Raw genomic sequence first — 221,361 nt, 5'->3', positions numbered from 1 at the left:
CATTCAAGACTTCTCAATCTGTCACAGAAGTAAAATACACTGCCTTTTCTCTGTTGATACTATTTGTTTGCTTAGTGGCAGTTTGACCAACAGAATTCTGACATGCAATGTATTTCTAGGAATAATAAGATTGGCATGGTTACAAACAATGGCAGGTATGTGACATCACTGGCATCTGTTCTGAATTCATACAGAACTTTTACTGAAGGCTCCCCATTCTGATTTATTCCTGGAGTGGTTTCTATTTGGGTCCGCTTTTTTGACATTTGTGTCCCTTCTGGAGGGAGGAAGAATTGTAATGAGCCACATGAGGGATTTCTGTGTGCACACTTACCTTTCAGTGAATAATACTGTTAAACTTCATCCTCTTTATCTACCGAGATAGCACAACTCCAGAAATTTCACTGGGAATTGTTCTCTGAATTTTTGCTGATACTTTATGCATTGAACAGAGTAGTATTTTAACTGGATACAAAATTTCTTTAAGACTACGGTGGCAGACACGTACCTGTGATTTGAGACCGAGATTCCTGCGAGGAGGGGCTGAGCTCAGGCCGGCCCATCCCCTCTGCTGGCCGGTGAGAGATCGCAAAGCGCTTCCGAGCCCGCACGGATCCGATCCTGCGGCGACCGCCGGGCTCCCTCTGGTGGGGAGAAGGAGCCGCTCGGCTCTGGGTAAAGCTCCCAAGAGATGCCCTTCGGCATCATCCCAAGCGGAAGAACCGGCGGTTTTTAAGGACAAACAAACAAAAAACCGTAGGGCATAAGCTGAGCTTTTAAAATGAGAAATAAAACATGGTTTCTGATTAATTTGTGGCTGAAACTAAAAAGAACCGTATTTTTCTTAATACAAAGCAGCACTCTTGGAGAAGTCTGACAAAGCTGACAAGTCTTGGGAAGCCCCATTCAGCCTAAATCATTTGATGAACCCGGGGGTAAAAAAAGGAATTCTCCTTCTCCAAATTCAGACAATGGCAATTTCTCACTGTGAGAACAATTTCCAGGCCAAAAATACAGGAAAGTGATTAACCCTCTCTATCACTAAATCCATATTCTCCTACAACTTGTCAAACATTTCATTTTAACTTGCCTGCTCAGAGAGGTGATAGAGAGTGTTCAGAGCATCCACTCACCAGTGTGTTACATCAGAACAACCTCTAACTATTAATGGGAAGCTGAAAACACCCAGAGGGGGACAGATTTATTCATGGAGAATGGACTCCAGTTCCACCACAATGAAAACCTGAGCTGGGACCCAACAGGATTCAAAGAGTTCTGAATCCTATGACCTATGTAACTATAAGCAATCACACCTTAAGTGTCAAATAACAACTCAAAAGATGAATAACATAGTTAATTTCTTACTATAAAACCCTTTTCTTTTAATTTTTAACATTGTCAGGTGGCTTTTGATCCATTACCAGTGGGTTTGCTCAGCACAAATGCATCCACAATCCATGAACACATTAGCTTTTACTTATTAAAGACAAGAAACAGCACAACTTCAGTTCTTTTGGGAAATGGATTGTTACAATTGCTCTTTACCTTTGTTTCAGACTGACTCCAAAGTTTACTTCAATTTCTCACCTGCAAATTCCACAAGGAAGCTGAAACTGACTGTTGCCATGATCACTGGGGGGATTTCAACTGGTATAGAAATCATGGTTTACTCTACCTATAGTGAGTTAATAAAGTTTTTTCAACACCATTTTCCAAAATATTAAAACTTCTTCAAAGTCAATTAAGTTGCTGATAGAATGGATTTACAGAGATAAAACATTGGCCAGGCAAAATTTACGAATTTCTATTTATTTTCTATAGGTAGTTTCTTTTGTGCTTTCCTAAGCAACTCATCATTTGCAACATGATCCAAGATTCATTTTAGATGATAAATTATTAATGTGGAGTTCTTTGCAAGGGAGGTTTCAGTGGTGCTAAAAACACCCTCAAAACCAACCAAGCAAAGAAAGCCCCCAAACACAAACAAAAGTTACAACAAAAAACCCAACAAACAACACCCAGTCTCAAAGCATCCATCATTTAATAGACTCAGGTTATTGTCCCATGAGAGCTGATGACTGATAGAGTATTACATTTGTATGTGAAGTTTTTGGAGCTCCAGATGATACAAAACAGCAAGGATATCATGCAATGTGCTGCATCCCTAGGAAAAAACTGTCCCAGCTGATTTCCCAGGCAACATGATCATGTTGTTGAGGAGATTGCATCTCTGTGACTTTGTACAATAATTGAGCTCAGCAACAGAAGAAACCCTTAGGAGATATATTTCTTGGTGGGGAAAAAAACCAAATCTCAAAACTGGATATTTTCTTAGACTTGTTCCTGAGTCATTTCGCAGCGTAAGCATTTTTTTCTTGTCAGCACTGAAGCCCAGCTAACCTGATCAGCAGCAGCAGAGTGAACCATCTCCCCTCTCACTCAGGAAACACAAGGCCATGGCTGCCCAGCCAAAGCCTGTGCTACAAGCACCAAGTAAATTCACCTCCCTTTGAAACAGACTCTGGAACTGAACAACTGCACAGAACATCATAAGGTCAAAATATTACACATTTGGATAAAGAGGTCCTTTTGTACCCTCACAGATTCATTTTTTCCACCAAATGCTGCATTTGTGTCCTTGCCAACAGGCAGCACAATTGCCAAAGTGAAGATTATCAGATAAAAAAAAGACACAGAGTTCCTAGATCTCTATTCATCATATTCTAGGAAGCTGCTCTAACTTACGTCAAAAGGAAAAATAATAAAAGCATGTTCAAGCTCTTTTCTCCACTTTTTCCAATTTCCTATCAAAGTGGGGAAAATGGCAGAGAATCCAGAATATTTTCAGATTGATGCATTTCTTTATTGATAAATGTCTGCATTTCTCAGCAGCTCAAATCTGAGTCCTGTTATAATTATTTTTAAAGATACTGTTGATTCTGCAATGATTGAAGAAATAATCCAAGAAACACTACCTTGTAACTATTCACAGGTTTTCCTTCTCTTAATTTAAGATAATTACAATATGAAATTTAGAGCATTATATATATTTTTCAATGCCAGCAAGCCTGACATGCTGGATATTAATACTAGAAACATGGAATTCTAAGCTAGATACAGAGTATTAGAGTTCAGAGAGCTGTTAAAAAATTAGAGGGAAATAATGTTTTCCATTTTATGCACCTGTGTAACCATTCTTTCTTATTCAAGAGAATGCAAAAGAATAGCATTCTTATCTGGCAACATTTTTCAAAATATTAGACTGCTGTGTTAAAACAACCAAGTTCCTACCTGGACTTTTTTTAGGCTTGGAAATATTTAATACTGGGCTCTGATTCTCAAGTGGAAAATGAAAAGTAATAAACATTTTTCGTGGATGGAAAAACCACAGTGGAAAGTATGCAGTCTGCATTTGTGTACTTCCAAGCCTGATAGTTTTAAAATACTTGGAATTTTAAAACAATTGTTTTAAAAGGCAAAACTGTATGGATGCCACCCTTCATTCTGACCTGCCACTTGTTTCCTGCTCCCACAAGACAATGTCACCTCACTAGCTAAGATTTCTAGAGAATCATCAAAAATAACACACTAACATGACATCATTTTTGACTACAAGCCTTTTTGGCAGACAGGTGAGCCCATGGCACAGGCAATGTCTTCTTGCATTAAGACAAGGATGTTATGTTTCAGCTACAGAGAGAAAGGTTTACATAACAATTGTACTGCCCTGCACAAGGAGCCTGCAGCAGCAAGGGAACTCTCAGCAAGAAAGTTTGAGTAAGTTTTTCCTCCCTCATTTCTAAAATTAAAGCTCACTATTTCTGGTTTGAGAGCATTGTTGCAGAGAAGTGTGGCACTTGCAGAAACAGTTGACACTTAGCAGCAACTCAGGCTGACTCGAGGATTGTCCTCTGGAACTTCCATAACATTCTTCTCTAGCTCTGTGGAAACAAAAAAGTTATAAAATCAACATACAAGAAGTTATACTATCTGATATTATGGGTAACAAAAGCTGGATGCAGGCTCAGTCACTCCTGCAGGATAAAACCTGGGCAGACAAGGATATGAACACGCTTGCAGGTGTTTGAAACTGGCTCTAATGCTTGAAAAAACCTTCCCAATCCTTCAGTGTACAACAAGAAAAATGCACACAAAAAGCAAAACTCCACATACTGATGAGATTTCCTGCCCCAATTTGGGCCCTGTGCCCAGGAGTGCTCTCCAGCTCCTTTATCATGGACTGTTCAAAGGCCAAGGCAGCAACTCGGGAAAAGAATTCTTTGACATTTTCTCCTAGGAAACAAGACAGAAGTGATGTGTTTTTATAAAGGCACATCAACAGATGAGAAAGCATAACAAGCACATCTGTGAACAGCTGACTGCTCAATATTGGGACAGAACAGGCCTCTCCAAGAATCTGTCTCTCATTCTGATCACTGCAGAAAGAATTTCTAATTTTCTTACTTTGGAATACTGTACCCTGTGCTGCACCTTTATTTTTAGCCAGCAACAGAGAGAATTCATCTTGTGGTGTAATCTTTTTCCATTACAAACGTTGAGTAGTAGTGCACATGTGTATTTATGTAACTATCTATGAATTATACATGCTCAGATACTGCAAAGCAGCTTGATTATTTCTTTCTGCACACACAACAGTGAAAGCACACATACAAACACTCAAATAAAACCAGCCATTAATAACCCTGAAGTTTCTCATAGCAACAAAATACAAGAACAACAAAAAACCTGGCAATGGGGGGATAATAAGTTCCTCCCACTCCAACATCAGCCCTGGTGGTGATGCTATTTTCACATCCTTTGCAGTAATTTACCTGTTTTGGCTGAAACCGACCAGTACTCTGCCTGCATCTCCTTGGCAAAGCGGATGGCATCGAGCTCTGTCCTGTCACACACAGCACCTGACTGGGCAAACATGGGACAGCTGAGCAAAGGGTGCCTGGGCTGGTGACAGCACACAGGCACTGCCACAGCACCCACACTGGGATGCTTCCCACTTTCTCAGTGGCCTTTCTGACCTTGCCTAGACTTGGGCAATGAAACAAGGCTGCAAGAACATTCAGCTATTTAGTACTGGCTTTACATGGAAGTCTCCACTCAGCTCCCACAGCACTGAAACAAAAGTTAACAAGTGGCCCCTGTATCTAACACATTCTCTGGTAAAGGACTATCAAGTCAGCAGACAGTTAATGGTCTTTAAATCCTTGTCACCCCATCATTCTCAGCAGAGACCAACCAACTAGTAACAGAATAAACAAGTTTGTTTTCAAAGCTTTAAAAATCGTTTTTTCTACAGAAAGACAAACACAGGACTGAGAATTGTATAGGGAGACTGCATTCACCCTGTTCTTTTGAAATTTATGTGATATTCAATTAAGTAAGAAACCTTGCCTGTTCCTGAGTAATGTACACACCATTGCTTAAAAACCAATTTCCCTGTAATTTTTCCAATAGCTCTCTGAACTCTAACACTCAGTTGTGAGTATCTAGCTTAGAATTCCACATTTCTAGGATTCATATCCAGCATGTCAGGCTTGCTGCCATAACAAAAATACATATAATGCTCTAAATTCCATACTGCAGTTACTTTAAATGGAGAGAAAGAAAATCTCTGAACAGTTACAGAGCAACAACAAAACCTTCAAGATCACTACGTATGTTTTATATGCTTGAAAAATGTCATGCAAGAAATATTTCACTAACTACCCATTTTTTTTCAGAGTCTATTCTTTAATTGGTTTCAAGTGGACTGTTCAATTTACCTTTTAAGTTTTTCACTCAAGGTCTTTATCTCACTGACATTGTGCACAACTTGCAAGGGAAATCACTTGAGGAACTAGGGAAAATCTGATTTCCTTATCTGCACTCAATTTACTCACCACCAAATCTTTTTTTGTTCCAACCAGAAAGATGAAGCTGGAATCTGGCTCATTCTCCCTCAATGCATCTTCTAACCACTGTCTGAAATACCAAAAAAAAAAAATCAGTCAGAACAAGGAGTACAGGAGAATATGACAGACAATAAGGTCACAAGAAAAGTGAGTGGAAGAACTTGTGAGAGTATCAAAAGCCTTTTTTTCTAGACAGAGAGAGCAGTAGCTATTCCAGCTCCTTTGAATACATGTCTCCCACTAAGGAAAAATTATACCCATGGCACAGTACAAATTCAACAATCACTTTAGCACCCACAGAGGATATTTCACAGTGTAAGGGAGAGGGCAAAGTTTGGTGTGAGATAAGGAATAAGAAAGCAAGGAGCAACTGAAAAGGTATGAACCACATAGCAGATTGGGTACAAATGGGAATAAAGAGTGAAATAATCTATTCAGCATTATAAAACAGCTCCCTATGAAGGCTGTATGATTCTTGTCTCACAAGCTTTTATATTCTTGTTACTCTGGCAATCAAGTTTCTCTTGAGTCATCCAACACAAGTCAAGGAGGGAAGGGAGTGTGGGAAATCAGGTTCACAGGCTTCAATTATTTTCAGCCAAGCAGAGACACTAATATATATATTATTTTACAAAGTCCTATGTAAATGAGCTAAGCACCATAGTACACATTCAAATAAGACAGAGTACAGGTTGCAAAGAAGTCTGTACCTGCATTACAGTCACAACAGCATGTTAGAAATACATATACCCTGAGCTGTGACAGCAGTGTGGGTCACAGATCCATGCAGGGATTTGCAGCCTGCACTAAAAGCAGAATGAGTTCACTCATAACAATCACTGTGTTCTTGTAGCCAAATCATTACACAGATCTGAACTAGTAAGTTTAGCTGTATTTACACATACTTGGAGTTTTAATTTTTTCTCCTCTTTTTGACAGCCTATTTCCCATCAGTATCACAGAAACTAGGGAAAAAAATTTGGGATAGCAGTGCACCTAAAAAATGAAAGGCTCTTGAGACATGATGCATGAGATGCATCTCATCAATTTTATCATTTACATTAGATTCCAGCCTGTTATTCTATTTATACCAAATGAAGTAAAAAAAAAAAAAAAAGCTTTTGGAGTGCACTTCATCTTTTGCTGTATGTCTAGCTTTGGAAGGATCAAGCTTTTACTGAAGTGCCTCCCTTTCTGCACTGACATTAAAGTCAAGTGTAAGCAGTTCAAATTTATGCTCTGCATTTTCTTCAGAAAAATCTCTCCCTATGTAATCCAAACTAGTAACTGTCATTTTTAATTTCTTAGCTCAATAGAAAATACACTCATGATCCAGCAAGCTCTTAACACCTACATATGGAAGGCAATTAAACCTGCTGTAAAAACCTTTAAAAGATAAGCCAAAATGCAGAAACTTACTTGGTGTGATCCAAAGTTTGGATATCAGCCAGATCAAACACTGTTATTATAGCTGCAATAAAAGACAAGACCAGAAAAAAAGGTAATTAAATTAGAAAGTGTATCAGAAGTCTCTCCAACCTGTCTTGTTAAACAGAGAGAATGTTTATGTATAAGGTGTAAGAACAGATTCAACACATAGGAAGTGCAAGACTATCCATTAGCTCATTCCTTTTCTTTTTCTAGCACCCAATAAGACCTAAGTCTTCAATGTTTTATCTATAATGCTATCAACCCTTTCATTTTGGAACCACAAATTACCACATGACTGTCTCTTACCAAAGGGAAAGCCAGAAATATCCACTTCCAACTCCAGCATAAATCTCACCCAACCTCAAATTCTTTCCCCCTAGTTACAAGTGCCACTTTCTATCACTGCACCATCAGAACACTCAGAGCCTGCAGATGTGACAACACATCAAGTCATTGACTTCTTCATGCCTTCTTCCCTGCAACAATGGACAATCCATTCCACCACAGTGTGTCTGTAGGTACCTTCCTGAGGAGCCTATATGGATATAGGCTGCTGTACAAAACACAGCCTCCCAACAAAAGTAGGATCAAATTAATATTGCTCTCACCCTCTGCTCCTCGGTAGTAAGCAGATGCAATGCACTTGAACTTCTCCTGACCTGCTGTGTCCCATCTGTGCAATGGGGGAAAAAAGAAATTTCAGGTTAATGAAAGCCAGGGTAACCTGAGTAAACATGTTAATGAAGCAGCAGACTGGTACAAGGCAGAGAAGAATGTGATACCAGGGAGGTGTCACCATCTGGAACATGTTATTCATTAACTACTGAGAGAAATACGCTAAAGCTCTATGAGTCAATGAAGACTCAAACACCATTTTTACCTTTTCTTAAAAAACACTCATTTTGGGGACAATTCAAATATTTGTATTCTGCATAGTAATGTCCTACCCTTAAAATATTTTTTTCTTTCACCTATGTAATTTGCATGCATTTCTAGGGCAATCTAGTTTTGTAAATTTTCTGTGCTAATACTAGCTCAGTCACGTATTAGCCCATGTTAGAATCTTGCAACTGCTAGATAAGATATCTGTCTCTACACTATAAATTAGAGACCTGCAGCTCAGTCTAGCAGGTTCTAATGACACCATTAAATAAAATCAGGAATGTCCTTCTCATTAATGAACATGATATGCAGTGCCTTCAGCTACTGCCAACACTACAGAGTTTGGGGTTTTTTGTAGCCTCATACTGCCAGTCACAGATACTTGCAAATGTATCTTGTATGGAAATCTCTCAGCAAGAGGGGGCACTAGTGCTTATCATATGGAAATGTTCTACCCAGCTCCTGAAGACTTTGCAGATAAGGCAACCTGACCTTATTGCTTCAGTTTGCAAAACGCTGATGCATGAGTCTGGATTTTCAGAGGGACTCAAGTTCCAAAAGGAACGCACCTGGCAAAACTTCCCAAACACAATTACAGTGAAATCAGCGGGAAATGGATTTTTCAGTAAATACCACAAGCCATCTATTTACATCAGTGATCTCACCAGAAAAAAAAGTGTTCCTAAGTAAAAAGGTTTTCAAAATTCATACACTAAAATATCTCATGCAAAGCATCTTATTTCTGCTCTAGGTCACACTACAGATGATTCCATAAAGGCCTCTACAGAACAATGTTGCTGGCCACCAGAAACACAAAGGGACACCACTCCACTGACCCAAAGCAGGTGGAAGAAGGGCAGGATTCCCACAAGTCTGACAAGGAAAGTTGAAAATCAAAGATATTAGGTTCACATTCTAATAAAATCACTCCAGCCTGTGATTTAGGGATAATTAATTGCTAATTAAGAGATGGTGAAATCTAATGACAGCTTATCATTAATTTCAATGACTGCAGGAATAAAACCCCCAGTAAAGCCAAGTTCAGTGCTCAGTGCTCACTGTGCCTACTAAACTCAGATCACAGACTGAGGTTACACCAGCACTGGTGGCTGTGACAAAAGCTTCCACTTCTCTTTCATGAATGTTGAGTAAAAGTGACAGAACTCCACTGAAATAGTACAAGACATTCAAGATGAATTTTCATTTACAAGTTTGTAGTATTTTTTTAGGCATGAGAAATCCAAGAGTAAAATTTCTACTAAAACTGCAAGTCCAGAGACAGAATATTTTCTTCAGATCACATTACTCTTTGTGCAATTGTATTATATTTTAAAAATCTTTATTCCACTACAGCCTGCAGCAATTCAAGCTCTGCTGAGACTGTACTCTGTGCAATGCTTAACCACGCTCTTTCAACTCACATCTGGAGGTTATATGGCATTCCAATTATCTCAAAACGTTCAATCTCAAAATCTACTCCAATGGTTGCCTTGTAGTCTCGGTCAAAATTATCTTTACAAAATCTGCAATGAAAAAAAGAGGATGAAAAGCTCATAAGACAAGTACAAATAATTGCAAAACTAACACTAACTAGGGTAAATTATGAAAAGAAAAAACTAACTGTGGATTTGCTATATAATGTAGAAGCAAACAAAAACATAAAAGCACTAAAAAAAGAAGAAAAGGAGATATTGTTTAACAAACTAGAACGCACATATATCTTAGTAAGCTCTCAGGATAATATGAGACTCAGAATAAAACATCTTTGGGCTCTCAAGGGAGGTACAGAACCTTCCAGTTTTAGTTACAAGGGAACATACTTTGGGTCGTAAAAAATGACCCAAATGAAACCTCGACTCAGACACTGAAATTGTTTTCTAGTTGTTCAGCCTTTAGACTGGATTCCTTAAGAAAACACTGTATTATATTTGACAAGATAAAAATACCTAAGAATGTAACATATCCTGACTGCAGTGCTAGAGCACAACTTTCTGTGGTGATGTACCAAGACTGTCTCATACTCCTGACTTCATTTTCTCTTCATTTAATAACAAAACCACAAAGTACTGGTTCAGGTTCAAACCAGAACCATGAAGCACTGCTCTGAAGCCAGCAATGGAAACATTATAACATTTCTCTGATAAACAAGAGAATCAAACCATCAGCTGAGATATACCATACCTGTTGATAAGACTGGTTTTCCCAACATGTAGGTCTCCTACCACAACCACTTTGGATATTTTCAGCCTGTTATAAATATTTGAAAATATTACATAGTGTTAGTAGTAATTTCACAGTCTCCTTTTACAAATTCTGATTTGGATCTTTAAATTTCAAGTGAGGAGCACAGGTACCTGTGACTTCAGTTTATCTACGTGCCACTGTGCTGCATGGTGAGTTTTTAAATGTGAGAAAGAAAGCACCAAGAAACCAAAACCTTCTGCAGCAGAAATAGTCCATTTCTTACTCTGTTAATTTTTTTTCTTCATTTCAATTCAGTGGAACAAATTTCATTAAATTAAAATTGCTTTGACTACAAGTACGTGCATTTGGCATAATTTTACATAAGTTTACACATAAGACCATAGTGCATCTGCATCCTTTGCATTCCAATTTATCCCAAGTTCCTGTTTGTACTATTAAAGTCAATGAAAGTCCTAAGTGCAGAAATAAGAAATTGCTGATAATAAAATAACCCACTGCAGAGTGTGCCTCTGGGAAAAACAGCCCACAGGGTTAGAGGCAATACATTTTCTGACTATCTGGAATAATATTAATCTGAACCTGGCTTCATGCAAATAATCCTCTTTGCTCTGGGTCCTCCCCCAGGACACAGCAGATGGGCTTTAGGTGACTCAGTCTGCATTCTTAAAATTGAAACTGGATCTCTTTTAGGACATCCAGGTGGATAAGTGAATTAAAATTCATTTGTTGACCTAAACTTGGATTGACATCTCTTGTGCAAATGGTACAAAAATGGCTTAAGAGGTTTAATGCTCTTTTCTATCAAGGAATGGCCTTTTAACAAAGGAGTTAATCTTCTATTGAATACTATTTCTGGTTACATCAACTTCCATGTGATGCTGCTTCCAAGTTAAGCTATTCTAAATGGCTGAAAAATTGATTGGTAAACTGCATGACTAATATCTCTAAAAAAGAAAAAAAGAAGTTTTTTCTGTGCCAGTCAACATTAACTGGGTGACCACAGACCCCTGTGCTCCTGATTGCTGTTACTGAGAAAATACTGAATAAAAATCAACAACCTTAGGGGAAAGGCCAAGGAATAAGTGTTGGTTTAGAGGTGTGTGCTCCATTAATTTGTACTGGGGGGAAAAACTCCCTAGATCAGACCATTTATCACAGTGATGGACTGTCAGGAGAGTATTAAATAAAGCCATTAGCTGCTGAATTTATCAGACTAGCTTTCCAAAGGACAAAAATATTTTATTAGTTGGGGTAATGGAAAAGGAAAAGGTGGTGGTTATTCCTGACAAGCTTTGCAAGTACTGTACAAAACACTCTGGCTGCCCTTCCTACTCCCATTCCACCAAAAAATGACCAAATAATAATCATATCTAGAAAGTAGTGACAGAGAAGTAGCTTAATTCTATTCACAAAAACAAAACATATAGCTTTTTATTCTGGTAGGTAACACTCTGTTACCAGAATAAATTACATAGAGGGTTGGTTTACTATAGAAATAAAAAATCCCCAATAATAAAAACCCCAAATGAGTACAACTTGGAAATGGAAGGAAAAAATACCTCAATTCAATAATGCATATCTTACTTGGAAAATTGTCCAGACACTTGTAACAAATTTACATGAAACTAAGATAGTCAAAGTGTTTCTAAAAAAGGAATAAAGTCACTGATGTCTCTCAGGGTGACATATTTTCAGTTCTTGTTTTTTTTTTTTAGCAAGACTCCCTAGTGAAATGAATATAAAGTTGCATTTAAAGATGGATATCATGACAAGTCTCATGTCAGCAACTCCAGAGCTGGAGGAATAGTGAGCTAATTGTCAGTATTCTTAGGAGCTCCACTTTATGGAGGATCCTTCACATTGAAACCAGAAGCATTTATCACTAAAATGTACAGCTGTTTATTTTAACTGAATAGTGACGATTTCAACACAGTTTAGCTGTCTTGCCTTACTTCAGAGATTAAATCAGTAATAGTAACAGATCTGGTGGAGGGATAATGCAGGGAAAAAAACAACTTCAAGATTATTAGTAGAGTATAAATCAGCTTATTCTGATTTTTAAATGCTATATATTTACCAGAAATTTGCTCCAGTTTTAAGGAACCTATTAAGAGAATTTCTCAGCATGTATACTTCAAAAAGGCTAAAATCAGATTCCCAGATTTTTCAAGAAACTTAGAACTGCTGCCTTTATATCCCTGCAAAGCCTTTATTAACTGCTCCTTTGGAACACCTACAGAGAACACAGCAAGGCTGGATCTGTTAGATCTTTTGAACTAAGTGTTTATTTAAAGGGTGTCAAAAACCTTTTCATTTCTAAACTATTTTTTCAATGCTACCTATCCCAGCAGAAGAAGAGGCACTCAATTCATGTTCTGTGGAACAGGTCAGAGAACTGCCCTGTGCAGGGGCTTTGCTGTCTTGAAACATCCTGGAGTGAGGAATGAGGGGAGGAAAGCCAATGAAGAAAGGAGGCTCTAAAGAGTTTCAAATACTTTCTCCCTTGCATATCTGGGTTATTACAAACTTACCCAGCTGTTGCAGTGCTCTGCTGACAAGCAGTCCTGACCTGGGCATGGAAGTGCTCTTTGAGCTGCAGACAGGCCTCAGGTGTGTACCACTGAAAAGAGAGAACAGCTGCTGGGACAAACTGGGCAATGGCTACTGGGCAAGGAGTCAAACTGGCAAGGAAAAACAGATAAAGTGATTGCTCACAGGGTTTGTCAAGAACAGGGTTATCCTGGCATAAGAAAAGGGGTAGGTTGGGTTAGAAGGCAGTAAGGTTCCCCCAGAGCTGTGTTTGTTCAAACTCCTTGGGACAGCACCATCCTCTGAGCACCTTCTGAGTGTCAGTGTCCAGCGTTGCCTAAACACTCATGGCCAAATCCATTTGCTCATCATTCTGTGCCCCAGAAAATGACTTCAATTGTCCCAACAACCTAAGACACACAAGACAAACATGGATGGGAGCACACCACCAGCAAGTCATTATTACTGTGAAGTTTTTCAGTCTTATATAAGTGTGAAGCACTGCTTTTATTACTAGCCCTTTAACTGGGAATTAGCTAAAAATAAGGAAAATATATTTTACCTTGTATTTGCTCAAAATACCTGTGGTACTTTTCATAAAAATAAAAGCAAAATATGTGGCTGAGATCAAGAATGGAAAAAACTGAACTCCCTTGAAAGGATCTTTTGAACAACTGAAAAAACAAGTGGTCCTTGCCCTTCCCTGTTCTATTATACTTCAAATACAAAAGTCTTTGGGGACATCAAAGGTATTTTGTCTGTGTTTCTACAGTGCCTGCCTACTGCATTTGAGCTACTGTATGACTAAGGTTCTTGTACAAACAGAAAATTAAAATTGCCTCAAATTCTTTAACCAAAGACTTATAATTAGATTTTTTGGCAAACTTAATATGAGCTCTGGTTCCTCTTTGCCCTCAGTGTTGGAGCTCTTATGCATGTAATTATTACTGTTTTGCTGAAAAAACAAATATTGTAAGACAAGACTTCTGTCACAAGAGTCACTTTTTGTAAAGGTTACAAAGAAGAATGAGGATTGTTATTAAAGAGTTCAGAATGGGACTATGAGGTCACATTAAACTTTAAAAGAATCTAAAATAATTTGCAATTTTAACAGAAGACAACAAGTGTACACTAAATTAAATTAAAATACCATATTAGCACAATGGAAAGATAGATCAGTGTGGCAGGGACTACATACTATGACCAAAGGGATAAAAAAATCCTTACCTTGGGAAACTGGGAGATTATTCTCTCTCTACTCACTGGGGGAACCCAATGCATTAGGTTGGACTTCATTCTCCAAGTTCAGTTAAATTCTACAAGTTTGAAAATACATAAAGAGAAAAACAGTATTCAGGAATTACCTCAATACAGAGACATTCAGGAATTATCTCCATAAGGACTAACAAAGTTTTGCAGACTTGTCATCTTTTTTTTCATTTTTTCTTTTCTGTTCAACTGGTGGTTCTTCAACTCAGTTTGCAAGGAGGGAAAGTTGTTCCTCATGCAGACAGGACCACCTCAGTGTGCACAGCTGTAGCAGCAAACAGTGGCCTTCTGAAACTACAAGGCACCAACTCTAATTCCCTGGGAGGGCAGAGAATTGCTCACTTAATTCAAGCCAAGTGCTCACAGTTTAGCCCTCAAAGGACTCTGCAGTGTTTAATTTCAAAATCTTGCTCATCATTGTTTCAAATACCTCAGCACTAAGTACATAAATTAATGTTAGGGATCCCAGATTTCATATGGTCAGAAGAAGGAAGGAAAGATGAAGCTGCCACATTTCTTGGCACAACATCAAACTTTCCTCCAAGATCCACTCAGAAAGAATGAAATCTGTCTGACATGAAAAAAGAATAATGTTCACATGAAAATCACAAATGCATTCAGATGTCTCACCTGAGCTACATCAATTTGGTTATGTAAGGAAACCTCGTGGGCTGCTGGGGGAGGGGACCCTTATTAGGGTACTGATTTCTTACTGGAATTCAAAAGAACATTTCTAAAGGGAGCATTTCCATCATGCAGCAAAGTGTAAGAAGGACTCACCGAGCAGCAGCTGATGCAGAGGATTCCAGCCACACAAGCAGCCCAGCCCCTGCTACGTGGCCATAGCAACAGGTTTGCAACAATTCCCGTCCTCCCCTTCCTCCCCAGCCCGGGAAGGCAGAGATGCAGTAATTGAACTCCACACAGAGCAGTAGTTTTAAAACAACAAACTCGTTTTAGTGGTCATACAGATTGCTTTGATCAGAAACTGCTCCTCAATAAACCCAAATATCCCTAATTCTGAATAAGGCAACAATTCTATTTTGCTCAAAGATCGTTGTATACATGGATACAAAGAGCAGGATTAACCTATTAACAAGGAACCAATGGAGTGGGGAACTGTCACAGTGCTAATATTAAGCACAGCAGCAATTATAAAGAAACTCCCAAGGGATTTCTCCAGCATTTCAACTTGATTTCATCTCAGCTTTAAAGTCAGAATGCGCATGCCACCAATGAGACATTCTGAATTATATAAATGTCTTTCTGCTCATTAATAATCTTGCTTTCTAATGTACAAAACACCAAAGACAAGGAATAAGAAATTACACAGCCATTTTGCATTACCTAAGTTTTTCAAATTAACTCATTAATTTAGACATTATTTAGTAAGCCAGAGTGCAACTTAGGATGCTAAGAGATTTTGCTACGTATTTTATTAGGATTTAAACTTTCAACTTTCAGGAGAAAACAAAGCTCTCCCATTCTAACAGTCATATTTTGATAAAGGAAGAGGTTTTGAACCAGGAGACAAACCTCTCCCACTTCTGCAGCAGACTAAAAATGTTAAAGGGCGTATCAAAGCAGACCAGTAATTTTAAACAGTGAGCAAATACAGAAGAAAAAACCCTAGAGTTGTGTCTTACAAGCACACATAAAGAATAACGCTTAAGAAAAATCACTAGTCCACTACCCAGAATTAATGTTTTATTCTACTGTTGTCATCTTACTGCAGAAGTTCCATACTGTTGTCTCCTTATCACATAAGTTTCACACCTTCTTTGTGGTTCTCATGGGCATCTCCTCAGAGCACTGACTCTTTCTTCTTCATAAAGTAACCAAATGATTCCAGTTCCCTTCTCATCCACCCACCCCACTCTGTTATAGCATCTTCTTCTCATTGCTTACAGCTGTGGCCTGGTAAAGTCAGGCCTGTTCCCAATCTTTGATATTTGGCCCAGCTGCAGCTCCTTAGGGGTAAGATTGCTTTCTACACTATCTTTATTTTTTTATATTCTATCCCCCTACATTCTCCTCCATGAGAAATTGCTTTTAAATCACTTCAGGCACAAATATGATCTCAACTGTATCAAAACAGCCACTTCCCCACAAGGAACCCAGATTTGCAGCTGATGGGTTGTTCACCAAAGGTGACATCACAGAATTTATCTATTACCATATGGAGAGTTCTACTTATGCTACTTGTGACCATATAAACCTTGAGAAGTCTAGACCCTTGTTATGGTGTGCTCCTGCCCTTCTGGCCAGCTTAGATGATTTTATGGCAATATCAATGTCTTAATTAATGTCAGAACTGTTAGTGTGGTTCTGAAAACAAGAACTCCATGAGTTGGTAAGAGTTTCAAACACTAACTTGCTTCCTGCATGTTCTAGTTGTAGTTCAACACCTAAGCAAGTTAAACACTTGTCATGTGTACACAGATTGACTCAATGCTCCTCTCCTAGAGCTCTTTAACAAACTAAGCTATAAAAACCACAGTTCAACCATCCCAGTGAATGCAAAGTACAGGAGGGACCAAGACAACCACACAGATGTATTTCAAAATTGAGAGGCTATTTTCACTTATACTTGATGTATTTAATCTAAATCTAACACATACATAAGCATATCCCAACTTACCATATCAACAAATAAGACACACCATTACAGGAAAATAATTTAAGAAATAAAAAGCTGCTAAACATACTGAGGATGATGCACATTTTCTCTTCTTAAAGAGCTGAAAGGGGATTCAGTCAGCAGGGAGGGCTGGGAACACAGTGTCTCCATGGCATCACAACCCTCCTTATCTCAACATTGCAAGAACAGTAGTGCCAGCAGCTTCTGTGGATAGACAAAGGATATGAGGAAGGCATACATAAAATAAGTGAACGTCATGACCACTAACAAAATCAGTATTCCAAGCTGCAGTGAAGGACAAGACAGAATAATTCACACCAAAAGCAGATGTAACACTGAGGGACAAGTCTCTGATTTGGTCCTGCACTGTCTACACTGAAAAAAGTTCATGTTCTTCCTATGGAAATCAGGTGAACTTTTAACAAGTACATAGTGGAAGTCTAATCTAATTCAGGTAAATCACCTGTAAAGCAAAAAATCAGCTTTAAAATGTTGCAGAAAAATGAATACTTTCCTTTTTAGAGTAGCAATTTTTCTTTTATGGATTTTGAAGATCAACAAACCAGAACCTATTCCTGTGATGCATTTTAATCCGGCTGATCAGAATTACTTTGGATTTGTAAAATCCTTTTTAAGAACTTTGATTATTACAATTGTTACTCAGACATAATGAAAAGCATCTCAATGACTTCACTATCTGCACTATCCTTTTATAGCACAAGCTGTTCAGAGTTTTTTTCCTGATGCCAGATAACATCTGACAATCCAGAACACCCTTAAATTGTGCTACAACATTGCAATGATCCGTTCTTCCCGTGTACCTTCTTCTGAACAGTTATGTGAAACTGAGTAATGATGGAAACCCTCACTACACATTCTAGCTGTTCATAGTGACATTTTAGAGAAGATTAGGAAAGAAAATCTAGTCCAAAACTGCTGTGCTCCTTTTTAGCCCTTGTACCCCTGGGCACTCGCCTGCTGTATTTCTGCCCTTAACTCGACCACCATTTTGTTCGCTCGGAATTTTCCTCGATTTTGTTTAAGTAAAACTACTTTGAAAACAGGGGGCGAGAAGAAAAACTCCACACTTGAGCAGAGAACTGAGGCAGCACGGCTGCCACTCCGGGACCTCACGGCGACATCCCCATCCCCGTCCCGTCCCCTCACGGCTCCCCTCAGCGGCCGCGCCCCCGCTGCCACCTACGCCATTGACGTAACTCCCTCAGTGCGGGCACTGTCAAGCGCGGTGCTTACGCTGGTGACGCAGCCGGACCCGGGGCTCAGCGGCGTTGGTCGCTATTCACGAAGAGGCGCGTACGCAAAGAGCGGGCGCTGTGGCAACCAGGGCACGCGCGCGCTGAGGGGCGGCCGGCGCTGAGGGGCGGGAGCGGGGGCTCGGTAATGGCACACGGCGCTTTCGATTATTTAGTTATTTCGTTTGCCTTGAAGGGAGAAGTAGAGCTGTTTAGAGGCTGTTTTAACTTTTGGGTTTGTTTTTGCTGTTAGCAGTTTTCTGTATTGGAGGTCGAAGTGTTCAATCTGCTGAGGCGCTTTCCGTACTGAGGGAAGGGCGGGGGTCGGGGGGGCAGCCCTCACGTATTCTATCAAACGTTACCGAATTCTGAGGGCAAGATTTAACCAGATCCCTTTAAAATGCCTTTTTTTTTTTCCCTTAAAAAAGGAGGTATTTTGTTTTGCTTTGCTTTAATTTTATTATTTTGAGCCCTCTCCGATTTTGGGCATTGGGCTGCTTCACTTGAAGCCTTTAAAAAGCATTCCCTTCATCAATTTTAACATCCTTTCTTGAAATTTTAAGCGTTCTCTCTCTCTTTTTTCTTTACAGTGTTCAGTGAGAACTAAACCAGATTAAGACAATTCAGCAGATGAACACACATTAGTGCTGATGATGCACGATCCCAGACTCTTTCACAGCTTCCTGACAGTGTATGTTTGCTCAAAGAGCTCCTTGGGGAGACAGAGCACTGTTCAAAGTCAGTAGGTGTCCTTATGGTACATTATCTGCCCAGTCACCAAGTACAGCCATTTTGGACTATTTTTAGGGATAGGGAGAATCTGTCTCAGGAAGATTTGGGATGGCACAGCCTCGTATCTCAGCGTACCTCCCCCCTGACATAGACCCCACCAAAGCTGCTCTGGCCTTTGGGAGGAGAGCCCTTCCTAAGCTGAATGAGGAGCTGCAGTCTCCCGAGCTGCTGACACAGCAGCAGGCGCTGGTGGCTCTCTGCGATCTGGTCCACGATCCAGAAAAAGTCTACGAGGCAATAGCATTAGGTAAGTGGTCTGTTCTCACTGGCTCTGACACAGTGGGGCAGGCTCAGGGGGGAGCCCCATTTCACTTTCTTCCATTACTTTTTCCTTACAATATCATCGATCATGCAAGACGCCCAGGAAAAATTTCCTATTTCTTTTACCTTAGAAAGGTAAAGAATATTATAAGACCATATACATGACAGTTATTATAAGAATTATCATCACTTTAGGATTCATCACTGCCTCACTGTAAGTTTTATCAACGCCTAATACAAAAGTAGGGCAGAATCTTTCTTTCCGTAGAATCATAGAATTGTTAAGGTTGGGAACGACCTGTGAGATAATCCAGTTCAACTGTTAACTCTGCCCTGCCATGATCACCACTAAACCATGTCCCCAGACTTTATTCCAATTTTAGCTAATTCCTAACTTAGGCTAATAAAAACCCCTACCTAATTAGTTCAAAGTTAGAACCCCTTCACCATCATCACTCACTTGCCTGGAACTTGATGACAAATTAGAAAAGAAAGGAATATAACCAAATTTCTCATACTCAGCAGGACTACATCTGGCCACCACTTATTTTTAAAGCTTGGAAGAATCCTGAATTTTGGTTTTTGGGGAGGAAAAAACCCCAAACCACAAGTTTATTTTTGCAATTTTAGCAGTCTGTGGTAGATCTACATAGCTCATTACGTAACACCAAAAAAAATCATTGTTTGCTACTGCTTTTTTCTCCATTTACTTCCTTTACATTTTTTTTTCTCTCATAAAAGAGACTAGTCATGTTCAAAATTTATTAAGTTAGTGTTTGATGAACAGTTGATTGCCAAAGCAATGTGAGATTTTTGTTAGTTTGGGGTTGTTAGGTTTTTTGGCTCTGGTGAGTGCCATATGTGCATACACAATCATTAATGGTTCACCACATTTATTTCTGTTCAAAAAAGACAAGTGAGTGTCAATCCTGCAAAAACATGCTTTTCTAAAGACATCAATAGCTCTACTGTCTTATTTTTAGAGTTATGTCACTTTATATTTGCAGGATTAGGATTTAACTTGATAAGGAGTTGGGAGCTTGTTTGTAGCGTGACATTTTTGGCAGTAGGCCTTGAAATTTGAAAGTTTCTTCCTTACTTGAGATATGACAATGAGAATTTCACTGTCAGGACAAGCTGAAATTTCTGAGGCACTTCAAATTGTGAGATAAACGCTGAATATTGCTATTTTCAAATAAATGCTGGAAGTAAGAAATGTTAAAATAAATTCTGATGTCTCATAGGATTCTTGGACAGCCTGAAGGCTTTGCTGGTGCATGAAGACCGAACTGTCCGGCAGAAAACAACAGAAGTTCTCTCTGTAATGGCTTTGCACAGTATTGGCAGGTAGGTGCAATTCCAAAGGTTACTGAACCCTGTGGGAAGTGATGTTGCAGTGAAAAATAAGAACAGCTCCTAAGTTTTGTCAGACAGATGCAGCATAAAGAAGAGCAGTTAAGATTAAATATCTCAAACGGATGCAAGTTTTATTATGTTGTGTTAAATGTGTCCTCCATTGTTGTTTCTAGGGAAGGGCTAATATGAAGGGGAGTCATCTGAGGATTAAATATCTCAAACAGATGCAAGTTTTATTATGTTGTGTTAGACCTGCCCTCCATTGTTGTTTCTAGGGAAGGGCTCATACGAAGGGGAGTCATCTCTGCCCTGGCTGGGCTCCTGGATGATCCAGTGGATATCTGTCGGAAGAACACCCATCAGGTCTTTGACATGCTGGCAAGATTACCTGAAGGTAGGAGGCTTTAAGCAGTTCAGTATTCAAGTAGACAACACAGAGAGGAAATCAGGTAAATTCACCTATGCTCCAGATTTAATTTATTCCATTTCCCTTGAAACTCACATTTAAAAAAAGTATCTTGTCTATTTTTGCTCATCTTCATTTTCGTTAGTTAACTTAGGTTTTATGCAAGCTAAGGCAACCTGCTCAAGATACAGTACACTGCATGCTTGAATTGGTATTTCAGAATCTTGCATCAAAATTTTACTTTTTCCCTTCTATTCAAGGTGTGGATCATCTGTTCATCACAGTGCATTAGTTTCATAAGTGTTTTCATCTGAACATTAGTCTTAAACTTCACTTCCAGTTGATAAAAATTACAATTTAAAAAATAAAATTGTAACTGAAATTCAGTTACAATTCAGTAGAAATGTTCAGTTAAAAAACCATGCTGTTTAAATTCATAGCAAAGTATATTGTCTGAGAAATTCAGTTTCATTACTGATGCTTGAAAAGAATTAAATGAATGCTTAGAGCCTTTCTAACTGTACATGAATTCTAAAAAATCTAAAGATGTATTTTTACATGGAAGCCATCCTTTTGGAAGTCTTGAATAATTCCATTCACATGAAGGATATTAATATGTTGGGCTAAACAACTTTGTGAACATCAGTATGGAAAAGTCTGTAAAAGCAGCTCTGAGTAATTACTGGAAAAGGTGGGGTTTTTTGAGTCATGTATTCTGTTTATTTAGATTAAAAAATATAATGTATCTATAAAAATATGTATGCCTGTATTTAAGAGCTGGAAGATAAATCCTGGAGCAGAATTGTGTCAGTGTAGAATGGACTCAATACAGAGGGCAATTTAAAAGGAAAACAAAAAGGTGCAAAACTTTCTGCTATGAGACAATTTGGGGAAGAATCAAGGATAACCACAAATATTTTCCTATAAGTAGTAAGAGTCACAAGGCCTGACGTAATTCATTTGACATATTACAGGTACAGAAATAGTCTCTGCTTGGTAATTCAGCCTTTTCCAGCTAGCCAAGAAACTGTTTTGCTCCTTGCATTCACTTTACACCTCCCATCCAGAAAATGAGGTAGGATGTTGTCCTAGGGTAACAGGTGTACCTTGGCTCAGGAGGTCAGCAGCTCTGCAGCCCTCCAAGCTCCATTTGTGCTGCTCTCCAGAGCTGAGGTAATTTGCAGGGCCAATAAAGCAACGTGCTCTGTGCTAGACAAAAAGGAACAGAAGCTGGACATGCCCTTGGCATGAAGTGTGGCTGTTTTAGCTGGGAGATGGTCAGTGACTCCAGCTAGCTCTATGCCAGGCCACCTGGGCTTTCTCCAAAAAGGAGTCATTTAGGAAAATGTGGTTATTTTGAGCAAAGCACTTACAGAGTATTTTTTGATTCCTAAATTTGTGTACCAGTATCTTCCAGGAACTGTGGGATAGTTGAAAACCAAAAGGTAGGAGAACCAAAAGACTGGGAGAGCACTGAGGAGTAACATTTCCAGAAGGAAAAACAACTTAATGAAAAAAATAATGGGCAGAAGAGAGACAAAAATAGATAGATATATATGTTCAGTAGAGGATAGAAGAGAGAGAAGGGCCAGCAGGAGGAGAAAATTAGGAACATTAAAGAAATTAATAGCAAAACTTCCTCTCTTTATAAAAACAATTACTTGACAAATATAATACTTGATAATGTTAGTGAAAGGGTGTTATGCAATGATAAATGACCTTGGAAATAGCAACTGCAAAAATAGTTCTAGGAAAAAATATCTTTCATTTTGGTGTGGTTAACACTGGAAAGGTTTAATAATCTTACCCATTACCTGTCCTGTCATTTATGGATACTTCATGCTTTTAGGCAAAAATTGAGGTGGAATGGATGGGATGATGGATTTTTAAGCTTGCCCAAACCTCTGTTTGGGAAGAGCCCAAGAGATAATATTTCTCCTACACTGCTGACTCTCAGTGTCTCCACTCTTTCACTCTTGAAAAATCATAACTAATTGAATATGTGGATAAGGACTCTTTAAGAATACCTTTTCCCTTCAAAACTTGTTTTGCTGTATGGAGTGCAAATGCTGAAAGGACAGATGGCATTCTTACTGCAGCAGATGGGACATCTCTTCTGTGAATGTCATTGTTGCCCAGGTGAAGTGAAATCCCAGCTGTATTAATGCAGCTCTTTCAGGTGGCAGTGCACTGCATCACTGATAAACCTGAGAACTGAGAAAATAGATGCAAATTTATTGCATGATTTATCCAGGTGGATGACTAAGAGTCAAGGGATTTAATTTCAGTACCTGTCTTCAGCCAACAGATTTTTTAGTTCTAACTTTGCTATGCCTCAGTTTTCTTATACAATCAGATTTTTTTGTAAAGAAAACTCTGTATAAAACAATTTATTTTAACATCTTGAATTCTTCAGAGGGAAAGTAGAGTAACCATGAATTACTCAGAATACTAAAATCAAAAACATCATAGGAATTAAATTATTAGAGAGTTAATAGCAAGAAATTGCTATTCAGAAAGCATGATTATGTGACCTGATTATTTAAACATAATTATTTACTTATTTGTTCCTCCCCATGCCTCAGATTTTAAGTCAAGTAGGAGCACAGGTGATGCTTTACTTTCATTTCTCCTTTCCAAGATAACTTTCACTTAATGGGGACTGGAACTGGCTGCTCTCCTTTAGAAATCCCCTTGGGCCTTTGTTAAAATGTTCTAGGTTGTCCACCTCACTATCTCTAATACTTATGGTAGAAAGACCTTCTTAGTTGAATAAAGATTTTGTTTTTAATATAAAGTGTCTGTTACCCTCCTGATAATTGACTTCACTTTTGGTTTTATCAAGCTTTCTTACCTGGAAGCTGTGCTGTAATGAATGCTGGCGTTTTCTGGTCTCTTCTTTCACTAATCTGAATAGGCCACAGTCCAATGAGGGAAAGAGGTGAAGGAGACACAACATCTAACAGGCCATTCATTGGGAAAGGGAGCCCTGACTCACTTCCCACCTTTTCCACAATTCAGCTGGCTAATAACATGTAAAAAAGCAAATTAGACTAGAAATACTGCACAATTTCCCCAGTAAATGATAGCAATTTATAGTAAACAAAGTTTAGAGGAGCTTGTACTAGCAATTACTGAATACAGATCTTAGTAAACTTGCCAAGCCAAGCAGCCTGAGTGCAAACATCCCGAGCAGGCAGCAGCTCCTCTCTACAAGTGAGACCTAAAACCTCACTGTGTGCCATGACAGACAGATCTCTGTGCCTTTATACCTTGAAGGCCCAGCCTCATTTGCTCTTTTGCCTTTGCTCTTCAGGTGTTACAGTTAGCAGGAAATGCTTAAAAGGACCCCATGTCCTCAATACAGGGATAAAATATCTTGTTCAAAATTAGGAAAACTTCACAAGCATTATCCAATCAGTTAACTGTCGTAACACTACTTAATGAACACACTATAGACACATTCAGTATCATTTGAATTATTTATTTTTGAAGTGGACAATTTAAATGTTGATGTTATTAACCATTTTGTTTTAATTTTCTTAGAGCCCTTGGCTGAGATTTCTTGCACTAATCATAGTACATAAGGGGAACAAAAGTAGAATGTGATTTTCCAGTGTGCATGTGTGTCTGTGTCTCTGTGTACTATGTGCTTTACAGTTATCAAACATTTATTTACACACCAACTTTACACTGATGTCTTTAAGAAGTCTTTTCTATGGCAGGGGAAAGAACCAACTGACCAAAGACTTAGGTCTATATAATCCATGTGAGATTTTCCAGTGTAGTCCCACAGAGCTTCTTATGCATTCAAACTTTTGCAGGAATGTTACTCCATCCAGTAGTGTTTCTTTATGAGATGAAACCTGGAGCTGAGGATTGCATCTCTTCAGTTTCCTTAACTTCACTAAACTGTAAATAATTTAAATTATTAAATTGAAATAACAAGACATTTAGTTATTGTTCATATCGCTCATCTTTAACCTTCTAATAACACATCACATTTTAAAAATAATTTTAAAAACCAACAAAAAAAGACTTTTGAGGTTATACACTACACAATCTCCATGGCTCCTGCTTCTTGGGAAATCTGTTAGAATATTACAATACCCAGAAGGTATTTGGAGCAGTGGAACAGAATTGTCCGTTGGCAACTTTCACATTCAGCAATCCAGACACTACAACAATAATTTAAAAAATTGCTTTGTGATTTATTTTTTTAATCTGTATTAAAAAAGGAACACTAACCTACTTCTTAAATATAATTTGGTTTTTCATGAAACACCACAAGATTTGGCAAAAAAAGATGTAAAAGAAGACTTTTGATGTATAAAACTCCTTAACAGTAGAAGAAACACCGACCTTGATTTGGCCTATTCAAAGATTCATTTCATGTAGTTTTGCTGCATATTTGAAGCCAGAAAGAGCAGAAGGAGCTGCTAGTCAGTTAGGAACTCACAAAACAGTTGCGCACCAACAATTCCTTTAATAGGCAAGGTGTCCATGAGAAACAGGAAAGTAAAGCAGAGGTGTGTACATAGTATATGCTGAGATCATGTGCATGTGCATACAGGATGGATGTGTACATACTCTTGACTGTGGATACCAATAGTGTGGGTGCATGCCCACTCTCTACAGATTTAAGTAGTATTTTGCTTAAACTCTCTCATTCAGTAGCTTCTGGTTTGAACTAGCTTTTCTCCCAAACACAAGCATTCTGCTCCCCACCCTCCAAACAAGTTCATCTGTCACTCACCAGATTTATATTTTTATGTCAATAAAATTTTAGGACAACTGGATGATGAGTCATTTCTTACACAGAACATGATAACACTCCCACTGTAGGAAATGGAATGAGACAAATGGAATAAAAGTGCAGTGACTGTGGTGAAACATCTCCACAGAGTTTGGCCTCAATATTTTTTTTGTTTTTGTTTGGGGTTTTTGATTTTTTGGTTGGGGTTTTTTCACTGGGGGTGTTTGGTTTTCTTGGAGAGGAGACTCTCACTCTCCAGAACATAGATTTGGGGAAAATTATGTAGCAGGTTAAGGGGTATAAGAGGAACTGTGTTCATATATCAGATTTCCCCGTTTTCTCTCCTTGGGCTATTAAGCATTGCCCAATTTTTTTCCACTGAAGTGGAAGAAGTTAGCCCCTTTTTTATCACTCCAGGAAAACAGATTAAACCCAAGGATTCTTAGCAGAGGCCAATGTATTTGAGATTGTTCTGAATGATGACATCTGTCACTGCATCAAACACAAACTGGATGTTACTGGTATCAGTGGCACAGGTGAAGTGTGAGTAGATCTCCTTGGTCTCCTTGTTGCGATTCAAGTCCTCAAACTGGCGTTGGATGTAGACTGCTGCCTCCTCGTACGTGTTTTGGCCTTTGTATTCAGGAAAGCAGACTGTTAAGGGGATGCGTCGGATTTTTTCTGCCAGCAGATCTTTCTTATTCAAAAAAAGGATGAGGGAAGTGTTGATAAACCAGTTGTTGTTGCAGATGGAATCAAACAGACGCAAACTTTCTGCCATTCGACTCTGTAGGGGAGGAAACAACAGTGTCAGCAATAGTTCTTCAGCAGAACTGTGGGAAGCTCACAGCTCTGGCTGCTGCCCTGAGCAGGTGAACTCCATTTAAGAACAATTGAGCATGACCACCACAATTATGTTTGGAAATTAAAATCCAATGCTGCTATAGACTGAAAGAAGAAAGGTCTGTTAAAATTCAGCAGCTGTCTTGAATGTTCCTGGGTATTGCTGCCTCTGTGACATTTACACTGATGCAGCTGGAGCTGTCCATGGTACCAAACTCTCGGGAGGCTGTGTTTATTCCTTGGTTTACACCTATAAGTAGGTGTAAATAAATGCAATGTTTTGAATAGAAAATATTATAGATTATTAAAAGAAGTATCACTCAAGTATTGTCAAAAGTAGATACAGAAAATGTCTTAATCATGCATTTTTGGTAAAGTCAATATCTTTCCAGCCTGCTTAGGTTTCAGAAAATGTTATGCATACATCATGAGTCATGGGAGTGATCCAGGGTAAGTGAGCAGCAGGGATTTGGGATATCAAAAACCAAGGGTGTATTTGGTTTACAAGACTATTTGCAAATATGTATGTGTTCCATTTGTCTGGCTTGTGTTCAGAGGGCATGAAAATAATCAGTCTGGGCATTTTTGTTGTTGTTTAACTGTGAAGTATTCTGGCCAGTTCTCCAGTTTGGACGGAACAAACAGTGGAGGAAAGAGGATGACTTTGGCTTTTAATAGAACAAAATATTTCTAATATAAATTCTAAATTCTCCTGAAATTTTTATCAGTTATGTCTAGTGCATCTCCCTTGACTTCAGTAGAGTCACCTGGTGAGAGGAAGAGAGAATAATCATGCACTGTTTATTACACAAAAATTATATGAAAATATAGTTTATTTAAAATTTACTTTTTATGTTGTTTTATTTGGAAATTAAATATATTGTATTGTTATTATTTCAAAGGAAATCTGCAGCAGTTTTGTTCATTATTGTTGCACTAAAGCTGTTTACTGAAAAGATGCCTCTTAAAAATGCATAGTTGCTGAAATAGGAGCAGACTTATTTACATAAGCTTTTCAAATTACCTCTTATACTTCCCTCACTTTGTGTTATTACTCCTTTTCATTTGCTAAGGGTGTTGTTCAGAACTCCATCCTGTGTTCTGTGAGTTCCATGGAGGCTCTGCTGTAGCTCTGTGTTTGCAGTGAGAGCCAGGGCTGGTGGCATTGCTGGTCACTCCCACAGCCCCAGGAGCGCCGGCAAGGCTGGCACTGCCGCGGCAGCCAGGGGCAGGGCTGACTCACCGGCCTCTGGGGGCACACTGAAACACAAGCTCAGCCAGACATTCTGATTTGGGGCTGTTTGTTTTCTTCTTCCTTTGTAAGGTGGGGTCATCTGACACTCCAGCCTAGTTTAAATATCAACAGATTTATAGGTATAAAAACATATGTTTATGCATTTTTTTTCACCATGCAAATACACAGCAGATAATCCCCTGAAACATCATAGATCTGTTTTCAAATACTCCAGATTTCCTTTCCTGATTTTGTAGCTGATAAATAACCAAGCAAGAAATTTTTAACTCAGTCTAAATGTTTTCGCTACTAATAGTCTGAAAAAAATCTTTTAGAGCTAATATAGGTTTTTGGCCAACTCTCAGAACAATCATACCAACAGGATATTGCATTTTAAGAGGTTTGTGTTCATTACTGTATTCTGTAGTGAATCACAACACTGTCTCTCTGCTACCAAATCCTCCATTGGAATCTGTAATCCAAGGACAAAAGCAGAGAGTTAAACCCTTCCATAAACTGGGAGATGTTATGAACATGTACAAGAGGACAGACAGTTTTAAATTATTGTAAACTTGGTGATCTCTTGTGGGATGTAAAGAAAATATTAGTAAATTGTTGATCTTGACACCTAAGAAATTTCTTCTTCAATGTAATATTTTAATATTGGCTCAACATCTGGAATTCATAATATCCTTAACTAAACTGAATACCATTTCTTTCAGTTAAAAAGCAAATAAGCCAACCAAGAATCATTTCCAACAAAGATGCAGGTCATACTATGCCAGTGCTAGGCTGTGGTTGCATGGTATAAATGTGTGATATACCTTGGGAAATGAACCCCCCCAAATCCAGGTCATGATTTTAATAACCAAAGAAGGAAAATGTACCAATGAACAATGAGGAAATGTATCAGAAAGGAAAACCCAGGTCTTGAAATCTTACAGTCATATAGTGGTTCAGGCTGTAAGGGAGGTTAAGTACCATCTAGCTCCACATCTCCTGCCATGGCCATGGACACCTGGCCTCGAACTCTTCCAGGCATCCAAAGATTCTCTGGGCAACCTGTACCAGTGTCTCCCTACTCTCACAGGGAAGAGTTTCTTATTAATACCTTATCTGAATCTACTGTTCTCCAGTTTGAAGCCATTCCCCCTTGTCCTGTCACTGCAGGCCTTTGTATTTAGTCTCTCTCCATCTTTCTGTACTGGAATGCCACAGTGAGGTCACCCCTAACCCTTGTCTTCTCCAGGTTGAACAATCCAATTTTTCTCAGCCTTTGCTTATAGGAGAGGTGCTCCATCCCACAAATCAACGTGGTGGCCCTCCTCTGGACTCACTCCAGCTCTGGACTCACTCTGTTCTTCCTGTGCTGGGACCCCAGGGCTGGGGCAGCTCTGCAGGTGGGGTCTCACCTCAGTGGGGCAGAATCCCCCCCTCCCCTGCTGCCCACACTGGGGCTCAGCCCAGCACAGCACAGGGAGGTTTCTGTGTCCCTGCACACAGGGCAGGGCCAGCCCTCACCCAGCAGCATCCCTGAGTCCTTCTCCCCAGCATTGCTCCATCTCCTCATCCCACACGATTTCTTGCCATATCTTAAGTGATAAATCCACAGTTCTAAGGTCAAGGCTGATACTAAACATACACACTATACCCACTCATCTACTCCCAGCAAAACAGGCTCATTTCTGCTTTTGACAATATTGTAAAACTACTTTACATATCATAGGGAAAGTGAATTTGAGAGGGTTGTGGCTTATTATAATAAAAATAGAAGAAATTGTTGTATGACTCCCAAAGGTGTCATAAAACAGTAAAATAATGATAGGCATTCTTCTCTGCAGTGTCTTTTCCAGTTCTGGAATCCTGAAGGGAGTACGTAGCCAGGTGGTCAGAAAAAAATGTGCTGCTGTAATTTTATAATTATACACAAGCTGGGGTAAAAGCAAGATAATGCCAATGCCTTACCCAGATGGCCTTGTTGGGGGCTAATTGCAAATTCTTCTCTGAGCATAAGAACAAGGAATTGGTTGCTTAAGGGAAAGAACATGCTAAGGAACAGATGGCTGCTTTTATGCTTGCAGTAGTTTGCAGAGGCACAAGCATCCCTGGTCATCCTGTGGAACAGTAGAGGTGTGCTTAGCAGGAAAGAGTTCTGAACAAGTAAGCATTTTCAAAAGGGAAGACCCAGTTATCAAGATAGCAAGTAATTAAAAGAACAGAGTTTGTAAATGGAGCCAAATTGTAATGTAGTATCTCCTTTCAGCTTTCACATTAAAGCTTTCTAGTCACAGCTGGGAGAGCTTTGAAATTAAAAATGAAAAATTATGAAGAGAGAAACTATCACAAATAGGGGAATCAACTGCCATTTGTATTAAAAGCTTAAGGACTTCATCTTCCAGTCATTATATCTCTTTCATCATCATTATTTTAAAACTGGTATGCACTTGGGGATTTGAAAACCCTAACAAAACCAAATAATTTTTTTCTTGTGTAAGCCATAAACAATAATGAATAAAATGTGTGCAGAAATAGTAATATTTACTTTCTAGAAAAGTTAGAAAATCTTTAAATGTCAGTAAATCTTGGAATAACCAGTGGAAGCTATTGCCATTTTCCTGCAGAGGCTTTCCTTGCAATGGTGGCTGACATTTAGCATATGCTGGTAGCTATGAGCTATTTCACAAAATGGCATGAAACTCTATTTCAAATATCTTCTTTAGAGATCCATGACTTAAAATCTTCTGAAGAAAGCAGACGAAGCTTAAGTATTAAGAAGTAATTGAATCAGTTGCATGTTTTTCCTTAAGTTTAATAGACAAAATAAAAAAGGAATCCATTCTGAAATAAGGACAGTCTACAAAACAAATGAAGGAAATACCATTGCCCAGGACACTCAAAGTCAAAGTAGTTCAGGAATTCAAACTATGCTTGAGTAGAGGCACAGGGAAAACAGAATAATTTCACAAACAAAAATACAGAAAGCAAGTGATAGCTTTGGGTGAATACAAAGAGACACTCTTTTCATGTAAAAAAGCCTACAATGAGTGCTACTTGAAATGTCCTTCCTGTGTAGCAGTCAGGCAGTCCTGACTGAGTGCTGGGTAAGAGGCACACCAAACTATTGTATGATTCATCTTTTGTTCAAAGGAAGAAGACTTCTACAAAAATGTATGTGCTCAGGTGGCTGCTGGACAAAATGGGAAAATATTACAGTAATTTAATGAGTTTTTAAAAATTTCTTTCATCTGAAAATTCAAAAGAAGAAACTATCCATTGGAGAGAAGTAAATAGACTTAATCCAACACCTCTCAAAGAAATTAAGAATGCCACTGAGGTAGTATTAAACTGGGATAAAACTCTTTACCTGGGTTGCCCTGTATATATCTGTTTCTAGCCTTGGCATCTCCCAGGAGGGCTGGGGTAAGCAATAAGGATTTGACTAGACAAAATGGTTTTGGTTTCTATACTTTTTCTTCCCAATCCTAGGAGCCCAAAATTCTCCTGGAAAATGTTGGAATTCTAAACTGTCAAAATGAGAAGAGGTGACATAGAAGAGTAAGTCCCACTGTGAATTCACTAAGAAGTGTTCTTAAGACACTTAGCAGCTTAACTTATTCTGCCAGCAGACAAACTCATTATCCCATCACCCAAACAATTTATTACCTTGGTCTGAAACCACTGCAGGAAATCCTGCTCAGTCACGTTGTAAACAAAACAGGAAGGAACTCGAGCTAATTAAAAGCAGCAATGTCAATGTAGCACCTATCACACAGATCCATGCATGCACATGCCATCTATTTATGTCCTTCCTTCCAAAATGCCTTTCAGTGTCCTGCAGATGGGAGGGCTGGGAAGTGTAAAAAGGTGAAAACCTAACATAGCATGTTGGTTTATACCACCACAATGAAGGGAAATTGAAAGGGATCGTAAAAGATTTTATATTGTAGGAATATTGAATCTCTGCTGTGAAATGAGCTTATAGAAGGCTGAGAAACATATGTATTATGAAGTGGAGCCCTGAAGAAATTTTGTGTGATTTTGATAGGAGATATCTATATATATTGTGAAGGCAAAAAAAAAATTATTAAGCATGAAACAAGTCTGAGTTTTTTTAAAATCAGATTCATTCTCAATCAGGAGGAAACTATACGTTAGCAAACAAAATTTGTAAGCTACCAAATTAATTCTTCTTTACTTTAAAGGTAATGTCCTGTAATTTTTCATACTTAGAGTTTTTACATGCAAATGTAGAACTGGTAGAGGAGGCACTAGTCAGACTTTGATACCTCTTATTCAGAGAAGCAAGGGAAAATAGACCTTATAAAGTGGGAGTGCAGCCTACTGTGTCCCATGGTGGTTTCCTGTTGAATATTGCTATTGTCTGTACATAGGACTCTGTAGATGATAACTGAATCTGGCACTGTGAATGAGAATTACAAGAGGACCTTTAGGCTTGGCTATTGTATGGGATGACAATGAACAACATCATGAATATTTCATCATGTATGTTCTCTGTGACTGAGAAAACCCTGCAGTGTTACTAAGGCTTACTGTGGACTAAACCAGACAAAGCAGATTTAATTGGGAATATTACTTTAACGGAGTCCTCAACATTTGTTTTGGAAAATTAATCCCTGACACTTCTCAGGCCTGCAGCAAGTCATGTCTTAGGAGTGCATGCTCAGTGAAACATTGGTGTGTAGTTGTTACATATGAGTAACACTTGTGCCAGTGACAGACTGGGGTAAAGCAATCTTCAATACTATCTATCAAAACTATTTTATATTCCTAGATCAGAAACAATGCAGAATTGTTAATCCTACTAAGTACAGTCTGACACCAAGCTATGGTTGTAGTAAAGGAAGCTGAGCTGAGAAAGAAGTTTGATTAAATTTCCTGACTGGAGGATTAGATTTTTGAGCCAGAGGATTTCCAAGCAAAGGAGCAGGACAACAGGTGCTTCTGCTAGCACCTATAAATGAAAGGGAATTTAAAGAAAGGATATATAGGAAACTCTTAGAAGAACAGTGGAGAAGGTTACTGAATTCAAAGGTCAGAAAGGGTGGGACTATCATAATTCCATAGAAATGTTAGAAGATCCAGATAAAGGCTACTCCTGTATGTCTGGCCAGAGTATTAAAGTCTGTTCTACAAACAAGAAAAGGGGCACAATAGAAATGGAGAAATACTCATAGACTGATTTATTGCTTGTGACTGGCTATACATATCTTTTAAGTAAGCTGAAGTACAGGAAAATTATATTTAGAAGTGACAAAATGGGCATGTGATAGGTGTTATATTTATCATTACCCATAAGAGAATTGCAAGTCCAGAGGAAAGTTCAGAAAAAGGCATGATCAGGAAAATAGAAATATGGGGCAGTCAGTATTGGTCCTGTGCCTGACAGAACAGCCACACAAGTCAACATTTCTGGGAAGCAGTAATAGGGATAGATGGGCAAAAGTAATGCTGCTGCAGCTGACAAAAGAAACTTAATGTCCCAATGGGCCAGCAGAATAAAACCTACACATTTCCCAGCCAGTGTCCAGCCAGGGCAGTGCTGCCAGGCCTGCAGTAAAAGAACCCAAGAGAGTCACAAAATGGGCAGGTAGCTTGGTTTTTATCCCTAAGGGAGAGCTTGGTGTGTTTCAGTTGCTCAGCAAACAATTGTTAACACTCTGCTTTTACTGCCCCAAAGTCAGCCAAGTTTTATTTTTACAGAAGCCTCTGGCTGCTGCCTTATGAGTGTATGTGCTCTGCTCCTCTGGGATCATTTTGGGGCACAAGCAGTACTAAGAGGGCAAACATCCCACAAAGGAAATAGAAAAATACATCTCCAGGGTCTTTCACAGTGCCAGCAAATTAAGATTTCCAGAGTACAAATGAGGATCTTCATGTCCTTCTAAGTAAATTTACAGCATACAATACCTATGTTTGCTTTGGGGGGTGGAGTTTTTTAAGCATTGTACAGTATCCCAGGCAAGCTGCGTATTTCTGGAGGTTAGCAAAAAACTAGCTTAAAACATTTTCTTGATAAAAGCATATTCATTAAAAATGTCATAGTTCTTGAAAATATATTCAAAATGTCATTAAAATCCATATTTCAATTGTAAATACCTGGATGTTTTATCCTGAGATTGAGATTTTTATATGGTAATAGAGTCCAGCTTTTCTATTCCTGGTAATAATCATTTGCTTTCAACACTTACTTGGTGTTTTCAAGCGGGGTGGAATTTTTGGTTTTGTTTTCTTCCAGGTCTTTGGATTGCTTGCTTAGCTCAAGGGCAAAAGGAACATTTCAAGCATATATTCCATACAACTGAAATAGTGCAAAGTTTTACACATAAAGTGGTCCAGGGCTTCACTGTCCTTGTTTGAGACCCTTAAACTTCTGTCAGCCTTCTGTGTCTAGACATTGACAGAATCACAGAATGGTTTAGGTTGAAAGGGACCTTTACGGTCACCTAGTCCAGCTCCTGCCATGGCAGGGACACTCTGCTGGACCAGATTGCTCAGAGCCCCATCCAACCTAGCCTTGGACCCTTCCAGGAATGGGGCACCCACAGCTTCTCCAGACAACCTGTCCCAGGGCCTCACCACCTTCATAGTTAATAATGTCATCCTAATTTCCAGTCTGCATCTACCCAGCAGACAGAACTTAACTCTGCAGTGACCTTCGAGGAGAGGCTGAGGGAGCTGAGCTTGTTTGGGCTGGCAAACAGGAGGCCAAAGGGTGACAGCCTACAATTAGGCTGTAGTAAAAGTGACACAGAACTCTTCCCAGCAGTGTTAGAGCAAAGAATAAGCAGCAATGAATATTTTAAGTTTGGGAGGCTCAGATTAGATGTTAGATTTTCTCTAGAAGACCAGCAGAGCTCTGCAACATTTTGCTGAGTTTTGTGAAATCTACATCCATAGAGGATTTTCACTCAATGAACTGATAAAGCCATAGCTGGCCTGATTTACTGTTGGCAGTAGTCCAGACCTTTAGGGATCACATCCAGCCTACATTTCTGTAATTCCATGCAATGTAAAAACATATTTATAGTTGATGCATAAATAACTATACACACACACACAGTTCTGAGCAGGTCTCAAACTTTGCCTCCCAAAGAGATGAATTCAAGCCCAAGGACTGTCCTTTGATGGAAAGTCACTGTCCTGTTGTTGAAGCAGGATGAAAAGGAAATAGTTAATGAATGGAGTTGTGGCCTTTCTGGAACATCCAGGGTTTACACTTTTCTTTTCTTTGATGCTCTCTGGTCCTTGCAATAGCCCTTAAGGTATTGAAATAGTGCAGAAATCTGCAAGAGAACTACACAGGAATGCACAAGTGAAAAGAGAAATGTTTATCCACTCTTTCAGGCCACTGACTAACCTACTTTTGTATAGTTTATTCATAATCCAAGCTTTTGCTGATACTGTCTGTGTAAAGAAAGAATGCTTTCATTGCACCTTCTTTGAAATGGGCATTTTTCTAATACATTGCAGGATGGGAAAGGGTATTAATAGGGTGAATATTGCTTTCTGACAATTGCCTAATTGAAGTAAAACAATATATTGACTACATAAAAGGAAATTAATATTTCTTTTTTAAATGGCATGGGGACAGATTCCAAAATCTCGTGCCTGTGAATGCCCTTTCTCTGCAGAAAATACCCATCTGAAATAAAGAAAAAAGTGCTTATCAAATAAGTAGGTTTTCATTTCAACACACTCAAGCCCAGCTTTCAAACTCTCTGGATCTTTATGAAAGATGTAAGATGAGGAGTCATTTGTAACAGTAGCATTAGGAAACAGAGAAAACCAGCAGGAATTATCATAAGCATGTAATGACTATCATATGAATTTAAATAAACTAGTTCTTTTCAATCTGGAAAAATAAATAGCTGCGAGAGAACACGTCAGAGCTCATAAAACCATGAATGGTATGGAAATGTTGAATAGTGGATTAGTTTTTCACCATTTCTTACAATGCAAGAAGTAAGAAACATCAAATTCATTTATCTGACAGCAGACAAGTATTCCTTCCATACAGTGCATAATTAAATGTAAAACTCTGTCATGAGATGTTAGAGAATCATAATGATAATAGTAAAAGTCAAAAAATGCAATTGGGTTCAAGAAGCAATTAAATTAAAAGGGCACTTAAACAAAGAGATGTTGATGCAATCTGCTGTTCAGTTACCTGGGAGGGTAAATTGCAGGAAATATCAGTGTATGCTTGATCTGTTCCATAATTTTCCTAAATGTCCATAGTTGCCCACAGTCAGACACAGAGTGCTGCAGGTACTGGCTGTGACCTAGTACAGCTGCTCTGTGTGTTTTGGCTGTCAGAACAGCTCATCCTTGGGGAGAAATCAGTTGTTTATTTCCCTGTTGGTGACAATTTCTCCTTTATGTAACCCATGTGAAATCGCTTCAGTTCCCAGGCAATTTTGCCTTTCCCATTAGTCTTGCCCAGCTTAGGAGAAGTTTGTTTCACACACTTCACCATCACTTGAAGCAGTGAGTGTTTCTCACTGAAAGGTAGGCAAAGCTCTTGGCATTAGAAGTACTGACCTCTAGCAATTTGCATTGTCCAATGCTGGATTGTTTAAATGACAGAAAGACAGACAAAGAAAGAAAGAGACTGGTTCACACTGATGCTGAACCAGTTTTCACCAGAATAAGTTGGCCAGTTGTTTCATTCTTCAGTAGTATCTGAACAATAAAGCAGCCTATTATCCACAAAAAAGGTAAATGGCCCTTTATACTGAGAAATTCACTGCAGGGAAAAAAAAATCTCACAAATCCTGAGACCATTTCTCAGACTGTGGGAGATGTGGAGAGGGAAGCATCTTCCCCTCACAGCAGCTGAAATTCTTGCAGGAGACTGGCTTCTTGTTTTATTGCACCTTTGAAGATATTTTGGGTAGGATGCTTACAGAGTTTAGCACAGCAAGAGCTCTTGTGGGAACAAGTGCATTCCCTTTGTAGCCTGTCCATGTTGCAGGATTAAGGTAGCAGGAGCAAGTGGGCATTTTTAGCACCCTTGCCTGTAATTCTAACAAAGTTCTTCCCATTGTGGGGGTTCTGAGTTGCCTCCTACTAACCTGGAAGGAACAAAGGCTGAGGGGCACAAAGGTCAGTGTTCAGAGTCAGGAATGAAAAGGCAAGAGGAGGAAAGCTGAAGGGAAACTGCAAAGAGCCTCAAGCAGAGGGTCTGAATCTGGGTCTGATCTTGGCCTTTTTTGCCTAAGCTGAGAAAAGTACTAAGAGTGCAAAACCAGCATGGAGAATCTGGTCTTCACTTTCAATAAATTCTTGGTTTTAAGGAACATTAGTGGGATTCAGAACAAATCAATTTCAAGAGATAATTTCTATGAAGTTATTTCAGAGCAATTGGAGAAGAATAAAGAAATGTTGATGTATTCTGTGAAAATGCTTCTCTCATATTTGAGATGGAAATTCTAATCTGTTGGGCTACAGACAAAGAAGTAAAAATAATTTTGTTGCATTAGGACTATATTTAAGAAAACCCCAAACCCTCTGATGTTGTGGTCTCAGGTTACAGGAACACATTTTCTGTTCACTGAGCTCTGTCTCATTCAAATTGCAAGATGGACAATGCCCTGTGGTAGTCAGTATTTGTCTTTAGAGTCACAACTCAATTTATAGCTTCATGCTTTACTATAGACTTGCTGTTTATGAACTGCTCAAAAACCAGAATTACTGGTTTCTTCTCAAGCTTATAATTATTGTATCTGAATATTTCATTGACTACATTTGTTTCCACAGCATGTTGTCAGATCAAGAGGTGCTGTTGAAAGGAACTTATAAATAGGGAATGAAACAATCTATACAATGAGAAATTATAGGGAAGAAACAATCTATACAATGAGAAATTATAGTTAGAAGGAACCCAGTAATTCTAGACACCCAATCTAATTTTCTAGAACATAAGTTTTCAGCACATATTTTAATTATTTAACAAAGATTAATAGGTTTTTCAAGATATCAGTAATACCTGGTGTAGCTCTGAATAATCAGACCTACTATAAATCAAATCACAGCATCTCCAATTAGGTTCCTTTGAGAAAAGTAAGGAAAAATGTGGGATTACCTAATAAAATTGTCATTTAATAAACACATTTGGAACTAAAAAGGAACGTGGACCTATGCCAGGTTCTAGTACAGATTTTCAGTAGTGTTCCACTGCTTTAGCCACATTAACCTTCTGCTCTCCTGTAACCCTGTGTTCCATTCATTTCACATTTTCCTCCCTCTGCTAGAGATGATGGCAGTGTTCCTGCAGCTGACAGTCTTATCTATCACACAAGCCCCCATTAATCATAGAAAAATCATTGCATTCATTGAAAGAGGCATAAAATCTGTGGAAAAAACCCATCATCAATATAAAGTTGGAATCAAAATATACACAAACAAGCCAGCTAAAATAAGGTTACAACAACATTCTCCCATTTAGTAACTCTTGATTATTTGATTGCACCAGAGCACTTAAATTCCTCTCCACCTCATCCTCAACCCACAATGCTTCACAATTCAAACTTACTCCCAACCTCCTCACTCTTCCAGTGCTGTTTCCTCCTCTGACTTGTACATTCCAGATGAGAAACAGTGTTTATATAATTTTGTACCATTAGAGGCTGAGCAGGTCTCCATGATAATAGTTTGTACCATTCATATTAGCACAGAAATTTGCACAGTTTAAAATAATTCAAACGTGCAAAGGAATTAGGAAAAAAACTCATCACCTCTGAGACCCTGGCTGTGCCATCTGAAACATAAAGATCTTGTTAAAATAATGAAATTCTTAATTGTTTTTCTTTTGTAATAATGGTCAAAAATATTTTTTTCCCTGCAAATGAATCCTTTCTTTAAAATCACCATACATCTCACCATTTGCAGAAAGGCAGATTTATTGCCTTCTGTCCCCAGCTTCCTCATGACTAGTGTAGTGCACTAAGAGTCATTTTGGTGTATTTAAGGGTCTCTCTAGGTATCAGAGAAAGAATCTGAGAAAGAATCTTGGCTGTGGCTGCTTCTAAATGGATCCTCTTGTATTACTCTAAAATTCCTTCTCTCCTACACTGGGGAAAAGCTCTTGTACTTTAATCCTAGAATTTGCAGTGCTAGAAGATAGGGCTGTGCCTTTTGTACATCCATCACCAAATTTTCTTGTTGATTGTGTGAATTACAGTGAGAGCAGATTGTTTTTCCTTAAACTGTGGGATTCCATACATCTAACACTTCACATTATTTGTTTTATCTTGCCATGTAATAATTCCAGCTGAAATTGATAGCTGAGATCAAGCGGGGTGTCAGATGTGCTGAGACTGAGTTACACAAGGAGGTGTCTCCTGGGACTCTCCTCTCTCAGGAGACAACAGGAGCAGCATTATTGCCTTATTGCAAAAACATTCCACGTTGTGGGATCACAGGGGGAATCACAGGAAGTGCTGGTGGAGTAATGCCAAGTTGGATAACAAAACAGAGCAGCAGGAAAGGAAAAAAGAGAAGCTATTTGAACATTTGATTGTTTTTGATATTACAGAACTACTTTTTTTTTATGTTTACTAACTTTTTTTTTTTTAATACTAACTTTTCTTTTTTAAATGTTTACTCCACGTGAGTACCAATGCAGCAGCCTTGGCAGCCTGCCTGATGTCTTTTGCAACAAATCAACTTCTAGTGTTGTCTCTGTAAAATAACTCCTGTCTGGTTGGAGGACTCTTAATTAATGGATCTAGGATTGAATCAAGAAAGGGACATTCTGAGAATTACTTATAACAGAGGAAACAAGGAGACAACTAACCAAGTTACCAGCTTTTGCAGGCTGGAAGGGATTTCATTTATTTGCAAGGCTGCTTCTCACTTGCCCATTTCTCAGATTTCTTAAGGAAGTGTAGACTGATTTTCTATTCAGTCCTTTAAAAGGGAAAAAGCTCTTGGGTTGTGTACTGCTTTCCTATTTTCAACTTAGAGTTTAAATATTAGGTCAGAAATACTGTAATTAATTTTGTACCCAGTTATAACAGAAAATCATTTTGGTCCAGTGACTCCTGAATCTGTCCTAAGCACAGAGAGAACCCGAGATTCCTTCTCCTCCAACTTCTGCTTTCCACTGCATTCGTTCCAAGTCCCTCTTCAGGTTTCCATGGAAATAGCACAGAAGTGTGCTTATATTCTTGGCATTAAAATATTCATAAAAAGGGATAAAGAGATGGTTTAAATGACAGATGCTGTATTGCTGAAGCAGGCAGTCAAATTTAGGGTTCTTGTCTGTAAATGATCATGTGTGTAAGCGAATGCATTCTGGAGAGAACAGGCCCAGAATAAATTCCTCACACTGGTAGGAGAAGGGATAGGCAGGACAAACCTGACCTGCAGAGAAGGCAGCAATGGAATGCAAGATTTCCCAAACAACGCAAAATAAAATGCTGCTAAGATTTTGCTATTAGAAGTTGAACCCTTTCTCAGGGAAAGAGAAGATGATTTAAGCTTACAGAATTACTTTTGTTAACTGAAAAAAATATTGCACAACTCCAAACTATTTAATTAAATTTTAAAATCTTACCTGTATAAAGCTGTTAATTCCTTTCAGTTACTGCCAGTAGAATTTTTGATACAAAATTTAAATTTAACCCTTTAAAAAGGCTCTCATAGATTTGAGCTCTTGAGTACATTGAATATTCTAAAACAACTTTAAAACCTCAATATTCTTTTAATCTTAGAAAATCTAACTGGAAGCAGGAAATACACTGACTTATCTGTATTTTTATTAATTAATCTTATTCAGACTAATTATTTTGGTTGTTTATTCATTATAGAGATTTAACTTTAGCACTACTAAAATTATTCTAGTAATATAAAGAAGCATTTATATTCTAGGAAATCTGTTTTTATGATTCAAAATATAAACTCTAGTCTTTAAAAGACCATTGTATGGGCAGATTCCAATGCAGTACATTGATCCTTAAGGAGAATGGAGTACAGTATGTAATATAAAGGCAGCTTTTAAAAATTTATGAAAAATAAACAGTAAATAGATGTATAATTTAAAAACTTGCTGATGGAACATTTACTGGATAGAGACTTGGTGTGGTTTTCATTTTCCAAGAATAAAAGTATACTTAAAATATAAGTCCATGAAAATAAACACTTCAATATGTCAAAATAGTGCCCCTTTTAACAATGGAAGTCAAGAATGTTGTATTGACTTGTTTGCATTCAGCTACTCTCAAAAAAACTTGCAAGTCATAAGGCAGATGAGCAGTGCATACTGATGAGGATCTATCCAAATGTTTATTAGTCTCTATCTATAAAATCAGCCTGACTTCTGGCATGTTTATTGGTAAATCCTTTTTTTGAAAGACATTCAAACAAGGGTAATATGCCAGTCTGCTAAACCAATTATCCAAGCTCTGCGTGCAACAAATATTCTGGGACAGTTTTATGCTAAAAAAGTGTTTGAAGAAGTATCTCTTTATAAAAAGAAGAATCTCTTTCAAAAAACACCTTTTTTTTTATAAGCCATACACATCTGGAACTGAGAAAAGCCAGACAGACAAGGAAGATTAAGCCACTGATGCAAATTGATAGAACAATCAAGAAATAAACCCCTCATCTCCACTGCTCTACCACAGAAAAATAACATTATAATATGGAGAAGTTTAGGAATTGTTGTAGAGTCACTACAGATATGCTCTTTTGACTGCATCCGTAAAGTTTAATAACTAACATTTGAAAAACAATCATACAATTCTGTATTATGATGCTGCCATTCAGGCTCAGCTCTGGGGATTGGGCTCCTGGCACAGCAATGTGTGACATAAATGCCAACCCAGAATCAAGGGGAGCACATCCAAAGGAGCAGCAAGGACTTAGAGGAGTATTTGTCATGTGCTGAACAAGGACAGGGAGCAGCAGGACACTAAACAACCATTGAAGGAAAGATCCTTTGAGGATACATTAGGGGATTTAGACAGCAATGGCTCAATCATTCTTTCTGGAAGGTGCATTTGTCATCATCTGACACTTCCCATTTTTAAAAACTTATTTTTCCCACCAGAAATGCCCCATGACCTAATCAGAGCTGTATGACACAGATACCACTTCAGCACTGAATTTTAAGAACAGTGGAGGTATTTTATATCCAGGATTTATTACCATAGAAAACCTGTTGGTTTTCAGCTTGCACTTTTGGATATTCATGTAATTTCCCTATTGTTCACAGGATAATCATCTCCATAATAGAGAAAATGGTAGAATTATAAAAGCATTTTCAAGCTGTTCCAGAAAACTGTGGTCACTTCTTAATGAGCATGTCCTAGAATCCTTTGTGTAAGGCCAGCTGAGAAGGCACCTTGAAAAAGCCCTCAGTGGAAACAAGGTTATAATTTCTCTAAAATCTTCACATTAAGGAGAACCTGCAACTAACTGAAATCATAACTGAAATCTGTAAAACCCACATTCAGAATAATTTTCCACTAAATCTCTAACTAATCACTCCCAATTACCTTCCATTCAAGATAGATGCTGGCTGCTTTGGAGCACAAAACCTCAAAACATGGGACAGGGCTCCTCAGCAAAAATACTAATGCATAAATGTTAAAATCATATTATTTATTAATCTTTCTGCCTCTAGTGCAAAATTGAAAACTAATTGATGCCATCTTTAACCTAATAATCATTCTTATAAGTGGGATAAAAAATGAAAAATCTCAAGATTTTTTTCAGAGTATTATAGATGGGAAAGACTTCAGATACCAAGCAATAAAGCAATCTACCAGCAGGGCCTGTAAATTCAATACATAATCATGTAGGTGAGCCAAGAGTTTATCTTCTAACTCATCTTCTCTTTGCTGGCCAGCTGCACCTCACTTGACACTGCCCTGCTGGGTGACTGATGCCCTTTCAGCAGGAGCTGTTATTGAGCTGTGTCAACTTCAAAAAGTGACAGAGTGGTGTTACAGATTAGGGATGAATTATTCATGAGAATAATTATATTGATGAGGGAGAATGATTGAAAAATCAAACTGAGGAAAGCCAGACATTTTTCTTCTGTATTTTTTAGCTGTACAGCACCTGACTTCTCTCTGATATTGTGCATTGTACCTGTACATTGAGCAATACAACAAATTGCATATAAAACTGATTTCTAAATAAATAGGAAAGTCAGCTTCATGAGTCAGAAAGCAAGATACCATCCAGGATCTATTTACCAATAAAGGAAACGATTGAGAATGTGCAGTATTAATAAAGAAAATTCATACTAATAAAAATTAGCAATTTCCTCATAGCGAATAATGAATGCAAAGAGCACAGAAATACAGAAGTATTAATCAGGAAAGCAAAATACAAAGAATTAAAATCTGGAGCCTGGTTTTGCTCATATTAAAATCAGTGGTAACAATATTTTAATTCATTTTGTTGTTTGAAAACTACTATCAGTAAAATGAAATCAGCATCTATGATATAATCTGTTGGAATCGTGTACAATTTCCCAATACTTTCTCTTCAGTAAAACAAATATTTCAACTATTAAGCTCCATGTATGATGATATAAATAGAAGGATTTTCATCCATATCTAGTTTTATATTTTACAGGGCACTTTTAAACCACTACACCCATCCAAGCCAGGAGCAGACAGGTTTCCAGGCAAGTTCTTCCTCACTGGCTCATCTTTTAGCACATGGGGACAGCCTGTCCTGCTCCTGTGCCTTTAAAATTTCCTTTCTGAAGGATGTCCAGCTTTCCTGGCCTCAGGACTGTCCCCTCAAGGGACAGCCAGTCTCCTGAACAGGCCAAGTGCAGGGTGTCAGTTCTGCTGAGCTCCCTCCTGGCTGAGAATTCCAAACTCATGTTGTGATTGCTGTGCCAGGGCAGCCTGCAAGCAGCACATCACCCACCAGCTCTCCTGCTCCTCCTCCAGAGCTCCTGGTCACCCATTGCAGCCCTCCAGTGGTGCCAGTCATCCCAGCACATTTCTGGGATGGCAGCTGTGTCACTTTTCCTGCTGTGCACTGCCTTCCAGCTCCCTGCTTTTTTGCCCATGCTGTGGGTGTTGGTGTAGGTGCACTTTAGTTGAGTTACTGATCCCACCACTCCTGGGGGAATGAGCACTATTCCTACTCATGACCATTCTTAGGCTTTTCCATGGTTTCTGACACATCAATAACCTTTGTGTGTCTGCTGCCACCTGGATCAGCATTAGCTGCCAGAGGAAAGTTGGTTCAGCCTCTTTCCTAAAGCAACATGTTTAGAAACTTAGAATCCATCCAGTGGGTAGAGAAGCGTTGATAGAATTTCTCATTAGAGAGAATTGAACCCCCCACTATTTCAAGTCAGTATTTATCTGACCTAACTTCCAGCCAGTTGTTCTTTGCCTTTCTCTGTTAGATTACATATTTCTTTAAATATTGAGCATTTTTTGCTCCTCCAGGTATTTATTCACTAAGCAGGTACTTCACTTTTTTTTAGCTCTACAAAACTAATTAACCTTTTGAAACCTTTTTAAATGCTCTAAATCTCAGTCTGGATTGCTGGATAGCAATGACAGCCACATGCTCTGCAGAGCACTGCCTCCAGGACATTTTAGGCACAGCCACAAAGCATTTACTCTTGTCAACTTTCATTTTATTTTTTTAACATATCCTTAACCTCCTTTGTTAACCTCTCACATTTCCAATTCAGTTGGATTTTTTTTTTCCTTTTTCCATGTGCGGGTTGTTGAGGGGTTATTTCTTTCTTTCTAATTCCTGCTTTGATTTTATCTCTGAAGAGCAGCAAAGGCACTCAGCAAGCTCCTGTTGGAGCCATCCCTCTGTAGCACTGCCAGGAGGATGCACACTATCAGTACAGGCTTTATAAAAATTAGTGTACTCTGACAAGCCCAATGACATCCCTCATCAGTATTACCAGGGTGCTACTGCACAAACATTTACACCAGCAGAATTCCAACTGATCTGGGGAAATATCAGTGGAAATAAGCTCAGTGGGAAGGCTCAGGCTGCTGGAAGCACTGGGAGCTTTGCAGGACCAGGCTGCAGCCATTGTCAGCAGCTGTGACACCCAGTGCTGTGCTGGCAGGGAAAGAGCAGAGAGAGAGAACATCAGGTGGGGAACTGAGGGGCCTGGCTGTCCTGGAGGAGGTGCAGCACATCTGAAACACCACCATGGCCTGCTGCAAAATCAGTATGGGCACAAGCTTCCTGCTCAAAAATGAGAGACTGAAGGATTCCTCCCTCTCATTTTATGCTAAATTGGCTTAAACTCTTATCAACAGTTTATTATCACTGATGGGAAATGGCTGGGAGTTGGTTCCTATTAGCAAAGTAAAATCTGGCCAGTCAGAAAATCCTGAGAAAAAGTACACAGAGAGTAAGTGGACTGTGTATTTGGAAAACAAGTTGTTTCTATCAGCTTAATAATGGAAAGAAAGGACAGTATCAAGCTTAAATATCCAAAAAAATAAGTGACAGGAGTTAGAGAGCTGAATTAATTGGAGTAGAGGAGTTATTCATTGTCTGCTAATTTTGAAGTATAATCAGGGGACACTGTCATTGGTTGACAAGTTAAAAGAGCGTATTAATGGCTTTCAAAAAATGCATTTTGATGCTCAGAAATCTTTCCCAAGATACAGGCATACGTATTCAGTCTTGGCAGCACACAATCAAAAAAAAAAAAAGCAGTAAAAGTGCAGCAACAAGGGCAAATTACTAAATCTCTGCAAGTGTATAGGATCTGTTTAATGCCCAAGCTTATTTAATACCTTAGTTAATGACAGCAGGAGTAACTATAGTAACAGATAACACTACTTTAATACATGCCATGGACACAGGCCAGCTTTAAGACAACAATATTGCAGAATTAGAATTAATTTCAGCTGTATGCCAAGGCACAGAGATTTTTTAAAATTCATGTAAGTAATTCAATTCAGGGATTTTGCAGAATTGACAGAGAGTAGTCACTAATGATCCTTACAAAGGAAACAAGCAAAATGGATATCAAGTTGGGTTTTGCATACACAGAATATTTTCTATGCAAAAAACAAGGAACAAAGAAAGTTATATCTGAAAAGGCTCTAGTCTAGATTCAAACTGCCCCATGAGAATATTTCTAGGTATGTTTTGGTGATTGGATTTACAAAATGTTTGTATTTACAAAACTCTGTAGCTTAAATAAAACTGACCACCTCTTGCAACAGCCTATAACAAATATCTATATTTTCTGTCAGAGCCTAGAATGGCCCCTTTTAGCAGTGCTGTCTAACTCAGGCAGAACATGCTGAGCCAGTGTTGCACTGACTGGTATAAAAGGTTATTAGGATGATTACCCTGTAAGGATATAAGTGTAAAGGCACTAGACAAACTTAATAGTAAATTTTGAAAAAGAGAACATGAAGAATCCTGTAGCCCTCCAAGAACAAGAATGCTCAGGGACCAGTCCATGGCCAATGCTGGCCTGACAAGGTTGTTGATTTGACCTGCAGTCTAAATTACTGACTTGTAATAATGGGAGAAAGTTCTGAGAAATCCACCACCACCACAACTCACTCTGAAGCTGTATTAACAGCAAGGATCCTCCTTTGTTCCAGCATTTCTGCTGGTTTTTAAGGCTAATTGGACTGCACTGCTCTGTCCAGGGTTGGCATACCACAGAGAGTTGTTACAGCTTCTACACCTACAAAAATAACCCAAAGTAGCTGTAGCTGTTTTTCTAGACCAGGATGGAATTTTCCTTTTTTTTTTTTTTTTTTCATGTTGGCACATTTCTACTCACTGTGATTCTTAAGTAGACAACATAAAAAATTATGAGAGAATTATGAATTAACAAAGCTTCTCTAGCCACCAGATGGATTCTGAGTTTCTAAACTCAAACCACATTATTGTTTTTGTGGCATTGGGCTTCAGTGGGATCTTGACCCCTTACAATGCAGTCAAGTGAATTTCCAAGCCACATCCATATCATCAATATTTCTCATCTGTCTTTTAAAAGTTGCTCAGTTTATTGTTATGGTTGCATTAAAAGCTACACATTTTGATCACAAAGAAGTAAAACTGATTGCCTGAACTATGCCACTCTACTTCACACGCATTAAATTTCAGAGAATCTAATTAACTTCTGAAGATTAAACCTCTACATGTCCAAGAAGCAGATTTTCCAGAAGGCTAAGCCAGGCCTGTCACATGTGCCTCAAATTATGTGGCATTCCTTACTGTTCAAGGGATTCTTTGAGGGCAAGTTTACAGCTTGTTTTTAAGGACACTATTTGCAATAAGTCATCTAGAGAGCTGCACATGCAGATGACAGTATGCTGTCAAAGAGCCTTGTATTGCTCTGGTGTGTTCCTGTTCTCACTCCTTGCTTGCTATAACCAGTGCTCCAATTTCACTTGGGTCTTTCCTGTACAATATATTTGAGATGTTCATGGCTTTCCAGCCCCATTGAGAGAGCAGAGACATTCAGTTCTTTCCTTCACAAACTGATTCTTTATCCAATTGACATTATCCAGTGTGTATGATCAGCTCCTCTGCCTGTCAGGGGCTGTGCCTTTCTGACTCATTCCAATTCCCCAGTGCTTGACAGGTGCCTTGTGTTCATGTGTACTACACTGCTGCCTGCTTTAACCCTGCAGTTCCAGAGCAAGCTTTACTGCCTCTACACTGGCAGGCATTCCTGGAATTCAGCTGGGTTTTGTTTGGGTTTTTTTCCCTTCTTTTATAGTTTGAAGAGCAGCAGCATTACTGGATCACTGAGATTTTAACTTAAGTTCTGTTTATTCATCTGTAAGTATCTGTGTCTTTCCACCTAAGAACTATTCTGAGCCTAAAGTTCATAGGATATTTAGGAGCATTCTGCCACTCCTGATGCCTCAATGTTTTACACTTGCCTTAGTGCTGTAATGCTTGGAATTCATTTAAAAATCACAGCAAAACACCTTGCCCAGTCTAGGACTTTTGAATACAGGCAGTCACAGAGACCAAAACCAGGAGTTACATCATCTCCCAGGCATTTGGCAGGGGGGATTTTAGCCAATGCCTGCTGGTACCTAGTCAGAAATTCAGTCATCTAATTCAGATGTAAGTCTGACAACTAGCCCTGGATACCAAAGCAGGCAAACACTGCCCAGTAGGTCCATTACTTCTGTGCCATGGTTTTGCAAAACAGGTAAAGTCTTTCTGGTTTTGCCCCTGTGCATTTCTTCTACTGCTCTACAGTGACAGAAATATTTATCTGTAGGTTTAAATACAGGCTTGTCTTAGGGATTAGTCTATTGACATGAAATAGATAAGCCTCACAGCAAAGCTTCCCAGGCTTTTACAATCTGATACTGGCATCTTCCTGCAATCATACAATGCCATTAGAATGAGTCTATTTTTTGTATTCTGTAGTGTGGCACACTATCATATTTATTACTTTTTTTCCAATTAATTTAGTGAACAAACAGACAGAATTATTTGCATATAAAGTTACTGTTAGTATCTGAAGTTACATAGAATGTAAAGTCCAGGGTATGGCAACAAATCCAAAATATGAAAAATTGCTGTCCCATGTGTTCTATATGAGAATATTCACATAAGAAGCATACAATCATAATGAGCAACATAAACAAAAATAAATCTTCAGACTTGAAAGAATATCTAGTAAAAAACCTGCAAATTGGGAGCTGATCAATCATTTCCTGTTATGTATATTCATTATTTTACTGCTGTTTACATATTTTAGAAGGTACATGCTTGATACAAGTCTTGAGGCTGGAATTGTGATGCATTACTATATAAAGTTAAACTTGGGTAAGAGACTATATATATATTACTTTGTTAAGTGCAAAATGCTAGAATTTCATTGGCAGTGCTGAAAGATTACACACATGAGTACTGAAGTCATCTAGGCTTTGCTCCCACACAAACTTCACTATGAAAAGTCTTGAAATGGAAAAGCTTCATGAAAAAATGTAACAGTGTAGGTCAATCTTTTTCTAGGATTCCAAAGTGATTTAGTTTGTCAGAAAAACGTTTCCTGACATGATCTTTTACCACTGGTAATAACAGGTGCTAGAAGGGCTATGGGTACACAGATCATCATTTCCCCTCTGTCCTAACTGTTAGCATTAGCATTGCAGAAAAAGAGCTGCATGCCAGAAAGGATTTTTAATACCCTGAATTACTGAAAAAGCTGAACTGTCAGGAAAGGCAAATAAGCCCCTTAAGTATTTGGCCTCAGGGAGAAAAAAAAAAAAAAAAAAAAAAAAAAAAAAAAAAAAAAAAAAAAAAAAAAAGGAAGAAAAAATGCTACCAATGTTGTTTGCTTGATAAAAAAATTCCTGGCAGAAACAGGATTTCTGCTCAAAATTCATGCAATTAACATATGACAGAAGGCTTCCCAGTTATTATTATTAGGTAATTTAGAGGTTTGATTAGGTCCTCAGCAATTAGTGTTGCATGAGGCTTACTCCAACATGAATTATTTGCTGCAGCATTCTTTTTCATCTGCATCTTCCTTTTAACAAGATACTAAAAAATGAGCCTCAAAAAGCCTAAAATTTAATTTTTATATTCATTTGCAGTGGCTGTAAGAAAGGGAATAAAAATTACTTGTTACCTGCAAGCAACTTTCCTCTAACATCCATATTTATATTTTTACTGAACCAGTGCCATTTCTAGACCTGCACAACCTTTACTTGGTGTCTCTGCACCATGTGAATCCCTTGTGACTCCTGACCTCAGGAATTCTCAGGCACACACTCCTGTTTAACTCAGTTCATTAGGTACTTTATTATTGCACCTTTGAAGTGTTTCTCTGTCTCAAAGCCTGTTGCAGCTACAGGCTGTGAAATAAAACTATCTGTGAAATGTCCAGCAGGACAGAGCTGGACAGATGGGGACACTCACAAAGAAACCAAGAATCCTTTCTGTGGGAACAGGCAGCAGCAGTGACTTCTGAGAGTACAGATTGTTTGACAGTCTCTAGCACACACTGATTTAAAGAGAAATTGAAATAAAGATGAAACACTTAGATATTAAGGGGTAGTGCCTTCAAAGTGCAGGATGCAACATGTAAGAAGGCAAAAAAAGTATTACTTGATAATGTAACATTATCAAAGGCCAGAGATGGCATCTTAATATGTAATAAAAGATACAATGGGTCAATCAGCTGCTAAAGGAGTGTGAAAAACAAGACAAGTAATTTATTTGACATAATGGAGAAGAAATCAGCATGGGATATAAAAACTTAAGGCAGCCTTCTCAGAGTGCTGGTCAGGAATAATAATCATACAATAAATCAATAGCAAGCCAAAGGTATTTCACAATTTTGCAACTGTGTCAGAAGAAGAGGCAGCTGTTATGTGGTTGAGTCATGCTAACTAGCTAGGGTGCATGCAATGATTAAGATATATTTATTAGATTAGGTAGGGGGAAAACCTCCCAAGATATTGTAGAAATGAAAACACAGATCACATTTCCAAATAACCCTAGATAAGCAGGAAAAATATTGTTTCAGAGTGACAGAGCATACAAGGTGAAGGAAAAAAGTGAACTGTAATTCTTCATTTATCCTTCTCTTTAGTAAACAGCTAAACATCACATATGTTCAACAAACAAGCAAAAATATCGGTTTGTCCAGGTCTACAAACTGTCAGCTCAGGTGATTTTGTTTCTAGGAGTGATGTTACCCAGAATAAAGCATAGCAGGAGAAAGACAAGAGCCCCTGAAAAAGTCAGCCTTCCCCTTCTGTTATTTGTTTTCAGGCAGGATAATTTAACTTAGTCACTTAAGATGTCACACAAAGGAAAAGTTGTCCAGGCAGCCGATAGTTCAGGCATTATTTCTGTTCTCCTGTTCTGCTCTCTGGTGTCACTACAACAATCTCACCCTCAGCAGCCTTCACGACTCAGCTATAATCAGAACCCACAGGGTGCAGAAATGCTTTCCCCCCCATTTTTTACCAGATCTGTCAATCATTGCTTTAACGCATCTTCAATAACGACAGAGTTCATGCAGAGCATTTCTCCACTTCTGTCAACAGGATCACAGAAGTTTTCATATTCATACAGATCATTTGCTCAACTTTCACAGTTTATAAATCAGCCAGATTCTTACATGCTCCCTCAAGCAGTAAGTTATGTTTGGCAGTAGCCTGGTTTTATTTAGCAGTTCTTTTCACCACAGATACTACACCAGGAAGCATTTTACACTCTGCAACTCCATCATTTGTAGGGCTTTTCTTATGAGTGGCAGTCTCAGTGTTGCAGTTCCACTAATGTACCAATGTAGGTACTATTGTTGGTCTTGTATGGACCAATGCTTATAAGGATTTTTCAGAGTATATTGATTTTTTCCCCTTTCAGGTAGTTATTTTTGATTTTTAAATCTGAACAGTAAGGCAGAAAAAGTAAAAAAAATTGCAAGAAACTCCTAGTCAGGGTCTGATGTAAAATGCTTTTCCTAATATGTCTAAAAAGGAGGAGAAATAATTAGTGACAATGTTTCTCTCATGTCAAGAGGAGGTTACTAAACAAAAAGCAGATACAGAAATCTGTTACAATAAGAAGGCACTAATGCCAAGACAAGAATCTCCAGATAATGAAGGCTAAGTCCACACACAGGACAGTGGAATGGCTCATCAGAATAGTACAGAGAAGAAAATAGAAATGCTGTTTATAAACAGTAAAGTCACTACAGAAGATAAGAATAGGGAAATATTATATATGTGATAAGTTATACCAACAAAAAAAGGCCATCATGCATTCCTACCCACAAACTCCCTTCTCTTAAACAGCATGTTTTACAAGACTGTCAAAAAAAAATTTCAAGTAAAACCCCTGTGAAGCTTAATTCAGGCACTTTGAAAGTCACAGCAAACATACATTTGTGTATCTGTAAGCATTCATCTATTTCCCATGGCTACTGTATTTGCATGCTGTGAAAACCAGAAGCTAACAACATTAAAGACCATTAAAGGGGAATGGCTGTTCTTTGGACAAGGCAAATTAGCCATTTACCCAGAAACAGTCAAAGAAAATTTTAAATATAAAAATGTCATGTTAATTAAAAACATGTTTAATTAATTTTTAAAATTAATTTCATCCCAAAGTCCTATTGAAAATCCTGGGGAAAAAAGGGGGAGGAAACTGTTACTTACTATTATTTTACCTTTGACATTTCCCAGGACCTTCATGGTGTCCAAATGAACCATCCCTGTACACCAGGATGCCACTACTGCCTACCTTTTTAAGTGGTGTTTGAAGTAACAGTTAACCATGTAAACTTTTAGCTAAAGGCACCAAAAACATTAAAAATTGGCTGACATGTGAAAAACACCTCCATTTCCCAAAAGTAACATTAAATTACTAACTCTGTCCAGTGGGGAAAACTATCCAAATAAAGGAACCATAGCTTCTGGGTTTTCCTAATGATTGGGGATTACTGCCTTGGGAGGGAGAGAAGGAGGGGGAGATAAAAGACCAAATACTGATGAAGGAGAAAGAAAAAGGAAAGAGAACAAGGAGCAGAAGGTGCACTTACTGTTTGGTTATCTTCATACAGCTTCAAGTCATACCCACTCAGCTCCACACAGAAAATTATTGCTGTAACCCCCTCGAAACAGTGGATCCACTTTTTGCGTTCAGATCTCTGTCCACCCACATCCACCATTTTGAAAGTCAGCTCTTTGAAGGTGAACTTATTTTCTACAATCCCTGTGGTCATGTCCCGAGACCTCAGAATATCTTCCACCGTGGGGATGTAGTCCAGGGCGGCGATGCGCTCCAGGTCGTTCAGGTAGTAGGCAGCATTATCCTCCAGGTGGTACTCGTTGGAGCGGCAAAAGCACTCCTGCACGCCAGGGTCTGCCCACAGCCTCTTCATCACCCCCAGCAGCTCAGGGGTGATCTCCCCTTTGCTCTCAGCTGGGCCTGTCAGGGCAAAAAGCTGCACTGCATCGTATGCTCTGTCAGGATTGTGGAATTCTATCTTGAGGGTGGCCAGAGCCCGAATGATACGTGTGAGAGAGTCAATTGCATTATAGATAATCAGGGGTTTGTATTCCTTACAGGCCTCCAAGTTAAAGCCACCACTGTGAATGATTTTCATCTGCTTTACAATAGTGCTCTTCCCAGAATTGCTGGTGCCCAGGAGGAGGAGTTTTATCTCCCTCCGTTGTCGCTGACTTTCAGAGCGCAGGTGGCGGTCAATCCTTCGCGACCGCCGCGCTGCCTCTTTCTCCTCCGAGCTTTGCCGACATCCCATGGTACAGCAGGCAGGGACAGAAGGGAAGGGTGCAGACTGGCTCACTCTCTTGGCTTCTTTCAGAAGGATCTGTGCTGTCTTTCAGTCCTCGTGCCAGGTACACCCGAATGGAATAAAGGTCGCTATCCAGTACCTGATGATCCCCGATGCCTACAGCCACCTAATTGAGTCCCAGCAAGGGTGCAAACCCATGGAGGTATGCAGCCACAGAAATAGTCTCTTCAGCAGATCTCATGGCACTCCCCTTTCTGGTGCATGAACTGTGGCACATTCCTGTTAGTGACGGGGCACTTCCCTTTGCCACAGTTTGTCTAGAACCATCAAACACCCATTTCTGTTCTGCATAATGATTTGGCTGCCTTCTGTCCAAAGGTAAGGAGCTGCACTTTCGCCTTCTCTGCTCTAGCCTTTTCTTCTGATCGTGTTCTCTGGTTGCTGTGGTGATGCTGCAAGATAAAGCTGAAGCTCTTTTCACTGGTACTGTACTTGTTTTGTTTCTCTTCCCCCACTTCTTCAGCTGATCCAGTTCAGCTCTGTAAATCTGTGCTTTCCACCTGCCAAACAATGGGAAAATAAATGAACGAGAGACTCTGCTTTCTTGCAGCAAGCCACTCACTTTTTCTTCCACTTCTAGACTTCTAAACCTTTTATTATGCCAAATGGAAAATACAGATGGAAAAAAACGTAAAGAAAAGCAAATATCTGAAGTTATAGTAAAAGCATAGGGACAGCTGAAACTTGCAAACGAAGCAAATGTGGTTTCTGAACAATAGTAAATCAAACCTCCCTTTCAGCCTTCTGTGTTTTATTATCTAAACCTACATGAAAACAAACAGTGCTGAGCTGTGCCCCAGTTTCTCCCTCAGCAAGAGCTTATGGCAGTGCTTCTCCTGCAGTTCTGTTCTGACTGGTTTGTCTGAAGTAGAAAATGAAAACTCACAATTACTTTTCCCAATCTCTCTATTTGTATCAATATCTTGTACTCAGACAGATGTCCTCCTGAGTTTTATTTCATCTTATCTATCTCCACTGAACATTTAAATAACTAAATTAAGAAGTAAAAGACACTGATTAACTTTGCTTCATGAATTTGAGAAAGGAAGAGTTACTGATCCTTGTAACAGCTCTTTTCTTTTCTTCCCCTTGGAGAACAGTATTGTTAAACACAGTGCCTGCTGCATCTTGCTTAATCAATAAAGAGATGCAAACTTTGTCAGCTTTCCACAGCCAAGCTAAGTGGTTTTGAGTCTCCTCTCTTTCCATTTCAATACAGGAAAATTCTGAGCTACAGTAAAAGAGACCAGTGACTACAGGGTGAATTTTTCATACAAGAAGCACATGAAACACCATCCCAAGCAAGGGCAGAGAGCTTTTCAGTGACTGTTAGAGCAATTACTCTTTCCCAGATTAGAGTTTAAGCCTGCTAGCTGGAACTCTGCAGAAGGCAGCAGCAGGCAGCAGTTACTCTGGCAGAGGGAAAACACATTACTAACAGCTGACTGGTGATCATTTGCCTCTCTTCTAGGAAAGGCTTGCTGCTCCCACAAAGCTCTGAGCACAGTGGGCAGCGGAAACACAGATGTCACGGCTTCCTCCCCAAGAGCTGCCCCAGCACACCTTGGCTCCTCTCCTGCTGCCTGCTTATTGGGCCTGGAGCTCCTCACTGAGTGCCTCTGCAAACCAAAGCACACAGCACTGAGATCCTCACAGAAACTTGCAGTCTAGTAAAGAAAACTTTCTACTACATTCTAATAAAACTAAGTCTCCTAATACCATTTTCAAAGTTGCCCTACAAACATTTAGAAGTTTTCCTGCTTGAACTTACCAATATTTAAAAGTAGATGTGACAATAAATTAAAATACATGTTAAACAGAATGATTCCACACTACCAGGAGAGAGACAGAATGTTCCAAGCCACATGTTGAGCCTCAAGCTATTGTGAGAAAAGTAGAACTACAACTACTTGCAACCTTGTGTGCTTGACTTTCTAACTAACCATATTCTAATGGTTTTTAGAATATGGTTAGAATTATATTCTAAACTAATCTCACTCTGAGTTGTTCTAAACTATCCAGTCACTACAGAGAGTCACCTCTCCATAGCAGTTTGAAATGCTTGTCTCTTGTCTTTGCCTGTAGGGACCACAGTGCTTGAACAGCCAGGCAGTTTAAGCATTCTGGATATTTTAAATGTAAAGACATTCAAATCCTTTGCCCCAAATCCTTTGCCCCAAGAGCAATGCATGTATTGCTCTTACCTGGTCTGAAATTCTACAAGAGAGTCTTAATATCAGCTATGTTTATCATACTTCTCTTTGTAAGGCAGGACATTAGCTCACAAAGAACAGATTAATCAGTGAAAAATTAAGACTAGTGTACACATTAATAGAATTGTAATTAGCACAACTTTACTTACTCTGAAGATGTGGAAAGGAAAACCCTCCCAAGTGAGGAGTTACACTTTCTTCAAATAAGTCACTTTTTCCAATAATCACAGAAAATGAAAAATTAGAATTGAGGAAGCTGTTTCTTAATGAATAACCTTCTGGCCATGCAGAGAGAAAGAAATTTCTGCATTAGATATCAGGCCAGATTCTGATTTTACTTATATAAAAATCAGAGCTGCTTCCACTAATCTCAGTTATTCTGACACCTTCAGGACATTCAAACTGGATCTCCTTTAAATCCTCATCATCACAGGCCTCATTTCCATGTCATTGATAAAACCACTTGCTGAATTCTTTATGACATTTTCTATGTATTGTGGTGATTACAGGTGAAGGATTTTGCAAGTCCCTCTCTTTATTCTCTCAGTCCCATCCTGAACAAAAGAGGCTTGCTAGCAATGAGCAGCGAGAGGGCACCTACTCCTGCCAAAAGGCAGCAGTCTGAGGAGCAATCTGGAGATTTTGAGACTATATAAGACAAGCAGATCATTTTAATAGACTCTCTCAGGAATAATCCTTTGTTTTCATTCAGCTCATACATTCTGTAGAGTATTTCCTGTTGCATATTTCCACAACACATTCAGATGCATCATTCGTATTCCACAGTGTTTTACATACCAACTATTTTGTTTGCCATTCATTAATATGTTTAACACCAAAAAACCATAAAGTAGGATCTCCTTATTGTAGGAAAGACCAGGAGTATGTAAATACACATTAGTTTTGCACTCTTGAATTCCTTTTTTTGTTTATTTTTTTTCATTCTTGTCATTCTTATTGCTTACATTGGATATCACTATTTCAGATGTGATTTTCAAGTAGTAACCCAATGAGGTGATTATGTTGTTGTTTTGTAAAGCAGAGTAGTACATTCTATTTTCAAATAGGCACTACAGTAAGAAAGTTTGGTGTAGTTGAGTAAATTCTCCCATATACAGTGAAAAAAATCTCTCATGTTCATAATCAATACTTTTTAAAATTCAGGAAACTTCACAAACTATTACATTCCTGCAGTTTACTGCCCTGGCTACATGCAGATGAACTTCCTCTTACCAGGTTTACCTTTCCTTGGAATACACTCAGAAAATAAGGCAGTCTAGAATTTGTTGAGTTCTTAAAATCAGATTTCGTATTAAACGTGTGTTTTGTGGCTCTAAGTTTCTAATTAGGTAAGTGTATTTTCAGTTACTCTAGTGGAAAGCCCTGTTGCTTCCTTTTACTTGCACACTTGTCTAAAGTTTGTTTAAAAAAATCTTATTATTCAAATGACCAGATGATACTGTATCTGTGTGTCTAAACTAACATGTTTGCCTTCTCCTGACAACTGAAGACTCAGAACATTAAGAAAACATGGGTTTTTTAGGTCTGATGATATAGATAGGTTATTTTGTCATCACTAGAATGGGTAGCTTTTCCCACAAGATAAGAGTAACATGCCCCAAATCCTGACCTAACTGTGATCTATTGCCACTATCAAAAGAGGAATGCTACCAATTCCTGGAGTGGGAAGGACACCTGAACAAAATTGGTTACTGGTTACTATTGGCACTGGTTACTATGTTAAAGTGTTGAAGCCCATTAAGCTGAGCAGCTGTTTAGTGCTGCCATGTTCTGACCACCCACTTGTGGCCAATAAAACCAGTCATTATTGTTGGTTTCCTATCTAGGCTTGCTCTTTGCCCCTATCCATCACTCCTGGCTTGTGCAAACTGAGCTCTGTGTGTGCAATATAAACACTTATCCCTTTTCCAGCATGTTCCTTCCCAAGTTATGGCAGCAGAGGGAGAAGAGGCACAGGGAAGGAGAATGACACACCACCAGAATTCAGTTGTAAACACTTCCATAAGGAAAGATCCAAGTATTGTCTCTGGATTCATTAACCACTGACACATCATCGTGGAACAGTCACAGACCCTGCCTGGGAAGATGCATCCCCCATGATCCTGTAGAAAGGCAGTGACTCCTAAGCTGAGAACAAAACCAGGGGCTGTGACTGTCACAGCACAGAGATTGCACACAGCATGCTGCTGGCAGCAGGAATTCCAGCTGGAGATGTAGGCACAAAGCTGTATTATCCCTCAAATGCAAGTGATCTGATAATTTAGCTTCATGACCACCAGCCCACTCACACACATAAAAAGCTTTTACACCCATGCAAAAGCAAACTCAAACTCAAACTCAAATCTAGCAAGAAGTGGCACAGAACTCATATAAGACTTACAAGTGTAAGCCAAGCTACTGTAATCAGTTTCTAGTGATTATACACATCCACTGAGAATTTCTGTACTTTAACAAAACCTTATTTCTGCATGTTTTAACTTTCAATCATTTTTATACTATTAATGAAAGAGAAGAAGACACAAGGGAGTGTGATATATCAGGACATACCCAAGGCATTTACTGAGGAAGAAATCAAGTGTTCTACTAAGCAGGTTTTTTTGAGAGAGAGAGAAAAATAAAGGAACTGAGGCTCACAAGAAATGGGGAAATTGGTCCAGATTTTTGGATCTGGGAAGCATCCAGGAAAGAGTCCCAGACATGCATGCTGTAGAAATACAAGGTTGAAATAACTCCACAGAAATTAATTTACTATTTAATGTAATGGAGATTTAATTCCATTTATAGCAGAAGTTATTTTAAAACTGGGGCTACAGATATTACTGACATTCTCTTTATACAATCACCGAAACCTGAAAGACAAGGAAGTATGTTCAAGTTATGATAAAACTTTCAATTACACATTAAGGCACTATAATCCCACCCAAAACAAAGGATGGGCCAGATGTAGTTGAAGAACAAGAAAACAGCAGAGAAAGCTGATGTATCTGAGGTTTATTTTTTGCAGCAGTTAAAATGTGTATTCTGTTAGTCAGAGGAGTGAAGGAAGAAGTGTCATTATTTAATTGGCTGAGAGTTTGACTGGACACTACCAAATTCTGTCCCTTTTTGTCATGGGCATTCTTTGTGATGTCAATTAACTCCCTTAAGCACATCTTTTCAAAGATGATTTCTGCTTGTCCATTTCTTAGATACCAAATTTGAGATACTGTTTGTGACAAAGAAATGCACTGAGTTTTCAAGTAGAATCAGCCTCAGTGATTGCTGTGCTCTAAATATTTAAATATTGAATAAAAAATATTTTTTTACTTGATCCATCTTGATCTCTATTTGAGAAATAGGACCTATCCTCTATACCAACTCCTCAAGATAGAGCCAAGAAATAATTAATATCTGTGCAAAAGATACCAAAATGAGAGGAATAGCAAAGTGAGTCAAGAAATGCAAATCCATGGCACAGGATTTCAGCCACAGTAAACAACACCAAATAACAGAAGCTGCTGTGTGAGGATGGGATTGTTACAATAAAGGTTCTCAAAGGTGAAAGGACATAATAGTATAAAAATGATTGAAAGTTAAAACCTGCAGAAATAAAGTTTTCTTAAAGTACAGAAGTTCTCAGTGGATGTGTATAATCATTAGAAACTGATTACAATGATTAAAAAAAAATTAATTCAGAACTCAGTCCAAGGCAGGGGATGAGAAGGGCACTGATCAGAACTGCTGCCATACCATGAACTCCTTAGTGTCAGCAGCACTGATGGTTACCAGCCCCAGCTGTTTCAGCACCCTTGCAGGAAGAACAATTGGTAGGTCCATTAGGTTCTCATCTGCTGATTCCCACTGTGATTTTAAAGAAATACTCAGATTTGTGGCACAAAATCTGAGCTCAACTAATAGAATTGCCACCTAGGGATACCATTCTGTGATACATGGCAGAAGGAATTTTTATCAGGAGATAATGGAGAACCCAAAGAAAATTACTGTGTAGGCACAGACCTATCAGTGTATGACTGAGTGTGCCTGACATGGGATATTATTATATTCATTAGCTTAAACATCTTTGTCTATTGTTTGGAAAATATCCAACAAACTTTAGCAGTACCACAACACAAGTGATGCTGGTCAGGGATATCCACCACTATATTATCACCCAGCTAAAATTTAGCATACAGGCTTCATCCAAGATTTAGGGAAACGTACAAATTTTAGTGAAAACACAGTTTTTCTTATAAACCAAGCATTCAAAAAACATCTATTGGTTATTTTTCTTTTAACTGTGCACACCCCACTTAACATAAATCCTGTGAAGCATTAATACCTAAAATACATAGTAGTTATTTAAATTATGACCTGTTTTAGCAACAGTATATCACCCAGCCAAAATTTAGCATACAGGCTTCATTCAAAATTTAGGGAAACCTACAAATTTTAGTGAAAACATAGTATTTCTTATAAACCAAGCATTCAACAAACATCTGTTGGTTATTTTTCTTTTAACTGTGCACACCCCACTTACTAGAGGAAGTTGGAAACATAAATCCTCTGAAGCATTAATACCTAAAATACTTATTTAAATTATGACCTGTTTTAGCAACATCCACAAACTACAGTGAGACAGGGAGAAGAAGCACCAGCACAAGCAGACATGAGACTGACTGACTCTTGACTAGAGGCAGGTACAGCACAGTTCTGCTCTCAGCTGCATGGCCAAAGCCCAGGGCAGAGGCAGTGGCTGCACAGGGACTTGCTGTGCTTCACAGCAGTTTGACTGAACCAGACTCTGCCACAGTGGCTGCTTTCAGGGTGACCTTTACACTGGCATCAAAAAGCACCACAAGAACAAGAATATTACAGTGGGTCTAGCAGTGGGTGAGCAGGAAATCCTGGCTGCTAGACAAGGGTGAGAAGAAACAACACACACAGCAGCTGCTTTAGGGACATCCAAACATCAGACCCATTTAAAAGTGTGCAATAAAGCAGCAAACAAAATGCAGCAGCCACTCAATGTTTGTAAGCACTCAGTGATGACAGCAGTGGAGGTTATGTCTTTATTAGTGGGACCCATAAGCCTTATGTGGGTGATTCAAGAGGTAAGACTCACTATCACAGCATTGCTATTTCATGAATCTTACAAGGCTAAGGAGAGCATTTTATAACAATTTTTTAAAAAGCACTAGTAAACATTAGAATTTTTTCATGAATGTAATGGCATATTTCCTATCACTCATACAACCTTGTTGCACACAATACCTTATGAAAGATGAGGGAATTTTGGTAGTTTGAGCAAAGAAATTTTAAGAGGGATTTGTAACAGGAGAACAGTATAGCCTTGTAAAAGGAAGTTTCTCTTCCTGTGCCTTAAAGGTGACATAATAAAGCACAACCATGCATGCTTTAGCTGTTCCAGTGACAGGCATGAGCTATGGGAATCTCTGCAGTGAGAACATGAGAGTCTGGGCACAGATAACAGTGTCCTGAAGGCAGGAGGTTTGTTTAATGCAATAGAGAAAAGCAGCCAGTGGAGATTCAAAGATTGAAGCTCAAGGCCAAGCAAGAGGGAAGGAGGAGATGCTCCATCAAATGGGAATCCTGGAAACAACAGATGAGTTTTATGTGTGATGATGCACAAAAAGCATCTTGGAGACAGAAATACATCACAACTGTTCTGCTGGTTTTAAAGGAAAGAACTGGAGGAAAGGCAAAGATTAAGGCAAGGAATGAGAGAATAAAGTCACTGAAGCTAGGTAAGATTTCTTGGGTAAATTGAATGGTATATTCACAGGAAGCAAGAAATCCTGTATCCATAAAAAAAGAAGGAAGAGATAGCAATAGAAGAAGGAAAGATGAGGCGAGAAGAGCAGATGGGCACATCTTACTATATCATACTGGCATAGGATCAGCAGAAATCTGCACACAGGAAAAAAAAAGAAAAGAGGGAAAGGATTGACTCAGAATCTGTAAAGATGGGTGTGCACATATGGAATTTAATTACACTAGGAGAAAAAAAAAGGGGGAGAATAAATCCAGGGTGTTCACAGTGGAAGAAATTGCCTAGATCATCAGACTTCCATCAGAATGGTTTTGCTAGAGAAAGGACATTGTTGGGAGTGATCAGGACTGGAAACCTGGCAAGAACAGACTTACAGGGAAAGGCAGAGAAAAAGGTTTTGGAATGAGAAGAGTAAAATACGGGAACCATTTTAGTAGAAGAAATAAACACTGAATTCATGGGAAGGCTAGGGGAAAGCAGGGGAGGACTGGCAATGTGATGGTTAAAGCTGGAAACTAAGCAACAGAGAATGAGTAATGTTTCACAGAGAACAAATCAAAAGAACCTCAGTGGATGAAAAAACAGAAAAACAGACATAGGTTGAATGAGTATGCAGGAGCAGTAAGTTCCCAACATGAGAAAAAGTCAAAAAAGGATTATAGAAGATTCACATGAATCATAAGGGAGTTCAGAGGCAGTAGCTCAATGAAAGCATGAGAGGAAAGAGCAACAAGGTGCAGAGAAAACATTGAAGAGCTGGTCAAAATGGAAGAGAGGAAAGCAGTACAGTGGAAGAATAAAGCAAATAAATCTCATGATGGGAAGGACAAGGGAATCTAGGGAAGGACAAGAAAACTTCAGCACTTTTGTCAGGTTATTAACCTCACAACAAGACAGAATCATGGATTAAAATGCTGTTCCTAATACAATAAAAGAAAGGAAGAGAGTGTCAATATCAGCACAAAATGCAGGGCTATCATCAGGGATTAATGGGGTAGGTAGGGTAGAGAGTATTTTCTACCCCTAGGCCACACATAAAATTAACCATATGAACTATGTCAGAAGGTATCATCTACATCAGAACTGTGGATTTTCTAAGTTTCTTCTTAACAGCTCAAATTAAACATTATTTTATCTGCAAAAGGGAGATGAGAAGTGGAAGAAGTATTAGACTGCAGTCCAGGGCCAAAAAAATAAATCCCAAGAGGCTAAAGAGAATCCACGATGTTCTCAGCAGTGTGACTCATGGGAGAGGACTTGGATGCTACCAAGCACAGATTACAGCTGCAGCCTACGCCTGGTCTCATTCTGCTTCTCTTTTGAAATTCAGAAGCTTTGACAGTCGTACACTCCTGCTGCCTGCAAGAGCTTCAGCAGGTACACCTCAGACAGCTGAGCTGTTGTTGGAGCCACTCTCTAATTCAAAGGACTTTTTTTATAAGATGAATATGAAGGATGTTACCCATGTTCTGGTTTTGATATGAACTTGCTTTGTGCCAAACACAGATATATGTTACTTCACAGAAAATTACTCTGCAACCAGAAACATTTAAGTGCAACATTGTACAACAGCCAACAAGCTCCTGGTTTCAAAAGCCAGGCCAAGCCATCATTTTGCCAGCTAGATAAAGTTCTGTAGAGACCTATAGAAACTAAGTTCTTTTTCACTCAAAGAAAAGCAAAAAGATCTTGGTATCTGACGCATCAACTTCTTTAGCTCGTATTTTTCCTTCACTGCCACCTCCCCCTGAACAAAACCAAAACAAAACCCCACCACCGATAATTGCTGCTGCCAGAAAGAACCTAACATCCTTTTGAGATTTAGCAGCCATGAGGATTTCTCTTCAGTCTCTCCTATCAATTCTCTCCCTCTGGAGGGGTGATCACGCCCTCCTCACAGCCCAGCTGCAGTTGCTGCAGTTCCACACCCACCAGCACACGCACAGGGATCCCAGGCACTCCCTGCTGCCTCCCAACTCCCGATTGACTCTAAGCAGCTTATGTTGAACGTACAATGAATATTAGAGGACACTGGTGGTTAAATTCCTTTCATCAGACTTTTAAAGAACTCTTTCAATAAGCAAGTTGGTCATGGACAGAGATGCAGGTTGCAGATTTGAAGAGGATGAAGGCCTGATTTATGCAAAAAGTGAAACTAAAGGTGCAGTGCAAACATCTCTAGCAATAGTCTCAGTGTGCTTTTCACCACTTGTGCTCTGAAGAGGTTAAGCTCCTTAGATAATGTTAGGTCCTTCGTCTTATTCAACCTTGCTTTTCTACTGAGATGAAAAACGTTTCTATGTGGCACTAAATGAGAATGTAAAATGAGTTGGAGGAACCTAAGTAATTATGGTGAATTGCCACCCTATGATAAGTGACACTTCGGAGTAAGGGCATTCATAGTTCTTCCTCAGCAGAAACAGTGACAGTATTTATTAAGGGAAAATAAGAGTAAAAACATTCCAAACCCTGTAAAGTGCTGTGGCTGTGATCCACTTTAAAAGTAATGGTTTTGTTGACCTCAGTAGGTTTTGAAATGAACCTGTATTTGATTTTGAACAGGATGAAAATAAAAACAATGTATTTAACAACACTGCAAGCAGGATACCAAAGTGCCAGCAATAGAGACTGTTTTACTGATGAAAATTTAGTATTCAGTGCATGATTCATACTCTTCATATATTGGAATATCTACGGTGAGAACTTCTGTAAGAATAGATACCAAAATAGTTTAATTTTCAGCTCCCCGCTTTTGTATGATCTCAGCATGACTGTATTTCTAGGAAATGCTGAAGCATGATCAGTGTCATTGTGTTTCGACATTAATTTCTTGCTCTGTGCACATGTTCCCAGCCTGGATTCTGCAGGTATTCACTATGTTTGTTCCTAGTTTCATCAAGCTTGGAAGAGCAGAGGCCAGATTTGACCACATCCATTTTGAGTCATGCTATGACAAGACGTGGTTGGATGGCTTCATGTATTCATAGGGCTATACTGATCCTGTCAAAATAGTAGATGGCTTTCATATAATTCAAAGAATATATTTTTTGTCTATAAAACAAATACAAAACATTAGGTATTGTATATTGATTACCATGAATTACTCTTAAAATGGATAAGTAACAAAATAACTGCTAAATCTAAGTCCATCTTCTGAGGAAGATGGACTTTTAATCTGGGTATTTACTGTAACATAGGAGTACCATGATTTAGATTTAGCTGAGTAAAGTTGTTATTTTTTAGCCTCAAGCAAGCTTGTAAATTGTTATTTTTTCCTTAAGCTGAAACATAGGAATGATAGATGGATTTAATTTTGTTATTAAGGATAAACCAAAATCCAGTCATTTTTCTTGATGGTTTATTTTTCACTGGTAACTGTACTACTACTAGTAATATCAGAAGGTGTAGCTTCCAATTTTGTTGCACATACTGATGATTTTTGGTGTTCCATTAACACTACCAGTACTTTTCTGTCTATACATGTGTGGAGAGAGAGAGGGGGAGGAGGGCAATCACTGCTCCTGTTCAAGTTGTTTTGCATGTAAGTGCATTCTCATCATTCAGATATTCCCCCCCCTTTTTTTTTAATTCTCTGTAGTCTGCAAACTTCCTAGTCATGCAGCCAATATGTCTATATTTTTACTTATCCTTTAGCCCTTCAATTCTGTCTCTAAATAATCCATCTCTCTCCTGTTGTACAAGTTCTCTTTTGCTGAGGTCAGAAAAGTTTCCTTTTTGTATCCCACCCTAACTGGACTTGTCTCCTCCTCTTTAAGGTACACAGAGGTCAGCTCACCATTCTGAGACCCTGATAATTTCATTCCTTTTGTTTGAAGCAGGCTCTTGAATCATGTTTTGGGAACTGATGTGTTGATTTATGAGACTACACACATGATCTGCTGTTACTGTTAATAGCAATACCCCCAAATTTTGCTGGTTTTGTCTGCATGAGGCTGTCCTATCAGCTTATGGGGGAGCCTCACTGACCAGGCAAATGTGCACCACCACCCTCACAGCACAGCTTTAACAGCAACATCTCAGGTAGTTGCTTTTCTGTTCCTTTTACTCTCAGTGACATTTCTTCTTGACTCAAGAAGCTGCAGCACTAAAATTATCTGAAAGCTGAAAGGTGCTAATCGAGCCTTTCGTTTATTCATTATTCAGCAGTGGATCCTTAGTTATTCATTTCTCATATTACCAGGAAAAAAATACTTCTGGTGACACTCTAGCCTACTATTAAGATGGCACATATAGCTGGAATTTTATCGCTGATGCCTAACTATTCTAGTTAGCATTCTGCATTTCCCACAGATGAGATATGCAGGAAAAAAGCTGATGACTCACCATTTTATTTCTTTTTGCTCACTAAAAATCTACTGTTGATATTACAGTAGAAGCAGCTCTGTGAAACAGGCACAGATCTGGGACATGAAATAATGCATATGGTGGAGGTTACCCACAGCACATCCAGCCTTCAGCAGAGGGGTTGGGCATGAATTTCTCAGCAAGCCATATTGGGTCAAAACAGGGCAAAAGCTATTGCAGCTGTAGGGATTCCAAATCCACCTTAAACTCACAAAGCAGATTTACCAAGGGGAGAGGATGGGAGGGAAATATCCACAATGTACAGCAGAACAATAATTCATCTTGAGAACTTCATTAAAGGACTACAGGGACATCTCTGAGGGCACTTGGCCTGAGTGGGGGGAGATGTGGGGTCTGTATTTTCAGTGATCTCAGGTACCACTGCTCAGGTATCACACTATTCCTTGACTGATAACTACCAGGATAATTGTGCCTAAAAGCACAGCTTTTGTTATGTTTTGGTTCATTTACAGCATACCTCAAGACTTTTAAATTGAGGTTTTGGAATCAGTATTTTAGTAACTATGAAAAGGGATACTGCCTTTTAAAGCCCTCTCTGACTTTCAAACAACTTTTGCATCTCTATTGTAGCAAGGCTAAAAACTCCCCCTCAGGATGCATCTTAGTAGTAAGAGAACAACCCACAATCTACCCAAAAAAGCTACAGGCATTCCAGAAAACAAGGCACATAAAATTTCTTACTTCTCAACTCCAGGAAAATGCCCGATAAGGTGTCTCCCCACCTCTGCCAAAGGCACAAAGGCAGGCAATGGTACAGAGCTCACAGCTGGCTTAGCTTTCAGCCCAAACCCACCTTATAGCAATTCCAGTGTGGTTTCAATCTCCTCCAGCTGGCAGCAATCCCATCAGGATGCAATGCCACTGACACAGTGGCAGTCTCCTCATCCCAAAGAATATTTTGTGCCAAATAGCTCAGGAGAAATAAACCCCAGTTTGTGTCACCTCTGTGCTGGCTGAAGGCTCAGGGCAATAGAGAAACCTCCAGTAAAAGCTCTAAGTAGTTTTGCTCTGTTAGACACAGGAATGACACTGAACAAGTCACTGAACATTGTCATCACGGTACTGTTTTGTGTCTCCTTGGCTATTCTGAGAATTTTTTTTTTTCAGTTCATCAGAATGAGGTACAATTTTGGTTTGTATTTCAGATTCTCATGTCCACTCTCAACTAGTGCTCTGCACAAAAATAATTTTAACAGTCCCTTCTCATTTTTTGTGTTGATTGCAGGAGGGAGCTCATTGGTAAAGGTGACATTTCTAAAAGATTTTGCAAAAGTTAAAAGGAAGAGCCAAGTCCTTGACCTCTTGCACTCTGTATTATTTCCTGAAAACTTTTAATCTTGACCTTCTATTTCTTGTATAAGAGGTTGATCACCACATGCCTCTGACTAATCCCAACAGAAGCTTAAGAAACTGTAGGGAAAAATTGTATTTTCTATGTATTTTGTGACTAGTTAAATCTGAAAAAACATATCCTTTTAAATTACATCTTAAAAACTATGGAATCTATAATTGATGATTCTGATAATAAGATGCAGACACCAAGTGAACAATGAGATTGATGTACTGTTAACATTCCTCCATCAAGTATAAATCTTTGCAACACAGATAAAGACAGATCATAAATGCCATGTCTCAGAAATTCCATTTGCACATATCTCACAGCTGAGTAAGAACAGTGGTGCATAGATTGACAGCATTCCATCTGGTCTCCTTTAAAACAAACAATTGACTTGTTTATGTAAACTTTCAATGAGGTCTGTGAATAATTTTTGACAGGTTAATCATGAAAACATAATGTATCCAAAATGCAAGGCTACAGTTGTATAGATAAGCTTTGATGAGTTACAGGCTCCTGTCATTGGAGGTATCCAACAGCACAAAGAAAATACTGACTGAAAATACCTGGAGACTGTAATTGTGCTGCTCACTGAGAAGTTCTCCCATCACTTGGTAATTAAGTTTACAATATTTAAAGGATGTCCCAGAGTTCCATATGCCTGTGTGCCCAATCTCCCCTTCAAAGCACACTTCTACTATAATGGGCATCACCCATTTCTTCCAGATCTATTCTCCCTAAATGATTTCTGAATTGGAATATTCTGGTATTTTCTACTTGGGGTTCATTGCCTTCCAGTATCAGAAGACACAACTAGAAAAGCAACATAAAGTATTCAAAAATACACAGAAACTCAAACACTTCTAGTCTTAATCTGGGGGAGAAAGGCATTTTTGTGATCCAACCTTTATTGTAGAGCCAGGTTGGGGCTGCCTAAGCCACAGTGTGAATTAGAGCAGTTTCCAGGTATGATCCCAAGAGGCCACAATATCAGTGGCTGTTCTTGGTTTCCTTGACTGCAGAAGTGGGAAAAGGGTGGAATTGCTATGCCATGGATACAGCAAAGAGAGAGGTTTTTCTTGTCACAGACCAGAGTAATATCTTCAGTAAACATTTAATTTTAGTTTATAACCCACGTGTGCTGACAGAGAACTGTAAGAGATCCAATAATTCAGTTCTTTGTCTATATGGTAGGGTATTACTGTTATTACTTTATAGATGTTTTAACTTCTGTTATATAGAATTTGCGCCATTCAAGACTGCAGGGTACAATGAGGTCTCTCTGGAAAAAGGGAGAATTATAGTTTTCAGTGTTAAAAGTTACTGGTTCCTACCTCTTCCTGATGCTACTTGATACTTTAATTTGTTTAGACCATTGTATATTTACTTGACCTGCGAGAGCAAATAATATTGTGCTGATATAATACTGAACAGCACATCAGCCTCAAGTCTTGCCACATTTAAAACAATTGTTGATCCCTTGAACCTAGTAGCCAAAAATTTGTTCCTGTAACTTAAAAAAAATTACATCAAGTCTTCAGTATTCTGTTGCTTTTTGTGAGCACACATGCAAAAAGCAAACTTGACACACCTGTGTAATCACAGCTATGAGGCAAAGTTCAGCTTTGCTTTCAGGAACATTTACAGCATGAAACATAATCAGAGGACTTATTGCACATCTAGTCAGGGAACAGAAACAATATGATAATAGACCAATTGTTCAAATTTGGAGTAGGCTAGCCTTAGAATTTTAAATACCTGCATTAATGTCACTGAATTACAAATTAAGGTGAGTTTATCTGTTCATGGACATAGATGGATTGGAAAAGACATTAAAAACATGTCTCTGAAATGACTGATTGAGGTGAGATTCTACCATTACTGAGCAATATCACATGGAAGCTCAATAGATTCTTAGCAATGGTAAGAATATATGAATATCTTCCCATCACAAAATGGCTTCTGCTGTGGTACCCTGAACTCTGCCAAATTTAAAAGGTCAGGCACAGAAAGGCATCTTGAGAGAAAATCTTCTTGCCAAGGCCTGTTGCAACAATCAACTTGCTGGCAGTACTGAGAGATGCTCCTGTGCAATGGTGTTAATTCTGCAAAACTAGTTTTTAATGGATTTGGTTAGCATCATATGCATTAATTTACTGAATTGAGTGCTTTAAATGATATGGAAAATATTTCCTGTAGTATTGTTTTGAATCCTCTCCTGTAACATAAACACTAGAGAGGGACAACAGCCAGTATCCTGGTCTTTCTTTCCTCAAAAGACATTTAAAAAACCCCAACTCTAATGCATATAAATGTATAAATAGATATTATACATCCAAAAGAAATCATATTTTGTTAACACATTCCAGTATTTGTTTTATATGACTTCAGCTGGTAATATTCAGAGACAGAACTCTCTACTTGAAAAATCCAGCCTAATAGCTGAAATTGTATTATCTTCAGAAAGATGTTCCCTTAGCTGGTAGGAAAGTATCCTTTTGAATCATACACACTTTTCTCTTTTAAAGGAAGGAATATAATAACCAGGTGCATGCCCCCTCTGAACAGCAAGCCCTCTCAGAGCTAAACACCCAGCTGGGCTTTTGTTACTGTGCCATGACACTGAATTGTAATCAATTCAGCTCCACTGTGTTGTTTCCTTCCACAACACAACTGTGTCAACTTTATTTGTACATCAACACTTGCTATGCTGCCTAATTGTATTTGCATTCGTGCGGTTTATGGAGATAAAGGTGCTTATTCCACATTGTCTGGGTAAGATTTGAAAACATAGAAATCAGGCAAGAAAATCAGTAGAAACACACTGGGAATGTGTGCTAGAATACTGCCTGGAAGAATTGATAAAAGATTTGGATTGCTGGTGCTGTTCCAGTGAAGCCTTTCCAGTGCCTTGACCAAACCGTTGTTGAGATAACTCCGAGGGGGAAGGCAATGCCAGCCCAGGAAACAGGGCAGGTAGGGAGGGAATGACAACTGCATTATGACTTACAAATATTTATGGTGAGCCATGAAAATATCTTCATAATTAACTAGTAAATCTTGGTTAAACATTACATTATAGACAGTGAGAGTGGGATTCATCTGTGCAGATTTAGCATCTGCATGTAGGTGGCTATCTCAGAGCTACTCACTCAGTGCTTCCCTCAGAGGCAGTGGAGAGGAGCTGTCATTTCCAGAGGTCAGCTCTCATTTACAGAGCTCAATCTCACACTAACATGGTAGTCAGAAACTAGTCTAGGTAACTCCAATGGAGAAATCTCTTTTTCTTCCACCAGCTAAAAGGGAAGCCTTAACAACTACTCTGTGTGTACATGTCCTTGTTATGGACGTCTGAAAGTGATGAGAATAATTCCTTCCAACTGCCAAGTCCAGGCAATTACTATTTCATAATTCCACTGTAAAAATAATGGATTAACCAATTGTAGTTCCTATGAAATTATTATTTACTTTCCAGTCATTATTTTTCATGCGTGTGAGCAAATCAAATACTTAGATTTTCTGGATTTGCCTCTTTAAGTTTTTCTGTTGGCCAAGGTGTTGACTGGTAATCCAACAGGTTATTTCTGCAATGTGGAATCATGTGGAGGTGTTATCACATTTGTCTTTTTGATGTGATGGCTTAGGAATCCAGAGAAGGAAAAACTCTCTGGTATTAGGGGCTTACAGAGAAAACAAAAGGCAAATAGGATTTGTTGGGTTAAACCGTGTTCCCTAATGATTCACTGGGTGTCCAATAAATAATAAAATGGGATTCTGAGGAGAGTTGAGCTTCTGCTGAACCACAGAAAATGCTCTGAGCTGAAGTGAAAAAAAAAACCGTAACAACCAACATATAGAGCTGTTATCTTCTGAATTTTTGCCATGTGTTTTGTTAGTTGTGAGTTTAAATGTATTCAGTAGTAACCAATATTTGAATCTGTTCCTTCCATCCAACTCCACCAGTGCCCTTCAATGTTAAGGAAAAGCAACAGTTCACAGAAGAATATTTTCTCTGTAGCCTTCATGTCAAGGGTTAAATTCTGTCCTTAATTCCACTTGAAAGCTGAAACAACTTAAATTGTTAATATGTATCAACTCCTGAATCCAAAACAGAATTTATCAAACGGTATTTAACCCTTCTCTGTCATCTTGTCTATTCCACATGCCTTAAATTGCCAGGGAACTTTGCAAAGAGAATCGATTTTGGTTGATTTTGAACAGTATAGTTTTTCTTGGGATTATTCTTTCATCAATGTAATAGTTGAAATTTGGACTTCCTAATCACCATTCTTGAATTCTAGAAAGTTTAATAAAAATGTGAACTCTGAATATAACATACAAAATATAAGTCATATTATCCTCTCAAGTAAGGGAAGGGAATCTGTTGTAACTAGTAATTGATGTGGATTAATTCTGGATACTTTGGGGATCACAAAGAACAAAATTTAGCCTTTTTAAATAAAAATGGGACAATTCTCCTCTGTAAGTATAAATATGATTTCATGCACATAGGCCAAGATTATGATTTTTAAAGGCCTTTGAATAAGTTTTCTCTCAGGAAAAAGAAAATAGTTGATTGCTTGTGTAGAAACTACTACTGCTGAGGGTGGGTACTGTCAACCTTAACATGGGAGTAACACTCCCATTTTCTCAGCAAAAAAGCATGATTCAAATAACTGATAATTTATGAATTCGTTTACTGGATTTGTCATTGAACCTGCAACCTCACTGAAACCAACTACAAAACTGTTCAACATTTCTGTTCCTAAAGGCAAGGGAGAACCTGATCAGTGCAACTGTGTGTGCTGGGCTCTCTCCAGCTGAAATAAATGACAAAACTTCCAGTGACTCCTGTGAAAGCAGGTCCAAAACTTTAGCAGAAATAGTCAGATTCAACTCTCATTTTCAGGTACATAAATTTGAAGAATCTCTTCTGAAATAAGTGGGATTACTGTGATTTAACCCAAAGGAATTGAAAGTATTTTTCTTTAATTCATGGAGGGGGAGAGAGAAAAAGGCATCATTGCCTTGTATTGCCTCACCCCTGTGTATCAAGCAAGGCTGCTGTCAAAATCCTTATCTGCTTAAGCTGGAGAGGAAGAGCTGACTTCACCATTGAAGGATTTGAGCTTTTATTACCTGCTGAATTTTCTGTTATCCTTATCCCCTTCCCCACTGCTTAGCAGGTAGATTCCTTAAGAAGGGACAAATTTCAGTTTCTATCTACACTCCTTAAAATTTAACATACCTTGTTCCATCAGTGCATAGTCAGAACTGGTCAGAACATAGTCAGAGACAACCAGAACACTTTCACTTCAGTCCCTCAGAGCTACCTGGCTGGTTATTTTTAGATTATCAACACTAAATTCAAAACCAAGGTCTGCAACTGAAACATGAAACTGTTCTGGAGGCTTACAAAATTCAAGGTAGTACCTGCAGAAGACTTATTCAACTCTTCTCACCAGTGGCCTGTGGAGTGACAAGCACAGAATCTCAGCCAGAGGTGTAGCATTCTTTATGTAGCATGCAGAGTTTATTCCTCTCTGTAAGGTCCATTGTCAGAGTGACATTTCCATGCCTTGCACAGAATTAATCAGCTTTTCTTCCTTATAAGCATACATATGTACACAGAAGGGGTTTCTTCTCTGAAAATGCAATCAGTGCTTTGGTAACAAAAGATAGCATGAGTTTTCCTCCTAAATATGCCTTATAACTAAGAGGTTTTCTTTTGATTACACCTGCCACTGGCTTCTTGAAGACTGGATCTTCACCCTTCTATACACATAGGCCTCTCCTCTGATAATGTCCTTAATCCAAGGGCAGGGATCTGTGCTTTTTGCATGATAGCTTCCAAACAAATGATTTGATGGAGACAGCCACATTAATGGCAAAACACACTCTGCTCTGCAGAGCTGTGTCTGTTCAGCTGTCAAATCTGTGCCTGTTGAAGAAAAGTGAGGATTTCTGCCGGTAACAGCACCTAAGGCATCAGCTCGGACTTCCAACATCTATATTTATAAAGTCAGACAAAATTTCCCCTAAGTCCAAAATGCACACTCATTTTTTGCCCCTTTGTGATCCACAAGTAGGTATTCAGAGCACCTGACCTGCTGTTGTAACCTTTATGGATGAAATGTTGATGGCCACCCGAAGGGTGTGACCCACAATGGCGCGAAATACTGAGCCCAAATAAAAATCAATTTTTGGGTGTGAGGTTATCAGAAAATGGCTATAAACAAATATAAAGAAATGCTGGAGGGAAATCTAGTGATATTTTTCTCAAATCTTCCCAGGAAAATGTTGAGATAGGTCAATATCTTGCAGAATAAATACTGCAAGAAGACACATTAAACGGCTTCTACAGTGAAACAGCCAAAAGCAGATCGGATCAGTTCTATGAGCAGAAATTAAACTGACATCTATTTGTCTGCAGCTCTCTCTGCTAACATTGAAGGCTTGGAGGTTTTGTGTATGAAGCACTCTCCCAAAATGCAAATGCAAAGATATCAAAAAACTTGTGGTTCACAAGTGCAGATGGGAGCCGTCCACAGGTGCAGATTAATATGAACCCTCCTCATTCCTTCACATGCACGGGCACACACGGAGAGGGAACGCATCCAGGCTCTGCAGAGCCACACATCCTTCCAGTGAGCACATGAGACTGCTACCAGGAGCACTTATTACAGAAATTTGGCAGCAGGAGTCTTTTCTGATAGAATGTTATCCAGGCTGCATTTCCCTGGGAGGAGGTGCTACATAGCGTGGAGGTTCTTCTCCCAACAGGCAGAATCTAGTGGATTATCTTCCTGAATCATTAAGGGGACACAGCAGATCTTATTAAGGCTCAGGTATTGGCTATTCATGGGTTAAAATTCAGGCTAGGAAAGGGAGACCACTTAATTTTTAGAAGAAGGGCCCAAGCTGAAGCAGTAGCTAATAGAAGGCCGGTATCCCTTGAGAAGGTCATTTTCACTGTATCAGCAGCCTGCCTCCCCTTACTATTTTTTGTCTACACACAGCGAAATGTTCCTACCTCACAGTGACACTCATATTTTTTATCCAGCAGAAGCATAGCTTATTGTTTCAAAATTACATCTTTTCCTGCTGGCTATAGAAGTGCTTTTTCTTATTTTGGAAATGTTCATCACTGAACTGATTTAAGAGAGAAGGAAATGCGGAATATTGCACTCACCTCTCCAGCACCAGGCAGGCAGCCTCCACCTCCTCAATCCATCAGTACAAACGCTCGCATCCACTGACGCCTCTCCTCTGCTTTGGCCCTTTTTCACATCAGCATCTGTGATTTGCCGAGCAGACACACCACGACTGCAGGGACTAGCCCCGCAGCCCCAGCAGGAGCAAGAACCTGCCCTTTCCCATCTTCTCCCTGGAAAACACAACCGTAAAAACCCGGGCTGCTCTAAAGGCGGCCGTGGGAGCACTTGTCCGGCGGCCCCCCGCGGGAGACAGGGAGGTGCTGCTCGCTCTCGCCGGGGAGCCGGGCAGGGGGAGCGCGGGGCTGGCGCTGGAGGAGGAGCCGGAGCCGCCAGCCCGTTTCCACGCCAACGGCGGGGGTACCGCGGGCGGGGCGGCGGCGCGGCCGGCGGGCGGCTCCGCTCCGGCTCCGGCTCCTGCCCGGGGGGCGGCCGGGCCCGCAGCCCCCGCAGCCCCCGCAGCCCCCGCCCGGAGCAGCGCGGCGCAGAAGGAGCCGGGTGCTGTTAGCGAGGGGTTTGTGCCTCTTCCCCGGCTCGTTCGCTCCGCTGCTCTCCCGCGTTACATAATGTGCGGGTACAGACGTGCCGCGGGCTCTGCCTCTGCACAACCGCATCCGCACCCGCGGGTCCATGCTCGCTGCAGCGCGGCACTGCCCGGCTCCGGCAGCGGCTGCGCTGCCAGGGCTCGTTTCACAATGCGTGGTTTAGGGCGAGCCGGGCACATACGTGTTGGAAGGATACGGTCAAGGGTAAAGGGAGAAAAAACAGTTTCTTTAGTTACACGGAATTTATCTACTGTTTGCTTTCCGCTTCTACCGTCACTCAGCTGCTCTCAGTACTGGGCGTAGATTTTTTTTTCTGATTTTCCCCTTCTGCCTTTTGCATTTGTGTATGTGTAATTTACTACAGCTTTTTTTTTTTTAATTAACGATGAGTATAATTTTCTTTTTATCTCATTAATGGATTTACCCAATTCATATTTTACATTTCTCCTAGTGTCTTTTTCCTTTTGGCTACAATACTAGTTTGCATTGTTGAATCTGCAGCCCTGATCAAGTAGCTGATTTCTCCCTACACTGCTAATTTTATAAGCTTGATTTGTAACTGATACACTTCTGCTGGAGATAGCAACAGAGACTCACACACAGACGGGATGCAGGCATTTTTTCCCACAATAAGGCTAACATAATACAAAGCAGAAAACATCTGATTCCTGTAAATGATATCACTTTCAGTACTGATATTATCAGCAGAGCTGTAGCATTGATGAATTATAATAATGAAATAATTCCATGTAAAAATCAGTATACCATATTGAGAAAATTTTCCTATAATTAGGAATCTTAGGTGTTGTTCATATTAGAAGAGTTTGCCAGTACATCTAGACTGGCAAATTTGTTCTAGAAAAATTTGTTAGAAAACAAACGTCATATACATAACTTGCATTGTTCTCCCAGCAAAACAAGAATATTCAAAGCATAATTTTGACCTGCTTTAATAAAAATATGTCTGCAGCCTTATTTTGAAATTTTAGCTTTCAATATACATGCACAAACATAGTGCATTTAGAAGATCAGATAGTGGTTAATTTAAAACTTTTAAGTGTTCTGTTTTTCATATATACTCTTTACTTGCAAATGCATAAATCCCTGATATAGTTATGTTGGCAAGGGAATAGAATAAAATAAAGTATCTGTGGTAACTGAGTAGTCTAGATAATAGGATAAAAGAACAATAACAAGGTGTACAGGTTTAATCTGCAATTCCATAAAGAACAAGTAGTTACTATAGAAACTGTCACATTACATGTATCTTTAGCATAGTACTTGATATGTGAGAAAAGGCATCTTGCACACACTAACCAAGTGTGGCAGAAATAAAGCACCAAGCACCATCACCCTGGCTGGGACGATCATCGTTCACATGCTGTCTACAGAGAGAGCAGCTTTAGGCACTTTCCATTGCTAGAACACAACACCTGCTTTCCTCCAGCTTTGAGGGAGGCACCAGAGCATAGATCAAATGTTGGCACTGAAGGAATTACAGACATGCAGTACCTGAGTAATGGGACAGCTCTGAGAAGTTTAGGAGCTATTATTTCAACACTATCATATGGAAGCTTGCTGTTGATTAATGGCAGAGTTAAAAACCAACTTGTCTGAAAAATGCCTCAGCAGATATGTCTAAGTTTTCTTCAGTTTTACCTTGTCCTGCATCCAGAAATTATCAATTAGGGCCTTTCAGCATGTATTGATTGCATTACATGTAGCTAAGGTCCCACAGGAATTTAAAGAGAAATAAGTCTCCAAACAGCCTGGACAGGTGATTAAATGCCAAAGTCAAACAGCACAGAAATCCAGGCCCTTAGCCCAGGACTCTGAATGTTTTGCTCTGTAAATAGACTGAATGCACAGAAATAACTACAGAAAGTGAATAGTTTGTGTGGAAATACAAAGAGTCATTTTAAGGACCTGTGCAATCTGACTGGATTTCCATTTCCCTTTCTATGCCACCATTTTTGCCCCAGCAGAGCAGGCTGCAGTTTGGAGGGAGCAGTGTTTGACTGCTGAGGTGCAGCACCCCTGACACAACTCCTGGGCTCGTTGGCTGCACCAGTTCCACTCAACTTGCCAGTGCCATTCATTACCCAAAGGCCAAAGCCCTGCCTGTTCACTGCTGCTTTCTGCTGGATCAATCAAAATAGATGCATCCTTACATGTTTATTTTGAAGACAATAGTGCTAAAACAAAAATGTGCTCTTAAGTGGAAAATCCCATAGGGATTTTTCTAATCAATTACCCTTTGTTATACCATGACAACATGAAAATATTTATATGCACACATGCAATGTTCTTGGTGAATGTACATCTCCAAATGATAGAGGGTAAATTGAGAGGCCACATCTGGTCTCTAATAAAAATAATAGAAGACATTTTGTATTTCATTCAATCTTCTACCAAACACTCTCTTTTTAACAAGCAATTGTAGATCTGGGTTAGATATTTATAGACAGGTCTGTGATTCTCTCAGCATGAAGAACTGAACAGAACATTTAAAGAAGAATAAAAGGGCTGTATTTTTATTTTTAACCAATTTTCTCACGTGGAAGAGTTTAAAATAGCATCATGTACAGATGATTGGGATCTGATATTTATATCTATCTGAGATATTGTTGCTTTGTATCAGTGACTGTGAGATGGTGGGGAAAATCATGAATGCACCTTCTATCAGGTGGTATCAGCCTGACCTCATTTGGCTTCATCATTTAGGATGAAAATTCACTTTCTACCAGGATTTCTCCCTTTTATCTTCTCTCACCCTTCAGGTAACTGAGGGTTTTGCTTAATATCAGCATTTTACTCTTCCTATGAGAGCAAATAATGAGACATTTGAGAATGTGAACCCAGACAATGCATTACATCTAATATCACAATCAACTAAAAAAGAACTTTGAAAAGAAAACACCAACCAAAACCTACAAATGTTGAGTGCTTCACATCCCTCCCTTCACATTCTATTGTGTACCTACTGTGTGTGCAGCTCATTGTTTCAGCTGCTGCATCAGCAGTCGCAACTGAAGCCAAGTTGAGAAAAACAAACACTAAATCCAGCAGCTGGAGGAGAGCTGCTCTCCCAGAGCCCTGGAAAATACCTTGGCTTTCCTGTGCAGGAAACTTTCCACAGCAGCCCTTGCTTATCCCAAGCTTTGGGATGGATCCATGCACTCCTATTCCTTCAGAGCCTCCATGGGAAGAAAGCTGCAGTGATACTGTGAAACACGATAAAGGAACATAGTTCTTGGTAAAGAGACTGTTCTTCAAGACTACTACATTATTTTATTTTTTAAAAAAAGGTGAATTAAAGTATTCTTTGTTCATTTTTCACTACTAAGGTCAAAGGAATGGAGTAAAAACCAAAACAAAACTGCTCAATGTTAACCCAAATTAGGGATCACTTAGTAAAGTATACAACAAAGGATCCATGAAGGTTGAATAGAAAACACCACCTGAGATCAGAGATCTTTTTGAATTACACCAGGAGATGCAATTAGAGTGCCAGGATTTTTTTGAAACCAAAGTTTTAAAATAAATTGTACCAGCTTCAGATCTATTAAGGTGGTCTGAGCAACAGGTTGTTGGTTATTCTTAAGTTACCCTCTTCCTTCCTCTAATCTTCCTGGTTGGGGGTTTTGCAATTCATAAGAATGATTAAATATTCACTCTCCTCAGTGGCTTGAAAGTAGGTCTTTCCCACTTGAGGACATCAGTAGGCATTTAGTGAGGGTTTAAATTTTTTAATAATAAACAAACAAAAAAAATCTATTGATTTTAAATATATTTTGTTTTGCCACTTCTTGTTCTTGTTCTTACCAGATGAAGAAGTACCAAACTTGGCCCTCAGAAGGATTTTAGATCATTTAATAGATACTTAGAAAAAAATGTTCTGATTGGACTTCACATTTCCTCCTTTAAGCATGATAATTCCACTGCATGTAAGAACCACAAGATATAACTACAATTTCATCAGGCACTGTTATTTATGTGTTCTATAACCTCCTTGTGTCTGATACACAGAAAATATTTGGTAGTTAAAAAAATTAAAATGGGGACAATTTTTATTGAGGACACAAAGGTAATTCTGGAAACCTATGGAAGAAGAGCTGGGAACATCCAGGTAGCTTTACTATGGGGGCTTCAAATGCCAGTCCAGTTCTTTAAAAATTTGTAATATTGCAGTCAGGACTAAGTAATTGGTTTGGATAATTGTCCACTTACTCAACACCAGTCCCACAGGTGGTTTTGCCTCTACAGAAACTCTGAGAGTTTCCCATCTATCTACCAGCCCACCTATAGAAAGTACAAACTAGACACAAAGTGTGTTCTCTGTTTCTGTTTAGCAGTGTTTTGAATCCTCTGTAAATAATGTTCTAATAGATAAGCACATAAGTGGTACTGTTGAAGTGCCTATGCTTAATCTGGCATGTTTACAGAAGCTAGACCTAATATTTTGGTTCAGGTTAAGTAACAGCTTCATTTTGCTGTTGTGCCCAGCATTTACTGGGGAGGTACTTTAAAAAACAAATCATCCTCAAAGCAGCCCACACCTTGGCAGGCTCGTATTCAATTAGGGTTTTTGAATTTTTCACTGCTTGAAATAAAATATAGGCTAAAAAACACTGGAAGGCACTATTGTAGAGCCTCAGTCTGAGCAGAATGCAATTTTCATGGAGTACAGAAAGCAGTTTTCCCTTAAGAACATGGCTTCCCATGGAAAACATGGAATTGAGAGGGGAGGCTCAATCTGCTCCTCCACCCAGCTCCACTCATGTTGTGCAGCCATCTGGGCCTGTGGTTCCAATCAAGATCTGTTTCTTCTGCTCTCATTACAAACAAAATTGCCAAGCCAGAGCATCTGAAGCAGAAAAGGATTTCACCCACCTGTAGTAGTGTATTCTTCTTTTCAGGAGCTTTTATCAGTTCTCACCAGTCAGTTGTGCTCACTTGGCATCAGTGGAAGCAGAGTGAACTGTAGGATAAAATTGTCTTATTGCAGCTTTGCCAGCAGGCCTGACCAGCAAATACAAGCAGTGGATTTGTCAGCATTACAATTTCTCCAGTTCAACTTTCTTTGAAATTTCTATCAGGTAATTTTTGAAATAATATATCATATAACACATAACACATATCCCCTGCCCTTCTAACAATGGAGAAAATGTAAAAAAGAAGTGCTTACACAATGAGCCTGAATTCATGTTCCCATTAATTTCTTCCTGTTTTCTTCTACCACTATTTGCAGTCTTTCAGTCTGTTCAGTTTTCAGTCTGTGCAATGATTCATATCTTCAAAGCAAGTTTATGTTAATTTTCAGGACAAAATTCTTCAGAATCTGACACATAATTAATTCTAGATATTTGGTTGCTTTAAGCCTCTCATTTTTAATGTTTGACAGTGGTATAATCAAATCTCTATATAAACATTCTCATTCATATACCTCTGTTTCTGATGGATTGCCATTTAATTGTACTATGGAAGTTCAGAGAATACTTTCACCATCTTAATGACACATTTCTCCTAAGGAACAAAACTGAAAAAAATGTTCTTTAATGCCTGAGCATGTGTGGGGTTAATTCACTGGTTACAGAAGGTGAACCTTAAAGATAACCAAGATGTTCTAATGGTCACTTGGCTGTGTGATGCCATTTTGTAATGCAGAATTCCAGTTGCAGAGGTGTAACTTCCAGGTATAGAAATTTAAGATAGTTGAGAAAACTCTTTCTTGAACTTCATTCATTTTGCTTTAATTATTTGGCACTCTGCCCCAAAAGAGGAAAGATTTCTTTTTCTTTCAACCTATTTTCTCAGCAGAACTTCTGAAAACTTGAAATTGTGCATTGCTCTCACATTAGGGGCTTGTAAGACAGTTGGACTTTAAAGTTTTAAAATCTTTTTATTAGTGAAAAATGGCTCTGAATTGTTTCTCAGCTGTTCAACTGACTTGCCTGAAACAAATGTTTGCCTCCCTCCTCCCCAGCCAGCCAGACAATAATCTCTGGAGGAAATGAGCTCTCACACATCTTTACAAACCTCTGTGACAGGACAGACCTTTCTCCACAGGAATCTCTAAAAATTGCCACAATGGAAGTAATAACCATATGAATGTTTGTCAAACTGATAATGTCATGTTCACCTTACAGCATCAATTTTTCTGTGACTGAAACTTGCTACAGGAGCTGGAAACACTTGATGTACGTGCTTGGTATGAAGTACAAAATCCAAGATTTAAGTCAGTTTTGTGGATGTGCCAGTCCAGGTTCTCTTCAGAATGATTTCTGTCAGGCACAGTAAATCCAGTGCCCTCTGTGAATGTTGTATGTCCCAGTGGGTACTGGTGGAAACTGAAATTCAAGAGTCTGTTATGGTTAAAGGCTGCACTGCTCCCTCTCAAACTCATCTCAGAGCTGCACATGCCCATCACTGAGCAGCACAAAACAAGGACAAATTCTCACTTGGAAAATCAGAATTGGGATAGCCTCAGTGGCTGGGGCTCAGCTTTTTGGGAGTAGTTATCCTAAGGCTTTAATTTTCTCTACACTTATTGATCTGAGGACTTTGGCAGGACTAGCGCCCATGTCAAATTGTTTTCCTTCCTCCATGTATTTTGGCAAAGTCTTCCCTGTAGAGGAAATTAATAAATTTCAGGGTGACATTTCCTTCTTCATCTAAAAGAGCAAGGAAAAAACCTCCAACCCTCTGGGTGAATTTTTTTAATTTTTTCTTTTATTTTTATTATTTTGTAAAAAATTATATTTTGTCAGAAAAATAAAAACCAAGCAATTTTCCAATTTGTGTGATCAATCTGCATGGAAGATCAGTGATATGAATGCTGTTTGTGTACATTCACACATTTGGATACCGAGGATGACTGTGAGGGTGTCTATAGATGAAGTTACAAATTTAGGAAATATAGAAATTTACTTAAAAGGGAGGTGCAAGCACCTGGAGTTCCAAAGGGCTAAATAAAACCCCTGCAAAAGATAGCACAGCTTATCCTGTAATTTACAGGCAGACTATCAACAACTTGAGCTAGGAAAAAATTATTTCCCCTTCATTTTGATTGTTTGCTTTCTTGTATATAACAAGTCAATGTAGTTTCAGTAAAAGAAGGAAAAGTTGCTTTCATTGTGGAGACTGCCTTCAGATTGCACATGAATGAGCAGCAATCCACAGTTCTGGATTATGCACTGTCACAACAGAGAACACATTTCATTATTTCCATCTTTGTTTTGGGGGATTTCCCACTGAAGGATCTGACACTGCCCTCAGTCAGAATGAGGGGTCTGGTCTTGGTCAGTTATTGATCTTGGGCTGTACCTAGTTCTTGTACAAAAGCAGAGCACAGGGTTTATTTCTCATTTTGGATAATTTCTATGTGAAACACAAGTCTATTCTATCTAATTCATTCTCAGAGTTTTTAGAGATATGATAGAATACATTCTGTTCTAAAATTTTTTAATTGTTTAGATATTATTCCTCTTTTCATTGGCCATGAATTATTTAAATAATTAAACACACTCCTTTCAAGCAGGTGGTCACAGGTAGTCTTAATTACTATCAAAATGACAATTTTTTTTTTAAGTAACCTGTTTCTTGGATTTCTAAATTACACCAGAGGAGATAATGCAGATATATCAGATGTAGTTTCTATGTTAATTTTTTTCAGTGGTGCTTTGATATTACAATTGCACACAGTCCAAACAAAGTTTCTAAAAACAAAAACAAGATATGCAGGAATCTCTTTCATTCTTTACTGAGGCTTAGGAGCCTCTTGTTTATCAGACCAATCTTTCCTGTTCCTTGTTAATGCTGGAAACATTTTGGGTTTTTAAATCATCCCCAGAGGCAGCCACATTATGTGCTCCTGCAGGGTACTGCTGACTTTTTAATATTTTTATAACCTTAATTTCTGTGATATCTTTAATTCAGACAGCATCCCAAAATCCTGAGTATTGGAAAAATTCTCATTGGCTTCAAAAGCAGATCACATCATGGTTTTATAAAGCTTATAGAGTTTTATAATGCTCTTGTATTTTTAATGAAGATCTGGCAGACACTACAGTTGAGGTTGTGATTTTGTACCTGGTGAATCCCCAGGGCTCTCCTGAGATAAATGCCTCCAGCCAATGCCTCCATTTGAAATGGTTTGATCCAGAACTGTTTACTATTTCTAGTCTGATCCAACCTCTGCAGTGTTTTCCTCAGTTCTCTTAATATCCCAGTGGCTCTTCAGTTGACATAAACAGAGACTTCCCAGCCCTCAGTCCTTGCAGATGAGAGGTGGCCTCTGTCTGTGGGCACAGCCCTCCTTTGGGACTCTGCTGTTTGTTCCTGTTCAATTGTCATGGACAGACAGAGAACTATTCTTGCAAAGAAGAGCAAAATATTCTGATTTTCAAAGAGGTCAAGAGAATTATCCTCTTCAGGTAGGAATCTTGGTGAAGCTGTTCTAGCAGGTGAGCTGTAACTCATGGAATGTGGTCTGCCTCCTGCTCCAAGCTCACCAGAAAGTTCAGCCCAGGTTTAGAGCATTTCCAGTTTTATATTCACTCTGCTCCCCGACACAGCCACAATGCTGGGAGCACTGAGAATCAAAATGCATTAAATAAGCTACTACAAGGTTCATAAACTGTGCTCTTGTGACAGGTGACTCAGAGATTTTCCCAGAATAAATTATATTTTTTCCATTTAAACAGTAGTGAGCAAGGAGTCATTAAGGAAGGTGTGCAGGGGCAGCACCCCCTGTGCTCAGCTGTCACTCACAGTGTCACTCTTGGCACCAAGGAGGCATCACCCAGCACTGTTAGCCAGTGTCTGTCATGTATGGGGGCACTCACAAGGGTAGCAAACCCTTTCTTGCCTCTGAAATGCTGATTAACCATTGCAGGGAAGCAAGAGAGCTGCTGCTCTGGGAGTTTAGGCAGGATCACTTGGCTCCTCAGCCAGTGGCTCCCCCAGGCTGTCCCAGCTCCCCCAGGGCTGTCCCAGCTCCCCAGGGCCATGCCAGCTCCCCCAGAGCTGTCCCAGCTCCCCCAGGGCAGTGCCAGCTCCCCAGGGCAGTGCCAGCTCTCCAGGCTGTCCCAGCTCCCCAGGGCAGTGCCAGCTCCCCCAGGGCAGTGCCAGCTCCCCAGGGCAGTGCCAGCTCCCCCAGGCTGTCCCAGCTCCCCCAGGGCCATGCCAGCTCCCCCAGGGCAGTGCCAGCTCCCCAGGGCAGTGCCAGCTCCCCCAGGCTGTCCCAGCTCCCCCAGGGCCATGCCAGCTCCCCCAGGGCAGTGCCAGCTCTCCAGGGCAGTGCCAGCTCCCCCAGGGCTGTGCCAGCTCTCCAGGGCCATGCCAGCTCCCCCAGGGCAGTGCCAGCTCCCCCAGGGCAGTGCCAGCTCCCCCAGGGCAGTACCAGCTCCCCAGGGCAGTGCCAGCTCCCCCAGAGCTGTCCCAGCTCCCCCAGGCTGTCCCAGCTCCCCCAGGGCTGTGCCAGCTGCCTGTGGTGCCAGGCAGCAGATTCCCTTCCCCTGCCTCTGCTTTGCTTTTCCTCTGTGCCCCTTCCTAAGCACAATTCCTGTACTGAGCATTTCAAATCCTTGTGTGACCATGGCAGAGACACCTCCAAGGTGCCAACAAAGAATCTGTGTTTCCCTATTATTTTTCTGTGTTCTATTACACCAATCATCACTTTGTGGCCATGTATGAGGCACATGCTTCAGACCAGACCATTTTGAGTTGAAAACCAACATTTTCAAGGAAAAGGATTTGCAATATGATTGGATTTATGTAATTGAAAACCAAAACAAAACACCGTTCTTATGTACTGTAAATAACTCCTTCATCTTCTACTAAATTGAACTTGTTTACATGCCCTGCAGCCATACTGAGAGAACTGAATAAATGGCAACTCCTCTTTGGGCCTGTTTGAAAAAAAATCAGGAAAGGGAGGATGAGAGTGGCCAGACAGTTATGAGAAGGAAGAGATGAGTGCTCAGATAAAAAGCAGCCCAAGGGAAGATTACAAGTTCTCAGAAAAACAGATCAATAATGACGTTAACTATGCAGCTGCAAATGCAACTATTTGCATTTTGAAAACATTTTCCCCAGCTACTTCACTGGGCCCAGGGTATCTAGAACACTCTCTGCAACAGACAAACCCCTTTGAAAGGGCAGTGTTTTAATGAAAAAGTCAATATCCTGAGGATGCCACTGTATTTTTCAGTACAGGACTATCCAAACCCCAGCTTACCTTCCCCTCCTATTGCTCACCCTCTAAGATCCAAGGATCTGAGACCTCTCTCCTTTACAAGTGATCCCAGACAACTTGCCACTGATTTTGCCTCCTCCCTTTTCCCTCCCTCGACCTTTCAACCTGTGGTTCCCCTGGGAAAATCATGACAAATTTCCACGTGGAAATTTCAGTCCCAGTGTTAGGTAGTCTCTTTTTGTTGTTGATGATGGCCTTTCCTCTCCACCCTCTTTCTCTTCACCACACTGAGACTTTTGACAAGGTCAAACAATTTATCTTTATTTCTATATTTATATCTGGGAAGCTCCCTCTCATAGCACGACAGCATTTGAGCTCAGACCACTTGACAAAAACAGTAGACAAGAAAGCTCCTGGTACAGAAACCCAGCCTGGTAAAACAAAATCAATTAAAAAAAAAAAAACATTAGAACATCCCAAGTGCTCAGACAAAATGAGATCAGTAGCCCCAGAATAAATATTGGTTAATGGCTGTACAAAATCAAAGCTGTTGTAGACAACACTGTACCTTAGCAGCTTATGGACACAGACACAAAGTGACACAAAGTGGCTTTGCTGGGTTTCACACCCAAAACTGCAGTGCCACAGCAAGGCCAGCACCCAAAGAAGACATGAAGTGCAATGAATGAGGGATGACTGAGGCAAAGAAGGTCAATAAACATTAACTGGAAGGAATAAAACCAAGGGCAAGTGAAAGCAGCCCTGGCTGCATGAATGTATTGGTGGAATACATTAAAGATAATTGAAACACTCAGACAGAAAGAAGTGAAACATGAATGTTGGTTGAGAGAACTTAGCAAGGAAGTCCTGAAAAAGAGGGAATTCCAGCAAAGTGAAAATGAAACTTGACATGGTGAGTTAAAAATGGCTAGTAAGTATTGAAAGCAAGCACAAAAAACAGGAAAGAGCCAAGCACATCTCCCAGCACAAGGGAGGCAGAGGGAATGCTACAGCAGCAGTTGTTACAGACAGATGGAGTTAGGTTAAATCAAGCAGTGGTTTCTCTGGGCTCAAACCAGAGTGTGTCTGCACTGTGCAAAAGGATTTGCTTATGGACTGCCCCAAGGAGCACTGGGATCCATGTGAGTCAAAGCTACACACAGGTGCTTGTGACAGGCAGTGTGAGCCTGAGGCTGTCACAGCTGATTTACTGCTCTTCCTCTGAAACTGTACCTCCCAAACTGACACTCTGTACTGATTTCCACCCAGAATTTAGAAGTGCATATAGTGACTGTGAGCAGTCTGGGGATCCCAATTCCATGCATTCAGGCCATACAGTTTGTTTTCATGAAAAACTTCGGGAGGAGTTTTAAAAATTGCATTTGAAAAATCTTGTATTTCATAGGCCATTTCAAAAGACTGTTGGGAAGTGTGGCTGAAGGAATTCTGGATATGATTTAAGTGCTTTAGTCTGCTTCCTTGGGAGCAGTTCACTAGTGGGTTCCCTACTGCCTGGCATTCTATAAGGCATGGAGAATTTCCCAGCCATATTTCTAACCTGCCAAAACCTTTCTGTACCTACAATGTGCAACCCAAACCCCAGCAATCCTTGTCCAGGGGGGTGGTGCTGGTCATGGATGAGCTGGGGCTCCTTCCCAGGGGCCCTCCACCAGAGTCCTCTGCAGAGCCATAGTGCAGGTGTCCTTTATCACATCCTTCTGCAGGAACAGAATCAATGGGCTGGAGTTACTCTTTGATAAGTTTCTTTTGTTCCTCCAGGGAACAATATAGGGTTGGCTGGGTTTTTTTCACAGTGAAAGCAGCAACTCCCCTGTGCAGTGACACACAGAGCCACAGCTTCAAAGAACATTATTTCACTTTCTTTTCCTGCTTTGCCTTTCTGGCACAAAGAGAAATCCTTGTTTGTAAAATGTTGTTAGCCTTCAGTGTGTATTGTCTTGGAACTGGTTTGCCTTATTTATTTGAATTCTCACAGAAACTGACCTCCAAATGCAGCACAGGTAGTAAAGCTGTAATATCACCCCAAGGCATTTCTTGGCCTTGGCATTGTAACGTGGATCCTAATGAGTCAGTACCATAAGAAGTTGTTCAGTATTAGCAAAGTCTCAGAAATATGTACAACAGAATAACCTCTAGATTAGAATCCTGTTTTTCACCCAATTATCAAGGTGAGGGATTTTTCTTATGCACTACCAAGGGTCATGAAAATGTCTTTCCCACTTGTCTCTGCTGTGAAGATCCATTTGAAAATACCTTGATGACTCTTATCCACAAAACTTCCTTATCTAACCACATATGAATCACTTTGAAAGGAGCCACATTTCTCATAGCAACCAAAGAATCAGTCTTAGCAACAAGACAAGCTGGAGAATTTTGTTTTCACATAGTTACTCGTGGACAGTACATTCTGCTTTCCCCTGGCATTGCTGGTGAGTGTTGACTTAGTAAAGGGTGAGAAATGGTACAAATCAGACTCTTGCTCATAGCAAAGGCATCACTTGCTGGGCAAATTATGATCTCTCTACCTTTGATGTTATATTTTAGGAGCCAGTGCAAGAGTACTGACTGCTGGAAAGTTCAGAATTTAAATTTTTGCCTTGACAGAACTACTACAAAGAAATGTGTGAGGAAGCAGACAGTTCCCAGAATCTTGACTTCCCCCCACCAGAAACCACCATGAGAATAAAAGAACGAGCTCTAAAGGCCAACATCTCTGTCTGTCTTGGCATCTGCTCATGTTGAGAACAGTTAGACAGGCTGCATAGGAGGTCACTTTGTAATTGATATATATTTCCTATCTTTTCCTTGCAAGGATAATTTTGGGAGAAATATCACAGAGAAACTGGGAACATCAAAGCAATTGTCATGTTGGTTATTACCTGGTATTGATTTCTTTAGAGGAGTTTTGGGGAAGCTTCCCAAAGAAGCAATGCTGAGATACATTTATAAACAAGGGATGTTGGAGTACTTTCCATCTCTCAATTCCACTTCTGGGTAAGGAAATGAGTTCCCACGTGTGTTTTGATCCTCTGAAGCAATTCCAGGTGCAGGTAGCAATAGTAGCTGCACTCAGCTCTCACCCATGTCCCTTCCTGTCCCTCTGCAGGGGCTGGTGGTGTCCTGCAGGCTGGTTTGATTCCCCCACTGGTCCTGAAGTTGGAGACAGAGTTGGATGAGATCCAGGAGCTGATCCTGGGTACCCTCTCCAACTGCCTCCGTGTGGAGGTTTCTGAAGCCCTGGCAGCTGGTGCTGTCCCTGTGCTGAAGGAAAAGCTCTCACACCCCTACTCAGCCATCAGGAGCAAAGCAGCCTGGGTCCTCTTAGAAATCAGGTAAAGAAACATCTCTAATGCTTAAGTCCAAGAAAGAACTAATTCTTTCAGGAATAAATTCAGGAGTAAATTCAGAACTAATTCCAGCAGTAAATAAATGCCATTCATTTACAGCTGTGCTCCACTACACACTGAAGCTGCCACATTTCACATGTAAAGCACTATCAGCCTGAATGCACACATGGGTAAAACAAAATAGGACACATGGGGCTTAAAGAATTCCTAACTGCCATAAATCACTGAAGAAAGCAGATGCTCATCAGTCATTCCTTCTCCTTCTGTTTGTTTTCAGTATTGGCAGTGGAATCGGGATTTTTTTTCCTGGAACAGCACTGCTAGGAAAAAAAATCTTACATGAAAAATCTTGTAGAAACAGAACTCTGACCACTATGGAGGTAGGGAGAATCTCCCTTATGTTTTTTGAAAAGTGCTCTCTCTCAGAAAATTAGAGGTCCTTGGAAACTTTCACTAGGATTGAAGACAGAAATAGTTTTCTGCCACAGGCTGCCACATACCTCAGTGATGGATCAGAAAAAGCAATCTTTATATTAAATTTGTGTATCAGAGAATGGATTGAAGGAATAACTTAAGTCCACTGTACTGCAATCAGAAAATATAAGTGTTCAACAAATGTCTAATTTAAAAAGGTCTGCAGTTGATGTAGTTTACATATCAACTGGCACTACAGATTTCCTCATGTCCTATAATAGAGGTATGAGAGGAAAAGAGTATCATTAACATGAGCCACAGAAAGAAAGCAACATACAACTGAAATATGGACCTGAGCTATGTTCTAGGTCCCTGCAATGGCTGGGCCACATTAAATATTCTTCTCATTAGAGAGGCTGGAAAGAAAGAGAGAAAGGTGATCTGGGAGAAGAATTCATTTTAGCCCTGTGATTTAGCAGGGTTTTAAATCTCTAGAGGCTTCACCAGCCAAGTTTGTAACTCTGTTACACTTAGGACCAGCAATACCTTTAATCCTACACTCTGTTACATGCAGCTGCCCATCAGTGTCCCGTGTACCATAGAAAGCTTTTTAAAAAATCCAGGTATCACCCAAAAATACCCTAGAATATAGTGAAGCCCGTGCAGGCAGGTGGGTGTGGTGTCCTCAGGCCCGTGTCCGCAGGTGGGTCCAGCAGGCACAGGCACCCCTCGGTGCCCGGGGGCAGGACAGTCCCTCCAGGGGGCACAGGGGCTGTGGCACTGCTGGTGGCACCGGGCTGCGGCTCCAGGCGTGCCCAGAGGCCCAGGGGCTGCAGGGGCAGCAGGCACAGCTCAGGGGCTCACTCGCTTTACCCATCCTCTCTGCGCAGCTCCCATGCCGAGGGGAAAATCGCCGTGTTTGAGGAAGAGGTGATTCCTGTGCTGCTGAGCCTGCTGGAGGACGCGCAGCCCGCAGTCCAAGTGAACTCAGCGGGAGCGCTGATGTTCGCTCTTGTTACACCTCAGGGTGAGACACAGAGGCAATTCTGTTGGGGTACCTCCTGGAAATCCAATTCTGGGGCAACTAAAGTAACAAAACATTTGCTCTCTCACACTCCCCAAGTCCTCAGTTTCTGACAGTGTTGATGCTCGTCAAGAAATTAGGACTGGGACATTTCTTTACCACTGACTTTAGCACTGTTGCTGCTTCGTCACAGTGCCTGGTGGGGACAGGATATTTCACATTTCATTCCCCTAAGTAGGTCAAGAAGTTATTTATCTACCTCACCTGCATCATTTCCCTCCAGAGGGGGAACATTTTCCACTCCAGTCCAGACCACACAGAGATCCAGAAAACTGGAGCTGTGCTCAATCACAGTGCTCAGCACAGGAGCGCTGCTCTCTGGAAACACTCTGGGATTAGAGGCAGCTCCTCTCTCACAGCTGGGAGAGCAATGAATATTAATAAGGTCTGTAGCTCTCCCAAGTAACTTACATGACACAGAAAATACTAACTGCTAAATTTCCAGTGTGATGAATGAGTAATTAGACGTAAAAGACTCAATAACAGCAGTTGTGTTCCAGTCCTCCTCTGCAAACCTTCCTCGGGCTTCCAAAGACAACTCAGGAGTGGATCTCGGTCTTTGAAGTGTTTTAGAAATGAAAGACTGGAGGATGTTCTTAAGGGCATCTAACAAATTCCACTCCTCACCCCCCTCCAAAACATATTCTATCATTTAGTGCCTCATGTATTTTTGGATAATTTGTTGCAAATGAAATACTAATGTACAAGGCAGATAAAGTTAACCATGAAAGATCTTTTTCCTTAAAAATAAACAGCTGGGAGCCAACCTTGGTCTCTGAAAGAAGAGCATGTTCTGCCTCTGTGCACTGCACCTCCAGGGCTGTTCAGATGTTCAGAGCTGCAGCCAGGCAGGGAATGGAACGTGTCAGTCCAAGAGGATGATGATTAGATGTCATTACACATTTCAAAGCCACTTTTTTTCCCTCCAGGGAGATCCTCAGCCATGGGTGCTGCAGCCATTCCACCTTTACTGACGCTGGTTGCTGAGGAAACCAGCAAAGCGCGTTTGAATGCAATCAAAGCCCTCACCCTGCTGGCTGAGCTGCCGGAGGGCCGCAAGACGCTGCTGGAGCACAGGGACACCTTCCAGCGGTGTCTGGATGATCCCAGCGAGGCCGTGCAAAGAGCTGCCGAAATCGCCATCACCGTGATCGACTGGAAACCCTTCTGCAGCCGCGATCTTTTCTAGAGATCTATTGCCCTCTGTTGTTGTCTGGCTGTAAAGGTACGCGATTACATGAGACCTTCAGCACCCCAGAGCTCTCTTCCTTACTTACTCTGGCTCAATTTCTCCTGAAAAGTTATTTGGCTACAGCTTCACATCTATATTGCAGGTCACAAGCAGAAAAATGGAGAAGAAAAGTTAGGAAGTATGGAATTCTCCACTAGGAGTTATTGCCCAAATTACCAAGATTTTCCTATGATACAAGGCACCAACTCTTTTTGTTTTCTTCATAATGTTCTCTCCTTTTCTTTTTTAAACCTCAACCTATCAAACACTAATCAATAATTAATTATATTAGAAAGATTCACAATTAACCCCTCCAGCAATTTGTCCATACTGACAAATTGATCTAACAACAGGAATTCACATGAATTTTGCTGCAAACATTTGTTGAACGTGGGATTAAGAGCAAAGTCAGAAAGCCTTTACCAGGTTAAAGCCTTGGTAAAGCTGTGCTGGGGCCTCTCCAACAGGAGAGGGCTCTGGTCCCTAATTGGAATTGCTTGGAACAGGGAACAAAAGCACCTCAGGGTTTGAGCTGAAGGCAATGGAAGTGGTGGGAAGTTTCAGTAGCATTTTACTCACTCGGAGTTCAATGGTGGTCACTACTGACATGTTGCAAATTTCTGTCTGCAATTACAAGAGTGTAATTTAAGAGGCTTCAACGGGAGGCCTGGGCAAAGAAATAACACAAATGAGCAGGACAGCCCTGGCCATTCTCAGCCACCAAGGAAGATGTGACAGGGTGGCTGGGACAGCTTCACAGCAAGTCTCATTTGTTTTCACTTGGGTTTTGTTCTCACATGGGAGTTTTCTGTCCAGAATTGTAGCTACAAAGCAGCTGCATCAGGTCTGTAAAAGGGGTTATTTGTCAGGGCTGCTTTTCCATTCAAACCCACGGTCACACTGCAAACTGCATTACCCTTACACACAGGATAAACTCTTCCTGTAGGAGTGATTACAGTTAAAATGCTTCTCTTCCATAATGTAACCAAAGGGTGAATTTCCTCTCTTATAAAGATGTGATTTAAAGTATTGAGTCAGTTGGATTCATTCCCTCCAGGCAGGATCTTGGAGGAACTCTGCCTTTTATACACATAAGGCACTCGTACATGATACATATTGGTGCCAGAGTGCATCCAACTCAATAAGAGAGGCCAGGCAGCTTTAATAACATGCTAAAAGACTGGAGCAGCACAGTGCAGGCTCAGCTGCTCCTACAGAACTGCAGGAAAACCTGGTAACAATCATCATTTTAACCCAGGTCCAGCCTTGTCACAGCCTTCCCTGATAATTCAGGTATTCACTGATAATTCAGTGAATTCCCAAAATAATTAGCTTGTTCAGATAGAGAAATAAGACCATCCACACTGAACTGCTCTGGCCAGAAGAAATTGATTTGGACCTTAAGTAGTGTGTTCCAAGTATCTGCCTGATCAATGCTTTAAAGACAATATAAACTGTTCCCAAAAAAGCCTCTCCATGGATCAGTGCTCTCATCTCACACACACAGCTCAGAAATGGAACAAAGCCTCAGGTGAACTCTGAGATATGGACACTACTGGGGCCCTCCCACATGTCAGCTTTTGTCTCAGCAATTCTTTGGCCCTGTTACACCTGACAACATGAAACCATCACACTACAAACACAACAGGAATTCCCTTGGGCTGTACTGACCATGTGCTGCCTCTGCAAATGCCAAGATTTAAAGTCTGTGTATGGACAGCCACTGTTAATTGGGGTTTTCTACTTACAAAGCTGCATTATTGACAAAAAGTTGGTTGCAGATATAATAATCCAAAGTCACAGGCTGTGCTGAGGGCTGATTCCCTGCTTTGGGATGAGAGACAAGAGTCCCCATTTCATGAGGCTGGGAATTAATTAGCACTGTAGGTGTCAGTAAAACAATTGGCTGGACCAAAGAACAGTTGATGAACAATTTCCCTGGACTGAGCTTGCAGTCAGGAATACTCCATAATAAAGCTACCACAGACTTGGTCACAAAAATACTGAAGGTCTTTTGGAATTGCTTCATACACATTACAAATACTTAAATGAACATCTCAGGATTGGCACCCCACACCCCAGTTAAACTCATCCTTTCAAAGGAAATGCTGTGTGTACAGCAAGTCTCTGCCTTTAGCACCAAGGCAAATTTTTAACATCAATGAAATCAATTTGCCTTTTTAGCTTGAAGCCAACAATTATTAAGGCCCAGATATAATTAATATGGTCCCAGGTCAATACTGGAATTAATGCACTTACACTCTACACAGATTGAGCTTTCAAACCATTGCCCAGCAGTCCTCAGAGCACCAGAACACAAGACAGCTGCATCCATGGGAGACAGGACTTCCCTGTGGACTCTTGTGTCCCACCCAGGCAGAGGTCACATTGAATTTTTTCTAACAGTTTCCAGAAGGTTAAGAATGTTGTGGCTCTTTGTTCTTGCAGCTACAGACTCATTTCCACTGTCCCTATACTCCTTCAGAAGGCCAAGGGGTGGAAATCATCCTGTCCTGCTCTGGAAAATGGCAGCTTTTAATTCCATCTTTTCATGTTTCAAAGCAGGGAGTAAATTTGTTTCTCACTACTACCATTTCTATTAAAAAATATAAAAATCATAGTGAGAAATGTGTCAAAGGACAAAATAGTCTGGGAAAATCACATTTGGCTAATGGCATTAACCCAGAAGGGAAGAGACAGCTACACACAAAGCTAATATGCCCAAAGCACAGGATTTCTTTTTTTGCAAGACAGTTTGCAATTTGAATGAATAAAACCATTTTAATGATTTGTTTTAGCATACCTTGCTTCTAAACTATGTTTTTAAAGTTATAGGCTCCAATACTGTAAACAAAAATGTGCACAGAGTGACAAGAAACTCTCACCTCAGCTTGAAGCTCTTCCAGGTACCTTCAGAAAAGGAGGGGAGGGTCTGATCCAGGCAGGCACAGCTGCTCTGGCCTCAGCTGTGCCAGGTCAGGGCAGGGTGGGCTCAGCAGCTCCAGAGGAATTATTCTTTCTCACAGCTGCCCATGGTAGAGGGCAAGAAGGAATATTCTTCAGGAGGCACAAAAAAGGCAACCTCTTTTATTAATAATAAGGATGATAACTTGATGCACTGCTTACACTGTCTTGCATTAAAACAACCAGTGGAAATTGGAATGAGTGAAGTTTTTCTGTCCTTTAGGTTCTCCAGCACAGGCCTACAACACACACTCCATGAGAAAATGCCATGAATCACCAAAAAAAGCCAGGGGTTTTTACATTTCCCATCTCTTTCAGCAGGGTATTGCCTGCTGTTACTGAATCTGGGACTACAGGTTCTCATTTCAGCACCAGGGAAGGTCTCTGATTGCTGCTCCCTTCCCTCTCTGTGGGTTCTCTGCAGGGCACAGACACCTGCAGCTGGCACATGAGACCACTAAAACAATTCAAGCACCCAGCAGCTTTCCTGAGAGCAGCTTTGCTGTGACTCCACAGCCTGTGCCCGGGCCTTTCTGTGCTCTCTGTCCCCAGAAATGTCAGCTCTAAGCTCCTCTGGCTGCACACTTCAAACCAGTGAGCTCAAGTGCCCTTTAGATACAATGACTGCCAGTACTGGCTTGATTGTTTAGCTTTGCTCCTCATTTTTGTGTTGGCTTTTACAGGAACACTCCTGGTTTTGCCAGTTAAGGCAGGTCAGGGAGCTGAGTCCCCTGGCAATCCCCCTGCTCTGGGCCCCCATCACCACAAGCACCTGCACCTGAGGAGCTCAGCCCTGTGCCATGGCCTAGTTCAGCATGGCCAGACAGTCTGCTTGAAACCACCATGGCTACTGCAGACTGATTCCAAACAGAGTCCCAGACATGTCCTCCCCTGGCATTGCAGTGCATGAGATTTGCAGTAATGGAATAGGAATAAACCCAAATTCTGAGTTCTAAGAACAGGGTGTCCTCATCATCATCAATACTAAACATTTGTGAGATACTTGGATACATTTTTGTGGGTGATACAGACAAATTAAACGACCAGTGATTACCCCTTTTCAGGACTTTTCCTAAGAACTATGTAGTATTTCCTAAAATGGAAGATTTTGTTTAGTGTGTGTTCTTTACAGCAGTGTTACAATTTGCTAACAGTACTACTAAGTGCATATTGTATTTTATTTTATTAAAATAATTCTGTATATCTAAAGTCCACTAAAAAAGCTTTAACCATGTGTCTTACCTGACAGGGATGTCTCCAGATCCCCTGGAACAGAGCTGTGTTGTGCTGTACAAGCCATGCAGGTACTTTGTGCTGTGAGCCAGAGATTTATTTGGAGTCTCACCAGTAACCAGACATTTTTCAAATGTATAATCAAACACTGGGGAAAGGGTGTGCTCACAGTTCCCACCTCTGGAGCATGACAATGCCCAGAACAGTGCAAGCTACTGCTTTTAGCTGAGTGTCCCCAGCAATAGCTCATGGACAGAGCTCCCCTGAAAACTGAAGGAAAGTCATTTTCTTCCTTAAAATCATGAATGCAATAGCTACCAACCTGAGCTGGCATTTAATGTTAGATAAACATTACCATTTTATCAACTGTTCACAATAGAAGGCAATTTTTCTTTGAAATTCTACAAAATTACAGGAATCAACAGTAGCTGTCAAACTTTTTGTAAATATTTGAGCTCTTCCCTCCACAACACCCACCTTCAGACCAGAATGAATCAGGTTGCTGAGGACATACAGTGAATATCCCTGAGAAACTGTGTTAGATTTTCACAACTCTGTGCTTCTGAGGAGCAAAGTCATGCAATGATGCCTGATTACCCAGGAGGTCATCCAAAGGCTGCCCACACTGCCAGGAAATCACTTCAGTTCTTTGTCTTTATCCAAATAGCTTTATAATTTCACTGTATTTTTGTAGCAAAGAATGACAAAGAGGGATCTGGGCAATCCTCAGTGACATCTTCCTTGTTTGTTTTTCATCCATTACTATTACCCAGAGGCAAAACCTAGACACCAAATGAAGTTTCTCTGTCTTCCATCACATTATATAAAAATCCCATCACTTTGTGGACACCAAATCCTTCAAAACATACAATTACTTTAATATATACAAATCTTCATCGTTCATTAAATACAATTAATTCCATGGTCTTTAAAATACTCTATCACTGTGTTAAGGTTTGCACTGGTATTCCTGAAGTATTGATTAGATCTGGCCTATGCAAAGGACCCTGAAGGGATTATGCTGAATAGCACCAACTCTACTGAAGAGCAGCAATTCTGCTGCAGTTCTGAGCATTTGGGGTTACAAATGAAGCAAAGAGCCTGCCAGGAGATGAAGAAGTGGCAGAGATGCAAGGCCAGGAGGCAAAGCAGGGAGCTGACATCCCAGGAGGCAGAGCAGGAGCTGTGGCACTGCAGGGGCAGCCCAGGAGGCAGAGCAGGGTGGTGGTGCCAGCCCAGGAGGCAGAGCAGGAGCTGTGGCACTGCAGGGGCTGCTCTGGGCCTTCCCCTCAGCTGCTGCCAGCCCGGAGTGTCCTGAGGCAGAGGCTTGGGGACAGCACAGTGCCACCAAGATGTGCAGAAAGAGCAGGGAACTGTGGCACTGAGCAACCAGCATCTTCTTTCTACAGTTGATTCCCCAGGAAGCTGAATTAAATGAAAAGAAGATCTATTGCTTTCTGCTTTGAAGTGTTAAATCTGTCTTTTCCTGTGTCCCCAGCTGGCACCAAACTTATCGAGGAGAAACAATCAGCCTGGTTTAGCTGATATCCCACAGCTGTGACTATTCTCCTTCCTGAACTGCCAACTCATGCTGCCATGCAGCAGGAATCCTATTTCTCAATGAAATCTTCAGAGGAAAGATTTATAGCTTTGCAGGAAAGCAGCACAGAGCCCTTGGATGTGCCTCACAGTGCAGCCCAGCACTCCAATGCTGAGGATGTGACACCATGGGCTGCTTTGTATCACAGTCCACAGACAGAGGCAGGACATTGACTCCAAGCCCACAGTAAAGAGGGCCTTGACACACCAGGGTGGGAATTGATCAGTAAGAAATTAATATATATACACACACATAAATACATATTTTAAATATATATAATATATATATAGTGCATATACATAATGTATTGCTTGTGTATATATAATACATGTATTTTGTATAAAAAGCTTCACATTCAAGTAAAGGTATATATTAAAATATCAAGAGAGGAGGACCTTTGGAAGTTAACCTTAAACAAATAATCTACTGTAAGCAAAATTCTTTTTAGGATCATCAAGACAGGTGTTCCCCAGTTTCAAAATGTGACCAATTCAGAGGTTAGTGTTCCACTGACAACTGAGGAACACAACCCAGTGGGAAGTGAGAAAAAGGGGAGAAAACTGATAATGGAAATTATATATAATATCAAATGCATTGATAGGTGCATAAACCCTTTACTTAAGATATCCCATGTTGGGGGGACAAAAGCAATGTTTTAATTTGAGTTTGTAATACAGTCCCTCAGTGGTTGTCAGTTTTTTGCACATTATCATAGCCAAAGGAAAAGGAAAATTGAATGATCAGAGGAGGGGATAAAAATCAAAATAGTGTCATGAACCCTAAAAGGTAGTTCACAAAACCTGATATGAAATATGGCTCAAGCAGCCTTGTTCTGAACCTAAAATATGAAATGTATCATGAGCAGAGAGAATATTGGATGGAAATTCTGAACCTCAGCCCTGGATTGGTTCAATGCCTAAACAGAAATTCTCTCTTGAAATCCCAGTGGCCTTCATCTTTAAATTGTTGAAATTATGATCACAAAATCAGTGAGTAAATCACTCTGATGTTTTACAGATGTAGATGATGAAAATACAATGTGTATCTAATTGTGTAAATCTACAAACCATCATTTTTGCTTGAACAATGCAGTACAATTTCAGGACTGTGATCAGGGGTTATGCAAAGTAGGCATGGCAAAACACAGCCACAGTCAAGAGGATGATGCCATTGATGTTCACAATGTTTCTCCACAGTGGCACTTCACTGGTGTCTGTGAGTTTCTTCTTCAGTGCCTCTTCTTCCTCCTTGCTCAGTTTGGGGGCCTTCTGTTGGTCCAAGCCACAGAACCAGTTGTAAGCTTTCCTACAGCATCCTGGGTCCTCCTGGTTTTCCTCATTAACTGGAAGGAATAACACTCTGGTCAGGAAAGGTGAGTACAGACCATGGCACACACACATCTCTGGGACTGAGGGCATTCCTGCTCTGGTTTATGGTCACAATTAAAGGAAGCATTTTAGTACAAAACAGTACAAGGATTGAGCTAATATTGTATTTGCACAGCTCATCTGAGAAAAGAGGGATTTCCTACATGTTCCAAGAGAGCCTTCTGGAGAAGACACTTGGGCCTTTTGCAGCCCAGAGACTTGGCCTAATATTGGAGATGCAAATGTGCTTCAAAGCTTAAACTCCATTTTTTCAATACTTTCTACACTCTTAACTGAAAGAAAAATAAATTAATTTGAGGATACTGATAAAAAGGAGCTTGGGAGCAGAACCAGAAACCCAGTAAAGAGAGCAGGTGGGTTTGCAGTCTGCTTTTGTGATGCCTGACCATACCTTTATAATTTCACCATATTTTTGTAGCAAAGAATGACAAAGAGGGATCTGGGCAATCAGGTGCCTTCAATCCTGAGCACAACCCCTCTTTCCAGGTGAATTCCCTCCAAGTGCTGGAGTCACACACAGCTCTGTCAATGCACAGCATTGCCATGGGTTCAGTCCTAGAGCTGCCACCCAGATACCAAGAGAACAAGATTTCCTCCCTTCAAATCCACTTCACTTCTGATTTACACTAAGCACGAGAGATTGGAAAAGGCAGCTCATGAGCCATTTAAATTTGTGGGGGCTGAGGATTCGTCGTTGGGGAAAGGGAGGATGTCTTCAACTATCAAGCATGTAATGTTCCTTCAGGAGTGAAACAGGGATACTCAAATATATGACAGAATCTCTAAGTATTCAACAGTTACCTGATTCATCATCTTTTTCATCAGCTCTGTCCTGCTCCTCATCTGCATCAAGATCAATCCGTTCTTCTTTGCTGTGCCTCAAGGCCCAGCACAGGCGGTAGAGCTGCCACGGAACAAAAGGACTGGGCTTGATCATGGGCTGAGCACACAGAGACCAAGCAGCCTGGCCAGCACCCAAGCTGGCTCCAAACCACAGCATGCCAAGTGTCTGGGGTGTCCCAGGCTATGAGCAGTCACTGGAGATCTGTGACAGGTAAATGAAGACTCTTTCCTTTGCTTTCTTACAAGAGCTGTATGCTGGGGGAGGCTGAGGTGTCGAGGGGTGACACACCAGGTATGACCTGGTGCTTTCATTGGGTTCCATCTCCTGAGGAGCAGGACTGCAGAGATACTCACACGTGCATCAGAGATACTCACTGTACATCAGAGATACTCACATGTACATCACATGTACATCAGAGATACTTACTGTACATCAGTGATACTCACATGTACATCAGTGATACTCACATGTACATCAGTGATACTCACATGTACATCACATGTACATCAGAGATACTCACATGTACATCAGAGATACTCACATGTACATCAGAGATACTCACTGTACATCAGAGATACTCACATGTACATCAGGAATGGGCTTGGTCATGAAGGAGACTGCCAGGATGACGATGGCAGAAACCCCAAAGAGGATCAGTGCAAAGTAAAGGTAGTGAATGCCACAGATGATGAAGGGGCAGTTGGAAGGGGCCACACAGCTGCCAGTTCCATAGGCAAACTCTGAAATCATCCTGCCAAGTCCAGCCAGCAGCCCAATGATCAGGCCCCAGAAGGCACCCTGCAGACAAGGGTGTGACAAGAAGGGATCAAAATGAGTCATTTCAGGTGTGGAAATAAACTCTGAATAAACAGCTGCTGGAGGAAACATGGATGTAGTTATGTGTTACAATGGCTTTGGAATGTGGGTTTTAACCCAGATGCTTTCAGTCACCTTATTTACAGCTCAGTGTATGAGTCCAGCTGAAAGGGGCAATGAACAGCTCTGAGATGTCAGGCACACCTCAGGACTGTGTCCAGACCTTTTCTCACAGTCCATCTGGCTCCACACAACTCTGCCCTCATACAGGACAGGTTTCAGCCATGGATTGCACACCCCAGGGGCTGTTCTCATACCTTTTTACCTTTGAGCTCTTAATCCCTGACAGCTCTGGCACGATGGAGCCAGCCAGAACATTGTGTCATCCTTCCTGAAATGTGTGTCTGCTTTACCTGCTAATGGCCCTGAGTAATTATTTAATTCCCAGTGCTGTTGGTGGGTGCCTGGTGTACAGAACTCCAGCCCAAAGTGTAACAGACACACAGCTATGTGTGGGCACAAACTGAAACATGGGAAATTCTGTTTAAACTTTTGTTTTTTGTTGTTTTACTGTAAAGGTGCTTGATCATTGGAACAGTGCCTAGAGACACTTTGGAGTTTCCATTATTGGGGATATTCAAAACCCAGATGGACAGGATAGGTAAGACATGGTTTGTTTGGTAAAGCAGCTTGGTGACCAACATCCTAAATGAAACTTTCAGCTATGTGTCCATAGATTATCCTTTTAACACACTTCTGGGCAAAGTGATAGAGAACCTAAGCTTCAGAGCTATCTATGAATTCCTAGGTGACTGTTTATCTATCAGACAATGAAAGAACCTTATCCAACTCATCTCTGAAACATCAGGCTTTGGGGTATGGAGACACAAAATCCCTGGGCTATACTGGGATTAAAATAAACAGGAAGTTGCTCATAACAAAAAACCCCACAGTTCTCCCAGTTCCTAAAGGAACAGGTGGCATACCTGTTTCCTAATTCACACCCACCTGCTCATTGACACGCTTGCAGAAGATACCAAGGAGGAAAACAGCAGCAATGGGAGGGCCCAGGTAGCTGGTAATAGACTGAATATAATCAAAGAGCTGCCCACTCTGAGCTGACTGCACCACAGGAACCCAGGCAATGCTGATGCCAATTAAGAGTAACATAAATGCCCTGTAAACATAGCCAGATATTCAATTAGCCATCTGCTTAGAAGTATCTATGATCTATCAGAAAGAAAAAAGAACATCAATTAATCAATAATTTACATGTTCATTTTGTATTTCAACTAGTGAAATCAATTATAATGGCAAATTAGCACTGAACAAACAAAAGAAATCCAAGTTGGGTATTGTGTACGTCAAATATCCATCAGCACATGGTTAAATATGCAATCAGAACACACAAAATCACTTTTCTGCTGTGGTTGTTATGTCCAGAGACAAATCAATAGCAGATGAACTAGAACCAGTTCATTGGTGCTGCAGCCTGCTGCAGCACGGAGCCCAGGAAGGTAATTGAAAAGATTTTCCTTGCAACAGCAGTGGGGAGCTGTGACAATCAGCTCTTCCTGCACAGTGTGTGTTCCTCGGGGAGCAGGGTGTGCTGTCCCCAAAGGAGCCGGGCCCGGGGAGGCTGGGGCAGCCCGGGGAGGCTGGGGCAGCCCGGGGAGGCTGAGCCGGGCCCGGGCTGGGGAGGAGCTCCGGGGAGCGCTCGGGGCTGAGCAGGGGGGCCCGGCCACGCTCACCTGCCAGCCAGCATCAGCTCCTTCTCAGATGGCCGCGTCCGGATTTTGGTGTAAATGTCCATGGTGAACAAAGTACTGGCACTGTTAAAAATGGATGTCAGGGAGCTCATGAGGGAGGCCAGCATGACTGACAGCATCAGACCCCGCAGACCTGGAACACAGAGACGGGCACGGGGAGGGAGGAGCGTTCCGTGGGCAGCCTCGGTACCTGGCACCCGCTCTTTGCCCGACCCTTTCATCGGGCAGCTCTGAGCGTGTCTGGCACATTTACCTGCCTGACATAAAATCCTGCCTGACATTCCCGTGCTGGAGCTATTTACAGCAGTGGCAGGGAAACTCTTGAGCTTTTAGCATGTAGCTTAGCTACTTCTTTAGTGAATTCTGCCTGATTAAATGCTGGAATAAGAAAATTATATTAAGCAGACTTTTCCCAACCATATAAAAATCGTTCCTTTTGTTTGCAAGAGAGTGCTCACTTGCTTGTAGTATATTTGTGAACCAGATATTTGCCAAAAAAATCCAAGTTTCTTTTACTGTCTGAAAAGCAGAGTAAGCCACTTTTCCAGATGGTCTGGCCTGGTCACAGAGCATGGGGAAGTACTGCAGGATTTTTACAACAGTTATCAAAGGATGGGAAAGTACCAAAGCAATCAGGGAAGTGCCATGGTCTCTGTAATATCACAACCTGGCTTTTTTGCCTTATAAGCCAGCACCCATCCCTTTGGGGTTGTGTTGGAATAGGCCTCCAACACAGAGATCCTGGCAAAGAGTCTTTTATAAATCATTGGCCAAGCAGGGTATATTTTACCTTCACAAAAAGGGAGCTCATTCACCATTTCAGCACACAGCATGTGCCAGCTGAGAGCTGACACTGTCAGTGTGGAACTATTCTGCACCTACAGCTAATACAGACAACCCCTTTGGTTAATAGTACATCATTCTAGCAAGAATTTTGGAACTAAATATGGGTCTTGGACTCCCTCTCTCACTTGATTTTTACAGTCTGGCTTTCCTAAAATAAAGAAACAACAAACACAGACACTGTCTTACCATTTGGCATAAGCTCCACTACCAGTTTTGGGTAAGCAATGTTTGTACAGCCCACTGAGGTGCCACAGTAGCGCTGGCAGACTTCAGGCACAACACAAGCCACCACATCTGAGGGGAGGATAATGAGACACTGAGACAAGGTCATGTAAACAACAGATTGCTCCCAAATTAACAGAGCTTCTAGAATGTATTTTTGTGTTGAGCCACTGGATTGACACATTTGATTTCATCCTTGGTTTGCTGACAGGGAGGAAGGTGATCCTAAGCCTCTTCCCTTCCTCTCTAAAAGAGTACTGACAAGTGCTGCAGGTCAAAAGCAAATCTGCACTCATTTGTCAGACCAGGGCTGAACAACACAAGTAGAAAAACAAACAGAGGAACACAAAGCCCACTCCCTGCAGCCTGAACCTCTCTCCTCTGCCTGCTGCCAAACACAGCCAAACTCTGCTGGTCAGGGAGATGGGAAAGTGGCATTTCCCCATGCTGCCCTTGGGACTGCCCATGGCCCAGACCCTGCAGTCTGTGACTGATGGCCCTGGCCCTCCAGCACAGTATCTGTCCTGGACAGCATTTTCCACTTATTCAGTCACAGTGGGGCTGTGACAAACAGCTAGGGAGGGACCCTGTGGAATTTCTTTCCCCTAAAACAGACAGCAATAGTTATTAGCAGAAACCTGGGATCAGGGAAAAGAGGAAGGCCTGTGGCTTCTAACAGTGCAGTTAGCTGAAGGTGCCTGGACATTTGGATGAGAAGATGACAACCTAACTGGTATTATGGAAGGGACAGAGGTTGGCAATGAAAGGCAGGCAGCAAGAGCTTTGCATTTCTGTATCTGTATCATACCTGTGTACAAAATCCTGCTGATCATTCCAGGCATCACTATGATGAACATGGGCAAGAGTTTGAGGTACCCACACACGATGCAGCCAGCCTTCACATGGGACATGTTCTTGCCAGAGAGACATCTTTGCACAATAACCTGCCAATGACACGTGGCAGCTAGAACATTTCCATGATCACACCATGCCATGTTCCACATACAAGGTATTTCTTAACTTCTGTATAGCAAAAGAGCCTATTTAGCATTTCTGCCACTAGGAAAAATGAAAACTACATAAAAATCAAAGGATATGTTTGAAATAAGTAAAGGAAAATACAGCTTATCTGGTGTGTGTTTGAGGGGTAAAACTTCTCTCACAAGAAGTTTTTAAAGCTGACAGACTAAAAAGCCAAAAAGGAATAGAATATTTAACAGAGCAGTAAATACAGTTACATTGGGGATTTTGTTAATTTGTTGAGAAATCATGAAGATGATCTTTCTCACAATTTAGGATGCAGAGAGATCATTTGTTAGAGACACATTTACATGTTGCAGAAGCAGGAGCACCTTTTTCTTTACTCATGTCAGAGTGATCTCTGGAGGAAACTGGCAGTACTTTTAGAGAGAAGGAAGGATGATTGGGGAAGAGTCTCCAGGCTGAAAGACCAAACATATAAAGAATATTCCCCCCAAGACTATGCAAGCAAAGATGAAAGCTGCATGTATAGGAAACAAACTTGTCTTACTGAAAAGGGAATGGTATCTAGACCCAGTTTAACAAGGGCCATTTGTTCCATGGTTTCCTAGGTGTTCACAGCACAACTTCTCTGTTTTCACACATGGTCACACACAAAAAATGAGAAAGGAGGCAGAGAGGGTATCTGCTGGGCAGAGGTGTGCAGAAAGGTTTGAAAGAGCACCCATTCCATTTTCCTACATGTGAGAGATGCCTTGAAACCAGGAACTGAGAAGTCACTGACCAGTCTAGAAATGACAGCCAGCTCTGTGGCCCAGCTTTGCATTGCAGGGGAGGATCTCCCTGGAGCACAGAGCTCTGTGTCTGCCCTCAGCAGGGCATGGGGCTCCCACATTACCTGGTCAGTGCACCAGTACCACATGGCAAGGATGCTGAGGCCAAAGATGAGGCCTGGCCAGGGCAGGTCCCCACTGATGGGGTCCCTGAAGATGTGGAAGGCGTCGCTGCGGGGCATGTAGCAGGCGGGATCCACCTCGGTGCCCCCGTAGGACACGTTGGAGGGAATGGCTGCCATGTACTTCTGCATGAAAGCCTCGTAGCCTCCCACCTCAGCAAATGCTGAAACACACAAAATAACAGGAGCAATAAAGGATTTGTTACTGAAATCTCAGAGCTTGAGAGTGTGAGGAGAAAAGTCCCCTTGATGTGGGCATAAAAATCCTGTCATGGGATGCTGCTTGTTACCTTCCACATTCACTTGTGCTCGGGAGACAGAGACTCAGTGACTAAAGGTGCCTGACTTTTGGCAACATGCCTGCTTTCTTCGCTGATAAATGGGTACAGGAGCTGAAACCTCCTGGTTAAGGTAACAGTTTCACACTGCAGGATTCATTCTGTAGCCACTGCAAGATTTGTGGCTGAACATTCCAGTTTGATTCATCTGATTTACTTACCAAATCCCATGAGAATAAAGGATCCCAATACCATGATGAATGTTTGTAGGGTGTCTGTGTAAATCACAGCTGCAAGGCCACCTGATGGCAGAGAAGTCAGGACAAATAAGTTAGCCCTGGACAAATGTCTCAGTGGAAATGCTTTTTTCTTTTTTTCCCTTTTCCACCACCTCTGTCTTTCAAGGACCACTATAAATAACCCCCCCCTTTCAGGTTTTCATTTCTCCCCTTTTCTCCACTTCTCTTTCTTCTACCTCCCTCAACATCTCTGATTTATCAGACTACTCTGCAAACTCACCTGTGATGGTGTAAAGAGCAGTAATAGCAAGCAGGATGATTATGGCCAAATAAAGATTCAGCCCTATGGCCAGCTGGATAAATACAGCTCCAGAGAAGATGTCAGCCTAGAAAAGAAAAATGGCAGGTTCAGCCATGTTTGGGTTCATGGTGACATATTATAGTTCCATGATGAGGGCACTGAAATGCACAACTCTGCCCCTTGTAATACTGCACACACAAATCAAAATAGAAGCCATTTTTGTGTACCTGCCAGTGTCCCCTCAGAGCTGTGGAGTTCTTGGTACCAGAGGTGTAACACTTCCCAGAGAATTCCCAGGCCTTTTTTAACAGAGTTCTTTTCTCTAGACAGTTACCTCACTGCTCAGTACTTAGGCACTGAGACAGATTCAGGACAAACTGTGTAAAACAGAGTGTGAGTTCCATTTGCTGCTGTGTGCAGGGCTGGACTGGGTGACACCTCCAGGACAGTTCTCTTCCTTCAGTGTCACCCCACAAATCTCTTTCCCTTTACTGCTCATGTGTGGTGTAGCTCTTCCTGCTGGCTCAGGACAAATGCTGCATTTGCATTGAAGGCAAACATCTTCTATGGTCTCTATTTTTAAGTTCCTGTCAGAAGAATTGACAGCAGTTGGCTAAGAGAGAAAACCTTCAGCTCTTACGTAAGGAAGGGATTGTTCAGGTTTGAGAGTAACACTGGGCCCTTAATCCCATTAAATCACTTCCTGATTCAGAGATAATTGGCATCAATGGTATTTACACAAGTTTGCAATCAGAATAATCTGCCCCTTGCACTTGTGATGCCTTACTGTAAATTCTGCTTTCATTGCTCCTGAGCATGCAGCTCATGGGCTGCCCTGCAACCCCAGCACCCACAGAGGGCTCTGCACAGGGACTGTCACCCTCAGCTGGCAGCCAGTACCCCCAGGGTCACCAGCTGGGACAGACACACAGCTGGGACAGACACACAGCTGGGGCAGACACACAGCTGGGGCAGACAGACACACAGCTGGGGCAGACAGACACACAACTGGAGCAGACAGACACACAGCTGGGATGGGCACACAGCTGGGGCAGACAGACACGCAGCTGGGACAGACACACAGCTGGAGCAGACAGACACACAGCTGGGATGGACACACAGCTGGGGCAGACACACAGCTGGGACAGACACACAGCTGGGACAGACACACAGCTGGGGCAGACAGACACACAGCTGGGACAGACAGACACACAGCTGGAGCAGACAGACACACAGCTGGGATGGACACACAGCTGGGGCAGACACACAGCTGGGACAGACACACAGCTGGGGCAGACAGACACACAGCTGGGGCAGACAGACACACAGCTGGGGCAGACAGACACAGCTGGAGCAGACAGACACACAGCTGGGATGGACACACAGCTGGGGCAGACAGACACACAGCTGGGATGGACACACAGCTGGGGCAGACAGACACACAGCTGGGGCAGACAGACACACAGCTGGGATGGACACACAGCTGGGGCAGACAGACACACAGCTGGGATGGACACACAGCTCTGCCTGAGCCCTGGGCAAAGCCTCCCCCAGGGGCCAGCCCGGGCCGGGGGTCACAGCCCAACCCCACTGCTGCCCCGGGCAGGGCAGGGCGGGCAGAGCAGGGTGGGGCAGGGCGGGGCAGGGCGGGGCAGGGCAGGGCGGGCAGAGCAGGGTGGGGCAGGGCGGAGCAGGGCGGGGCAGGGCAGGGCGGGCAGAGCAGGGCGGGGCAGGGCGGGGCAGAGCAGGGCGGGGCACACCCCCCGGCAGGAAGGGAAGCAGCCTGGGGGACACCAGAGAGAAAAACCATCCTCATTGCCGGGACACCAAAACTGAGAGCGCAGGGCAGGAGCTCGCCCTGCTTCCTGCTGAGGAGGAGGAAGAGGCCGGAGCTGTGCAGCCCCGCTGTGCTGGCAGCACAGAGCTGCTCTGTGAGCAGAGTGGGAGGCACAGCAGAGCTCCCACCCCCGGAACTGCCTCTGGAGCAGATTTCTTAGAGCCTTTCTTTGGCACTGGGAACCAGGACCTGTAGCTCTTGCCCCAGTCGCTGTCAGACCGTATCCTTTGCCCCATTTCTCTATGGTAATCTGTTTCCTATCTTTTCACACCACTAATCAGTCTATGTTCCAGACATTCCTTTTATTGTTCTTGGCTTTAGTTTAGCCTACATATCATTAAATACTGATGAGCCTAAAATGATTCCCACGAAGAAATGTATAGTTAATTATTGAGCATTCGGAGAAATGTATCAGCTTCTTCAAATTGCTGTTATCTTCCAGTTTCACTGCTCCTCCTCCCCAGTAAGATTATTGTCTTCCAATATTTCCCTGTTTCTCCATTCATACGGTTCTATAGACAATCTTTAGCTAATCTCTAATTAGAGTCACCCTTTCCTTTCCACTCCAGGCTGTCTCTGCAGAGGCAGGGATCACAAAGCAAAGCTGGCCAGACCAGTGCCAGCTGAGTTTATCCTGTGGGTGCCAGAGCAGGGGCACCTGCTCTGACCCCTGCACTCTGCACTCCTAGGAGAAGGTGACTCTCCTCTTCCTCTTTCCCTGGGAAGTCTTTGCCCATAGATCTCCTACTGAAATGATGCACAATGAACAGAGAGAAAATGCTGTAAGAGATTTAAAAGTTCCAGTTTACCATTTCTGATTTCTTCAAAAACATTCAGACCTTAATTCCTTTTTGTCTTGTCATAATTTACCCTATTACTGTCCATCAAGACTTTATTTTTACCAGGCCATTTCCTTTGGCATAATGACCAATATCATCAACCCTGGTGGCTAAAAAGCCTCTGCAAGCTGCTCTGGGCACGACTCACAATGTGCTGCACACTTAGGGAGCAGGAGCAGCTGAGGTCCCTGTATGACAGAAATCCTTTGGGCTCAAAAATCACATGTGTCCTGATCCCAAGGATGAACTCCTTGTCCTTGTCGGTCAAGTGGCTGATTAGCCACAAAGCAAGGTAAGAAATCAACAAAACCCACATAAAATGTGCAGGGAAAGAGAAATGGCAAGGACATTGTAGAGGTGTGCAAAGGGAATCTGATCCTCACTGGGGAGTGGCACTGCGCCAGAAAGCACAGCAGGAGTCACACGAGCTGATATGTGACACTGCTCCCTAGAAAGCATTGTTATAATGATATTATTAAGTACACTCCATAATATTTCAACCCAGCAAGGAAGAAGTACATGAAATAACTACCCCAGAAGCAAGAGATGTCACTCTTCTGCAAGGATAAGAGGCAGTGGGAATTGCTGGTGGGTGTGACCCACTCAGGGCAGGGCAGCAGCCTCTATCAAATCTGAGAGCCCAGAGATCACAAGGGAGTGTTTGCCAAGGCAACTCTTAGGGAAGTAAAGCACAATGGCTCTGTCAACGCGTGGATGTGTTTGGATATCCAACGTGTCTGTGGGGAGGGAGCTCTGCCTGTGCCTCTCCCCCCAGCACAGCTCCCTGCAGCCCACCAGGGAACAGCCCTGCCCTCCCTCCCTGCTCTGGCCACCGTGTGGGCATGGTGTGCACAGCACAGCACAGCAAAACCTGCAGTGAGCTCCTCTGACAGCTCCTGAGACCTGCAGGGACTGCCTGCTCTGCCAGCCTGGATCACACAGAGCAGGGGAATCAGTGCTGGGCAGATCCTGCCCGTCCAAAGGCAGCAGTGCAGGGACCTGTCTGTACTGCAGGAATCTCACCTGGACAGGCACAGACACTGCCACAGCTGCCCAGGGCAGCTGGGGAAACAAAGGAAATGCTTAGAGGACATTGAACACCATGTTTGTCACCTGCACAGCACAGAGACCCAGCTCCATGCACTTCCCCACAAACACCTGCAGTAAAGGGGGTGGTGGGAAGCTGGGGTGGGCCAATGGTGGAGTGGGGCCCAGGTAACCTCCTGCTGCTGCTGCTGCTGCTGCTGCGTGGATCCTTGGCCATGGAGAGGGTGTTTGATCCTCCTGTACACACTGGAAGCTTAAATGCAGAACCTGTTTTCCCTGGAAACAGGACACTCCAAGTGAAACAGTGAAAAATCCCATAATCAGAGCCTCAGGCATGACACAGGCTGGGAGCCAAAGCTGAACAGTAAATTCAGAAGCTGTGTAGCACCTTGATAGGCTCAGCACCAACATGTGCTGCTGAAAAGGGCTGTGAGTCTCTGACTGGAGGAGTTTCTCTGCAGCTGGAATGTGCAGAACTCTGTGTTGTACCCAGGAGTTCTGATTCTGATGAGCACAACTACAGCAAACTCTCTAATCCTTTTGAGATATACAGAAATCCAGCTCTGAGGCCAGCTCATGCTACCAACCTGTTTAATTTATAACCTCTCTAAGGATCAGCTATAATGTGAGAATGAGAGCAAAAGGCCAATCTTTTAGTTTAAATTGCACTATTATCACTCAGCTCCCATTCAGAGGGCAAAGACTAATCTGCCATGACAACTTCTGCAAAACAACAGACTCAAGTATGCCTGAACTGTGGACTTCCTTAGTAGCTTGGTACTTTCAAGACATATGGAAAATACCAGCTCCCTTTACTACTCCACAGAAACACATCCATTTACTTAATAAACATTAACTTCATAGTACCTTAAAGTTTACACCAGTCACTTGCCCATTAAAAGAATCTCTCCTCTTCCCTCCTTTCACCTCAGCTGGTACAATTCCCCTCATTTCCATTTCCCCACTCTTCCATTTTCTAATTCTTGTTATTCTTTTTTTATCCATAGTCCCCTTGCTCTTCTCCCTCATCTATATTACTGATGGCATGTTCACCAGAGGATACTAAAACAGATAAATATGAAATCTAGGGACAAAAATTCCTGCCCTGGGTTTCACAGACCCCTAAGATAACAGACCATAATACAATAGAAATTTCCCTCCACACTGATGTTTTCTAGAAGAGAGCAAATGTAAAAGTAAACCCTAAAACTTTAAAAAGAGGATAAAGCACAACAAGTAGCAAGGAAAAAAAAAAAAAACCTTGGATTGCAGCACAGAGTGTCACTGGACAGAATAAAGAAAACACAAAATCACACTTTTACAGTTGTTCATTCAGCCAAGAGCTCCAAACCTGGAATGGTTGGGCAGTTGTGAGAGCAATATTGTAAAAGGGCATTTCTTTCCTTTAGATCAGTGTAGAATGGAAGAAATTGTAAAAGTTTCACTTACTGAGATCTTGGTGAAAACATAAATGATGAGGGACAGCACTGACAGGTAGACCTGGATCCGTTTCCCACCGAAACGTTTCCTCAGGTACTCTGGCATTGTCACCACCTGGGGAGGCAGAGGAGCTTTCACATAATGGGGAACAGCTGCAAATCACATTAGAGCAAGACTTTAGGTACTCAGATACTCTGAGAGTGCAGCACAAAATCAGGAGACTGTAATTGCAGCTTCAAGGAACAGCAGCTCCAGGAATCAAAGGAGAACAAGGAGAGAGCACCAAGTACTTCCCACCTCAGGTTTTAGAACAGAGAATCCTCATTTTTCAAGTACACAGATACAACAAAGTGCTGCTCTGGCACACTGGGATCTCGTGCCATTCATAATGAGTTTGCTGCACTCCAGCCCTGAGCTGCAGAAATGAGCAGCAAAGACAAATGTAATGTAGTGGTTTGACAAATGTAATGTAGTGGTTTGACAAATGCAATGTAGTGGTTTGACAAATGCAATGTAGTGGTTTGACTTACCCCAGCCTTGATGTAGATGGGTACAAAGATCCATCCCAGAATCACCACAAATATCAGAGCCTGCAGCCAAGACAAGATCAGCTGAATTAGCTCCTGTATCCAGACACTGCTCCCAAAACCATTTATCAGAGCAAACAGCAGCTGGGGAACATTGAAATCACAAAAACCTGGGCACTGCAGGGGTGTGGGGAGAGTTGATTCTGCTCTGACCTCTGATTTACAGTTGAAAATTTGGGGATGGAATCTTGGCTAAAAACTTCATCAGGTATAATGCAGCCTGGGTTTCATGCTAGCTGTCCCAAAGAAGCACACATGATTTGTATTTTCTACAGAACCAGCTGATTTGTCCTCACAGGATTGCCCTCTGGTATTGAGTCACAGCTCCACCAGTGGTACCAGACTATCCCAGCTCTCTTCAGAGCAAGCCCAGCATGGTTGAATGCTTTACAACAATTTCACAGACTGTACAGGATGCACCACAGGCAATTTGTAAAATATTCTGTATTGTTACATTACAATTTAATAGTATATTTTGTGTGTCCATGTGTATTCTGTGAATTACTGATCTTACTTCTAGCAGTGTCACAGTTTTCTAACTTAAATTGGTGGAATGCTGCCCAATACTGATTTGTACATACTTAAATCAACAAATACAAAACAAATTCCTGCCCTCAGAGCTGCACTCTGTATTTATTTTGTCCACAGGGCTTAGAGGGCTTTTAAACTGTATCTTTTAAGTTCTGCCCTTAGGTCAAAACTGTAAGATGGACAAGAAATATTGGGTCAGCTTCTGCTGTTATTCTGATACAAAATAGAAATAATTTGAATGGAACAGGGATAAACAAGGATGTCAACAGTCAAATTTGGTATTACTTTCATTACTCCTGTTATGGGTGTTAGCTGTGCCACTCTAAGTCATGAACTCTGCAGTGTCTGCTCAAACACTCCCAGACCTGATTGCTGCTTCCCTGTTCACTGTGTGCTGATACTGGTCCAGCAGGAACCTCACAGGAGACAAAGTGTTAGAGATGTCTGAAGAAGGATATGGACCCGAGAGATTTGTGTTCTGTTTTAATTTGCTTTGTTCTGCTGGAAAAAGAAGGAGAATCAGGTCTGCCATAGGCCTTATATGGTCAAAAAGAGGGAGCTGACAGATAAACTGCACATCTCAGTTCATTTTAAGCTTTGTCCTTCTCCTTAAACATTTCTATCATACCAGCACTTGATTATTCGCAGCAACCATTCACTTACTGAGGAACACAAAGCCAAATCCCCCAGGGTGGGAGGGTTCAGAAATAAATGCAGGGAAGTATCGACCTGTGGAGGCTCATTCAGCCCTTTGTGCCATGGCTGATTCCCTCCCCGAGGGTGAATTAGGCACAACGACGACATTGTCAGCCGCACCCTCATGGCTGGCACAAGGAAATGGATGCAGTGGTTCAGGGCAGTCTCCGTTCACGCTGACCCTGCTACTCTGGAAGCTCACTTATCTATCACTGATGTATACAATGCTACGTGACAGCTCTACCCTGTACTGGAACCATGAGCACAACACGAGCATAATTACAGGAAGGAGAAGGTAAAGAGGAAAAGATTTCTGGAATGCAGGTGCTTATGCAGGATGTTCAAAATTCCTTACAGCCTGTGAAGAAATCAAAGCATCTTCAATAATTTCTACATAGCAAAATGCTGCAAAAATTACCATGGATTGCCTGATAAATTCTTCCCAGCATCCTGCAGTCTGAAAATGTTCTTCACAAATACTTTAAAAGTAATAAAACTATATGCATAGAGGAGAAAATCCTCCAATTTATTTGGTTCAAATACTCTCTAAAAAGCTTCAACTGAAAAGTGTCACCTTCTCCAGTGGCTTAGACAGGTTAAATACTAGATTACATTGGCTCTTAGTGGTCTGTGCAGAAAACAAGTGTTGCCAAGTACAAACTTTGACAGTCCTAAATTACTAGGCAATGTTATTTTGATTAAGCTCTGCAGATAATCCAGATGTCACAAGTATTTCCCTGACATATATGGCACTTACATTCCACTCATATCCTCCAATGGCAATTCCTCCAGCTGCTGCTGTTCCTGCTATTCCCACAAAATGCCCACTGCCAATGTTGCTGGCAAACAGAGATGCACCAATCTGCAAAGAGAAAAAACAAAAATTGGTTCTTATGTTCATGGGGATTGCTGCAAAATCCCCTTCATCTGGCACATTGAAGTCCTGCCTGTCTGTGGTGGTGCTGATGGCAATGACTGACAATCAATTCCTTGACAGACTTCAGAACTCCCACTGAAACCAGAGCCCCCAGCACCACATCCACAATAGTGAGGGAGAAGAGGATGGTGAATCAAATATCTCCCAGTTGAGTCAAAAAACACATTACACCAATATAGATTTTTTAAATGTTTGCAAAACTTGCCAAGCTGGCATTGGGATGATATCCAGGCAATCAGAGAGGAAGATTGTGATCTTCCTTCCTTGTTCAAGGAGGAAATGAGCAGGGCATCCCCAGCTGTCATTCCTGCACTCCCTGTTCCATATTGCACAGCCTGTGCATCCAAATGTGCCCCTGCTGAGAGCTGGACTTGGCTCACTGTTAGCCAGAAGTATTTGATTACTGAATTAAATTCTGAAAGCTGCAGAGCAGGAATGTCTGCTGAGAAAGTGGAAGCCAGGAGCAATAGTAAATCAAGGAGTTATATTTAAGAAGAGCTGGATCTTTAAGACCCCCAAATATTGCACTGATCATACAAACAGAACAGCAGGGAGAACATGGGAATTGATGAACAGGGAGAGACTGAAAAAATGCAAGGTTCCTGATGGTTTGCAGACAGGCAGGAGCCATTCACAAAGACCTAATTCTTAATTAAGTAACTTAGACAATAGGAAAGATGAAAAGGACTGAGCTTCATTTCCTCAAAATGAACACATTAAAGGCAGCAGAAATACCCAGTGATGATTTACTGGATCAGGCACTGAAAGATGCAGGGTGAGAAGTCAGGCATAAAAAAGAGGTTGGATTTGATTGAGTATTGTGGGCAGAGGACAAGGAAGCTGGAAGAGTTCTGAAATGAAAAAATGAAAGTGAACATTTTTGTATTCTTCTCTATTCTTTCCTCACATCCTTACATTTAAAGCTAAAACAATAACAACAATAATCAGGGTTAAAAAGAAAACCGCATAAAAACCACAGGCCAGGGAATTTCTGCTGACCTCTTCCAATGCTCTCATTTGAATCATGGAATATCCTGAGTTGGAAGGGACCCACAGGGATCGTTGAGTCCAACTGATTTGAATAGCAGCAAATATTCAATCAATGTGTCTGGGAGCATAGGGACAATCCCCTGAGTTTTGGGAGGATGAAGGATTTCATCCTAGAAATCCACCCCTGCAGAGCAGATTTATTCTACAGAGCTATGGCATAGCCAGAAATAGCAGCCACACTCTTCAACCCACAGCCCTGATCTCTGATAACAAATAGATTATCCTCCCCTATTTTAATTTGCAACACACAAATAAAATTCAGGGGGTTCCACTCTTTCTTTTCCAGGCTTACAGTTTTTCTCTTCCATCAGTTTGATCTCCTGATTTCTTCAAGTCTTTTTCTGCAGACAAACTGTTCTTTTGCTGGGACAGGAAATTTATGATTCTAAGTTCACTCAGTTCTGGATTTGGGGTTTTTACACATTTCTAAAAGCCAGTTGTGCCCTACAGGATTGTAACCAGTTGGTCATATGACATTTCTACAGGATTGATAAGTTTTGCAACAAACATTAGCAAACAAAAGACCTCTGTTTCTTCTAACCTCTTGGTGACAGCAACAGTTTTCCAGAAATGATAGTGAAGAAAAAAGTATCACTTTTACTAAGCATTAGCACTGTTGCCCAACACTTTCCTTGGAGATAAATAATTAAACGTAAATCTAGGTTACTAGAAATGCAATCACCAGAAAATATTAACCACATTAATCTCTGATTTTATTTAATGTGTTCCCTCTCCTGGTTCAAGAGCTTAAAGGCAGATCCAAGTAACAGAAGCAGCTAAAGAGGAACTTTGAGAACTGACAGGCACAAGCTTTGGCTCAGTGCCTGAAACCCCAGGACACACTGCAGGCAATGCTGCTGATGCTGTGTTCTCACATTTATCTAAAATAATATTGTACTGAAAGAAAAATACCAAACCAAACCAAACCAATGCAAAACTACCAACATATTCAGGACCAGCACAAGGATAAAGCAATACGAATGCAGATCCCACATTCACATCCTAATTTTTTTTCTCTGAATTAGGGGAACATCCAGTGCAGCAGAGCTTTAGGATCAACATATACTAATAATGGATGCAATTTAAAAATAAGTTTCAGTTATGTCACACAGCTGGGAAGGGAGAACATGACTTCATGGCCAGGAAAATGCAGATTACCCTTAAACCAAGGAGAACATGGCTTCATAGCCAGGAAAATGCAGATTACCCTTAAACCAAGGAGAACATGGCTTCATGGCCAGGGAATGCAGATTACCCTTAAACCAAGGAGAACATGGCTTCATGGCCAGGGAATGCAGATTACCCCTAAATCTGCAGCATGGCCACAGCAAGAAGAGTGCTGACCAAATACCCTCACACCCCAGTGGCTGCTGATGCCAGAGGGGAAAGAGAAGTTTCCCATCTGCCATATTTTAAGGATGAGGAAAGAAGGTAGATGGCTCTGGGCCTGAGCTGCCTTGCTGGAGAACTTTCTGCTGTGGGATTTCTGTAGTGGAAAGGCTGATTAGTGGAATTCTTGATTTGCCATTGGTAGATGCTGCTGAACATCTTAAAAACTCTGGGCTGAAACTGGGAATGGCAGAGAGAAACAATCTTCTGGCAGTGTTAACTGTTCCCAGAGAATGTGTGAGTGAACTGATTTTAAAGACAGATCCAGGAGGGAAGGTGAAGAACAAAGTTGGTTGAAAGGGACAAAAGCTGCTAAGAGGGAAAGAGGATGAAAAACCTGAACTAACCTGAGGCAAACGTGGAACATTAACTCTTTTAATAAATTTTAAGAGGTCAGGCCCTAACAAGAGCACTCTGTTCAGCAGAAGTACCACCACCCTGAAACACTGTGATGATCACTGTGTTTTTTCCTGTTATTCATTAACTCTTTCACCTTGCTCTCCTCATGAAAAGGAGGATGCAGTGACATCCTGGCCCTGCCATTCCCAGCTGGGTGGATGCACTGGGCAGGCAGTGGCAGCTGCAGGGTGCAGAATGCACAGCCTGTGCCTCCTCTCCCTGCCAGGACCTGCCAGCACACCCCCTGCCCCCTGCCCACCCTCCTGGAGGCATTAGCTCAGCACCAAACCCTTTCCCACTGATCCTTAGAGCACAGGGGATCCTCTCACCCCACAGGCCCTGAGCCATCCCTGAGGTATCACTCCTGCAGAAGCTCTTCTCACACCCCTCTTCCCTGACACATTTCTCATTCCTACCCTTGAGGCTGTTCATGCTCTTCTTTAACCAACAGCTCTACCCTGCACCTTGTGACTTTACTCTGATGCAAAGGCATTGCTTCTCCTACCTGAGCTTTTTGGGATCACCCTCAGTCCCTTTGGAAATGCAATATTACTGCCACACTTCCTAGGCTCTGAGACCCAAAGAAGGAAGTGTGGGGTTTATTCTTCTTTCCCAATTAATCTGAAAATTCTATGAATTGCATTATTACCCAATTAAGCCACATCTTTACAATTCCCAGTGTATTAAGGGAGGGAATGGACAATAATCATCAAAACGTCTGTGCTCCAACAAACCTGGAATAGCTCAGGCTCAGGAGGATCTGACACCTCCCCACTTTGTGCTCTGAAGCAGAAACACCTCCCAGCCAGCTGGAAAATCTCACAGATTCTGCAGAAATCCATTTCACTGAACGTCTACTTTTCTATCAGAGCTTTGCTTTGATTACTTCATTATTCTTTTTACCCTGAAAACTATTGATTTAACACTTTTTTTTTTTTTTTGGCATGGAACTTGACAAGGTAATTTTTCATTCTACTTTACCTAAGAAAAGGAAATGCAAATCTTATTCACAGCAGAATTGTTGTTCCTGGTTCCTCATAGCAGTGTCAGATTCAGCAAGTGGGCAAAATCCTGAGACAATGTGAAACTCACCTGGCTGCAAAGATCAGAGAAATCATGCCAGTGGTCAGTTCTGATGGCCACAAAGATTAGCTGAGCACAGCTGAATAAAGAATCTATGGGGTTTTTTCCCCTAATTCTTATCTCTCTGACAAAGATCTAAATGTACGTGACCAGAAACAAGCTGAGTTACATTTCTCTTTGGAGTGCCCTTGACCCTGCACCACTGTTCAGTAAATCTCTCTAACAGAGTGGCTTCACATACCCAGCAGATTCTCTTTGTCCTATTCATGCCTCAGGAACTGAGGTGTGCAAGGTAACCCATCATTTTGTGCAGACAGATCTGTCTGCAAAACTCCAGAACCTGAAGAAGAAAATTCAAAAGCAGGAAGGCTTCAAAAGTTTGAGGTTTTATAATTGTGCGTGAAGGGCTTTAATCCTGTGAGATTCCTGCTACCAAAGCTGACTGTTCTGCAGGAACAGACACTTCATGTCCTACCATGGCAGGAAGCATTTGGCTGAACCCAACTCCTTCATCTGGCAAAGGAAGCTGAAGCTGGCAAGTCCCATTGCTACAGAGCTGTCACTTGCCTTGAACTTCTCTGGGTCTTTTGGGGAAAAGCAGAGCTGATTATGAGGGTTTAAAGAGCCATGAGTCTTTCCTGAAGATATTTCCCCCAAAGCCCAAGAGACCAAGACAGTTTCTTGAAGATTCTTCTGTCAGTTTCCACAGCAAGAGAGTGGAAAGGGCTCAGCATTTCGTAAGCATTTCTTATGTTATGACTAACCAACAGCAGATTTCAGGTTTGGGTTATATGGGAGAATGCTCTTATATACCTTTATCCCTAATTAACCAGGGAACCACTGAGATGGCTCAGCCACTGCACAAGGGCAGTGATTCCAGTGAAGTGAACTCTCACCTCAGCCAGAAAACTATCTCTGGGCTTGGTTCTGCAAAATGCTGAGCAGCTTTCCTGGATTCTGCTGGAGCAGAACAATCAGAGCCCAAGCAGGGCAAACTTGGCCCAGGATGTGTCTTGGTCCTACTTTATACATTGAGAAATCAAATCACAATCACAGCCAGTGACTACAAACATTCAAAATCCATATAAAAGCAGGAATAATCTCTAGCCCTTCATTACCAGGGTCTCCTCTAGTCCACCAAAGCACAGATGTGATATGGTTTAAGTGAAGGGAATCCCTTCCCAGCTTGTCAGTAAGACATCCTAACACACTGCTATCGAGCCTCCCTCCCTCTAGGATCAGAAATGCCACTTGTAGGTGCCCTGCAGAGCATAGCATACAGACCACAACTGAAAAATACAATTAGTTAGGGGAATTAAGTTTATACCAAGTTTGTGGAAGGATTTTTTTTCTTCATTTTGCTCTATTCCAGAAAGCAATTACATGACAAGGGTCATTATCCTGAAATGGCAGGGGAGAAATCTGACAAACAAGAGCCCTCTTGCAAAACAGCTGCCCCACCCTTTCTGTGAACATGCACTGAGGCCACCAGAACCATCCCAGGTTAGCCCTGACTTGGCACAAAAGAGAAATCAAAGCACAAAGTAAAACATCACACTCAGCTTTAGCAGCTGCAGAGCTGAGATCACATCTCTGACTAAACTTTCTATACTTTCATTGGTTTCCTCATCATTTCAGCCCAGCTTGCTCTGGGTGATTGACATCCCATCTACCTGCTAAGAATTGGTGTTTTGGAAGCTCTTTTTATCCAAGGCAAACTTTCCAGGGTGGTGCTGCTGACATGGTATTTAGTTTGTGGTTTTGGAGTGTTTGCTCTTTGCTTATTTTGAGTGATACGAGGAAGAATAGCAAGAAAGGTTCATTTTTATGGCAGGGAAGCCCCTCCTGGCATTCCAGAGGGAAGGATTGAAGGGGAGATCTAGGACTGAGCACTTTGTCCTCACTGAGCTCCCAGAGTCTGGGAAGGAGGGAGGGGATCCTGGCAGGAACTTGGGCTGATCCCACTGGAGGAGGGGAGCTGCAGGCTCTGTTGGGTTTGTGCTGGCAGAGGATTGGTGTCAGATCCTCTCCCCCAGGTCTCAGGGGATCATCAGGAGTTCTCAGTGCCACTGGAGCAGCACAGAACTTTCCTATGGTGAGGCTTGGCTGCCCTGCTGCCTCCATCTCCATTCACTCCTCACAAAAGGATATTCACACCCCCTTGCCAGGCAGACACAATTGCACAAGGTTCAAACCAGCCCCCTGATTAAAGTGACAGTTGAGTAATCTGTTAGGTTTTCTTCTCTTCTCCCAGAATAATGAATTTTATCTTAAAATAACTTGAAAACTTTCTCTTTCCTCAGTCTTCCGAAGGAACCTGAATTTTCTTAGATCTGCTACATCAGATGAAGAAACTTTTTACTGTCATTGGCCTTTAATCCTTTCATGTCCTTACAGAGGCTGTCCCAATGCCTTCTGAAGGCAGAGAGCAGCTCCCTGAAGCACATGACTGAAAGCTGTGCAGGTATTTCTGCAGCCTACTTCAAAAAAATTCCTAAATCTTTAGGGAATCAATATTTAATCTCAGTCTTCTGGTCCTGTAACTGAATCAATGTATGTGGACTCTTGACTCCCAAGCCTTAATGAAGTGGAGAAACATTTTCTGAAACTGAATGCAAGATCAGAGGTGTTGAGGAATTCCATTCAAACAAATGGAATAATGTAAAACACTATTCCATTTCCTGTATTCCAGTAATACAGAAAATGCAGGTTTGTGTAAGTTGTCTGCTTTTCATATTAAAGAGACTGTATGATCAGGAAGAAATAGATAATTGTATCTAACATCATTTCTGCCAAATGGCCTGATGGAATGGATGGCTAAAAACACTTTGTAGCTTTGACTCCTGTTCTCTGCCTTGGAGTATAACAGAATTCCACAGAAGACACTTGAGGTAAGCCACAGCTAATCTTTAAATACATTTAAAATATATTTTACCAATAACATACCAGAACATTTCCAGGATTTTTCTCCTTGTACAGACCAGAACTTGTTACCAAAAGTAGAAACAATAGAGCGATAAAGGGGAAAATTGCAGTAAATTAATTCCTGTCTGTGACAACCTTAAAATGAGCCACCTTCTTTGAGTGCAATGAAAAGAACAGAGTCCAAATGTTGAAAAGTTTGAAAGTGGCATGAAAGGCAAAGCACTGGATTTGTCTGTACTGACATTAACAATGTACTTATAGTCAAACAAGTTGATCACACAATCAAGACAGCTCAGAGAACTTCCCCCAGCACTTCTCCCTGCCCATCCTGTGGCTTTGTTTGTGCAGTGTGCCCTGTGACACCAGTGGCTGGAGAAAGAGTTGGATTTGCAGCCACACAACAAAGCCACCACAGCCTCAGCAGTGCCACAGAGCCCTGGATATGCCAGGACAGACAGGGCAGATGCACACCCTGTGTTTTACACACAGCACTCACCGGCCACCACACCATGCTCCGTCCAGCCAGGAAAAATCCACCCACTGTGCCTCGGTTGGTGGAGTACATAGCCTGGAAAAAAGGAAAAAAGAAAGTTTTAATCATATTTCAAGTGTGCTAGGCAATTATACACAGGCTGAGAACAAACAGCCTGAATGAAGGGATAACAAAACACACAGGCAGGGTAAAGAGAAAAAAACAGAGTGGCCAAAAAGAACAACCTTATGATGAAGGAAATACAATGGAATACAATGGAACAATCATTCTTTCATCTAGGTCTGCATTAGCCATTCAAGTTTCATTCCTTCATCTTTCATTATAGTGTGAACACTAAATAAAATTAAATTTAACCAAGAAAAAATTTCGCTCAAGTAAAAGCTCACATGAATTTTTTGTTGGGGTGAAAAGCCTTTGCTTTCAGGCATCAAAACAGACTATAATATGCAAGTTGATTATTATACAGAAAGTATGCAGCTTTTTTACTCAATACCATCCTGCCCCTATAGGTATCTGTTCCCTTGTTGTGATATCAGCATTGGGCCTGATTCCCTCTGAAGTTCCAAAAGAAGAAGCCAGCTAAAATTTCCTTTTTACAAACTCATGTTGTCTTTGTCAAGGGATGGGCTTTAGAGGGAAGTTCCTCAAATTTTTATTAATGACCTTGAGCCATTATTTACTGGATTTCCATTGTCATCTCTGATGGACTTTGAACAGGTAAATAAAGAAAGAAGACCTGGGGAAATTATCCATGTATTTTCTTCCAATGCAGAAGAAAGGAAGTAAACACAATGGATTTACATTTAACTACACACAGCAACTGGGTAAGTATTTGTCCAGTCTTCATGGCTGGAAAGAAAAGTTTCCAGGAATTAACTCAGCACACAATGGCCTGAGAAGCCAGAGATCAGCTCCTTATTGTCAGAGATCTTTAACATGAAGTTCAACTACAGCAACAGCCAGACTCTCATGGTAGGACCCAGCTCCCTCCTGCCAGACAACCAGGTGTTCTGCTGGACTGGGGCTTCAGATTTTTAACTATATTTTTGGCCTCTGCTCCTGTGCTGAAGAGGCAAAGAAAAGTTTGTGTCCACTTTGTGCAACCTGTAAATTGTTGGTGCCCCTCAAAATACTGCCAGGTTGTTAGAAAGGGATGTTTGTTCTGCAGCTGACTTTTCTGCACTGTGAAATGTTGCTGGGATGCTCCTGGAAAGCAGAGGATCCCTGAAGGGCAATCCCTCCTCTCAGCTTGTCACTAGTCAGGTGTTCAGGTGACCAGGAGGGCTTGCCCCAGGGAAACCCGAATTCAGTGCCTTCCTCTGGAGCTCAGTGCATCGGCCCATTCTCTCAGACGCTTCAGCTCTGAGGTCCCAGCGCTGCTCTTCTGCCCTGACTGCCGGGGCTTTGTTCCCGGGGCTCCAGGCTCCCCTCGCAGCGCAGCCGGCCGGGCTGGAGGCGCCGAGCACAGGAACTGCCAGCCCTGCCCGGGCTGCTCCTGCTCCCGGCTCTGCACCCTGACACAGCCCGGGGCTGCTCCTGCTCCCGGCTCTGCACCCTGACACAGCCCGGGGCTGCTCCTGCTCCCAGCTCTGCACCCTGACACAGCCCGGGGCTGCTCCTGCTCCCAGCTCCGTGGCTCTGCACCCTGACACAGCCCGGGCTGCTCCTGCTCCCAGCTCTGCACCCTGACACAGCCCGGGGCTGCTCCTGCTCCCGGCTCTGCACCCTGACACAGCCCGGGGCTGCTCCTGCTCCCAGCTCCATGGCTCTGCACCCTGACACAGCCCGGGCTGCTCCTGCTCCCAGCTCCATGGCTCTGCACCCTGACACAGCCCGGGGCTGCTCCTGCTCCCGGTTCCTGACACAGCCCGGGCTGCTCCTGCTCCCGGCTCCGTGGCTCTGCATCCTGGAGCCCACACACAGCCCCGCCAATGCTGCCCTCAAACGGCACCCGCAGCCTCGGCCGAGGCGCCTTTGCCGTCCCGTCCCGTCCCTGTCCCCGTCCCGGTCATCGTCCCTATCCCTGTTCCTATCCCTGCTCCCGTCCCTGTCCCCGCGCTGTGGGTGCTGCCACACCGCCTCCCCACCCCGGTGCACCCCGCGTCCCCTCCCGCCCCTGCCCAGCCCTGCAGCTCCCCCTCCCCGCTGTTTCCCAGGCCATCCCCTCACAGCACAGCTCTCCCGCAGCCCCAGCGCCCCGTGGCCAAACGCCCCCCCTCAGGTGTAGCCGTGTCTGAGGGACCCTGGCTGATCTTTACTGATCACATCTCTGGGCTCCATCCCACACAAATCCCAGCACTGCGCCTTCCCCACTGTTCCATTCATCCACCCAAAGGGATGGGGATGCCACCCTGGCTCACCATCCCCTCTGATGTAAATAAGTGCCCACATTTTGCCCACCATGCACTTGTTAATTATTTCAATTAAGCATCAAAATCTTTATCTAATTACACATTCTCACTTACTATACTATTTTGCCAAGACTCTATAATCTACCTGCTCATCAAGTAAAACAAAATAAAATCCCAACATACCCATAGTCCCACTGCCAGAACTATCAAAAAGTAGAGAACAATAACAGAGATGTCTGCAGCATTGTTGATCCTTATGATGGATTCCATCCTGGCTGCTTCTCTGGCTTTCTTCTTCTTCCTCTCCTTATGTGCTTCTTGCAGGGTTCAGGTTAATGATAAACTGCTGTCATCACCTACGTCTTATATAATATATAACTTCAGATTCACTTGTCTCCAATGGGACACAAGTTGAAGCTGCTGCTTTTCCTTGGACAACTTTTTTCACCAAAGAGTGCTCCTCTGTCACAGGTGCTGCAGATTTCACAGTTCAGTGTCCCTGCCAAAGGTGCTTGGGGTTTTAACATCCACGAGCAGATGTCTGAGAAGGAATGACACAGAAAGGAGTGGCTTGGCTGCAATAAACCTGCATATTTACCTCACTGTGGGTGAATACTTTTTTTTTTTTTTTAAGTGGTTGCACCTGTAAATCTAGTCTTGGAAGATGAAGTTATTTTAGCTGATGATGGTAAGCAATTATCTGTGAGGAGTGACCTGGCACCTGGGGAAAACCCAGGGGTCCAGGATCTGGGACAACCTCTGTGTCATCTTTCAGCTCAGCAGCATTAGTCAGTGGAGAAACACTCCTGTGTTTCTGGGGAGGAGAAAACTTCAATCTGCTTCCATCTCTCACATGGATACAGGTAAAGATGCATGTGAACACAAGACCTGGAGCCAGGAGCTTACTGGGCTGAATTTCAGCCTGTTTAGACTGTGGTGTTGGCTCTCTCTATTCCAGCTAATCAGCTTCACATTTGAGTAAGTTCAAAGTTCATCAGACCTTGGGTCTGCTCTCCCTTTATTTGCTCCTCTGACTTCAGAATTAAGCTAAGCAAAGCAAGTGGTCACAAAGATGTGGAACACACAGGTTATATCCTTACAGCTCTGAGGAAGGAAGCTTCCCCAAATGATGCCCATGATCCTCTGTTTGAGCTAGAAGGAGTCAGAGAAATCCAGGGAATTTAGAACAATATATCTGGGTGCCAGGCACATTCGTGGGCTCTGAGGATGTCTGAGAGTCCCATTCCCTGCTTGATACTAAAGAATCATTATTCATTTACAGCCTTTTGGGTGTAAAATGTGACCTTGAAGTGACACTGAGCAGAACAAGCAGTCAAGGACATGGGAAGCAAGCAGGCCTGACTGATCTTGCAGGTGTTATTTCCTCAGAGATGAAATTGAGGGCTGGCACTCTGCTCATTGGCAACGATTTTCTCCTGGGTAAACTGCCCTGGGGTAATTGTGGATCATAAAAAGCAGCAAAGAACCTATAATACAATGGGATTGCTTGAAAGAGTGAAATCTGAAAATCTGTCCCTTGTTTGAGCAGCTATACTCTTATAAAACAGTGCTACCTTTTTGATAGTTTAGGCATCTCTCCCAAACACATTCTTCAGTTTGTCCTACATGACTGTGAAATGTTAGCTTTAAATCCAACAGAGAAAAAATTAACCCTGGAAGCTGCTGAGCATCCAAAATTCCCATTAGTTCTGACCTTCCCTGCTGTGTATTTCAGTGGAAAATAAAAGACTTATTTACTAACCTTAATTATCAGGAAACAGTTTGTCTAAGATAGGCTGCAGATGGCACTTCTTTACAGAGATTGACACATTTTCCTCCGGGTCCTTGCACCTAACAAAAAGTTTGGTTTTCATGAATTCCATTTCTGTGTTCTACAGAGACAAGCAAAAGAAAACATTAGTCAGGGACTGATCTATTCTAATGTGCCTTGTGTCCTCACCCCAGCCTCTGCAGAGGCTGAGCAATACTGCAGCCTCTGTCCACAGCTCCTGGTGTGGCCACACCAACAAAATCCCAAGGTTTGAAACACTAATGGAGAATCAACATCTAAAAAATAGTAATCACACAATTCCTATCTTTATGTACAGTGGAAACAAACTTCATTGTTTTTTTATTTCTATAGGGCACAAACAGAAACTAAGCAGAAACCAACATCATCCACAGGACTGTCAGAAGGGGAGGGAGCTTTGTCAAGGCTCTGAATATCTCATCTCCACATCCTCATATCTGCAGCCCAAAGAGAAACCTGGAAGCATTGCAGATTGTTGGTGCACCCAATGATTCACTGCTTGAATCCAGTGCACACAAAAGGTTTGCACTGAAAGGTCAGGCAGGTTTTCAGATTGGAATAGGCTAAATCTTTCTTTGTGTCAAAGCTTTCAAAGATAAGCAGGAGCGAATCTCCTGATGTAATGAGGGGACACCATGTCAGAACACAACAATGATTTCTTTTCCTCACTCTCAGTGAGCAATGTGCTTCTGTGGGTCTTTCATCATCCTGAAGGGTCTCTTCAAGCAGGTTTAGGGTTCCAACACCAGACAAACTGACAAATAATTTGACATACTGAGGGTATTTCTCTAGTTTTGCCTGTGAGCCAGGGCAATTTACAGAAGAGAGATGTTAACAGGAGTGAGAAAATGAAATAGTTTAAGTAAGATAACACAGAGCCTCTGATCCCTGTCTATAATGAATGCTCCCCTCTGGATAGAGCCTGGTGACATCAAGCTTATCATGAATATTTCTGTTCAGACCTGATAGACAAAACAGAGAATGGGGGAGAGGGTAATTAGCTACAGACCAGCAGGGAACTGGTTCAAATTCCCACCCCAGGCTGCTGATGGAGAGCAAATGGGATAAATGTGATGGATCTGCATTCCCAACTGACCAGGCACAGCTGTCAGGGCAGCTCATGAACTGGGTAGAAGCTGCAGTTGCTGTGCTGGCCACAGAAAATGGAACTGTAGCACAGAAAATGTGAGAATTACTGGCACTTAGCCAAGTCTCTTACAAACTTTTGTGTTAAAGTCTTCCTCCTGAGGATGACAAATGATAAAGCAATGGTAAAACAAATAAACTACAAACAAACAGAAAGTTGCATCAGCATGCAAAGTACCTCCCACAGAGGAACTCCTCTGATCTTTCCCCTGGCATTTCTCCACATCTCTTGATAAAGCAAGTAGATTTCTTTGGGGATGCTCTTCAGAAATGCTAACTTATACAGAATCCTTTCTGCAAGTAATGAAGGACAGAAACAGACCAAAAAATTGTAATTATTTTATTTGCAGAAAGCCATGTACTATGTTAGTAAATTCTCTACCCTCCTTTGATGGTTTCCTAGTCATGCAGTGTGAACTTGGAAGAGTTCATATTTGCCAGTGGACAGAATATAAATTCAAAGGCTCTCAGCACAGCTTTCCTAATATGAGGGTGGCAGTTAGAGAATTGTTTAACACTTTTTTTGATATCAAAAGTCCTTCTTCTCTTTCTGCAATCTTCATTAAGTGAACAAAACCAGGTTTTCATTAGAAGAATTAGTCACAGAAGGATGACAAAAATGTGGGAAACTGAAATGTGCAATCAGTTGAAGAGGAATTACTAAAAGGGGAAAAGATCTGAAGTCCAGTGAGTATGACGTAGATAGAAAAAAAAACAGCAGGAAAACAGGTGTTTTCCTAAAAGGTTATCAGAAAGAAAGCAAGGTCATTCTATTCTTATTCACTGAGAGGATCAGGTTGAGAAACATGAACAGAACCGTGTATTTATCAAGAGACAAAAGAGATAACAAAAATGAACACTTTCAGGACTAATTTTCTGATTAGTATCTCTACAGAGGAGAAATATCAGAGGACATAAAAATAGGTCTATATGCAGATGGACCAGCAGAAATGAAGCAAGGAAATACACTCACTTCTTCAGCAACTGGTTAAATTATCTCTGTGTGATCACTAAGTACACTCAGCCCTGCATTGCCAATCTTATGAAAACAACAATCTCAGGGCTGTAAGTATTCCTACAAAACAGGCTAAGACAGCAAATAATTAATTTTTTGTTTATTAGTGTTTTATTAATTCTTATATTTAAGGAGGTTAATAGGGGAGAAGTAATGGCAAGAGATGGGTTTGAAATTTCCACTGGGACTAATAAAGTTGAATAACAGATTAAAAATTACTCCCCAAAGCCAATGCAGGCTGTCTCCAGATTTAGCACCTGATAGCAGGGCAGATTAATCTCCACAAGCAGCTTCTCAATTGAGTAGCATTCTCATTAAAACAGAAATATTATTATAATTATTATTATTATCTCATAAATAATAGACTAAATAACACAGGACATTATGTGTTACCCTCATTATCTAATCCATTGTGTTTTGTATATATTAGTCTTGCTAACCCTTTTTGGGATTTCCCCTTTCCCTTCAAACAATGTGTCCAGAAAAACATCTTTCAGGGATGGATACATGCTGACCTGCCACTTCTACTATTGCTAAACCTAAATAACAGAAGGAATTATGCAAATGAGCTGCATAATCATCATCCCAGCTCTCACAAGTATTTTTAACACTCATGTTCCAGAAACACTGTAAGGAAAACAACATCTCAATGCATAAAATAAAGTGAGAAATGAACAGGAGCTGAGCTGCTGATGCCCCTTCCACTGAAATAATTCTCCACTTTTCCAGGAGACCAAATGAAAGCTTTGGTTGCCCTGCTTGATTTGCTCAAACCCAGTGTAATTACTCTTGAACAGCAGACAGCCTCAGCCTTTGTGGGTATGTTTTGATTGCCCTACAGCAATAAACAGCCACAAATATATTATTATTTATTGTGTCTGACAGTTTAATTTGATTAAAGAAATCTAAGTGAAGGGGGGGGAAAGATCATAATCTACTAATGTCATAGCCTTATATTAATGTCCAGTTTGCTGCACAGTGTCCCAGGGGCTCCTCAGTTAAAAGTGTTTGTAAAGTGTTTGGTTGAGAAATCACATGGGGACAAAATCTTAATAATATTCTACAAAATACATATGAAGCCTCCTGAAAAGGAGAAAGAACAGAAAATATTGTTGGAGAGAACCTGGGAAAATATTCTTTAAGGAATCTCTGATCAGGATAAAAGTGAAAAATTTGCCTGTAAACAAATCCCTACTAGAAGGAAGGAAAAGCTAACAGATCAACAACAACAACAACAAAAAAAACCCACCACAACCCAGATTATACACAGATTATTGCTGGAAAAAGAAAGGAGAGAAATGGCAATAATGAAGAGTGCGAAAAATATACTGACATCTGAAAACAAAAAACATCAATAAATTACCAGGTACATTTCTCCCCCAAAATAAGTGTGATGCAGTCTTTGGATAGACTTTAAAGGTCATTTTGTAGAAAGAACACTTCTGAGAGGATTTCTAGTTCAGAAATGGAGCTCAGATACCAATAGTTTTCTCCATTAGATGGATGTTATTTCAGCCCATGTGTGCATTTAGGGGAGGATTTCTCCAGGTGTGTCAGAACACCAGGAACGAGGAGAGGTGACCGTGGGTGGGTGGGGCTGTTTCCGGGATTCTGACTGAGGCACAAGCCGCTCCCTTACATTTTTAGCTGAGTGTTTACCGGCAGCAGAACATCAAAAACTCCTACTTGTTCTTTACGGGTGCAGGAGATCTATTTCCTCACGCTGTGATGTAAGGAGACAGACAAACTGATCATTAAATATAATAAACTCTTCACAGGAGGAAACTCTTCCAAACATCTGCAGCTCCTGCTGAGGCGAACCAGCTGAGCCCAGCCCTGCTGCGGGCTTGGCCGATGCTTTGAACCTCACGTTCCAAACCCTGCTAATCGCAGCGGGGCTCAAAGCAGGGGCAGCAGCGAGGACCATCAGCATTCCCAAAGGCAGAGAGAGCCACCTGCCCCTTTGTTCCAGGAGCACAGGGCTGATTATGCCTAAGAATGCAGCGCTCAGGCACAAGGAGGAGAATATTTAGGGATACCCTGGCTTCAAAAGCCATATCTGCCCTGTTATCTGCGGGCTGCAGAGGGCAGAAAGCCCGACTGACTGGATGAGCAGGAATTCCCCAAACCCCCAGCGAGCCCAGGGAACACGGGGGGAGACAGGGGGACCCTGTCACAGACACAGTTATGAAAAATCTTTTGGCCAGGATTTTTTCTCCTGAGAAGATGAGAGGCCTCAGAAATTAAATATAAACATTGATTATCTGCTGCTGTGGAATGCAACAGGTGCATCTGTGATTGGTCTCATGTGGTTGTTTTTAATTAATGGCCAATCACAGTGAGCTGGCTGGGACTCTATGGTCAGTCACAAGATTTTATCATCATTCCTTTCTATTCCTTTCAAGCCTTCTGATGAAATCCTTTCTTCTATTCTTTTAGTATAGTTTTATGTATAGTTTTATATATTTTATAATTTTATATTTTATTTTATATATATTCTTTTAGTATAGTTTTAGTATATAATTTTCTTTTAATATAATATATATCATAAAATAATAAATCAGCCTTCTGAAACACAGAGTCAAGATTCTCATCTCTTCCCTCATCCTGGGACCCCTGTGAACACCACCACAGGACCCAGTTATGGATGTTCTCCACCAGAAGAAATGTTTTTCAGGGAGAAAACCTCCTGGAGCAGTTCTGTGCATTCCTGCCATCCCAGCATTACCATAAAGCAACTAAAAATTCAGCATTGTATCCTTTTTTCTTTCTCTTCAGTGGTGCCAGGAGCTTGCTCCAAGATTTGATAAAAATGATAATTTGTACCCAAAGCAGTCATTACAGCAATATTTTCCATCCATCCAATCCATGGCACAATCTATAGCTGCAGCCTAGAACAACACTTACAATCATACACCAATTTATTCAGCTCAACAGTGTTAAATGGAAACAATGACACATCCATATACAGGATAATTATACCAATACTAAAGGAACAGAGAGAAATCCCTGGAATGCTTTTCTTTTTCCCCCTTGCTCCCCACCCCCTCCAAAAAAACCCTCATAAAAGTCATCTCGATTTTATGGGGACTCCACTCTGCAGTTCACTTCTTTAAAGAGAATGATACTATTAGCAATTAGGAGTGGGAAATCAATAAGAGCCTAATAAAGAACAGTTCCAGCAGCAGAACATAACAACTTCATCTATTTTTCAAATAATGCTGCTGAAAGGAAAAGCTCCTGTGGGCTTGGACAGCTCTGACAGCCTGGGTAGCTGCCAGGGAGCTCAGGATCTGTGATGGATCCACAGAACAGGTCACAGAGCAGGTCAGAACTCCATCCAGCTCGTTCAGCAGCTACACCTGTTCTGTTTCTTGTCCCTACAGCAATAATTCCTGTGCTTTCCCCCACACACAGCACATTAAATGCACCTGTGGATCTATCAGGAACAGGGATCATGGGGTAAAGCTTTGGCAGCCTGGCCCACAGCACAGGCTGGGAGTGTGAGCAGGGTGGCACTGCCAGGAAGATCAGCTCTGATGACAGGTTCTGTGTGTCTGCTTGCAGAGGGACAGCTTTGAAAAGCCTGCACTTCCACAACCCTGCAGGTGTGGAACCAGGTGATTCAGATGCAGTTGCACTGTGTGGAACACTGTGTTTAAGAAGGGTGTGTAAAATTTGGAACACATTTTTCAGCATCAGTTAAGAAGTTTCACATCATCAGGACATTGAAAACTGTGCTGAGGACTGTAAGACTGAGCTGTGCAGATCAGGGGGAGGACTGAAGTCACCCCAGGCAGGAATGCAGCTTCCAACACCCCCCAGACAGACCATGCAGAGGGAATACATCCCACTGGAGTTCAAGCTCACAATCTGCTCTGGGAGATCTGTCCCAGAGGAGCAAAAATCTCTTCTAACTCCTCAAATGTCAGTGGTCCTCCCTTAAGCTCATGCAAAAGAAGAGTAAATGTTTAGGGAACATCATGCAAAGATCACAGATAGAATGGGAGATGCACATTCCAGAACACCCTGGGTGTAGCCCAGAGGGACAGTTAAGAGTTTGAGCTTCCATTTGTGCTTGTAGATAAAATTTTATTTCAATACTTTAGAGAGAAAGCAACCACACATTAATTTACCACAAATTAATTTTTAAAAAAAATTATTTTATGACAATACCAGTGAGGCCCTTTCAGTTGTCAGAGGAATAGCACGTGTTTGCTGAAAAACTGTATATTTGTAACTTTTAGGAATTTTTTTCACATCCTGAAACACAATTTTACACATTTTTACACTATATTGCCACTTTCAAAAATTCTGAGAGATTTCTTATCTATCAGTAACAGGAGTTTCTATAAAAAAGCTGAGTATCCAAATTAGGAAACACATAAAAAGCTACTTTTCCACATTCATACATTATAAATCACCTCACTTGACTGAAATAGTATTTAAATTGTACTTTCTCCAAGGAGATCACAAGGAGTAGAGAATAATTATCATTGTTGTACAATCACAGGACACTAAAGTGATTTAGAGTGGCTATTATTTTACTACTTGTTAATGATTCCTTAAGAGTCAGAACCACTGTCAGTAAGAGAAAGGAGACTCATTTTACCATGTAAGACTTTTCACCATGATCAGGTGCTTCAGTGAATCCACCATGACCCATGTCAGAGCCCAGGTGACCTTCATGAGCAAATCACTGTTACATAACAACCATCAAGACAAAATCCTTCAACATTTTGGGGACAGGAGGGGACACCCTCACTGTCAGAGCAGCAAAGGTAACTCCCTAGAGCTGCACAAAGGAAGCTTGCTACCAATATTTGTGCATCCATAACAACAGGCCAAGAAATTCCCACATGGCTGGGGTCACCTCCCACATTGTGGGGGCAGATCTGAAGTCCCAAACTGCTTGAAAATAATGCAGAAAGCAGTGCAGGCCCAGGTTTCTAGGCTTCCCTTCTCACTGCTTAGTCCCTGCTCCATGCTGGTTGCTGTTTGCCAAATAAGCACTGGAATCCCCACCAGTGACACAAATGTTGTCTCTGCCAGTCTCGGGATGCTTTTTTGCCTCTGTCTGGCATTTTGGGTTTGGATGGGAGATCAGAAATGGGGCAGCATCCAGGCACTCATGAGGCTCAAGTGTCCTTGCAGGAGCTCTGTGTCTTTCCTGACATTGAACTTGAAAAAAAGCAAATATCAAAGAAGAAACTTCTCCACAAACTTCTGTGTTACACAATTGTCCTGATTTCCTGCTTTGCAGAGGAAAACACACAGATATCAGGACACAGATCATTTGAGGACATCCTTTGTACACTGTGCTAACAGCAAGCACTGCACTGCAATGGCAGAGTCTGCACTGCACGGGGAGCAGCTGGGGCACGAGGGACTGGTGAGGCAGCCCCTGGGACACTGTGTCCCACCCTGGGCTTTTTGTCACCCAGGTGACACTGAGAACATGCAGGGAGCTCAGGGAAAATCACTGAGTAGGGAAGTGCCTGCAGCATGTGAGGAGAGGCTGAGGGTCTGAGTGTGTTTAGCCTCAAGAGAAGGTTTGGGAAAGGAATCCAACTGCTGTAATCAAACATTTAAAGGGTAATTACATGTAAGATAAAGACACTTCTTAGAGATAACAGTACAAGGGCAAAAAGCAATGATCAGATTGGGGCAGGAGAAATCACCAGTGGATACAGAAGACATATAGAAGAGAAAAAATTCAGTGTAAGGGCTGAAGTCCTGAAATAGGTTGTCTAGAAAGACAGAAATCTCTGTTCCTGGTGGTTTTTCAAAATCTGATCAGACAAAGCCTTGAGCAATTGATCAAGCTTTGAAGGTAGCCTTGCCCTTCATGTTCTCTGGAGGCACACTTCAAACTAACTTATGTTATCTGGAGATCCCTGACACGTTTCCCTGTCTTTAACTCTACCCTGCTGCACAAGGCTGTTCAACAAGCTCAACCCTGCACTCAGGTCTGCTATCACAGGCTCACAAGTCAGAGATTTGACAAATTGCAGTTCTTACAGTTACAGAGCTGAAAAAGTCAATAGTGCCATATACTCATTTTTTACTAATCACTCACTGCCAAATCCTTGAGTCTGTTATCAGGCAAAGGCCCATCAAACCCTGGAGAAAGCAGAGTGCACCTCAGAGCCCCACTTCATTGTGGCTAACTGAGCAGAAACTGCATGTGAGCCAAATGAAACCACACCAGGGCTGTGGGGGCAAAGTCTGGGAGCTCCTAATCACCATTTGTGCAGTTCATACACAGATCTCTCCAGAGCTGCAGGAGAGGTGCCCAAATAACTTCTGGGAAAAGCTGGCAATGGGCTTCATCAGCTGACTGTAACTGATTTATTACACTCAATTGTTGATGGATGATTTGCAGACTGAGGCTACATAGCCCAGTGACTCATGAGCCTTACCACACTCCAGTAAATTCAGCACTTTTTCCAGACACCAATGTTAATTCTGCTCTCCAAAACTGATAGCTCAAAATTGGTGGGATGGCTGAGAATAAAGTGCAGTAATGACCCTGAGTTCACTTTGGCTTCTTGATCCCAAAGCTGAACATGCATGACTGCAAACAATAACTCAGGCCAGCCTTGGGATCCTGACTGTGCTCCTGGACAGCATCTGAGAGTGAGAGTGGCAACCAACAGCTTAGAGCAGGCAAAAACTGAGCCACATTCACTTTACTTCTCATTTTTTCCTAGAAATATTTCCTAGAACACAAGTACAGTGCAATTTTGGCACAGAACACCTCTGTAGCCACAGTGGATTCTTCACAAGAAATTCCTAAGTATTTTGCAGTATTAGGATGAAAAAAATAATGAATCTAATTTAATTCCTAAAAAGAGAAGGATGAAGAGGAAGAATACTAAAACAAACAAACAATTTTAAAATGCTATCTATAAGCACAAATCATGTTAAACCCATTGTGAGTTAGCTAATTAGAACAGAACACACATAATAAATCCAGAGAAGTAAAAATTAAAATTACTAAGATATTAAATTTGAAACCAATTCAAAATACTTCACTTTTTCTTTTCTCACACCTAGTTTTTATTTTCATATTCCACTAGACCTGCTGGAAAATGCAGGCCTGATCTTTCCCTGCTTAGCAAAGACTTGTCTTTGATGTGACTGATAATGAGCAGGAACAGGAGTGGGACAAACAGGTGCTCAATGCCTTATGAGCACAAGAGATGAGAACAAACCTTGTTCTGCCCTGTCCTCACTGAGAGCTCAGTGAGTTGCAATTCCTCCTTTTCCTCCTCACTCCCAGTTATGTCACATCCATTAGCTGGAGACTGCAAGGGTGTTTCATGGAGGTTTCATGGCACTAATGGGGAAAGTAGATGTTTATAGCTAAAATTCTGGTTTTATGAATGATGTTCCTAGGGCTTAATGGGTTGTGTTTCCTTGGCAACAAACATATAATGTGCTTTTTAATCAGGTTTGTACATGAGCTTTGTACAGGACCATGCCAGAGGTCCCTGCTGATAAGGTTTCTAAAACATTATGAATTCAGAAGAGTGGATCTACCCTTTGACAAAGCAAGGGCCACACTGGCAGAAGAGCCAGAGCCTTCCCTTTATAAAGGTGCTCCAACTGCAGGCTCCTGCTTTTATTATCTAAGTCCTCATTCATGCAAAGAACCATCTTCACTTTTTTACATCAGTAAATTTCATTAACTCCCTGGTCATCCACTTAAATATTCTACACTTAAAAAAAAAAAAAAATCAAACCCAGAATGATATCCCAGGAATTAAATTTGTAAGCCTGCACTGTGGTTTATCCTGAAGAAACCTTGGAGGAAAAACAAGTTACTTATTTTATTTCCTGTTTTTCTACAAAACAACTTGTTACAGGAAATGGGCTGCAATCTGTTACTGAACTTCAACATTCTTTGTGATCCACAAGAGGGAATCCCAGATCCACAGAAAAGAAATCCTAAACTCCACACACTGTACTGGTGAAAAACCAGACTTGTGGTGAATATGCACAGGCACAGAGAACTCCTGTGGCTGAAGTCAGCACGGATCATCACAGTGCCACTCTGAAGCACTGCTAACATTTTGTTTCACAACAAACATAAAAGCTCCATCTACAAGTCTGGAAAGGTTTAGTGATAGAAGATGAAGATTTTTTTTTTTTTTTTTTGGTATCACATCCGTGGAAAAAAGTAAAATACTCAACACCACATGAATCTTGGCTGGCTCCAACCTTGTAACTGTGAAAACAGCAAAGGTAAAGGGGGTGGAACACTGAACTTCTGACACAAGGCACCAGCTAATTGACTCATTTATATTCTTAGATTGTCATTCACATAGTAAACCGAGTAGTGAAGAGTACACTCGTGATCCATAAGCACCTTAAAACATTTACTAACCACTAATCCATGCAGTGCTCCCAGTTAAGGGAGGCTGACATCCATTGCCATCAGGACCTAAAATAAGAGGAAAGTTACAATCAGCACTCATCTGATTGGTTTATTTATTAAAGCAATCAGAAACTTAGAAAGAAACCATTCCAAACATGGAAAAAGAGTGTTCTACTGTTGCATCTGAACCAAGAAACACAACAAAAGGATTATTAAACACATGGAAACAAAATCTAATAGATAGGCAGGAAAAAACAAGGTGGAAGGAACACCAAAACTGACAATGGAACAATTGGTATGAGAGACAATTTGCAAATCAGACTGAACAGAATTGATATGAATAGAGAAAGTGTTCACTGAACCTGTACAGGTGGCACAGGGAAGGAAAGAAGGCAGCAGAACTGTTCCATCAGGCAAGGCTGTGCAGGCACAGAGCCCTGTCTTGTTTCTCTGCCATTGGGCTGATCAGTGGAATCAGGGTCCCCAGCTGCCCCTGCACCAAGCTCAGCACCACTGAATGTTCAGAATGTTACAGCAAAACTGCCTCAGTGTGCTGCTCCCCAAGAATGAGACTGAAAACCAGCCCTGCCACCACCCAACAGAGCATCCCCAGCCTGTGCCAACCCTGCCAGAGCTCCAGAAGAATCTGGAGAACACACTCAGGCACAGGGTGGGATTCTTGGGGTGTCTTGTGCAGGGTCAGCACTTTGAATCAATGATCCTTGTGTGTAGGGGGATAGAATAGTGTAGAAAGTGATCTTACCCCTAAGGAGTTGCAGCTGGGCCAATTATCAAAGACTGGGAACAAGCCTGACTTCACCAGGCCACAGCTGTAAGCAATGAGAAGAAGATGCTATAACAGAGTGGGGTGGCTGGGTGAGAAGGGAACTGGAGTCAGTTGGTGCTTTGTGAAGAAGAGTCAGTGCTCTGAGGAGCTGTCCATGAGAAACACCAAGAAAGTGTGAAACTTTTGTGATAAGGAGACAACAGTGTGGAACCCCTGCAATAAGATGACAACACTTGTGGGTCTATTCCAGCTCAGGATGTTCTATAATCACAAAGGGGTAGAGAGGACACCTAGAAAGCTTGCAAATGGGTACATCAGCCACAGTTTCACCTGGGAATGTTGCTGACATCATTCAATCACTGCAAACAAATCATTATTCCCAGCTGAACAAAGCACCCAAGGCACAGCAGCTTCCTGCCTCAGAGCAGAGTTGCTCTCTGCCCCATGATGACACAAAGAATGAGGCAGTCACAGCTGCAATGCCATTCTCCAGGAACTGAAAAGTAAATTGATTGCCATGACTCAACTGCTCAAATCAATACTCACCCTCCCCTCCTCCTGTACACACACAGACATTTTTCTTCCTTTAAAACAATATCTCCAAAGTTAAGGCGCATTACTGTGCTTAATGAGATATAAGCACATTTTTCAGGGGAAAGCATTTTCTGCCTATGACTTTATTCAGTGAAAAATTTGTCATCAGTTCTTGTGAATCTGGTCACTGACAACCAGGGTGTGACAAATTTGAATTCATGTTCTTGACCTGCTGGAACTGGTTCTGAAATTTATGGCAATTTAGGATTTGAATCATGCCCAGCAACACAACATCCCAACACCTCTGTGTTTACAGTCCTACATGAAGCACATAAGAAACATCATTTCCCTGGGATCTGGCACTGTCCAAAGCTATGACATCATGCAAGAGGCAATTAAGGCCACTTTAAGTAGATTTTTAATGAAAATTAAGACTTGACAATTGCCTAAATACTAAATAATTAATAACTTCAAGAAAACAGTTTGAAGCCCCAAGAGCAAATGCATCCATTAACAAGGAGAGTAAGCAGCTTCATCTCTGTTCACAGGTAGTAAAAAGAAATTCAAGCTCCCTGTGCAGAGCCTTGCAGGTGTGAGTTCCAGCCTGCTGAGGTATGTGAGCCATAAAGATCCTGACAGCCACAACACTCTGAGCACCAAAGCACAGCCATCAGCAATGGAATGTGCTCCTGCACTCAGAGAAAAGCACCTCTTCTGCCTTTATTTGCGTATAAAACATGATGGATGGACAGCCTGTGGTTGGTTTGGATCTTTTTTTAATCCAAGAAAATCCTCTTCATTAAATTACTACCAAAGGCAGCTTCAGATATTGTTGCTCCTGCAAGTGAAGTAACAACAAAAGGAAATCAGTAACTGCCAAAGCTTTTGCCTCTGGGTTCCACCTGATTTTTTAAACTGCACAACAGTTCAATTAATCCTACTCAAAGACAGCTTCTGATGGCTGCTAAGGTAAACAGCAGCTATTTGTCCACACAAATGATGGATTTGGGACCTAGACTGTAATGTTCCTACGACTGACAAATTTGTTCCCCATATTCTCAACACCCAGAGCAGAACATTTGCTGCCCAGAAGTAGAGATGTTTATTTTCTAAAATGCACAAACCCTCACATATGGGATCAATTTACTTACAAAATATATAAGTGTCATCAGTGAAAGAAATCTTGAATGATTTCTCCTTAGCGGTAGAAGAACAACAAAAATCTAAAGTCTGTATTTCCTACCACTCTCATAATTTTAAAAACATTAAGTCGCTAAAATCCATCCCTTTTTTTGGTGTTTGACCCTGATTCCAAGTCCTTGCCTTAAAGCCAAGGGCCCTTGGTGATCCTTGCACAGCCAATTCAACATCCCAGTGACAACAGCCCTGTGGAGCCCAGAGATGTGCAGGAGATGGAGCTGCTGTGTTCCCTGGGTTGGAAGTTTGAGATGGCCTTCGACAGCCACGTGTACAATAATTTTTATCCAGTGAAACATCAAGTGATCATCCTCTGGATGATCCCAAAGGACACACAATTGCAGATACTGCAGGGAGGCAGGGGCAAGGGGCTCTATTTTATTGTCCTTTTTATTGTCCATTGAATTAATATATTTAAATAAATATGAATAGACATAACTCAGTATGTAATCTTCATATAAGATTATATTATATAGAAGAATCTACATCGTTATTACGTCCTCTAAAATTATCCTGAACTAGTAAATCTAATCTTATATACAAGGTTATAAATTTTATATACTATGTGTAATTTACTTTCTATCTAATTTTGTATCTATAAAGTTAAACTTTTATCCAATATAATGTTTTACTTATTTGTAATGCCACTGTATCAAGTCCAAAGGTGTTGTGCTGTCATTACTCCTAACAACACTGTCATAAACAACAAGTAACACAGAAAAAAATTTCTTCTCCACAAATTTTATGGTTTGGGGTAGGGTTTCTTTATCTGCACACTTTTCCTACACAACCTGATAAGAATAAAATGATAATGCAAAGATAGAGTTACCATCTCATGCTGTTCATTCAATAAATCAATGGATTTGCAGGAAAAAATGAGAAAATAACTCATTAAACAGAAAAGTGGGCAGGGAAGTACTCTGTTAGCTGGGCTACAGTGTCTCCAGTCATTCAAAGTTCTGAAGTTAATTGCAAAACAAATTAATTCCACAATTCTGAAATATCCTTTGGGAGCCCAGACCCTGATGTGCAGTGGCAGTGTAAATAATCCTGAGTGAACTTTCAGCACTGAAATCCATCCTGGATTGGGTACCTGCCCCATCCTGCTGGGCCATGAAGTGCAAAGGGAAAGTCCTGCAGCCTCTGCAGCCTCTCAGTGAAAGCACCAGCTTCAGTCACAAGTCACAAAATCACTCACTAGGAAGATGTTTGTAGAATCTGTACTTTAACTTCCATTACTGCTGTGTAAGTGATGATATTTTAGAATAAAACATAAGAATACTGGTTCCAGGTAGGTAGAGTTACATCCTTTAGATGTAAAGCTATAGAGCACCCAGGTGATTTGTGTTAGCTGCTTAAAATCTCAGAGGAACTTGTTTTCTTCTAGTAACTAATGATAATTAAATCCTTGGGGGTTTCATGAGCAAGATTTTATTTCTGTGAGTACAGAGTGAATACTGTGCAAACAAATTTCTCCAGCAGATGGAAGCATTAGTCAGCAAAAGCTGAGCTCTGCCAGGACTGTGTGTGCTGCAGCATCACAAAGCACCTCCACTGCCACTCACAGAACTTCACCAGCTACAAACCCCAAGTGCTTCACACTCGTGGAAAACAAATCCACAATTCTGTACCTCCTGAGATCTCCAGTATTGCTACAGCACAGCATACAATTATTATTTCAATATTTACAGAAACCTGACATTGGTGGAAGTCCAGAGACAGGAAAAGCTGGAGTATGAATCATAAAAATGTGGATTTCAGGTAAACTTTACCAAAACCCCATAAGCTCTACCAACCTTTTCCCACACCTCCCTGCCAGTTAAACAAACACAGTCTAGTTTCTTGCTTGCTTTCTCATATTTTACCAGTAAAAGTTATCCAAACATAAATGTTTAAAATGTACTTAAATACAATAACCTCAAATTATTCAGCACAGGTAGAGTGTTGAAATAAAACAAACCCAAGTTCAGGGGTCATTCTGAAGCTCAGTTAACAGAAAAAGTAACACAAGTGGCCATTAATAATAGGATCAAATATCCTTCAATTACAGATCCAGCAGCATCCCAGGCCAGTACCTGCAAGGCTGCTCCAGTGCATCAAAGCCCAGCAAAGGCCATGATTATTGACATATTTTACAGTGATGCAAGTCCCTTAGCTCACCATGAACAGAACAGCCTGATCTGCAAACCCCACCATTGCATGGCCATTAACTAAACACTGTTTTCAAACTAGAATTTAAGGATTTACACACAGACCTGAAGCACAAGCAAGTGATTTTTCATGGCTCACCTGATTGTTGGGAAGCCCTGAGCACTGACTGGCTGCTGCTTTCCCCCTCTGTGAGCTGTTTTGTTCCTTGCCACCTGATCAAAATGACATTAAATGATTTCAAGTATGAGGCACAACTTTCTTTTACAGCTGCTCTGGCACACAGACTGAGATTGCTTTGTTCAGTATGCTGAACAAATAAACAGTCAATCGAGCAGTACTTCTAAAGCATAAGGATGGGAATTTAAAATAAACAAACATCAAAAACTCCCACCCTCTATTCCCTTTCTTCTCCTCATACCTAAGTGGAAATTCTGTTCCCTGCCCAATGAAGTTACATTTCCTCTTCTGGATTTTCCTCCTAGCTCTGCCAGAGCTGAGCTCCTACCCCCATTCCAGCCTGCTCCCAACATTTCAGCAGCCCTGGATGTCAGTCAATAGCTCAGGTGCCCCTAAACTCCTCAATTACCTGACCTGACATCAGCACTCTCCAGAGCCTGACTGCATTCCTGTTTGCAGCTCCACAGTAACTGCAAGGATTTTGATTTTCAGCCTGAAGATGACTGCACACAGTGGGGCCAAAGAATGGCTCATTCCAGGAACTTCAGTGGGAAGTTTGTAACTCGTTTCTAGCGAGCTCCAGAGCATCTGCAGGGGCACTGAGAGCAGAGACTTGGACATGTGGAGGCAGTCACACTCACACATGCATGACCTAGACATGTAATTCTCTCAAACTACAGAAAGCTTGGAAAAGCTATTTTCATTACAAGTTATCTATTTATCCATAGAGCAACTGCATGTGTTTATACACATACACAAATGCTGCCAGAGGTACAGATCTGCACATCACAAACAGTGCTAACCACTGTTTACATCCCCACATCCTTACATGAATCACACACTCACTAAACTTGTTCTTCAGTACCTTTCTCATCTCTGATAGCTGCCTCCTACTTTTTATTTAACCTCTGCTTCACCTCTCACATTGACATTTCTGAGAACTGCTGGAATTATTAAAACAAGACAGGTACATGTCAGCAGGGATGAAACAGATGAAATTGGGAAAGGTAGGAAACAAGTGGAAAACAAATGACAGGCACACAGGGAGCCTGGTGCAGATGCAGCAAGCTCAGGCTGTGACATTCACTGTGACAGCACCTCTGATGTCTGGATAAATACTGGGCTGGGCTATTTATCTGAGAAACCAAGGGAACCAAAGAGGAAAAAACAAAGAGCAATAGAAACTGCAATCCCATCTTATGCAGAACCACAGGACAACAGAGCTTTTCTCCATTTTATGGTGGTTTGATGTTCACAGGTGGGAAGATCCCAGAGACCAATGGAAACAGCCCAGCCAGAGAAGTTCCAGGACATCAAGCAATGGGGTCTTTGGGTCACAGGCAGCACTCCCTGGAGTCTAAAATTATAAATAAAAGTCTCTTCTTTACTGCAGTTTATGGGAACATTTCCTGGCACCCATCATGACAAACCCTTTTTCCCAGTTACCTCAGCCAACTCAGTAACCATGGCAACAGCCTCCAGTGCAATGACATCATATGGTTTCCCAGGCAACCACTCCCAGTGCAGTGATGTCATGTGGTCACCATGGCAATGCTCCATGAGGCCAGGAAGAAAGTTCTCTAAGTGGGAAGATGGGTCAGAAAGGACAAAAGAGGGCTCAGGCAAGAGCTGGATAAAAGATAATTGAGGAAAAAATATCAACTTTGTATCAAGGATAAATGCAAGGAAAAAGAATTGATGGACAGATTGAAGGACAGACAGAAGACAAAAAAGGAGAAATTGTAATTTGAACTACAATTTGTTTTTTTAAAAATCTTAATTCTCTAATCTCTAATATGTTATTTAGGTCAGAGATTCTGAAGCAAAGCATGCATGGTCACAGGAAGTTTAAGCATGGTTCAAACACTGATTTACTGACAATCCAGAAGAAACTGTCAGAAATCTCCAGAGACACTGAGGGAAATCACACTATTTAGAATTCATAGGTACATTTTCTAATCTATTTCCATTCTCTGGCTGACTCCCAGGGCTCTGTCACAGCACTGCCAATAACCAGGTGTTGCTGCCACCGGCACATGGCTCAAGGAAAAGATTCCTTTGCCCTCTTCCTTCTGCTCTTTGTAGTTGAAGACAATAAAAAGAACCTGGCCAGCTGACAGATGAAAACATGTTTTCCTTTTACTGAAAGCTCCCTCAGACCCTCACCAAGATGGAAGAGTGTCCCTTCTTTTAATTTTCTATGTCTTCTTCCAGTTCTCTTATACTCCCAAACATTTGAATTTACTGAGTACAAACACCCTTTCTGCATTCAATCCTGTTTTAGCTCTGGCCAGTCTCAGCCAGCAGACAATGTTACTGCCAGCTTTATGGTAAATGGCCATAAAACCCCTGGGAAAAAGCTTCTTGGCAATAAAAGGCCAGCACTATTGATACACAGTGTTTTATCCATGTATACAGCCTTGAGTGCAAGATAAAGTAACAAAAAGCTCTGCCTTCTGAGGACAGCCTGCAGGCTAAAAGCTCAGGGCAATGCTCCTGAGAATCTTCCAGGTCTATCACAGGATTTTTCTATCCAGCAAGGCATCCTCACACAGTCTCTCTACAGCAAAACTTTAGTGTAGTTTATTCAGCACAATTCTTGCCCTCCATCACTCTTTGCAGATGGAGTTGATGTAGAATCAGATGCAGGGACTGTGATTGTAACAGTGCAGCTCAGCAATGCAGGGTTGCAGCTGTGACATCTAAAAGTGACTTGTTTTCTACAGTTGAAGTGAAGAACCTCAGCTGGTCTATTCAGACCCAAACTTCAAATAATGTGAAGCTTAGAAACCAAATAATGTTGAATCTCAGAAACCTAATAATAATGTGAAACTTAGAAACCTAATTTGAGCATGGCTGTGGATGAGCTATTTGTGTCAGACTAACCCACAGACTGTCCCAGGTCCCTGGCAGCAGTGCCCACCAGCCCAGCTGTCTGCACAGTTCAGCACACAGGAAAAGAGCACATTCCTACACAAAGGATTTTGTCCAGTTTGTCACAAGGAAATATTTTTGTACCTCAAGACCTCATGCAGATTGTTGCTGTTACTCAGATAGCAACAATGCATTTCATATGCCAAGCACTTCCCAAATCTCTACAAAGGCAGGCATTAGGGCTCCTGAAGTCCAGCTCCTTCCGAGCAGCCCACTCAGTAATCTCCAAGGGGTTTCATTGCAAAACCCTGCAGTCATCAGCTTGGAAATGTTCCAGGTGCTTAATCACAGCAAGTGGAACGGAGAGAGGGAAGAAAAATTCTCAGAGATAAGCAGCACTAGGAAGGATGTGGTGGCCAAGGGAGAGAAACAGGAAAAGGGGAGGAGGAGGAGAGGAAAGGGAGAATAAATATCTCACACTGCTGATGAGCAGAAACACAAACACCAGAGACAGACACAAAGAAGGCCAGCAGTGGTTCCCCCAAGTTATTCTACTGTCCTCATACACATCCTCTCTAAATTAAAAGATATTCATGGAGCAGCCAGCTGCACATCTCACACAAAAATCAGGCTGAGCTGGGCATTCTCATACAACCAACAGGTCTCACAAACCAGTTACGCCCTCATGGAGTTATCAGAATTATCTCTGCAGGGGAGGGGAAGGAAAGCTCAGCAGGGTCAGCACAGAATTTTGGAAAATAACTGCTAGAGGAGAATAGAAGTGGGAAATAGGTGTTGAGGGCTATATTGGTTGTGGGATGGGGTTTTTTCAGGCTGAGCTGTGAGACTGAAACATCTGCATTAAGCTATGCTTCAGGCTGCTGTTTTATTTCAAAAACTAGGAATTTTTAAGAAACTGTGGCAAAACACAAAATAATGTCCTTTTGTTTGGCTTCTGATAAATCTCTCTGATGAACAATGATATATGACAACATCAAGTAAAACAAGATGTTGAGAATTTACTTAAAAGGGAGAAAGAGGAAAATCTAGAGCAATGACTATAAATCTGTTATAAACTGTGTTGCCTTAAGTAAGAAAGGTTAATATGCATAAATAGCTAATTCATTCCCACAGTAAGTGCCATGCTTTAACACAAGTGCACATAAAAGTTCTAGGTGGATTAAGAATAAGACAAATTCTGCTCTGATTGATACAAGACAATAAAGATCACACATAATAGAAGAAATGGTAACATGCAGCTCACCAACATGGACAAAGTATTATAGTGAGGAATAAAAGTAAAACTTTGCAGAAGCTGTTAAAAGCTTCAGCTCTCAGGCTAGTTAGCCCTAAAAAAGTAATTAACTTCAAAAACCAAAAGTTGAAATAACAGAGAGGAAAATAAGACTTGTTTCTATTGAGTAAGAAATAAATTGTGAGGTCAGAAAACATATTTATCATGAGGAATCAGAATATAGGTTGAATAAAATATCTTCTGGGTATTCCTTACTTTGTGTCAGCCCATCCATCTGCTAATTAGCACCAAGACATTATTGTGATTGCATTAGGATAACAGCATGAATAATTCATTATCCCTTACCCAGAGATCTGGCACTTTAGTAGCTCTTAATCAGTTCCTAATCCAAGGATTCAGCATAATCTTTATGGCAGAATTAACAACATACATACACATATAATGTGTTTAGTAAAAATTTAAAGCAATTGTTTTAAACACAACTAACAATGGGCTAATAAGCTCAGCTAAAGCTGGGCTTCACTAATCTAAAAATAAGTTAATTCTGGCCACAAGCCTAGGCTAAGAGGGGACAATCTCAGAGTGAGGAAGTGTCAGCTGTGGAAACCCAGAGAATGACTCAGCAGTGGTACCAAAGTGTGCTCATCTCTGAGCAGTGCTGGGCTCTGATGATACCAATGACAGAAAATGTCTGAACTTCCCAATCCTTCTCAATCCTTCCACACCACCTTAGAGCCCAGAGAGCTTAGCAGGACCTATTTCAGAAGAGGCAAATATCAGTCCTTAAAAAGGTGCCACCCTTTTTGGGGTGGCACGAGGGAGCAGAGAGGTGTCTGCCCTTTAAGGACATGCTGGAATCTCCCTCACCCCTCAGACAGACAGACAACACTGGAGAGACCTGGGCCATTTCTGCTCCCTGCTCTGACCTGGCAGGCAGTGACAGGAACAGAGATGGCTGCTCCAGGGTGGCTCTGGCTGCCATGGAGACAGGAGGCCACTGCAGATGGTGCCACACCTTGCATCCCTCTGGGTGGTGCCTAAGCCCCACACCCTGGGCAGGTGTGTCACTGGATAACTGGGCTGGACTTCTCAAATAACCACCCAGGATTTGGCTTTGTTCTGAGTCAAAACAAAGAAAACACGGACAAGCACAAGTTTCTCTTTGCAGACAGAGAGCACAATCCATTTTACTGAGCAGGGAAAGCAGTTAATCACTGTCATCCATCCCCTTCTGTGCCCTCTGCAAGAGTCAGATGTGCTTTTGTGCTGGAGGGGCACAACAACAGCCACAAAGCCTGCTAGGAAAATGCTGCTCCTGCCAACCCCCTGCAACTCTGCTTCCTTCCAATGTGTGCCTTGGTGCTTGGGAAAGGAATCAATGCTTTTCTGCCAGCCCTGCTCTTTCAGTAGCCTCTGCTGGAGATATCCCTGAATAAAGGGCATTCTTCAGATTGCTCAAACAAGGATGCAGTTCTCCAAATGCCACAAACTTTATATACAATTACTGCAAATATATTAGGCTTATATTTCTAATAATGTAGGTTTATTATAATTTATAAATCATATATAATTTATATATATAAAATTTATTACAATAATATATTTTATATAAATATAATGATAATTGCATTATTTATATATTTATAATGATTATATTTAATATTTATAACTGGCAAAACATCACTGAAATTCATACGGACAGTATATTTTGAGCTGTTTCTTCTCTTAGACATGTTGTTAAACCACTTAATTCTTCAGAGATGGAAGAGTTCAACTACTATTAGATTGAGTCCTAAAGTGGAATTGATCACATTATCGAGTTATGTGAAAATAGCTCATACTAATTTCAGTACATTACAGTACATAAGTGATTTCTTAATGATTTCCTCTATAAAAATATATATATATAAACTGCTGAAGTACTCACAGTGCCTTGCCTTGGTGCACTCTGGGGTTTACAAAAACCCAACTCAATGAAAATAATTAATCTGGCTATGATGTTTGAATTGGGACAGACCAAGCTGGTTCATAATCATTAGTTAAAATCATTTAGACTAAAATATAAGACAAGTAACACTGAAGATTCAGAAAAATGTGTATACTTGAAGTGTATATATATATACAAGTGTATTACTACATTTATAGTTATTCAATATTAAATCACAATTGGCATATAAGAAAGTCATAATAAACACTGTTATTTCTAACAGATGGTTTAATATCTAACATCAATTAAAAATTTACCTGGCCTGACCTCAGTGTTCAGAAAACATCTTCATTAATCTCAGAAATCATTAAGGCTCAGACACTAAACCATCTGCATCTATGGAACTTCAAGTACTGCAGGCTTGTTCAGAACAAGATCTAAACATCCTCTGTCAATTATGTGGATAATCAACTTCACATCCTTCAAAATCTGCCACTGATTTCAAGGAGCTGCTTCAATGAACCTAAGATCCATCAAATAGGTTTCTTGTGTTGTTGAAGTGGTTTGGCCAATTTTTCCTCATCAATTATGTTAAATTAATTCCAATATGTGGTGTGGATAGAATTCCAAAAAACCAAGTATACAAAGCACTGGAATATTTTTCCTGTTTTCTCTCTGTCCTTAAACTTAAATTGGTTTATTGAAAGACTTCCAGTTGTTCCCATGCTGACAGAAAATGTTTTCCAATGTATAACAACATCAGTTTTCACCCTTCTAACTGCTACTATCATTAAGTCATTCTCTTACGTGACTTAAAATACAGCCAGGCTTTTTCTTTTCCTCAATGTGAGTTGTACTGACATAATTTTTTTCTAGATTATTATATTGCAGCTGCTGGAAGAGGCCCTGAGAGTTGGTTAGGGAATCCCCTCCATGCTCCTTTGGAAATAGATTGGGCTCTGTCAGTTAGATGGAAGCCAGTCAGTCAGTCCATCCAGTTTACAGATGTAGATCACAGGTGTGAGGACCAAGGAAGGAAAACCACAGCCTGAAGTTACAGGCAAGGGAAAGGCAATGTGGAAAATCTATTTCCAAACCCATAGTGAGACCCAAGTAGTAACAGTAAATGGTTACTTACCAGAGGATCTGTGACCTCTGATATGTGTTATCCATGGACCTCTTCTCTCTTCTTAAGGTTTCTGCTTCCCTAGAACCTTCACATGTTCAGTGCTACTGCTCATGTTGAAGAGCAGCCTCTCAGTACATACTTTAGTGTCCCATAGCATTGGCACATTTATTCCAGTGGGTTCAATAGGGTGTGGGTGTTTTTGTACTCTGAGAGATGAACACAACCATTTCTGTGAAACTTGAACATGTTTGAGCAGATTAGGACATAGACTGAGAGTATCTCTGTCCCCATAAAGACACAATTAATTTAAGGGCTGACTACACCATAGCTTTCAAGTTCCAAAAATGCTGCTTTACTGTTAGCAGCTGTCAGGATGCTAAACATTCAAGGATATGCACAAGCCTTGTTAATATTACACCAAAACCCTCAGAATGACTGGACCTCTCAACAAAGATTGTTGTCATCTTATTGTAAATCTTTCATACCTGCTCAGCGATTGCTCACGTGCAGCTCCTCACAGCACAGCCAACAACCTCCAGCTCTCTCCTCCCCCAGCTAAGCCACTCTTTTGTAGCACTCTTCTTCTTATTGGACACAGCTGGGGCCTGTTAAGGGCAGGCTTGTTCCTAATTTTTGGTGATTAGTACAGCTGCAACTCCTCAGGTGTGAGATTACCCTCTGCACTATCTTTATTTTCTTACATTCTATCCCTCCACAAAAGATTGCCTGTAAAAGACATGAAAATTGTGGTTCTGGGCAAGAGTAATGCTCAGATGGACACTAATGAAACCCCCACCATGTCAAGAGCAGCAAAGATCCTTTTATGCCTTCAAGGACACATAAAGTCCCCCCTAGGGACAGGGGACAAAGTCACTCAATTTTGAGTCTTTCCATTGGAATTACCCCTGCTTCAAACCATGTTGTGAACTTCAACTAAGCACCTTTGGTGAATACACCTGGTGTTTTCTAACAATAAATTGGGCATAGCCTAGGATTTTATTTATTTTAGAGAGTGATAGGCAGAAGACATTACTTGGGAATGACCTATGAGAAATATCAGTTCCAAAATACCTGAATCCTGTGGTCTTCTGCAAAATATTGGAATAAACACGTGCTATTCATCAATTTTGGTTTCCTCCAGATCACAGTAAGGATTACAAAAAAGCATTTGGCAATCCCAGGGCCCAGGAAATGAAAAAGCTGCTGTAGTGTAAACAAGGATATGGATTGCACTGGAGCATTTGTTTTCTTGCTCCATAGAAAATTCTCTACTAACTCCTACCAAAACACAACCACAAAAAGATGCTCTGCTCATCCCTGGCAGCTGGAGAACAAGAGAGAAGTGTCTGTGTTCCTCCTGGGAATGCAATCACTGCTGCACAGCATCATTCTGCAGGATGCCTTTGGTCTCCACTTGGGATCCTTGCATCAGGGCAGCAACCAACCTTCAGCTGCCAGCCCAGAGATGCCAGACCTGCTGACTCACTTGTAAAATACACAACGCTCATGGCTTTGTATAAAGGGTCTGCACAAGACAGGAACTAAAATGAGAAATGACCTCTTGGCTTTTGAATTAAGAAAAATATTAATAAAAAAGGTAATATTACCTTAAAATATTAATTAAAAAGGTAACAAAAAGACAGGTATTTCTATCAACAAGGAAATAAACCTACCAACTGCCAGTATTTTACCAACCACCCAGAGTGTTTCAATGTCAAAAGGCAATCTTTTGGCCAAGTTTTACCTGGGTTCCACAGGGGCAGTAGGAAGGTGTGTAACTATTTTCACCTCTTTCAGATGTTGTGTTACTCTTTCAATTGTTGTCAATTTTACTGCTATAATAAAGCTAGAATTATCTCTAAGATGACAGAATACATAAATGCACACAAACCTACCATTAAAAATTCTAAAACCCTGGATACTTAAAAAGAACCGGTGCACGGCTTTTAAGAAGTATGAGCAGCCGTAGTGGGTAATTCTGACCAGTAATAATTATTTCTATCATTAAAAACTATCAGTTCTGATAAAGGAGAACTTACATGACCTTTGAGCTAGCTCAGGTGCCAGTGGCAGTCTGGATACAGCTAACTTCTCCTGCTTCTGGGACATACCATGGCAGAAGTGTGCTCAGCACCAATAAACATGCCTGTACTCTAACTGTTGGGAGAAAACAAAAACAGTGTTAAGTTTGTGGTCTACACTTAAGTGAGTTAAATAGAGAAAGGCAGTCTTTAGCAACAAGTATTGCTTCTGTTTGAAGCAGGTAAATATGAAATAGCTACTGGGATATTCATCTATAAAGCTGATTTGGTGATCAGCACTTCAGAGAAAGCTTAGAAGTTGCAGTGGGCAGAAGCAAACACAAGTCTCTCATTGATATGCTAAGTTATGTGCTTTACAGCTGTTCAGCAGCTCTTGTACTGAGCAAACATCTAAATATGCCACCTTGGGAAAATCCACTTTAATAGAGATGACCCCACTGCAGGTGCTTTTGGGTTTTGCGGGTTTGGGTTTTTCTTCTTTCAGCACAGTATGTTGCGTTTTTGTTGTTTAGCGTGTGTCAACTTCTCACTAAACTTTTGATTAAATATGTTTTAACTTGTCAGTGATGTGTTGGGTAACTCTATCTCTGCTCCAAACAAAAGACAGGACAGCTCATGTAGAGATAACATCCCTGAAGCAGCAATTTATTTTATTCACTTAATTCCAAAACATTTAATTTAGAAGTCTGGCTTCCCAGTCATCCATCTTAACATGGGCAAATATTGACATAGAGTTGTCAGAATACACAGACAACCAAACAGCCAAAGAGTTTACAAAAAATAAATTCATGATTCTTCAAAACAACTGCAAAATGTTACAAGTATCAAAACTCTTAGGTAGATGCACTGCATTTAAAGAAACTGTGCACATAAGTTAGAGGCAAAAAAACCAAATTGCTACTGAAACCTCCCATTTCAAACAGTTTATTGTAAACTGATGAACAGAGTTGTCATTTCACATCAGCTTAACTGTTTTCTTTGACTGAAAAAAATTTGGGGTGGCTAATTTACTTTGCATGCACAAAATGTACTGCTTAACAGAACTGTCAGCTCATTTCAAACAGAGAACTTTAACTGGAATCTAGTTATCCTCAATCACTTTCCATTATTCTTTTCCTTATTTTCCAATCAACAGGCAAATTAAAAATGCCTCCTTCTGCACTGCTGAAGTGCAACTAAGATAAACAGGGCCAATAAACCAATCAATCCATCAATGCCCATGAAGACTCATCTGAAACTGCTTCTTGATAAAGTGGACAGCAGATCTGAACAGCTGTACAATACAGATATGCTTAGCACTAGATATTTAGTGTGACTGTGGCAAGGAAATATTGGTGATGATGGGGATGGCCAAGTGGATGAAAGAGGGATCAGAGAAAAGCTTATTAATTATTGCCCTCTCCTGCTTCTTCATCCTGCTGATCACTCGTCCACAGAGTGAGGTTATCTCGAAGTAACTGCATGATGAGAGTGGAGTCCTTGTAGGAATCCTCATTTAGTGTGTCCAGCTCTGCTATGGCATCATCAAAGGCTTGTTTGGCTAAAAGGCAGGCCTGCTCAGGGGCATTCTGGATTTCATAGTAGAACACTGAGAAATTGAGTGCCAGCCCAAGCCTAATGGGGTGAGTGGGCTGCATGTGCTCTTTGCTGATTTCAAAGGCCTCTTTATAGGCAGCTTCTGAGGCTTCCACCACACTGTTCTTCTTCTCTCCAGCAGCAACTTCTGCCAAGTAGCGGTAGTAATCCCCCTTCATTTTCAGGTAAAAGACCTTGCTCTCATACTGGAAGTCATTGCAGTTCTTGATCAAGTATTTATCTAGGAGAGCCAAAACATCATTGCAGACTGTCTCCAGCTCCTTTTCTATCTTCTCCCTATAGGCTTTAACCTTCTCCAGCTTCTTCTCATTGCCATCTGCCATGGTCTTCTGCTCTATGCTGCTGATGACGCGCCAGGAGGACCGTCTGGCTCCCACCACGTTCTTGTAGGCTACAGACAGCAGGTTTCTGTCCTCGTTTGAGAGGGGCTCATTCAGCTCAGTTACCTGAAAATACAGACAAAGAGCAAATTTAAAGGGTTTGCCCTAGAGAAGAGTGTGCAAACCTCCTTCAATACTTTCATCACAAATGCAAGATTCAAAACTTCTTCTAGAACCCAAAATTCCTTCTAGACAGGATTAACTTTGTAACATTGAAAGTTCAAAATGGTTCTGCAGTCAGGACTTAAAAGAGAGAAATGCCCATGGTTTTGAAGGAATAGAAGTGGTATTTAAAGCCATTGCAAAGAACATTCACTGAATAAAAGTGAGTCAAGCCTGTGTAATGGAAAAGCAATCAGAGAGGAAGACTGAGATTTTTTAGGAAGTTTGTTCTAATTATACAGACTACACATTTAGTGATGAATTTAAATGTACCTAGAACCAGTTTTTTACTCTGGAGCACAGCAGTGACACTGGGAGCTGGTGCAATTCTCCCATTTCTGTCCCCTGCTGCTTGTGTCCATTTGACAGCAGAGATGGAAGCGCTGCAGTCATTAACTCTGCACAGCACAAATGGAATCAGTGTTCCATGGTCTCTTTCAGACATGTAGTGGGTGATTACACAGTGGAATACAAAAGCTACCCTGATTTCTGCTCACTGGCTGCAGAGAAATTCCAGGGATAGGACATGAAAGAATCTGCATAGAAATAGGACAGCAAATCAGGAATGAAGCCATGACCAACTTGGAACTGCTGCTTCAAAAAGCTGAGGTAGAAGGCCAATACTTCTCATATTGTATATTTAGGCCTATTTCACTTGATGTTTTAATTCAGGATATCACACACATGGACACTTGAAATTGTTCTACTTTTAAAAATTTATATGCATGAAATTAAACTCAAAGGAATTAGGATGAAAAATGTAATTCCTCTACCTTAGCCATATTGCTTTAAAATTAGTCTAAGGATATGTACTTTGGTGTGAAAATAAACCTGTCCTTGCTCAGACACTGTTAAAATCATTAACTATTTATTTTTAAAATGTGCACATTTACACTGATGACAGGCACCAGAGTGCTCACAGCCAATACTTACATACTACAATCAAGTCACAAATATTTGCACTATTCTGAGACTGCTGGTGCAGGCAGTGAACCTTCTAACAAACGTGCTCGTTTCCAGACCCAAAAAAATACTTTATGTAAATTATAACTCTTACACTAAGAAATTACTTTCAAATTTAGGTTTGTTCTTAAAATATATTAAGTCAATTAGTTTTATCTCCAAACTGACTTTTCCACAGTTCAGGAACCTGAACTCCCAAAAGACACTGCTCTGCTTGTCCTAATAGAATTAGAGGCAACCTACAGAGGATGAAATGCACAGGAATAAACTCTAATGACATCTTCAGAATCTTCATCATAGCTCCCAAGTAATATTTTCCTCAACAATCCCCACCACAACCTACCTGAATCTTCTCTAGTAAAGAAGGTCACTGTTTAGTGACCAAAATGGGAGCATATAAAAGGAATCCTGACTATAACCCTGAATTCCTAACTCCCCATGCTAATGAGTGTGCAGCACTCCATCAGCTCAGAAATCAATAAATTAATTCTGTGTGTGATTTAGCTGAGCTCCTTTCCAAGGAAAACACCCCAAAGTGAAAAGTTCCACAATGGAGAGCAGATCCACGACCTGACCCTGTGATTATTCTGGTTCTGCCAGCCAAAGCCAGTTCTCAACCAGGAGCTGCAAAGATCACTGTACCTGAGCCAGTACAGAGTCAGGTTAAATGAATAAAACTTGCCTGATACAAAGTTATGCAATCCATCATTGTGGAACAAATAGAAACCATTAATGAATTTAAACCAGATCACTTTCTGTATCATGTGTGTTCAGAGCTCTATAGCAAGAACTGGAATTCTACAGCTACAGGTACCCCAGAGAAGGCCATGGGGAAGCCATGTCCCAGCAGGGAGGGCACTGCTTCCATTAAAGACAACTCATTCCCCTCTCCTTCACAAACAACTTCATTAACCCCAAACCAGGCACTCAGGGATAGGTGACAAAAATACAGAATATCCCACACTTTTAAAGTCCATTTATATATACAGATAAAGCCTACATAACAACTAGAACCTCAAGCTATTTGTTTCAAAAAAATTAATTCAATATTTAAATTTATTTCACTGTGCAGTATTTCTCACATGACTAATTTTAAAATTCTGTATCTCACATCACCCACGTTACCAATGTTAAAAATAATTTTTTTTTTACCACTATGTAGCTATACTGGAAAAGCAACATAAATCAATAGAGGTCCTAAGCACTACCTATTAGGATTAATACTGTCCAAAAACAAAGGGCTTACACAGCTACAATTTTTCATGGTTTCTGGAATTATCTAAACCAATGCAGAAATCTCAGGATGTTGAAGCATTTGTTGCATTCACTGAGAACCTTTCACCACAGTGCCACCCAAAGCATCTCTCAGTGTGCTGAGAAACAATTCTGTACCTACCGTGCAAGCTTTATCTGAGACAGCTGGGATCCTGGAGCAGCATTCAATGCAATGGGAATGCCATGCCCCATGGAAGAATGCCATTCACATATGGTTGTATTTGTACTAAAATGACTTTAATGGTTACAAATTAATGGGTTCAGTAAACTAAACCAATTATTTGTAACAGCAACTATTTCATTTTCCTCTCCTGTTTATACATTACAATCAAAAATACTGGAATTCTTCCATGAAAAAAATGTTTACAACAACAAAAATTTGTATTGAGCAGTAAATTCCTTATTTAAGCTACAACTGCTACTTGGTCTAGCTTTTTTCTTTATAGAAGGAATTGATGGGAATAAAAAATGAATGTTTCTCCAGTTTTATGCTGACAAATGAAACAGCAGCCTTGCCACTTTTTTCTCCAGTGGCAGTCAAAAATCAGGCAAAGACACTTTCACTAAAACTAACATTTGATACTTTATGTTTCTTAAGTAACTACCATGCTGCTTGCTACATTCTGTATTGAAAAGTGCAGTAATATCTCAAACTGAAATTGTTCAGATTTCAGTTTACACTGAAAGCACACTACTTTCATATAGCACCTTTAAAAAGTATCAGATGTGTTACATTCAGATTTTAAAAAATAAAATAAACTTTCAAATATGAATATATATAAAAATATATATTAAAAGAATATATATAATATAAAGATATTTTGGAGAATAGATTTCTGAGTTAGAATACTGATTTCCTTCCTTCTGGAGGAAGTTTAAATTCTCTGGATTACAAGATTACTTCAATATTAAACTATATGGATTAAAAGCTCTCTGCATTATCTCTCAGTTATTTGCAATCACTGAGACAGAAGTATGAGCTGTGAGGAGAGCCAGGAGAGCCCTCAGAACATTCCACAGATTATGCTCAGACATACAAAATCAACCTCAACACTGAAGAGCATTCTGGAAATTGCTGAGTTGGAGTGACCACCTGGGAAAGCCAAATAGCCAAGGGATGCTCCATCACAGCCAGGCAACAGAGCATGAACAGCTCTAAATAAGGGAACTGTTGCTTTTAAATTCACCTTGCTTTTTGTATTTTAAAAGTATCTATATGTTTCAAGACCCCACTTACTTACAAAGTATTCTGAAGCTCCCAATTCCAGAAGCTCATGATCACACAAATTATTTGTGAGCAGAAGTGGCATTATAAATGAGAATAGCTCAGCTCGAGATGAATGAAAATTTGCACAGCAATTAGAACAGTTTGAAGACACCTGGACATGCACACTAGCTGTAAGTACTTTATTTACACTTCCTAAAGCAAAGCTACTGTGTTCTCATGGTTTCACATGTACCCAGGGACCTACACACACTGCAGGTCTGCAGTTCTTGGAAAAATGTAAAACTTTCTACTAGCAACAGCTAGAAATTGTCCTCTTGAGCAGTAGTTTTAGTGGGTTCTCTCTCTGATCTTTTAAATTACCAACTGAAAGAAGAGCTGTTACTATTATATTATTTGTATCAAGAACTCTAGGGATAGAATTATAAATACACCTTATTTTAATGTCTTGTGGCTCTGGCATTGAGATACTCAATAGTATCACTGTTTTAGAACTGCACTGGTTGTAACATTTATTACAACATAATAGCAATAGTGAACAAAAGCAGCAAAATTAGTGTGTTTTTACTGCCCCCATTTAAGGGAGGTGACATTCTTACAACAAAAATGTGGACTCCATTTGAAGCTGCTCTTTTTCAAACTAAAATCATCTCCTGCTTTCAACCAGCAGAACTCTCAAGAGAAACAGTTCCTCTTGGTGCCTTTGGTGTTCAGAGGACAGATCAGCAAGCACAAACCACCTGTAATCTGATATGGAAAGACACTGCTAAGCATCCAGTGGCATTAACATTACCCACAACATTCGGATCCTGTGAATGCTTTGTTTTCAAAAAAGGGACTAGACATAACGGGTTTGACCATTCTACAATTTTATTATGTATCAGTACAGTCAGATCAGTACAAATAATTTTCATTGCTTGCTTCTGAAAGGAGCAGAGTTGCAAACGTAACATTGTTTAAACACATCTCAGTATTCAACAGGGTATGGAATGCACTGAGAAACTGTTACCCTACAAAGAAGAGGCAAAAAGGCAACGTTAAAGCTCGGGAAACGCTCCTGGAACGGGGGGCAGCTTTCACACCTGGAGGCAGCTACTATCCGTGAGTCACCGATGGCAGTGAGTGAGGCAATAGAAACGTCTAGAAGAGGAAGGGGCTCCTCTGGCTGTGTCTCCAGACAGCCCCCGCCGCAGTGCCCATCCCACGGGACCAGCGCCCCCAGACGCTGGCGGATGCCCAGAAGGGGAGATGCACCCCAAGGTGAACCCAGCACCCGGTCGGGGTGGGAGGGAGGGAGGTGGGCGAGGACGGGCCCCATGTGTAGCACAGAAGGAATGCACAGCGTTCCCGCCGCCAGGAGAGGCGGGCGCCATTCAAATGGCCGCACTGCGAGCCCGATTGGCGCGGTGGGGAGACGGAGAGGAGGGCATGGGGACAGCCACACCCCCGGGGCAGGACAGCCGGGGAGCGGGAGGGCTGCGAGACAGGGAACGGAGGGAATGAGGGGGACAAGGAAACACATTTTGAAAGGGGGTGCCTGGTCCGGTTTGGACCGGCTGCTCTTTGTCTCATCCCTGCCCAAGGCAGGTAGTACCGGGCACCGCCCCACACGGCGGCGAGCTGTCCCGGCGGGACGGTCGGGCTCCCGCTCCCGCTCTCCTTTCTTCACCGCCACGGGCGGGAGCCGGCGGCTCGCATCCTCCCCGGCCCAACCCCGCCTCGGACCAGCCCGCACTTCCTCTCCCTCCCTCCCCCGCCACTACTCCCCGGCACACTCCTCCCCGAGTACGCCCCACGGCCACGCTACCGGCCCCACTCACCGACTTCATGGCCGAGGCCATGTCATCGTATCTCTCCGCCTGCTCGGCCAGGCGGGCTCTCTGCAGCAGCTGCTCTCGGTCCCCCATGGCCGCTTCCGTGGTGGCTGCCGGGCTGGGCTCTGCGCGCCCCTCAGAGAGAGCGGAAGGCGGGCGGGGATGTGCGGCTGGCCGCGCACGGGTGGCGGGAGCAGGAACCGTAAGCGGAGCCGCCCGCTGGGCTGTGCCGGGCTGGGCTGTGCCGGGCTGAGATGAGCTGTGCCGGGCTGGGCTGTGCCGGGCTGTGCCGCGCTGGCCGCCGCTCCCTCGCCCGCCGGCCGCGCTCCCGGACCGACCGCGGCGTGTGCGGCTCGGAGCCTCGCGCTGCTGCCGCCGCCCGCGCCTGCGCGCCGGGAAGGCAACGAGGGGGCGGAGCCGCGGTGCTGCAGGGGAGGGGAGGGGGCGCCGCTCCCCCGCGCTCTATTTCTAGGTGACGTCACTTGCTATAAATAGCCATGGCGGGGCGCCGGCCGCGGCCCGCGCGTGCGCGCTGCGAGTGCTGCATTTTCCTGCTGCAAAGGTGGAGGTGGGCGGGGGGCGCGGGCACTGCGGGACGGGGCACGGCACGGGCTCGGACACCGACACGGTCACCGCCTCACCGGGCCTGCCTGGCCTCGCCCGAGGCACGGGCGGGCCGCCCCCGCCTGACCACGGCCAGGGTGGCCACGCTCCGCGCTCACGTGTGTGACCCTGCCCAGCCCCAGGGCTGCTTTGTGCGGCCGCAGCCCGCGGTGGGGCACGGCCGTGCCGCTGTGGGGGAATGAGCGGATCTCGCATCCCGGCTGCCTTCAAACAGCCCGAGCTGTGGGGGTGGCACCGCGGACCAATTCCACCACCTTACCTAAGAAATACAGTTAATTCAATTTTACTACGTATTTTAATGTGTAATAGTCAAGCTCCTCTTTCATAAATTGACAGACTACCATTCTGACAATAAAATTATCTCAGGGTAAGAACCTTGCACAAACAACAAACTGCTGCTGGTGTCCACAGAAACGCTGGGAGCCACGTTACTCATCCCTTACAATAAATCATGGATTAATTTTCCCATTGAGCCCTGGGCAGCATTTAAACACGCCTGCAGCGCTGAAGGTGTGGGGAGCTGCTGCACAGCTGAGCCGAGGTTTGCTCACCTGCGGGCAGCTCAGCACCGGAGTACCCGAGGCCATTCCAGCTCCCATCCATCCTCACCCCCAAAGAGAAGGAGAGAGAGTCCAGGAGCACCCCCGGGAAGCCGGGACAGGGCTGCTCTCACTGCTCCCGACCCCTCCACTACCCTCGGTACTCTCACACTGCCTCAAATGAGTCAATCCAGTCCCTGGTGTCAGACAAAAGTTTTTAGCCTTAACTCTAGTGCTGCTGGCTTTTGTGCATTACACCCTAATGCCATTCTGTGGTTTTAAAAGGGATTAGATGAATACTGCTTGTTAAAAGACGTAAATAAATATGATCAATAAGAATAAACTCCAATAGTTTTATGTAATAAGGCATGAAAGAGATAACTTAGCAAGTTATAAACTGACTGTCAGAACATTCTGGAAACAGCCCTTGCAGCAGTGTGAAGCACATACACCACTGTGCACTCATCCCAGCAAGCCAAATGGGGCTTTTCCCTACTGGAATTTTATTTTCACTGTTTCTAAGAGAAGGCAGTGACATCCAAAACCTGAACTCAAGCATCAATTCAATTCATTATCAAAATTATTTTAAAACTTGCATTGATTTTACCTTAGAATAAATGTTTAGGTATAGACAGCAAAGATGTGATTTTAAAAATACATGATTCCATGTAAAAATACAAATTTAACTGCATGTGACCCTTAGGCAAGAGTAGTGAGAGATGTGCCAATCCTCCTTGCCCAGTTCAGTTCAGCTGGGAACCTTTGCAGTTGGAATAATTTCTCAGCAGAGATTAGTCAGTTTGCAAAGGATTCCAACAGCTCTGAAAATATGTAGGGTTTACCAGCAGCTTTCTAGTCTTGCAGAGCAGCTTCAGACTCCCCAGGGAAATGGATTACAAAGTATTTTTAAAACCAGTTATTCACCCACTGAACCAATCTGCATTAATCTTCCAAATATATGTGGATATATCCACACATGCACAAAACATTCTCATTAAATGCTTTGGTTTCCTTAATTGAGGCTTCTGTAAAACAGCTATTTCTCAGTCTAAAGCATCTCAAAAATTCCTAACCTGGAATCCACGAGGTCATGTGTAACCTCACTGCTCTAAAACCAGATACACATCTAAATTCAACAGTTTCAAGGAAAAGTGCTAAAATAAGGCAACGTTGTGTGCAGCATTTGCACAGTGTGACTGTAACCCAGAGAAAGGGAGGAGATTGCATTTCACACCCAGGCCTGGGGACAGCACCCCTATTCTCCTGAGCACACAGTGCCCAGTGCTCTGCTCTCCACCCTCAGCAGAGGCTCCACAGATACACAGGTACAAATAAACAGAAATTAGAGCTCACACAGGGAGTGTTATAATCTTCTACAGTATTTATGAGTTCCAATGTCTTAAAACAAAACTGGAAAGGAAAAGAAAAAATCAGCAGGCCTTTCGTTAGAGTGCAGAATGGGGTGCAAGCAGTGCCTGCCTGTGGCTCCCCTGCTGAGCTCAGACACCAGCATCACTCTGTGATTCCCATCAGAGCTCAGGAACACTGCTCTCCTGAGGCAGGACTGAGAACTGTTCCCAAAGTGACCACACCCAGCAAGAATTTGTAGATGGAGAAATTTATGACACTGAAAATTGCACTATGACCTCAGGCAGTGGCTGTGCTCCACGGGCAGATCTGATTATTGGCCAGCACCCATGTTCCATAAATAGCTTTGTGCTGAAATGCCATTCCAGCTCAGGGCTCACTCACACAGGGGCACTGGGGACACCACAGCTGCCTCACAGGTGCCTCCCCAGGGCTGATGTTCAGCTGCAGGGAACTGCTGCAGAGGCACCACCACAAGGAAACCACCATGTGCCATCCCCAGGCTTTCCCCAGGCTGGAAAACCTCCCCTTGTGTGCTCCTGGAAGCACTGAGGGAGCAAACCTCCCCTTGTGTGCTCCTGGAAGCACTGAGGGAGCAAACCTCCCCTTGTGTGCTCCTGGAAGCACTGAGGGAGCAAACCTCCCCTTGTGTGCTCCTGGAAGCACTGAGGGAGCAAACCTCCCCTTTTTGCTCTCCTGGAAGCACTGAGGGAGCACACACATATTTTGTGCCACTCTTTCTGAGACTCATGGAACCACAGCAGTGATGCCACAAAGTCCCTGCCACTAACATGCTCCTGATCCCTGGAGAAAATCATCTTCCCTCTCCTTTCTGCAGCAAGGAAATGTTTTATTTAGGGAACTGCTAAATGATGAAAGTCTTGGGGACAAGATACTGAGAAACCGAGAGAGAGAAGAGAAACCACCCACTGGTGGGGGAGGTTAACCAGCTTCCACATCACAGCAAAGGGAGTAGAGACAACTGTGGAGGACAAAGAGATGGAGTTTGTGAACATCTGGTCTTGGAAATACTTGTGAGTGGCCCTTACATGGTCATGGTGCTCAGACAGTGCTGCAGGACAGACTCTTCCAGAGGCTTAATTTTTATTGTTAGAATTCTAGCAGCACATTCCCCAGTAAAGTGAAATAAATGTGCACCAGGAGGAGAGATGGTGTAAGCAGTGACAAGATCAGAGCACGAGATAGCAGTGGGTGTAGCTGTAGTGTGATGATTCTCTCCCAAACCACAAGGGACTGTAATTTCAGTGACATACTTCTAGCCAAACCATACAGCACACTTTAACAAGCCTCTAGGCTGTCACAGTGTGTGAAAATATTCTACTCTTTGTCATATTTCAATTTCATATTAATCTTGAATCACTCACAGAACCTCCCTCATAACTCAAGGGTAAATCCTAGAATGAAGAAAGATGACACTGCCTGAGTGCTGCTCAGCAGCAGCACCAGGGTTCATGCCATGCCCTGTGGTGAAGTGCTCTGTGTATCAATAACCCACACTTTAAAACACAAGGGTACTGATTAGTTCACAGCCTGTGAAGCTCCTGCTCCCTTGGGAAAGGGGAGGTGTGTACCCCAAAGCCTGTTTGGGATCACTGCAGTGCATTAATACCATTCAGTATTCACACACAGCAGCCTTTTGCATGTTCAAAATCCTGTGCAGACACAAGCTGATAAACCCTCAGAACTCTCTGGCAAAATGTGCTATCTGCCAGCACCTGCTCATTTCAGAGTCCAGTGAGGAGCAGCACTCTGTCTGAATAAAGATGATGGCAGTTTTTCCTTGCCAGAATGATTCAGGGATATGCACAGGGGGTTTCAGGCATGCTCAGTTGTGGGGGTTCCTTTAAGTGGTGAGAACACAGTGGCTAATTGAAAGCAGCTTTAACTCTTCATGAGCTACTTCAGACTCTGGTGTTTGCTACTCCTGCCCAGATAGAAAAATGCAGTTTTACTCTTCATATGAGGGGAAAGTAACCAGGATTCAGAAGCTTCAACAGGAAAACATGAAAAAGCCTGCTTATCAGCAGCTGCCAGCAGAGCACCATTTTGAAAAGAGGCTCTACAGGTAAGAGAAAAAGAAACAACCTGTGTTAGAAAATACCGGAAGTAAAGGAACAATATGAACACAAAATAACTCAATCCTTCTGGAACCTCTCTCAAAGACACCTCGTGCTGAGCATAAACAATTAAGGACTCAGCATCAACAGCCACATTTAAAAAATAAGACCAGATCTGTCTTAAATGAATTTTTACTGCCCTTCAACCTTTACCAAAGTGGATTAGTTTGACTTAGAACTGGATTAAATCCCACTGAAAATGATTGATCTGAAACAATGACCTTTCACTGTAGAACATAACATGAAAGACTTTGGGGATAAGACTAATGAAGTGCAGAGATAAAAACAAAATGCCTTTGCCAACATTTCCAACAGTGGCCTCTGATTCTGGGTGCCCCACTTGAGTCACTGCTCATTTCCTCTAAAAACGAGGCCCCAGGAAAGCTGAGCCAGGCATCCAGACTGAGGGACTGCCTGAAAACACTTCCCTGGAGCTGTGTCCCCCAGCATTTGTCCTGAGTGGGTGTTGGATGCAGCAGTGACAGAAAGCAGAACTGCCAAAGGGCTGTGAGCAGGAGAAGCTGCTGCTCACATCCTCCATCCCCTGTAGCAATGCCTTGGATCAGCTCAGGGAAGGTTTCATGGCAGTTCCTGTGCAGGACCTCCCCAGAGCCCTTTCCACAGCACACTCCAGGGCAGAACCACCCTCAGCCCCCCACCGTGCCAGGCTCAGGGCTGTCTGCTGAACTGCCAAGAGAAAAGCCACCTCCAGCAGCAGTGCTGGAAAACATGGATGCTGCCTATTGGAGAGTGTCCCTCTCACCTCAGGGAGGGTCAATGACAACTTCTGAAAGGGCTCCTAGATTTCCATCCCCTTTCTGTGACCAATCATGACATACCAGCACTGTACTTTGGGCCCTTATATGCATTTAAAGATAAAAATAACTTTGGGTTTTTTCTATCTAGGGCAAGCTCCTTCCTTTGCTAGGCCAAGCCATGTGGAGGAGGAATGACAACAGCAGGTACAGCACATTCAGCTCAGGGCAGGTCAGCCACGTGCTCAGCGTGCTTCCAAGTACAGCTCCAAGGAAGAACAACAAAAACACATCCAGAGCTTGCTCCAGATGGTAGCACAGGGAAAGCAGAACATGATGGGGACACAAATCACATCTAGGAAACCAGAACGAGGTAAGGCACAAATTGAACAAATTGCAACCCCAATGTGAATGCAATGGAAAGAACTCCACGAGGCTCTCCTTGAAAGACCAACTCCAGCCAGCAGCACAGGCAGAGAAGGTCAAAAGCACTACTGGCATTCAGCACAGATTCACTTGTTCTCTTCCTCTGCTGCATGGGCAGGCACCCCATCTGCTCTGGCTCATGGATGGGGGAGCAGCACCCACCCCTAGTGCTGCTCAGCCCAGCCCAGCCCTGAGTGCTGCTCAGCCCAGCCCAGCCCAGCCCTGAGTGCTGCTCAGCCCCCTGGAACCCAGCAGGGCCAAGTCCTGAGACCATCTGTAGGCACCACTTGCAAATTCCTGTCCAAACGCAATTAGCTCCTCCAAAGTGCTTTGTGCAGGTCCAATAACCAGGTGACACGGGGTGAGACTGGGCCAAAATACAATGTACTTCAACCACTTGACTTTACATCTCTTAAAGGGATATTTTAATTTGCTCAATTTTACATATCAAACTTTTGAATTGTCTAACATAAATTTTCAGAAAAGTAATAAGTTATTTCACTTGGGGAATGACCTAGAAAATTCAGTTGTCCTCCAGAGAGCAATTGTACCAAATTCAGAAATGAAATTCATTAAGTATAAGAGAAAAGGCCTTAATTCTGCTTTAGCTGAAAATCCTTTTTCAGATTTAAGTTTGGAAAAGAGACTTGTTGTTCTAGTACTCCTGAGGAATGCTGCTGAATTGAACCTCTTCTTTTTAACTAAAAACTCAAAACAACTGTGTTCTTGAACTATTTTTAAAACTTACAAGGTCTTAGGACACTGGTGTTGTTAACGTGGTAGAACAAAGGTCACGTATATGCCAAACCAAAATACCTGCATTCCCTAGCATGGGTTGCTTTCTTAGAAAAGAACCTATATAGAATGACAGCTCTCTAAAATTCCTATACAGTCAATGTTAATCTAATCTTATCTCCCCTGACAGGAAGCAGAACCAAGTATTTGAAAGGAACTGAAAATACATCTCATTGTAAGAGAGGAGTCATTCCTCTTTACTCCAATACATCTCCAACAGCAGGAAGTGTAACCTCCCTGGCTTTCATCCACATGTATCATGTAGCACTGGCTGCCTAAATCAGTCATTTTAGTGACATGTCACCAGCAGGGATGAAAACTAAAGTAAAAATAAAGTACCTTTGGGATATCACACAGCAGCCCAGCAAGATCCAGGGGGAATTTTGCTATGGGGCTGCTGCCTCTGTGTGGAGCCGCGTCTCTGGCTGGCTCCTGACCGTGTCGCGTCTCCGTTCCACCGCGGGCCGCAGAAGGGCCGGTGACAGCGGTGACAAGGCCCAGAGAAGGGGTTTTGCCGAGGCGCGGCCATGGCGGCCCCGCCCGCCCCTCAGGGGTCCCGCCGCTCCCTCAGCCTCAGTCCCGCCGCCCCGCGCGCCTCCTGAGGGGCCGCGCGCGCCCCGCTGTTGCTATGGCTCGGCGGGAGGCGACAGCCAATCAGAGCGCCGCAGGATATATCTGTCGCTGTTGCCAACGTCCGCGGGCCAATGGGAAGGCGGCGGCGGGCGGCCCGCGGGCCAATGGGGAAGCGGCGGCGGGCGGCGGGAACGGCCCCGAGCGGAGGAGAGGGCCGGGCGGTGCCGGGCTGTGAGGGCAGGGCGGGCTCGTCCCTCACGGGTGTTCGTGCGGCCCCACGAGCCCGGCGTGTTTGCTCCCTGTAGAAATGCCCGGTTCACTCACGGCCCCGCTGTTGCCGGCAATAAACGATAACGTGTGTGACCTTTCCAAGCACCGCTGTTCCCAACACAAACAAAAGGGGTTATTTCTGGTGAGAGCCACCAAAATAATGGAGGTTTCAGGCTCTCAGCACCCGCAAGTGTTCCCAGGACAGCTGGTCCTGCCGTTTAATACATAATTGACATGTGAAAGTTATCACTTCACATCCTTACCTTGAAACAAATGAACTCTGGAGAAACAGTAAGTGAAAACCTTTACTTGAAAACTTTGGAACAAAAGGTAAGGGAGCCATCTTCCTCCTGTGTCTCCGGGCTGGAGGTCTGGCAATGGGGATACATTTTGCAATACAAGTTTTTCAAAAAACAGTAACACTTTATGAAAATACCCAAACCCCCCCACTATAACTTGCAGGGTTATTTTTAAACCTGCATGAAGGGTACTTCTTGTATTAAACCCCAATTCAATGGCATGCCCTAGCACTGAAAATTCTGCTGGGCTGCAGTTTGTGTCACCTGTGACACCACGGAGTATGGAACACTCCAGAAGTTACACCCTGCTGTAAAACAGGAAGGCACTGATAAGAAATAGCAATATTTTACCAGCACTTACTGAGACCTTATTTTCCAAGCCTGATAAAAGGTTATCCAATATTCACTGCAAGGCAATGTGACCAAATTTTACTCCTTTGAGCACAGGAGCTTCATTTACCTTCATGATGCAACTCGGATCTGGCCAGTGCTATGATTAGATCTATGTTACTGCCACAGAACCAGTGCCTTGATAATTTTGACATTTACAGTGCAGCTTCAGACAGCTCCAGGAAAAACCTACAGTCCACAGTGCACCTTTGCTTTCTTCTATGCTTTGCAAAATTCTTAATAAAACTGTAACTAAACCAAACTTTGTAACCATTGAACACACCTCCATCTTTCTCCCTCACTCTATTCCTCTCCCTGTCAGACCCATCTTCTATTAAAAAAAAGGGGAAAAAAGGAAGCAATGGGGTGTTTCCTGGGGAACAGCAGACCCATGGAGTGTATCTGCAGGCAGCTCACATCCGTCCACTGTCAGAAAACTCACAGAGCAGGCATGCTGCCTGGAACATGTCGTTGGTTAGAGAGTCAACAACAGGATCCTCCAGGACCTGAAAGACACAGGAAGGAACCAAAGCCTCACCATTATGATTTTAACACGGTTGTGGTGGAAGAGCTCCTTTGAGCAGAGAGCAGCACAAGGTGTGCAATGGCAGGGGATGGCACTGGTCAGGGCTGTGTGCATGGAGAGACAAAGGCCTTCCTCCCCTCCACATTCACAGTAATCCATCATTGGGTGTAGAAGTGATGAACACAATCATGCCAAATCCAGCTCCCAGGAATTCAGAGCACAGCAATTCCCTTCACTTTGCCTGAGGCTTTGACTCCTATAAAAGGCAGTAACTGGCAGAGGGTAAGACAGGAATTATATCATTAAGGAAGTGATGTCCTGGACAAGGGAGCTCTGCTCAGGGAGAGAATGAAATATCTCCAAAATTAATTCATTTTTTGTTTGTTTGCTTGCTTTCATTTTACTCTCATTTTGATTCTAACAGGATGTATGACCTACCAAAAAAACTTGAGTCATGGACAAAAGAAAGTTTTCACCTGCACCTCTGTGGTTCAGGCATAGGAACCAAATATCTGCATATTCTTGCCACAAGCCCAGAGTAAGTTGATTCAGCAAGAAGCAAAGTGCCCAGGAAGTCTGTAGAACACTGTAAAATCATTTACCCATTCAAGTTCTTCCTTTTCATAGAGCTCACACAAAAATATGCAAAAATTGCTTTTCTGAATTCTTGAACTGAGTAATTATTACAAAGATTTGAAGATGTCCCATTTGACATCTACAAGCCTCGCTCAGTATCTTGCTCTCTGCCCATAGTGTACTGAGTGTCATGTTTCTTCACCACTGCAAAAATCAGTGCAAGGATGCAGAAGAGCAAGATGAAAACCAGCTAGAGACAGCCTGCTCTGGGAATCTTAGAAAAGGCTCATTCATTATTAATGCCCAAAGCTTTCCTTCTCATCTGGCTTACATTATGGCTGGAAAAAAGGCCACTTTCCAAGATACAGATCTTTATATTGATGCTTTCAGAGACTCAAAAGAGGTTCTGTTACTGCCCTCAGAGCTGCAGCCACTTCTCATAATGAGGCCAGCAGATATGGGTCCTGCTTTCTGTAATCTCTTTTGAAAAGGTTTTCCCCAGCAGCTCACACTGAAAGGGAAACAGCAATGGATGCTGACTGACTGAGACCAACACATGTGAAGCCAAAAAATACATCAATATCCAGCTCAGACAGGGCTTCCTTGGGTCCTGTTTTTAGGTAAAAATTCAGAGATGTGCTCCCATCCCCTTGAAAGCACAAGACTTCTAATTTGTATTCTCTACTGCCCTGAAGTCCCCATCAGAAGGAATGCAGACTGCACCCACAGCATGGAAGTACCTTCTTTATCCTGGCCAATAATCACACTGCTCTGTGTACTGCCATCAGCCATCTCAGAACAGTGCAAAATCCCCTTTCATCAACAATAACACAGGCTTGCAAATGAAAATTGCATTAAACATTTTAAGAGATCTGAGAGAACAGAGTCAAATTGTGCACAACACCTTAGAGAGGAGGATCTCAAGCAGCCATCTTTGTGTGATTGTTCTATAAGTGAGCCCTCCATTGCTGAAAATTTCAATGACACTTTGGATATGCACAGGGTCTTTTGGTCACCATTTCAATGACAAATTTAGTAAAATTAGGGTCTGATTAGCAATTTAAGTAGGAAAAAACAAAACCACCTTTCCTTCTACTATCTGCTGGGTGTTAGCCAGGGAATGCCCAGCTTGCCCTGAACTGGACTTCAGGAGCTATGCTTAGATCAAACATGTTTCATACTGAATATGATATGAGATTTCACATCTCCTCTGAGAGAGCTGCAGGGGATTGTGTGTACAGAGCTCCTTTCTCTGAACTTTAGGTGTGTTCTTACCTGGCTTTGTCCCAGGGCTTGGCTTTCTTCCACATAGGGTGCAGAAACAGGTGGGCACTGAGTGCTGCCAAACACAGTCTGAGAGGAACTGGAAAAAATATTATATACAAGTGCATTTGTATTTATGCTCTATTTGCCTCTTACTGTAATGTTTTGCAGCAGGACAAGAGAGGTTGTTGGCAGGACTATTCATTTGGTAGAGTTCTGTTAATTTGTCTACAGACCTGTCCCATTTCTCAAAATTGTTATGGCCTGAAAATACAGGTTCTGCAGTGGGAAGACTGCCCTGACCAGGAGCAGTATACAGGGAATCACATCTCAATTGGCAACTTTCCTTCTGCCCCAAAACACTCCCCATAAATAAGGAGGTGTCTAGCAAAGCTCCTGGAACATGTTTTAAAAGCAGAGACCTTAAGAGTCAAAATATGTGGCTTTAGACAAAGACACAACATTAGCTACACTTCTGCTCCAGCTTTCCAAGGCCACCAGTGGAGTCTGGGCTACATCCACACTGCCCTGGAGGCTCTGCCAGCCTCCCAAAACACATCAGTCTGTGGGCACTGGGTACTCAAGAATGGGATGTTCTCTCCCATCATCACCAACTCAAAAGTCTCTCTAATGCAAGAACAGTGCCCAAACCACCACCAGGAAGAGCCCAAGGTGCGTGTCCATTTGGACCCAGACAAGAGGTGCCCAATAGTGGAGTACAGGAAAGAAGCAGAACCAACAGGGTAAGCGTCAAGTTCCCTTCCTTGGAATGCTCCCCAGGTTCCAGTGACCAGCCCTGGGACTGCTCTGCTGCAGGCTGCACTCAGAGTCACATTTCCTAATGACAAATGGGCTCAACTCCCTCTGCCACCCTCTCAAGCATTTGTCTCATGTTTTTTACAGCCCACTTACAGCGACATGCACAGTGCCCTTAGCAACGAGTTCTGCAATTCAGTTATGCAACATGGCAAAGAGTAGCCTCTGATGGTGGTTTGGGACTTGCTGCCTGCCCCTGTCAGGATGCTGGGCTGTCCAAAGGGGAGAGCCCAACAGCAGGAGGATTCCCAGCACTCTGAGCTGGAATCCCAGAAATGCAGGCAGAAGCTGTAAGCCACCATGAACATCTCAGCACTGACATTTTCTAAATCAATATGCTGGCTCAAATGCAGAATGCCTTGCTCAGTGTGCTTTTCTCTCTGAAATGGAAGGCACAAGATTTCCACTCTGCACGAACCATTAGCTGGGCTACATTCCACCTGTTCTGACTTGCAGAGTGAAGAGGACACACCACCCCTGTTTGTAAGGGGGAGCATCTGTTTGGTGTCCCACAGGGCCTTCCAGTCCACTTGCTGGATCAACCCCTCCTCTCAGGCAGCAGAAGCAGATGGAGACAGTCAGCTTCCAGCCTGCTTCCCTCTCACACTCCCACCTCACAGCCCTGTAGATCAGAAGAGGTTTGGACACAGCCCAGGTGCGTAGGAGTGGCTGTAAAAAGCCCATGAAAGAAATCAACAGGAATTGTTCTGATAAGCTTTGAGGCCACATCCTGTCCAGGTGAGCATCTTTAAAAATGAGACAAGCAGATTAAGGGTCCTTTGGCTGACTTGTAGCTCCTTCCCAGTGCTCAGGAAGCAAGAAGAGCATAACACTGAGTCCACTCCAGATAGGTGATCTTGGCTAAATAATTTCCTTCTCTTTGTGTTACTCTTACCTCTAAAACCAGGATAACATCACTGCCTTGTCCTTACAGACATCAACACTCATTTGCCTTGATCAGACAGTTTGATCTCTTGCCCCCATGAGTCGTGATGCTCATTGCACCACAACTGCTCAAGAGGACTCTGGTACCAATACTCCTCTCTAGCCCCTGCCTCTGTTAGAGGGCTCTGCCTTATAACAGGTGATCCTCACTGACTGAGCAGTCATCTTACCCAAGACTACCCACACCAGCTCTCCTGGCTCCCTAGAGAGAAACCGCAAAATTAAATTGCTGAAATTGCAGCCAAAGCATCACTCACTTCTGAAAAAGATTGATCTTCCATAGCACTCATGGAATTTTGAGGAGGTCAAGGTTTTGGGGGACCTGGACCAGGCCACTAAACAGTGTTTACAAATAGGGTTATTTGAGCCCTATGTTCCCACCAAAAGGTGCCCACAGAGCAGCAAGCCCTGCCCCTCACAGGAATATGATAAAGGGTGTGTGGATGCCTGGCACACTGACATACCCAACCAGGAGACATTCACCATAGATTTCTTCTACTGGTAGAACATATTTTAAAAATAAACATGAGCTCACTCCAGAGTCAGAACATGCAATTTTAAATCCAGCCAAAATATTGCCAGCAAGCCTTGCTGATCTTTCATGATCTTTAGCCACTGTTTAAAACTGTGAATCCCAAAACACAGCCTGAGGTTTACAATGCCTGACCTGGGTTCTCCCCAGCAATTCAGAGCAAGGAGTCTGACATGAATGTGAACGAGGCACCAGGCCAAGTGAGGAACAGGGGCAAAAGGCAAAAATTATTTCTGTAGGGAACTAGGGCCAAAGCCTCACCAATCTTATCTCCAGTGAATCACTGCATTCACTTGTTGTTTAACAAGCCACAAAGCCTTCTGTGTCTCTGCTTCCTCATTTTAAAGTGGGAATAAAGCCTCTTCTACCTCCCTTTCTGACAAACTGACAGCATCATGCTGGCACAAACACTGGTCAGTGTCAAGCAGAGAGTTAAAAATGGGGCTGCTGCTCCTGCTCTGCCTTGCAGATCAGTAAATTAAAGGAAGCCCATAATGTCTGGCAGTGTTTATTTTTATGTAACATTATGGAAGTTGTATAACATATGGAAAATGGCACGAATTTTTGTTGTTTTGCATTCTCTGAATTTATCTCAATTCCCAGGGAAAATCTGAAATCTGAAACCTTTGTTATAGGTGGAAAACAGAAAGAGAACAGTGCTTGTCTTTCTGTCTTCCAATTTGGAAAGCTTGCACTATGGAATAATCTTGTCATGAGGTTGTGAAGCTACAAAAATCATTTTAGGATTAAGTACAGGCCCTACCAACCCAGCCCTCACTGGATCAGTACAGGTTATGCTTTTCTGCCAAAACCAAGCAAATAGATCAGAAACTGAACCTGCCTAAAAAGCAGGGGATCATATCTCCTCTGATTAGGCTGGTTCCAAATCTCCTTTGTGCCACACACACACACACTTGTATACTTAGACAAGATTACCCATGCACAGATATAAATACTGGCAAAGAAGGATGGACACAAGGAGAAGCAGTCCCTGGGAATGAGGTGTGTCACTATTTCTGCAACTCTCTTCAACAGGGACATCAAGACATGGCTGGACTCTGCACCATTTTTCTTCCTGCCTTTAGGCAGCCCTGTGCTTTCCCTCCTTTTACCTGTGAAGAATAGATTCCAGGGTCCCTAGCTGTCCTCCTCTAAGGATTAAGCTTTCATCCTGTAAATCTGACTGCTGAATGATTCTTTCTGAACTGGCTTCAACACAGCCAGTTTGAGGGACAGTGCTCAAGGGAACTCTGAAACCTGCTGAAGTAAATGCTCAAATTAAACACAAGTACAGATACAGATAACATAGCCCCAACCTCTGACCCAGCTATTCCTTCTCTCCTTGCTCCACATTCACCAGAGCCTGGGTGAATGGCAGTTACAGCCCTTCCTGCTCTACACACTGATGGCAAAAGCAAGTGGGCATCACTTACACATCCTATCAAGGCTGTTCTGAAGAAGAAGGAGAAAAGGATGGTGGGAATGCTGAACAAGACTGGACAGGAAGAAGACAAAGAGGAAGAGAGAAAAAATAGCTAGAGGGAGAGGAAAGTGAAAACATGTACTTGAAGACAAGCACCATGTCACAGTTAAGTTCCCAGATTTTTCTCAGGCAATATCTTAATGATGACAGGCATTAAAAACCCAGAACATTGCAAAAGGGCAAGGTGAGCAGACAACACTTGGAGGGACTCTCTCAATGGATACACTAAAAGGAACCCACCACTATCTTATGGAAGTGGTTGCAGTTTAGGGAAAAGAGCAGGTAAGTATGTCTGTTTAAATACCTTAAATCAGCAGATTTTCTCATTGAACTATCGTGGAAGAGGAACTCCAAAGCTCCAAACAAGCCCTGCTCTCCTTCATCAGGACACTTAAGTGAGCAATAATGTTTACAGCAATGGGAAAAGAAGCTTGGAAGTCTTAGGGTCAACAATCTGGGTGCAGTTTTACTAACCTTCTACACCTGGGGTCCACACGGAGCCAGAGCCTCCTCCAGTGCTGTAAGGGGCCCACCACATGGGCAGGCAATAATTCACCGAGGGAAAGGACTGGTAGGAGCGCAGGACAAAGCTCCCCTGCCAGGGGCTGGCAGCAGCTCTGCTCACTGCTTCTCCAGGCAGCAGCACAGGAGAGCCAAAGCAGGTTCCTGCTTCCCTCACAGCCTCAGTGCCAAAAGGTACAGGTTGTTCAGAGCTGCGAGTGGTGAACAAAGCCATGCTTGTTCCAGCTTCATACAGCTCAGGGCTCTGCATACAGCTGCAAGGATGGAGAAAATGAATCAGCCAGACATACTGCTTTGCCAGAAGGCGACCCCCAGCTAAACCTCTGAATCCTGCCCTCCACAGCTGGGAGATGAACTGCTCTGAGTGGACATGGAACATCTCCATCAGTGGTGGCAAGGCTCCCAAGTGATGTCCCCAAGGAACCAACATGGAAGTCAGTTCTGGAATGCATTTAAATGTTGTTTCATTTCTGAACTGTCACTGTAAAGATGCCATACATCACCTGGATTCCAGCATCTTTAAATATGTCCCTTCAGGAGGCTTATACAGAGGTGCAGCTGACTGCTCCCATCCTGGCTCACAGGACATGTGGGTTATCTCTATTTGCCCAGGGCTGATGTCCACATGAGATCCACCTGAAAGGTGCAGGCCAGGCAGGTGAAACAATGCTAATGATTACTCCAAAAGGCAACAAAACAAGTCCAATCTGCCAAATGCAGCAAGACCCCTGTGTTCCTTGTGACTGAGGTTTGGTTAAGTGTCTGTGGAAGGACATGGAAATACTGGGTTTTCCTGGAGTGCACTGCCCTTATTCCAGAATCTGAGAGCTAAACCTGCTGCTTCCCATGTATTTGCTTTCATTTGGTGCCTCCTTAAAGCCAGGCATCTCTTTTCACCTGCTGTTGCACAGCAGTGTCTGCTCCTCTGGAGTGACAGCCTGGAGCCAAACACCGAGGCACTCCACTGAAGCAGAGTCCTCCAGCATCCACTTGATCCATCAGCACATAATGCTGTTCTGAACAAGCAATATCCTTCCCTTCCTGAGGGAATTTCAAATTGATTTTCACCTCTCTGGACCACATCCTGAACCCATTAGGAAGAGACAAACCTGCAGTTTGTGGAGTGTTGGATCCTTTATCCTGTGGCTCACTTCCGTGGGAAGGCAAAGCCCTCTCAGGACAGGAATTGTTGAGCTCTTCCACACGAACAAGGCGGGATTTCTGGCGGCGCCGATAATTTGCAAACCAGTTATAGACCTGGGTTGGCTGCAGGTTCATGGCCTGAGCCAGTTCCTCCTGCAAACCCAGGTGTAGGGAGAAATCAAAGGAAAAATCCAAATAATCAAGTATTTCCCTTCAGTTCCAAAAGCAGTCCAGCAAGAGACCTTCCAAAGCCAGAGGCATTTACTCACTAGGTCTCTGATAGGCCTTGTGGATGCCATCGAGGAGACCATTTTATAAACTCAGAGCTGATAGAAAACACAAATTCCACCCTGCACTCCCAGACAATCTGTTTGCTAAGGAAGCCACTGCTATTCTATACTGCTCACCAGATAATACCCTCACCAAACCATGCACTTCCCACAAAATGACAGCTTCACAGAGGCAGACATTGAAGTCTGAAGCCCTCACCTGGAAAGGCAGTGATCAACAGTGCTTGTTGATTTAATTCACACATCTCTTCCATTACAAATCTGTCCCTGTCCAAAGAAGGCAGATCCATGCATACACCAACACAGCCTATTGTGTTATCACATCAAATTACCAGCATTTGAAAAGTCAGCACAAAATATGTTGTGGTGAACAAAGTGCAATTTTATATAGTTCAGTCAAGTCAGAACTATTTATCATTGTAATAGAGCTCTGCTGAGTGATGGCTGTTTGGCTGCCTGTGCTCAATCACTACAAAATTAAAACGGTTAAAAACCCAGTGAGGAATTTATTGCCCCTCAACATTTGTCCACAGGAAGAGAAATTACTTAGCATGAATCTCATGATTTTTTAAAGAAACCTTTAGGGAAAGATCACATATGAGGAATCCTAGCCCCAGTAAGCCTTTTGAAAACAAGGATTTAAAAATTAAACCAGTTATAGGCTCTTGATTACAGTGTCCTGCTTTTCTGTGACAAAGAGGTTTGATTGGAAGTACCCCTAGCAGATCCCTACCCTCTGTTTCTTGTCTGGATTTGCTGTCACCTCTGCAGCAAACCTGAACAGGTGCTGGCGTACTTCTTCTGAAAAATTTCGATTCTTCAAACCTTCAGGACAAAGGGAAAGAGGTGGAGGATTCCTGCACACAGGAGAAAATGGGATTAAAAAGGACCCAAAAGGAACAATTCACATTCATGAGAATGTTCTCACATTGCCAAAGAGGTCAAAATACCAAGAAAAACCAAGCTCCAAGAAGCAGCATCTTGAGGTGTAAAACCAGCCTCTGCATCTGGAGCCCCTGCATCTGCAAACTACAGAGAGAAAAAATATATAAATCTTGGTTTCCCCACTGTGCAATACCTCTTCCTGCAACGGAATTTCTGCAGTGGTGTCAGAACATCTGTCTGCTGCTTCTCCATAACCCTCCGGTAGTGAACCTCATGCCAAAGCTGCACCAGTTCTTCCTTCTCTTGTGCCTTGCAATGCTAAAACAAAACTGTGCATAAGCAAACTTTCCAGAGAGTCACTCAGACTGTGTATAAAGGAGAAAACCCTCAACAGAAACATACTCAGGGATTCCTACTGGTTTGACTGGTATGCATTATCTGAGCATATGGCTGGCTGTACCTTCCCTCAAGTACACAGGGAGCTGCCTAATTCCTTCTTTTCCCCTGATGCAAACGTCTGCATTACCAGATCTAGAGGCCAAAAATCCCTCGCCTTGAGTGGCACCATCCAGCCTTCCTCATATATTCCCACCCTGCCAAGCCCCATAATGTTGGGCTTCCCAATACTTCTATGTCCTGAGCCCTAAGATTGTTAAAAACTCCAAGAATCAAAAATCCTGCTACAGCCAACCCCATAATCACCCAGTTACCTTTTTCTCCTTGGCTGATTAACTCGAAGTGCCTGCAGCAAAGGCTTTGGCAGGTCAGCAATGCACTTATCACCTTCCACTGCCTTACACGAGCTGGAAGTGCTCCATGTGCTGCAGTTCAGGTACTGCTGCACTAACGGCTCCCAGCTACTGTTTTTCTAACATGGCTTTTTGTTTCCATGAAGAACTGAAGAACACATTCCTACCTCCAGGAGTCTGCAGGCTGCATCATGTTGCCCTTTATGGATATGAACGGACACACAAGCCCGGACAACATGGATGTTAGTAAGAAAATCTCTGTTGTTCTTGCATTTCATCATGGCTTCAACCAGCTTCTCCAGACTAGGAGAAGAGCTCTGGAGCTCCTGGCAAAGCTGCCCTGCTAGATCCAGCAGTTTGGTGGGTGGGGGATGCTCGTTTTCATTCTTCTTTAACATGGCCATGAACTGCTTCATCATCATGTCCTGTTGGAAGCTTTTTCTATGCAATGCACAAAGTTGTGGTTAGATAAAAACTTTTTATCTCCTATTTTTAGCTTCTATGGTATGCTTTTTTCTCTTTTTTTTTTTTTTTTAGGAAATAAATTCACTGTGCTGTTAAAAGCAGCCTAAGGACCTCAAAATGCTTAAAATAAAACTAGGCCTAAAGCAGCCCTGAAAAGCTAAAGACACACCAGGTTTGCAGTTGAGAAAAGTGAGCTCAGAAAGACACAATAAACTTTCCCCAAAACTCAGAGACTAACTCTAGGGTTTACAACCACTGCTTACAGGTTAAAATTTACAAAATATTGAGTCCAGGTGAAACTAATTTGGTGAAATTTCTCGAAAATTGCCGGTGACAGGCCCGGGCAGACCGCAGGTGCTGTAAAATGTAAAAGCCTCGTCGGGGCTGCGTCCCGCCCGTTTTCCTGGGCAAAGGACACGGCGCCATTCCCCGGACCCCCGGGCCAGCTCCAGCCCCGCCGGGCACAACGGGGAGAAGCTGGGAAATGCAAGCGGGGCCCCTCTGCTTACCCCGCAGCGAGGGCCGCTCCCTGCGGCCGCCCCGCTCCGCTGCCAGCCCGTGCTCACCGCGGCCTCGCCGTGTCCGAGCGCGCCGCGGGGGCTCGGCGGGCTCGGGCAGGTGCGGCGCCGCCCGCGGTTCCCAGACACCGCCCAGCCGGGGCTGCGAGGCTGCCCTGAACCCCACCCCCAGCCCGCACGGCACTGCCGGGGCGCACAGTGCATGGGGAACGGTACAGAATAGATGACAGCGAGTTCTTCCCATAGTAGAGTATTTTTGAGTCGCTAATGGGGATCAGACAAGCACTGATAATTGTGATACACTTACAGCGACTGAATGAAGAGGCACGCAGCTCAAACCCACCTTCTATAGGTGGGTGCTGTCTAAAAACAGATGAATCATCCTGACTCAGTTTAAGGGATAAAAAACTGAAGCATCTACGATTTGCCTTGAATCAGATCTGAACACCACTGTGAAGGTGTCAGTCCTCCCTCACTCCAGTTTCCCGAGGACATGGAACAATGAGGGACCATCTGCAGGAGCCAACAGCCCCCGGGGAACAGAGGCTGGGTGCCGGCTGTGAGCCACCCTAAACCTGCACTCCAACAACCAGCTGGTGCCAACACCCTGCAAAGACAAAGGCTCCACACTTGAGTGCAGGCAGCTTCCTCTGCTGCATGCAGACACATTCTAAAAACCTGCCCATAACCCTCAGCAGCGACCTGTGCTCAGTGGCCCTTGATTTCTCCTTAGGCTTTGGTGCTGGCCTTGAAAGACAGGAACTGGCATCCTGCTCTTGCTGTGTGACACTGTTCTAGATCCAGACATGAAGACAGAAAATCCTGAATTATTACAAGACAAAGCCCCAGCACAGAATTTTGAGCTGAACATAGAAAGCTATTTTCTTTTGGCAAGTGTTTTCTTCTACTCACCAATTTTGTATTGCTGTCTGTGGAGTTACAACAAAACATCAGGTCACTTTATTTTCTGTATTTTACTTATTTACATGTATGAAAATTTAACAAGGATCTCTCATATCTTATCTTACATATTCACACAATCAGGTACACCTTGGAAGGGGAAGAGACAGACTGTTGCCAGGCACATCAGATGCCAACTGGCACCGACCGTTTCCAGGGACTGGAAGCTGATACCATCACACTGTGCTGAATCCAACTGCCCTTGAAAACCATTTGCACTCTCCTTTCCTTACCTCTGCTCTAACTGAAGTTTTGGCAACCAAGGACTGTAGCTACTTAAAACCAAGCTGAGGTCAGGTGATAGATACTGGCAAGCCAATAGCTCAAATTCTTTTTTTTTCCAAGCACTTAATCAAATTCTGTTGAATATCAACAGCAATATCACTCAGGTCCTCTTGGAGCCTCAATATGAATCCAACAGAGAGACTTCTACTTCACTTCTACTTCCTTGCCACAAGGTAAAGCTTCTAGCTGTCTCCCTAAGAGAGGGAACCCCACTCAGGGGGCACTGGCATGCATCTTGTCCAGGCAGTCAGTCCAGAACGTCACGAGCCGGCTGTCCTTGTTCCAGCAGAAGTCTGTGAAGTCCTTCAGCAGCCGGTCCGCGAACTTCTCGTCGCCGGTGGCGCTGGAGCGCCAGGTTTTGGTCAGCATGGTGTTGTAGGCCCAGTTGTAGCCGATGCGCTCCTCACAGAACAGGCTCTGGCTGCTGGAGCTCGTGGAGTTGCGCCGGCGCCGCTGCTGCCCGCTGGAGAACTTCCTCTTGGAATAGGGCAGCTGCAAAAACACTGTCCCTGCAGGAAACAGGCAGCACTTCAGTCTGAGGCAGAGCTAAGGCCCTGTAGCTGATTGTTAAATTCCAAAATGAAACTGGCCTGAGTTTCATTTAATTGTCTTTCAGCAAGAGAAAATAGGATACACTTTTACCCTTGGCCCTTAGGTGCTACTTCTTCCTGTATGTTACAGCACCAGGAGGGAGTGCACTTTGTCTGCCTTTCTCTTACAAGCACAGAATGAAGCAAAGATGGAGGCTCTGATCCATCTTGCTAGCTTCCCATCCATTTTCATTCTCTTCTGCAATTTTCCAAACACTGCCTTCCTGTCATTGTTTCCACATCTCAGCAAGCAGACCCTAAATGCCTGATGTATCTCCCACACAGTGTGTATGGGTAGAGATGCATCTACAACAGACCTTACGCATGAAAACAGAGCACTGACACGAGAACAGAGCACTGACTTGTCCCAACACCTTTCCCTCCTTCTTGCTTCTGGGTACACATTTATTTACATTGACCTTGGAATAAGCTTTGCCTTATTTTTAAAAATTTCTTCATCTTCTGGAAAGAAAAGTTGCAGACCTGCTGTAAAGCAGGATTTCAAACCAACATCATTTATTAGCAGCAACAGTTCATGCTTTTCATACTGCCCCCTCCAATTTTCTGGTTTGTGTTTTCTGACACACCTACTTGTCATCTGGTTATGGACAGAACAGCACCAACATCGTGAAACACAAAACACATAAAAATAGTTCTCTTGTTTGTAATAACCTCCTCCTTGCCACAGAGCCTCCCAGATATTGCTCACCTGTGACATGGATATACTGGGGCTTGTTTTCTGCTGGGAAGTTGAATGCAGAGGCTGAATATTTATCTTGTACAAATCCAAATCTGAAGAAATAGAGACAAGAGGAATTAAAAAAGAAAAGAAAACAAAAAGATAAAAGGAGCCACTCCAGGTAGAATTCATCAGCCAAAGGCAGGGGCATCAGAGGAAATCCTTCCACTATCCCTTTCTCATGGCCTGAAGGCAAAAGGAAAAGGGATGAAGAGAGCTGAGCCTCTCCAAATATTCCCCAGCATCTACACCATGAAAGAAACTGGCAGCTCAATCACACAAAAGGATAAGGCTAGATAGTATCCAAAAGTTCCAACAATTCCTTCTTAAACTTGGCCCAACCTCCTCTGTACAGCTCCCACCCCAGTCTGCTGCCTATTGTCAATCATCAGGTGTCATCCAGCTCAAGACTATGCTAAAGTACACAAGAAGGTGTTGAATTTTTAACAGTGTATAATACACTGTTCCTTCTCAGGAAGAATCTATTTACAGCCTTTCTGCTTCTAACTTGGAATAACAGGCACTTTCCAAAGGCAAGGCTCTCTCTAGGAGGACAGTATGGTTCCCAAGGAGTGCCAGGCTGAAACACCCCACAGCTGCCCCTGGCACCCACAGAACCACCTGGGGGCATGCAGGCTGTATTTTAGTCTGTCTGTAAGCAGAATTCAGAGAGGCAGACAGCACAAGAACCCCAGTGACTCAGGAGTGACTGTTCAGCACAGGCCTTCATCCCACACTGTCCAGGGAGGCAGGAACTGTTGGGTCACCCCACTCCACTGCAGACATACCTGTGTGCTATTGCTTCCTGGAGAAGATGCATTCTGTCCCAGTATGTTTCTGGTTCAAAGCCTGAAACAAATAGAAAAGTAACAATTATCTAGTAAAGCTACTTTATTTCCTTCCTTCTAAAAACTTAGGTTTGTCCCAGGAGGCCTCAGTTCACTCTTTTTTTTTTCCCTTTTCAGTCACACTTTTTTGTCAGGTGTCTCAGAGATGTGTCTTGTGCACGCCAGTAGCAGACTCATATCTGAATTTATTATTTGTGCCTCTTGAGATGAAGGAGAGGAACATAAAGGGGGGGTATGGGAGGGGGCAAGGAAGAAGAGTGGGCTGCTGTGTATCACAAGAGTGCTCTGAAAATATTTAATTCAGTCAGCTGGGCTATGGTGGCCTCAGAGCATATGGATTTGTCACACTTATTGTTCAGTTACACCTGGACACTGAGTCAAGGGCTGATGAAAAGATCAAATTTACTGTGTTAAAACAGAGCCTTTTGCTAATTGTCCCTCCTCATGATGCAATTCTGCCCTTCTCTGCATGGGACAGGTCTCTGATCTTGTGGTTCCACCTGAGGTTTACCACAGCAGGCTCACTGGAAAGGGCGAGGTCACATTGCAGAAAAGGAGATTGCAGCTTCTCTGCTTAATCTCATGTGCAAACACTGTAACCATTAAAGTAACCATAGCAACAACAAAGAAGGATGGCAGTGGTGAAAGCCCAATCTTAGGGAGGGGGAGAATAAACAAATGCAGGATACAAATGCAGAGCAGCTGTGGGTCTACCAGCAAAAGAGAGACAAGAGTCTGTCAAACACAACAGCTAGTGGATATGGGTCTGAAAGGGCACAGGGTAAGCACCACTGGGGAGACCACCCTTCCTGTGTGCTGGTGCTTCCTGCTGCCCACAATCAGCCTGCCAGCACGGCTTCCTCCAGCACCTCCTTCCTGAGGGGCTGCTGACCTGCAAAAACAGCTCCTTTACCTAAGGCTGGCTGGTAAAGGAGCTCCTTTATGTCAGTTCTGCACCAACAGTGACCTGTTTGCACAAAGAACCCTGAGGGGTAAAAGAAAGTGCATTTCTTACCATCAAACAAGTGCTCACTGCCCTCCTTCAGCAAGCAGCTCACGTTGAGGGGGATGAAGAGCTGAGCTCGGAGTGGGTCCCCGTACAGGTAACTGGGCAGGGCAAAGGGACCTTCCAGCACTGGGACCAGCAGGAACCCACAGGAGGTGGCCTTCCTGTGCCAGCCCTGAACCTGAGCAGAGATTCACACAATGAATCATAGCACACATGCCAGCTGACGAAGGGCACTTCTGTGCATAAGAGCAACTCATTCCCCAGGAATAGATCAGACATGCTCAATTCTCCAGGCTCAGCCTGCTCGGCATGGCAGGCACACCAACGTCCTTGCAAGCAAAGCAGTACAAGCACAAGACATCAGGCTTTCCTTTTTCTAAAGTGCTCATCAATCAGAAAGCACTTTAAAATAGGACATTTTTCAGGAACTGATTCAGCCTACTTATCACCAGTGGCTAAACACTTCTGCTTTACTGGAACAGTGGAATTGATTTCAAATAAAAGCAAAACCGACTACTTAGTGCTGTCTGGCTGGGTGGGGTAAAGCCTGGTGTTAAACTGTTTGAGTTTTACAGAAGCTACATTAGGGAAAAAGAATCTAAAAATGAAATCTAAAAATTTAATTTAAAAACTAAAAACTGACATGTTTTCATTTCAAAATGTTTTAAGCAAGTTAAAAAAAACCCTAAAACATTCCTGAGCAGGAAAAACACATTGCCTGGAAAAGCCCTGTTATGAAAGCAATTCCACTGAGATTTAAAGTTTTAAGGTTTGGGGATAGAAGGAATGTAATGTGAAACAGATTTTTTTCCAAAGACCTGGCTCAGGGCTTAAAATTTGCCTAAGGGGGACTTTAATTTATCACCTTGACCTGTGTTGATCTCTGCACAGTGTGCATAAAACCCACTGAAAGCAGAACACACTCAGGCAGACAGAATGACTAGAGCTGGTGTGATAAATGCTGACCAGATGCAGCAACACTAACAACCACCAGGAAAATTACCTATGGAAATAAAGGCAGATGGAAGCCACTGTGTCTGTCCCTAAGACTGCCTAATACAATGTCCAAGGGACACAGAGGCCAGACAGGCACTTTGTGGCTGCCCAGAACACCAGGATCTCACCATCTCAAAAAGAACAGCTGCAGTCACTGCCATCCAGTGTAACTTGATCTCAAAGGCAGCGTTCAGGGAGAAGTTGCCATGGTAATAACAACTGCACCACTCCAGGCGGTCCGTGCGGTTGTTCACATCCACATCCAGCGTCACCGTGCGCTGCTCGGGCACCGTGGCAGCTGCGCAGCCAGGGGACAGCAGCGTCCACAAGGGCCATCAGAGAGAACGTGGCAGATGGGATAGGGAGAACAGAACCAAGATCAGTCATCTGAAATGAATTTGTCCTCCCATTCCTCCCCAGGTATTTTTGGGCTGGCAGAAAAGTCCCAGAATGTGGCACATCCAGGTGACAAAAGACAAAAATCCTGAAGTATTTCTCATGTCAGGAGGATGTGCTACAGAATCAGCCCCCCCAGGCAGTCAAAAGACATTTCAGCTGCAGTAAGGAGAGAGAACCAAGAACCCAGCAGTTAATCAACAAGCAACTGGTGCCATAATTATGCATGGCTAGACAACACCAGCTTCTTCATGCCCAAAACATTCTAAATATTTCTATATGCCTTCACCAGAAATCACAGCAGGGTGCTGTTACATGGGGCAGGAGCATTCCAGGACTTTCCACAGCTAAAGGAGATTAGAAGTTAAACTTCTTGTTTCTTTAATCCCATATCAATATCCCACATTACCACAATGCTGAAAGTGCACATCCAACACTTTCTGTAAAAGCACAGAGTCAGCCAAGACATGCAGCAGCATTCTGACCACTGCAACAGCTCCTGCTGCTTTGCAGTGAGGGCTGGGATAGTGCCCAAGATGCAGCTCCCTTTGTGCCCCACAGCCCAGCATCCCTCAGGTGACAGAAACCCTCAGGAACCAGGCAGGAGAGGGAGAGAAGCACAGCAGTGGAAGTGACCTGGCTGGTGTCACAAACGGGACTGCAAGGCTGGGGACAGAACCCAGATCTCCTGACTTGGAGGCCAAAGTCCTGCTATGAAACACACCATCACCTTTAACTTCTCTTTAGACAAATACATAATTTAACATTTCTGTAATGTTAAAAATTGACAGAAAACAATGGGCTGCAAGGCTTCTATGGGAAAACTTCTGCCCTTCTTATCACGGCATGCATGAGGGATGTGTGTTATCTGTTGCTGAAGTAGATGTGCACCCCTTGATAGGGTCAGCTTTTAAATTAACTTATAATTTGATGGCTTGATGGTATTTAAAAAAAAATTGAAATCCTTCCTCAAGGTAGATGGAAAGTTCCCACCTTCACTGCTACTGCAAGTTACCTGGAGGCACTTTCAAGGTTATAAGAAAACCCTTTATATTGCTATTACTGCAGCATAAAACATGAAAAATAAAAACACAACAAAAATGAAAGAACATCACCCAGTTTTGTTTCATAAATAAGACCCATTTTTGTCTTTGGGAAATATGTCATTTGCAATTTCTGAGTTGATCTGGTATTGTCAGACCAACACTGTGAGAGTTGCTTTTTCTGTCTCCTTTGGGATATTTTGAATACCATATTTGTGGTCAGGAGGTTATGGTGACAAATTTGTAACAATGTGTTGTGAAACAACATCCTGGAAGCTGTGAAACCAAAGCAGCTCAGTCAGGTGGGTGTTGGTCATTAGCCAAGAGGTCAGTGATAACACCACAGCCCAGTGTGCCCAAAGCAGCACACTGTGAAGAATGAGCTCCCTGCTCCCTTACACTGTTGCTTTTCCCAGAGTCTGCTTGTGCAGACTCCCTGGTAGGGCTGGACTGTCCCTCTGCCTTGTCTGCAGCTCACAGGCAAAGCCAGAGGAAACCACTCCAACAAGGTGAGCTAATAAAAAATACATTAAACACTGAGGAGAAATGTCCATGTGTCTGAATTCAGAAGCTTCTGATTAAAACCAACTTGTTTTAATAGAATATACTCTGGCTTCCATAGGTCAGACTTTAAGAGGACTCACCTGCTTCCCAATTGTCTTCTACTATTGAGTATTTAACTAAGGATTTACTAAGCAATCGGAGAGGAGCAGGCAGGTTATTCTCCAGTCAGACTCCACTACATACATGACTACAGTTGCTAGTGCATGCACTGCTACAAATCAAAGGGACAAGATTAGCTGTGTCACAGGTCACACTTCCACTGGGGAGGGAAAGGGGACAGTCACTGGGCAGTGATTGGGAAGTTGGGAGGGACAAAGATTTGAGAGATACATGGAGCTTGTTCCAGAGCTCCCAATGCTTGCATGCAATTTTATGTCACAGCCTGACATTTAGGGAAGGTGGGGAGGGGAAGAAATAAAAGCCACAACCTAATCAAGACCAAGAGAGGAACAAATGAAGTCACGTGGACCAGGGGTCATCTGGGTTTAGTAAAGCTCTTTACCTCAGATGAACTGCTGAAGTTTTTTTGGAATACTGTTTAGAAGAGGAACAGCACAGAAGCATCATTTATCCAGTTCCTTTGTAAGAAAAAACTTCCAAGCTCAATTTTTCTACAAGAAACCATAATTCCTGGAAAACCCAGACTGCATGAGAGCAATCTGAAGGCATTTATCACTCACTCAAGGGCTGCAAATGAGTTAAATAGTAAAATGGACATAATCCCAACTGCAAGGAAAAGGAGAGCTACTCAGGTGTGTAATACCCACATGCTGCAGGAATACACAGTTCCTGGCTGGTGTTAAATGAGAGGTGAGGGGGACACTGAGGCACATCTCTGCTCATCCCCAAGGGTGCAGGCTGCTGAGCCTCGGGCTTCTCAGCTCACAAGAGAGCACAGACACAGGAATGTGAACTGGTTTTCTCAGGCTAAATAGTGAGTAAGAGATCAAACCATGAAGAGGATCTGGCTCCAGTACCTCCAGCCTCCACAATACTTCCATGCCAGCCAGTTCAGGCTTCAGCTCTAGCCAGCCACTGAGCTAATGAGGCTGGACACCAGCCAAGGAAACAGATTTATCATGTGACAGGGAAAATAACCTGCATATGTTGGCTTCAGGGAATTAACCATTAGTTCAGACTTCCTATCCGTAATGCTTTCAGATTTCTGATGCTGTTCTTCTTCAAACAAGGCTCTCAGAAATACACAAGGATTACTGTGACTTCAGGTTTAAGAGATACTACACCTGCAGTAAGGCACTTCTCTTCAGAAGGTTAAATATACACAACAGGAGAAAAGCAAGATGTTTCTTTTTACCCTTAATTGCTAGGCCTTTAACAGATGCATCTAAATAAACCTGAAGCTGCAGTTCCAGAGCAATGATTTTTCTTTTAAACAAGGAAAGGAGAACAAAAGCAAGTGACTCAGGCTGGCCTGGAAATGTAACAAGAAGCTGACAAAGCAACGGGGTCAGTCACGCAGCCAGTGTGTTTCATGGGCTGTTAGAGCAGTCAGGGTTACTCTCCACACCTCAGAGAACATCAGACACTAATGGGACCTTGCCCAGCAGCAAGATCTTCCTACTGCTTCCATAGCACAGGGATCATCTGCAGCTGGGCTTCACAGACTCATTAATGCAAGGAGTCTGGTTCAGATTAGCTAGAAAGCCTCCAGCACATCACAGAAACTTCTAACACATCTGGACCTCACTGTGGCTTTTGCCCCTAGGAAACAATTAGATATGTAATTTTAAGAACAGTTTGGTTGCTTTGCTGTTCTCACAACTTATCCCTCCATACCCCTTACAGGTTGTGAACAGTCTCTCAGGATTTGCAAGGAGACAAAGTATCTTCCTTCCTGAATTCTAGAGGTTCAGGAAGAAGGAACATTTTAAGAAATACTTCAGAGTACTGGAATACAATAAAAAGTAAAAGTTTCCTGCCCAGCCAGTGAAACACACCTCCAGCACATGAGAGTGAGTCCACATGCAAGACACTGTAAGGCCAGCATGAAATTTGCAGCTTGATTGCTGGTCCACGTGAGATCATCCCCTTGGCTGGCTGCTCTTCCCCTTTCAAATATCCCCTTGAACTTCCCCAGCTGTCACCTGTGCTGTGCATCTACCTAAGAGTGCAGCTGCCTGGCTCCGTCCTCCGAAACTGCGGCTAAAGGAACTGTGCCTACTTGCATAGGAGGCGGGGCGGCTGGGCAGCCAGGGCAGCAGGAACGCCGGGATCTCCGAGTGCAGCAGCTCTTCTGCCACGAAGGCCACCTCAAACCATTTCCTCTGGAAGGCTGAGAAGTCATCCATGGCAGCTGTGTGCCACATGGCAGGCTGTTGCAGCCCCACTGCACAAGGAGGAAGGGAAGTCGGTTAGGAACAAGTGTGTCATGGACGTATTTTATGAAAAATCCTTTTGCTAGGATATTTTTCTCCTGAGAAGCTGAGAGGCCTCATAAATTAAATGTAAACAATAATTATCTGCTGCTGTGGAATGCAACTGGTGCATCTTTGATTGGTCTCATGTGGTTGTTTTTAATTAATGGCCAATCACAGTCCAAGTGTCTCGGACTCTCTGGTCAGTCACAAGATTTTATTGCCATTCCTTTATTTCCTTTCAAGCCTTCTGATGAAAACCTTTCTTCTATTCTTTTAGTATAGTTTTAATATAATATATATCATAAAATAATAACTCAGCCTTCTGAACCATGGAGTCAAGATTCTCATCTCTTCCCTTGTCCTAGGACCCCTGTGAACACCACCACACAAGTGGACAAGGCTCAGACAGAAAAGTAGCTCTTGATGAAAAATAGGCAGGATAAAAATTACTTTATGGTTTTGGTCGCTCCCAAAATGCATTCCTGCTGCAGCACCCTTAAGAATCAAGAAGAGCCCAGTGATTATGCAAAGGGATAGTGAGGAAAGTCTTGTAATAACAATGCTGACCTCGGTCTGGTTCTTTGTCCACAACAATCTTGTAAAAATAAAAGCCATAAATAAAGGTTCGTAAAGCTTCTCCAGATGCATGGACAATAAGCTGCTCTTCTAACATTTTCTGAACAAGAAAAAGAAAGAACAGAGCAAACATGATAAAGAAATCACTCTTCCAATTACATAAAAAGGTTGCTAGAGAACATTGGGAAGTAATTTTCTTTTCCTTGGCATCTTTTTGTCCAGATATGTGCCTAACAAGAATACCAGCAAAGTTATCTCTTCATATTCAATAAATGTAGCAATCTCTTATCTCCCTGAGAAATTACATTTGACCTTTCTACAGATGTCTGTCTTTCTCCCATACCCTGCTCTGGTTTTATAGACGGATTTATAGAAGGTAAGAGTTTGGAAGCATTCTAAGTTCTCTGTTAATTGATATGGGATCTCAGCAGAGGAATGAACTCCAGAACATTTCCAACCTTCTGCCCCTGACACAGTTCAATACAGAAAAATCCCTTGATGAATACAAGCAGTGTTCCTGCATAAAGTGTGTCTGCTTCAGATCTGAAAGGTCATATGCTGGTTTTATTACAACCTTATTAACTAATTATCAGAAAGGAAAACCAAATCACAGCCCAGTGCCTCAATTCCAACACAATGCAGAGCACTTGGTAAGTACCAGCTAACTGGAGGTTATAAACAGAACTATCATCATTTAAGTAGAAAAAAGTATGTAGTACTAGTGAGGAATGTTGCTGTTTTGCGATAGGGAATCCAAAAAATGTCACCATTGCCTTGTATTCTATTGAGCACAGCTTTCAATGCTCATCCATAAGAGGATTTTAATAAGTAACAGAAATTATTGCTATGCTTTGCTCTAAAGCTTTACTTTCTTCCCAGAGTGAGGCATTTCTGGCCCTCCCTATGCTCCTGGGGAGTTTGCTTACCTGCATGATGTCAATGGCCATGGCCTGGGTGTGCACCCCTTCCACGTTATTCACCAGCCAGTGCACAACTTCTGCACTGATGAAGCAGTAGGGGGAGAGCCCCTTCTGTTCAGAGAGCAGCTGGATCCCTGTGCTGGAGCACAAGTCACACATGTTAACACTGATCAAGAGCTCTTTTAGGTAACAAAGACAAAAATCACTGCTGGGGGAAAGGAAAAAAGGGAGAGGGAGGGTAGAACACAGGACAAGAAATGCACAGTGCCCCTGGAGTGATGTCTCATTTTGGTAACAAGATGAAGAGCTGCCATTGACAGCACTTTGGTGACTTACTGGGAATTCTTGATTTGACAAGGTTCTGGGACTCTAATAATTGAAGTCTTTGCTCATATCAATTTCTATAGAATTTCTTATTAGAGAGTCTGGAACTGAATAACAAAAGGAAGTTTTGTTATTGTTTGAAAACTCTTCAACAGCTGACATGGGGCTCTCCTTTGAGTGACTCCACTTCTCACGTCCTCTTACTAAACATCGCACCACATGTGAAGCACATTTGTATTAAAAACTTACGTGGGGTGTTTCATGGCTTCAAGAATCTCTACCAAAGTGGAGGAGGAAGTCAGAGCACTTGTTGAACACTGCTGAGAGCTGGGCAGTAAACAGAAGCAGATTCAGAAATCAAGGAAGCTGCTAGATTTGTTCAAATATGTACATATAAGAAAATTGCTCTCTCTTCTCAACAATGACTTTGCCACATTTATTTCCTTTTCCATCTCAAGCAAAACTAAAAGCATCAGATGAGTATTTCCCCCCTGAGGTCACCAGGACATTGCTATATGCACCCAATGCACAGTGTGTCACATCCAGCTGTACTCAGCAGCAACTGAGAGCAAACATTTTGAAGTTGGCTAATTTTTTTTTTTTTTTACTGTAATATACAACCACAGGAAACAGGTGCTAATAAAGTTTATTTTCAACATTGCTTCCTCCCTGGTGTCTTGCTTCCAGGTTAGAACCTCCTGGATTTCATCAACCTACTCAATCCAATTAGACCTGCAGCCCCCCCCCACCCCTTGCCAAAACAGACAAGATGTCAATTCAAAGCCTGGTTTCCTACTAGCAAATTTCAGAAATGGAATTTCTTCATTTTTTGAAGAATGAAGCCCTTCTTGTGGGTGGAAAAAATCAGGCCTTGTGTTCATTTAATTCTGGAAAACTGGGTTGCAGGGCTTATTTTACTACCACTCTGTCTGCACGTGGAAATGCTGCAGTAAGGTCTTGTGACAAGTGCCTGCCCGTGCTGACAGGCACAGCACAGCCTGTTCCCTGCTCCTGCTTCAGTGCCCATTCCCTGACACCAGCAAGGGGCTGGGATTGAACAGCTCTGCAGCACAGCACTGCTGGGCCTCTCCTACCTGCCCTCTGCAGCAGCAGCTGTGCTGTATCCTGGCTCAGTGCTCTGGGCGCTCCCCTGGGTGCTGCCCCTGTCAGGGACCTGCCCTGAGGGGAGCAAGGTGCTGCCATCTGAGGATGCAGGAACTGATTGATCAATAGAGACCTGGGAGGAGCAAAGACAGCAACATCTCTGTGAAATCCATCATGCAATCCATTTCCCATCTTCTCCCCTCCCTGCATCATCCGTGCCTCAGCCCAAGTTAGTCAACAACAAGCAGTGCTCTGAGGAAGCACAGGCATATGCAGAAGGGATAAATGCAGTCTTACTCTGTCATCACCACAGAGCTCCTGACAAACAACAAATTCAGACCCAAATAAAGATGAGGATCACCAACCCAGCAACTATTGCACTGAGAGAACTACTGGCAAATAAGCAACACCAGTCCAAACCTGACATTCTCAACCCAAGGGGTTAACTATGATTATAAGCACACAACAGGACACTTGATCACTATGGGAAGGTAGTAAGCATTTAGCAAACACAGTTTCAAGTCTAACTCTCAAAAATATGCAAATGTATCACACAAATTCAAGTTTCATAATGCTCAAAAAAAACCCCAGCTCATCTCCCCTCCTTTCTCAGGGCAGTATGAGAAGGCTGCTTGACACCCACCCACACCTATGTCGCCAAGACAACAGGAACACTTTCCTCCCGCAGGAACACTCACACTATTCCAATGGTAGACTGAATAGTTCACAAAATTACCATAAAATCATTGCAGAAAGAGCATGAATGCTGAAGGATTCAGCTAAGTACAGGCTGTAATTGCCATCTGTCATTAACACGTATGGTTTAGTAAAGGCACATTATATAAAAGCTGGAGAGGAGGGGGAGAGAACACGAACGGCAGAGGAACTCGAACTCAAGCTGGTATAAACATGGGGGCTGCTCTGCTGTGATGAATCCACAGCACACATACAGCTAAAAATCACAAAGCTGGGAGCTTGACTTAGGTCTGACTGTCAAAAGTCCTTTATTTATGCCATTTCTCACACCCCAAAAATCTCTAATGGCAGATGTCCCCTTTTGGGCAGCCAAAACCAGCAGATGCTCCAGGGTCAAGTCCTCAGTGCCCACAGCCAGCAAAAGCCTTTCTCCCTCCTCAGGGCTCACTTCAAGCAGCATTTCCTATGGCCACTGTGTCACTGCTCATTCCTAACTGCTGTTAACTGGACAAATGACTTCAGTCACAAGGACTCCTTTAAACTAAAATGATACTATCTATTTTCAGCCTCAGTTGTTCAGGAATCCAAGGAGACAATTTGACTTGGGTATCTCCAGAGTCACCTGTCAAACATCACAGAAGAAATTTAGCCAAGAACCAGACAAGTGAGCTGTTGCCATTTTGTTCAGTGAGGGAAGATGGAAAACAAGCACTTACTGAAAAACAGAAAAAGCAGCTTTAGTAGTTGACAAGACAGTACTGCAAAGGACAGCAGACAGGGCACATGAACATCCAAAACACAGCACAAACATTGAGTGGTGGGAAAAAATAATGCTTGCATCTGCCACTTTGTTCTGCCAGTGCTGTAGATCTCACTCTCAAGGAAAACCAACACAGGTTCCCAGTGTGTTCAGCTCAGGACACAAATGCTGTCCATCACCTCAGTCCAAAAGCCAGAGATGACAAGAACCCGTTCCAAACTGACCTGGGAGTAGAAGGTTGAAGCTGTGCGTGGGCTGCGAACAAAGTCCATAAAGAAGGCCCCATCCTGAAGGCATCAGAGGAAGCAGGCCCATTAATGGCAACAGCAACAGGAACAAGGAGTTCAAGAAAAGCAAATAAAAGGTTGTGCAAGTATGAAATTACCACAGAGAGAAAGTATGAGGAGAATGCAAATCCCAGACCCAGAAGGTCAGATGCAGCAGAATGCACAGCATCAGGATTACTCACACACACATCTTTACTTTCTCTCTGTAACAAGACATTGCTTTTCCTTGGCACAGATGCATTCCCAAAATTTTTAAACCCACACTGACCAGAAGCCAATTGAAACTGCAGCCTTCCCTCCATACTTCAAAGGAGAAAGTCTTGAGCTCTGAAGTATGGGGGCTTCCATCCTAAATACACAACTGAAATACAGAAACCACAGGTGTAATGACAAATATCCAAAGAAGGTCAGGGGTTTTTTTTCTAATCTGGTAGACATTCAAATGATAAAGAGGGAGAGGCAAAGGAGCTCTTTTCAGGAAGCATCCTCTTCCTCTTACATGCAGGTCTGGTATGGTGCAAAGGAAAGGGAAGAAAAACTCATCACAAAGATCCTTCCAACACTGTGTTTAATACTTCATGCAAAATTAAACAGCCACTGCCTGTGCTATGCTCCTGCCTACTGACAAACCCAGTGAGTTATCCCCAGCTGCTATTCAAAGATGTGTCACGACTCTCTTATCACACAAGACAATGTAGTGGAATTCATCTAGATTTCATTCCCTATTTGCAATTCTTTATTCTGTTCCCTTGGCAAAATATTTTTGTCTAGCCTGCAGTTAAGATGATGCTTACCTTGGTACATACATATAAAACAGTTTCTGGGAAGAATCTATGCCAGGGTTACCTGCCTGGCAATTGACATTGTGCAGAGCCAAGTGCCCTGGGTCCATAAGGGCAAACACTTCCCAAACAGATCAAGTGGGTTAAACCTCACTGGGTTAAATCAAGTGGGTGAACTCACTGGGTTAAAACCACAGTGCTGCCCAGTAACTGGCTCAAGTGACTTGTCAATTCTACTCTGAAACAAAGTGATGCAAAGCCAGGGCTCAGTTTTCATCTGGAATAGCTCAGGCACTGAAGGGCATCCTAGAAAAGCACTTGCTCCCTTGGCTGCTGGCAAAGCTCACAGCTGTGATAATTTGTCACTTCTCTGGCTGCAAGTGTGTGGAAAGGCAGAGCTCCCTGTGCTGAGGAGCCCTGCAGGGGCTGTGACACGAGGCACACACTGGCTGCTGTTCCCAAGTGAGCACAATGCTGCCTGCCCACTGGCATCTTTCCAACAGGCATAAGCCATCAATTAGGAGATTGCAATTGCTTATCTCCCAGTCCCTGTGTGTAAATATTTACAGGAGTGTTTACTGCTGCAGCATGAAAGGCCTTCAATTGATAACACACTCTTCCAGAGTCTCCAGTCAGCCTTCCAGAGAGGCTTTTGAACATTATTTTTAACAATGGCATTTTCTGGTAGCACAAAATTTGCTGATTTGGTCCCAGCACACTCCTGTGCCACTGCTAGGGAAGCCCACTTTGCCCCTTCCCCCCTCTGCCACACACAACAACTGGACATAATCTTCTCTCCTGTTTCTCACATGGAATTTTCACCAGTTTTACTGCTAGAGAGGACATTGAAGATTTCTGTATTTAAAGAGGGAATCTGATTTTTCAAAATGGTAGAAGAGAAGCATGCAAAGCCTGAATTATGATGTGGAAGTTTGCACACACACCTTGAGTCAGTCTGAGCACCTGCTGCTCCCAGGCCTAGCACATCCTGCTCCAGACTCATCTGTGCTCTCCAAACACTGATGCTATGAGTAAGTGTCTAGAACTAAGGTGATCACAGTTGCTCTATCACTTCAACTTTCAATATCTAGGTCTCCAGGATAACACAATATTGTTCCTAGTGGTGGCACAAAACAGTGGACGTAGAAACATTAGCTTAGAGAAAAATGCTGAAAGAAGTGGTTGATAGTGGTGAATCTGAGAACTTTTCCTTTGCAATATTTGAACTGCTGAACCCAAACACAGGTCACACTTAAGTCCTCTACTCTTATTCAGTTCCTTGTTACTTCATTTAAAAAACCTTCATAGCAAAACACAGAAAAATAATCAAATATTTCTGGTTGGACTTGGAAGCAGAGTTCCTGCTCTCCTGGGTCTCACAGGACCGTGGACAGAAAGGCTGAGGGATAGCACAGTCTTTTCTTTAAGTGCCTCAAGAGAGCTCTAGGAAGATCACCTTCTCCAGCCTGGAGTCCAGCCAGTGAAGGAATGACATCTAAATCACTTCTCAGGAACACACCCCCTCCTCTAAACAGAGGCAAGAGACCCAAGTTCCTGCTGTTAAAATCCCACTCAGTGTTCACACTGTCACAAGCTAGAGGCTGATTTTGCTCTCCAAGGCAGCCTGCACACAGATGCACACAGCTCTGCACTGCTACACCCAACAGCCAAGCCATGACTGAAATGAAATGTGCTACCAGCAAAGGAAATGCACTAATTAGCAAACAGCACTTAGATCAGCAAAATGCTGAGCCAGCATCCCAGGGATTCCACACCATTGTCACTCTTACAGAACTGAATTCCTCTGCCCTCACACACAAAGACCAGCACAGGAGCAGCCCTTGCTGGATTAGAGTAAAATGTGGTATGATGTAGTCAAATGCTCAGAGAAATAATCTTTGGTTATTTGATGAATTCTTATGTAGAAAGATCAGCCAAAGAAAGCCCAGGGAGTCCTTACCTTGCGAGGGCTGTCCATATAGGTGGGTGTGATAGCAATGCTCCCACTCTCTGAAGGCTGGCCAGAGCTCTTCCCAGAAAGCATTGCTGCTTGCTGCTCCCCCAGGGTCCTAAAAGAAAAGGAAGGAATACAGAGTTTATTCAAAAACACTTTGTGTCAGCTTCCCCCCAGAGGCAACTGTTGCAGAGGGGTACTGCTGTATTTTCAGATATTTGCTTTCCCACACACTAAGGAACAGATCCAACATTCCAAAAGTAACTTTTACCCCCACAAACAACATGGACCCTTGCACTCCATTTTATTATGCATGTATAATACTAATATAGCATTAAAAATGTGAATCTCTTATGTATTTAACACAACATGAGGCAAGGTTCCCCAAATGTGCTTTAGCCAGCCCAGGTGCAATATGCAGGAAGGATGTTCTTGGCTCTTCACACAGCCTGTAGAGACTCACTTCTGACTGGCTTCCATCTGCAGCAGAGCTGAGAGTGCTGAGGTTCCTTTTTTCCCAATGGGAGGTCCAGACTGCTCCAGGGAGTGAGTGGGAATTGGACCAGCAATCTGCAAGCCTTTCATGGCAGACCCTTTCTAACAAAGGAAAAATGGAAGCACAGACTTAGTCAAGCTAGGCTTAACTAGTAAGCAAGAACACATCACCTCATGTCAGCAGGGCTTTACTAAGCACATTTTAAAAAAGGAGTCAAACCTCTGGTACACAAGAAGGGGAATAGCCTAGTGTCTTGTGTGGATGTTATTCTGAAAATAAAATGTCTGTTATTCTACAGAAAAGGTGAATTTGCTTTAAAATAAATGACCTCATTTGCTGTGAGAATGGGAACACTAGCCAGTTTCTCTTCAGCCTCCTGAAACTGTTTACCCAAAGACTCACTCACATATTACTCTTTTCCCAATCCTCCTCCTGAATCTGCAGCACAGAACCAATCCAGGTTACCCCAGAAGTGCCCAGCTACACTACCTCAGGCCCCTCTGGATGAACTGTCTGCATCACAAGGCAGAGTGGTGCACCCAGGCTAAGCCTGCCTGCAGCACCAAGCAGAACACACCTGCCAAGAGGAGGCTCTGGGTAACAAAAGACTGGCTACAGTATAAAACAGAGCAGTGGCAGGACAAGATGGTGCAGAAGAACTTGGTTTGTCCCTGAGAAAGAACTGCCCTGAGCCTGGGTGCAGTCACAGCAGCACAGGATGCTCATCCCAGGGACATTTCCTCAAGCTGTTGAAGGAAACAGCTTTGTTTCCTCTCCCAATACTTCACTTGAGTGATGCAGAACAAGCACATTAAGCCCCACTGTGTGAAAGCTGACACAGCACAGGCTCAGCAGTGTCCTTTAGGGATGGATGACAGGGACAGGGACACCGTGCCCCACCTGTCCGGGGTGCACTTGGGTGTGCCCATGATATTTTCTGAAAAATCCTTTCCTTAGGACTTTTTCTCCTGAGAAGCTGATAGGCCTCAGGAACAAAATGTAAACAACGATTATCTGCTGCTGTGGAATGCAACAGGTGCATCTGTGATTGGTCTCATGTGATTGTTTCTAATTAATGGCCAATCACAGTCCAGCTGTCTGGACTGTCTCAGTCAGTCACAAGCCTTTGTTATTCATTCCTTTTCTATTCTTAGCTAGCCTTCTGATGAAATCCTTTCTTCTATTCTTTTAGTATAGTTTTAATATAATATACATCATAAAATAATAAATCAAGCCTTCTGAAGCATGGAGTCAGATCCTCATCTCTTCCCTCACCCTAAGACCCCTTGTGAGCACGGACACACTCTGTCTCTCTGCTGACGCCTCATCAGCGGCCCGGGGCACACCCAGCCCCGCGGGACTCACTCGGATCATTCGATCGGAGCGATGGCGGCGGCGGATGCGGTTCAAGCCCTCCACGAAGCGGATGAAGCCATCGAGGAGCTGCCACTCCTCCTCGTCCGAGCGGGGCTTGTCGCCGTACACGTCGCAGTGCGCCTCCCCCTCCATGATGCGCTTGGTGGCGCTGATGCAGGCGGGCAGCAGCAGGAACCGCGTCCTCCAGAACTTCAGCGACTCGATCAGGCTGCGGCAATGGGGAAGGCAGGACAGAGGTCAGCACTTTCCTGGGAAGGGTTTTCCAGAATCTAAAGTATAAATCTTTATACCTGCTGCACATTTCAGTGATCACCCTCGCTGCTATCCCTGGCACAGAACGAGCACACATGCAAAAGAATGGTGAGCAATTTGAAAATCACTGGCAACAAGGCTCTCCTCAGAATAATTGTCACACAGATATGCTTTCTTTTCTGTAAAAGATAGGCCCCAAAAGCTTTTTCTCTATAAATATGCAAGCAAAAAGGAATTTTCAAGGTGCACATTAGCGTAGGAGGTATTTTGACTGAGACCTGAAAAGAAAAGATGATAAAGACTGGTTATGTGGAGAGAAGATATCAAAAAAGCCATTGATACTAGTTGAGATATTCCACATTTCTGGTAAGCGCTTGCTCCACAGCTTAGGAGTAGGATTGTATGTCAGACTCAGCACTCAAGCAAACCTGCAACAGCTTCAAAATAAATGGAAGTTTTGAGTCAGATCAGTAAGAAGCCAAGAAAAGCATCTGTGTGGTACAAAACGCTATCTTATTTCTTTGCATTTCTAGCAGAGGAAAAAAAGTTCATGCTGAATTTTGAGATCAAGACTCTGTATCAAAGGTCACATTAAGCAGCAGCAACACAGAGCAAGGCTCCCACAAGGCAACAGCTGCTGGAAGCTGACAGTGAAAGCAGGCCAGATATTCTCCCTGGAGTACTGAGCATTCGTGGGTTGAACTTGATGATGAAATTTTAGGTCAAAAAGAAAAAGAGGCAATTAGGACACAGAACAGTCTGGATGGAAAAGAAGCTCTCACCTGAAATCCTCCGAGCCAGCAGAGCAGATATACTGATCCAAATAATTCCACTTGTACTCTTCTAGTCTCTCATGGGAAAATTCTACCCAGCAAGAGACAAATTCAGAGTCAGAGTGTGAGGGGCACAAGCTGTAGGTGTAGTTTATCTGGGCAGATTCATATGGATACCTGAAAGATCAAACACAAGCATTAATCAGGTATTATTGATACTGATGCTTCTCTTTCTTCTCCTAAAAAGAAAGGTGTTCTCTCAAGCAAGCACAGAGCTGGAGAAGAATGTTCATCAGAACACTGGCAGCAAAGTGCTCCAGCAGAGATACTCACTTTGGCAGGTAGCGAGTGACAGTAATTATTTTGTCCTTTAAGGTGACTTTGTGGAAAGTACGGCCCATGCTCAGCCAGTACTGATCCTCTTCCTCAGGTCTATTTCTCGACACAAGACCTGCTTGTAAAAAGCAAAACGCTTTCAGCTTACTGCAGTGTCAAAGCCATATTTTCTGAAAAATCTTTTGCTAAAATTTTTTGTCCTGAGAAGCCTCAGGAACAAAACGTAAACAATGGTTATCTGCTGCTGTGGAATGCAACAGGTGCATCCACGATTGGTCTCATGTGGCTGTTTTTAATTAATGGCCAATCACAGTCAGCTGGCTCGGACTCTCTGGTCAGTCAGAAGATTTTATCATCATTCCTTTCTTTCCTTGCTAGCTTTCTGATGAAATCCTTTCTTCTATTCTTTTAGTATAGTTTTAGTATATAATTTTCTTTTCATATAATATATATCATAAAATAATAAATCAGCCTTCTGAAACACAGAGTCAAGATTTTTCATCTCTTCCCTCATTCTGGGACCCCTGTGAACACCACCACACTGCAGTACTCAGAACTTTATCAACAAACTGTGCCTATAGGAAGAGAATCCAGAACTGGAGTCTAGAAGTCAGCTTCTGATCACAGCACAAGCTAAAACCCAGCTTTTAGGCCACATTTTTAGGGAGCAGCTTTTGCTCTAACAGTTAAGATGTGCTGATATCATAAGCAAAGGGGAGCACTTGGGATTCCTATGCCACCCATTCAGAACTTCCCTGGGCAGAACCACCAAAGAACAGCCAATATAGTGTTGAGCAACTGGTGGATGTGCTTAATTTGAGGTTACTGGGGCTGGCAGAAGAGCAAAGGCTGACTTGCCAGGGCCAGGTAACTCACCTCTGCTGTAGAGGGGACTGCTGCTGAGCGGGGGCGGCACGGCCGGGGCCGGCTTCTGCGGCTTGGACTGCACAATGATCTGATAGCCCTGCATGAGGCGCTGACAAATGAACTCCTCAAACACCTGCTGGGCTGTCATCTGCACTCCTTCCTCATCCCTCCTGGACACAAAGGTTAAGCAGAGCAGAATAAGGAGCTGACCACACACCTATTCTTAGCTCTGCTCTGGAGCCCTGTGCCTGGGAGCACCTGCCTGTGAGAGCAGGAGGGAAAAGGGGCACCTTCTGACACAGGGTGATGAGCTGGCTGGCAATATTTACTGCTGCCTTTGAAAGCAGTCTGGCAACCTGTAACAAATTTTCCTACAGCAGTTGTGGAACAATAAATTGCCCAAAGATGACTTTTCCAGCACTTTGCAGGCAGCCTCAGTGCAGTTTGTACTTGTTCAGGAGAGCTCAGAATGCCAGTGGGCAGCAATGCTCCAGCCTCTCCCACAGTGGGAAGTGGAGAGCAGGGAGGGGTTGGAGAACACATTCATCTTAGTGCAGCTCCTGCTCCGAACTTTGCCTTCCTACTGACATTTCTTTCATGTGTTTCTTCATTAATCCTATTCCTTTCTATGTATTTCAACCACCCTGATTAATACTTTTGTTTTGCTCCCATAAAGCAGAAACAATGGCAGGTCTTTTGATGTCTTACAAGTTAGGGAAAGACTAAAAAAAAATTAAGATAATGAGACTGCTTTAGTAAAAATCAAACTAACCCTATTAAAGAATAGTTACCAAATACCTCTGAGACAAGCAGAGAAGCTCTATTTGTCCAACTAATTCTGTTTTCCAACAAGAATCTTTAAACTAAATATCCTTTAGAGTGAGGATAAGCATCTTAAATACTGTGTCCACATGTATTTGCTCCTTCAGTGTTTCCAAAACACTTGCTAGGAGGTAGATTAACAGAGATGATAGCTTGAATATTTTGATCAAAACACAACAGAAAAGAGACATAAAATTTTGTATCCAAACAATTTAACATCAAATCTATGGAGCACACCATACTGTCAGGTGGGAACATCAGAAAAAGTCCAAAGCTATCACTGGAATTTGCCTTATCTCTGAGCGATCAGGATCACTCCTCCCTCATGAGGGGACATTGCTGATAACAGCTATTGAATGTCACTGCATGGCTGATAAGAACTACAGCATTCCATTGGGAGATGTGAGCCCAGAGGGAGGAGCCAAGCATTCCTACCCAGATATAATCCAGAGGTTCTGAGACACCAGCACGGCTTCTGCACTGGATTCCCCAGAGGAACAGCAGCTGCCTCTCCCACTGGATCATCAGAGGAAGAATCCATCCTTCTCTACAGGATCCCTGCTCCAGCAGAACCACCCCTGACACTGCAGGAGGGCTGAGCCACAATTCCAATGGCACTGCCACCAACACCCTGACCAACAGCATCAGGTTGTGTTCTGATTCTGTCAGTATTGTTTTCATTTACTGCATTGTTTATTTTATCCTTTTATTTTCTTCCCTATTAAAGAACTGTTATTTCCTGCTCCTATATTTTTTGTTGCCTGAGAGCTCCTTAATTTAAAATTTACAGCAATTCAGAGAGGTGGCAGGGTTCATTGTCTCCATTTCAGGGGAGGCTCCTGCCTTCCTTAGCAGGCACCAGTCTTTCCAAACCAAGACAACTTGGTGATCCTCTTCCATCACCTCCTTAAGCACAGGAGGTACAGAGGAGGTGCTGGCCAAACCTGTCCATGTCAGCCTCGGGCAGCAGGTCGTAGCAGCCCTCGGTGTAGTCGTTCTGCAGGCTCTGACGGTCGGGGAAGTAATCAGTGGTGAGGGGCAGGCAGGCAGGGGTGGTCAGGGACTTCCAGTCCACTCCAACTGTACAACAGAAGCCTGGCACTATGGGGGGAGCAGACAGTGTCAGAACTGCCTCGTTGTGTCATGGGGGCACACAAGGGGGGCACGTGGGGTCACCCGTGCAGAAACGGAGTGCAGAGCAGGATGGAAGGAGTGCATGAAGAGGGGAGTTAAAGAATGAGAGATGAAAAACAGTTGGCATAAAGTCAACAGGGACAAAAAAGGGTGTGGAATAGGAAGGGGAAAAGAAAATAGGATGGGAAGAAGGGAGGGAGAGAAAGAGACAGTTTGTTAAACAATGCAGTGCACATGCTGATTCAATCCCATCATGCAAAAGGCATTCCAAGTTAATACATTTAATTTCCTCTTGATTGAAAGCTAGAGCTGACATAGCCACTGCTCTTCCAAAATTACAGCAAGTCAAGTGCAGTTACTGATTATTAATAAACAGATCAACATTCCAAGTCTGAACAAGAAAATCAGACCAGTTCTGCATCCTAGACAACTGCAGAAGGAGCTGGAGAGGAGGAGAGAAAGAATGACAGACCAGCCTCTTTCTGGAATAGTACAACAGCAGAAAAGGGAATATTTCCACAGTTATAAAAACAGAAGATATATCCAGAGGGGTGGGAAGACCAGAAAAATAGTAACTTGGGAAGCAATCTTTTCCCACACCCTTTCCTAGAGTTATGCTGCAGTTTTGAGATTACAGGGATGTAAAACTAGACATTAAAAAGGAAAAGCTAAGTAGATTATACCAAATCATCAGCTCATTACATTCTGACCATTCACACTACTGCATTACATTCTGACCCAATTAAAACAATCTGTATCACCTACTGATGCTTAACTTCTTGTCATAAAGCTCCTACAGACAGAAATTTATTTTACTATCAAACTGTTAACCCCAATGGCAGGAACACTGCACAAGAAAGTAATACATGACAGACTGCTACAAAGAAAATGCTTTCTTAAGCAGTGACACACTTGTTTCTCTAGGACATGAAGGCAGATACTTCTCAGTAAATGGTACCAAATTCAGAAACTGACTGTACTAATTCTACTTCAACAAGCTGGTACCAAACAAACTTTTCATACTGAGAGGCAGAAAAGAGTTCAAAAAGCAGCTTTAGCTTTTTGCAGAATAGTGTCTGGTAAGGAAAGAATTTCAGCTGTAACACAACAAACAGCTTCACATGTTCTTAAGAACTACAGAACTGCAACCACAGTGAGACAGCAGAGGTAGATCCTGCAAATTACTGCAGGCCAAAATAAACCTCTGCCAAAAGCCAAGGAGGCTCCTCAGTTTCTTGCCTACCACCTCCTGATGCCTCTATATATGTACATGCCCTTTCCCTCCCATCTTCCCACCTATGCAAACTTTCTTCCAAACCTTTCTCCTGCTTACTTGGATCTGGAGAATTAGAGACAGCATCTTCCAAGGAATCCTTGTTCTGAGTTTTGAGGTTCACCCCTATAAGAAAGAAATGGTTTTTATTTTAAGCAATTACGTACTTCTCTTGAATTTCAAATAAAAATAAATCAAAAGTGTGATGTTTTAAGGTACAGAACTTCTCTGTATGGAAAATCCCAGGGTTCTGCACAGCAGAAAAAGACCACTAAGGCAATTAATGAGGAAAAAATATATCTTGGATCAAACTTGAACATCTTCAGCTGTTGAAGTGCTCAACAGCTAAAACCCAAACAAAACTCTCCTCCCCAAAAACAGTGAAACATCTTGAAAAGTAGATGCTATAAGCTCCTATAAACAGCTGGTGTGGCACATGAGAGAAAAAGAGTTGCTAAGGAGACAAGAAAAACTGCTGCCTTCAAAACCTTTTATCAAAATAAAAATTTCAGTAAGCCTCCAAACATTTAAAAGGAACTATTGTTTAAAACTAGCTTAGGTGGATTTACCCGGGAGATTGGTATCAGCACCATTGCTGTTCCCCTGTAAGAGAAAGGGTGGATATTTGCTACTGATGATGCCAGTAACCCGCAGGGGAGCTGGCTCTCAGTGGCCTTCACCTTGCACCAGCTCCTCCTGCCATCTGCCATCCACACCGGGAACTGCAGCTGCAGCATTTCCTTCTCTGAGCTACCACCTCCACCTGCGGGGCAGCAGCGACAACGGCCCGAGGCCCCAGGGAAATAGATGTGAAATACATGGGATCGTTTTTCACTCTGAATGCACCCATGATGCATCAAACCATGCTGCAGGCACCGAAGGAGAACCAGGCTCAATGAGAAATTTCTGGAAATTCCAAAAAACACAACTTCCCCCCAGAGTGCTTCATTTCATAGGTGACTCAAACCATAAGGGAGAGCTCTCAGTCCAATCACTGAGTACCCAGTGTGGCCCCTACAGATAGGTGAGGGTCCACAGACACAAAGAAATTCCATAAATGCAAGCATTTTTTATTGCCAGGACATGCTCTGCATTTACACTGTGCAAACTGCAGCCAGCTGAAATGCAGTTTAGCAATTGCAAAAACAAACAGAGCCTATCTGGAAGCCAGAAAATATCAAAAATGTAAAGCAAGAAAATTAAATGTAATCAGAAGAAATTCACAGAAGGAAGCAACAGAAAATAATTTTAAATGTTACTATGTGAATACAAAATGAAACACAAGAAAATTAAGTCTGCTAACTTCTCTATGGTTCTGCAAGGCATAATGGAAAACAAAATTGTCTTAGTCTAATGTAATTCAAAAGGGCAAATTTATTCTTAAAAAAACACTTTAAATTGGTTTTGAGAAAAGAACGTCAAATTATTTTTGAGAAAATAAGTCTTGAATGCCATAGTCCAGAAGTTCAACTTTTTTCCATGTGCCTAACTAAAATGCATATCTATAAAAGCAGAGGGTAGGTCACAAAAAACCAGACAACACAGCAGAATGTTTAATATGGCATGTTGTTCCATTTACAGGGCTGAAAAGAAATGTTGAGAATTTTACTAATTCAGGTGTCTGGGTAAGTTAAGGAAGATAGAGGCAATCTTCAACTGAAAGTACAGACACATCATCTCTCTAAAGGATAATAGCTTAAGGCAACCCCACCAAAAAAGGCTTCTGAGCACCAGCGCATATTTAGTTATTTTTTGTGTCTGAACATCACTGCTCTGAGAGTTTATTATCAGTAAACAATGAGCATCTTTCAATAGCAAACCTTATAAGACACGTCTAGAAAAGTAGAGACACATTAAACAACACTAAACTGAAGCCAACAAAGCAAAGCCAAAGAACTACCATGCACCAAGCAGTCCAAGTAAGTGCACGAACAGATCACTGGTTTCCCACTCCGGATTCCTCCTGCTCGGCCGTGCTTGTCCCCTCCCGAGCCCTGCCCCATCCCCGAGCGCTGTCCCGGCCCCGCCCCAGCCCCGTTACCTGCGCCGGGGCCGGCCCCCAGCCCGTTCCCGTTCCCGAACTCCTCCGCCCCGCCGAAGCTCAGGAAGGAGCCGCCATCCCCCGGATGCCGAGAGCTGCCGTGTCTGCAGAGAAACAAAGCAGCCTGTTCTGTACAGCCTTCCTCACTTGGGCCATTCCCTGCTTTTAGCAAAGGTACAGCGAGCCCTCAGCCCCTCTGCCCGAGCTGGGAGCAAACTCTTCCCTCGCTGATGTCTGCAGAGATGGAACAGCACAAGGGCAGCACAGAGAAGGCCATGACAGCATTCCATAAATGTCCACACTGTTTGTTTGCCTCCAGCAGTGACCAAAGCACTGCCTTGGCAGGACAGCAAAGAACCAGCTACTCACACCCCCTCAGGAGAGAAATAAAGCCTAGCTGGTTACCTACAGACCTGAGCTCGTGGTCTGTGAACCCAGCATTCAATGGCTCACCTGCCAGTTGCCTCATGGTAAGCCAGCTCCAGCAGCTCTGCAGAGGAATGTGTCAGATCCTGCTGCCCACTGCCCTGCATTTCTGCCATGTTCTGCCGGGTCTGATGATGGATCTGGATAGCTTCTCCTGAGGGACCTGCACAGGTACAATTGGATCATTGATCACCACATCTGCACTGATTCCTCAGTTGCTTTTCCCCTCTTTTGCCAGAAGCACAAGCAAAGAGAGCTAATGGACATTATGAAAGCATGTTCACAAAATCTTCAAAGCCTTGAACCTCTGCCATCTCCTCTGAAACAAGTGAACCAGAATATTTTTGAAAACATTTTGGCGGGCCTAATTACAAGGCATCAAGCAATTATGCAAACAATTCAGCATCAGAAAAGCAACTCAAATTGTAGTTACAATTCCCTTCAATAGGGTTAGGAGTTAGGCTCCCTTCAACAGGGAATTGTTCTGTACCTGTTGCTGCTTGTTTGCAAATAGAGCTATTTCCCAAAAGAGGATTGCTCAGGCCTGCACACAAATGAGTGTAGTGTGCAAGCACTTTAATACCCCAGAGCTCTCACTGGCTCTCTTGCTGTGCTAATCCTGGACAAGGGCAAAGTCACAGAGGCCAGGTGTGCAGGGAGGCAGCTCACCCACGGGGAAGGTGGGCAGGGAGTGTGAAAAGTGCATATTATATGGCTCTACGCAGATATTTACCATATGTATTTTGATGTATTGATTAGTAGTGCAGTATTAACATTTTAATAATAAATGTAGTCTTGTAATTAAAAGGCAACTTTTGTAGTTAAAATAAGAACTAAGTTAGTGGGATTTTTTAAGAAAGGAATGAGGCACTCGCACCAGATAGCAGCCCCAGGACACCTGAATCTTTCAGAGAAAAAGAATTTATTGCTCTCTTATCAGAAGAAATGAACTTCTTCCCACCTCAAAGGCAATGTTAGGATTAGAAGGAAGAAGCTGATGATGACCAGACAGAATCCTGTATTTGAATGGAATTTATGCATCCTGTATGAAGTGTATGAATATGCAATGGGTTATTGTTTTTGAGGGTTAATCCTTTGTTAACGGGTGTCCTTTTTTGGGCTTGTGCTGCCCAGATAAAGGTACCCAGACATCTCTAACTCTTTGTCTTTATTGCCTCATATTGTCCTAAATCAAGTTGTCCAAATTATCATTACTCTAATTGTATTACTATTTTTATAACCATTTTATTACTATTAAACTTTTTAAATTTTAAAAACAAGTGACTGGCGTTTTTCACAGGGAGGCAACTCACCCACGAAGGGGAAGGTGTGCAGGGAGGGTGTGCAGTGCAATGAGGGAGCTCACCCACGGGGAAGGTGTGCAATGAGGGAGCTCACCCACAAGGAAGGTGTGCAATGAGGGAGCTCACCCACGGGGAAGGTGTGCAGTGCAATGAGGGAGCTCACCCACGGGGAAGGTGTGCAATGAGGGAGCTCACCCACGGGGAAGGTGTGCAGTGCAATGAGGGAGCTCACCCACGGGGAAGGTGTGCAATGAGGGAGCTCACCCACGGGGAAGGTGTGCAGTGCAATGAGGGAGCTCACCCACGGGGAAGGTGTGCAATGAGGGAGCTCACCCACGGGGAAGGTGTGCAGTGCAATGAGGGAGCTCACCCACGGGGAAGGTGTGCAATGAGGGAGCTCACCCACAGGGAAGGTGTGCAGTGCAATGAGGGAGCTCACCCACGGGGAAGGTGTGCAGTGCAATGAGGGAGCTCACCCACGGGGAAGGTGTGCAGTGCAATGAGGGAGCTCACCCACGGGGAAGGTGTGCAGTGCAATGAGGGAGCTCACCCACGGGGAAGGTGTGCAATGAGGGAGCTCACCCACGGGGAAGGTGTGCAGTGCAATGAGGGAGCTCACCCACGGGGAAGGTGTGCAATGAGGGAGCTCACCCACGGGGAAGGTGTGCATCCAGCGCCTGCGGTTCGATGTCAGCTTCATGGGCATGCGGGACGGGGCGAAGGGGTTGATGAGGGCGCGCTGCGGCGCGTACCCGCCCGGGCGGATGTGCAGCAGCGATTCGGCGCTGCCCACGTGGAACCGCCCCGGGGCGCTGGAGTCGCGCTGCTGCGACTCCAACATGTTCTCAAGGAAATCTGCAAAACACAACCGAGCCACACAAATCAGCGTGAGATCCTGCAGGAGCCAAGCACAAGAGAATTAACTGCTCAGGGACATAAAGATGGCCCAGGGTAAGGGGAAATAAGGAGACCTAAGAAATAAGCAGGAAGAGAAGCTGAAAGCAATTCCTATCCTGCCTGAAAGTTACAATGGAAACAAGAACCCAGACAAGAAAAATCATTACTCCATCTGCCATTACAGCACTGCTGTAAACTGCGAACTTCTACTAAATGAATCCATTAAGAAACCACTTGCTAAGCCAATTACGAAGAGCTATTCGGACCTTGGAGAATTCTTGAGAAATCAAAAGACTGACATAAAAACTTCAGGATGAGTACCAAAGCCACAGGTGAGCCTTGTACACATGCCTTTTCTGTAACACTCAGATCTGAGCACTGAAATCAGGGATTACTCCCAGAAGATGTGGGACATGATCTCCACAAGATACAAGTCAGCTGTCACTATTCAGTGGGGAACAGAAGCACAGTTATTTAGAAATAGGAGAGAAAAATATACCAGATAGATAAGTAGCAATTACTCTGATTATTCTGCCCAACAAGTGGAAGAGACCCAAAGAGAAGGGTCTCATTTACCATTCTATATTGTCAAATACAATACATGAAAAACTTCAGCTTCTCTGACTCTTCCCTCCCTGGCAGTTGTAATCCACACACATCCTCATCCAGCTGAACACCTTCAGCTGGGTCACACAACTGTGCTTCATACTAAAGGAGTAACAGAAATACCAAAGAAAGGAAAGAGTTGTATTAACTGACAGCAGGGGAAAACATGAATGGTAGATTTGATGTCAAGTACACTGTGTGAGAACAGCTCCACACCAGCAACTGTGATTCCTGTGACAGGATAAATATGGTATCAGTGTCATACAGCATGGCATGAAAAAACCATGAAGAGCCTTCAGGGAGGGAATTTTATAGAAGACGAAACAGTTGCAGGAGGAATACAATTTACCTAGAAATGAACTGGGTTTGTGGAAGATACTGCATACTGTCTGAGAACAAAATTAAATTGGAAAGGAAGAAAAGAGGAGTACCAGCACTGCTAACACACTGAGACAGCTCAGCAGTACATTGTCAAAAGGAAGGATCCAGAAAGTGAGTCTTAATGACAACAAATCCCCACAGAGAAATGTTATAAGCAGGGGCCCCCAGGGCTCACTGCTAGGGCCAGTTCTCATTCAATAGATTATAGGTGACCTGGATAATACAAGTTCCTTGTGTACGTCCACACTTGAAGGCAGGCGCAGGAGAATAGTCAAGTACTAAAGAAGGCAATAGGCAAGGGAAAAGAGCAAATCAGTGTCAGGACACTTCTATTTAGGACAAGCTATTAAAAAAAAGCAATGGAATTGGACAAGGATGACAAAGGGAGAATGCACACCCAGCTGCAGCCATGGAAGAGCTGTACCATGAGTGCCAATTCAAGCACCATCTCCATCGTGCCAGCCTGGCAGTGGCCAACACAAACTTCCCCCTTCTCTCCCCTGTAGCCATGATATTTTCTGAAAAATCCTTTCCTTAGGACTTTTTCTCCTGAGAAGCTGATAGGCCTCAGGAACAAAATGTAAACAACGATTATCTGCTGCTGTGGAATGCAACAGGTGCATCTGTGATTGGTCTCAGGTGGTTGTTTCTAATTAATGGCCAATCACTGTCCAGCTGTCCAGACTGTCTCGGTCAGTCACAAGCTTTTGTTATCATTCTTTTTTCTATTCTTAGCCAGCCTTCTGATGAAATCCTTTCTTCTATTCTTTTAGTATCGTTTTAATATAATATATATAATAAAATAATAAATCAGCCTTCAGAAACATGGAGTCAACATTCTCATCTCTTCCCTCATCCTGGTACCCCTGCAAACACACCACACTCCCCACCAAAGGCACCTTCCCACCTGCCCCAGGCTGACCTCTGGTGCTGGTGTAGCCCAGGGAGCTGCTGACTTCACACTGGTGCAGGTGGGGCCGTGGGATCATGAGGATGTTGGAGATCTTGCCCAGGGAGCTGTCGTCAGAGGCCTGGCTCCTGACCTCCTCGGGGGGCAGCGCGCGGCTCTGCAGGGACGGGCTGCAGGACACGTCGTACGAGCTGGAGCTCTTCCTGGTGCGGCTCTCCCGCTCCCGCACCGACCTGCCCAGGGGTGACAGCAAACAGACAATCATCCCCAGGTCAGCAGGGGGCTGGGACAGACCCAAGTCATGCAAAAGACTCAGTGTTCAGCAGGTGAACTCAACAAGAGCATCACAGGGAAGCCATCGCTATGTTTTTTGACTGCTTGGGTAATTTATACTTCTGCACATCACGCAACACAACAAGAACACAGCAACACTTCCAGCACAAGGGCTGTGAAAGGACCTGCTCAGCTCCCTCTGCAATCACACACCACACCAACCTGACAGAGATGTGGCCTAGCCCAGAGACCTCAGCCTACAGTGCCAGAACCATGTAGCTATAGGGAAACTACTCGGAATTATGAACTGTTTCAATTGTGCTGCTATCTTTCAGCATGTGTGGCCACATTTCTCTTCACAGAGAAAAGCAAGGCACAACTTCCCAAGGATATCTTCTAGGATTCACATTCTCTGAATCTCAGAGAAAGAAAAACAATTCTTATGTCAATTGCTGCTCCTCTTGTTGTTCACAAGTGGAATGCATTGTGGAAGACTGTTTACCTGAAGAGAATTGGTAATTGGGAATTGGATTCTGGTGTGAATGTTTTGATTCACTGACCAATTGAATCTGTGTATGTCTGTCAGGACTGTTGGCTGACAGTCACCAGATTCTGTGCAGTTGAGTGGGTTGCTTGTGCAGATTCAGTTTAGATGTAGTGTAGTACAATAGTAGTAGTACAATTGTACAATAAAGTCATTAATTATCCCTCTAATATCAATGGAGTCCTCCTTGTCATTTTCTCCCTTGCTGGGGCTGCCCTGATTCACTGTAAGCATGGGTTCCTACAGGCTGCTCAAATGAACATACTAACAAGAGAGTCCACATGCTCTGAGTTAGGCATTACTACTGAAAGAAGCAAAGTAAAAAAAAAAAAGAACTTCAAAACAACCCTGTATTTCTGAAAAAGCACTGAAATTTATCGTTTATTCAATGAATTTGGCCAGGACCTGAGAATAATCAGCCTTTCTCCTCAGACAAAAGGACATGGAATAGTTGAGAACCTGCACTCAGCTTTTCTGCCTCTTCTCTCATTCAGACAGGCATCATTTTCAGGGAGGCTTCCTCACCACCCTGTTCACCAGCTACTAAGCGGTGCATTGAACAATCTACTTCTACAATTCTCTGCAAGTCTAATGTGCAAATACTTTCTTAACCCCCTTGCAAAATCTGCTAGAAAGACTAGCTTTATTCAAACAAAATTCAAGATTTAAAGAAAAAAAATTTATGCTTTTTCCTAGACTTCACACTGTTTTAGGAGTAAAACACCAGCCAGCCAGCCATGAAGATCAGACAGAGAATAAGCTTTTTGTTCAACTGTGAGCACGTGCAGATTAATTCTCTTTGTATTTCTCCAAGTGTTTTATGTATCAAGCACACATGGCTACTCCAGAAGCTGGGCACTCCCAGGCCTCTCACCTGAAAGTGGTGCAGCGCTGGGCTCTGGCTGGGCCTGGCAGTCTGAACACCTGGGCATCATAGCCATCATAATCCACCTGGATAGGCAAGGCATTCTCAGCATCCTTGGGAGCTCCTAATGCTGAAATAAAAATCATACAGCACTGGAACCTCTTTCAACAATGTTCGAGATGTGCAAGGCAGAGTAACCACCTCCCACCCCTAAGGAAAGTATCTGTTCCAAAAGAAATCCCAAAGTGTCAGGAGCAGAGCAGCTGGAGCAGCTCAATTATCAAAGGAGGTGCCTCTGAATCAAATTATCAAAGGAGGTGCCGCTGAATCAGGCTGGCTGAAGCCATAATGCTTTTCCCTCATACACCCTAAACTCTAAATGAATAATTGCCAAGAAGTCAACTGGCACATGCACATTAGCATCCCAAGTTACAAATATGGGAAATACTCAAATGAGAGTTTGATGGTTTTCTGTAACAATTGTGCCTTCCTTGGGCTGAAGTGTCATTGTCTTCCTGCAGCTCTTTGTTACTTTTGGGAGTCAGTGGGACAGACCATTCCAGGACAGAATTACTTACAGGCATCACGATTATTTTTTGCTTTCTCTGTCAGTGGCTGAAGGGTCCAACAAAGGAAGTGTGAAGTGACCAAAAAAAACAAACAAGAAAGTAAAAAAAAAAAAAAAGAGCAACAGAAAAGACAGAGGGAAGGGAATCAGTCAGCATGTTCTAAGCAAATATCCCCAGTGTGACCAAGCAGACCAAGTTCAGCTTGCTAACTCAGTGAGGCCGCCAGACAATTTCAGAAATATTAAATACTGATACTTGGTCACAAATCTGTGTGAAAAACACAATGTTCAACACCTTTCCTCCTCTTCATACAGCTCTTTGTTACAGAATGAAATTAATTTTAAGGGTGGCTAAAACATTTCTCACCCAGCTTTACTTAGAAAGGAAAGACCTACAAACTACATCTCATTCAAAATCCCCAAAACAAACCTTGCAGCTTTGCTCTCACAGCCTTTTAACACAGAAACTTAGTTCCAGCTGTTGGAATACTTGTGATGCTTGACTGAGAAGAGCTATCAGACAAGCTAGTAAGAAAATATAAATCAGAAAATTCCCACCTTCCTTCCTGCCAGCTTGATCCGTGGAGTGAAGCTGTTACACAGGAGCTGGCTTTTGGATGTGTAGAAACTGAAAGAAAAAATAGTGTGGCTTTAAGAACACAACACAGTTGGTTTGCTACACAGTAAGCAGACCAGGAACCTGAGTCAGCTATTGGATAAAGAGATAAGGTTCTGTGCATAAAAAAAGTATGGAAAACACTGAGGGATGGTTGAGAGAAGCTACTCTGCCTAAAGATAGGGCTTAGATACTTATACAGCCTCAGTCTAGACACTTCTTAATGGGCTTAACACCTGCATTGCCCAGTTCATTTTCTACAGAAAGACATCCATTTCTACTGTGCCATTTACACAACTCTTCCTGATTTACAAAACTGTAGTGATTCACACCAGCTGTTTGAAAACCCTGTCATTTCTGTCAGGTTGCATTAATGCCCAGAGTTCTGCAAGAGTAATGGAATATTTCTTTGCTTCACAAGGAAATCAGAGGGCATAAAAGAAGAAGGAGAATTCAAGAGATTATGAAGAGTAAAGCAAAGCAGAAGTGTTTAGCAAAAGGTGATAGAATTCACCTACCTATGATTTATCCAGTGTGGGATATTGTAGTCATCACCCATTCGTGAGTCACCAGGGCCACAGCGATTATGGAGCTGCAAGAGTAATTCAGAAGGAGCTACCTGTACCCAGCCAGTCACAACATGAGCAACATTTGTAGCAGGAACAAGGGAAGGGAAAGCAGCCCTACCTTAAAGAGTGGGACAGCATGCAAGGGTTGCTCTCCCATGCACACCAAATCCACACCTATCCCTGTAAACAGACAACAGTAGAGTTCAGCTATCCAAGCAGGACTGATATGCTAAGACAAAATAGATCACCAATTTGAACTGAAGACCCAAAATGCATTCACATCATATTATAAGAGGCAATAATACTGAATAAAAATGGTAGTTAATGGTCCCATGGTATGGCTACAAACCAACAGTACCTGAAGGGATATAAGAAATTATTTTCCTAAACTAATGCAACTCATGCAAGACTATCCTTTAAGAGAAAGGTTTGCACAGAGAGGTGAAGTTCACTGTCACAAACAAAAGAAACTAAATGCCTGTAAGCACTCTGAAAACCCGCTCATTTCAATACCAAGTGCAGACACAAGTCTTGCAGCTAAGGACACAACACACGGCTGACAGTAGGTACTTTTTCACAGCCAGAAGCAGCTGGATTTTCCCCAGATCTGTGTTTGCCTGCAGAGGCAGAGGCACAGTTCTTTACCATTGTCAATCATGCGCTGCTTGGTGAGGATCATGAGGAGCCGATCCACCTCGAACACCCCCACGCCGGGCGTGATCACCACCGACATCTGCCCCGTGCGGTCGAAGTTGCGGTTGATGTAATGCTTGTCAAACACTGCCAGAGAGAAATGCTGAGTTTGTCAGGGTCCCCAGGACAAGGGGAGAGATGAGCAATCTGACTCCATGTTCCCAGAAGGCTGATTTATTATTATATTATATATTATGTATTTAATATATTAATTATATAAGTTATAAAACTAATAAAACTAATATATAACATATATAAGTAAGTTATACAAGGTGTGTTGTCACAGACACATCTTATGAAAAATCCTTTCCTTAGGATTTTTTCTCCTGAGAAGCTGAGAGGCCTCAGGAACAAAATGTAAACATTGATTATCTGCTGCTGTGGAATGCAACAGGTGCATCTGTGATTGGTCTCACGTGGTTGTTTCTAATTAATGGCCAATCACAGCCCAGCTGGCCTGGACTCTGTCTGAGACACAAGCTTTTGTTATCATTCCTTCTTTTTCTATTCTTAGCTAGCCTTCTGATGCAATCTTTTCTTCTATTCTCTTAGTATAGTTTTAATATAATATATATCATAAAATAATAAATCAGCCTTCTGAAACATGGAGTCAGATCCTCATCTCTTCCCTCATCCTTGGACCCCTGCAAAAACCATCACAGTGTGTTATGTGTTGTGTTGTATATATGTGTTGTATGTGGTGTGGTGTTCTAAGAATACTATACTAAAACTATACTAAAGACAGAGAAGGATACAGACAGAAGGCTTAACAAGAATGAATAATAAAAACTTGTGACAGACTCCTCAGAGCCTTGACACAGCTGGCCATGATTGGCCATTAAGTAAAAACAATTCACATGTTGGATAAACCATCTCCAAACCACATTCCAAAGCAGCTTCCCAGGAGGAAATACTGGGCAAAGAGAATTTTTCCAAAAATGCGACAGTGACAAGAAAGCAGCAATACTGTCAGAACACCCTGGATGTTTCTTTTCAGAGAAAGGCAGGCAACCCCCTAATATTCCCCTCCTCCTCACAGTGTTAAGGAAAAAGTAACATTTAATGGTTGTATTTTTAGCCATTGCTCATAACTTACCATTGAATGAAAGATTTATAGCCTCCAGGTAGTTCCCTTGTGCTGAGGTAGAATTGTAACCTGAAGGAAAGCCCTCTGGAAAAGTATTCAAAAAGGAAAAAAAAAATCATTTCTGTATACCAGCTTTATATAATAAAAAACCCACAGAAAAATACAGCTGTACTAAATACTATTGGTTCAAAAATGTAAAAGGCAAAATGTAAATGGCAAAATTGACGTTATTAAGTTCCACAGAAAGACTGAGGCAAACTGCCCAGCCAGGAAAGCACTACGTAGCATGACACCAGACTCCAACTAAAAATGGATAGTTTACTGACAAGCTAAAAAATGTTAAAAAAAGAGGAGAGAGCAAAGGATAAAAGCAGGGAAAGGAAGATTCTTGTACCTGCTTGCTCAAGTCGTACCAACACAGGATACTGGATGAAAAGCTTTTTAATGGTCACAAGCAAGGAGGTCCACTCCTCCCGCCTCTCGTTCTGCACTACAACTCTAGAAAAAACACAGCCTGGTGAGGCCCAGGAAAGAAGCTATGAGGGCAAGTGAGAGGGGATGAACAAACTATAAAGAAATGCACAAAAGGGTGCATTGGGTGGCACATACACTGAGGGACAAGAGATGAAAAGAATAGGAAGGAAAACATACTTGTAAAAATCTTCATAAAATCTTCCCTCGTGATCCTGCCGAATTGATGCACGATGTGTTTCAGGAAACTCATCTGAAATGGAAGGAAAAGCACATCTTATCTCAGGCTCTTCTATAGAAACGACTAATCTTTTCCAGCAAGAAGCTGTTATTTCCATTTTAAAAAAACAAACAGAAAACAAGAAAAGGCCTCCAGCAAGTAAACTAAAAAACCAAAATATCTGGAGAAATATCAGACCTCCTATATAATAAAAACTGCTTTTAAACAAATATGACAGCTTGAGTATGATGAGGAAAATTTGCAACACTCTTCTATGTAAAGTTTTGACTGCAGATCTTTCATAACAATGGCTGTGTACCTACTGTGCTTGATAGAGAATACTCTGAAAATGACAATTTAAAAAAATAGAAGTTCCTGTCAGCTTGTGACCAACTTTCAAGAGATGAGATAGGTTTAAAAATGCAAACATGAAAATAGAGAATTTGCATACCTATAGATTTTGCTTCATAAAATGTTCTTGAAAATAGAACCACTGTCACTTCATGGCTGCAATTCTTCTCCTGTCCAGGAAGAACAAACGCAGAAAGAAAACATTAAAAGTCACATTTGGTAGAAAGTTGTGCATATACACATATAGTAACAGCCCTTCTTCCCTCATACCTAGAAACAAAGGTAACTAACAAAACCTAGATTATTGCATTAATGGATCTGCATCAGTGCTCCATCTGCCTCTCTGCAATAACAAATGGTCTGTCCTGCAGATTCTGTGCTGCTTGGCCATATCAATTGACCAGGAGCACTCTCCACTACTCTCTAAAGAAGCTCCTCTCTGTAGTTGCCAAGATTTTTGTTAAGAAAACAGACAGTTGACAGTTTATTTACACACACAGCAATTTGATATTCCGATGTGTTACTGTTCAGAGACGTCCCTAACAATTACAGAAAAATAAAAAATTAAAACTGAGCTCAATCATCTACTTACCTTCCATTTTGTGAAGAGGTCAGCAAGGAAACCATTCACAGCTTTCTCAAAGTATAGATCCCCTGCAAAATAAAAATTTCCCAAGCATCAGATAACAATAGCTACTTCACCTATAGAAGTTAGATATGGGGCATATCTAACCCTAAGATTCTAGGACAATTATAATTATTAAATCTCAAGCAGCTGTGTGCATAAATAAAGGACAATATCACTAAGATAAGATGGTAAAAAGATTTAAAAGCATGACTGTTTTATGATAAAAATATTTAAAAGCACCATTTTTTCAGAGGATGTAAACATGAGACAATGCCAGAAGGATCAGACCTTTAATTCATTTTTCCAACACGTTTGCAGCATGCTGGGAAAGCATCTGTACTGTGTTTTAGGCAGAGAATGCACAACTGATCCCCTGCTCTGATTTGAATAGTTGCCAAGTTCCATATGCCTACAACACATGGTCAAAGGAAGTGGCAAGAGGTTTGCTAAAGAATTATGCCAGAAAAAAAATAGGATGACAACAGAGAAGTGACTCATTCTTAATGCCTAAAGTTGTAATTCTTCCAGCTGAAGTCACCAACCTCAACCTGGGCTAAGGCAGGTTTCACTTCCTCAAGAAGCCAATGTCAGAAAAATCTAAAACATCAAGGTCCTCTTTGCACAGGACTTCCACACATTTCTGGCTTCAGGAATCACAAACTTGCACCTGCCCTCATCACCCAACATGTTCATATCCATAGAAAACCTTTCCAGTGCTCACAGTGATTTCATGGCTGAGACAGATAATGGTACCCAGGCTCTAGAGGGACAGGAGGAGGATGGCACAGACAGGGACAGCAATGGGTGGCACTGCAAGGAAGGAGCTAAGGAAATACCACAACACACCCTGGAGCACTGCTTAGGCCAAAGGCAGGATATTTTACTTTGCTGGAAGTGGCAGAAAAAACAGCAGGGGCAGAAGGGACAGCTGTGACCATCCACAGCCACAGTTACCTACATACCATAAATATCAAAATCCCACATTTCACAGCTCATCTGGATGAAAATATAAACCATGGCAGAAGTGGAGCGGAAGACCACCTGCAAAGGAAGGCAAGACCTCCTTTAAAACCAAGTACATTCATTAGAAGGCCCAAATGAAGAGGTTAACTGCACAGCAACTCATACAACTCTGGCCCTTGCATCACAGGGAAATTCCCCTCTGACAAGCTGCCTTTCCCCTCTAACTAGCCATTCCTAGCAGAGCTGAAGCTCAATAATTATTCGTTGTCCTGAACTTATTGCCATTCTTCACCTCACAACACAGCCAATTCCAATGATCCATACAAATCTGCAGGCAAGGCAGAATTACAAAATCCTGGCAGGCAAGGAAAGGAAGGGAAAACTGCTTTCCCTGTTTCCTGAACTCTTACCCGGGTGTCCTCACTGATGTATCCACAAGTGACTTTCTCACTCTTTACCCACAGTTCACCTGCCTGGGCTCTGGAAGAAAAGAAGTGCAGAATATTTGAATATGAAGATTAGAGAATCAGTAATTGAGCAAGGAAGAGATGTACCAAAATCTGCACTCAAGGATGACTTATTTGGTTAAAACCTGGTATTTAACCCAAAAGATGTCAAACAGTCATTTCCCTCTGCATCTGCACATTTCCTTGTCCCTGTGTCACCCCAAAAGCAACTGAAGCAATCCCCTCTGAACTATTAATACAGCTTAGGAAGAGGAGGGTAAATATTCTAAGAGATAAAAAGAAAATTATTTGGCCTCCATCAGAGGCCACAAGTGTAGCTGGCTGCCCTACTATTAGTTTCTTTTACCCCACACCAGATAGAAGCCTTCCCACACCCCATGGTGCAGACAGAAATCTATAGATGAGTAAGAGAACAATGAAACATGAGGGATTTTTCAGAGAAGAGTCTCCAGCTGGATACATAAAACTCATGAAGTTAAAGCAATAAGTAACAGTAAGCCCTCAGAGGAGGCACTGACCTGATACCAGCAAATTCAACTTTTTGGGTGACATATGCACATGTGCTGACCTAGGAAAGAAGAGTTACAGGTGTTAGAAGAAGAGCAGGCTCAGAGTGAGAAGAACAATGTACATAAAACCCACTCAAACATGATTTTTATGACAGAAGTCACAAAGTCCATTCAGTGTAGTTACTACTAATAGCTCAGCCTATAGAACCTCTGTAATAGACACAGAAAATCACTTTTAACACAGATCAGCTCTAACTGGGACCATCTGCCTAATTCACTGCACTTAGAGGAGCTACAGACTGCACTTGAGAGATGCAGGCAGAAGATACTCTAATAGCTGCTTATTAAGTGGTACTCTCAGAGAGGGGACACTTCAGCATACTTCTGCTTGAAAAACATTTGGATTCATTTCCTTCCAAATGTAGCAATCATTAAAATTCAGAACATAAGCAAAAAAACTCTCTATACTCATTTTCAATGCCCAAGGCAGTAATCAAAATTATACCAGTGGAGTAGGAAATGATGGGATTTGTTTTTCTGCAACATTTACACCCATTTCTCCAATTTTGATATGCCACTTAAAGCACAAAATCCTCAGGATCTTTGTCTTTGGCTCTCTGCATTTTGCAAAGCACTTCTTTCCACCCACAGCAAGCAAAACATAAGGGTTCATCACCTGCACCCTGCCCAAGGGCAGCAGGGGCCTTACCAAACTCTTCTTCAGCCTCCACATATCCCCACGCCCAATATACTGATCTTTAAATGTCAGCTCCACCAAGTCCAAGGTCACCTCCTGGGAAATGGGTGAAAAACACTGCTTAGATTTTACTGGTTGTTTCTAAGTAGGGCAGCCCAATCTGTTCATTTAATAACCAAGTGTTACAAGAAATGCCATTCAAAAGCAAGTCAATATCCCTAAAACTGCAAGATACAGGGGAAGCCCTTACAAATAAATAACAAAGTTGTGCATGTACCTCAACTACTGTGAGCTGCAAAACCTTGCACAATGTGATCAGAAAAGCCCAGGGACTAAATCTGTACTATAAGTCTCAGTGCAGGTTGGAAGCTGAAATAAATTACTGCCATTGTTCATGACATTAAGGAAACCTCATTTCCTGCAGACTTTTGTCTTGTGCAGAATATAAGTTCTGACTGCAGCTCTTTTAACAGTTGGAACATTTACAGGAAATGCCTCTCATTAAGAAGCTCTGTGGTACCAAATAATGCAAATCCAGGCCATGGCTCTTCTTTTGACTAGGCTACTTTCTGCTTTTCTTTATTGTGCCTGGTTCTCATGAATTTTTGAAATTTAAAAATATGTGAAATGTCTACATTTCTACCAAGCTCTGTGGAAGCAGGATCATAGAGTCCAAAAAGAGAGCAGAGATTGCAGGGAGAGAAGAGACACATAACAAACCAACAAATAATTCAAAAGCCTAAGGCTCACTTTCTTAGAGAAGAAGACTAAATATCTTTCAACGAAAAATAAATGCCTTTCTTCCCCCAGACTACTGTAGATGGAAAGTCACAGGGCTGTAACTTGAGTCAAGTGATGGAATGGATGGAAACAAGTGGCAAACCCACAGACCTTGGGGTCAACAACATTGACATGGACATCCTGGTAGGGCCGCAGGCGGAACACCTGTGCCACTGTCTGGTCCACACTGATCGTTTCTGCCAGAGAGCAAGAAAGGACAGCAGAGGAGTCAATGTCACCAACAGGTTCCAAGTGATTTACAGGTACAAAACCAGCACAGTCAGACTGTCATGAAACACACATTTCAGGCTAAAAAGTCAGGTTTGCTTAAACCATACTCATGTTACCCAAACAAAAGCAGATTTAGAACTAATGGCCCATTTTCTGTTAAAATTCTAATCCTTCCCTTGCTAAACAGACAAAGCATTGATTTTCATATGAAATTAAATACACACACTAGTCAATTACAGGTACAGCCCAGTCATGTCACTCTTCATATGGTATTATTGTGCATAAGTCTCAAATTTTACCTTTCTGCAGATCTTCCTTAAGTGACTTCACTTGGAGAAGCAGGGGACTAGCATGGAGAAGACAAAAAAGGTAGGCAAGTTGAGATACCAACAGTCTCTTTGGTAAATCACACACTCAAAACTATTTAGTAACATGGACCACAGGATACGATAAAGAGAAACATTAATATTTTCTAGAAAGCTTCATACACCATCCTCTCCACCTGTCTCTCTGTCTTGCTCCTTACACTCTCCATAATTATAAGGTACTCTTGAGGTAAAGATGATGCTACAAATGGGAAACCAGGTCACACAAGAACTTCACAGATCCTCACTTAAGTGTACTGCTGCTTTTCAGACAGAGACTGCAGAATGAATAGGTTCATACAACAAGGGCACAAAATTTTAATTTTGCCTAGGATATACTGAAGGATAGGAGAATAATCCTTAGGTAACAGCAGATCTAGGATACAGACATTGTTGATTCTATATTCAGGTGCTACTGGGCCTATGGAAGATCAGCAAACTAACACCAAACACAAAGAATTCCATAAATTTTAATGAAGCGCTCTTGCTAAAGGTAGCCTCTTTACTTCTCTTTAGGCAGAAAAAAATCATGGCAGCATCCTGAAGCAAAGTTATGTCAGCCCTAAGAGCCTCCACTCTAGAAAGCACCACACATGAACAGATCCTTTCAGTGCTCCAACCTCACTGATACCAGCAAAAAGAACTCACCTGTATTCATCATTGGGATGTGCAATTTCCACAACATCTCCCAGCTTGATTTGAAGAAATACTTTAGGATTCACCACCAGTTCATCATCTACAAGACATAAATGAATGAGGGCAGTGAACAGCTATATACTAAACACAGACACCTGCATGTTTGCATACAACAGCTCAGCACACATAAATATTCCAAACCAAGATGAACACATCAGCAAAATGCTTTCTATTCCCCACATGACAGGGTCCCCACCCAGCCACTTCAGATCAGCCACTCCTGCAGGCACAAACAACTCAAATAACAGAACTTTTACAAAAGAAGTGTTCACAAAAGACTGTGTCTTACTTAGGCAACCAGAATCATCTTCTGTACTTTTCATACAACAAACACCAGCAGGAAAGTAGACAGCTACAGAATCTCAACAAGATTTATCAATGTGCTGCAAGTCCAGAAGCAGTGAGCAATCCAATCAGTGACACACTGTTATTGGTGCTCAGAAACACATCTATGTGCAGTCATAAGTCACTGACATATGTGTCACTCCTTAGGGTGACTGAAACACCAGATTAAGAGAGAAGTGTGGCAACAAAAGGGGAGGAAAAAAAAAACAAAGCTATTTTATTTTTAGATACAATCTTGGTCTCTTCCAATAAACATTCATTTATTTTGCTTTATCCTGTTATTAGAAAGAGCTTTCCAAACTCTGGCTGGAAATACTGCTTGTTACATCTTCACTCTTTTACAAATGCAATTTTACAATAAGACAATTGTTTTCAATTGAGTATTGATCTCACTGTTATGAGCAAGGAGATACTGACCACTGCCTCCAAACCCCTTCTTATGGATGACGAGCTTGTACACCTTGTTGGTTCTCATCTTGAGCTCCAGTTCCTCTCAGACGCTTCGAGCCAAGACGGTTACAGGCATCTTGCATATCTAACACAGAAAGGAAAGCAAACACAGATCTCTTGACAATACAGAACCATTGTTTATGTTCTGCAGGTGAACACAGCGCGCTGTCCTGGCCGATTTCACCGCGGCGTGGCAGAGCTGGGCCCAGCTCAGGAGAGTGAGGGGCAGCTACGGGTACAGGCACAAGGAGAGAGTGTGCTAAAAGTGTGCTTTTCTAATAGACTAAAGGATTGAGCTTGCAGAAGTGCTTTACAGAAAGTCAATTACCGAGCTACAGAGTCGTAGTGGGGAAAAAAGCCCCGTATAACTAAAATCTGTTAAAATAAACTCTATGACTTGGAACTGATGCGGGTCTGGAAAGCAGCGCCGCTTGGTGCTGGGACCCGGCAGAGCCGCACCGGGGGCGCCTCAAAGAGCGGAGAGCAAACAAAGCCAAGCGGTTCCATTGCGCTGCCGTGCCTACGGCATTAAACAGCCATGGAACCGCTGCGTCCATTCGCTTACAGGGGAAGAGAAGCGCACCGAGACACCCGAGTGCCTGCCCGGAGCAACGGCGAGGGGCACACGGGCCGCCAGGGTCCTTACCGCACGGGGGGCAGTAGCACAGAGCGAGCAGCAGGGCGGCTCACGGCAGAGCACGGGGGAAGGACACCGGGGAGAACGGCGCAGTCCGGGCGCCAAGGGAGCCCGGACACCTCAACGCTCCGCGCCGCTCACAGTCCCGGGCAGCGCGGCCGGGGCCGGCCGGCCACAGCAGAGCGGAGCGCGGCGCAGTCCCGGCCCTGCTCGCGGAGCGCCCGACGCGGGGCCAGGCCAGGCCCTGCCCCGGCGGTGCCGTCCCGCGGGTACCGCGCGGCACTTCCGCGTCCGGGGCCGCGCGCCACGTGACACCCGCGCCGCCACCGCGGGAAGGAGCAGGGGGACACGCCCACTATGGGGGCGGGGCATGAGAGACCCGGCCCGGCGATGGGCGGGGCCGTTCGGGGGCGGGGCGGGCGCTGCCGGAGGCGGGGCCATAGCCCCGGCCGCCGGTTCCGCGCCGGGCCCGCCCCGGATGCGGAAGTGATGCGCGCGGGGCGCGGCGCGGCGCGGCGGGCGCGCACAGCGGGGCCGGCGGCCGCCGCCGCTCAGGTAACGGCACCGGGCGGGGCGCGGGGTGCGCCGGGCGGGCCCCGCCTCCTGCGCGCGCCGGGAGTTGAGCGGGCTCGAGTGGGCGGCGCGGGCCCTGCTCAGCACGGGCGCGGGGGAGACACAACCGGCCGTTGTGTAATTACCGAGAGCGGCGATCTGCGGTGCGCCGCCGCAGGGCGGCTGCGGACCTTCGGTCTGGGCGGTGCGGGGACTGCTGCCGCGGAGAAGGAGCGGGGCTCGGGGCCGGGTCCGTCGGCGCTGCTGGGGCGCTCGGAACAAAGCGTCGCCCCCGGTCCCGGCGCGGCTGGGCTCGGGCGGCACCGCCGGGACGGTGATGCTCTCCCGGGACCGGTGGGCTCCCGTGTTCCCGGGGGGCTGGTGCGAGTTTCCCCGGGGTCTGTACCGGCTGCTCCTGCTAGAGGAGCACGCAGCAGCGCTCGGCTGAGGAGCCCGAGTTTCGTTAAACTGAGTCACTGGTGCTCCTCTAAGGCCTGGCTTAGCCCGGTCCTGTCCCTGAGCCTCCGGGAGCGATTGACGGCGGCGTTTGCGCGGCGAGGCTGTCCCGGTACCGGGAGCAGCGGTGCCAGCTCAACCGGAGCTCCTGGCCCGTGCTCATAGAGCCGCTGCCGGTGTTCGGGTCCGGGCCGAGGAAGACCGGGAGCGGGGCCGTGTCCTGGCACAAGGCACCCTCTGCACTCCGGGACAGCACAGAGTGACAGGCACAGGCTGCTGGCCGATGGCTTAGACAGTGTTCGTTTGAGGCACAGAATGTGAAGCAAACTTGGAGCTCTTTTCCAAAGACTAGAAACTTATGAAAATCCCAGGAAATCAAACACTGCTTTAGTTCTAGTGAAGGAGGAGGATGTCTGATACAAGCCCCAGTGATTTGCTTTATAACCTCTTCTCAGGTTATTCAGAAGATGTGGTTAAATCTGCAGGGAGATGTTTGAATGTGGAAATGAGGCTTGGGAATATCTATTTCACTTTATTCTCTTCATTTGTTCATGGAGCATTTCCTTAGATACTCAAATCTTCCTCAGCTGC

General features: G+C 42.5%; 8 protein-coding genes across 11 annotated transcripts; 1 reads left to right on the top strand and 7 right to left on the bottom strand.

Annotated features, from left to right (window-relative positions):
- Positions 1 to 2,022: 2,022 nt before the first annotated feature.
- RAB36 (RAB36, member RAS oncogene family) lies at positions 2,023 to 16,070 on the bottom strand. 4 transcript variants are annotated; one of them, XR_009419699.1, is made up of 11 exons: positions 16,002 to 16,070; positions 14,184 to 14,272; positions 12,959 to 13,047; positions 10,404 to 10,469; positions 9,644 to 9,745; positions 7,949 to 8,013; positions 7,329 to 7,380; positions 5,898 to 5,979; positions 4,833 to 4,903; positions 4,174 to 4,293; positions 2,023 to 3,941 (listed from the first exon to the last, which is right to left on the bottom strand). XR_009419699.1 is itself a non-coding variant. In XM_059485459.1 (11 exons), the coding sequence occupies exons 2-11, from the start codon at positions 14,250 to 14,252 to the stop codon at positions 3,877 to 3,879; spliced, it is 801 nt and encodes a 266-aa protein (XP_059341442.1). In that variant the 5' UTR covers positions 14,253 to 14,272; positions 16,002 to 16,070; the 3' UTR covers positions 2,023 to 3,876. The 4 variants fall into 4 exon arrangements, 3 of the variants coding, with proteins under 3 accessions (XP_059341442.1, XP_059341443.1, XP_059341444.1); XM_059485459.1 differs by having other exon boundaries at positions 4,833 to 4,923; XM_059485460.1 differs by having other exon boundaries at positions 4,833 to 4,923; positions 15,956 to 16,012.
- Positions 16,071 to 18,959: 2,889 nt separating this feature from the next.
- Positions 18,960 to 90,817, top strand: RSPH14 (radial spoke head 14 homolog). Its single transcript, XM_059485233.1, has 6 exons — positions 18,960 to 19,158; positions 20,417 to 20,519; positions 20,804 to 20,922; positions 87,890 to 88,115; positions 89,435 to 89,571; positions 90,558 to 90,817. Exons 1-6 carry the CDS (start codon positions 18,960 to 18,962, stop codon positions 90,815 to 90,817), a joined length of 1,044 nt encoding a protein of 347 aa, XP_059341216.1.
- On the bottom strand, positions 24,403 to 74,294 carry GNAZ (G protein subunit alpha z). Its single transcript, XM_059485232.1, has 3 exons — positions 73,998 to 74,294; positions 52,303 to 53,579; positions 24,403 to 26,477 (listed from the first exon to the last, which is right to left on the bottom strand). The coding sequence occupies exons 2-3, from the start codon at positions 53,023 to 53,025 to the stop codon at positions 26,133 to 26,135; spliced, it is 1,068 nt and encodes a 355-aa protein (XP_059341215.1). The 5' UTR covers positions 53,026 to 53,579; positions 73,998 to 74,294; the 3' UTR covers positions 24,403 to 26,132.
- Positions 90,818 to 96,913: 6,096 nt separating the features above from the next.
- On the bottom strand, positions 96,914 to 124,835 carry SLC5A1 (solute carrier family 5 member 1). Its single transcript, XM_059485279.1, has 16 exons — positions 124,662 to 124,835; positions 123,083 to 123,440; positions 120,552 to 120,623; positions 113,030 to 113,134; positions 110,989 to 111,048; positions 110,468 to 110,572; positions 105,275 to 105,380; positions 104,977 to 105,057; positions 104,421 to 104,641; positions 103,350 to 103,485; positions 102,506 to 102,613; positions 101,456 to 101,606; positions 100,713 to 100,881; positions 99,471 to 99,686; positions 98,846 to 98,948; positions 96,914 to 97,998 (listed from the first exon to the last, which is right to left on the bottom strand). Exons 2-16 carry the CDS (start codon positions 123,167 to 123,169, stop codon positions 97,775 to 97,777), a joined length of 1,944 nt encoding a protein of 647 aa, XP_059341262.1. The 5' UTR covers positions 123,170 to 123,440; positions 124,662 to 124,835; the 3' UTR covers positions 96,914 to 97,774.
- A 25,109-nt stretch (positions 124,836 to 149,944) lies between these two features.
- Positions 149,945 to 157,106, bottom strand: YWHAH (tyrosine 3-monooxygenase/tryptophan 5-monooxygenase activation protein eta). The gene is made up of 2 exons (XM_059484942.1): positions 156,748 to 157,106; positions 149,945 to 151,368 (listed from the first exon to the last, which is right to left on the bottom strand). The coding sequence occupies exons 1-2, from the start codon at positions 156,832 to 156,834 to the stop codon at positions 150,712 to 150,714; spliced, it is 744 nt and encodes a 247-aa protein (XP_059340925.1). The 5' UTR covers positions 156,835 to 157,106; the 3' UTR covers positions 149,945 to 150,711.
- A 7,476-nt stretch (positions 157,107 to 164,582) lies between these two features.
- LOC132081609 (uncharacterized) lies at positions 164,583 to 173,023 on the bottom strand. The gene is made up of 6 exons (XM_059485441.1): positions 172,994 to 173,023; positions 172,691 to 172,877; positions 172,085 to 172,217; positions 171,534 to 171,835; positions 167,296 to 167,383; positions 164,583 to 165,424 (listed from the first exon to the last, which is right to left on the bottom strand). The coding sequence occupies exons 1-6, from the start codon at positions 173,021 to 173,023 to the stop codon at positions 165,394 to 165,396; spliced, it is 771 nt and encodes a 256-aa protein (XP_059341424.1). The 3' UTR covers positions 164,583 to 165,393.
- Positions 173,024 to 173,287: 264 nt separating this feature from the next.
- ANHX (anomalous homeobox) lies at positions 173,288 to 175,703 on the bottom strand. The gene is made up of 5 exons (XM_059485361.1): positions 175,623 to 175,703; positions 175,391 to 175,470; positions 174,816 to 175,089; positions 174,093 to 174,217; positions 173,288 to 173,871 (listed from the first exon to the last, which is right to left on the bottom strand). The coding sequence occupies exons 3-5, from the start codon at positions 175,068 to 175,070 to the stop codon at positions 173,733 to 173,735; spliced, it is 519 nt and encodes a 172-aa protein (XP_059341344.1). The 5' UTR covers positions 175,071 to 175,089; positions 175,391 to 175,470; positions 175,623 to 175,703; the 3' UTR covers positions 173,288 to 173,732.
- Positions 175,704 to 176,511: 808 nt separating this feature from the next.
- Positions 176,512 to 220,009, bottom strand: DEPDC5 (DEP domain containing 5, GATOR1 subcomplex subunit). The gene is made up of 43 exons (XM_059484929.1): positions 219,772 to 220,009; positions 219,093 to 219,210; positions 218,283 to 218,370; positions 217,569 to 217,615; positions 217,150 to 217,235; positions 216,271 to 216,354; positions 215,571 to 215,620; positions 214,996 to 215,065; positions 214,585 to 214,663; positions 213,587 to 213,648; positions 213,095 to 213,164; positions 212,604 to 212,676; positions 212,347 to 212,450; positions 211,962 to 212,036; positions 210,818 to 210,952; positions 210,291 to 210,352; positions 210,122 to 210,195; positions 209,546 to 209,615; positions 208,998 to 209,034; positions 208,429 to 208,549; positions 206,750 to 206,970; positions 204,595 to 204,798; positions 202,667 to 202,802; positions 202,214 to 202,317; positions 200,233 to 200,298; positions 198,710 to 198,866; positions 196,953 to 197,113; positions 196,074 to 196,191; positions 195,750 to 195,917; positions 194,704 to 194,923; positions 193,306 to 193,439; positions 192,849 to 192,957; positions 190,044 to 190,106; positions 188,354 to 188,496; positions 187,509 to 187,586; positions 186,942 to 187,074; positions 186,007 to 186,115; positions 185,184 to 185,408; positions 181,187 to 181,356; positions 180,069 to 180,240; positions 178,994 to 179,054; positions 178,176 to 178,258; positions 176,512 to 177,385 (listed from the first exon to the last, which is right to left on the bottom strand). Exons 2-43 carry the CDS (start codon positions 219,148 to 219,150, stop codon positions 177,090 to 177,092), a joined length of 4,776 nt encoding a protein of 1,591 aa, XP_059340912.1. The 5' UTR covers positions 219,151 to 219,210; positions 219,772 to 220,009; the 3' UTR covers positions 176,512 to 177,089.
- Between the last annotated feature and the right edge of the window lie 1,352 nt (positions 220,010 to 221,361).

Source organism: Ammospiza nelsoni, chromosome 18 (genome assembly GCF_027579445.1).
Source record: "Ammospiza nelsoni isolate bAmmNel1 chromosome 18, bAmmNel1.pri, whole genome shotgun sequence".
Lineage (NCBI taxonomy): Eukaryota > Metazoa > Chordata > Aves > Passeriformes > Passerellidae > Ammospiza > Ammospiza nelsoni.
This window is presented reverse-complemented; position numbering and strand designations above follow the sequence as displayed.

Excerpts from the sequence above, each read along its gene's own strand:
- RAB36 (XM_059485459.1), bottom strand. The coding sequence starts at position 14,252 with ATGAAGTCCAACCTAATGCATTGGGTTCCCCCAGTGAGTAGAGAGAGA. Across the intron at positions 8,014-9,643 it reads ATGCCATATAACCTCCAGAT|ATGGGACACAGCAGGTCAGG; the intron begins GTGAGTTGAAAG and ends CCCATTGCACAG. Across the intron at positions 3,942-4,173 it reads TGGGGCAGGAAATCTCATCA|AGCTAGAGAAGAATGTTATG; the intron begins GTATGTGGAGTT and ends TTGTTTCCACAG.
- RSPH14 (XM_059485233.1), top strand. The coding sequence starts at position 18,960 with ATGGCACAGCCTCGTATCTCAGCGTACCTCCCCCCTGACATAGACCCC. Across the intron at positions 19,159-20,416 it reads CTACGAGGCAATAGCATTAG|GATTCTTGGACAGCCTGAAG; the intron begins GTAAGTGGTCTG and ends GATGTCTCATAG. Across the intron at positions 20,923-87,889 it reads GCTGGCAAGATTACCTGAAG|GGGCTGGTGGTGTCCTGCAG; the intron begins GTAGGAGGCTTT and ends GTCCCTCTGCAG.
- GNAZ (XM_059485232.1), bottom strand. The coding sequence starts at position 53,025 with ATGGGATGTCGGCAAAGCTCGGAGGAGAAAGAGGCAGCGCGGCGGTCG. Across the intron at positions 26,478-52,302 it reads TGTATGAAGATAACCAAACA|AGTCGAATGGCAGAAAGTTT; the intron begins GTAAGTGCACCT and ends CCTCCCCTACAG.
- SLC5A1 (XM_059485279.1), bottom strand. The coding sequence starts at position 123,169 with ATGGAATCCATCATAAGGATCAACAATGCTGCAGACATCTCTGTTATT. Across the intron at positions 111,049-113,029 it reads TTGGAGGATATGAGTGGAAT|GCTCTGATATTTGTGGTGAT; the intron begins GTAAGTGCCATA and ends TCTTGGCTGCAG. Across the intron at positions 104,642-104,976 it reads CTTTATTCTCATGGGATTTG|CATTTGCTGAGGTGGGAGGC; the intron begins GTAAGTAAATCA and ends TGTGTGTTTCAG.
- YWHAH (XM_059484942.1), bottom strand. The coding sequence starts at position 156,834 with ATGGGGGACCGAGAGCAGCTGCTGCAGAGAGCCCGCCTGGCCGAGCAG. Across the intron at positions 151,369-156,747 it reads TGGCCTCGGCCATGAAGTCG|GTAACTGAGCTGAATGAGCC; the intron begins GTGAGTGGGGCC and ends CTGTATTTTCAG.
- LOC132081609 (XM_059485441.1), bottom strand. The coding sequence starts at position 173,023 with ATGGCATCCACAAGGCCTATCAGAGACCTA. Across the intron at positions 172,878-172,993 it reads CAAGGCCTATCAGAGACCTA|GAGGAACTGGCTCAGGCCAT; the intron begins GTGAGTAAATGC and ends CTGGGTTTGCAG. Across the intron at positions 167,384-171,533 it reads GTGGACCCCAGGTGTAGAAG|TTCCTCTCAGACTGTGTTTG; the intron begins GTTAGTAAAACT and ends TATTTTTTCCAG.
- ANHX (XM_059485361.1), bottom strand. The coding sequence starts at position 175,070 with ATGATGATGAAGCAGTTCATGGCCATGTTAAAGAAGAATGAAAACGAG. Across the intron at positions 174,218-174,815 it reads CAGCCTGCAGACTCCTGGAG|CATTGCAAGGCACAAGAGAA; the intron begins GTAGGAATGTGT and ends GTTTTGTTTTAG. Across the intron at positions 173,872-174,092 it reads AAATTCCGTTGCAGGAAGAG|GAATCCTCCACCTCTTTCCC; the intron begins GTATTGCACAGT and ends TCCTGTGTGCAG.
- DEPDC5 (XM_059484929.1), bottom strand. The coding sequence starts at position 219,150 with ATGAGAACCAACAAGGTGTACAAGCTCGTCATCCATAAGAAGGGGTTT. Across the intron at positions 217,616-218,282 it reads CATCCCAATGATGAATACAG|TCCCCTGCTTCTCCAAGTGA; the intron begins GTGAGTTCTTTT and ends TCTCCATGCTAG. Across the intron at positions 190,107-192,848 it reads ATATGGACAGCCCTCGCAAG|GATGGGGCCTTCTTTATGGA; the intron begins GTAAGGACTCCC and ends TGATGCCTTCAG.